The sequence below is a fragment of the Salvelinus namaycush genome, chromosome 9 (genome assembly GCF_016432855.1).
Source record: "Salvelinus namaycush isolate Seneca chromosome 9, SaNama_1.0, whole genome shotgun sequence".
Taxonomy (NCBI): domain Eukaryota; kingdom Metazoa; phylum Chordata; class Actinopteri; order Salmoniformes; family Salmonidae; genus Salvelinus; species Salvelinus namaycush.
In genome coordinates, this window is record NC_052315.1 from 32,564,862 (window position 1) to 32,792,361 (window position 227,500).

General features: G+C 42.7%; 3 protein-coding genes across 5 annotated transcripts in view; all 3 read right to left on the minus strand.

Annotated features, from left to right (window-relative positions):
* Positions 1 to 16,744: 16,744 nt before the first annotated feature.
* LOC120053977 (hepatocyte growth factor-like) lies at positions 16,745 to 52,074 on the minus strand. Of its 3 annotated transcripts, XM_039001321.1 has the most exons (18): positions 51,868 to 52,073; positions 50,430 to 50,586; positions 49,245 to 49,357; positions 48,829 to 48,943; positions 47,810 to 47,952; positions 47,075 to 47,195; positions 39,811 to 39,929; positions 38,505 to 38,670; positions 38,277 to 38,410; positions 35,820 to 35,913; positions 19,488 to 19,624; positions 19,273 to 19,305; positions 19,071 to 19,176; positions 18,829 to 18,903; positions 18,574 to 18,723; positions 18,362 to 18,468; positions 18,116 to 18,258; positions 16,745 to 17,993 (listed from the first exon to the last, which is right to left on the minus strand). In XM_039001321.1, the coding sequence occupies exons 1-18, from the start codon at positions 51,914 to 51,916 to the stop codon at positions 17,814 to 17,816; spliced, it is 2,142 nt and encodes a 713-aa protein (XP_038857249.1). In that variant the 5' UTR covers positions 51,917 to 52,073; the 3' UTR covers positions 16,745 to 17,813. The 3 variants fall into 3 exon arrangements, with proteins under 3 accessions (XP_038857249.1, XP_038857250.1, XP_038857251.1); XM_039001322.1 differs by lacking the exon at positions 19,071 to 19,176 and having other exon boundaries at positions 19,224 to 19,305; positions 51,868 to 52,074; XM_039001323.1 differs by lacking the exons at positions 48,829 to 48,943; positions 49,245 to 49,357.
* Positions 52,075 to 79,048: 26,974 nt separating this feature from the next.
* Positions 79,049 to 187,281, minus strand: LOC120053242 (voltage-dependent calcium channel subunit alpha-2/delta-1). The gene is made up of 39 exons (XM_039000388.1): positions 187,253 to 187,281; positions 183,223 to 183,304; positions 182,983 to 183,099; positions 170,483 to 170,542; positions 169,800 to 169,835; positions 169,058 to 169,187; positions 154,909 to 155,040; positions 154,407 to 154,476; positions 151,458 to 151,508; positions 147,106 to 147,205; positions 139,788 to 139,946; positions 139,099 to 139,203; positions 138,389 to 138,467; positions 138,220 to 138,269; positions 138,011 to 138,100; positions 137,814 to 137,888; positions 137,432 to 137,506; positions 137,134 to 137,208; positions 129,910 to 129,981; positions 128,856 to 128,927; positions 128,562 to 128,623; positions 128,149 to 128,225; positions 123,534 to 123,594; positions 123,212 to 123,293; positions 122,640 to 122,655; positions 122,495 to 122,576; positions 120,488 to 120,550; positions 116,237 to 116,340; positions 113,668 to 113,754; positions 113,424 to 113,491; positions 113,276 to 113,314; positions 113,103 to 113,174; positions 99,613 to 99,765; positions 99,405 to 99,457; positions 99,274 to 99,329; positions 97,362 to 97,488; positions 81,775 to 81,887; positions 80,425 to 80,507; positions 79,049 to 79,159 (listed from the first exon to the last, which is right to left on the minus strand). The coding sequence occupies exons 1-39, from the start codon at positions 187,279 to 187,281 to the stop codon at positions 79,049 to 79,051; spliced, it is 3,168 nt and encodes a 1,055-aa protein (XP_038856316.1).
* A 29,736-nt stretch (positions 187,282 to 217,017) lies between these two features.
* Positions 217,018 to 227,500, minus strand: part of LOC120053243 (protein piccolo-like) — an 86,848-nt gene continuing 76,365 nt past the window's right edge. Inside the window, 7 exon segments of the mRNA XM_039000389.1 lie at positions 217,018 to 217,161; positions 217,689 to 217,834; positions 218,758 to 218,901; positions 220,703 to 220,770; positions 221,321 to 221,459; positions 225,791 to 225,985; positions 226,346 to 226,406. Of these exon segments, the coding sequence (XP_038856317.1) occupies positions 217,018 to 217,161; positions 217,689 to 217,834; positions 218,758 to 218,901; positions 220,703 to 220,770; positions 221,321 to 221,459; positions 225,791 to 225,985; positions 226,346 to 226,406 (897 nt within the window).

The window sequence follows — 227,500 nt, forward strand, 5'->3', positions numbered from 1 at the left end:
TCCTTACTGACTGACTGGAGCCTGCTGCTTCTCCCACTCTCATTCTTACTGACTGACTGGAGCCTGCCTGCTTCTCCCACTCTCATATCTTACTGACTGACTGGAGCCTGCCTGCTTCTCCCACTCTCATATCTTACTGACTGACTGGCGCCTGCCTGCCTGCTTCTCCCACTCTCATATCTTACTGACTGACTGGAGCCTGCCTGCTTCTCCCACTCTCATATCTTACTGACTGACGGAGCCTGCCTGCTTCTCCCACTCTCATATCTTACTGACTGACTGGAGCCTGCCTGCTTCTCCCACTCTCATATCTTACTGACTGACTGGAGCCTGCTGCTTCTCCACTCTCATATCTTACTGACTGACTGAAGCCTGCCTGCTTCTCCCACTCTCATATCTTACTGACTGACTGGAGCTGCCTGCTTCTCCCACTCTCATATCTTACTGACTGACTGGAGCCTGCCTGCTTCTCCCACTCTCATATCTTACTGACTGACTGGAGCTGCCTGCTTCTCCCACTCTCATATCTACTGACTGACTGGAGCCTGCCTGCTTCTCCCACCTCATATCTTACTGACTGACTGGAGCCTGCTGCTTCTCCCACTCTCATATCTTACTGACTGACTGGAGCCTGCCTGCTTCTCCCACTCTCATATCTTACTGACTGACTGGAGCCTGCCTGCTTCTCCCACTCTCATATCTTACTGACTGACTGGAGCCTGCCTGCTTCTCCCAATCTCATATCTTACTGACTGACTGGAGCCTGCCTGCTTCTCCCACTCTCATATCTTACTGACTGACTGGAGCCTGCCTGCTTCTCCACTCCCATATCTTACTGCTGACTGGAGCCTGCCTGCTTCTCCCACTCTCATATCTTACTGACTGACTGGAGCCTGCAGCTTCTCCCACTCTCATATCTTACTGACTGACTGGAGCCTGCTGCTTCTCCCACTCTCATATCTTACTGACTGACTGGAGCCTGCCTGCTTCTCCCACTCTCATATCTTACTGACTGACTGGAGCCTGCCTGCTTCTCCCACTCTCATATCTTACTGACTGACTGGAGCCTGCATGCTTCTCCCACTCTCATATCTTACTGACTGACTGGAGCCTGCATGCTTCTCCCACTCTCATATCTTACTGACTGACTGGAGCCTGCATGCTTCTCCCACTCTCATATCTTACTGACTGACTGGAGCCTGCCTGCTTCTCCCACTCTCATATCTTACTGACTGACTGGAGCCTGCCTGCTTCTCCCACTCTCATATCTTACTGACTGACTGGAGCCTGCATGCTTCTCCCACTCTCATATCTTACTGACTGGAGTCTGCCTGCTTCTCCCACTCTCATATCTTACTGACTGACTGGAGCCTGCATGCTTCTCCCACTCTCATTTCTTACTGACTGACTGGAGCCTGCCTGCTTCTCCCACTTTCATATCTTACTGACTGACTGGAGCCTGCCTGCTTTTCCCACTCTCATATTTTACTGACTGACTGGAGCCTGCCTGCTCCTCCCACTCTCATATCTTACTGACTGACTGGAGCCTGCATGCTCTCCCACTCTCATATCTTACTGACTGACTGGAGCCTGCCTGCTTCTCCCACTCTCATATCTTACTGACTGACTGGAGCTTGCCTGCTTCTCCCACTCTCATATCTTACTGACTGACTGGAGCCTGCCTGCTTCTCCACTCTCATATCTTACTGACTGACTGGAGCCTGCCTGCTTCTCCCACTCTCATATCTTACTGACTGACTGGAGCCTGCATGCTTCTCCCACTCTCATTTCTTACTGACTGACTGGAGCCTGCCTGCTTCTCCCACTCTCATATCTTACTGACTGACTGGAGCCTGCCTGCTTCTCCCACTCTCATATCTTACTGACTGACTGGAGCCTGCATGCTTCTCCCCACTCTCATATCTTACTGACTGACTGGAGCCTGCATGCTTCTCCCACTCTCATTTCTTACTGACTGACTGGAGCCTGCCTGCTTCTCCCACTCTCATATCTTACTGACTGGAGCCTGCCTGCTTCTCCCACTCTCATATCTTACTGACTGACTGGAGCCTGCCTGCTTCTCCCACTCTCATTTCTTACTGACTGACTGGAGCCTGCCTGCTTCTCCACTCTCATATCTTACTGACTGACTGAGCCTGCATGCTTCTCCCACTCTCATATCTTACTGACTGACTGGAGCCTGCCTGCTTCTCCCACTCTCATATCTTACTGACTGACTGGAGCCTGCCTGCTTCTCCCACTCTCATATCTTACTGACTGGAGCCTGCCTGCTTCTCCCATTCTCATATCTTACTGACTGACTGGAGCCTGCCTGCTTCTCCCACTCTCATATCTTACTGACTGACTGGAGCCTGCCTGCTTCTCCCACTCTCATATCTTACTGACTGACTGGAGCCTGCCTGCTTCTCCCACTCTCATATCTTACTGACTGACTGGAGCCTGCCTGCTTCTCCACTCTCATATCTTACTGACTGACTGGAGCCTGCATGCTTCTCCCACTCTCATATCTTACTGACTGCCTGGAACCTGCCTGCTTCTCCCACTCTCATATCTTACTGACTGACTGGAGCCTGCCTGCTTCTCCCACTCTCATATCTTACTGACTGACTGGAGCCTGCCTGCTTCTCCCCTCTTATCTTACTGACTGACTGGAGCCTGCTGCTTCTCCCACTCTCATATCTTACTGACTGACTGGAGCCTGCATGCTTCTCCCCCTCTCATTTCTTACTGACTGACTGGAGCCTGCCTGCTTCTCCCACTCTCATATCTTACTGACTGACTGGAGCCTGCCTGCTTCTCCCACTCTCATATTTTACTGACTGACTGGAGCCTGCCTGCTTCTCCCACTCTCATATCTTACTGACTGACTGGAGCCTGCATGCTTCTCCCACTCTCATATCTTACTGACTGACTGGAGCCTGCCTGCTTCTCCCACTCTCATATCTTACTGACTAACTGGAGCTTGCCTGCTTCTCCCACTCTCATTCTTACTGACTGACTGGAGCCTGCCTGCTTCTCCCACTCTCATATCTTACTGACTGACTGGAGCCTGCCTGCTTCTCCCACTCTCATATCTTACTGACTGACTGGAGCCTGCATGCTTCTCCCACTCTCATTTCTTACTGACTGACTGGAGCCTGCCTGCTTCTCCCACTCTCATATCTTACTGACTGACTGGAGCCTGCCTGCTTCTCCCACTCTCATATCTTACTGACTGACTGGAGCCTGCATGCTTCTCCCACTCTCATTCTTACTGACTGACTGGAGCCTGCCTGCTTCTCCCACTCTCATATCTTACTGACTGGAGCCTGCCTGCTTCTCCCACTCTCATATCTTACTGACTGACTGGAGCCTGCCTGCTTCTCCCACTCTCATTTCTTACTGACTGACTGAGCCTGCCTGCTTCTCCCACTCTCATATCTTACTGACTGACTGGAGCCTGCATGCTTCTCCCACTCTCATATCTTACTGACTGACTGGAGCCTGCCTGCTTCTCCCACTCTCATATCTTACTGACTGACTGGAGCTTGCCTGCTTCTCCCACTCTCATATCTTACTGACTGACTGGAGCCTGCCTGCTTCTCCCACTCTCATATCTTACTGACTGACTGGAGCCTGCCTGCTTCTCCCACTCTCATATCTTACTGACTGACTGGAGCCTGCATGCTTCTCCCACTCTCATTTCTTACTGATGACTGGAGCCTGCCTGCTTCTCCCACTCTCATATCTTACTGACTGACTGGAGCCTGCCTGCTTCTCCCACTCTCATATCTTACTGACTGACTGGAGCCTGCATGCTTCTCCCACTCTCATTTCTTACTGACTGACTGGAGCCTGCCTGCTTCTCCCACTCTCATATCTTACTGACTGGAGCCTGCCTGCTTCTCCCACTCTCATATCTTACTGACTGACTGGAGCCTGCCTGCTTCTCCCTCTCATTTCTTACTGACTGACTGGACCTGCCTGCTTCTCCCACTCTCATATCTTACTGACTGACTGGAGCCTGCATGCTTCTCCCACTCTCATATCTTACTGACTGACTGGAGCCTGCCTGCTTCTCCCACTCTCATATCTTACTGACTGACTGGAGCCTGCCTGCTTCTCCCACTCTCATATCTTACTGACTGGAGCCTGCCTGCTTCTCCCATTCTCATATCTTACTGACTGACTGGAGCCTGCCTGCTTCTCCCACTCTCATTTCTTACTGACTGACTGGAGCCTGCCTGCTTCTCCCACTCTCATATCTTACTGACTGACTGGAGCCTGCCTGCTTCTCCCACTCTCATATCTTACTGACTGACTGGAGCCTGCCTGCTTCTCCCACTCTCATATCTTACTGCCTGGAGCCTGCCTGCTTCTCCCACTCTCATATCTTACTGACTGACTGGAGCCTGCCTGCTTCTCCCACTCTCATATCTTACTGACTGACTGGAACCTGCATGCTTCTCCCACTCTCATATCTTACTGACTGACTGGAGCCTGCCTGCTTCTCCCACTCTCATATCTTACTGACTGACGGAGCCTGCCTGCTTCTCCCACTCTCATATCTTACTGACTGACTGGAGCCTGCATGCTTCTCCCACTCTCATATCTTACTGACTGACTGGAGCCTGCATGCTTCTCCCACTCTCATATCTTACTGACTGACTGGAGCCTGCCTGCTTCTCCCACTCTCATATCTTACTGACTGACTGGAGCCTGCCTGCTTCTCCCACTCTCATATCTTACTTACTGACTGGAGCCTGCCTGCTCCTCCCACTCTCATATCTTACTGACTGACTGGAGCCTGCCTGCTTCTCCCACTCTCATATCTTACTGACTGACTGGAGCCTGCCTGCTTCTCCCACTCTCATATCTTACTGACTGACTGGAGCCTGCATGCTTCTCCCACTCTCATATCTTACTGACTGACTGAGCCTGCATGCTTCTCCCACTCTCATATCTTACTGACTGACTGGACCTGCCTGCTTCTCCCACTCTCATATCTTACTGACTGACTGGAGCCGGTCTGCTTCTCCCACTCTCATATCTTACTGACTGACGGTGGAGCTGCTGCTTCTCCCACTCTCATATCTTCCTGACTGACTGGAGCCTGCTGCTTCTCCCACTCTCATATCTTACTGACTGACTGGAGCCTGCATGCTTCCCCCACTCATATCTTACTGACTGACTGGAGCCTGCCTGCTTCTCCCACTCTCATATTTACTGACTGACTGGAGCCTGCCTGCTTCTCCCACTCTCATATCTTACTGACTGACTGTAGCCTGCATGCTCTCCACTCTCATATCTTACTGACTGACTGGAGCCTGCATGCTTCTCCCACTCTCATATCTTACTGACTGACTGGAGCCTGCCTGCTTCTCCCACTCTCATATCTTACTGACTGACTGGAGCCTGCCTGCTTCTCCCCACTCTCATATCTTACTGACTGACTGGAGCCTGCATGCTTCTCCCACTCTCATATCTTACTGACTGACTGGAGCCTGCCTGCTTCTCCCACTCTCATTTCTTACTGACTGACTGGAGCCTGCCTGCTTCTCCCACTCTCGTATCTTACTGACTGACTGGAGCCTGCCTGCTTCTCCACTCTCATATCTTACTGACTGACTGAGCCTGCCTGCTTCTCCCACTCTCATATCTTACTGACTGACTGGAGCCTGCCTGCTTCTCCCACTCTCATATCTTACTGACTGACTGGAGCCTGCCTGCTTCTCCCACTCTCATATCTTACTGACTGACTGGAGCCTGCCTGCTTCTCCCACTCTCATATCTTACTGACTGACTGGAGCCTGCCTGCTTCTCCCACTCTCATATCTTACTGACTGACTGGAGCCTGCCTGCTTCTCCCACTCTCATATCTTACTGACTGACTGGAGCCTGCCTGCTTCTCCCACTCTCATATCTTACTGACTGACTGGAGCTGCCTGCTTCTCCCACTCTCATATCTTACTGACTGGCTGGAGCCTGCCTGCTTCTCCCACTCTCATATCTTACTGACTGACTGGAGCCTGCCTGCTTCTCCACTCTCATATCTTACTGACTGACTGAAGCCTGCCTGCTTCTCCCACTCTCATATCTTACTGACTGACTGGAGCCTGCATGCTTCTCCCACTCTCATATCTTACTGACTGACTGGAGCCTGCCTGCTTCTCCCACTCTCATATCTTACTGACTGACTTAGCCTGCCTGCTCCCCACTCTCATATCTTACTGACTGACTGGAGCCTGCATGCTTCTCCCACTCTCTAATCTTACTGACTGACTGGAGCCTGCCTGCTTCTCCCACTCTCATATCTTACTGACTGACTGGAGCCTGCCTGCTTCTCCCCCTCTCATATCTTACTGACTGACTGGAGCCTGCCTGCTTCTCCACTCTCATATCTTACTGACTGACTGGAGCCTGCCTGCTTTCCCACTCTCATATCTTACTGACTGACTGGAGCCTGCCTGCTTCTCCCACTCTCATATCTTACTGACTGACTGGAGCCTGCCTGCTTCTCCCACTCTCATATCTTACTGACTGACTGGAGCCTGCCTGCTTCTCCCACTCCCATATCTTACTGGCTGACTGGAGCCTGCCTGCTTCTCCCACTCTCATATCTTACTGACCGACTGGAGCCTGCATGCTTCTCCCACTCTCATATCTTACTGACTGACTGGAGCCTGGTTGGAAAACAAACTGAATGGGTGCATACTGCCACCTGGAGTTCTTATTTTCTATGGGTTGGAAAACAAACTGAATGGGTGCATACTGCCACCTGGAGTTTCTTATTTTACTATGGGTTGGAAAACAACTGAATGGGTGCATAATGCCACTGGAGTTTCTTATTTTACTATGGGTTGGAAAACAAACTGAATGGGTGCATAATGCCACCTGGAGTTTCTTATTTTACTATGGGTTGGAAAACAAACTGAATGGGTGCATACTGCCACCTGGAGTTTCTATTTTACTATGGGTTGGAAACAAACTGAATGGGTGCATACTGCCACCTGGAGGTTCTTATTTTACTATGGTTGGAAAACAAACTGAATGGGTGCATACTGCCACCTGGAGTTTCTTATTTTACTCTGGTTGGAAAACAACTGAATGGGTGCATACTGCCACCTGGAGTTTCTTATTTACTCTGAGTTGGAAAACCAGCTGAATGGGTACATATGCCACCTGGAGTTCCTTATTTTACTCTGAGTTGGAAAACAAACTGAATGGGTGCATACTGCCACCTGGAGTTTCTTATTTTACTCTCAGTTGGAAAACAAACTGAATGGGTGCATACTGCCACCTGGAGTTTCTTATTTTACTATGGGTTGGAAAACAAACTGAATGGGTGCATACTGCCACCTGGAGTTTCTTATTTTACTATGGGTTGGAAAACAAACTGAATGGGTGCATACTGCCACCTGGAGTTTCTTATTTTACTATGGGTTGGAAAACAAACTGAATGGGTGCATACTGCCACCTGGAGGTTCTTATTTTACTCTGAGTTGGAAAACAAACTGAATGGGTGCATACTGCCACCTGCAGTTTCTTATTTTACTATGGGTTGGAAAACAAACTGAACTGGTGCATAATGCCACCTGGAGTTTCTTATTTTACTATGAGTTGGAAAACAAACTGAATGGGGCCATAATGCCACCTGGAGTTTCTTATTTTACTATGGGTTGGAAAACAAACTGAATGGGTGCATAATGCCACCTGGAGTTTCTTATTTTACTATGGGTTGGAAAACAAACTGAATGGGTGCATAATGACACCTGGAGTTCCTTACTTTACTCTGAGTTGGAAAACCAGCTGAATGGGTACATACTGCCACCTGGAGTTTCTTATTTTACTCTGAGTTGGAAAACAAACTGAATGGGTGCATACTGCCACCTGGAGTTTCTTATTTTACTCTCAGTTGGAAAACAAACTGAATGGGTGCATACTGCCACCTGGAGTTTCTTATTTTACTATGGGTTGGAAAACAAACTGAATGGGTGCATACTGCCACCTGGAGTTTCTTATTTTACTATGAGTTGGAAAACAAACTGAATGGGTGCATAATGCCACCTGGAGTTTCTTATTTTACTATGGGTTGGAAAACAAACTGAATGGGTGCATACTGCCACCTGGAGTTTCTTATTTTACTATGGGTTGGAAAACACACTGAATGGGTGCATAATGCCACCTGCAGTTTCTTATTTTACTCTCAGTTGGAAAACAAACTGAATGGGTGCATACTGCCACCTGGAGTTTCTTATTTTACTATGAGTTGGAAAACAAACTGAATGGGTGCATACTGCCACCTGGAGTTTCTTATTTTACTATGAGTTGGAAAACAAACTGAATGGGTGCATAATGCCACCTGGAGTTTCTTATTTTACTATGGGTTGGAAAACAAACTGAATGGGTGCATACTGCCACCTGGAGTTTCTTATTTTACTATGGGTTGGAAATCAAACTGAATGGGTGCATACTGCCACCTGGAGTTTCTTATTTTACTATGGGTTGGAAAACAAACTGAATGGGTGCATACTGCCACCTGGAGGTTCTTATTTTACTCTGAGTTGGAAAACAAACTGAATGGGTGCATACTGCCACCTGCAGTTTCTTATTTTACTATGGGTTGGAAAACAAACTGAACTGGTGCATAATGCCACCTGGAGTTTCTTATTTTACTATGAGTTGGAAAACAAACTGAATGGGGCCATAATGCCACCTGGAGTTCCTTATTTTACTCTCAGTTGGAAAACAAACTGAATGGGTGCATACTGCCACCTGGAGTTTCTTATTTTACTATGGGTTGGAAAACAAACTGAATGGGTGCATACTGCCACCTGGAGTTTCTTATTTTACTATGGGTTGGAAAACAAACTGAATGGGTGCATACTGCCACCTGGAGTTTCTTATTTTACTATGAGTTGGAAAACAAACTGAATGGGTGCATAATGCCACCTGGAGTTTCTTATTTTACTATGGGTTGGAAAACAAACTGAATGGGTGCATACTGCCACCTGGAGTTTCTTATTTTACTATGGGTTGGAAAACAAACTGAATGGGTGCATACTGCCACCTGGAGTTTCTTATTTTACTATGGGTTGGAAAACACACTGAATGGGTGCATAATGCCACCTGGAGTTTCTTATTTTACTATGGGTTGGAAAACAAACTGAATGGGTGCATACTGCCACCTGGAGTTTCTTATTTTACTATGGGTTGGAAAACAAACTGAATGGGTGCATACTGCCACCTGGAGTTTCTTATTTTACTATGGGTTGGAAAACACACTGAATGGGTGCATACTGCCACCTGGAGTTTCTTATTTTACTATGGGTTGGAAAACAAACTGAATGGGTGCATACTGCCACCTGGAGGTTCTTATTTTACTCTGAGTTGGAAAACAAACTGAATGGGTGCATACAGCCACCTGCAGTTTCTTATTTTACTATGGGTTGGAAAACAAACTGAACTGGTGCATAATGCCACCTGGAGTTTCTTATTTTACTATGAGTTGGAAAACAAACTGAATGGGTGCATACTGCCACCTGGAGTTTCTTATTTTACTATGGGTTGGAAAACAAACTGAATGGGTGCATACTGCCACCTGGAGTTTCTTATTTTACTATGAGTTGGAAAACAAACTGAATGGGTGCATAATGCCACCTGGAGTTTCTTATTTTACTATGGGTTGGAAAACACACTGAATGGGTGCATAATGCCACCTGGAGTTTCTTATTTTACTATGGGTTGGAAAACAAACTGAATGGGTGCATACTGCCACCTGGAGTTTCTTATTTTACTATGGGTTGGAAAACAAACTGAATGGGTGCATAATGCCACCTGGAGTTTCTTATTTTACTCTGAGTTGGAAAACAAACTGAATGGGTGCATACTGCCACCTGGAGGTTCATATTTTACTCTGAGTTGGAAAACCAGCTGAATGGGTACATACTGCCACCTGGAGTTCCTTATTTTACTCTGAGTTGGAAAACAAACTGAATGGGTGCATACTACCACCTGGAGTTTCTTATTTTACTCTCAGTTGGAAAACAAACTGAATGGGTGCATACTGCCACCTGGAGTTTCTTATTTTACTATGGGTTGGAAAACAAACTGAATGGGTGCATACTGCCACCTGGAGTTTCTTATTTTACTATGAGTTGGAAAACAAACTGAATGGGTGCATAATGCCACCTGGAGTTTCTTATTTTACTATGGGTTGGAAAACAAACTGAATGGGTGCATACTGCCACCTGGAGTTTCTTATTTTACTATGGGTTGGAAAACAAACTGAATGGGTGCATACTGCCACCTGGAGTTTCTTATTTTACTATGGGTTGGAAAACAAACTGAATGGGTGCATACTGCCACCTGGAGGTTCTTATTTTACTCTGAGTTGGAAAACAAACTGAATGGGTGCATACTGCCACCTGCAGTTTCTTATTTTACTATGGGTTGGAAAACAAACTGAACTGGTGCATAATGCCACCTGGAGTTTCTTATTTTACTATGAGTTGGAAAACAAACTGAATGGGGCCATAATGCCACCTGGAGTTTCTTATTTTACTATGGGTTGGAAAACAAACTGAATGGGTGCATAATGCCACCTGGAGTTTCTTATTTTACTATGGGTTGGAAAACAAACTGAATGGGTGCATACTGCCACCTGGAGTTTCTTATTTTACTATGGGTTGGAAAACACACTGAATGGGTGCATAATGCCACCTGGAGTTTCTTATTTTACTATGGGTTGGAAAACAAACTGAATGGGTGCATACTGCCACCTGGAGTTTCTTATTTTACTATGGGTTGGAAAACAAACTGAATGGGTGCATACTGCCACCTGGAGTTTCTTATTTTACTATGGGTTGGAAAACACACTGAATGGGTGCATACTGCCACCTGGAGTTTCTTATTTTACTATGGGTTGGAAAACAAACTGAATGGGTGCATACTGCCACCTGGAGGTTCTTATTTTACTCTGAGTTGGAAAACAAACTGAATGGGTGCATACTGCCACCTGCAGTTTCTTATTTTACTATGGGTTGGAAAACAAACTGAACTGGTGCATAATGCCACCTGGAGTTTCTTATTTTACTATGAGTTGGAAAACAAACTGAATGGGTGCATACTGCCACCTGGAGTTTCTTATTTTACTATGGGTTGGAAAACAAACTGAATGGGTGCATACTGCCACCTGGAGTTTCTTATTTTACTATGAGTTGGAAAACAAACTGAATGTGTGCATAATGCCACCTGGAGTTTCTTATTTTACTATGGGTTGGAAAACACACTGAATGGGTGCATAATGCCACCTGGAGTTTCTTATTTTACTATGGGTTGGAAAACAAACTGAATGTGTGCATAATGCCACCTGGAGTTTCTTATTTTACTCTGAGTTGGAAAACAAACTGAATGTGTGCATAATGCCACCTGGAGTTTCTTACTTTACTCTGAGTTGGAAAACCAGCTGAATGGGTACATACTGCCACCTGGAGTTCCTTATTTTACTCTGAGTTGGAAAACAAACTGAATGGGTGCATACTGCCACCTGGAGTTTCTTATTTTACTCTCAGTTGGAAAACAAACTGAATGGGTGCATACTGCCACCTGGAGTTTCTTATTTTACTATGGGTTGGAAAACAAACTGAATGGGTGCATACTGCCACCTGGAGTTTTTTATTTTACTATGAGTTGGAAAACAAACTGAATGGGTGCATAATGCCACCTGGAGTTTCTTATTTTACTATGGGTTGGAAAACAAACTGAATGGGTGCATACTGCCACCTGGAGTTTCCTATTTTACTATGGGTTGGAAAACAAACTGAATGGGTGCATACTGCCACCTGGAGTTTCTTATTTTACTATGGGTTGGAAAACAAACTGAATGGGTGCATACTGCCACCTGGAGGTTCTTATTTTACTCTGAGTTGGAAAACAAACTGAATGGGTGCATACTGCCACCTGCAGTTTCTTATTTTACTATGGGTTGGAAAACAAACTGAACTGGTGCATAATGCCACCTGGAGTTTCTTATTTTACTATGAGTTGGAAAACAAACTGAATGGGGCCATAATGCCACCTGGAGTTTCTTATTTTACTATGGGTTGGAAAACAAACTGAATGGGTGCATAATGCCACCTGGAGTTTCTTATTTTACTATGGGTTGGAAAACAAACTGAATGGGTGCATAATGCCACCTGGAGTTTCTTACTTTACTCTGAGTTGGAAAACCAGCTGAATGGGTACATACTGCCACCTGGAGTTCCTTATTTTACTCTGAGTTGGAAAACAAACTGAATGGGTGCATACTGCCACCTGGAGTTTCTTATTTTACTCTCAGTTGGAAAACAAACTGAATGGGTGCATACTGCCACCTGGAGTTTCTTATTTTACTATGGGTTGGAAAACAAACTGAATGGGTGCATACTGCCACCTGGAGTTTCTTATTTTACTATGAGTTGGAAAACAAACTGAATGGGTGCATAATGCCACCTGGAGTTTCTTATTTTACTATGGGTTGGAAAACAAACTGAATGGGTGCATACTGCCACCTGGAGTTTCTTATTTTACTATGGGTTGGAAAACAAACTGAATGGGTGCATACTGCCACCTGGAGTTTCTTATTTTACTATGGGTTGGAAAACACACTGAATGGGTGCATAATGCCACCTGGAGTTTCTTATTTTACTATGGGTTGGAAAACAAACTGAATGGGTGCATACTGCCACCTGGAGTTTCTTATTTTACTATGGGTTGGAAAACAAACTGAATGGGTGCATACTGCCACCTGGAGTTTCTTATTTTACTATGGGTTGGAAAACAAACTGAATGGGTGCATACTGCCACCTGGAGTTTCTTATTTTACTCTGAGTTGGAAAACAAACTGAATGGGTGCATACTGCCACCTGGAGGTTCTTATTTTACTCTGAGTTGGAAAACAAACTGAATGGGTGCATACTGCCACCTGCAGTTTCTTATTTTACTATGGGTTGGAAAACAAACTGAACTGGTGCATAATGCCACCTGGAGTTTCTTATTTTACTATGAGTTGGAAAACAAACTGAATGGGGCCATAATGCCACCTGGAGTTTCTTATTTTACTATGGGTTGGAAAACAAACTGAATGGGTGCATAATGCCACCTGGAGTTTCTTATTTTACTATGGGTTGGAAAACAAACTGAATGGGTGCATAATGCCACCTGGAGTTTCTTATTTTACTATGGGTTGGAAAACAAACTGAATGGGTGCATAATGCCACCTGGAGTTTCTTATTTTACTATGGGTTGGAAAACAAACTGAATGGGTGCATACTGCCACCTGGAGTTTCTTATTTTACTATGGGTTGGAAAACAAACTGAATGGGTGCATAATGCCACCTGGAGTTTCTTATTTTACTATGGGTTGGAAAACAAACTGAATGGGTGCATACTGCCACCTGGAGTTTCTTATTTTACTATGGGTTGGAAAACAAACTGAATGGGTGCATAATGCCACCTGGAGTTTCTTATTTTACTACTTCTATGTGTTGGAAAACAAATTGAAAAGATGCATAGTGTCACCTGGAATGTTTTGTTTGAATGGGTATAAAGCCAAGGTCGGCTGTTTACAGCCAGCTGCAGTTATGGAATATTTTCTCACGATTAGAATTCATTGGCTGATCCCTCCTGGTGACCTGGATGGAATTTTATGATCCTTTCTTAACAACTACACGGGTGGGTTGTTTAGCAACAAAACCGACCTGTGCAAGAAAACCGATGCGTGCACAACTATGTGGCAAAACAGATGGGGTTGGCTTAGATTGTTGACAACATGTAAACTATATTTTGTCTCCACATATTTATTGAAAATCGAAACCTCATTTTCACAATGAGCACTTGTTGTCTCTCACATACATTGTTACAGTTCTTTGTTAGCTAGCTAACAATATTTTTGCCATATTAGCATAGACTTCACATGAGTCAAAACACCACAAAACAAGACATGGTATCAATGACAATGAGTTGAAACGAGCCACCATAGATTCCTCACATGGCAGCTTGTATATTTTTTTGTGACGTTGTCAACCAACCCATCGATAGGAAGTCCCACCCAGTACTTCAAAATGGTGAAAGTCCTCAATGGCGAAGCCCATGCTAAAATATGCTTTTTGGGCATTAGAGTTCTCCATCTATATCTATGGGTAAACAACAGACTGCAGCAAACTGACTGAACTCCATACGCAACCTCAGGAAGTAGAATTAGCCACTAGCATGGTGTTTAATTAAGACATATTTTCTATGTTTTTATTTTGTTGCATTGGGGCATCAGAGGGCGAATGTTGTCAGGAATAATAGCGCCCTCTGACAGACCTTGAGGCTGGCCAACAATTTGCTCCCGGCCTCCCACCAGGCTTCTTCTACAGTAGGCTACAAATTCAACGCAAAAGCAAACATCCACAAAAAATCCTTAATTCCATATATATATATATATATATATATTTAAATGTATTCATTTATCAGACGCTATTATCGGTGTTCAGCAAAGTCTCGGTGAAACATAATATATTACAGTTTTTAATGTACTGTTGGTGGGATAGTCTTAATCGCAGATTGTTTAGTTTGTTTTCCAATGATAGCACATTGGCCAATAATACCGAGGGTAGAGGTGGTTTACCTACTCATCTGCAAATTTATACAAGGCACACCGCAGTCCTCACCCTTTTTCTATGTCTTTTCTTCACACTGACAGGGATTTGGGCTTTTTCTTGACAAAGCAGTATATCCTTTGCATCGGACTCATTAAAGAAAAATCTTTGTCCAGTTCGAAGTGAGTAATTGCTATTTTGATGTCCAGAAGCTCTTTTCGGTCATAAGAGACGGTAGAAGCAACATTATGTACAAAATGAGTTACAAACAACGCGAAAAAACAAAATAGCACAGTTGGTTAGAAGTCCGTAAAATGGCAGCCCTCCCCTCCGGCGCCATTATTATTGTTATTTTATTTGACTTACAGTAGTGAGTGCATACATTTTCATACTTTTTTAAAGACATTAGCGCCTACCTTTTTATTTTCTTGTCCCATGTATGTCAGCGTTGGAGTTTTCAATGTGCATTACAGACCTATGTGAAATGCGCGTCAAAGACATCTTCCTTCCATCCTTTGATGGATGCTTTCTGAATGGAATTGAATAGACACCTGTTAGAAGCCTTGGTCTACTGTTATAACGCCTGGTTGTGAACGCATCAAATTCTCGCTGAAACGTTGACATTGAAATTAGGCCTAATGATTGCACTCACAACCACCTAATGCAAATTAAATGAACAAACTCATTGTATGTGGGTATGGTACCATGACGTAATATACTGTAACACTAAAATATAAACACATTAAAACAGTATTCAATGATTAACTTACAGATACATTAAGATAGGAACACGGTGTACTACAGGTATATCATAGTACTGTAATATTGACATGGAGTATTCAAATGAAAAACAATATATGAACAGTAGCCTATAGTGTACATGTACATATAATGTAATATTTTACAACCTTGTATAGCAGCATAAAAACTTCACATCACACATATACACACAGACACAGAATGCAACTTCACTACATTTACAAATACACACACGAAATACAATTAAAGCTATAAAGTAGGGGTTAGTTCTTTGAGGGACCACTCACATTCACAGGTGAAATAGTCAGATCAATGTGTGATAGAGATAGAGGCTAATATTCTCACAATAACACTGAACATACAGTAGCCAACAGCTCCATTTTGATAACAGTTTGTGGTGACAGAGTCTGTGAAAATTCATTTCCAGAGTAGATAGTTACTGGATGTCTGCCAGAGGCTGAGGGAGGTGAGGGAATATAACTCACTCTGATAGATTTCACAGAACCCACTCGCACACACACGCACATACAAAAACACACACACACACACATTCTGTTTGATACACACACAATCAGTATGACTGATTATGTGTGTGTGTGTGTGTGTGTGTATCAAACAGAATACATCACTGCAGGAAGAGAGAGGGGGAGAATAGATGACAAGGATAGTTAAAATGGATAGAAAGGAGAGGGTTAGAGGAAACTGGAAAGGCTTGTAGCTGCATACCCTTTTACCTTTACAATACATACACAGAAATAAAACATATTTACACATACATGTACTGTATATACCTTCAATGGCTTCATGTTGATCTTTCCATGTTCCTAAAAAGGCCAACGTCCCCATCCTCTCACAGGTCTATAAGACCCATATCACATTCAGCCTGTCAGATTTACACTCAGAAAACTATTTACACTGAGACACTTATAGGTATAGTACAGTAAAATGCCCTCAGATGTACAGAGCTGGGTTGTTCCACGAAAAGAGAGCCTTTTGCTTCCCTTTGATATTAAAGTAGAAATTGTGCACTAATATTGCATTTTAAAAGACTGTTACATTAAATGAAGTGCCCGTTTTAATATAGACCACATGGAGAATTCAATATGTCAATATATTCAATATATCAGATTTTTATATGAATAAAGACTTGATAAAGTCAGCATTTTTACATGTTTTTTCGTGAACCCACCGTGACTTCTAGGATGATTTTAACCCACTTAACCACAACATTTCTCCATGTTTTCACCATCATTGTAAAGTCCTAGTTATTTTGTTGCTTTGTAAAGTCATTTCTGAAGATGATTATTTATTTAATGTAATTTGTGATTCATTTACCTCTGTCCCTCATTTTAAGGTCAAACCTGTTTATGTGAACTGAACTCTAATTTTAATATGGTGAAACTATTCCTACGTAAATATTTTAATCAAAAGAAACATTGAACATCTAATAGTCAAATCATAATGTAAAAGCAGGTTAGCTGGTTATACTCTTTTTGGCAATTTTCTGGTGTTTTGTGGTGGAAAACTGAGCAGGTCGAGCATAACACGTCAACCCTGTTACCCATAGATAGACAGGCTCGAAATTTTTAAACAATTTAAAACATTTTGTGAAGCTGGCATTCAATTGACACTCCCTGTTGCACACAACAAGCTTCCATCCCCATTTCACAAGGGTTTTATGGCTGATTTAAGATGAAATCATCAACCCTTTTTTTATTTAACCTCTTGAGATGGGGAAATTTTTTATTTTTTAAGTTGAACATGTGCTCTTTGTGGCAGAATGTTAAAATTTGGTCAAATTAAATGTTTTACACTTCTCAAAAGGCACCGAATTGGTGGAACGACCCAGCTATATTTTAGTTCCCTTGACAGTGCCCTACAGAAGCACACTACAGAAGTGGAGAGCTACTGCCTTTTGGTTTTCAGTACATTCAAGTAACGTCCGGAATCAAGTGTATTCCCACTTTTACCATCTTATCTACAGCGTCTTTCTGACTCCAAACCTTACCAGCTTCAGGACATGGTCGTTGGCCAACCACATATCCACACCTCTGTTGTCCTTAGTAGCATGTTTGTAACAATACATATTTACATTATCTAAAGATCAATCCAGCAGTTTTATCAACACAATTATGTTCCACTCCACAGACATATAGAAGCCCATGATGAGTCTTTTAGCAGTCCAGCATCAAGTCTGGAGTTGCGTCTGATATTTACAATACGGCTGGATTTTCCCCCCTTTCAAATGCACGAGGACTCAGCTGTTCCTTACTGGACTTACACAACAATGTGTCTATATCAAGGTGGTTCTAGTTGGTCAGATCAGGGTACGGGTCAGGATAGTGTCTGAAGATCTTATGGATCCACTGGTTGTAGGATGTCTCAAGGTTGGGTCTAGTCTCTAGTTGATGATGGGATAAAGGTTAGTCTCTAGTTGATCTGAGGTTCAGGGTAGTGTCTGAACACCTTGTGGATCCACTGTGTGTAGAAGGGGATGTTGATGAAGATGCCAGGGCGGTTGGCACGGGCACAGCCTCTGCCATGGACACTGACCCCCACTATGACCCTGCTCTCTCCTTCCTGGCACACCAAGGGGCCGCCATAGTCCCTCTGACGGAGAGAGACATAAAACATACATTAGTAAGGACATACAGTACTCTCCTGGTGAGGGTAAACTCTTTTCAAGTGTTTAAGTGCAGAACATTTCATTAGCAGTTCACCAGCCTCCTTACCTCACAGACCCCCTCGTCCCTCCTCCCCCCAGCGCAGATCTTGGTGTCGGTGATGTGGAGGTTCCCTCTGTGTTGTTCTCTACACCTCTCATTACTGACCATGGGTAGATGGACCACCTTCAGTACACCCTCATGACCCGTCCCTGAGAGAGAGAAGGGGGAGATTTTGATCAGTAGAGCTAATGAATAACCAGTTCCTTATCTAGATGATAAAATCCTGATGGGTATTATGGTATGTGTGTGTACCTTTGGTTTCGCCCCATCCATACATGCTACACATCGTACCCTCAGCAATAGAGCACCCAGCCACCGGCAGCTGAATGGTGTGAACACTGTCTGCAGGGAGGGCAGGCCTTATAGAGACAAAGACATAATCATATCAACAAAAAGTTATTTCAGGAGTAGAACACTATGTAAAACGACCAGCTGTGTTTGTATATTTCTGTTTATGCACTCACTTGGCCAGCCGTATGAGGGCCAGGTTGGAGCCCTCAGGACCACAGACCACATGGGAGATGGAGACTTCCTGTTTGAAGGTGCCGTTAGGAGCCGAGCCACGGAGGTCTGACACACCCAACCAAACACGGTACTCACTCAGGTCTGGAACACTAGGTGGAGACAGGTAGATGTAAGTATAGTAAAGAAATAGGTACAGAGGAAGAAAGGAAAAGAGCTAAAAATAAATATTGAGAGGGAGAGAGAGGTCCAGTTACCATGAGGAGAAACACTGTCTGTCAGTGAGAACCCATTCCTCCCGTATAAGAGAACCTCCACACCAGTGACTGGACCTGGTGAAGGAGCACAACACACATGATATCACACACTGGCGATGAACCTTCGCTAACTCCAACACTGGGACAGATAGTCTATACATCTGCCACAAGAGCAGTTTACACCTATAGAATACAGAGATGCAAAGCCAATTGTGTGTCTATGTGTGTTTGTGTGTGTGTACCCTTTCTGTATGCTGACCATCCAGCTTCCATCTGTAATGGCAATTGGAGCTCCTCCTACTATCCTGGTCCTCTTATGGATGAAACACAATACCTTGGACACCTCCACTGACAAGTTGAGAAAGAGGAAGCTATGTTGAAAAAACATGGTTTACCCGAAGAGGTACAAGATGAAAGCCAGAAGGCGTGAGTTGAAGGACTGACCTCTCTGTGGAATGGTGTTCTCTGATGGTTCACCTGTATGACAGAGGATGAAACACAAGATGGAGGTCTCAGTGACGATGCCACTACAGCAGGTGTGTGTGTGTGTGTGTGTGTGTGTGTGTGTGTGTGTGTGTGTGTGTGTGTGTGTGTGTGTGTGTGTGTGTGTGTGTGTGTGTGTGTGTGTGTGTGTGTGTGTGTGTGTGTGTGTGACTCACATAGTTTGATGCTGCAGTAGTCCCAGGGTATAGCAGTGCTGTTAGTGTAACACCAGGGGCCATATGTGTCTCTGTCTGGGTTCCTACAGAAACTCCCCTCCTGTCTGACAGTCAGCACCGCCGCATCTCTGTCACCACTAAACACACGCAAAGAAGAAGCGTAGAGTTTATATAACAGTGTAAGAGATACAGTCAGCCTAGCATATTGAGCCTACCACAGGTGTGTACGGTTTCTCGCTCTCTTTTTCTCTCTCTCTCTCCCTCACATACACCCACACATCTCCACTGACAGAGAAATGATCGTAATGTTTGGAACGTGACCAACAGAATTCTTTCCCAGACATTCCTGGATGATAAGAAGAGGGGAATTCAGAGGAGGACCCATCACTGACGCACAGCGAGTGTGTGTGTGTGAGTTTGAGTGTGAGAGAGGGATGATCCCTCTGAGTCTCTTTAACATAAACAATAAACCGCTGATCCCTGACTAGGGTTGAATACCAGGAAACGGGTTATCGAGATTTCCTGCCCAAACCCACTTCCTTTTCACGGGATAAATAACTGCGAGAAACCGGTATATTATAATAAATTATTTCTATGAACAGCATGATGTGAAATGGAACTGTTAATTATATGCAATGTCTAAATCTGTCTTCTCTATGGCCTTCTATCTGCATGCTCAATCCCCGAGTGGCACAGAGCTAGAGGCATCACTACAGACCCAAGTTCGATCCAAGGCTGTACCACAACCGGCCGTGATCGGGAGTCCCATAGGGTGGTGCACAATTGGCCCAGGTTTGCCTGGGGAGGCTTTACAAGTAGGCCGTCAGTGTAAATGAAAATGTGTTCTCATTAACTGACTTGCCTAGTTAAATAAAGGTTAATAAATGTAAAAATCAACGTGCAGGGTGGGGACGGACAGCTCATCTCAGTAGGAGCGCAGTTTACAATGCATGTATCATCTCATCATGGTAACTTTTCTTCTGTGACAGGTAGGCCTACATTTTCTGCAGCATCAGCCACGTCACTCTTGATACAAGTTAGTATTCGACATCCATCCATGTCTGAGAACGTCGGGAGATGATGTGGAAACCGGCCACTAGATGCAACAGTAGGTTTCAGTTGTAGACGGGGATAGGTTTCAGTTGTAGACGGGGATAGGTTTCAGTTGTAGACGGGGATAGGTTTCAGTTGTAGACGGGGATAGGTTTCGGTTGTGGAAAGGGATGGTGGATCTACCTCTGATTCCAAAAGTTGGAAGTTCGAATCCAGCGAAAGAAAGCCTATCCCAAACCTTAACCCCATTCAGAGTTAATGCCTAACTTTAAGATTTCAGAGTTAATGAATAAACTTAACCCAAACCTTAAAAATGTTGAGTTAATGCCTAAACTTAACCTTAAACAGTTTGAAATTTGACGTTTGCAACAACCTCGAAATTTGACATTTGAGAAACATGGATGAACGTCTAATTCTGAAGTGTGACTTTGAGAGCTAGTTTGCAGCATAGATTATGCTACTGTAATAAGGACCGAATGCGCATCTAATTTACACATCTCTATCTGGCTTTCGGGGGTCACCTTAAATTTTTAATTGTAAAGATGTTTTTTTTTTTGTTAAAACAGCCTATCACTCGAATATCATTGCTTTAAATCAGTGCATAAGCAAGCACACTATTGCAATCTTTCTCGCAATCAATTCCTTTAAATTGCCTCCAAAACAGACAATACTGTTCAATATTCATATATATATGTATTTTTTTTTTTATGTACCAGTCAAAAGTTTGGACACACCTACTCATTCCAGGGTTTTTCTTTATTTTTGCTATTTTCTACATTGTTGAATAATAATGAAGATATCAAAACTATGAAACAACACATATGGAATCATGTAGTAACCAAAAAAGTGTTAAACAAATAAAAATATATTAGCCAGCCTTTGCTTTGATGACAGCTTTGCACACTCTTGGCATTCTCTCAACCAGCTTCATGAGGTAGTCACCTGGAATGGATTTAAATTACAGGTGTGCCTTGTTAAAAGATAATTTGTGGAATTTATTTCCGTCTATGCGTTTCAGCCAATCAGTTGTGTTGTGACAAGGTATGGGTGGTATACAGAAGATAGCACTATTTGGTAAAATACCAAGTCCATATTATGGCAAGAACAGCTCCAATAAGCAAAGAGAAATGACTGTCTATCATTACTTGAAGACAGTCAATACATAAAAAGTTTCTTCAAGTGCACTCGCAAAAACCATCAAGCGCCATTATAAAACTGACTCGCTTAAGGACCGGCACAGGAAAGGAAGGCCCAGAGTTACATCAGCTACAGAGAATAAGTTCAATAGAGTTAACTCCACCTCAGTTTGCAGCCCAAATAAATGCTTCAGAGTTCAAATAACAGACACATCTCAACATCAACTGTTCAGAGGAGACTGCGTGAATCAGGCCTTCATGGTGGAATTGCTGCAAAGAAACCACTACTAAAGGACACCAATAAAAATAAGAGACTTGCTTGGTCCAAGAAACACGAGCAATGGACATTAGACTGATGGAAATCTGTCCTTTGGTCTGATGAGTCCAAATTTGAGATTTTTGGTTCCAACCACCGTTTCTTTGTGAGACGCAGAGTAGGTGAACGGAGGATCTTTGAATGTGTGGTACCCACCGTAAAGCATGGAGGAGGTGGTGTGTTGGTGCTTTGCTGGTGACACTGTCAGTGATTTATTTAGAATTCAATGCACACTTAACCAGCATGGATAACACAGCATTCTGCAGTGATACGCCATCCCATCTGGATTGCTCTTATTGGGACTATTATTTGTTTTTTCAACAGGACAACCTCCAGGCTGTGTAAGGGCTATTTGACCAAGAAGGAGAGTGATGGAGGGATTTTGACTGGTACTCTATATATACACACACTGAGTGTACAACACATTAGGATCACCTGCTCTTTCCATGCCATAGACTGACCAGGTGAATCCAGGTGAAAGCTATGATCCCTTATTGATGTCACTTGTTAAATCCACTTCAATCAGTGTAGATGAAGGGGAGGAGACAGGTTCCCCCCCACATTCCACTGAAAAGGCAGCGCGCGAAATTCAAAAAATATTTTTTTGAAATATTTAACTTTCACACATTAACAAGTCCAATACAGCAAATGAAAGATAAACATCTTGTGAATCCAGCCAACATGTCCGATTTTTAAAATGTTTTACAGCGAAAACACCACATATATTTATGTTAGCTCACCACCAAATACAAAAAAGCACAGACATTTCTTTCACAGCACAGGTAGCTTGCACAAAACCCCCAAATAGAGATAGAATTAGTCACTAACCAAGAAACAACTTCATCAGATGACAGTCTTATAACATGTTATACAATAAATCTATGTTTTGTTCTAAAAATTTGCATATTTCAGGTATAAATCATAGTTTTACATTGCAGCTACAATCACAATTATCACCAAAGCAGCTAGAACAATTACAGAGACCAACGTGAAATACCTAAATACTCATCATAAAACATTTATGAAAAATACATGGTGTACAGCTGTCACGTTCCTGACCTATTGTTCCTTTTTCTTGTATTTATTTAGTTGGTCAGGGCGTGAGTTGGGTGGGTTGGTCTATGTGTGTTTTTCTATGTTGGGGTTTTGTGTTCGGCCTGGTATGATTCTCAATCAGAGGCAGCTGTAGATCGTTTGTCCCTGATTGAGAATCATACTAAGGCAGCCGGGGTTTCACGTGTGTTTTGTGGGTGGTTGTATCGCGTGTCTGCATTCGTGCCACACGGGACTGTTTGTCGGTTGTTTTATGTTATTTTTGGTTCGTGTTCAGTTTCGATTCATTAAATAATCATGGACACAAATCACTCTGCTTATTGGTCCGACCCGTCTCGCCTCTCCTCGTCCGAGGAGGAGGAAGAATATTACGACGATCGTTACAGAACCACCCACCAATCTAGGATCAAGCGGAGTGCAAACGGGCAGCGACAGCAGTGGGAAAAAACCCAGGACTCCTGGACTTGGGAGGAGATCCTGGACGGCAAAGGACCCTGGGCTCAGCCAGGGGAATATCGCCGTCCCAAGGCGGAGCTGGAGGCAGCGAAGGCAGAGAGGCGCTGGTATGAGGAGGCAGCGCGGCGACGCGGTTGGGAGCCCGAGAGTCAGACCCAAAAATTTCTTGGGGGAGGGCACACGAGGAGTGTGGCAAAGCCGGGTAGGATACCTGAGCCAACTCCCCGTGCTTACCGTGGAGTGAGAGGGCGTCGTACTGGTCAGACACCGTGTTATGCGGTAAAGCGCACGGTGTCCCCAGTACGCGTGCTTAGCCCAGTGCGGGCTATTCCACCTCGCCGCACTGGTAGGGCTAAGTTGGGCATCGAGCCGGATGTCATGAAGCCGGCCCAACGCATCTGGCCTCCAGTGCGTCTCCTCGGGCCGGCATACATGGCACCAGCCTTACGAATGGTGTCCCCGGTTCGCCAGCATAGCCCAGTGCGGGCTATTCCACCTCGCCGCACTGGCAGGGCTACGGGCACCATTCAACCTGGTAAGGTTGGGCAGGCTCGGTGCTCAAGAGCACGTGTCCTCCTTCACGGTCCGGTATACCCGGTGCCACCTCCAAGTACCAGTCCACCGGTGGCAGCCCCCCGCACCAGGCTGTCTCTCCGGGTTCTCTCTCCAGCTGCTCCCACCTGTCCAGCGCTGTCAGAGCCTTCCTCCTCTCCAGCGCAGCCAGTGCTTACACCACGCACCAGGTCTACAGTGCGTCTCAGCCGGCCAGAGTCTGCCGTCTGCCCAGCGGCGCCTGAACTGCCTGCCTGCTCAGCGCTGTTTGAGCTGCCTGCCTTCCCAGCGCTGTCCGTCTGTTATGAGCCGTCCAGCCAGGACCAGCCAGAGCCGTCCAGCCAGGACCAGCCAGAGCCGTCCAGCCAGGACCAGCCAGAGCCGTCCAGCCAGGAGCTGCCAGAGCCAGCCAGCCAGGAGCTGCCAGAGCCAGCCAGCCAGGAGCTGCCAGAGCCAGCCAGCCAGGAGCTGCCAGAGCCAGCCAGCCAGGAGCCGCCAGAGCCAGCCAGCCAGGATCCGCCAGAGCCAGCCAGCCAGGATCCGCCAGAGCCAGCCAGCCAGGATCCGCCAGAGCCAGCCAGCCAGGATCCGCCAGAGCCAGCCAGCCAGGATCCGCCAGAGCCAGCCAGCCAGGATCCGCCAGAGCCAGCCAGTCCGGTGCTGTCCCTCAGTCCGGTGCTGTCCCTCAGTCCGGTGCTGCCCCTCAGTCCGGTGCTGCCCCTCAGTCCGGTGCTGCCCCTCAGTCCGGTGCTGCCCCTCAGTCCGGTGCTGCTCCTCATTCCGGTGCTGCCCCTTAATCTGATGGGGGTTATATTGAGGGTGGCCATTTTGAGGAAGCTACAAAAGCGGGTAGTGACTATGGTGGGGTGGGGACCACGACCAGCGCCAGAGCCGCCACCGTGGACAGACGCCCACCCAGACCCTCCCCTAGACTTTATGCTGGTGCGCCCGGAGTTCGCACCTTAAGGGGGGGGTTATGTCACGTTCCTGACCTATTGTTCCTTTTTCTTGTATTTATTTAGTTGGTCAGGGCGTGAGTTGGGTGGGTTGGTCTATGTGTGTTTTTCTATGTTGGGGTTTTGTGTTCGGCCTGGTATGATTCTCAATCAGAGGCAGCTGTAGATCGTTTGTCCCTGATTGAGAATCATACTAAGGCAGCCGGGGTTTCACGTGTGTTTTGTGGGTGGTTGTATCGCGTGTCTGCATTCGTGCCACACGGGACTGTTTGTCGGTTGTTTTATGTTATTTTTGGTTCGTGTTCAGTTTCGATTCATTAAATAATCATGGACACAAATCACTCTGCTTATTGGTCCGACCCGTCTCGCCTCTCCTCGTCCGAGGAGGAGGAAGAATATTACGACGATCGTTACAACAGCAAATGAAAGATAAACATCTTGTGAATCCAGCCAATCTTTCAGATTTCTTAAGTGTTTTACAGCGAAAACACAATATAGCATTATATTAGCTTACCACAATAGCCAAAAACACAACCCATTTATCAGCAGCAAAAGTTAGCGATCGCAAAAAAACAGCAAAAGATATATAATTTTTCACTAACCTTGACAAACTTCATCAGATGACAGTCCTATAACATCAGGTTATACAATACACTTATGTTTTGTTCGAAAATGTGCATATTTAGAGCTGAAATCCGTGGTTATACATTGTGAAAACGTAGCAACTTTTTCCCAGAATCTCCGGATATATTTCTGACACTCACCTAATCTGACCAAATAACTCATCATAAACTTTACTAAAAAATACATGTTGTACAGCAAATGAAAGATACACTAGTTCTTAATGCAATCGCCGTGTTAGAATTCTAAAAATAACTTTAGTACGACATACAGCTTACGTTATAGCGAGACAGGGCCTGCAACGAGGGCGGAAAATAGTACTAAACATTTTCCACAGAAATACGAAATAACATCATAAATGGTTCCTACTTTTGCTGAGCTTCCATCAGAATCTTGTACAAGGGGTCCTTTGTCCAGAACAATCATTGTTTGGTATTAGAATGTCCTTTTCTCCTGTCGAATTAGCAACCAAAGCTAGCCAAGTGGCGCGAAGCTGTCCATCTTCACCAAACGCAGAGAACGGAAAAAGCCAAAACTCCCGATAAACTTTCAATAATCTGATAAAACTATATTGAAAAAACATACTTTACGATGATATTATCACATGTATCAAATAAAATCAAAGCCGGAGATATTAGCCGTCTATAACGAAAGCTTTTCAGAAGGCAATCCAGGGTTCCTTCCCGCGCCTTGCTGAACAAAGGAAATAGTGGTCACGTCATTCCAAGAGCTCTTGTTCGACCTCAGATCAAGCTAGACACCCCATTCCACCTCTCACTGCCTCTTGACATCTAGTGGAAGGCGTATGAAGTGCATGTATATCCATAGATTTCAAGCAAATGAATAGGAAGGCCCTGGAACAGAGCCTCGATTTCAGATTTTTCAGTTTCAGGAAGTTTGCTGCAAAATGAGTTCTGTTTTACTCACAGATATAATTCAAACGGTTTTAGAAACTTGAGAGTGTTTTCTATCCAATAGTAATAATAATATGCATATTGTACAATCTAGAATAGAGTACGAGGCCGTTTAAATTGGGCACGATTTTTTCCCAAAGTGAAAACAGCGCCCCCCCTATCCCAAAGAAGTTTAAATAAGGATTTTTAAGCCTTGAGACAATCGACACATGGATTGTGTATGTGTGCCATTCAGAGGCTGAATGGCCAAGACAAAGTATTTAAGTGCCTTTGAACGGGGTATGGTAGTAGGTGCCAGGCGCACCGGTTTGAGTGTGTCAAGAACTGCTAGGATGCTGGGTTTTTCATGCTCAACAGTTTCCTGTGCGTATCAAGAATGGTCCACCGGCCAACTTAACACAACTGTGGTAAGCATTGGGATCAATATGGGCCAGCATCCCTGTGGAACGCCTTCGACACCTTGTAGAGTCCATGCCCTAAGGAATTTAGGCTGTTTTGAGGGCATAAGGGGGGGCAACTCAAGATTAGGAAGGTGTTCCTAATGTTTTGTTCACTAAGTGCATATATATATATATATATATATATATACAGTTGAAGTCGGAAGTTTACATACACCTTAGCCAAATACATCTCAGTTTTTCACAATTCCTGACATTTAATCCCAGTAAAAATTCCCTGTTTTAGGTCTGTTAGGATCAGCACTTTATTTTAAGAATGTGAAATGTCAGAATAATAGTAGAGAGAATGATTTATTTCACCTTTTATTTCCTTCATCACATTCCCAGTGGGTCAGAAGTTTACATACACTAAATTAGTATTTGCTAGCATTGCCTTTAAATTGTTTAACTTGGGTCAAACATTTCGGAAAACCTTCCACAAGCTTCCCACAATAAGTTGGGTGAATTTTGGCCCATTCCTCCTGACAGAGCTGGTATAACTGAGTCAGGTTTGTAGGCCTCCTTGCTCGCACACGCTTTTTCAGTTCTGCCCACAAATGTTCTATAGGATGAGGTCAGGGCTTTGTGATGGCCACTCCAATACCTTGACTTTGTTGTCCTTCAGCCATTTTGCCAAAACTTTGATAGTATCCTTGGGTTCATTGTCCATTTGGAAGACCAAGCTTTAACTTCCTGACTGATGTCTTGAGATGTTGCTTCAGTATATCCACATAATTTTCCTCCCTCATAATGCCAACAATTTTGTGAAGTGCACCAGTCCCTCCTACAGCAATGCACCACCACAACATCGGCTTGCAAGCCTCCCCCTTTTTCCTCCAAACATAACAATGGCCATTATTGTCACGTTCTGACCTTAGTTTCTTTTTTATGTCTCAATTTTGGTTTGGTCAGGGCGTAAGTTGGGGTGGGCATTCTATGTTTTGTTCTAGGTTTTGTATTTCTGTGTTTGGCCTGGTATGGTTCCCAATCAGAGGCAGCTGTCAATCGTTGTCTCTGATTGAGAACCATACTTAGGTAGGCTGTTTTCCCACTTTGAGTTGTGGGTGATTATTTTCTGTTTAGTGTTTGTCGTCACCTTTCAGAACTGTTCGTTTGTCGTTTTGTTAGTGTTCATATTTATTAAAGAAACGTATTTATGAATACTTACCACGCTGCACCTTGGTCCTCTTCTCCTTCTCCCGACGAAAATTCGTTACAATTATGGCCAAACAGTTCTATTTTTGTTTCATCAGACCAGAGGACATTTCTCCAAGACGTATGATCTTTGTCCCCATGTGCAGTTGCAAACCGTAGTCTGGCTTTTTTTTGGCTGTTTTGTAGCAGTGGCTTCTTCCTTGCTATGCCGATATAGGACTCGTTTTACTGTGGATATAGATACTTTGTACCTGTTTCCTCCAGCATCTTTACAAGGTCCTTTGCTGTTGTTCTGGGATTGATTTGCACTTTTTGCACTAAAGTACGTTCATCTCTAGGAGACAGAACGCGTCTCCTTCCTGAGCGGAATGACAGCTGCGTGGTCCCATGGTGTTTATACTTGCGTGCTATTGTTTGTACAGATGAATGTGGTACCTTCAGGTATTTGGAAATTGCTCCCAAGGATGAACCAGACTTGTGAAGGTCTACATTTTTTTCTGAGGTCTTGGCTGATTTCTTTTGATTTTCCCATGATGTCAAGCAAAAAGGCACTGAGTTTGAAGGTAGGCCTTGAAATAAATCCACAAGTACACCTCCAATTGACTCAAATGATGTCAATTAGCCTATCAGGAGCTTATAAAGCCATGACATTTTCTGGAATTTTCCAAGCTGTTTAAAGGCACAGTCAATTTAGTGTATGTAATCTACTGACCCACTGGAATTGTGATACAGTGAATTATAAGTGAAATAATCTGTCTGTAAACAATTGTTGGAAAACTTACTTGTGTCATGCACAAAGTAGATGTCCTAACCACCTTGTCAAAACTGTAGTTTGTTAACAAGAAATTTGTGGAGTGGTTGAAAAACGAGTTTTAATGACTCCAACCTAAGTGTATGTAAACTTCCAACTTAAACTGTATATAGATCCACACACACTACATGATCAAAAGTATGTAGACACCTGCTTTTCAAACATCTCATTCCAAAATCATGGGCATTAATATTGAGTTGGTCCCCCCTTTGCTGCTATAACAGCCTCCATTCTTCTGAGAAGGATTTCCAATAGATGTTGGACCATTGTTGCGGGGACTTGCTTCAATTCAGCCAGAAGAGCATTAGGGAGGTCGGGCACTGATGTTTGGTGATTAAGCTGGCTTGCAGTTGGTGTTCCAATTCATCCCAAATGTGTTCTATGGGTTTGAGGTCAGGGCTCTGTGCAGGCCAGTCAAGTTCTTTCACACCGATCTTCACAAACCATTTCTGTATGGACCTCTCTTTTTGCACGGGGGCATTGTCATGCTGGAATAGGAAAGGGCCTTCCCCAAACTGTTGCCACAAAGTTGGAAGCACAGAATCGTATAGAATGTCATTGTATGCTATAACGCTAATATTTCCCTTCACTGGAACTAAGGGGCTTTGCCCGAACCATGAAAAACAGCCCCAGACCAATATTCCTTCTCCACCAAACTTTACAGTTGGCACAATGCATTGGGGCGGGTAGAGTTCTCCTGGCATCAGCCAAACCAAAATTAATCCATAGGACTGCCAGATGGTGAAGCGTGATTCATCACTCCAGAGAATGCATTTCCACTGCTCCAGGATCCAAAGGCAACAAGCTTACCCCACTCCATCCGACTGTTGGCATTGCACATGGTGATTATAAGTTTATGTGTTGCTGCTCAGCCATGGAACCCCATTTGATGAAGCTCCAGACGAAAAGTTATTGTGCTGACATTACTTCCAGAGGCAGTTTGAAACTCGGTAGTGAGTGTTGCAACTGAGGAGAGACGATTTTTACGCGCTACATGCCTCCGTACTCAGCGGTCCCATTCTGTGAGCTTGTGTGGCCTACCATTTTGCGGATGAGCCGTTGTTGCTCCTAGATGTTTCCTCTTCACAATAACAGCACTTACAGTTTACCAGGGCAGCTCTAGCAGGGCAGAAATATCACAAACCGACATGTTGAACACATATCCTGCACCAGCATCGCATGTTCTCTCCGAGCTTCATTGAAAGAGGTTCGTAATTCCAGTCCTATAATACAGTATAATAGAATACAATCCACACTCAAAATTATTAGCCTACTGGAGCTTAACACATTTATAAACCAAAGAGAGCATAGCTACATTAATGGCCTTTTATGTTTTTCTGGCATGCTTAATGTGCGGTAGCATAAACAGTATATTATACAGTGCATTCGGAAAGTATTCAGACCCCTTGACCTTTTCCACATTTTGTTATGTTACAGCCTTATTCTAAAATGTATTAAATCAAATCCAATCCTCATCAATCTACAGACAATACCCCATAATGAAAAAACAAAAACTGGTTTTTAGAAATATTTGCAAATGTAAAAAATTTACATAAGTATTCAGACCCTTTGCTATGAGACTTGAGCTCAGGTGCATCCTGTTTCCATTGATCATCCTTGAGATGTTTTTACAACTTGATTGGTGTTCAACTGTGGTAAATTAAAATGATTGGACATGTTTTGGAAAGGCACACACTTGTCTATATAAGATCCCACAGTAGACAGTGCATGTCAGAGCAAAAACCAAGCCATGAGGTCAAAGAAATTGTCACTCTGACAGAGCTCTAGAGTTCCTCTTTGGAGATGGGATCTCTGCAGCACAATCTCTGCAGCACTCCACCAATCAGGCGTTTATGTTAGAATGGCCAGACGGAATCCACTCCTCAGTAAAATGCACATGACAGCCCGCTTGGAGTTTGCCAAGTTGGTACCTTAAGGACTTTCAGACCATGAAAAAATAGATTATCTGGTCTGATGAAACCAAGATTTAACTCTTTGGCCTGAATGCCAAGCGTCATGTCTGGAGGAAACCTGTCACCATCCCTGCGGTGAAGCTTGCTGGTAGCAGCATCACGCTGTGGGGATGTTTTTCAGCTGCAGAGAATAGGAAACTAGTCAGGATCGAGGGAAAGATGAACGGAGCAAAGTAAAGAGAGATCCTTGATGAAAACCTGCTTCAGAGCGCTCAGGACCGCAGACTGGGGCGAGGGTTCACCTTCCAACAGGACATCGACCCTAAGCACACAGCCAAGACAACGCAGGAGTGGCTTCGGGACAAGTCTCTAAATGCCTTTGAGTGGCCCAGCCAGAGCCTGGACATAATACAAAACAGAAATCTCATAAATCAAATTTCTCAAACATACAAGTATTAGGCACCATTTTAAAGATAAAATTCTCGTTAACCTTTTCTCAATAGGGGGTGCTGTTTTCACTTTGTAAAGATTTTGTTCCCAAATTAAACTGCCTCGTACTCAATTCTTGCTCGTACAATATGCATATTATTATTACTATTGGATAGAAAACACTCTCTAGTTTCTAAAACCGTTTGAATTATATCTGTGAGTAAAACAGAACTCAAGTTGGAGCAAACTTCCTGTGAGGAAGTGAGAAATCTGAAATCAGGCAGGCTGTTCTGGGGTCAGTTTATTAATTTGCATGTCTTCTATTGGTCGACATGCACTTCATACGCCTTCCCCTAGATGTCAGCAAATAGTGAGAATTGGAATGGAGTTGCTAGGCAGATCTGAGGCCATATAAAGGGTCTTGGAACGTGGGGTGCAGTCTTTTCAACATTCGCCATGACGCAAGACAGACCTCAGGATGGCGTTCTGGAAAGCTCCCGTTATAGGCCTTAGATATATCCGGCTCTGATTTTAGTCGATATAGGTGTTAAAGACATCATAATGTTGTTATTTTAAACCGAGTTATATCAGTTTATATCAGTATATTGCGATTTTCGGATATTTCTTTGTGCTGCGTTATAGTGAGTTGGGCACGTCTGGGCCACATGGCTAATGTTTACTGCTAATTCCAAAGTTGAAGGCGACAATCTACAACCGGAGCAACGATTCTTCTGGACAAAGGACAACTTGCCCAAGATTCTGATGGAAGCACATCAAAAAGTAAGAAGTATTTATGATGTTAATTCGTTGTTCTGTTGAAAAATGTGAAACTACTATTCCGCCATTAATTTCGGTGCGGTCTCGCTTTAACGCACACTGTATGTCGTAGTAACGTTAATTTTAAAAATCTAACACAGCGGTTGCATTAAGAACTAATGTATCTTTCATTTGCTGTCCAACCTGTATTTTTTAGTCAAGTTTAGGATTAGTTACTGATTAGATTAGGTGCCTCTCCCAAGATTTCTCCCGACATTTTGTTGGCAGCTTGGCTACTATTCTCATTGTATAACCACGATTTGTGCTGCTAAATATGCACATTTTCGAACAAACTCTATATGTATTGTGTAATATGATGTTGTAGGACTGTCATCTGAAGAAGTTTGAGAAGGTTAGTGAAAAAATTTATATATTTTGCTGGTTTATTCGTTATCGCTATTGTTGGCTTGAATCAATGCTGTTGTGTGGTTGGCTATTGTAGTAAGCTAATATAATGCTATATTGTGTTTTCGCTGTAAAACACTTAAAAAATCTGAAATATTGGCTGGATTCACAAGATCTTTGTCTTTCATTTGCTGTACGCTGTGTATTTTTCATAAATGTTTTATGATGAGTATTTAGGTAATTCACGTTGGTCTCTGTAGTTATTCTAGTTGCTTTGGTGAGAGTTGTGATGGTGGCTGCAATGTAAAACTATGATTTATACCTGAAATATGCAAATTTTTCTAACAAAACATATGCTATACAATAAATATGTTATCAGACTGTCATCTGATGAAGTTGTTTCTTGGTTAGTGACTATTTATATCTTTATTTGGTCGAAATTGTGATAGCTACCTACGCAGGAAAAAAATGGTGGGAAAAAAAAGTTGTGTCTTTGCTATCGTGGTTAGCTAATAGAAATACATATTGTGTCTTCCCTGTAAAACATTTTAAAAATCAGAAATGATGGCTGGATTCACAAGATGTGTATCTTTCATCTGGTGTCTTGGACTTATGATTTAATGATATTTAGATGCTAGTATTTACTTGTGACGCTATGCTAGGCTATGCTAGTCCGGGATTGTGATGAAGTAGAAGTTAATCCAGCCACAGTGTCTGATTTCAAAAATGCTTTACGATTATGTTAGGTTACCACCAAGTCACAGAAAAACCCAGCCATTTTTCCCGCCAAAGAGAGGAGTCACAAAAAGCACAAATAGAGATAAAATGAATCACTATCCTTTGATGATCTTCATCAGATGACACTCATAGGACTTCATGTCACACAATACATGTATGTTAGTTCGGTAAAGTTCATATTTATATCCAAAAATCTTATTTTACATTGGTGTGTTAGATTCAGTAGTTCCAAAACATGCAGTGATATTGCAGAGAGCCATATGAATTCACAGAAATACTCATAATAAATGTTGATGAAAATACAGCTATTATACATGAAACTTTAGATACACTTCTCCTTAATGCAACCGCTGTGTCAGATTTCCAAAAAACTTTACAGAAAAAGCATAATCTGAGAACGGCGCTCAGAGCCCAAACCAGCCAGAGAAATATCCGCCATGTTGGGTAGTCAACATTATTCATAAATAGCATTAGAAATATTCACTTACCTTTGATGATCTTCATCAGAATGCACTCCCAGGAATTGCAGTTCCACAATAAATGCTTGTTTTGTTCGATACTGTCCATCATTTATGTCCATTTATGTCAAATAGCTTCTTTTGTTAGGGCGTTTGGTAAACAATCCAAAAGCGCGATCTGGTCCATTCGGACGAAACGTTCAAAAAGCTATATTACAGGTCCAAGATACTTGTCAAACTAAGTATAGTATCAATCTTTAGGATGTTTTTACCATAAAAGTTCAATAATGTTCCAACTGGAGAATTCCATTGTCTGTAGAAATGCACTGGAACGAGAGCAACCTCTCAAGTGAAAGCGCGTGACTGAGAACGAGGCTGTAGGCAGACCCCTTACTCAAGAATCCCATCCAGCCCCCCTTCACATGAGAAGCCTGAAACCACGTTCTAAAGACGGTTGACATCTAGTGGAATTCTTAGGAAGTGAAAAATAACCCATATCCCACTGTGTATTCGATAGGGGTGAGTTCAAAAACTACAAACCTCAGATTTCCCACTTCCTGTTTGGATTTCTTCTCAGGTTTTTGCCTGCCATATGAGTTCTGTTATACTCACAGACATCATTCAAACAGTTTTAGAAACTTCAGAGTGTTTTATATCCAATACTACTAATAATATGCATATATTAGCATCTGGGACTGAGTAGGAGGCAATTCACTCTGGGCACGCTATTCATCCAAAAGTGAAAATGCTGCCCCCTATCCCAAACAAGTTCCTGATCGAACATCTCTGGAAAGACCTGAAAATAGCTGTGTAGCAACGCTCCACATCCAACCTAACAGAGCTTGACAGGATCTCGAGACTGTAATTGCTGCCATAGGTGCTTCAACAAAGTACTGAGTTAAGTGGCTGAATACTGATGTAAATATGTAAATTCCATTATTTTTTTTTATACATTTGCAAAAATGTCTTAAAACCTGTTTTTGCTTTGTCACTATGGGCTATTGTGTGTAGATTGATGAGGAGAAAAAACTATTTCATCCATTTTAGAATAACGCTGTTACTTAACAAATTGTGGAAAAGGTCAAGGTGTCTGAATACTTTCCGAATGCACTGTATATGCTGTCTTGGATAACTGCACAATCTTTTACACTTTTTTGGGCATGGACTCATAAAATGTCTTTAATGTATGGCTCATCAGGCTCAGGTAGCATCATGCTTGAATTTTCATGCCGATTCATGCTATAATCAAATCGAGACATATTTATATGCTTTATATGTTTTAGAATGACACTTCTGGTTTTGACTGGAAATACCAGGTCGCCCGGGGGAAAAGTGATTCATTCTCAGGATGAAACATTTGTAAATTACCGGGAAAATATTCAACTCTATCCCTGACCTCTGCCGTTTAACCCCTGGGTGGGAGCCAAGCAGAGGAGCTATTTGGCTTTGAAGTGAGAAGTGTTCCCGAAAAAGGAGGAGGGTCAGGTTCAGAGGTGAGGCTTGAATCATGTTCCCCAGATGCTTTTACACAGACAGACAGACAGACAGACAGACAGACAGACAGACAGACAGACAGACAGACAGACAGACAGACAGACAGACAGACAGACAGACAGACAGACAGACAGACAGACAGACAGACAGACAGACAGACAGACAGACAGACAGACAGACAGACAGACACACACACACACACACACACACACACACACACACACACACACACACACACACACACACACACACACACACACACACACACACACACACACACAGCATATGTTTTCCCTAACCCCTACCCCTGATTCTAACCCTAACTGTAACCCTAACCCTAAGCCTAACACCTACTGTAAGCTTAAAATAGCCTTTGTCTTTATGGGGACGAGGGGAATGTCCCAACGAGGGGGTCAACTACAGGCTAAAGATGCACTCTCAAACTTTTGTATGATTTCAGACAGTAGTTTTGAAAGTGGTGCTCACATTTTTTGTTTACTATGTCATCAAATTGTGTACTACGTCATCCATTTTGTATGATATGTCAGGTCATGCAAAAAAACAAACACTTCATCCGTTTACATGCGAAATTCATGTGGCTTTTCCGTATAGGTAGGGCACTCCCTCTGGCATCCACCCACGCACAAACACAAAGATGTGTAGCGTGTGGTTTTGTTACCTGTTGCTATGGTCACTCCAGAGGGAACAGGGAAGACCTGACCTGGTCCTGGAAACCTCGCCTCTGTAGTTCTCTCCACTACCCGTGTAGCAGTCTGGAACACATACATGAGACCAAGCTAATGAAATATGAAAACATATTTATGTTAATGTAATAGAATACTACAAACCAGCCCCAGGGGAATATATTAGGAAAACTATCCTGATCTCTGGCGTCTTGACTGGTAGACCACAACATGACTGTTCTGGACCTGTTAGTTGTTTAGCACCCCCTAGTGGCAGTTTAAGTGCAGCAGTGTAGACTTGACCTATTTGTGTCATGTGACAAGAAGCAGTTTCAGATGTGAAGCAATGTGTAAGTGTGACAGAGTAGTTATAATCATTCAACATCATTCTTTATAAGCTTCATATGACACAATGTCTATAAGTACATGTGTTTATTAACACAAAATAAATGTGTATCACATATAATGTTCATGTTTCTGTAAAAGATGAATAATTGAGTTAGCTGTTAGCTACTTTGCATTAGCTTCACTGCTATTTCTCTCTAGGGACACCTAGCTGAGCAATATCAAACATACAGTTGCTTTCTAGTAACTTTATTTCATATGTGTCTCTAGATTGAGTACTCTTATTCCTTATTTCATACATTTAGTACAGTTATTGTGGATGACATTCTGTGCTCTATACTACTGTAACTGAAAACATGTATGTTGTATAGCACACTGTATTACTTATACAACTAATATAAGGACAGGACATGAGACGGGAGTAGAAATTAATGTGGACATTGTTTAATGCGTTTCACAGGAAGAACATTCCAAGCATTTCAACGTAGGTAAGCAAGGGGGGGGGGGGGGGGTTACAGGTGCCCTAAAGGGACAAAACTAGAATATCAATACACAACAATGCACTTTTGTGTTTGTTGCAGTATCACACTGTGATTCAAGTAAACTTCCAAACCGGCACCCTGCTTCTCACTGAGTTATTTGAATGAATGCTTAGCTAACTGGATAGCTGGCTAAGGGCTACTATACATTTAGCGAGTCCAGTATAGTGAAAAGACAGGCACGGCTACCAGTAAGAGAGGAACCTCCACGTTTAGCAGTAAGGATTAAAGATTTAACGGGCTGTCATCTCGGCGCAGAGCAAGCCATCACGACATCGACAGCTTAAGTCTTCACCTACATGCCATGCTTACCTCACATCATGGAGGAAAGTAGTAAGGAAAATTCTACGCAGAAAGATGAAAACATTAAAGAGAAACATGGAGCATTCGATTCACAGTCTATAAGTTCGCGCTCTTACAAATCATCAGTGAGTTCGAGGTCGTCAGCCAGTTCAAGGGCTAGTATAGTCATTGCCAAAGCGAAAAAAGTGAAGTTGGCTTTGTCTTTGGAAAGGCCAAGCTGGCTCCCCAGGCAGAACTCACTATCCCTAGACTGGAACTATGCACAGCCGTGGTGGCAGTCCAGATCGCAGAGTTGATAGTTGAGGAGATGGATCTGAAGTTTGACAGCATCATATACTATTCGGACAGCAAAGTGGTGCTTGGGTACATCCACAACCAAACAAGGCAGTTCTACGTCTACGTGAGCAACAGAGTTCAGCGTATCTGGCAATCCATGTCCCCAGACCAATGGATGTACGTGCCCACAGATCTCAACCCAGCTGACCATGAGTTTAGATCCGTAACAGTAGCCCTCCTCAGCAACACGACATGGCTGTCTGGACCAGTTTTTCTTCAGAATCCTGCCCTGCACTCCTCCAAATCTCTAGAGTTGTTTGGCCTTATCAGCTTCCGACTCTGAGATACGGCCACAGGTGACTTCTAATGTCACTCAAGTCTCCAAGAACCTGCTGAGCTCCAAACGCTGTGAGCGTTTCTCCAAATGGAACAGAAGAAGGAAGCTATGAACCATTGGATAGAGAGGAGAAAGAAGCTAATGTCCAATGGGACTTCACCTCACTGTCCAATGTGTCAGAGCTAGTTTGATTATGTGGAGTGGTCTGTCATTACCAGAGTCCTACAGATGTGGGATCTTAACTTGACCTATATTGTTACAGCAAAATAATTCACAGTGGTGGAAAAAGTAGCCAATTGTCATACTTGAGTAAAAGTAAAGATAACTTAATAGAAAATGACTCAAGTGAAAGTTACCCAGTAAAATACTACTTCAGTAAAAGTCTACTCATCTACTCATTCCAGGGTTTTTCTTTATTTTTACTATTTTCTACATTATAGAATAATAGTGAAGACATCAAAACTATGAAATAACACATATGGAATCATGTAGTAACCAAAAAAGTGTTAAACAAATCAAAATAGATTCTTCAAATTAGCCACCTGTTGTCTTGATGACAGCTTTGCACACTCTACAGCACTCATTGAGCTATGATTGTCTGAGACCTGAAGACTTGTATCATCTCCTGGAGCTATGTTACAATAGGCTCTCACCTTGAGGTTCAGTGTTCTGTTTGCCACAGCGGGGGATGTTAGTGCAGAACGCTGTGCGAACGTTAGGGTCTGAAGTGAAGCACCATGGGAGGTCACGTCCATCTGGGTTCCTGCAGTTGTTCTCCCTCAGGTCTCTGAAACACACACACACACACACAATAAAGATAGATTCACACACAGACAAACATATTGTGTGTAGGGCTGTCGATACAAGTGTGGTTCACTCACTTGCAGCGGTAGTTCTGTGGAACGTATGAGTGGTTGTGGGGGTACTGCGAGTCCCAGCGTTGACAGATCACCCCACTGGGTGTTACTGCTACTGACCCTCTGTAGCCCTCACCTTGACCCCGGAAACACCTAGTAGTCACATCCACCTCTACCACACTGTCTGTGGCTGAGAGAGGGAGAGAGAGAAAGAGACAGAGATTAAACATAGCCATATCACCTATACCCTCTGTTATACTGAAATAGTTTCTCCTTGAGGCCAACGTGCCACTCAGACACTGTAACAAAGACAAGGCTGACTTGGACTTAACTGCTCTATACAATACATTGTACCCATTTAGCTGATGAATTAAGTTGCAATTTTCCCAGAAATATACAGTAGCCTATTAGCTGTCCAGAATCTAAACTGACAGTTTTCTGTGGATCTGTCAGAAAATAGACTGCTACTAGTAAGGATAATAAAGACAGGTACAGGGAATATAAGAGGCCAAAACAATATAACTCTTTGTTTCTATGTCTTATTTTCTGCCTTGGTTTCAATAACACAACGTTTAAGGGTTAGACCATAAAACTAGACTGGGTTGACTTCCAAGGTCTGTATCAGATTCTACAATGAGACAAAGAAAGAGTCCAACTGAAAAGACGGCATCTTGTAAAGACCCAGTTCCAGAGCTCCTGATTACTTGAACAGAGCAGAGAAGAGAAGAGCCAGACAGAGAAAAACAAAACACACTTGCAGCGTTTAAGTGCTGTTCTCTGTCAACCTTCTATAGACTCTCTTCACTTCAGCCCTCAACAAGCAGAAATATGATGACTATAGAGATGTATTTCTCTCTCTTCCTCTCTTGCATAAACAGGTACACACACACCCCTCATCTTGTATGTAACTGGAGCATAATGTGTGTGACACTGTGTGTCTGACATGAGGTTTATATAGCAGAGTACCTGAGCTTTCTAAAGTGTGTGTGCATACACGTTTGTGTTTGTGTACACATGTACTGTATGTGTGTGTCTTTGTGTGCGTGTGTGCATGCATGTGTGTGTGGTTGTGCGTGCGTGTGTGTTTCTGTGTGTGAAAAGCACTAGAATTACAGGACAGTCGTAAGGGCCTGTTTAGAACAATAAACAGTGAATGAAGCAGGACACCAGAGTAAAATGAGAGGGTGTGTGTTCCTTCAAACAGCATTCCTCATCCTTAGCCAATCAGAGAGAGAGGAGGGGGCGGAATGACAGGTAAAGGAAGCTGTAAATTTGGAGTAGTTACTCACACCACACACAGACACACATGCATGCACACACAGACACTCACAGCAGGCTGTGATGTTGCAGTACTCCCAGAGTGTGTGTGGGTTTGTGGTGAAACACCACGGTCGTTGACGTCCATCTGGGTTCCTACAGTAGTTATCAACCAGGCCTTTATCAGGATACCTGCAACACAACACACAGAGGGAAGAGTAGGATTTCAACAAGTCATTGGGACAGATGGAGATACACATGAGCAATGAGGTTAACTGGTTAACTGACTTGTTCACGGGCAGAAAGACAGATTTTTACCTTATCAGCTTATCAACCTTTCAGTTACTGGCCCAATGCTCTAACTACTAGGCTACCTGCCGCCCCGTGGGTGATTGAAAGATGAACTGAGGTCCACACTCCAGTCCAGTTGGTGGCGGTAATGCAGCTTAAAGTTGGTTGCCAATCAACATAAAAAGTCCACAGAAGAAGAAGAAAAAGACTGAAGGAGGAAAGATTACTAGAAACTAACTAGGTTTCCCTTTAATTTGTGGATTAATTGTCTGAGTAGAGAACACACAATTTTGTATGACTCAAAATGGGCCCAATTTCTACAAAGACCCAGAAAAAAAGGACCTGTGCATGTCAGTTAAAATGTGACTCATTTCAGGAAACTAGGCATATGTCACTGGTCACTACTTCACAGCAGAGACATTTGAACGTAAACTTTTTTTTAAATCAAAATGTGTTTTTTGGCAGAAATGACTTCTGGAACAGGTAAACTTTCCTGTGCCTTAATAACAAACCCGTATGTCATCTGTAAATATAAGTAAAATTGTTAAATTACGAGCCTAGTTGGTTTAGCCACAGAAAAAGACAGCAATGATTGGCTGAGATAATGAGTGGGCTGGACATGATGAAAGATGAGTTTGGATTGGTCTGCCATATACTGTAGCACGCTTCTGTCTATTTGAGCTGGTCAGTATGCGTGGATAATCCTGTCTAACGCAGCTTTTAGAACTGCATAAGTGTTGCTCTCCACTTTCTGGAGGACCGAGTTTTGAAATCAGTGGAATTAGAGTATGATAGCTAAGGAGATGGAGAAAACACCTGTCTATGGATTACATCTTCAAACTAAGGGCAACATTGGCATCTGTGACAGGGATGATGTATACGGGTAAGATAGTCTAGCAAGCTACATTTTTAGATATTACACATTTCTAATTTTGGCAGAAAATTGTATTTATTTCAAGTTAAAGTATACTGTTAGCTAGCTAGCTAACGTTAGCTGGCTGTCTCGCCAGCTAACATTACGTGCATGATCTTATTATTCGTATCTCAGAGCCAATTGCTTTGGTAGTTATAGCCTAATGTTAGCTAGCTAACATTGAACCTGGTTGGTTAGCTACCTGCAAATTCATGCAAGGTGGTAATGTCATGAGTTGGGATTATGGTTCATTGTTTAGCTAGCTAGCTACATGTCTTAACAAAAGACTCCACTGTGCACGTATCCATTTCAATAGAATGTCACTACGACAACTGTTGATAGACGTAGCTGGTAAAGTCGCTCTGGCTATCTTCTCCAATTTCAGTGCACTCTCATCTGATTGTGCCAGAGTGCAGAATAACTGACAAATCTATGAACGATCAACACCCATTGAATATGGCCAGTGTCAGTAAACGTTGGGAAAAAAGTGTTAATTGTTGCCAGGAGCACAGCTGCAGTCACCAACTCTCTGGATAACATAAAATAGCCTAACCAGCTCTGCTAGGGCAAGTAAAATGGTCAATGAGCTCTCATTAGTGTCTGGAAAAAGCCAACGTTAGCTAGTTAGTTTGGGTGCTTGACTGCTGTTTTTAGGACAGAACGCTTGGATCAACCATTAAAGAGATGGGTGGGGCTAAAGCTTAAGAGGGTGTAAACAATGCTGAATGGGTGTAGACAACTATGAGGTCTCCAGTCCATACCAAAACATTCATAGGCCATTTTCTCAAAAGTGAGGTTACAAGGATGTGACCATAAAAAAAGGCCTAAAATTACATACCCAAATCCAACTACCTGTTGCTCAGGACCTGAAGCAAGGATATGCATAATCTTGATAGCATTTGAAAGGAAACACATTGACGTTTGTGGAAATGTGAAATTAATGTAGGATAATATAACACATTAGATCTGGTAAAAGACAATACAAACAAAATAACATGCGTTTTCTATTTTTTTTCTCCATCATCTTTGAAATGCAAGAGAAAGGACATAATATAATATTGCAGTTTAGGCCCAATTTAGATGTTGGTCACTAGATGGCAGCAGTGTGTGTGCAAAGTTTCAGATTGATCCAGTGGATCATTGCAATACTGCACAGTATTTTGTATCAAGTCTGCCCAAATGTGCCGAATTGGTCAATTGATACATTTTCAAGTACATAACTACAGAGAACATACAAAAATGATATGGTAATACAACATGTAAGTTTACACACTCCCAGGAATGTCTTACATTATGGATCATTAGCTTACACACTAACTTTCACACATCTAGATGGCCGGGCGGGGTGGGTGTGGAGCCAAAGACAGCAGGTGTTCAAACTGTAGAACCCAGTTCCTACATTTGAATATAAAAATGTATTTTATCAAACAAAACTATGCTACATTTTATCGCTGGGACCCTCAGGATGACAAATCAGAGCAAGATTACTGAATGTAAGTACATTATTTACCTTCAGAGGTGAATGTATCAAACCAGTTGCCGTGATAAAAGGTTTTTGTTGTTGTGCACTCTCCTCAAACAATAGCATGGCATTTTTTCACTGTAATAGCTACTGTAAATTGGACACTGCAGTTAGATTAATAAGAATTTAAGCGTTCTGCCCAAATAAGACATGTCTATGTCCTGGAAAGTTTACTGTTACTTACAAAATCATGCTAATCACATTAGCGCACGTTAGCTCAACAGTCCTGGTATAGGGACACAAATCCTGTAGAGGTTATCAACTTTCAAAGCAGAATTACTTTCCCATTGGTCCTCAAATGTAGTGTATGATATACCAGTTTGTAGCTCTGTGTCTCTGCTTTTATCCCATGTAAAAAAACACTTAACATTTTTGCTACATATGACCGAATCAAGGCGGTCGGTCACAAATAACAACCCAATGTTTATATCCCAGGACAAATTAGCTAGAATCAGCAAGCTATCTAGCTAAATGTCCATGACGGTTTTATGTGTTTCGACCTGTCCCCAAATTAATATAGTTGGTTCAGAGTTCGTTTTGATATTTCAACCTCTGTGTCCTGATGATCGTGTCTAGTGTGAATGAACAAAATCAATATGTGCGTGTTGGCGCACGCAGACGCATGCGCGTGCCCGGTCTAGTCAGCATGTAAGAGCTTTCGAAACCTGGTGCAACATTTGCCCATTATTCTTTTAAATAATCTTCAAGCTCTATCAAATTTGTTGTTGATTATTGCTAGACATCCATTTTCAGGTCTTGCCATAAAAAATAAAATAAAAAAACTTTAACAAGAGCAAGGTATTGTGTTTCATTTGAAAACAGCATAAACATTTTTAAAAGCAGAATATTTCAGATCATCAAAAGTATTAATGAACAAAAACAAATGTTACATGCAACTATATTTTTACTGATTTACAGTTCATATAAGGAAATCAGCCAATTGAAAAACAATTATAAGGCCCTAATTTATGGATTTCACTTGACTGGGAATACAGATATGCATCTGTTGATCACAGAAACCAAGAGCTAGGATCGTGTATCAAATAACCAGTCAGTATCGGGTGTGACCACCATTTACCTAATGCAGCGCGACACATCTCTTTTGCATCGAGTTAATCAGGCTGTTGATTGTGGCCTGTGGAATGTTGTCCCACTCCTCTTCAACGGCTGTGCGAAGTTACTGGATATTGGCGGGAACTGGAACACGTTCTCGTACACGTCGATTCAGAGCATCCCTAACATGCTCAATGGGTGACATGTTCAGTGAATATGCAGGCCATGGAAGAATTGGGACATTTTAAGCTTCCAGGAATTGTTTCCAGATACTTGTGACATGGGGCCGTGCATTATCATGCTAAAACATGAGGTGATGGCGGCGGATGAATGACACGACAATGGGCCTCAGGATTTCGTCATGGTATCTCTGTGCATTTAAATTGCCATAGATGAAAATGCAATTGTGTTCGTTGTCCGTAGCTTATGCCTGCCTGCCCATACCATAACCACACCGCCACCATGGGGCACTGTGTTCACAATGTGGACATCAGCAAACCGTTCGCCCACACGACTTCATACACGTGGTCTGAGGTTGTGAGGCCGGTTGGACGTACTGCCAAATTCTCTAAAATGCAGTAATCATGACAATTGCACGCTCCCTCAAAACTTGAGACATCTGTGGCATTGTGTTGTGTGACAAAACTGCACATTTTAGCATGGCCTTTTATCCTCCCCAGCAAAAGGTATACCTTGTGTAATGATTATGCTCTTGATATGCCACACATGTCAGGTAGATGGCAAAGGATCAATGCTCACTAAAAGGGATGTAAACAAATTTGTGCACAACATTTGAGAGAAATAAGCTTTTTGTGCGTATTGAACATTTCTGGGATCTTTTATTTCAGCTCATGAAACATTGGACCAACATTTTACATGTTCCATTCATATTTTTGTTCAGTGTAGATTTAAGTCAAAACTTTAACTCTGCCACTCAGGAACATTCACTGTCTTCTTGATAAGCCAGTCCAGTGTAGATGTGGCCTTGTGTTTTAGGTTATTGTCCCGCTGAAAGGTGAATTCATCTCCCAGTGTCTGTGGGAAAGCAGACTGAACAATGTTTTCCTCAGGGACTATGCCTGTGCTTAGCTCCATTCTGTTTCTTTTTTATCTTGAACAACTCCCTTAGCATTTACAAGCATACCCATAACATGATGCAGCCACTATGCTTGAAAATATGGAGAGTAGTACTCACTAATGTGTTGTATTAGATTTGCACCAACATAACACTTAGTTTTCAGGACATAAGGATTTGAAGTGTTACTATAGTGCCTTGTTGCAAACAGGATGCATGTTTTGGAATATTTGTATCTACAGGCTTCCTTCTTTTCACGCTGTCAATATTGTGAAATAAATACAGTTTTGTGGATCCATCCCCAGTTTTTATTCTATCACAGCCAATTCTATCACAGCCAATTCTATCACAGCCAATTCTATCACAGCCAATTCTATCACAGCCAATTCTATCACAGCCAATTATACTTTAACATTGTGTAGTAGGAGTATTGTGTATGTAGGCCAGTGACCAAACATCTACATTTAAACCATTTTAAATGTTTCCACAACAAAATGTGGAAAAAGCTAAAGGGTGTGAATATTTTCTAAAGGCACTGTAAGTGTGTGTGTGTGTACACTGAGTGTACAAAACATTAAGAACACCTGCTCTTTCCATGACACAGACTGTCCAGGTGAAAGCTATGATCTCTTATTGATGTCACTTGTTAAATCCACTTCAGTCAGTGTAGATAAAGGGGAGAAGACAGGTTAAAGAAAGCTTTTCAAACCTTGAAGCAATTGAGATATGGATTGTGTATATGTGCCATTCAGAGGGTGAATGGGCAAGACAACATATTTAAGTGCCTTTGAATGGGGTTTGTTTCAAGAAATTATTGAGTAAGTATACATTTATTTTTTTGTGTTCTGCTAATCTAAAGTCATTGAGTTTTTGCAAGTTATTATTATCTATTTTTTTTGTCAATTTAACATTTATTAAATAAATTGTTCTTACTTGACTATTATTTTTTGCGTCTTTACTTAAAATAATAAAGTATTAGTCAGACACATGGATTTTGGGGTAAAAACACGTGATTTATTTATATGTGTTGTATGTTTTTGGAAGTTATGAATACTTATTAGTGCCTTGTGACTGTTTTTAGAAGATTGTGGGTAATTCAATATTTTTGGACTTCATGATACTTTTACACAATGTTGTATTGCATGTTTGAAGAAAGAAAAGTAGATTTATAAAATAGTATTAAACAGTTTGCTGTGCAATTAGTGGGTAATTGATCATGATGAATGGATATCAAAACAATCGGTCAAATGCACGTGCAATAAAAAGACAAGCCATTCCCACCATCAACAAGATCATGTGAGCCACTCTTAATGACAGGGGCTAATGCATTATCATGTAATGCTTACAGCTCTTCTTCCAGTTACTGCTAGAGGAATGAGCACTGTGCTGAACAATTCCTGCACAGGTGGGTTAAAATGACAAATCTTCAAATACATAAAACAACATTAAACATGAAGACACAATCACTGAAAATGTGTAATCAGAACTACTTACTACTTACACTTGAAAAGAAAATGGTAATGAAGGTTAATCCTTTAAGAACGGACCCTACATTTCTATGTTCACTACAGCACATATTCATGTTCAAGCAACTTCAATCTTTATAGTTCAGATTAGATTTTGTATTTGTAAACTTAAAAAGATAACCATAATATTCATCATATAGCTACTTTATGTATTGAACACTGAAATACATTGAGTTGGGTTACTTGAATGGTTCTAGGCAACTGGTTTCCACCCAAAAATGTTGTTAGCAGAACTAATTACTTTTTATAGTGCAGGTGTTCTCCATCTCATTCCTCCTGGTGATAGATTTAATACTAACCACTGCATCCTGTATTAAAAGGTTGGCTGGTCCTCATTAAAGTCCCTTAGATCAATGCATTACTCCATTTGTGTTTACAAAGCCCTACTACACAAGCTTCCAACTTACCTAACTTCATTGCTAACGTATAAAAGAATGAGATAACCAACCCCGTGAACGGGTTTGGTAACTATTCAGATTCCTTCAGTCTCCATGGAATTTGGCAAGTCAGCTTTTAGTTTTCATGCGCCACATTTTTGGAATCACTTAAACAATGAATTACATCTGGATTCCCTGGTGCCACTAGGGCATTTTAAACCCCGGAGGATAAATGACTTCACCGAGGTGTGCATTTGTTTTGAAACATTGATTTAATAACTTGTTTATGATGGCTGTGATGTTGGTGATGTTATATCTATATATCTATATATATAATAATAATTTAAAAAAAATGTAATACTAACAGAGATTCAGAGGTGCTGAGGGCATCTTCATCACAGAGGTGAAGGGTGTGTGCGTGTGTGTGATTGTGTGTGTGTCCTGCCCCAGCAGCAGGTGGTGTGGATTAGTGTTAGACTTGTTAACACGTCTTTAATCATCCCTTTGTTTCTGTAATGAAGAGGCCCCAGAGCCTCATACTGAGAGAAAGTGAGAGTGTGTGTGTTTGTGTGTGTGTTACCTCTTGGGGTGGAAGAGGTGTTTGTGTGGTTCCTCCAGGTCCCAGCGCTGACACTCCCACCCTGTCTCTGTGTGATCCATGGGACCTCTGTAGCTCTCCCCGTTACAGCTCACACACTCCACTGGACACACACAAGGGTGATATTTTAATCTTCTCACATGCCATGGACATTATTTTTGCATATACTGTACTTCATAAACAACATGAGGTGCTGTACCACAAATGTTTCCAGATAATTGTCCTGTCTATCTATTTAGAATGTAATGTAAAATGAGTCAACAATCAGTGTGTGTGTGTGTCTGTCCGTCCGTCCGTCCGTGGGTTTGGTTGTCTTATGTTCCAGTGTTCGTCATTACTGGAAACTTATTTTGAAATCAACCTAAGCAGTCATTTTTCCTTTGACCAGAATAAACACTCTCTCTGGACAGACCCACTACATTTCCTCAGACTCTGACAACAACCCAGTAGATTCCTCACTCACTCACACACATCCCTGATAGTCTTGTATATTCTCATACACACCTAATCACATCACTGTCAGCTGTTTATTAACTATACAGACAGAAAAAAATATCCACAGAGGATCATTTATCCTGTGACAGTTTGCGTCCTTCAGTTGTAGATACCACAGCAGGCTATGGTCCAGTGCCACAGGGAGAAGGGAGAGCTCATATCTAACAGTACACTTAAATGGTGTTCGGTAAAAGGAAATGGACATGTGTGTATGTGTCCTACCTTGTGAGCATTGAGGTACTCCACAGTCCTGGTGTCTGACATTGGGGTCTGTAGTGAAACACCATGGTCCTGAGGTAGCATTGTCAGGGTTACGACAGTAGTTCTCTCTCAGGTCCTTCTTCCTGTTCCTCCTCGGTAGGAAACTGGAGCGAGAGAAGGACTTCAGTTAGTGTTAATCAATATCTCCCAACATCAGGACAATATTCCCTTTCTATCTGGTGCAGAAAGTTGAGAAGCAGAAGGGAAATCTCCATTGCGTAGTGTAGATCAGGCTTGCTCCATGTGTTGTGAAACATGTGGTAGTTAAACAACACTGAGTCATACACATCTACGTACTGACTGAGGTCCTCACTAGATTATGGTTTTGTTTGCCGAGTCACATGATCATTTGGTTTATATGGGTCACAGCTGAAACAGTTTGGAAGGCACAGAGTTAGGCAACATAATGCAACATATGGTAACGGTGTGATGGAGGTGTGTGTGCTTTCCCCAGTGTGAGCTCACTGGAGAGGAGGAAGGAGAAGAGGGAGGAAAGAGAGGAACACGAGAAGACATGGGAGGAAGAGGAAGGATGAGGAAGGTGGGGGTTGTTATGGTTGGTTGTCCTCTGGTTGTGCAGCTCTAATGAACTTCTGGCACGAGACGTCTCTGTTATCTCTCTCTTGCTGTCCTCTCCTCCCTGTCCCTCTCTATCTCGCTCACTTTCTCTCTCTCCGTTCCCGTAACAAGGCTGCATGTCATCATCCTCTGCTACTATCTCTGTATCAGGGCTGCTGTTTGTCACAGGTTGTATACTTTATCACTAAATTAATTAGGTTTTACTACAGTGTAAACTCTCTCTCTCACACACACACATACAGTATATAAACAGTGTGACTACAACAGGAAATGATCCCTGACTGTGTAGTGTTAGAGTGAGGTCAGAGAGGACTAGTACTGATGAATAACTGGTCCCTTAGGACTAATCACCATCCTATGTATACACACACACGCACACACAAACACAGGCTCTAGCTTACTTGTGTTCGTGAGGGATAGGAGAGGCCCATGCCTGGCACTTTATTCCACTGGCTGTTACTGACCTCCTCCCTCTGTAGTTCACTCCTGTCCCTACTATGCACTCCTGCACATAGGCTACAGAGAGAGAGAAAGAGTCAACAAAAGGAATGGAAAAACAGACTGAGTGTTTGCAAGAACGGAATCTGAAAAAATATGTTTTTCTGTTTTACTCATCTGACAGAGCATATTAAGACAGGTCTCAGACATCTACCATAATGCTCCATTTCACTGTTCCAATATGTGAGAATACTAACCCGGCTACCAAACTCTGACGATACAAGGAGAAAGAGATGCAGTCCTGCTTTAGACACATAGTGTGAGCACTGCAGTGCCTTTCTACAGAGAGAGAGAGAGAGAAAAATATATAGTACAATACATTTCTTCTGGTAGAGTTGGTAGTTGAAGTCGTGTTGGCTATGGACTCCTGGTGAGTTCCTGTCGAATGAAAGCCACTGGCATTTCCTGTTTTTCTGATCGTACAGAAATGCTCTAGAGAGAAAGAAACAGAGAGAGAAAGAGAGAGATATTGATCGATTTACGTAATATAATAATTTAGCAGGCATGTTTATCTAAAGCAACTTACAATTAACATGCAGATAGTAGACTATTAACATGGTCTCAGTCTCACTGAAGAAACGTCAAATTTCGAAGGCTAAGTTTAAGCATTCATTCTGAATGGTTAAATTAAGGGTTAAGGTTTGGGATAAGGAAAAAAATGTGACATAACAGTTTAGTTTAGGCATTCATTTGGAATGGTAAAGGTAAGGGTTAAGTTTTGGGATAGGTTTTAAACAAACAAATAAAAAAACGAGTGCCTAGCACTGGCATTGAACACGTGACCCTTGGAGCCGGAGCAAGTTCACGGTTAAGTTTAAGCATTAATTCGGAATGGTTGAGGTAAGGGTTAAGGGTTAAGGTTTGGGATAGGGTTAAAAGCCGCCCCCCAAAATGAGTGCCTAGCAATGAGATTGAACATGCGAACCTCAGAGCCGGAACTCATGGCTTGCCATCCGCGTCCAGAACACCCTAGCAAACCCCAAGCTACTTCATGATAATAGCGCTCACCGTTGGCCCTAGTGGCCAGTTTTGAAGTCATCTCTCAACGTCCTGCTTACCTGGACGGACGTCGGATTTCGAAGTGGATCTTGAGCAACCTGGCTGAGACTATACTATGTGTCCTGAATTGAAATAGGATTGACCCCGAGCCTGCTACTGCTGAGAAGAGATATCAGAGAGGACTCAGTCTGCCAGGGGAAACCTAGTCCTGCACACCAGACTCAAGCTTGCTGCTGCTGAACGACACTAAGAGAAAGCAGACTTCTCATTAGAGAATGGGAGGGTACTAGACTATAGTAAGCGTTAGAGCTGCCATATTTACAATGGAGAGTTTGTACTGCTGCCAAGGAAAGCCAGGGGACAATAAATATATTTACCTACAGGTGAAAAACAATCCCCAGAGAAGTCAAAACATCATACGGAGATGGGAAAGTTATAGAAACACAGCAGGTGAAGCTACAGGCACAGAACCACAGGAGTTTTTTCACAGATGCACCACACGTACCTGCAGGTGAAGAGTAGTCGCTTGTTGCGGCTGCAGCCCCGGGCACACTTCACTACGCTCAACTTCCTGCTTATAGTCTGGAGGGCGGAGTCTGGCAGCTGGACCAATCGCACACTATCGCTTCTCTGGTAGTCCTGCAATGCATTCCTCCTGCACTCTAGTGTACACACACACACACACACACACACACACACACACACACACACACACACACACACACACACACACACACACACACACACACACACACACACAGCATAAAGGTGTTGAATGCAGTGTCCACCCCCTAGCCAGTGAGGCTGCGTTGATGTTCCCACCAGGACTGAGACAAAACCAGCAGCATTATGATGTGTCAATTAGCCTGGTTCCACTACCTCATGACTTAATGGGATGCATTCCCTCTCTCTGTCTCTCTCTTTCACGTTCACACACACACACACACACACACACACACACACACACACACACACACACACACACACACACACACACACACACACACACACACACACAGTTTCTCTCAATCCCCCTCCCTCTCCAGCAGGGATTGATAGATGAATTATGTTGTTTCTCATCACCACACCATGCTGTGTTGACTCATATGTGAATACATAAACAGCCCAGTAGCAGACAGTCAGGCTATGTGTATGTTTCTTAATACTCTTTTCTTAATACTTTTCTTCTAAATAGTGAAAGCACTGGGATCAGAGAGTCCATGTCAGACTCGTCTAGAAGCTTTAGAATGAGTGATTATCGTGAGAAAAAACTGCAAATTTACATAGTCTATAGTTCCACCAGCACATCTATAGCTGAATGGAGATGTGAGAGCTGGAGCTGGTGCACGTGCTTCTACCTGAGAGGCTGCATCTGGTGCTACAGATCGTTAGACGCAGTTTAATATATATATAAAAATAGGCGGGCAGCCAAGCACACAGGGTTCTCTGGGCTTTTCAAAAATAATGTTATGCAAGTTTGCTGTAGAATCATCACAGAAAGTCTATAGAGATGGGGTTCACAATTTCTCCATTCCCCACAGAGAGCATCGCAAAATGTTTTTGTTGTTTATGTTTACAGTTAAATTTTGTAGGATGACAGTCTTTTTTATCTAATCAAAGCTCTTCTGCCCTGACATGTTACATTTGCAAGATCGAGAGATGGTAGTCAGTTAGAATGGAAAACTTGCTCAGCTGACTGCAAGGTAACAGATTTTAGGTTATTGTGCTGTGTCTGCAAAAAAATTACAAATCAATAAACTCCACCATTCGACATTAGGCTAAGGGCCTACCTTCGTAATATAAGATTTTATTAAATCACAAATGCAATGTAGGCTGAGCTAAGTTTTGGTGGGACCAGGCTGGAGAAAAGTTAAACAACTATGCTGAATCTCAATAACAAGCTGCAAGGCTGAATTCCTATTACGACTGTCTCCTCAACTTACCAGAATAGTGGACAATTAAGAGCATAAAAATAATGTTGTAAATCCACATGGTTGCTTCAAAGGCTGTTCACGATATCCAAACTATTACCGATATGATATCCCAATAATAGTAAAGGTATTGCCGTCCGTTGATAAAGTCCAGACGACGGTACGAAGAGACTGGGGATTTTCACTCAGCTACAGCAGAGATGCCTCTGAGCAGAAACACACCGTGTGGACCTCTCTCTCTCTCTCTCGCTCTCTCTCTCTCTCTCTCTCTCTCTCTCTCTCTCTCTCTCTCTCTCTCTCTCAGCGCCAGCCATATTACACACTGTCAGTTCTCCTCCCACTTTACTCCTCTACCCCACTCACTCACTGTTGAACAATATGTTGGGTAGGTATATCAGTGGAAAATCAGTGGAAAAGTCCCAGTGATGACAGCATGATACACATGAGCTAAAGTATCAGAGTTTATCTCAGCTTCTATAAACAGCTCTGTCTTCATGGGTGACACACAGCATCCTCAACCAGGATGAACTACCTCCTCTCCTCCATATCTCCTGGGACTTAGGGAATCACCTCGCCTCCTTTATAATCGATCACACACACACACACACACACACACACACACACACACACACACACACACACACACACACACACACACACACACACACACACACACACACACACACACACACACACACACACACACACACTATGCATCTTCATTTTTATCTCTCTCTTTTTCTAGATGACTAATAGGAGGTTTTTTGTTACTCAGAAAGAAACCGCAGAGTCACTCTCCATGATAATAAACAATCCCTGCCAATGAATCAGGGACTTTCACTCTCATAACCACACACACACGTGCACGCACACACACACACCCCTGTAACTAGAAGCAGATGTGTACAGATCACTCACATGCTTTGGGTTGAGTAAAACTCCATTAGTTCAATCTAACAATCTGATAGAAGCATGTGTGTGTGTGCTTTCAGATATTAGACTGAGATTAGAGCTCTGGTAGCGCTCTGTTACATACCACTGGAACCATTTAAGACTGCACGATTTAGTGTTCAGCACCTTGGTTTGTTTGGCTTCTGTAAGATATGGCTAAGAATGTCCACTTAACAGGTCCTCCACATGCACTCTGTAACCATCCAGTTCAACCTGCCACATTTAGGAGTTAATAAAGGTGCAGGCACATTCTATTATTTTTAATTTATTTTGTATCTTCATCTTTACTACGCGTTGTTGGACCTGTATGTAAGTATTTCACTGTTACTCTACACCTGTTGTTTACGAAGCATGTGACAAATAACATTTTATTTGATACTTAAAAGGTTGGTTTGGAACTGGGAATAATTTGCAGAGAAGGGGTGCAGGGTGCTAGGGCAGAGGGGTCCATTTAATTTCCTCCAGATTTGCAGGCACCAGGGCAGTGTGTGTGTGTGTGTTTGTGTGCACGCACACACACAAAGGTCATGTTTCATCTGCTATTAATTATCTGGACCTCAAGCTGACCCTTACCCTTCCTCCCTTTCTGTTTCTTTCACTCTCTTCCTTGCTCCCTCTTTTTCTCTTCTTCACTCCCTCTTTTCTCTTCTCTCTCTTCAGACCTGGAGTGACCCACCAGGCCTGAGGAGAAAGGAAAGGAAGGTAGATGAGAAATGAGGGAGCAAGAGAAGAGGGGCGTGAGATGGCGATATTCTGGAGGATGAGGGGTTCGTCCTCAAACAAATACAATGTGTGTGCATGTGTGTGCATGTGGGTGCGTGTAGAGGGTGTAATCACAGACACAGTGTCAGAAGATCATCCTGTAAACAAACACACAGATCCTGTTGTCAGACCTCTACTGCTAATTAAGACGTGCTGACAGGGACAGTCGACTCTATACACACACACACACACGGACAGGACAGTGGAGTCAGCGATACCGAGAGGGGGAGGGGTTTGCCTCTTCATCAATAACAACTGGTGAGCTGACTCGAAAGTGGTGCAAGTGTCAACCCATTGTTCACCCGCCTTGGCATACCTGATGGTCAAATGCCGACCCTTCTACCTCCAGAGGGAATTTTCAGCTGTTATTGACTGTTGTATACATTCCACCTCAGGACAATAAAAATAACAAACTGACACTTAACGAACTGTAGGAGGCTATAAACAAGCAGGAAACCTTACATACAGAGGCTGCTTTTCTGGTTGCCGGCGATTTTAATTCAACACGTCTCCCTCGCCACTATGGGCGACAAAGTCCTAGACCACTGTTACTCTACCGACAAACAAGCATGCAAGGCCCTCCCTCGTCCGCCATTTGGCAAAACAGATCATGACTCTGTACTCCTGCTTCCTGTTTACAAGCAGAAGCTCAAACAGGAAGTACCTATGACTCGCTCCATCGAGAAATGGTCACCGGAATCAGAGATTATGCTACAGGACTGCTATGCTATCGCTGATAGGAAGATGTTTTAAGACTCTGCCGATAACATCGACCAGCTAACCACCTCCTTCATCGGCTTCATTAGGAAATGCATCAGCAACTTTGTCCCCATAGTGAAGGTTCGCTGCTTCCCAAATCAAAAGCCCTAGATTAACACAGAGGTTGGTGCTAAACTAAAGGACATGGCTACTGCACACAGGGCTATAGCAGACAACCGTGAGGCTACAGCTGAGGACAGGAACAAGTGCAGGAAGTCCCACTATGACCTTAGCAAAGTCATCAAATGAGCAAAAGGACAACATAGGAATAAGGTGGAATCATATTACACAGGCTCCGACGCCCGCCATATGTGGCAGGGACTACCATCCATTATGGATTACAAAGGAAGACACAGCCTTTAGCTGCCCCACGATGCCTCCCTACCATATGAACTAAATGCATTTTATGCATACTTCGACAATAACAACATCACGCCTGGTGTTAGGGCCGCCACCGACCCAGAGTATTGGGTGATCTCAATGTCCAAGGCTGATGTGAGTAAAGTCTTTAATCAGGTCATCACCATGCGCAGAACAGCTGGCAGGCATATTCACTGTAATTTTCAACCTCTTCCTGTCCAACATGTTTTAAAATGACCACCATCTATCAGGTACGAAGGTAAGACCCAGATGCAGACAACGTCGTATTAACAATGGTTTAATAATACAACAGGGGCAGGCAATAGACAGGTCAAGGCAGGCAGGGGTCAGTAAACCAGAGGTGGGGCAACGGTACCGGACGGCAGGCAGGCTCAGGGTCAGGGAAGGCAGAGGTCAATAATCCAGAGGTGGGGCAAAGGTACAGGTCGGCAGGCTCAGGGTCAGGGGCAGGCAGAATGGTCAGGCAGGCGGGCTCAGAGTCAGGACAGGCAAGGGTCAAGACCAGGAGGGCGAGAAAAAGAGAGACTGGAAAAAACAAGAGCTGAGACACAAAAACGCTGGTTGACTTGACAAACAAGACGAACTGGCAACAGACAAACAGAGAACACAGGTATAAATACACAGGGGATAATGGGAAAGAGGGGCGACACCTGGAGGCGGGTGGAGACAATCACAAAGACAGGTTAACTTCTTCTTAACTTCTTATGGCTGCAAGGGGCAGTATTGAGTAGCCAGTTAAATTGTGCCCATTTCAAACGGCCTCGTACTCAATTCTTGCTCGTACAATATGCATATTATTATTACTATTGGATAGAAAACACTCTCTAGTTTCTAAAACCGTTTGAATTATTTCTCTGAGTGAAACAGAAGTCATTCTGCAGCACACTTCCTGACCAGGAAGTGGAATGTCAGAAATCGATGCTCTGTTCAACTTCCTGCCTATACATGGGCATGATACGTAAGAGTCTACGTACACTTCATACACCTTCCCCTGGTTGTCAAGAGGCGGTGAGAGAAAAAATTTCGTGTTTATCTTGGTCTGAGGTGGAATAAAAGCTCTTTGTTTGACGTGACCGTCCATTTCCTGTTTCTGGAGCGCGCGAAAGAGGACATGGATTTGCCTTCTGTTTAGCTGTCGTTATGAACGACTAACATCTCCGGGATAGATTTTATTTGATACATGTGACCATATCATCGTAAAGTATGTTTTTTCAATATAGTTTCATCAGATTATTGAAAAATTTTCGGGAGTTTTGCCGTGTTCCGTTCTCTGACTTTGTTGACGTTTGGAGAGCTTTGTGCCACTTGGCAAGTGCGCTTCCTAAATCGAGAGGGAAAATGAAGGTTCTAAATCCAAACACCGACTGTTCTGGACAAAGGACACCTTGTCCAACATTCTGATGAAAGATCAGCAAAAGTAAGAAACATTTTATGATGCTATTTCATATATCTGTCGAACTGTGTACTAGTCGTGGGCGGCCAACGTTTTGGCTACTCTAAGCTATACCGAAGCTGCATAACGTAATGAAGTTATTTTTAGAATTCTAACACTGTGATCTATCATTTCCTATACAACATGCATTTTTTAGTTATGTTTATGAATAGCTATTTGGTCAGAATATGTGTGTCAGAAAAAGTGTCAGTAAAATATCCGAACGTTGTGGGAAATAGTAGCTACGTTAGCATAATGGGTAACCACTGATTTCAGCTCTAAATATGCACATTTTTTAACAAAACATAAGTGTATGTATAACCTGATGTTATAGGACTGTCATCTGAGGAAGAAAATCAAGGTTAGTCAAAAATTATATATCTTTTGCCTGTTTGTTACGATCGCTTACTTTTGCTACTGGGAAATTGCTTGTGTTTTTGGCTATTGTGGCTACGCTAATATAACGCTATATTGTGTTTTCGCTGTAAAACACTTGATAAATCGGAAATATTGTCTGGAATCACAAGATGCCTGTCTTTCAATTGCTGTACACTATGTATTTTTCAGAAATGTTTTATGATGAGTATTTAGTTATTTGGCGTTGGTGTCTGTAATTTTTCTGTCTGCTTTCGGTGCAATTTCTGACTGTAGCTGCAATGTAAACTATGATTTATACCTGAAATATGCACATTTTTCTAACAAAACATATGCTATACAATAAATATGTTATCAGACTGTCATCTGCTGAAGTTGTTTCTTGGTTAGTGGCTATTTATATCTTTATTTGGTCGAATTTGTGATAGCTACTGATGGAGTAAAAAACTGATGGAGTAAGAAAAGTGGTGTCTTTTGCTAATGTGGTTAGCTAATAGATTTACATATTGTGTCTTCCCTGTAAAACATTTTAAAAATCGGACATGTTGGCTTGATTCACAAGATGTGTACCTTTCATATGCTGTATTGGACTTGTTAATGTGTGAAAGTTAAATATTTAAAAAAAATATATTTTGAATTTCGCGCCCTGCACTTTGAGCTGGCTGTTGTCATAAGTGTACCGACGTCGGGCTTGCACGCCAAACAGGTTAATAGGAGGGGCGCTGTTTTCACTTTGGAAAAAATCGTGCCCAAATTAAACGGCCTCGTACTCTGTTCTAGATCATACAATATGAATATTATTATTACTATTGGATAGAAAACACTCTGAAGTTTCTAAAACTGTTTGAATTATATCTGTGAGTAAAACAGAACTCATTTGGCAGCAAACTTCCAGACAGGAAGTGAAAATTCTGAAAAAGGGGCTCTGTGTCAGGGCCTGCCTATTCAACTGGCTTATATTTATGGATCTGTATGCACTTCATACGCCTTCCACTAGATGTCAACAGGCAGTAGAAGGTTGAATGGGGTGTCTAGCTTGATGTGAGGCCGAATGAGAGCTTTTGGAGTGACAGGTCCGCTCTTTTGTCAGTTTTCATCTGCGCCGGGGAACCTCACATTGTCTTCTGAAAAGCGTTCGGTATACACGACGAATTGCTCCGGCTCTGGTTTTATTGGATACATATGAGAAAAACATCATAAAGTAGGATTTTTCAACCGAGTTTGACCAGTTTATTCAACGTTTATTGGGAGTTTTGGAATTTTTCGTTCCAGGCGCAACGATTTTTTGGACACGTGAGCTCCACATGGCTAGCCAAAGTTGCTAATTCGACAGAAGAAATGGACATTCTAAAACCAAACAACGATTTATTCTGGAACTAGGACTCCTTGCACAACATTCTGATGGAAGAAGATCAAAAGTAAGAGAATATTTATGATGTTCGTATTTTTGTGTAATATGTTGGCTCCAACAAGGCGAAGAATAGGTGAGCGCTGTCTCACAATAATGCATGCTGTATGTTGTAGTAAAGTTATTTTTAAAAATCTAAAGTTTAAAAAAAAAAAAGTAATGTTTATGATGAGTTCTTTGGTTAGATTAGGTGACTGTCCAAAATATCTCCGGACATTTTGGTGCATTGTTGCTACGTATTCACAATGTAAAACCACGATTTGCACCTCTAAATATGCACATTTTCGAACAAAACATAAATGTATTGTATAACATGATGTTATAAGACTGTCATCTGATGAAGTTGTCCAAAGGTTAGTGATTCATTTTATCTCTATTGCTGGTTTTTGTGAAAGCTATGTTGGCGGTGAATAAATGGCTTTGTGTGTTTGGCTATTGTGGTGAGCTAATATAATTATATATTGTGTTTTCGCTGTAAAACACTTAAAAAATTGCAAATATTGGCTGGATTCACAAGATGTTTATCTTTCATTTGCTGTACACCATGTATTTTTCATAAATGTTTTATGATGAGTATTTATTTATTTAACGTTGCTCTCTGTAATTATTCTGGCTGTTTTGGTGCTATTTGTGATCGTGGCTGCAATGTAAAACTACGATTTTATACCTCAAATATGCACATTTTCGAACAAAACATAAATGTATTGTATAACATGATGTTATAAGACTGTCATCTGATGAAGTTGTTCAAGGTTAGTGATTAATTTTATCTCTATTTGTGGGTTTTGTGAAAGCTACCTATGCGGTGGAAACATGGTGAAAACATGGCGTTGTGTGTTTGGCTATTGTGGTGAGCTAATATAAATACATAGTGTTTTCGCTGTAAAACATTTTAAAAATCGGAAAAGATGGCTGGATTCACAAGATGTTTATCTTTCATTTGCTGTATTGGACTTGTGATTTCATTAAATTATATTATATGATATCCCTGTCCCGTTAGGCTAGGCTATGCTAGTCAGCTTTTTTGATGAGGAGGATCCCGGATCCGGGAGGGAGACTCGTTAGAGGTTAAACAGATCAGGGTGTGACACCATCATTCCTTTTCCCAATAACTCTAAGGTTTCATGCCACAATGACAACCGCTCTGTAGCACTCACATCTGTAGTAATGAAGTGCTTTGAGAGGCTGGTTACATAATCCCAGACACGCTAGACCCATTCCAAATTGCATACTGGCCCAACAGATCCATAGACGACGTAATCTCAATTGCACTCCACACTGCCCTCACCGACCTAGATAAAAGGAATTTCTACGCGAGAATGCTGTTCATTGACTACAGCTCAGCGTTTAACACCAGGATCCCTCTGCAACTGGATCATGGACTTCCTTAAGGGCCGACCCCAGGTGGTGAGGGTAGGCAACATCGCACAAATCCAACACAATCACTATGTTTTCTGACGTCACGACGGTGGTAGGCCTTATCACCGGCTACAATGAGATAGCCTACAGGGAGGAAATCAGTGACCTGTCAGTGTGGTGCCGGAACAACAACCTCAAATCCTCAAAAGGTTGTAAAGCTGTACCATTGAAAGCATCTTGACTGGCTGTATCACTGCATGGTATGGCAATAGCACCACACTCGATCTAGTGCGGACAGCCGAGTACATCACTGGTGCTGAGCTCCCTGCCACCCAGGACCTCTATATCAGGCGGTGTGAATGAAAAGCCTGGAAAATTGTTAAAGACTCCAGCCACCCAAGCCATACACTGTTCTCTCTGCCTCTGCATGGCAAGCGGCACCGGTGCATAAAGTCTGACACCAACAGGATCCTGAACAGTTTCACTTCCCAGGCCATAAAACGACTAAATAGCTAACTGAATATATAACAACATTTCTACACGGACTATGTGAGTTGACCCTTCTATTTTATTTCCATTTTTGCGCACTGACAGGGCCCTACACACTCACACACACTGACACTCCAACACACACAAACGCTCACGCCATAATTTGTCACACACACATAGTATGCATTTATTCAGATTCTAGACACATGCAGACCAACTTACATATATCATATATGATGCTGCTACTGAAAGTACAACACATTAGAAAGCGTTCCTAATATTAAGTTGCACCAGCTTTTGCCATGAGAACAGCCACAATTCGACGGGGTATGGACTCTACAAAGTGTCGAAAGCATTCCTCAGGGATGCTGGCACATGTTGACTCCAATGCATCCCACAGTTGTGTCAAGTTTGCTGGATTTCCTTTAGGTGGTGGACCATTCTTGACAAACACGCAAAACTGTTGAGCGTTAAAAACCCAGCAGTGTTGCAGTTCTTGACACACTCAAACCGGTGAACCTGGCACCTATTACCATACCTCGTTCAAAGGCACTTCTTTTGTCTTGCATTCACCCCCTGAATGGCACACACTCAATCCATGTCTTTGTTGTATGAAGGTTTAAACACGTTTTTTTTTACCTGTCTCCTACCCTTCATCTACAATGATTGAAGTGGATTTAACTTTGGAAAGTATTCAGACACCTTGACTTTTTCCACATTTTGTTACGTTACAGCCTTATTCTAAAATGTATTTTAAAATAAAGAATCCTCAGAAATCTATACACTATACCCCATAATGGCAAAGGAAAAACGGGTTATTTTAATTTTTGCTAATTCATTAAAATAAAAAAACAGAAATACCTTATTTACATAAATCTATAGACCCTGTGAGACTCCAAATTCAGCTCAGGTACATCCTGTTTCCATTGATCATCCTTGAGATGTTTCTACAACCTGTGGTAAATTCAATTGATTGGACATGATTTGTAAAGGCACACACCTGTCTATATAAGGTCCCACAGTTAACAGTGCATGTCAGAGCAAAAACCAAGCAATGAGATCAAAGGAATTGTCTGTAGAGCTCCAAGACTTAGAATTATGTCAAAGAACAGATCTGGGGAAGGGTACCAAAACATTTCTGCAATATTGAAAGTCCCCAAGAATGCAGTGGCCTCCATCATTCTTAAATTAAAGAAGTTTGGAACCACCAAGACTCTTCCTAGATCTGGCCACCCGGCCAAACTGAGCAATCAGAGGAGAAAGGCCTTGGTTACCAAGAACCTGATGGTCACTCTGACAGAACTCCAGAGTTCCTCTGTGGAGATGGGAAAACCTTCCAGAAGGACAACTACAGTATCTCTACAGCATTCTACCAATCAGGCATTTATGGTAGAGTGGCCAGACCAAAGCCCCTCCTCAACCCGATTGGAGTTTGCAAAAAGGCACCTTAAGGACTCTCAGACCATGACATACTAGATTCTCTGGTCTGATGAAAAAAAGATTAAACGCAGAACGAGGAAGAGCTCGGTTTTGTTTGTTTGGAAAGTTTGTTGTTAAAAAGTATATTGGAAAGTTATTGGTAGCTACCTAGCTTCATATGTTGGATCCCGCAACGCAGTTGCATCAGTTGCTGGGACTGCTTGTATCTTTCCAGTGATTCTGCCAACCAAGGATGGGTCTGAGGAGCAGACAGCCTAGCTGCTAGCTAGCTGGACATCAAGCTAGCGAGGTGTACCTGAATGCAGCCCGCGACGCGGTTAGCCATTTTGGCTGGGACCGCAGATTGTCGCGGGTTTGTGGCTGTCTAGATCCCTGCTGTTTGTTGTTTTAAAATTTCCCTGTGACCTGCCCTGTCTGGAACTGCGAGGAGTAAGAGCTTAACATACGTTGCTAGCTACCATGACAAAGACCAAAGCTGGCGGGAGTACCTTTGAGGACAGTGCCAGTGGTGTCGCTCTATCACACGTGAATGATCTTTTAAATGAACAAAAAGAGACCTATAAGCAGTTGTTACAACAAGAAGAAAATAGTTTAAAGTGTTTTGTCCAAATACTCGTGGATTCTACTAAAAAAAGAATGGACGACCTGACCAGAGAGGTCCAGGACCTGAAGAACAGTTTGCAGTTCTCCAGGGTCAGCTCAATGAGTTGAAACAGGAGAACGGCAAGATGACAGCAATCTGTAAGTCATTGAGAGAGGACATCAGTTCTGTGTGTGAATCTATGATAACAATGACAGATAAATCAGACGAGGGATGATCTCGAGGGACAATCAAGGCGAAACAACATGGTTGTGGACGGAATTGCAGAATCTCCACATGAGACCTGGATGGAGTCTGAGGACAATGTGAGGGAAATTATCTATGAGAAATTGAAGATGGACCACAGGAAGATTGAGGTGAGGCGCGCCCACAGGACTGGAAAACCACCACCGGCCCAGGTGATAGGCCCAGGCCGATAGTGGTTAAGTTCCTGAGGTTCAATGACAAGGTAGCTGTTCTGGAAAGAGCCAAGAACTTGAGAGGAACGTATTTTTATTTTTATTTTATTTTATTTCACCTTTATTTAACCAGGTAGGCTAGTTGAGAACAAGTTCTCATTTGCAACTGCGACCTGGCCAAGATAAAGCATAGCAGTGTGAACAGACAACAACACAGAGTTACACATGGAGTAAACAATAAACAAGTCAATAACATGGTAGAAAAAAAGAGAATCTATATACAATCTATATACAATGTGTGCAAAAGGCATGAGGTAGGCAATAAATCGAGTAATTACAATTTAGCAGAGATACTGGTGTGCAAAAGAGCAGAAAAGTGAATAAATAAAAGCAGTATGGGGGGTGAGGTAGGTAAATTGGGTGGGTAGTTTACAGATGGACTATGTACAGCTGCAGCGATCGGTTAGCTGCTCGGATAGCAGATTTTTAAAGTTGTTGAGGGAGATAAAAGTCTCCAACTTCAGAGATTTTTGCAATTCGTTCCAGTCGCAGGCAGCAGAGAACTGGAAGGAAAGGCGTCCAAATGAGGTTTTGGCTTTAGGGATGATCAGTGAGATACACCTGCTGGAGCGCGTGCTACGGGTGGGTGTAGCCATCGTGACCAGTGAACTGAGATAAGGCGGCACTTTACCTAGCATAGCCTTGTAGATGACCTGGAGCCAGTGGGTCTGACGACGAACATGTAGCGAGGGCCAGCCGACTAGGGCATACAGGTCGCAGTGGTGGGTCGTATAAGGTGCTTTAGTAACAAAACGGATGGCACTGTGATAAACTGCATCCAGTTTGCTGAGTAGAGTATTGGAAGCTATTTTGTAGATGACATCGCCGAAGTCGAGGATCGGTAGGATAGTCAGTTTTACTAGGGTAAGTTTGGCGGCGTGAGTGAAGGAGGCTTTGTTGCGGAATAGAAAGCCGACTCTAGATTTGATTTTGGATTGGAGATGTTTGATATGAGTCTGGAAGGAGAGTTTGCAGTCTAGCCAGACACCTAGGTACTTATAGATGTCCACATATTCTAGGTCGGAACCGTCCAGGGTGGTGATGCTAGTCGGGCGTGCGGGTGCAGGCAGCGAACGGTTGAAAAGCATGCATTTGGTTTTACTAGCGTTTAAGAGCAGTTGGAGGCCACGGAAGGAGTGTTGTATGGCATTGAAGCTCGTTTGGAGGTTAGATAGCACAGTGTCCAAGGAAGGGCCGGAAGTATACAGAATGGTGTCGTCTGCATAGAGGTGGATCAGGGAATCGCCCGCAGCAAGAGCAACATCATTGATATATACAGAGAAAAGAGTCGGCCCGAGAATTGAACCCTGTGGTACCCCCATAGAGACTGCCAGAGGACCGGACAACATGCCCTCCGATTTGACACACTGAACTCTGTCTGCAAAGTAGTTGGTGAACCAGGCAAGGCAGTCATTAGAAAAACCGAGGCTACTGAGTCTGCCGATAAGAATATGGTGATTGACAGAGTCGAAAGCCTTGGCCAGGTCGATGAAGACGGCTGCACAGTAATGTCTTTTATCGATGGCGGTTATGACCTCGTTTAGTACCTTGAGCGTGGCTGAGGTGCACCCGTGACCGGCTCGGAAACCGGATTGCACAGCGGAGAAGGTACGGTGGGATTCGAGATGGTCAGTGATCTGTTTGTTGACTTGGCTTTCGAAGACCTTAGATAGGCAGGGCAGGATGGATATAGGTCTGTAACAGTTTGGGTCCAGGGTGTCTCCCCCTTTGAAGAGGGGGATGACCGCGGCAGCTTTCCAATCCTTGGGGATCTCAGATGATACGAAGGAGAGGTTGAACAGGCTGGTAATAGGGGGTGCGACAATGGCGGCGGACAGTTTCAGAAATAGGGGGTCCAGATTGTCAAGCCCAGCTGATTTGTATGGGTCCAGGTTTTCCAGCTCTTTCAGAACATCTGCTATCTGGATATGGGTAAAGGAGAAGCTGGGGAGGCTTGGGCGAGTAGCAGCGGGGGGGGCGGGGCTGTTGGCCAAGGTTGGAGTCGCCAGGAGGAAGGCATGGCCAGCCATTGAGAAATGTTTGTTGAAGTTTTCGATTATCATGGACTTATCAGTGGTGACCGTGTTACCTAGCCTCAGTGAAGTGGGCAGCTGGGAGGAGGTGCTCTTGTTTTCCATGGACTTTACAGTATCCCAGAACTTTTATATCTTGTATATCTTCCTCAACGAGGACTACCCTGAAGCTGTGCGCCAGAAGTGGAAAGAACTGATCCCAGGCATGAAAGCTGTCAGAGCGCATGGGGACATTGCGTACGTCCGCTACGACAGGCTCATTGTCCACCCTCCCTCCCAGAAGCCTGGAATGGATGAGAGAGCCAACCTTATGGGTTCGTAGCCTAAACCCCGCAGCACACACACACACCAATTGATTAATGGACTGCTGAATGTAAAAAAAGTATCTTGCTTTGTCTGCGCTTTTCAAAATTATGTCTATCTCTGATAAGCTACCCAAGAAAGGGCTGAAAATAGTCCATATTAATATATGTAGCCTTAGAAATAAGGTTCATGAAATCAATAACTTGCTAACATCAGATAAGTCATATATTAGCCATTTCTGAGACTCACTTAGATAATTAATTTGATGAAACATCAGTAGCAATACAAGGATAGAACATCTATAGAAGAGACAGACATGCTTATGGTGGAGGAGTTGCAGTGTATATTCAGAGCCATATCCCTGTAATGCTTAGAAGATCTTATGCCAAGTGTTATTGAAGTGGTTGCAGGTTCATTTGGCACATCTAAAGCCTTTTCTTTTGGGTTGTTGCTATAGGCCACCAAGTAGTAAAAGTCAGTATCTAAATAATATGTGTGAAATTCTTGATAGTGTATATGATGTAAACAGAGAGGTCTACTTTCTTGGGGACCTGAATATTAACTGGTTTTCATCAAGCTGTCCACTCAAGAGGAAGCTTCTTACTGTATCCAGTGCCTGTAATCTGGTTCAGGTTATTAATCAACCTACCAGGGTGTTTACAAACACCACAGGAACAAGATCATCCACATGTATCAGTCACATTTTTACTAACATTGTATAACTTTGTTCTAAAGCTAAATCCGTACCCATTGGATGCAGTGATCACAATATAGTGGCTATATCCAGGAAAGCCAAAGTTCAACAGCTGGGCCTAAAATAGTGTATAAGAGATCATACAAAATATTTTGCTGTGACTCTTATGTGGATGATGTTAAAAATATTTGTTGGTCTGATGTGATTAATGAGGAGCATCCAGACACTGCACTTGATGAATTTATGAAATTGCTTCTTCCAGTTATTGATGAACATGCATCTGTTAAGAAACTGACTGTTAGAACTGTTAAGGCTCCATGGATTGATGAGGAATTAAAAAACAGTATGGTTGAAAGAGATGGGGCAAAAGGAGTGGCTAATAAGTCTGGCTGTACATCTGGCTGTACTTTAACTGAAATGATGTGCAGAAAGACTAATTCAACTCCATCTTTCATCGAATCAGATGACTTATTCATCACAAAACCATTTGATGTTGCCAATTATTTTTATTATTTTTTCATTGGGAAAGTGGGCAAACTTAGGCAGGAAATGCCCACGACAAACAGTGAAAAATGATATTAATGCATTAAAAAAAAAAAAAAAAAAAGCAGTGCAAGTTTGAATTTTGTAAAGTTAGTGTGGGAGAGGTGGGAAAATTATTGTTACCGATCAATAATGACAAACCTCCTGGCATTGACAACTTAGATGGAAAGCTACTGAGTATGGTAGCTGACTCTATAGCCACTCCTATCTGTCATATTTTTAATCTGAGCCTAGAGGAAAGTCTTTGTCCTGAAGGGAAGCCAAAGTAATTCCGACAGTACCCCCAAGAGTGGGTAGCGGCACCTTTGGGGGGGGGGGGGGGTACTTTTATTTCTCTATTTGGTTAGGTCAGGGTGTAATTAAGGTGGGCATTCTAGTTTTTTGTTTCTATGTTGGCCTGGTATGGTTCCCAATCAGAGGCAGCTGTCTATCGTTGTCTCTGATTGGGAATCATACTTAGGTAGCCTTTTTCCCACCTGTGTTTTGTGGGTAGTTATTTTCTGTTTAGTCTCTGTTACCTGACATAACTGTTCGCTTTCGTTTTGTTACTTTGTTTGAGTGTTTTTTGATAATAAATAAAATCATGAACACTTTTCACGCTGCGCTTTGGTCCACTCCTTCCGACGACAGGCATTACACAAGCGCTATAATGAAATTGGCTCTCATGAGGACCACAGGAAATGATGACCCAGAGTTACCTCTGCTGCAGAGGAGTTACGAGCCTCAGAAATTGCAGCCCAAATAAATGCTTCACAGACTTCAAGTAACAGACACATCTCAGCATCAACTGTTCACAGGAGACTGCGTGAATCAGGCCTTCATGGTCAAATTGCTACAAAGAAATGACTACTTCTTAAGGACATCCAATAAGAAGAGGAGACTTTCTTGGGCCAAGAAACACGAGCAATGGACATTAGACCACTGGAAATCTGTCCTTTGGTCTGATGAGTCAAATTTGAGATTTTCGGTTCCAACCACTGTCTTTGAGATATTTTGATTTGTTTAACACTTTTTTGGTTAATGCATGAATACATATGTGTTATTTCATAGTTTTGATGTCTTCACTATTATTCTACAATGTAGAAAATAGTCAAAATAAAGAAAAAAACCTGGAATGAGTAGGTGTACAAACTTTTGACTGGTACTGTGGGTATCCTAGAGCAAAACATGTACGTGTTGATAATAGTCTTGCCTTTAGGATTGAGACGCAGCCAATGTGCAGACATCGACCTTAGGTGGTTCTGTTGTCAGACACACACACACTCCCCAATGAAATACAGCAGCTCCTTTTCAATCTGCCAGATACACACATGCACGCAAGCATACACGTGTACACACCCAATGACACACCTTATCTCTCTTTCAGACTAGTGTTTATCCTTCATCTCCTGTGTTTATGGGTGTTGATGTGAAACAATCCCTGAGTAGAATACCATGTCCTTTTGTATATCACACTAACCATAACTGTTTAAGACACACATCCTTCAACATACAATACATATACGTCACACACACACACAGATTAGGGTCCCATTTGACATAAAAGACCATTACACTTGAAGAGGAAAGAAATATTTTTTTCCACTATTGTTTTGCTAGCTGATAAAGATTGTGTTGTAACATTTCAAATGGGTGTGGTCTATACCTACAGTCTCCTCAAAATGTGACTTTGGTGACTAATAACTAGGATCACTTCTACCACTATAATACTTCTTTACTTCTATTTCACAATGGCCTGTTCTTATGAGTGTGTTTTTCTGGTTTATAACCACGTACACAACTAGTAACAATCAGCTTATGTTGTCTGGTGGACACTGCTGTGGAGGGAGAGAGAGAGAGAGAAATAGCTCTATCTGCTCACCATGTGTGTGTGTGTGTGTGTGTGTGTGCATGTGTGTGTGTGTTTGTGGTTTTGCTTGTGTCAGAGCTGATATGTGTATTTAGCATGTTGAAGCTTAACATTGTGCATGCCAAGCCAGACAAGGTGCAGCTGGGGTCTCACACATACCTGCTTTTGGTTGTGCACCCCTCTCTTATGTCCCTGTGTGTGTGTGTGTGTGTGTGTGTGTGTGTGTGTGTGTGTGTGTGTGTGTGTGTGTGTGTGTGTGTGTGTGTGTGTGTGTGTGTGTGTGTGTGTGTGTGTGTGTGTAATATTACCATTTGATGAAGCAGGGACCCAATAGCTGGGAAAGATCTAGCTACTACTTACGCTTGCACCCCCCTCTACACAAGCATTGTTCAGTCTCATGTTTGTGTGTGTTCGGTGGGAGGGGGGAATCTAATTGGCCTTTACAGGTTGGTAGCCAGAGGCAGACCACTACACTATGATGACTGCCATGTACCTTAAACCACCAACAGATCACTCATTATAGTGCGTGTGTTTTTGTATAGTAATAGCCAAACTACAGCTAGTCATCACGTAGTACAGAGAGTGCTTGGGCCCCATTCCAAACAGATTGGAAATGCAGAGATCAACTCCACTCATTGTGCCACTGAGAATACTCACCTGGAGAGAGTTCTCTGTTTTCCACTGACAAGGGGAACACGCATGCGCACACACCTGGGGACCCTGTGTCCCGCTGGTCAAGTTGGGAATGTTGACTGTAATTCCAGCCCTCATAGAAGGATAGAAGGAATACTGGGGAATGTTGGGATTTATTGTTGACTGATTGTAAATTAATGCTGGGACATCCAGGATGTGGCTAAATTCTGGGTTAGGAGAGGGAGGAAGAGGGTGAGAAGAAAGCAAGGACGAATCAAAAGAGAGTAAGAGCAAGTGATTATGTGGTCAGGTTTAAGGTTTTGGCAAAGCCTGTGGTCTCTGAATGTGTGCAGAGGCTTAAGCTGAACCATACATTCCTAAAGGGATGGTGTTAGGGATAATAGATGGAGACAGCTCACCTCACACGTAGCAATGTGAAGGGAGCCCTCTTTGATTAAAGTAGAGGGCAAAATGCCTTTACATTTAATGTTAACAGTGTTCAATAAGTGGTGTTCCATTCTATTCTATTATTTTCTATTCTGTCCTGTTCTGGACCCTGCTTACGGGAACAACTCCCCACACCCCCCTCTTTGCTCTGACTGGAAGAACTAATCTACAACCAATTTGAATGAAGGTCAGAGGTCAACTAAATTAGGGCCACTTGATAAGAGATGTTTATACAGGCTAGGTCTAATGGCCGTATGGTTACAGTTAGGTTCATGTTAGTTTTGGCCTTAGGGTGGTTGTGGCCTGTTTTACTAATGAGGATCAAATTACAATATCAATGGTCAATGCTTAGTGCGGAGATTGAGCTTGTCTTTCTCTCAGTTGAACATCGTAGTTCCTACATTCAGTATATCACAACTCAGATACACATAGCAGTGTGCTGACTCTTTATGTGGAAACTTTTTATTTGGGCTATTGTGACTTCATTCAGAAATAAGTGTTTTTTACTGTGACCATTTGTGAAGTTGATGAGGTAATTCCTTCACCCCCCCTCTCTCTTTATCCCTTTTTCTCATTCTCTGTTAATGCTTAGCACTGGCATGTGAGAAGATGGCAGCCATGGAAACAGCTAAGACCCCCATCACTACAGACAAGGATATCACATTACACACAGACCCCCCCCCCCAGGCGAAACGGTAAAACCAAGTGTTTGGGATCTGAACACATAACTAAACACTTTTCCGAAACAGCTTAGACTTTAAGAGGTAAAACGCGTCAAGGCATTTAGAATTTCAATGAAAATGCATCAGTATTTAGATTTTAAACACCATAACATGTTTATCCGCTGTAACACTTTTTAAACACATTATTAACATGTTTTTCTAACACAAGGCATTTAGGTTTGAAAGGTAATAAACAGTCAAAAACATGTTTGTCATGAAATTGGATGATATATGGAGGAAACATATTACTGTTGCTTCTACGTTTCATCACAAAGTTACTGTGTGGCTAAAGGCTGATTTGCATAAAGGCCTACTGTAGCTCTGATTGACTATGGCGCAACGGTCTGCGTAGACTCTGGTCCTGGATGAGACAGATGTTTTTATTAGGTTTTATTTACTGCAGTGTCTATTAATTGTACAAACGCACGGTCGACTTCTCGCTCTATTTTGCTATAGAATTCTCACAAATGCCTTAGAATGTTTGAGAATTCCGTATCTCAAAAAAAAAAAAATGTAAGTGCCAAATTTCTCCTGGGGGTGTATATGAATAGATTAAATAAGATTTCACATTTCTAAAATGTTGTCAGTTCTACTTTAACTTCTTATGGCTGCAGGGGCAGTATTGAGTAGCTTGGATGAAAGGTGCACAGAGGTGCCCAGAGTAAACGGCCTGCTCCTCAGTCATAGTTGCTAATATTTGCATAGTATTAGTAGTATTGGATAGAGAACACTCTGAAGTTTCTAAAACTGTTTGAATTATGTCTGTGAGTATAACAGAACTCATATGGCATGCAAAAACCTGAGAAAAAATCCAAACAGGAAGTGGAAACTCTGAGGCTGGTAGATTTTCAACCAAGCTCCCATTGACATCACAGCGAGATATAGATGAGTTTTCACTTCCTACGGCTTTCACTAGATGTCAACAGTCTGAAGAACTTTGTCTGATGACTCTACTGTGAAGGGGGGCCGGATGAGAGGATAATTAGTCAGGTCTGCCATGAGGTGACCATTCTTTGACCACGCGCGTTCACATGAGGGAGCTCCGTTCCATCGCTCATCTGAAGTCAATGTAATTCTCCGGTTGGAACGTTATTCAAAATTTATGTTAACAACATTCTAAAGATTGATTCAATACATCGTTTGACATGTTTCTACGGACTGTTACGGAACTTTTGGACATTTCGTCAGGTTTTAGTGAACGCGCTTCCCTGACGTTGGATTTGTATACCAAACACGCAACAAAAATAGCTATTTGGACATTATCGAAAATAACAAACATTTCTTGTGGAAGTGGGAGTCCTGGGAGTGCATTCCGAAGAAGATCAACAAAGGTAAGTGAAGATTTATAATGCTTTTTATGAGTTTTGTTGACTGCACAATTTGGGCGGGTAACTGTATGGCTTGCTTTTGTGGCTGAACGCTGTTTTCAGATTATTGAATATTATGTTTTGCCGTAAAGCTTTTTGAAAACTGACACAGCGGTTGCATTAAGAACAAGTGTATCTTTAATTCTATGTAAAACATGTATCTTTCATCAAAGTTTATGATGAGTATTTCTGTTATTTGACGTGGCTCTCTGCAATTTCTCCAGATATTTTGGAGGCATTTATGAACATGGCGCCAATGTAAACGGAGGTTTTTGGATATAAATATGAACTTAATCGAACAAGACATATATGTATTGTGTAACATGAAGTCCTATGAGTGTCATCTGATGAAGATCATCAAAGGTTAGTGATTCATTTTATCTCTATTTGTGCTATTTGTGACTCCTCTCTTTGGCTAGAAAAATGGCTGAATTTTTCTTTGAGTTGGCGGTGACCTAACATAATCGTTTGTGCTGCTTTCGCTGAAAAGCCTATTTGAAATCGGACACGTTGGTGGGATTAACAACAAGATTACCTTTAAAATGGTATAAGACACATGTATTTTGAGGAATTTTAATTATGAGTTTTCTGTTGTTTGAATTTGGCGCCCTGCACTTTCACTGGCTGTTGTCATATCGATCCCGTTACCGGGATTGCAGCCTTAAGAAGTTTTTAAGGGATATGCACACATATATAATTCTAAAATCTTTTTTTTTGGTAGAGTATTTTATTGTCTTCAAATAATGTTCTATTTGGCCAAAATTATAATGAAATGAATTATATACAAAAATATTTATATCGCAGGTAAAGAATCCAAGCAGTACATCTCTCCATGATAGGGTGAAATCTTCATAAATATGATCAGCTGTGTTTGTTAGTGACAGACATATGAATATTGCATTTAATAACTTTCTGTTAATTTAGTTGTCACCAAGTGACTGCCTAAGTGAATGTGTTTCAATTAAAAGTAAACCCTTTATGAAAACATATTACACATTTCATAAGGCCTTCAGTTACAGCCTAGTTGTCCTCAACAATGTGGTCTGAAATCACTGGCTCATGTGCAACAACAGACCTTCAAGTCACAGGTCCGTGAAGTGATTAATAGTTCCCATCAGAATCCAGCAAGAAGGAGAATATTCAACAATTTGAATATCTTATCACCCATAACTTGCACTAGGCATGACTGCTGTGGTAAAATAATTAACTATAAAGACTATCTAAATCATATAAACTGGAACAACCATCTTAGTAACAAGTGCAATAAATCCAACCCCTTACGGATTAAATTAGCGTTCGAAAAAAATGTTATTTATTTATCTTTGTATAGTATAAGATAAATGAATCAATCAAGATGCATGAACAACTATAGATATTAAAACAAAATATTTAAAAATCTACCTGCAGTAAAGCATGCTGGGAAATATGATAATAGCACCCCTACCACATCTTTTTCACTGGAATGGAAATTGGAAATTAACTCAGAGTAACAACAACACCATGTATTGAAAATATTTATTGAATCAAATGTCCTGTTCAGTTGTGCAGAAATGTAGGTAAGGTGACTGACATTCCTAACTCTAATCTGAATAAAAGGCATGGGAAGTCACATATATTTTCATGACTAAATGCACTCTAAATAGGACGATGGGAAAGTTAACACTAGCGTTTAAAATCTGAACACCTAGGAGATATACAGTTGGAGTCAGAAGTTTACACATTTAAGTTGGAGTCATTAAAACTCGTTTTTCAACCACTCCAGAAATGTCTTGATAAAAAACTCTAGTTTTGGCAAATTGGTTAGGACATCTACTTTGTGCATGACACAAATCATTTTTCCAACAATTGTTTACAGACAGATTATTTAACTTATACTTCTCTGTATCACAATTCCAGTGGATCAGAAGTTTACACACACTAATTGACTGTGCCTTTCAACAGCTCGGAAAATTCCAGAAAATGATGAAATGGCTTTCGAAGCTTCTGATAGGCTAATTGACATAATTTGAGTCAATTGGAGGCGTACCAGTGGATGCATTTCAAGATCTACCTTCGAACTCAGTGCCTCTTTGCTTGACATCATGGGAAAATCAAAAGAAATCAGGCAAGATTTTTTTGTAGACCTCCACAAGTCTGGTTCATCTGTACGAACAATAGTACGCAAGTATAAACACCATGGGACCACGCAGCCGTCATACCGCTCAGGAAGGAGACCTTTTCTGTCTCCTAGAGATGAACGTACTTTGGTGCGAAAAGTGCAAATCAATCCCAGAACAACAGCAAAGGACCTTGTGTAGATGCTGGAGGAAACAGGTACAAAAATATATATATCCACAGTAAAACGAGTCCTATAACGACATAACCTGAAAGGCCGGTCAGCAAGGAAGAAGCCACTGCTCCAAAACCGCCATAAAAAAGCCAGACTATGGTTTGCAACTGCACATGGGGACAAAGATCGTACTTTTTGGAGAAATGTCCTCTGGTCTGATGAAACAAAAATAGAACTGTTTGGCCATAATGACCATCGTTGGGTTTGGAGGAAAAAGGGGGACGCTTGCAAGCCGAAGAACACCATCCCAACTGTGAAGCACAGGGGTGGCAGCATCATGTTGTGGGGGTGCTTTGCTGAAAGAGGGACTGGTGCACTTCACAAAATAGGTGGAATCATGAGGAGGGAAAATGATGTGGGTATATTGAAGCAACATCTCAAGACATCAGTCAGGAAGTTAAAGCTTGGTCGCAAATGGGTCTTACAAATGGACAATGACCCCAAGCATACTTCCAAAGTTGTGGGAAAATGGCTTAAGGACAACAAAGTCAAGGTATTGGAGTGGCCATCACAAAGCCCTGCACCCTAAATCCTATAGAACATTTGTGGGCAGAACTGAAAAAGCGTGTGCGAGCAAGGAGGCCTACAAACCTGACTCAGTTACATCAGCTTTGTCAGGAGGAATGGGACAAATTCACTCAACTTATTGTGGGAAGCTTGTGGAAGGCTACCTGAAACATTTGACCCAAGTTAAACAGTTTAGAGGCAATACACACAATTAGTATTTGGTAGAATGTAAACTTCTGACCCACTGGGAATGTGATGAAAGAAATTAAAGCTGACATAAATCATTCTCTACTATTATTCTGACATTTCACATTCTTAAAATAAAGTGGTGATCCTAACTACCTAAGACAGGGAATTGTTACTTCGATTAAATGTCAGGAATTGTGAAAAACTGAGTTTAAATGTATTTGGCTAAGGTGTATGTAAACTTCCGACTTCAACTGTATGTGTTCTCCTGTTTTTAAACTGACTGGAAAAAGCTGACTATCATGTTTAATCTTGCATTCTCCACACCTGTGTTTAAGATGAGAACACTTATTGGCAAATCTAAATGCATAATGTTTAAGTTTTAAACACTGACGTTTATTGTGCTTCATGGTTTTACAGTGTAACCATCCCTTCACACATAGACAAACAACAAGACCCCCCAGTACAGCCCAACGTGATCCCTTTGAGGTTTTGTTGCCCGGTATAACAAACACAAAGCTCTTAAAATGAGCTGTGGTTGCATTCATCCAAAGATAACACAAGATAAACAACAACATAAACCTAACAACACTGTGTCCTGTCAGAGCTGTGATGCTGACATCTGGTCTGTAAGAAAGACCAGATCAGAAAAGAGGCCAGGCCTGTCTCTGTGGATCCCCGAGAGTGGGGACACAGTCTGGTACAGGGGACATGCTTTGTCACTACACATCTCTCTGGCTTTCGTCTGCAAGCATGCCTGTCCTCTGTAATGCTGTGTACTGTATATATGTGCGGCAAAGAAAGCAGCACTCACATCACAATACACTTAGATATTAGGAAAAGCATTCTGCTTAAAGAAAGGAGAAGGCATATACACTATCTTTCTCCAATAGCACCTTATAGACAAAATTTGCATCCATAAATATCATATTACGTAAGGGTAGTAGGAGAGTTTGCAGGCCTTTTAGAGTGTGGGTCACTTTGTGGTTAAATAATGTCCCATTGGAACCAGGTCATGCCCAGTGAGAACCCTTGTACTATGACTAGAACCATGATCTATCATCAGTTAGGGAGTCCAGTAGTGATCCAGTCTAATTATCATTCCGAGAAAATGTATGACAATTAAAGTTGTCATAATGAATCCCAAGCCTTGAAGAATAATACAGAAAAGGTATGCCATAGGCAGACTCACCGTAACTAATGGTTGCATAATAACATATTGCTCTTTCAGATAATCTGAGCAATATGAGGAACATTGCATTTTGAAAAATGCATTATCAGTGTGCTGGAGAGCACAAGAACATGTCATATTTGTTTTGTCTATTAACTAGACCGCCATGGTCATTTCATGTCTGTCAGTACCGTATGATACAAAACCAAACACTGCTAGATGGCAGAGATTAGTGATTATAATTGCATACAGTGACCTTCATTATTAACTGACAGGTAGTCTAGCGGTTAAGCGCATTGGGCCAGTAACCAAAAGGTCGCTGGTTGAAATCCCTGAGCTGACTGTGTGAAAAACCTGTTGATGTGCCCTTGAGCAAGGCACTTAACCCCAGTTGCGCTGGATAAGAGTGTCTACTAAAATGTAAAAATTATTATTTCATTATTGCTTGTGAGAACAGGGGAGCCTCAAACAGTAAGCAGTCATTTTATGCTAAGTTGGATATCCAGAAAATAGTCTCTTGTATGAACAGACCATAACAATAATACACTTTTATTGTGAATATATCATATTTGCACAAGAATCAACACCATGTTATGAACATTATTTTCACATTTTTTCTGTTTCTTTTTTATACACTAAATGTAATTATTGTACAAATATATACAAAATTGTATCAGGCTAGTCAAGTTCCACAAAATAGTAAGTAATATATTAAAGCACAATCAGAGATACTCCAGGGACATGCCCATACCATGGCTACATCATGCCGTTGGCATTATACACACATCAACACGCTACTCCAATAAACAGGCATGATCCTGAACGCTCCAAATCAGGTGGTCACTAGATGGCCATGGCAGAAGGGACAGTATTGGCAACAATCATACAATAAGTACTTAATTTTGGGATAGGGTTACAGTGCTGCGGTTTTGTAATGTGTAACTGAGAACTTAACTCTCGTTTACAGATTTTAGAAAGCAACACAAAGAAGAAACAAGCAGAAGAGGAACAAGAAGAAGATGAAAAAGAAAAAGTCTTTAGATATGCTGATATCATTCTCCAGTTGTCTGCTCACCAGGGTCTGTGATACAACTTAAGCCTTTTGGAAAGCTTTTCTGTCTTTCACGTTCCTGATGTCCTGAGTCTGGAGATACAGTAGGAAACTAACTTCAGGAGCATATTGTTCAAGCCTAGCTGCCAGTCTGAAGCTGAAACAGACTGCCACCCAGGCTAGGTAGATACCAGCTAGCTACGGAACATAAGAAACATATCTCTGAGCTACTGCTCCTGCTCTACTACTACACATAGCATACAGTACGGCATGCAACTGGGACACTTTGGGACATAATTCCAATGACTATCCATCAAAGAATAACTTTGGATAAATGTAATTGTATGTTGGAGCTACATAGGCACTGGGAATCTGATGCATCAAATGAAGTTATACTGTATCAGTATCTATACTGTATCTATACAGACCCGGGTCATATGCATACTGCACTTTCAAAGACTTGAGTTGCACTAGATATAGCTTGCCTGGTGCAATGGAACAAATTGAATAGTCCCAAAAGTGCAAACGCCTGCCTACCCTGTATGTGAAGCTAAACAAAGCACACCAAAAGTATTAGAAAGTAATTGGCCTAGGTCATTGATTAGTACGCCAGGAATGCTAACGTGACCATAAAGATATTAAAGTATGATTTGACCCTGAATGTTAGCAGAGAAAGATCTATCATGGGTCAACTATCCACATTCCTGGAATGGTGTCATAGTGTTCTTCAGCTCTCTATTAAGTAAACCCTACTCTAGTCTACTGGATCTATTCACATACTGCTGTTTGACCTGCATGAATAAATAAATACAGTTGAAGTCAGAAGTTTACATACACTTAGGTTGGAGTCATTAAAACTAGTTTTTCAACCACTCCACAAATTTCTTGTTAACAAACTATAGTTTTGGCAAGTCGGTTAGGGCATCTACTTTATGCATGACACAAGTAAGTTTTCCAACAATTGTTTACAGACAGATTATTTCACTTATAATTCACTGTATCACAATTCCAGTGGGTCAGAAGATTACATACACTTAGTTGACTGTGCCTTTCAACAGCTTGGAACATGTCAGAAAAGATGTCATGGATTTAGAAGCTTCTGATAGGCTAATTGACATAATTTGAGTGAATTGGAGGTGTACCTGTGGATGTATTTCAAGGCCTACCTTCAAACTCAGTGCATCTTTGCTTGACATCATGGGAAAATCAAAAGAAATCAGCCAAGACCTCAGATTTTTTTTTGTAGACCTCGATAAGTCTAGTTCATCCTTGGGAGCAATTTCCAAATGCCTGAAGGTACCACGTTTATCTGTACAAACAATAGTACGCAAGTATAAACACCATGGGACCACGCAGCCATCATACCGCTCAGGAAGGAGACGCATTATGTCTCCTAGAGATGAGCGTACTTTGGTGCGAAAAGTGCAAATCAATCCCAGAACAACAGCAAAGGACCTTGTGAAGACTCTGGAGGAAACAGGTACAAAAGTATCTATATCCACAGTAAAACGATTCCTATATCGACATAACCTGAAATGCTGCTCAGCAAGGAAGAAGCCACTGCTCCAAAACCGCCATAAAAAAGCTAGACTACGGTTTGCAACTGCACATGGGGACAAAGATCGTACTTTTTGAAGAAATGTCCTCTGGTCTGATGAAATAAAAATAAAACTGTTTGGCCTTAATGACCATCGTTATGTTTGGAGGAAAAAGGGGGAGGCTTGCAAGCCGAAGAACACCATCCCAACCGTGAAGCACGGGGGTGGCAGCATCATGTTGTGGGGGTGCTTTTCTGCAGGAGGGACTGATGCACTTCACAAAATAGATGGCATCATGAGGGAGGAAAATTATGTGGATATATTGAAGCAACATCTCAAGACATCAGTCAGGAAGTTAAAGCTTGGTCTCAAATTGGTATTCCAAATGGACAATGACCCAAAGCATACTTCCAAAGTTGTGGCAAAATGGCTGAAGGACAACAAAGTTAAGGAATTGGAGTGACCATCACAAAGCCCTGACCTCAATCCCATAGAAAATGTGTGGGCAGAACTGAAAAAGCGTGTGCGAGCAAGGAGTCCTACAAACCTGACTCAGTTACACCAGCTCTGTCAGCAGGAATGGGCCAACATTCACCCAACTTATTGTGGGAAGCTTGTGGAAGGCTACCCGAAACGTTTGATCCAAGTTAAACAATTTAGAGGCAATGCTACCAAATACTAATTGAGTGTATGTAAACTTCTGACCCACTGGGATTGTGATGAAAGAAAGAAAATCTGAAAAAAATCATTCTCAACTATTATTCTGACATTTCACATTCTTAAAACAAAGTGGTGATCCTAACTACCTAAAACAGGGAATTTTTACTCGGATTAAATGTCAGGAATTGTGAAAAACGGAGTTTAAATGTATTTGGCAAAGGTGTATGTAAACTTCCGACTTCAACTGTAAATCAAAACTGTTGGATTATCAATAACTTTGCTTTCCATTTCAGTTACAGGTTTCGTTGTCTTCATAATTATATTTTTTTCTGTACTGTACAGTATAATAAATATCCTAAACAACAGAAACTAAGCCTGTAGAAATAATTCATATCAGTGAATTATAATATTATGGTTGCATGAAAGGACAGACACTCAACCTCCCTCTTACTCCAACCAAAACATATACGTACATTTATGATGAAGAATTAAAGGGTTTGGTTAGCTCCATAGAATACACCATATAATAGAATAGATCAGTCAACATGGTGGAGAAGAGATGAGAGGGAGGAAAGAGCACCCCTTTGGCTTTGGAGAATGATTGGAGAGCAGGAGAGTGACTCCTCTTCCATATTGGCAGCGCGTTAACAGATCAGTGATGACATTCAGGAGATGGAGCATCAGAAAACAGTCCTATGTAAAACACTGTCTGATTGAGATGTGTGTGTGTGTGTGTGTGTAGGGGTCATGAGTGTCGGGGGCCAGTGAGGAGCCACAGCAGCAGTAGTTGGAGTCCCAACATGGGCCAGGGGGAGGGGCTTAGTGAGGTCCCGCCCCCACAGTCAGAATCATCCTCCTGTTGGTCACAACATCCGTTAATCAGACAAGCCCCAATCAGACAATTCAAACTCAGATTACGCTGGCAAATAATAGATAACACACATTTTTGCGTTCAGAAGGGTGCCACATTATAGAATGTTCAGTGTGTGTGTGTGTAGCCTCCTGTTGTTTGATGCCAGTGTTCAGGATATCCGTGCGTGCCCTTGGCCTTCGTGTGTGTGTGTTTGTGTTTGTGTCGTACAGTACTGCACACCGTCAAAGGCAGGAAACCCATCTGGCACTTCCTCTATTTAGAGGGAATATAGACTGCAGAGCAACTTCCATAGTTCAGCTGTAGGGAGAGAGTCCTACTTTCACTCTCCATAGAGGATCTACATTTGCTGTACAATACCCGTACCTTCCATTCCCAGGCCACCCTAAACATCACTACCGACCTGTGTGTGTGACAGGTCTATAACAGGTAGTACATCCCTTTTACTCTACAGTACACTATTTACCTGGTAGAGAATTACATCATATACTGTATTGGTACCTTATTTTCCTTTTGCTCTGGGATTATCCAAGTGTGTTTAATTATTTGAAGGAAGTAGCTACAGTGCTAGAAGCCAGGTCATCATTATTACCACAGATATTAGTGGTTGTGTTTAAGGCCTATCAGTAGATTTCCGGTCAGTTAGTAGTTGCTGTGTGTAACACCTGACTATCAACAGTGGTGGAGAGACACAGGTCTCAGTTCAGTTTTTATTGACAGGCACTGTCCCTGGGCCCAGCATCAACTCCTGCAGCAACATGAGGAAGGGGACAGGACTCAGACCAGAGACACCGCTGATTGAACACAGTGGTTCATCCTACCATGACAGACATGAGCAGCAGCCAATGGAGATGCAAAATGAAGGATGAATTATGGAAATAGAAGGATAGAGACAAGGAGAAAGAAAGCAAGAAAGATGAGATTGAGGCTGTCATGCTAAAACACAAAATGACAGTCAGTAACAGTTAATGAAAGTCAGTATAAAGGGTATAAAATGCAGGATAATATAACTTCATGAATTATATGAGAGAATTAACACGAGAACACCTGTCATGCAAGCAATCAGTTCGTTAGTTTTCACACAAAAATATCCCTGAGACCAAAGTATAAATTAACAAAAAGATACAAACCAATTCATGCAATCAGGCAATGAAGAACATCCAAACCAAGAGATGGAAAGAGAGAGATCAAGAGAGAGAGAGCAAGAGATAGAGAAAAATTAAATATGTGTGCGCACGTGTTTGACTTACGTCTACGTTGTTGTCGAAACACACGTCAGGTCCTTTCCTGTACCTGGGGTTCTGAGCTAGCTCACAGCGATCTGGACCTTGGGCTGCACACACACACACTAAGGAAATACTAACGCACAAACAAATCTGCAACACAAACCTCAAAAATACACACATGCACACTCTGATCTTAAATACAGACGCATCTTGGTCAAACATACATCTCTAAATCACATCTTTAACACACTCCCTTACAAACTCACATGTATCACCGGCAGGTTGATGTTTATTGGGATGAGTCTTGTTGTCACGTCCTGACCATAGAGAGTCCTTATTTTCTATGGTGGAGTAGGTCAGGGCGTGACTGGGGGGTTAGTCTAGTTTATGATTTCTATGTGGGTGTTCTAGTTCTCATGTTTCTATGTTGGTGATTTGTATGATTCCCAATTAGAGGCAGCTGGTAATCATTGTCTCTAATTGGGGATCATATTTATTAAGTAGTGTTTGTTCCCACTTGTGTTTGTGAGATATTGTATTTTGAGTAAGTATATGTAGCACCTCTGTAGTCACGGTTCGTTGTTAGTTTATTGTTTAGTGTTTTTGCTAAGATTCACTATTAATAAATTATGTGGAACTCAACATTCGCTGCGCCTTGGTCCGTTTCTACAAATGATCATGACACTTGTCTTGGAGGCAGAACTGAGCGAATTGCACTAGATGGGCCAGCTGCAAAGTCAAAATAGTCTCTTTTGTAAAAATGTATGGTTAAAAAAATAGCTTTGATCTTAATTTAAGGCTATTAGGGTTAGCAATGTGGTTAAGGTTGAGGTTGAGGTTAGGTTTAAAATCAGATTGTATGACATTGTGGTAGTGCCAGCTAGTGACCACTCTGCAGAGCTGCCTCCAGAACAAGATTTATAACAAAAAACACTAACCTGTGTATCACCCTGTCTGTGGAAGAGTGTTACCCTTTAACAATTCCATTATAAATATCACCCCTATGATTGAACATGACACTGTGATTGGGCAGCCTCTTAGTTGAGTGTAGTGTGTATGTTTTAAATGTTTGCTGTGTGTGTGTGTGTTTGTCCTCATACTGAGCTGTAATAAACTACAGGCCTTTTGTTGAACCCTCTTTGACCTGGGATGATGACACTTTACATCAGCAGGAATCTAAAGCCCCAAACACATATGTCTCGTAGACATGAACACACACACTTACACTTTACACTGATTGAAAGTGATCCCAACATGGGTTCCAGATGTTCCACAGCTCCATATTAATTTATACTATGAGAATAAAAGTTTTAATCGAGCAGTAATACTGACTAAAAAATGAATGCAATAGGATGGGTGTGTGTGGAAGGAAACATGGTTGCTCTGCCTGTCGTAGTGGTCTGGGGTCACAGGACAGACAGGTGGTCTTGGCATCAGTGATCAGAAACACCAGGTTAGTGTTGGGCAGCTTCTCAGCTCGATACATCCTGAAACACACACACACACACACACACACACACACACACACACACACACACACACACACACACACACACACACACACACACACACACACACACACGTCTTAGTAAGCTACTCAACATTATACTGTACATACAAAAAGGATGAGAGGAGAGGAATGCTAAATACTTCACACATGAGAGAACACTTCCCCAGTAGCGGTGCGTGGGCAAAATCAATGGGGAAGCCAAACTGATATATATTTCTTTCCAACATATGTTTTGATAATTGTGTTGTTTGCTCTATTAAAAATGCATTTCTAAGGCACCGTGATAGCCGATATAAGGCCGATAATGCCATTTCACAGACAATGTTCTAAAATACAGGTGTCACAGAGTTGCAGAATAAATTCAACCACATATAGTGTCTTCAGAAAATATTCATACCCCTTGACTAATTCCACATTTTGTTGTGCTACAGCCAGAATTCAAAATTGATTAAATTTATATATTTTTCCGCTACAATCAAAACGAAAACAACACAGGACATCTTACTCAACTTCTTATGGCTGCAAGCCCGACGTCGGTACACTTATGACAACAGCCAGCTCAAGTGCAGGGCGCGAAATTCAAAATATATATTTTTAAAATATTTAACTTTCACACATTAACAAGTCCAATACAGCAAATGAAAGGTACACATCTTGTGAATCCAGCCAACATGTCCGATTTTTAAAATGTTTTACAGCAAAAACAGCACGTATATTTATGTTAGCTCACCACCAAATACAAAAAAGGACAGACATTTTTCACAGCACAGGTAGCATGCACAAAGCCAACCTAACTAACCAAGAACCAACCAAACTAACCAACAAACAACTTCATCAGATGACAGTCTTATAACATGTTATTCAATAAATCTATGTTTTGTTCGAAAAATTTGCATATTTCAGGTATAAATCATAGTTTACATTGCAGCTACAATCAGAAATTGCACCGAAAGCAGCCATAATAATTACAGACACCAACGTCAAATACCTAATTACTCATCATAAAACATTTCTGAAAAATACATAGTGTACAGCATATGAAAGACAGGCATCTTGTGATTCCAGCCAATATTTCCGATTTATCAAGTGTTTTACAGCGAAAACACAATATAGCGTTATATTAGCTTACCACAATAGCCAAAAACACAAGCAATTTCCCAGTAGCAAAAGTAAGCGATCGTAACAAACAAGCAAAAGATATATAATTTTTGACTAACCTTGATTTTCTTCATCAGATGACAGTCCTATAACATCAGGTTATACATACACTTATGTTTTGTTCGAAAATGTGCATATTTAGAGCTGAAATCAATGGTTATACATTGTGCTAACTTAGCTACTTTTTCCCACAACGCCCGGATTTTTTTCGGACACTTTTTCTGACACACATATTCTGACCAAATAGCTATTCATAAACATAACTAAAACATACATGTTGTATAGGAAATGATAGATCCATTAGTTCTTAATGAAATCGCAGTGTTAGAATTCTAAAAATAACTTCATTATGATATGCAGCTTCGGTATAGCTAGAGTACCCAAACGTTGGGCGTCGGTGACTAGTTCACATGTACGACAGATATATGAAATAGCATCATAAAATGTTTCTTACTTTTGCTGATCTTCCATCAGAATGTTGGACAAGGTGTCCTTTGTCCAGAACAATCGTTGTTTGGATTTAGAACGGCAACTTTCCCTCTTCAATTAGCAAGCACACTAGCCAAGTGGCACGACGCTCTCCATGTCAACAAACGGAAGAGAACGGAACACGGCAAAACTCCCGAAAAAATTTCAATAATCTGATGAAACTATATTGAAAAAACATACTTTACGATGATATGGTCACATGTATCAAATAAAATCAAAGCCGGAGATATTAGTCGACTATAACGGCAGCTAAACAGAAGGCAAATCCATGTCCCCCTGCACGCTCTCCAGAAAACCGGAAATGAGGGACACGTCATACAAAGAGCTTGTATTCCACTTCAGACCAAGATAAACACGAAATGTCTTCTCTCACCGCCTCTTGACATCCAGGGGAAGGTGTATGAAGTGCACGTATACTCTTACGTATCATGCCCATGTATAGGCAGGAAGTAGAACAGAGCATCGATTTCAGACTTTCCACTTCCTGGTCAGGAAGTTTGTGCCAAATGAGTTCTGTTTGACTCACAGATATAATTCAAACGGTTTTAGAAACTAGAGAGTGTTTTCTATCCAATAGTAATAATAATATGCATATTGTACGAGCAAGAATTGAGTACGAGGCCGTTTGAAATGGGCACCTTTAATCAGAGCTACTCAATACTGCCCCTGCAGCCATAAAAAGTTAAAGTGGTTCCAGTCTGCCGTGAAGCGTTCATCTGCGTATACGGGTAAGAGTCTAGCTACATTTTCAGATATTATACATTTCAAATTTTGTCAGGAAGTTGTTTTCATTGCAAGTTAAAGTGTACTGTTAGCTAGCTAGTGAATGTTAGCTTGCTGGCTCGCTAGCTAATGTTACGTGTGATCTGTGTAGTAATATTATTGGTTTCTCAGAAAGGTATTTGCATTGTATTCCCAGTTATAGCCTAATCACAGAAAATGGCGCCAATAGATACAGTGGGGCAAAAAAGTATTTAGTCAACCACCAATTGTGCAAGTCCTCCCACTTAAAAATATGAGAGAGGCCTGTAATTTTCATCATAGGTACACTTCAACTATGACAGACAAAATTTGAGAAAAAAAAATCCAGAAAATCACATTGTAGGATTTTTAATGAATTTATTTGCAAATTATAGTGGAAAATAAGTATTTGGTCACCTACAAACAAGCAAGATTTCTGGCTCTCACAGACCTGTAACTTCTTCTTTAAGAGGCTCCTTTGTCCTCCACTCGTTACCTGTATTAATGGCACCTGTTTGAACTTGTTATCAGTATAAAAGACACCTGTCCACAACCTCAAACAGTCACACTCCAAACTCCACTATGGCCAAGACCAAAGAGCTGTCAAAGGACACCAGAAACAAAATTGTAGACCTGCACCAGGCTGGGAAGACTGAATCTGCAATAGGTAAGCAGCTTGGTTTGAAGAAATCAACTGTGGGAGCAATTATTAGGAAATGGAAGACATACAAGACCACTGATAATCTCCCTCGATCTGGGGCTCCACGCAAGATCTCACCCCGTGGGGTCAAAATGATCACAAGAACGGTGAGCAAAAATCCCAGAACCACACGGGGGGACCTAGTGAATGACCTGCAGAGAGCTGGGACCAAAGTAACAAAGCCTACCATCAGTAACACACTACGCTGCCAGGGACTCAAATCCTGCAGTGCCAGACGTGTCCCCCTGCTTAAGCCAGTACATGTCCAGGCCCGTCTGAAGTTTGCTAGAGAGCATTTGGATGATCCAGAAGAAGATTGGGAGAATGTCATATGGTCAGATGAAACCAAAATAGAACTTTTTGGTAAAAACTCAACTCGTCGTGTTTGGAGGACAAAGAATGCTGAGTTGCATCCAAAGAACACCATACCTACTGTGAAGCATGGGGGTGGAAACATCATGCTTTGGGGCTGTTTTTCTGCAAAGGGACCAGGACGACTGATCCGTGTAAAGGAAAGAATGTATGGGGCCATGTATCGTGAGATTTTGAGTGAAAACCTCCTTCCATCAGCAAGGGCATTGAAGATGAAACGTGGCTGGGTCTTTCAGCATGACAATGATCCCAATCACACCGCCCAGGCAATGGAGTGGCTTCGTAAGAAGCATTTCAAGGTCCTGGAGTGGCCTAGCCAGTCTCCAGATCTCAACCCCGTAGAAAATCTTTGGAGGGAGTTGAAAGTCCGTGTTGCCCAGCAACAGCCCCAAAACATCACTGCTCTAGAGGAGATCTGCATGGAGGAATGGGCCAAAATACCAGCAACAGTGTGTGAAAATCTTGTGAAGACTTACAGAAAACATTTGACCTCTGTCATTGCCAACAAAGGGTATATAACAAAGTATTGAAATAAACTTTTGTTATTGACCAAATACTTATTTTCCACCATAATTTGCAAATAAATTCATAAAAAATCCTACAATGTGATTTTCTGGATTTCTTTTTCTCATTTTGTCTGTCATAGTTGAAGTGTACCTATGATGAAAATTACAGGCCTCTCTCATCTTTTTAAGTGGGAGAACTTGCACAATTGGTGGCTGACTAAATACTTTTTTGCCCCACTGTATGGCAGCCGTGCATCTAGCCCCTAGGCAAATTTGCTGATTTTTTGGTGTGTATTTCTTACAGTATTAGCCCAGAAAATGTTTTGTGTTATTACATACAGCCAGGAATAACTTTTGGATATCAGAGAGGTGGTAACTCACCAGCATTACTAGGATTACAAACAGGAATAAGACTTTCCCAAATCTGATCCTTTGTTCTTACCCCCCAGGGCAATTGAACTGATTCCAGAGGCTGATCCGAAACATGGCCGGCAGAGAAGAGGTATTCGGGGGGGACTTCTAGTCCGATTCAGGAGGCACACACACCACCCACCGAGTATTATTACTTGTTAATGTTCAGCCTCTGGATAATAAAGTTGACGAGCTCATGGCGAGGATTTCCTTCCAGAGAGATATCAGGGATTGTAACATACTCTGTTTCTCGGGATATACTGTCTGTGTCTGTACAGCCAGTTGGTGTTATTGTGATAACATACAGGAACTCAAGTCCTTTTGTTCACCCAACCTAGAATACTTCATAATCAAATGCCGATCCTATTACCTCCCAAGAGAATTATATTCAGTTATAGTCATAGCCGTGTATATTCCCCCTCAAGCTGATACCACAACGGACCTCAAAGACCTTCACTGGACTTTATGCAAACTGTAAACCACATATCCTGAGGCAACATTTATTGTAGCTGGGAATTTTAACAAAGCAAATTTGAGGAAAATGCTCAAATAACCACTAAATTGCAGGGCGCAAAATATTACTAAATATATTTATAATCATGCAATCACAAGTGAAATATACCAAAACACAGCTTAGCTTGTTGTTAATCCACCTATCGTGTCAGATTTTGAAAATATGCTTTGCAGCGAAAGCAATCCAAGCTTTTGTGAGTGTATCAATCAATGCTAGAACAGCTAGCCCCAAATTAGCATGGTCACAAAAGTCAAAAAAGAAATAAAATTAATTGCTTACCTTTGATAATCTTCGGATGTTTGCACTCACGAGACTCCCAGTTACACAATAAATGTTATTTTTGTTCGATAAATATTACTTTTATAACAAAAAAACGCCATTTGGGTTGCGCGTTATGTTCAGAAAACTAAAGCCTCGTTCCGTTCGACGAAAATTCCCAAAAGTATCCGTAATGTTCGTAGAAACATGTCAAATGTTTTTTATAATCAATCCTCAGGTTGTTTTCAACAAACATAATCGATAATATTTCAACCGGACCGTAACCTATTCAATTAAAGAGAGAAAGAAAATGGAGAGCTACCCCTCTCGCGCGCAGGAACTAATCATAGGACACCTGACTAGTTTTGAAAAATCTCGCTCATTTTTCAAAATAAAAGCCTGAAACTATGTCTAAAGCTTGGTCACAACCTGAGGAAGCTATTGGAAAAGGAATCTGGTTGATACCCCTTTAAATGGAATAAAGACGGGCAAGGAAACACAGATAAAAAATGAAAAAAATCACTTCCGGGTTAGATTTCCTCAGGTTTTCGCCTGCAGAATCAGTTTTGTTATACTCACAGATAATATTTTGACAGTTTTGGAAACTTTGGAGTGTTTTCTATCCTAATCTGTAAATTATATGCATATTCTACGATCTGGACCTGAGAAATAGTCCGTTCACCTTGGGAACGTTATTTAAAAAAAAATCTGACCCCTAGTGTCAAGAGGTTAACTTCTTATGGCTGCATCCCGCTACCGGGATCGATATGACAGCAGCCAGTGAAAGTGCAGGGCGCCAAATTCAAACACAGAAATCTCATAATTAAAATTCCTCAAACATACATGTGTCTTATATCATTTTAACCCTTTCATGCGTGAGTTCCAAATATCTCTAACGGTCGCCCCAGCGTGAGTTTTTTTATGCACGTAATGTTAGAACGTTCTCTCCATTCCAGAATGTGATTGTTATGTAACAGTACATTTCATCCGCGCCGCCCTCAAACCAAAGCACGCAGCCTGTTTTTATTTGTCAATTTTAAATTATTTTCTAATAACAGTTTGAATTGAGGTGTGTTCCGCCTCATTCATTCACATAAAAGTAGTCATTTTTACTTTTGCGGACCAATTAATTTTTTAGACATGTCTGACCAGGACAAAATTCCCCAAACACTTCTCAATTGTTTGTGCAGTTCAAGTCTGCAGACATTTACTCATCTGCCGTCCTGCATACACGTGTTCATATTTTCCACCTGTCGCCTTTATCGCAATCAAAGTTGTTTTCGTTACCAATAATAACTTTGGAAATGTGTGCGTTTCTATCAAAGTGCCTTATTACGTTATAATAGTTTCTGCATGTCGTGTTATGTCGTTTCTACTGTAGCATCATGTTTTTCCTTATAACCGCGGACACGTGATGTAACGTTACTCATTTCATAACATTTATGGTGTTATACTCAATGCTTAGGTATCTAGCTAAATTCTTCTATTAGCTCTGGAAAACAATGCTAATTGCGTCAGGGAAGTATTAGCATGTGTTGTATTTTGAAGATACCCTGGCCTTATGACTCCCAAGTGGCACAGCGTCTCAGTGCTAGAGGCGTCACTACAGACACCCATCTTCAAATCCAGACTGCGTTTCTATCAAAGTAAGTGCCTAATTACGTTATAATAGTTTGTGTCGTGTTATACCGTTTCTACTGTAGCTCACTGTGTGTTTGGAGCATAATATATTTGTGTATATTCCTTATAACTGCGGACACGCTAGGTAACGTTACTCATGTTACTCACCTTTTATGGTGTTATATTCAATCGTGCTTATGTAGCTAGTTACATTATTATATTAGCTCTGTAAAACAATGCTAAATGCGTCAGAAGTATTGGCATGTTGTATTTTGACACTACCCTGGAAAAATATCTTATACCACTTGGTCGTTTTCTGAGTGCATTCCACAAAGCTGTTTATCATGTCAGCCTTATCCACTGCCCCCATTTTGAGGTAATAGTCAAGCACGCAGTCTGGTTTCATATTTCTCTGTCTGGTTTGTTTCTCTCTCCCGTCAGGTGGTCCACCTTCCCTGTGGCCGACATGGTTGCTGTATGGACAGTGTAGAGGACATGGACGTCTCGTTTGTTATGGCACTTTACTGCCAGCTGTTAACTTCTTGGGGATATAGGGGGTGCTGTTTCGCATTAGCATAATTTGCTCTACAGATTAAACTGCCTAGTACTCAATTCTTGCTCGTACAATATGCATATTATTGTTATTATTGGATAGAAAACACTCTCTAGTTTCTATAGCCGTTTGAATTATGTCTCTGAGTGGAACAGAACTCATTCTACAGCACTTTTCCTGATATGGAGTGAGATTTCAGAAATGTTGGCCTCTGGTCCCAGGTCAGTTTTAAAGTCCCTGTAAATCCTATGAGGATACAAACACTGCCCACGCCTTCCTCTAGATGTCAGTAAGAGGTGACAATTTGAATGGAGTCGATTGCGCAATCAGGGCCTGTATAAAAGAACACAAGGCGGAAGTGGCTTTCTTTTCCTGCTGCGCCTGACGCACGAAGGACGTTCGACTGGCTCTCTTTCCAAGCTTTGGTTTAGCCACTTATATATCGCCGGTCATGTTTTTACTCGTTATAGGTGTTAAAAACATCATAAGGTAGTTAATTTAAACCGTTTTATAGCAATTTATATCCGTTTAGTGCGATTTTGAGGCAATTCTTTTTGATGCACTTAGAAGCGCCGGGCACGTTTCCAGTACCGGTCGAACGTTAGTGGGCATTTCGACGGACAAGAGGACATCTTTCGACCAAAAGAAGATTAGACCCAAGAAAGGATACATTGCCCAAGATTCTGATGGAAGATCACCTCATAGTAAGAAATATTTAAGATGATAAATCGTTGTTCTGTCGAAAAATGTTAAACGCATATTCCGCCATTTTCTTTGGTATAGCTTCGCTTGGCGAACCCTGTATTGCACAGTAAGGATAATTTTAGAAATGTAATTCAGCGATTGCATTAAGAACTAATTTGTCTTTCGATAGCTGTCCAACTTATATTTTTTTAGTCAAGTTTATGAATAGTTAATCATGAGACAAGATCACTGTCAAATATGGCGCCCGACATTTTCAGGCTAGTTTTGCTAGTATTGTCATTGTATAACCACGGTTTTTTGTGGCTAAATATGCACATTTTCGAACAAACTCTATATGTATGTTGTAATATGATGTTACAGGAGTGTCATCGGAAGAATTCTGAGAAGGTTAGTGAAAAAATTAATATATTTTGGCGATGATTACGTTATCGCTCTCTTTGGCTTGAATCAATGCTCTGGTAACGTTTGCACATGTGGTATGCTAATATAACGATTTATTGTGTTTTCGCTGTAAAACACTTAGAACATCTGAAATATTGTCTGAATTCACAAGATCTGTGTCTTTCCATTGCTGTGAGCTGTGTATTTTTAAGAAATGTTTTATGATTAGTAATTAGGTAATACACGTTGCTCTCTGTATTTATTCTAGTCGAGTTGTGATGGTGGGTGCAATTGTAAACTATGATTTATACCTGAAATATGCAAATTTTTCTAACAAAACCTATCCTATACAATAAATATGGTATCAGACTATCATCTGATGAGGTTTTTTCTTGGTTAGTGGCTATCAATATCTTTATTTGGCCGAATTGGTGATAGCTACTGGTGGAGAGAAAAAATGGTGGACAAAGAAAAATGGTGTCTTTTGCTAACGTGGTTAGCTAATAGATTTACATATTTTGTCTTCCCTGTAAAACATTTTAAAAATCTGAAATGGTGGCTTTATTCACAAGATCTGTATCTTTCATTTGGTGTCTTGGACTTGTGATTTAATGATATTTAGATGCTACTATTTAATTGTGACGCTATGCTAGCGATGCTAATCAGTGGGGGGTGGGTGGGGGGTGCTCCCCAAGTGGGACGCAAGCGTCCCACTGTCCCAGAGAGGTTAACATTTCTTGTTTTGTATAACAGGTCATTTAGGATGGCAGTAGCGTTGATGAAATGCAGTCATAGCAGCAGAACTAGAAAGCAGTCTTTACTGTCACCAGGAATGTATACATTTCACTAATTGTGGTTGTCCCCCACTCCTGGCTCTCTCTTATCCTGTAGCTCCAAGGCATAGCGATTGGTCTCTACTATGTCTCCCACCAGCGCCTCTGTCAGAAACAACTTGAAGCACTCTGCCTCAGTTGCAAATGGCAAGGGGCGTTGCACTCCAGACTGGGACTCGTCAAAGCAAACAGCAGGGCCAGGAGGGGTTAAATGACTGGTGGCCTTCCAGCTACCACAGAACTCCTGTACTTCATCCACTGTTGGTATGCCTCCATCACCACCAGCATCTTCAAAGGGACCTGGGACTTCGTCAGTGGACAAGGGAAATTCAGATTCAAGGTTCTCAATGGCTACAAGGTTGGGGGGCAGCTCTTCACTGTCACTGTCAGAATCTGATTCCTGACTTTCATACTCAGACTCATTGTCAGAATTTTAAAAAATCTCCAGAATTTCCACATTTGTTTGTTGTCTCCTTTTGAAAGACATTGCTAATGCTTCAGCTTAGCTCACTAGCTACATACATAAACAACAACACTGAATGGTTTAGAGTGAGAGGGTACGTGGTTGACTGCCGGCACGCGCCACTTGTATCAATAAATCACTATCAGAAAATGTTTTGTGTGGCAATTATTTGTGTATTTACAGTTTTATTCACATGTTTTCAAATCTAGGTGACAAATCATGCATTCCGATTATTGCACAGATTGTAATGGGCACATATTATGTGTGTAAAATACTTTTTTGAAGGTTGTACTGATTATGATGAGCTAAGCTAATTAGCTGTGTAGCCATGTTTGTTGACATTCAATGCATTCTGGGTTCACGTAATCGTCTGTTTGACCAAAGATGTTATAACAAAATGAGGTGAGGAAGAGTTCACTCATTTTTTGAGGACTTCCGGAAATGAATGGTGGGATGTGAACGACGGTAGATGACACACCCCTTCAACATGCATACTATAACAGACCAAACTCATCTTGTCTTAATATCTTCGGTTTCTGTGAAGAAAAAATGCATGGCTGCGCGCTGAAACTAATCGTCGGATTACTTTCGATTTCTAAAAAGTGCTTTGTGATTAATTATACATAGTAATTGCTATTAGCTAATTCATATTGTAGTTTATGTCAGCCGAGAGTTAGAAAATATGACTGCTTGTGTTGGGTCAATCTTTCCTCAGTTAGCGCTAGGACAAATGTAGCCTACATTTTTCCGGTTAGGATGATTGTGTTATGCTATATATACTTCTGTGAATATCTGAACATTGAATCCAAAAATAAACTGCTCACATTCTGGACATAACTTTGTAAGGACTGTGTTTGTGTAAATAGTTTCTGAAAAAAGTGTGGCCAGCTCAAACGCTGATTGTTGCGTCATTCGAAACTGGCCGTTCTAAACGAGCGTTCTAAATGAGTGTTCTAATCACACGGGTGTGATCGTACGCTTCAGGGACCACTGTAGAACAATCACACCCGTGTGATGGTACGTGTGAAAGGGTTAAAGGTAATCTTGTTCTTAATCCCACCAAAGTGTCCGATTTCAAATATGCTTTTCAGCGAAAGCACTACAAACGATTATGTTAGGTCACCACCAAACCACAATAAGCACAGACATTTTTCCCGCGAAAGATAGCAGTCACAAAATGCAGAAATAGAGATAAAATTAATCACTAACCTTTGATTATCGTCATCAGATGACACTCATAGGACTTCATGTTACACAATACATGCATGTTTCGTTTGATAAAGTTCATATTTATAACAAAAAATCGGAGTTTACATTGGCGCGTTACATTCACTAGTTCCAAAAACGTCAAGTGATTTTGCATAGCCACATCATTTCAACAGAAATACTCATCATAAATGTAGATGATAATACAAGTTATACACATGGAATTGTAGATATACCTCTCCTTAAGTTTTAGGTTTGCCATAATGTGTTTTTTTGATTTTCCATGTCGGTCAAGGGACCTGCCCAGGTTTGCAAGATCAGAAAAAACAGTGGTGTCCCAATGGTTGTTGAGCAAATATGTACTTTTGTCAAATAGAAGGCATGGCCAGCAAAACAGCTTCTTTAGCCTAGCACTCCCAGCTAGCCAGTCAGTCCTATTGTAATTCTCATTGTTAAAAGATTGGATTCCACCCCATGTTCCTCTCCCCTGCGCCATATCCTATTTTGAAGTTGGCCTCCCATTCTCCTTGATTTTCAGCTGCTACAAAATCGTTTTTAACTAGAAACTCTTCATCCCCATCTCTATCCATAGCTAGCTACTGCAGGACAACGACACACACCATAAGCTAACAAATACATTTTTCTTTGGTGTGATTTGATTGGTGGGAAGTCAAATCCAAACTGGCCTTCCTTGGCATTATATATGTTTTGCTGTGCCAGGACCATCCACAGTTGAGCTCACTCAGCTCAGATCAACACTGATTGGTTATCGAAATTATCAAGGGAGGCCAAATGCTAGCTGGCATCACTTGCTATTGAATTCAATGCTACTGGCGGCAACATGCCAACATGTCATACTCTTTTTTGACCAGATAGCATCAGATACATGGGCTCTGATTCCTCGCTCTGATTCCTCAGTTGAGAAAGACACTTGCCAATTGAAGGAAAATTATGAAACAGAGAGACGAAAGATACATTTTTATAATTATTTTATTTTATATGGGGAAGCTTGACCTCCCTTGGCATCCATGAACACATGCCACTGCACTTCCCTTCTATGGAATGTCCTATTATTCCTTCAATGGAATTCACTATAATTCCAGGAGAGAGCCGGAGAGACAGCTCTACCAGATTCCAACCCAAACACATAGGGAAACACATTACCAACAGACTAACAAAGCTTTCACACAACATGTTCTTCAACTGCCTCAGATGAGAGTAAATTTAAAAAGCTGTCCGTTCCTGCCGCCCGCATCATCACACACATGTGCTTACCGTGGTGATATATATCTGGTTCAGACATACACACAGCCAATACTAAATCACACACATACTACAGGGCAATGGAGCAACACTCTCCGTCTGTGGAATGGCTCTTTCTTTATGGCACTCATTAAAGTTTAAGTGTCTTTAGTTGTTAATGTTGAAGAGAAAGAGAGTCAGGCACGTGGCTCATATACCCACTGCATTTCTACCTACATTCAACCCCCACATCATGTGTGAGTTGCAGCGCATAAACAGGGGTAAACGGTTGGGAGAGAGCTCTCAGTAAACAGTGTTTCCCTCTGTGTCCAGCTCCTGACAGATCAAGGTAATGTGCATCTGATCAGAGCCAAGCCTGCAGCAGCTGCCTGGAAAGAGCAGGAAAACACAGAGGAGGGCAGGAAACTGACCTCATTCCGGATCTACCCCACCAGAGGATGACATATCGGGATGAGCTTGTAGGCTCGGCCCTAATTTATATGCTCTCTGACACCTGCATGGCAAATGGTGCAGGAACAAAGGACAATGCCCAAAGACTAGTCAGCCCTTCCCTCTCTGAAGGGTCAAAATGTAAATATCTCTGTTTCAGTATTCAGAACACTGAATATTTAATGTGATATAATAATAGTATAGTATCCATGTATGGTATCTATCTGAAACTTGTTCACTGAGGATAACTTTGATGTTATCTACATATATGTATAATCTCGGGGGTTAGTTGTATCTGTATAGGGTGAACTCTGAATTACTATATGCAAAAAGATTTTATGATCTTCTCAGGAATTCTGTCTTATTTACATTTGTCTCATCCCCCCACACAAACCTTTAAATGCTGTGACACCCTATGGAGATTGGGCCTGGGAGTGTTTAAGTTACTGATATCATTTGATTGGTCAATGGTGGTTGGTTTTGGGTTGAAAGGTTACTTCTTCAGATGCTATAAATGAAATGAAATGCCTTTGTATGATCAATTATCATTTGCTAGGCTTCTTTATTAATGCTTTGTCCTGTAAGATAACCTTAGGGACCTACAGTATCAGTCAAAAGTTTGGACATACCTACTCATTCAAGGGTTTTTCTTTAGAGTAATAGTGAAGTATTCAACACTTTGAAATAACACATGGAATCATTTAGTAACCAAAAAAGTGTTAAACAAATCTAAACATATTTCATATTTGAGATTCTTCAAAGTAGCCACCCTTTGCCTTGATGACAGCTTTGCACACTCTTGGCATTCTCTCAACCAGCTTAATGAGGTAGTCACCTGGAATGCATTTCAATTAACAGGAAGACCAAATTCACGTAGTCTACTCTGAACAGTTGATGTTGAGATGTGTCGGTTACTTGAACTTTGTGAAGCATTTATTTGGGCTGCAATCTGAGGCTGGGAACGCTCATGAACTTTACCTCTGCAGCAGAGGTAACTCTGGGTCTTCCTTTCCTGTGGCGGTCCTCATGAGAGCCAGTTTCATCATAGCGCTTGTTGGTTTTTGCGACTGCACTTAAAGAAACTTTAAAAGTTTTTAAAATGTTCCGCATTGACTGACCTTCATGTCTTAAAGTAATGATGGACTGTCATTTCTATTTGCTTATTTGAGCTGTTCTTGCCATAATACGGACTTGGTCTTTTACCAAATAGGGCTATCTTCTGTATACCACCCCTACCTTGTCACAACACAACTGATTGGCTGAAACGCATTAAGAAGGAAAGAAAATCCACAAATGAACGTTTAACAAGGCACACCTGTTAATTGAAATGCATTCCAGATGACTACCTCATGAAGCTGTTGAGAGAATGCCACGATTGTGCAAAACTGTCATCAAAGCAAAGGGTGGCTACTTTGAAGAATCTCAAATACACTTTTTTGGTTACTACATGATTTCATGTGTCATTTCATAGTTTTGATGTCTTCACTATTATTCTACAATGTAGAAAATAGTAAAACATAAAGAAAAACCATGTAATGAGTAGGTGTGTCCAAACTTTTGACTGGTACAGTATTTTTATTAAAAACGTTATTTTAATGAATATATTCATACTATTTCATCCACAAGATATAGTCCTGATACAAATCTAGGGTTGCTACCCAAGCCGGCTGGTCATTCGGTCTATCGGCTCCGATGCCAGAGACGTTACCCAGTGGTTAAGTCTTTTTGTTCTGTATCTATGGATGCGACCCAGTCGTTCATTATAAATGTTCTATCGCCATACTGGCTTGCAACGTTATCATCCCTTGCTTGATAGCTAGCCAACTACGGCTAATTTACAGTCCCGTCAAACAGTGCAGCCAGAATAACAACAAAGTAGCTTCATTTGCAGTTGTTTAAGCTGTTTTCTAGTGACATTTATTTGCATACATCCATAACAATAAGCTAATGATGCACAATTTCACCTGGCAAAGAAAATGTCCTCTCTCGTCAGGACAATGTTGTTCAGAGCTATCCAACAACACAGCTAGCACAATCACTTCAAACTGAAGCTGGAAAGACTGCAAACTAGCTGCACTTAGTTTTGTTTGACCTGTTTTCTATTGATCTCTCTTTGTATATATCCATAAAAATTATGCTGATTCATGATTTCGGCTGGCTGAGAAAAGCCGCCTGTCTGTCTCATCCCAACTCCAGACATGTTCATTATACCCTAGTGGTTAGAGCGTTGGGCCAGTAACCGAAATGTTGCTGGATTGAATCCCCGAGCTGACAAGGTAAAAATCTGTCGATCTGCCCCTGAACAAGGCAGTTAACCCACTGTTCCCTGGTAGGCCGACATTGTAAATAATAATTTGTTCTTAACTGACTTGCCTAGTTAAAGATTATTTTTTTAAACAGCTGGAGATCGAATGTGTATATTGAAACAATGTTGCAAATTTCGAGAGACAGACAGCAAGGTTTATAGAAATCTTCGCTGTTGAAAACTAAATGTTAGTCTAAAAGAAATGTGAGATAAAGTCTAGATGCTTTTTATAGTGGAGATCAAGTTTATAGAATTGTCTGGCTGGGCTGATGAGACAGTGGATTGCGCAGTCAGATGGAACAGAGTAAATAGGCATTAAAGCGTCTTAGATTTATCCAGTGGTAACTTGTGGAATAAACACCGTCTGGATGCAGTTTTAACCAATCAGCATTCAGGATGAGACGCACCCGTTGTATAAAATATCACATATACTGCATATTCACATTTAAAATATTATTGCCCACAACAAGCTATTATCCAGGAAAGAGGAAATTGGAATCGACCCTTACATCACTTACACACACGTGGACACACACACACACACCTGGAGCAGTTTCCACAGTCGAGGACTCCCGAGTAGGATCTATCTTCGTTGTCAAAGAAATACTGAGTCTGCTCTGTGATACAACTCTCCTTAAACATGTTAGCAGACATGTCATCATCTGAGTCCACTAGAGAGAGAGCGAGAGAGACTACATAACTGTTACCATACACAACCAAAAACACAACACAAAAACATCTGTGCTTACATCTCCTCCAAATAAATAATCCAAAGCCCCTTCACTTTTTCCACATTTGTTACGTTACAGCCTTATTCTAAAATTGATTTACTAAAAAAGTACCCTCATCAATATACACACAATACCCCACAATGAAGAAGCAAAAACAGTTTTTTAAGCAAATTTTTTTTTTAACAAATAAACTGAAATATCACATTTACCGAAGTATTCAGACCCTTTACTCAGTACTTTGTTCAAGCACCTTTGGCAGCGATTACAGCATCGAGTCTTCTTAGGTATGACGCTACAAGCATGGCACACCTGTATCTGGTGAGTTTCTCAAATTCTTCTCTGCAGATCCTCTCAAGCTCTGTCAGGTTGGATGGGAGCGTCGCTGCACAGCTATTTTCAGGTCTCTCCAGAGATGTTTGATCGGGTTTAAATCTGGGCTGGGCCACTCAAGGACATTCAGAGATTTGTCCCGAAGCCTCTCCTGCATCATCTTGGCTGTGTGCTTAGGGTCGTTGTCCTGTTGGAAGGTGAACCTTCGTCCCAGTCTAAGGTCCTGAGCGCTCTGGAGCAGGTTTTCATCAAGGATCTCTCTGTACTTTGCTGCGTTCATCTTTCCCTCGATCATGATTAGTCTCCCAGTCCCTGCTGCTGAAAAACATCCCCACAGCATGATCCTGCCACCACCATGCTTCACCGTAGGGATGGTATTGGCCAGGTGATGAGCAGTGGCTGCTTTCCTCCAGACATGATGCTTGGCATTCAGGCCAGAGAGTTCAATCTTGGTTTCGTCAGACCAGAGAATCTTGTTTCTCATGGTCTGAGAGTCCTGTAGGTGCCTTGTGACAAACTCCAAGCGAGCTGTCATGTGCCTTTTACTGAAGAGTGGCTTCCATTTGGCCACACTACCATAAAGGACTGACTGGTGGAGTGCTGCAAAGATGGTTGTCCTTCTGGAAGGTTCTCCCATCTACAAAGATGAACTCTGGAGCTCTGTCAGAGTGACTATCGGGTTCTTGGTCACCTCCTTGACCAAGACCCTTCTCTCCTGATTGCTCAGTTTGGCCAGGCAACCAGCTCAAGGAAGAGTCTTGGTGGTTCCAAACTTCTTCCATTTAAGAATGATAGAAGCCACTGTGTTCTTGGTGACCTTCAATGCTGCAGATATCTTTTGTACCTAACCCCAGATCTGTGCCTCGACACAACCCTGTCTCAGCGGACAATTCATTTGACCTCATGGCTTGGTTTTTCCTCTGACATGCACTGTCAACTGTAGGACCTTATATAGACAGGTGTGTGCCTTTCCAAATCATGTCCATTCAATTGAATTTACCACAGGTGGACTCCAATCATTTTGTTAAAACATCTCAAGAATGATCAGTGGAAACAGGGTGCACCTGAGCTCAATTTCGAGTCTCATAGCAAAGGGTCTGAATACCTTTTATACATTTGCAAAAACCTCTAAAAACCTGTTTTCGCTTTGTCATTATGGGGTACTGTGTGTAGATTGATGAGGACAATTATTTCTTTAAAACATTTTTGAACAAGGCTGTAACATAACAAAATGTGGAGAAAGTGAAGGTGTCTGAATAGTTTCCAAATGCGCTGTATATGTTCTCAGAATCAACAGCCATTTTAGCCACAACAAACATCTTGTACCATTATAACTACAAATTCACTGTTTTGGAAACACATATTTCATCCAATATATTATCCTCTAAAACTGACCTGCCTCTAGGAACCTTGGGAATGTGAGACTGTAGAAGAGCTGCTGCATTATTGACCTACAGAGACAAACATATTATGCTTGGTCCAAACAGCAGACGACAGTAGTTAAACTATCCAGCCAGTTAACTCACCAGGCACCTGTGGAGGCCCACCAGCCTATACTCAGCATGTCTGCTATAGTGGGCTGGAGAGGGGAGAGGAGAACACTGAGTGCACACTTCATAACATATGGACAAAATATACACATACAGTACAGTATGTGTAGCATGAAAGGTAACCAAAGCAAGATCATGCATTAATGCGGGTGTGTGCTGTGTGTGCGCGCTGTGTGTGTCTCACCACGTAAACAGATCGTGGCCCTGCAGCAGCCTTGCAGTCTCTCTCAGGGTTGCAGACTGACTGGTAGTCGTAGGTCTTGTTGAAGGAGTACAGAGATGTGTTGACCAGACTGATCATCACGACTGGGTCCACCTCCCCAAAGAACTGACCTATCTGTGTTCAGGGAACAGAGAGCTGTGTTCAATGTATGAGCTTTGAAAGGCTGGTCATGGCTCACATCAATACCATCATCCCAGAAACACTGGACTCACTGTTACTTGCATACCACCCAAACAGATCCACAGATAACACAATCTCTATTGCACTCCACACTGCCATTTCCCACCTGGACAAAAGGAACACCTATGTGAGAATAATGTTCATAGACCACAGCTCAGCATTCAACACCATAGTGCCCTCCAAGCTCATCACTACTTTTTGTATATATTTTTTTATTTAACCTTTATTTAACTAGGCAAGTCAGTTAAGAACAAATTCTTATTTACAATGACGGTCTACCCTGGCCAAACCCAGACGATGCTGAGCCAATTGTGCACCGCCCTATGGGACTCCCAATCACGGCCGGATATGTTACAGGCTGGTTTCGAGCCAGGGACTTGCATTGAGATGCAGTGCCTTAGACCGCTGCACCACTCAGGAGCCCTAAGCAAAGCTAAGGACCCTGGGACTGAACACCTCCCTCTGCAACTGGATCCTGGACTTTCTGATGGGCCGCCCCCAGGTGGTAAGGGTAGGCAACCCATTCACATCGATTTGGCTGTCGTGGAGTGGGTCGATAACTTCAAGTGCATCTGTATCCACTCGCTAAGGACCTATCATAATCCAAAACACACCAACACAGTCATCAAGAGGGCACGACAACGCCTCTTCCCCCTCAGGAGGCTCAAAATATTTGTCATGGGCCCTCAGATCATCAAAAAGTACTACAGCTGCACTACTACTATAGCTGGTTGCATCACCGCTTCCACAACTGCTTCCAACCACAAGGCCCTACAGAGAGTAGTACGTACGGCCCAGTACATCACTGGGGTCCCTGCCATCCAGGACCTCTAGACCAGGTGGTGTCAGATGAAATTGTCAAAGACTCCAGCCACCCAAGTCATAGAATGTTCTCTCTGCTACCGCATGGCAAACTGTACCAGAGCGTTAAGTCTGGGACCAAATTGCTCCTGAATAGATTCTACCATGAGACTGCTAAATAGTTAACCAAATAGCTTACATACAGTGCATTCGGAAAACATTCAGACCCCTTGACTTTTCCCATATTTTGTTATGTTACAGCCTTATACTAAAATGCATTAAATAATTTGTTTTCTTCATAAATTTACACAAAATAACCCACAATGACAAAGCGAAACCTGCCTCAGAGTGCTCAGGACCTCAGACTGGGGCGAAGGTTCACCTTCCAACATGACAACGACCCTAAGCACACAGCCAAGACAACGCAGGAGTGGCTTCGGCACAAGTCTCTGAATGTCCTTGGGTGACCCAGCCAGAGCCCGGACTTGAACCCGATCTAACATCTCTGGAGAGACCTGAAAATAGCTGTGCAGTGACACTCTCCATCCAAACAGACAGAGCTTGAGTAGATCTGCAGAGAAATATGCCGTTTCTCTTTGCAAATTTGAGCTGCTCTTGCCATAATATGGACTTTTACCAAATAGGGCTACCTTTTGTATACCCTACCTTTTCACAACACAACTGACTGGCTCAAACACATTCAAATCGAAAGAAATTCCACAAATGAACTTTTAACACGGCACACCTGTTAATTGAAATGCATTCCAGGTGAAAACCTCATGAAACTGGATGAAAGAACGCCAAGAGCGTGCCAAGCTGTCATCAAGGCAAGGCGTGTCTACTTTGAAGAATCTCAGATGTATTTTGATTTGTTAAACACTTCTTTGGTTACTACATTATTCCATATGTGCTATTTCATAGTTTTGATGTCTTCACTATTATTCTACAATGAAAATAGTCAAAATAAAGAAAAACCCTTGAATGAATCGGTGTGTCTAAACTTTTGACTGGTACTGTAGGTAAAAACATTTCCAATGAACCAGACATTGTAGAGTTTTCTGATTACAATGATGAGGAATAAATGGTGTCGTTGTCATGGAATAAGTTGACTGAGTTTTGAAATCAGTGGAATTCCCAGTGGAAGCAGAGAGATGATTGCCAAATGCGGAGATAGTCCAAAAAGAGAACACTGAAAGAAGAATGTTGTATAAAACACCTGTCTCCGGATAACATCTTCAAACTTTAATGAGTCCGACGCAAAGGATATACTGCTCTCTGGAGACCAGGTCCAAATCCCTGTAATTTGCGTGAAGAAAAGGTGGAGACACAGAGGGAGAAGGTTGGGGTGCCTTAGAACCATCAGTTCTACTGGCTAATGTGCAATCACTGGAAAACAAACTCGATGATCTACAGTCGAGACTATCCAACCAACAGGACATGAAAAACTGTAATATCTTATGCATCGGTAGGACAGAGCAGCTACGTCTGGTAAGATGAAGTGCGGGGGTGTGTGTCTATTTGTCAATAACAGCTGGTGCGCGGTGTCTAATATTAAAGAAGTCTTGAGGTATGGCTCGCCTGAGGTAGAGTACCTCATGATAAGCTGTAGAACACACTATCTACCAAGAGAGTTCTCATCTATATTATTCGTAGCTGATGCTGGCACTAAGACCACACTCAACGAGCTGTATAAGGCCATAAGTAAACAAAACAATGCTCATCCAGAAGCGGCGCTCCTAGTGATCGTGGACTTTAATGCAGGCAAACTTAAATCCGTTTTACCTCATTTCCACCAGCATGTCACATGTGCAACTAGAGGAAAAAAGCTCTAGATCACCTTTGCTCCACACACAGAGACGCATACAAAGCTCTCCCTCACCCTCCATTTGACAAATCTGACCATAATTCTATACTCACGATTAATGCTTACAAGCAAAAACTAAAGCAGGAAGTACCAGTGAATCGCTCAATACGGAAGTGGTCAGATGACGCGGATGCTACACCACAGGACTGTTGCTAGCACAAATTGGAAAATGTTCCAGGATTCATCCAGTGGCATTGAGGAGTGTTCCACCTCAGTCACGGGCTTCGTCAATAAGTGCATGGAGGACGTCATCCACACAGTGACAGTACGTACATATCCCAACCATAAACCATGGATTACAGGCAACATTCGCACTGAGCTATAGCTAGAGCTGCTGCTTTCAAGGAGCGAGACACTAATCCGTACGCTTAAAAGAAATCCCGCTATGCCCTCAGATGAACCATCAAACAGGCAAAGTGTCAATACAGGACTAAGATTGAGTCCTTGTCACGACTTCAGCCGAAGTTGGCTCCCCTGCCTGTTCGGGCGGTGCTCGGCGGTTGTCGTCACCGGCCTACTAGCCGCCACCGATCCCTTTTTCGCTGTCTGTTTGTTTTGTCTTATTAGTTGCACCTGTGTCTATTTGTGTGCTTGATGGGCTTCCTTATTTAAGTACGTTTACACACCCTTGTTTTGTGCGGGATTATTATTGTGTTACGTGTGTGCGTTATTTAGGTGTGTTCGTGTTCTAGACCTGGTACCCTGTGTTTTGGGTGGTCCATTTATTACTGCGCCCTGTGTTGTGGGCTTGCTTTTGTGCCGTATTAAAGTGCACTTTTCCCTGTGGAACTTTCTGCTCTCTGCGCCTGATTCTTCCTCACACACCTAGTCCCGCATGACAGTCCTACTACACCGGCTCTGACACTCGTTGGATGTGGCAGGGATTGCAAACGATTATGGACTACAAAGAGAAACCCAGCCACGAGGTGCCCAGTGACGCGAGCCTACCAGACGAGCTAAATGCCTTTTATGCTAGCTTCGAGGCATGCAACACTGAAGCATGCATGAGAGCACCAGCTGTTCTGGACGACTGTGTGATCACGCTCTCCATAGCCGATGTGAGCAAGACCTTTAAACAGGTCAACATTCACAAGGCTGCGGGGCCAGACAGATTACTGGGGCGTGTACTCAGAGCATGCGCAGACCAACCGGCAGGTGTCTTCACTGACATTTTCAACCTCGCCCTGACCGAGTAAGTAATAATCACATGTTTCAAGCAGACCATCATAGTCCCTTTGCCCAAGAATGCAAAGGTAACCTGCCTAAATGACTACCGCCCCGTAGCACTCACGTTGGTAGTCATGAAGTGCTTTGAAAGGCTGGTAATGGCTCACATCAACACCATTATCCCAGAAACCCTAGACCCACTCCAATTGGCATACCATACCAACAGATCCACAGATGACACAATCTCAATCGCACTCCACACTGCCCTTTCCCACCTGGACAAAAGGAACAACTATGTGAGAATGGTGTTCATTGACTACAGCTCAGCGTTCAACACCATAGTGCCCTGAAGGGCCGGCCCCAGGTGTTAAGGGTAGGCAACAACACATCTGCCACAATTATCCTCAACACCGGGGCCCTAAGGGGTGCGTGCTTAAGCTCCTCCTGTACTCCCTGTTCACCCACAACTGCATGGCCAAGCACGACTCCAACAACATCATTATGTTTGCTGATGACAGAACAGTGGTAGGCCTGATCACCGACAATGATGAGACAGCTTATAGGGAGGAGGTCAGAGACCTTGCCATGTGATGCCAGGACAACAACCTCAATGTGAGCAAGAAAAAGGAGATGATCGTGGACTACAGGAAAAGGAGGGCGGAACAGGCCCCCATTAACATCAACAGGGCTGTAGTGGAGCGGGTCGAGAGTTTGAAGTTCCTTGGTGTCAACATCACCAACAATCTATCATGGTCCAAACATGGCAAGACAGTTGTGAAGAGGGCACGACAACACCTTTTCCTCCTCAGGATACTGAACAGATTTGTCATGGGTCCCCAGATCATCCTCAAAAAGTTATACAGCTGCACCACCGAGAGCATCCTGACCGGTTGCATCACCACCTGGTATGGCAACTGCTCGGCATCTGACCGTAAGGTGCTACAGTGGGTAGTGTGTACAGTGGGGCCAAGCTTCCTGCCATCCAGGACCAACTAAGCGCTGTCAGAGGAAGGCCCCAAAAATTGTCAAAGACTCCAGTCACTCAAGTCATAGACTGTTCTCTCTTCTACCGCACGGTAAGCGGTACCAGAGCGCCAAGTCTAGGTCCAAAAGGCTCCTTAACAGCTTCTACCCCCAAGCTATAAGACTGCTGAACAATTAATCAAATGGCCACCCTGACTATTTACATTGACACCACCCCCCCCTTTTTTTACACTGCTGCTACTCGCTGTTTATTATCTATTCATAGTCACTTTACCCCAACCTATATGTACAAACTACCTCGACTGTCCTGTTCATTGACTCGGTATTGTTACCCCCTGTATATAGCCTTGATATTCTTTTGTAATTTTGTTGTGTTACTTTTATTTTGTACTTAGGTTTATTTAGTACATATTTTCTTAATCTATTTCTTGAACTGCAATGTTGGTTAAGGTCTTGTAAGTAAGCATTTCAGGGTAAGGTTATGAAAAAGTTTCTGAAAAAAGTTATTTGATTCTGGCAAGTTTTATTGTTTTATTCTTTAATCAGCACAACCGTTTTCAGCTGTGCTGATAATGATCAATTAGCCATAATGATCAATTAGCCTTTTATATTTATAAACTTGGATTAGCTAACACAACATGCCATTGGAACACAGGAGTGATGGTTGCTGATAATGGGCCTCTTTATGCCTTTGCAGATATTTAATAAAAAAATATGTCTACACTGTAGTAGACAAGAAAAATGTGCTTTCCTTTCAAAAACAAGGACATTTCTAAGTGACCCCAAACCTTTGAATGGTAGTGTATGTACGAACTGTTCGGAACTCTTCCGAATGGGAAGCATGCGAACGCCATTAGTCTTTCCCAACCCGGCAGTCACCATCAAGGGAAATATAATATTATTTCTAACAAAGATATCGACATAGATTTCAGGATGTTGTGTATCCCTGGACATAATCAGAATTCATGTAAACATTACAGTGTTCAAAACATAGCTTGTCCAAAAAAGTGGTCCCTTGGTCCTGCTTAAACCGGGGATGGGATAAGTTGAGCCACGTGACAGGGTAAATTAAGCCGCCTACAAAATGTCTGTACTGAATTAAATATTACCACTTTTTTTTAAAACCATGTCTATCTTTATTCCCAAAAACATTTCAACACAATCACAATAATTTCTTTGTCTTTTAAACATTTTAAGCATCTTTTAATCTATTTTTAAATTTAACCAATATTTAACTAGGCAAGTCAGTTAAGAACAAACTCTTATTTACATTGACGGCCTACCCTGGCCAAACCAGGACGATGCTGGGCCAATTGTGCACCGCCCTATGGGACTCCCAAACACAGTCGGATGTTAACACACCTAACAAACACTTTGTACCTTTATTTTTTTACACTTTTAGCTTTGGACAGGCCCTGTTGTTACCTTATATCCCAGCGATAATGCCTTGCATTACGCCTAGGAAGAAAACACTTCAATTTGTTCAACTTTCCATTGGCTCAACTTACCCCATGGCCATTGGCTCAACTAACCCCAAGGTAAACATTTTGCTAATATTAGCCTTCACAGCTACAAGGATGCACTTTCATGCTAGATTTAGTACCCAAAATTGAAGCTTATAGACATCCCAACTGATGCATAGAACAATATTTAACACTTTGGTTTACATGCAGTGCATTTGGATAGAATTCAGACCTCTTGACCTTTTCCACATTTTGGTACGTTACAGCCTTAATCTAAAATGGATGAAATTATTTTTTCCCCTCATCAATCTACACACAATACCCCATACTGACAAAGTAAAAACAGAAATACCTTATTTACATAAGTATTCAGACCCTTTGCTATGAGACAAGAAATGGAGTTTCCATTAATCATCCTTGAGATGTTTCTACAACTTCATTGGAGTCCACCTGTGGTAAATTCAATTGATTGGACATGATTTGGAAAGGCACACACCTGTCTTTATACGGTCCCACAGTTGATAGTGTATGTCAGGGCAAATAGTCATGAGGTCAAATTTATTGTCCGTAGAGCTCTAAGACAGGATTGTGTCGAGGCACAGATCTGGGTAAGGGTGCTAAAAAATGCAGGAGTGGCTATGGGACAAGTCTCTGAATGTCCTTTTTAAGGGGCCAAGCCAGAGCCCAGACTTGAACCTGATTGAACACCTCTGGAGAGACCTGAAAATAGCTGTGCAGTGACGGTCCCCATCCAAACTGACAGAGCTTGAGAGGATCTGCAGAGAAGAATTTGAGAAGCTCCCCAAATACAGGTGTGCCAAGCATTTAGCGTCATACCCAAGAAGACATGAGGCTGTAAATGCTTCAAAAGGTGCTTGAACAAAGTACTGAGTAAAGGGTCTGAATACTTACGTAAATGGGATATTTCATATCTTTTTTGCAAAAAAATCTAAAAAACTGTTTTTGCTTTGTCATTATGAGGTATTGTGTGTAAATTGATGATCATTTTTTTTGTATATATATACACACATTTTAGAATAAGGCTGTAACGTCACAAAATGTGGAAAAAGCTTTCCACATGCACTGTACAATCATCATAAAACCTCTAACACAATAAATTCATTTGACTTGGTTAAAATCTGTTTTTATTTCGACCTAACTTGTTTTCCACTTTTACCATGTGGGTTCTTCCTTCACAGACTGCATGAAATTATGACCTCCTCCCAAATATTTTGTCAAACGTGACCGACCGGATTGATTAGGTCTTATGAAGCAACATTTGAAATTGTGTTTTTTACATTGGGTAAAAGTAGAGGCTCAATTTATTTTTAAAGGTTCTGGACACAGTGAAACAGAAATAACACACACATACACACACTGGAATATTCAGTTCATGCCTCTTTCTGATTTGTCTCGATGGTCCCTTAGCCTCTTTTGTTGAACTGTGATTGGTTTCTGTGTGTTCTTTCGGTTCCCAGGGGCGGGGTCCTGGCCAGGTTTGTAACCACTGACGGAGGGATCACTAGAGTCTATCCCAGAAGGTACGCTCAGATTTCTCCTTCTCAGTCCTACACTATTAGTTAGTTAGCCTCATGCTCCCATACTATACAGTATGTGCCTTGGCCAACTCCTATTGTATATAGCCATGAAAACCAAAAAATACACCGGCTCGGTTCCCGTCTTAACTTCTTGTGAATAGGGGGCGCTGTTTTCACTTTGGGGAAAAATCGTGCCCAATTTAAACTGCCTCGTACTCTATTCTAGATCGTACAATATGCATATTATTATTACTATTGGATAGAAAACACTCTCAAGTTTCTAAAACTGTTTGAATTATATCTGTGAGTAAAACAGAACTAATTTGGCAGCAAACTTCCAGATAGGAAGTGAAAAATCTGAAAACGATGCTCTGTTCCAGGGCCTGCCTATTCAATTGCCTAATATCTATGGATTTGCATGCACTGCATACGCCTTCCACTAGATGTCAACAGGCAGTGGAAGGTGGAATGGGGTGTCTAGCTTGATCTGAGGTCGAACAAGAGCTCTTGGAATGACGTGACCACAATTTCCTTTCTCTACCTTGGCGCGGGAAGGACATCGACATTGGCTTCTGAAAATTTTATTTTTTACATGATATAAAACTACAGACTCAGAGCAAGAAAATTATATATCATACACTACAGTTGAGGAACAATGGGAAAGGAATTCTGCTTTGAAAGTTGATATACTTGTAACCCAACTTTTGAATTTTTTAAAAGTATACACAAAAACAATAGGCTGCATGACATCAGCAGCATGTTGTTCCAAAATAGCATAACTGGTGTATTTTAACACCAATAAACCCATCCTTTTAAAATAGTTTTTTTGTATATGTCAATCTAGCAAACCAGGAAACTAAATGCAACTTTCTAAACAATTCTATGGTTTGTTTCAATCTTATTAGCTAGCTAGTTCACGTTAAGTTAGCTGGCTAGCCAGTTTATATAATGAACATATCATATAGCTGTAACGCTTGTCGTTGGAATGAGGTGAGGACCAAAGCGCAGCGTGGTAAGTATCCATATTCAATTTAATAACTGAACACTAAGAATACAAAAATAACAACGTGAATGATACAAAACAAAAACGAAACAGTCCCGTATGGTGAAAACACAGACACAGGAAAACAACCACCCAAAAAACACAAAGGAAAACAGGATACCTAAATATGGCTCCCAATCAGAGACAACGACAGACACCTGCCTCTGATTGGGAACCATACTAGGCCAAACACATAGAAATATAACCATAGAACAAAACATAGAAAAACAACAGAATGCCCACCCCAACTCACGCCCTGACCAAACTAAAAATAAAGACATAACAAAGGAACTAAGGTCAGAACGTGACATTACCCCCCCCCCCCCAAAGGTGCGGACTCCGGCCGCAAAACCTGAACTTATAGGGGAGGGTCTGGGTGGGAATTTACCGCGGTGGCGGCTCTGGAGCGGGACGAGGACCCCACTCCACCATAGTCTCGGCCCACTTCTATGACACCTTAGGAGCGGCGACCCTCGTCACCGACCCTGGATTGAACACCCTAGTAAAGGGCACCACTGGACTGAGGGGCGCCTCTGGACTGACGGGCGGCTCAGGCGCCTCCTGACTGAAGGGCGGCTCAGGCGCCTCCGGACTGAAGGGCGGCTCAGGCGCCTCCGGACTGAAGGGCGGCTCAGGCGCCTCCGGACTGAAGGGCGGCTCAGGCGCCTCCGGACTGAAGGGCGGCTCAGGCGCCTCCGGACTGAAGGGCGGCTCAGGCGCCTCCGGACTGAAGGGCGGCTCAGGACAGACGGGCGGCTCAGGACAGACGGGCGGCTCAGGCGGCTCAGGACAGACGGGCGGCTCAGGCGGCTCAGGACAGACGGGCGGCTCAGGCGGCCCAGGACAGACGGGCGGCTCAGGCGGCCCAGGACAGACGGGCGGCTCAGGCGGCTCAGGACAGACGGGCGGCTCAGGCCAGACGGGCGGCTCAGGACAGACGAGCGGCTCAGGCGGCTCAGGACAGACGGGCGGCTCAGGCGGCTCAGGACAGACGGGCGGCTCTGGAGGGTCCGGACTGGAGGGAGGCTCTGGAGCGTCCGGACTGGAGGGACACACAGGAGACTTGGTTCTTAGAACAGGCACTGCACTCACCAGGCTGGAGAGATATACTGGAGGCCTGGTCCTTGGAAGAGGCACAGGATAGACCGGTCCGTGGAGGCGCACTGGAGATCTCGAACTTAGAGCCTGAACAACCCGTCCTGGCTGGATGTTGATTTTAGCCCGGCACTTGCGGGGCGCAGGCACAGGACGCCCTAGGCTGTGCAGACCCACGGGAGACACAGTGCGTAGGGCTGGTGCCGTATAACACGGACCGAGGAGACGCACTGGAGACCAGATGCGCTGAGCAGGCTTCATCGCACCTGGCTCGATGCCCACTCTAGCCCGGCCGATACGAGGAGCGGCAATGTAGCGCACTGGGCTATGCGTGCGCACTGGGGACATCGTGCGCTTCTTCGCATAACACGGTGCCTGCCCGGACCACCTCTCTCCACAGAAAGCACGGGAAGTTGGCTCAGGTCTCCTACCTGACTTAGCCACACACCCCGTGTTCCCCCCCCAATACATTTTTGGGGCTGCCTCTCGGGCTTCCTTGCCAGCCGTGTTCCCTCGTAACGCCGGTTCCCTTTTCCTGCTGCCTCCGCTCTCCTGCCTCCGCTCTCTCCACCTGTTCCCTACCAGCCAGGATCTCCTCCCATGTGTAGGATCCCTTGGCACGTTACATGTATGATCATTTCATTCCATTGTATCTCTCTGTACTTTGCTCCGTTCATCTTTCCCTCAATCCTGATTAGTCTCCCAGTCCCTGCAGCTGAAAAACATCCCCACAGCATGATGCTGCCACCACCATGCTTCACCGTAGGGATGGTGCCAGGTTTCCTCCAATCTTGGTTTTGTCAGACCAGAGAATCTTGTTTCTCATGGTCTGAAAGAATTTAGGTGCCTTTAGGCAAACTCCAAGTGGGCTGTCATGTGCCTTTCACTGAAGAGTGGCTAAAGTCTGGTTACTCTACCATAAAGGCCTGATTGGTGGAATGCTGCAGAGATGGTTGTCCTTCTGGAAGGTTCTGCCATCTCTATCGAAGAACTCGAGAGCTCTGTCAGACTGCCCATCGGGTTCTTGGTCACCTCCCTGACCAAGGCCTTTCTCCCCCGATTGCTCAGCTTGGCCGGGCGGCCAGCTCCAGAAAGGGTCTTGGAGGTTCCAAACATCTTCCATTTAAGAATGATTGAGGCCACTGTGCAAATAATTTTTGGTACCCTTCCCCAGATATGTGCCTAGACATAATCCTGTCTCGGAGCTCTACAGACAATTCCTTCTACCTCATGGCTTGGTATTGCTCTGACATGCACTGTCAACTGTGGGTTCTTATATAGACTGGTGTGTGTCTTTCCAAATCATGTCCAATCAATTGAATTTACCACAGGTGGAATCCAATCAAGTTGTAGAAACATCTAAAGGATGATCAATGGAAAGGATGCACTGGAGCTCAATTTCGAGTCTCATAGCAAAGAGTCTGAATACTTATGTCAATAAGGTATTTCTGTTTTTCTAAAAACCTGTTTTCACATTATCATTATGGGTTATTGTGTGTAGATGGCTGAGGAAATGTTTGTACTCACTCAATTTTAGAATAAGGCTGTAATGTAACAAAATGTTGAAGTCAAGGGGTCTGAATGCTTTCCGTAGGCACTGTAATCCGTAAAACTGAAACATTTCCTCTAAGCAGAATTTGTAGAATTGCATGAAATTAGTTATAAAATTGCAAAATCTTCTCTCCACCCTCCATAGCAAAATGTGAGGCAGGCAGAAGACTCAGTCGGGTTCTCAACTTTTTAATTTTTTTATTGGTACAGTAAGTTAGTCTAGCGGCTAGCTATCCAAATTTGTAGTAATTATGGTCAAATTACCGACCGGGGAGGCCCTATTCATTTTGTTGGTCACTCTCACTCAGATATCATATAAAAATCTGCAAACATTTCTCCCCACCCTATTGCAAAATGTGTACAATTTAAAAATGGCCAAATTTCCTCTCACTCACCCCCATGGCAAAATATATAGATTTGTAGCAAACTTTCTTTACAACTGTTACATGTTCTCTACGCCCCATGGAAAAATATATAGAGTTACAGAAAATGTACTCTAACACAATTGTTTCTCTCTGATGTCAAGAGGGGGGGGGGCGGGGGGTCGCTAAAATGTTTGATAGCAAGGTGGTGGAAACAATATTTTGCTTAGGGTCCCCAAAAGGCTAGGGCCGGCTCTGACTACATGTGGGTGTATGGATGTGGGCACGCAGACCCGCGAGCCACTGTGGCCCAATATGATAAAATAACAGATTTTTTGGTGGACCCCACACCCATCAAATTTGCCCATCCCTGCTATAGATCGACGCATTGCACCTTTTTTGTCAATAAAGCCCTCTTGCATAAACCTCCGCCATACCTTACTTCATTGTTAAGTTACAAGACAAAGACTCTGGGATGGCTAACCCTGGAGATCCTGTCAATCTACACCGATTTAGGTAAATCTGCTTTTAGTTGGTGGAGATGGTGCCTCTAGGGCAATTCATGCAGACGTTAGAGGGCCTTTTTACTGAACAATGTGTTTGTTTTATTTGATTGTGTTTTGCTTATCGTGTTTGCTTTTCATGTATTGTGTAACTGATGTACTGTATATATACTGTAGATACTGTATGAATAATCTCATTGTTGTTTATTGATGTGTTCATGCCGGGCTCATCTGCGAAAGAGACCCACGGTTTTTCGCTGTTAAATAAAGGTTAAATACAATAAAATAAAAAAAGATCAGATGAAGCAGGGATGGAGAGAGGAGCAGGAGAAGAGATCTGGTGGCCAGCCAAACCACAAAAACCTTTTAGTTCTCATTCCAAAAGGAGTGTCTTGGCTTTGGGACTATGGGTTTATGTTCTACTAACTTCAGAATACTGTAGATGCTATGGAGCCATTATCGCTTAGATCTGTGCTTTAAAAACTCTGTTTTGTTTGTTGTCATGCCAAACATGATATGACATTGGGATTAAAGAGTTTTAGAGACGCAAAGGAAATGTCTGTGGAAACAGGCAAAAAAATATTATCTGGCTAGTCAGAGTAGTTAGCTAAATACAGATCAGGTCAACAAATTTTATAAAGGGTAGTTTCCCTGTGCCAAATTGACCATGTTTTTATTCCAGGACTAGGCCCGGGGAAACCGACAGACAGACAGACAGACAGACAGACAGACAGACAGACAGACAGACAGACAGACAGACAGACAGACAGACAGACAGACAGACAGACAGACAGACAGACAGACAGACAGACAGACAGACAGACAGAATGTTGACCCTGCTCTGGTATGACAACTGTACATGTCTGTGACAGAGCAATCTGATTAGGTGACAGAGACTCACCTGTGTGATATACTCATCCTGATTGGACATCAGCAGAAAGCCTCCATCATCCAAGATGACACAGTCAACATGCTGCAGAGAGAGAGTGTGACAGATAGAAAGAGAACATCAGTCAGTATAGAACATTATTAAAATTTCTAAAGATTTTCCATGAGTGAGATAGGCCATTGTACCTTATCATTCTTCAGACAGCCACATATTTCATCCTTGCACTGCAAACGCCATCAAAGCACACACCATCATGAATGAATGGTCACAAGTTTAGCAAACACAATGGGATGTGAATAAGAAATCCTAAACTAAAGAAAGTGTTTCTCTTACGTTGACTTTCATGGTGGCGTTCATGAAGCTGTTCATCCAGGCAGAGACGTTCAGTTTCACTCCCACCACTACAGGACATTGAAACAACAAAAAGGATATTCAGAAACATGTTTTTGAATAATCCTGTACAGAAGGAGCTATGGATGTTTCATCAAATTCTCTAGGCAGTCAGTTTAATTCAGAAGTACCCAATACAACAACTAAGCACCCAGCTAAGGAGATGGGGACGGTACTGTCCACTCACCTGCTGGTTTGAGGTTGACTCTGTCTATGTTGAGGTCTACAGCCTTGCTCACCAGAATACCTGACTCATAGCCTGACTCCCTGCTCTCTGCAGCAGAGAGAGAAGGAGGGAGAGTGAGGGAGAGCAAAGGTAAGAGTGTCAACACATTCACATGTAGTGACACTTGCATGACAATGACAGTAATTGTGTGAGGCTTTAAAAACCCATTTGGTGAAAATCATGTTTTATGACATAACAAATATGATGAAATATATCATATTTGTTTGTTTGGTCTCATTTAAGTGGGTAAATGGTCATGTGTCTGTGGCGGTGCAGTAGGAGCACATACAGTACAGCTGTAGATGGGATACAAATGGAATAGCCCCAAAAGTGCAAACGCCTGCCTACCCTGTATGTGAAGCTAAACGAGGAACACCAAAAGTAATTGGCTAGGTCACTGATTGGTACTCCAGGAATGCTAACGTGACCATAAAGATATTTGACTCTGAATGTTAGCAGAGAAAGATCTATCATGGGTCAACTATCCACATTCCTGGAATGGTGGCATAGTGTTCTTCAGCTCTCTATTAAGTAAACCCTACTCTAGTCTACTGGATCTATTCACATACTGCTGTTTGACCTGCATGAATAAATAAATACAGTTGAAGTCGGAAGTTTACATAGCTTGGAGTCATTAAAACTCATTTTTCAACCACTCCACAAATTTCTTGTTAACAAACTATGGCTTGGCAAGTCGGTTAGGACATCTACTTGGTCCATGACACAAGTCATTTTTCCAACAATTGTTTACAGACAGATTATTTCACTTATAATTCACTGTATCACAATTCCAGTGGGTCAGAAGTTTACATACACTAGTTGACTGTGCCTTTAAACAGCTTGAAAAATTCCAGAAAATTATGTCATGGCTTTAGAAGCTTCTAAAGGCTAATTGACATAATTTGAGTCAATTGGGGGTGTACCTGTGGATGTATTTCAAGGCCTACCTTCAAACTCAGTGCCTCTTTGCTTGACATCATGGGAAAATCAAAAGAAATCAGCCAAGACCTCAGAAAAAAAATTGTAGACCTCCACAAGTCTGGTTCATCCTTGGGTGCAATTTCCAAACGCCTGAAGGTACCACGTTCATCTGTACAAACAATAGTACGCAAGTATAAACAACATGGGACCATGCAGCTGTCATACCGCGCAGGAAGGAGACGCGTTCTGTCTCTTAGAGATGAACGTACTTTGGTGCAAAAAGTGCAAATCAATCCCAGAACAACAGCAAAGGACCTTGTGACGATGCTGGAGGAAACAGGTACAAAAGTATCTATTTCCACAGTAAAATTAGTCCTATATCATAACCTGAAAGGCAGCTCAGCAAGGAAGAAGCCACTGCTCCAAAACCGCCATAAAAAAGCCAGACTATGGTTTGCAACTGCACATGGGGACAAAGATCATACTTTTTGGAGAAATGTCCTCTGGTCTGATGAAACAAAAATATAATTGTTTGGCCATAATGAGCATCATTATGTTTGGAGGAAAAAGGGGGATGCTTGCAAGCCGAAGAACACCATCCCAACTGTGAAGCACGGGGGTGGCAGCATCATGTTGTGGTGGTGCTTTGCTACAGGAAGGACTTCACAAAATAGATGGCATCATGAGAGCGGAAAATTATGTGGATATATTGAAGCAACATCTCCAGAAGTTAAAGCTTAGTCGCAAATGGGTCTTCCAAATGGACAATGATCCCAAGCATACTTCCAAAGTTGTGGCAATGGCTTAAGGACAACAAAGTCAAGGAATTGGAGTGGCCATCACAAAGCCCTGACCTCAATCCAATAGAAAATGTGTGGGCAGAACTGAAAAATCTTATACGAGCAAGAAGGCCTACAAACCTGACTCAGTTACACCAGCTCTGTCAGGAGGAATGGGCCAAAATTCACCCAACTTATTGTGGGAGGCTTGTGGAAGGCTACCTGAAGTGTTTGACCCAAGTTAAACAATTTAAAGGCAATGCTAGGAAATACTAATTGAATGTATGTAAACATCTGACCCACTGGGAATGTGATGAAAGAAATAAAAGCTGAAATAAATAAATTCTCTCTACTATTATTCTGACATTTCACTTTCTTAAAATTAAGTGGTGATCCTAACTGACCTAAGACAGGGAATTTTTACTCGGAATAAATGTCAGGAATTGTGAAAAACTGAATGTAATGTATTTGGCTAAGGTGTATGTAAACTTCCGACTTCAACTGTAGATTGCTGCAATACCACATGGACATATAGAGAAGGGGAGTGGAAAGTAGCAGAGAGCATTAGATACAGAAGTACGTTAAAATAGTGAGTAGAGAGAGTGAGAGAGAGGGAAGAGAAAGGGGTGGGACAGAAGAGGGGGGTAGATAGAGAGATGAGAGGGTTCAGCATAGAAAGGAAGTAAAGATAGAGGGTTACTAGAAGGCCTCTCAACTCTTATCATATCCAGTAGAGCAGGCCGTCCGGGATATGCTGGAAGACCACACTGAAGAGAGGATCCGTGTGTGTGTGTGTGTGTGTGTGTGTGTTTCGTTGTGTGTTAACATACTGTTGAAATATGGAGCAGTGAAAATATAGATGTCGTTATCCAGAGTCCTCTTGTAGAAACTTGAGTCATAGGTCTCGGCATTCTCTGTCCACTCCTCCCCAGCACTGAAACACACACGCATATGCACACATACAGAACTTTTTAAGATACAGATGTCTGAAAGATTTATTCAAATGTGAGGCCAAACTTTGATAAATTTAACAGTCACACCCAAAGCACAAAGCATGGGAAAAATTGAATAGAATTGGCCCAGAGATAAAGAAAAAAAGATGTATGTTTTATATGAAAATATTTAAATGTTTTTTCCTGTGATTAACTGCTGTACTCTAACAATCACCAAGGCAGAGAGAAAGAAAGAGAGAGAGAGGGAGGGAGAGGAGAGAGAGAGGGGGGGGGGGGAGGGAAAGAGAGCGAGGGAGGGATAGAAAGAGTCCATATTTACTGAGTATGTCTCCAGTGTATGTGTGGATGGGAATCATGTTCTGGTGATTTAGGAGGACTAACTGTCCATGCAATGTGAAGAGAGCCAGCTGAACAAGTTGGGGAGTAAAACAGTATCATATCCACCATATCCAAAACACTGTACCCTTTAAAATGGCTTTGTGCTTTAGCCAACTCGTATCTGTGACTCGTTTCAGGAAACTAGGCGTATGTCGTGCATCACTACTTCACAGAGAGGCATTTTAAACATAGATTTTTGATCAAAATGCATTTTTTGTTAGAAATGCCTTCTGGAACATGTGAACTATGCTCTAATCACAAACTTGTATGCCAACTGTAAATACAAAAAAGATAACATAATTACGAGCATAGTTGGTTTAGCTACAGGAAACGACAGGAACGTTCCCGCTAGTCATGATTGGCTGAGATAATGGATGGGCTGGATGTGCCGAGAGATAAGTTCGGATTGGTCGGCGATGTAGCACGCTTCTGTCTATAACATGCTCAGTATGTGTAGGTAATCCTTTCTAACCCGTTTTTATGGAAAGATATCACAAAGAACTCCAAAAATGTTACTCTCCACTTTCTGAAGGACCGAGTTTTGAAAACCGAGTTTTGAAATTCTGCCGTTTGATTGCAAATATGTGGAGGGAGTTGAAAATAGAACACACAGAAGGCTGTTGTAAAGGATCACGATGGCACCGGAGGGGAGGGCTGCCGTCTTATCGGCTCTCAACGAACCATGCTATTTTGTTTGTTTTTTTGCGTTGTTCGTTGAATCGTACTACACTGCGTTGAATCGTACTACACTGGCTCAGACGCTCGTCGGATGTGGCAGGGCTTGCAAACTATGACAGACTACAAAGGGAAGCACAGCCGAGAGCTGCCCAGTGACACAATCCTACCAGATGAGCTAAATAACTGATATGCTCGCTTCGAGGCAAGTAACACTGAAACATGCATGAGAGCATCAGCTATTCCGGACGACTGTGTGATCACACTCTCCGCAGCCGATGTGAATAAGACTTTCAAACAGGTAAACATTCACAAGGCCTCAGGGCCAGATGATGCAATCTCTATTGCACTCCACACTGTCCTTTCACGCCTGGACAAAAGGAACACCTACGTGAGAATGCTATTCATTGACTAAAGCTCAGCAATCAACACCATAGTGCCCTCAAAGCTCATCACTAAGCTAAGGACCCTGGGACTAAACACCTCCCTCTGCAACTGGATCCTGGACTTCCTGACGGGCCGCCCCCAGGTGGTAAGGGTAGGTAACAACACATCCGCCAAACTGATCCTCAACATGGGGGCCCCTCAGGGGAACGTGCTCAGCCCCCTCCTGTACTCCCTGTTCACTCATGACTGCACTGCCAGGCACAACTCCAACACCATAATTTGCTGATGACAACAGTGGTAGGCCTGATCACCGACAACGATGAGACAGCCTATAGGAAGGAGGTCAGAGAGCTGACCGTGTGGTGCAAGGACAACAACCTCTCCCTCAATGTGATCAAGACAAAATAGATTATTGTGGACTACAGGAAAAGGAGGACCGAGCACACCCCCATTCTCATCAATGGGGCTGTAGTGGAGCAGGTTGAGAGCTTCAATTTCCTTGGCGTCCATATCACCAACAAACTAACATGGTCCGTGCACACCAAGACAGTCGTGAAGAGGGCACGACAAAACCTATTCCCCCTCAGGAGACTGAAAAGATTTGGCATGGGTCCTCAGATCCTCAAAAGGTTTTACAGCTGCACCATCGAGAGCATTCTGACGGGTTGCATCACTGCCTGGTATGGTTATGGGCCTCCGACCGCAAGGCACTACAGAAGGGTAATGTGTATGGCCCAGTACATCACCGGGGCTAAGCTTCATGCCATCCAGGACTTACACCAGGCGGTGTCAGAGGAAGGCCATAAAAATTGTCAAAGACTCCAGCCACCCTAGTCATAGCATGTTCTCTCTTTTACCGCACGACAAGAGGTACCGGAGCGACAAGTCTCGGTCCAAGAGGCTCCTAAATAGCTTCTACCCCCAAGCCATAAGACTCCTGAACAGCTAATCAAATGGCTACCCAGACTATTTGCATTGCCCCCACCCCTCCCCCTCTGGAACGCTGCTGCTACTCTCTGTTGTTATCTTTGCATAGTCACTTTAATAACGCTACCTACATGTACATATTACCCCAATTACCTCGACACCGGTGCCCCCGCACATTGACATTGACTCTGTACCGGTACCCGCTGTACATAACCCCGCTATTGTTATTTACTGCTGCTCTTTAATTATTTATTATTCTTATCTTACTTTTTTTGTTGTATTTTCTCAAAACTGCATTGTTGGTTAAGGGCTTGTAAGTAAGAAATGCAATGTAAGGTCTACACCTGTTGTATTCTGCACATGTGACAAATAAAATTTGATTTATAAAACACCAGATTACATCTTCAAACTAAGGGAAACCATGGCACAGAGAGGGAGAAGCGCTTATCCATGTATACAGGTAAGAGAGTCTAGCTAGCTACATTTCCTCCCCCCCAGAAAGTATTTTTCAATGTTAAAGCGTGTTAGCTAGCTAGCTAATGTTAGCTGGCTGGCTCGCTAGCTGACGTTACGTGTAGGATCTGTGTAGTAATATTATTCGTATCTCAGAGCCATTTTCACTTGCATAACTGCAGATTTATGCATGGTAGCAATGTTATGAGTTGAGATTATGGTTCATTGTTAGGTTAGCTAGGTAGCTACATGCCTAAACAAAAGACTCCACTAAGCAAGTAACCATTTCACTTTACCGTTTACCCCTTCTGTATCCTGTGCATGTGACAAATAAACGTTGATTTTATTTGATATAGTGTGTGTTTAGCAGAGACAGTAATGTGATGAACAACATGACCTGCACCAAAGTCAAATTAGGATACAACGTTAGGCCAGCGAGACAGTGTCCAAGTTCTGAAATTCTCTGGTAGAATGCCCTGCATGTATTTCGTCACACATCACCGGGGCTAATATGGTCATTATTTGAAATGGCCAGCCAGATAACTTAGCGTTAGCTAGCTAGCTAACAAGCTATAAACTAACCAAAACATTGTTTAGAAAGTTGCTGTTAGTTGTCTGGTTTGCTAGATTGACATATACTAATACACCAATTGTGCTATTTTGGACCACCAGGCTACTCATGCAGCCTGCTGTTTTTGTGTTTATACTTTTTCATAACGACAATGACAAGTTGTCGTTATGTCGGAGGACAATAAAATGTTCATGATGTCACTGCGACAACTGTCTACAGACATGTCGATAGACGTAGGTTAAACAAGCCTTTAGTCTTGAAATCTTTGGTTATTTAGTACACTGCTGTACTCATTCTGTTCAGCACATATAGTACCCTCACATGTGAATCCTTAAAGAGATGGGTGGGGCTAAGGCTTAAGAGGGTGTGAACGATGCAGAATGGGTTTAGACAAAGAAGAGCTCTCCAGTAGGTGTACCAAAACATTCAAGGGACAGGTTCTCAAAAGTCTGGTTTATAAATTAAGTTTATAAACTTTCAAAGCAGAATTACTTCCCCATTGTTCTTCAACTGTAGTATATTATATAACATTTTCTATCTCTGAGTCTCTACTTTTATCCAACGTAAAAAAAACACAATTTCAAATGTTGCTACATAAGACCGAATCGTGCCGGTGTATTTGTTCGTTTTCATGGCTTTATTCAATAGGAGTTGGCCAAGGCACATACAGTATAGTATGGGAGCATGAGGCTAACTAACTAATAGTGTAGGACTGAGAAGGAGAAATCTGAGCGTACCTTCTGGGATAGACTCTAGTGATCCCTCCGTCAGTGGTTACAAACCTGGCCAGGACTCCGAGCCTGGGAACCGAAAGAACACACAAAAACCAATCACAGTTCAACAACAGAGGCTAAGGGACCATCGAGACAAATCAGAAAGAGGCATGAACTGAGTGAGAGAGTGAGTGAGCGTGCGTGCGTGTTCTTTCTGGTCCTCTGTGTCCAGAAACTTTAAAAACAGATTGTTATATTTCCGGAGAGTCACTTCTCTTGATGTCCTAATTCTGAATAGAGTTCTTTGTTCAGTAAATTGATTTTGTTTGTTTGAGCTTGTGTGGATTATAATGGACAAATGTGTGTCTATGGTAATAATGAATGCATGTTGATATACAGTTGAAGTCGGAAGTTTACATACACCTTAGCCAAATACATTTAAACTCAGTTTTTCACAATTCCTGACATTTAATCCGAGTAAAAATTCCCTGTCTTAGGTCAGTTAGGATCACCACTTTATTTTAAGAATGTGAAATGTCAGAATAATAGAAGAGAGAATTATTTATTTCAGCTTTTATTTATTTCTTCACATTCCCAGTGGGTCAGAAGTTTACATACACTCAATTAGTATTTGGTAGCATTGGCTTTAAATTGTTTAACTTGGGTCAAACGTTTCGGGTAGCCTTCCACAAGCCTCCCACAATAAGTTGGGTGAATTTTAGCCCATTCCTCCTGACAGAGTTTATGTAACTGAGTCAGGTTTGTAGACCTCCTTGCTCGCGCAAGATTTTTCAGTTCTGCCCACAAATTGTCTCTAGGATGAGGTCAGGGCTCTGTGATGGCCACTCCAATACCTTGACTTTGTTGCCCTCAAGCCATTTTTCAACAACTTTGGAAGTATGCTTGTGGTCATTGTCCATTTGGAAGACCCATTTGCGACCAAGCTTTAGCTTCCTGACTGATGTCTTGAGATGTTGTTCAATATAGCCACATACTTTTCCTCCCTCATGATGCCATCTATTTTGTGAAGTGCACCAGTCCCTCCTGCATCAAAGCACCCGCACAACATGAAGCAGCCACACAGATACTTTGTACCCGTTTCCTCCAGCATCTTCACAAGGTCCTTTGCTGTTGTTCTGGGATTGATTTGCACCAAAGTACGTTCATCTCTTGGAGACAGAACGCGTCTCCTTCCTGAGCGGTATGACGGCTGCGTGGTCCCATGGTGTTTATACTTACATACTATTGTTTGTACAGATGAGCGTGGTACCTTCAGGCGTTTGGAAATTGCTCCCAAGGATGAACCAGACTTGTGGAGGTCTACAATTTCTTTTCTGAGGTCTTGGCTGATTTCTTTTGATTTTTCCCATGATGTCAAGCAAAGAGGCACTGGGTTTGAAGGTAGGCCTTGAAATACATGCACAGGTACACCTCCAATTGACTCAAATGATGTCAATTAGTCTATCAGGAGCTTCTAAACCCATGACATCATATTCTGGAATTTTCCAAGCTGTTTAAAGGCACAGTCAACTTAGTGTATGTAAACTTCTGACCCACTGGAATTGTGATACAGTGAATTATAAGTGAAATAATCTGTCTGTAAACAACTGTTGGAAAAATTACTTGTGTCATGAACAAAATAGATGTCCTAACCGACTTGCCAAAACAATAGTTTGTTAACAAGAAATTTGTGGAGTTGTTGAAAAACGAGTTTTTGTAATTCCTGGGGTGTCTTCAGAACACACTAATTATTGGCATGGCTGGTCCTGTGTTTTTCTTTCATCATGTTTTATTGGCAAAACAAGGCCTAGACTCTCAGAGCAACAGACCTATACATTAGACTGTAGCAGTAGTAGCTGCTTTGTGTTTCTCCAATAAGACATCAATAAAACAGGGAATAGCCTGACTGTCTATATGACTCACTTAACTGACTCTCAATGTTTACATGATCACTGTAATCCAATGCAGTGATGACGGGAAGTGTGTGTGTGTGTGTGTGTGTGTGTGTGTGTGTGTGTGTGTGTCACTCACAGTGTCTGTTCCTTCCACAGTTTGACCAGATCAGCCGTCAACCCAGCATCCAACAACAGCCTACTGACCAGAGCCATATTACCTAGAGAGAAAGAATTTGTTACTGAAGTACCATCCGCAGTAGACCCCAAACTGCAAAGTTGACACATAGGAGAAGATAGCTTGACCTTGTTTAGACAACACTGAGGACATTGAGCTCCATTAGCTGACGATGAGGAAGATGGTAGGATCTACAGTAGCTGATACCCATTAGATGATGACCACTATAGAGGTTTTGAGTCACATAGAAGCATGACAACATCAGGTTCTAGGAAGTTCAGTCGATCAGGATGATATCACCCCCTAGCCAGACTAGACTAATCAAACGCCTATACCTCATTCGATCAGGCTGATGCCATCCTCTGACCTTCACAGGGCTATGGAACACCATGATATCACAGTGGCGGGAAACCGGCCTGACTCACCCCACTAACCACTCCCTCCTGGGTGGGTGTACTGCCTATTAATGCTGTATTGATCTAAAGCTACTCTTTCTTTAACCTTGACTGGCTATCGAACAAAACAGGTAGAGGAATTCCATCTGTGTGTGTGTGTGTGTGTGTGTGTGTGTGTGTGTGTGTGTGTGTGTGCGTGCAGAGGAATTCCATCTGTGTGTGTGCACGTGGTCATGTGTGTTGGTGCGTGGGACAGGCATGGTAACTTACATGGCTCTTCCACTGTGTTCCTGTCAATGAAATGGTTGAAGTCCAGGAGGAACTGGGTGTTGTTGTCCTTGTCCTTCAGGCCTTTGCAGTACTCCCTATTTCAATATGACATACATTAGATACATTTCAGTAGTCTCAAACATAACTCAACATCGGCACAACATCATACTCAACCCCTTTTATAACTTGTCCTCAATGCTATTCAGTGCTCCTCAATGCTGGCATAAACTGTGGATTAACTAGCTACTCTTGGCTGTAAGTAAACTACAGGACTATCAATGGTTGTATATGATCTGAGGTGGAGGAGATTCATATATGCTGCTGTAGCCAGTCACCTGGGGGCAATGAAGGTGTGTCCCAACTCATCAAACCTCTCCACCTGCAGAGTGTCCATTGCTGAAGAGAATAGACAGACATCTTTAGAACCTTACACACACTGTGGAGGAGGATACATGGCCTACACAATACATAGACTGATCATTATGAAAAGAGAGAACTGGAAAAAAAAGATGAATGAGTGAAACAAGACATGACAGAAGGAGAGACAGTGATTATGGAGCTAAACTCCTAAACTCTTTTAAGCTTGGTATTGCCACTAGTCTGTCAGCATGACTTTTCACGGCTGATAGGACAGTACACTTTGCTGACTGTCTCTGTCAGGCCTTTCCTAGAACAAGGCAATCCTTAAACTCACTGACAAACCAACTGACACTGGTTCATAAAATCAAATCACATAAAATGGTATGTCACATGCTTAGATAGTGACACAAGGAATACATACACAGTGAATAACGAATAACATGGCTATATATAGGGAGTACAAAATAACATGCTATATACAGGGAGTACCAGTACCGAGTCAATATGGAGGGGTGCGAAATAATTGATACATCTATGTACTGTACATATACTGTAGGTAGGTATAAAGTGAGTAGGCAACGGGATAGATAATAGACAGTATCAGCAGTGTACAGTGCATTCTCCCACATTTTGATACGTTCCAGCCTTATTCTAAAATGGAAAAATCAACATGCTTCCTCATCAATCTACACACAATACACCATAATCACAAAGCAAAAACAGGTTTTTAGAAAAGATTTTAAATGTATAAAAAAAATACTAATAGAAATACCTCATTTACATAAGTATTCAGACCCTTCGCTATGAGACTCGAGATTGAGCTCAGGTGCATCGTTTTTCCATTGGTCATCCTTGAGATGTTTCTATAACTCAATTGGAGTCCACCTGTGGTAAATTCAATTGATTGGACATGATTTGGAAAGGCACACACCTGTCTATATAAAGTCCCACAGTTGACAGTGTCAGAGTAAAAACCAAGCCATGAGGTCGAAGGAATTGTCTGTAGAACGCCGAGAGAGGATTGTGTTGAGACACAGATCTGGGGAAGGTTACCAAAAAATGTCTGCAGCATTGAAGGTCCCCAAGAACACAGTGGCCTCCATCATTCTTAAATGGATGAAGTTTGGAATCATCAAGACTGTCCCTACAGCTGGCCGCCCGGCCAAACTGAGCAATCAGGGGAGAAGGGCCTTGATCAGGGAGGTGACCAAGAACCCGATGGTCACTCTAACAGTGCTCCAGAGTTCCACTGTAGAGATGGGAGAACCTTCCAGAAGGACAACCAGAAGGGCAATCTCTGCAGCACTCTACCAATCAGGCTTTTATGGTAGAGTGGCCAGATGGAAGCCACTCCTCAGTAAAAGGCACATGACAGCCCACTTGGAGTTTGTCAAAAGGCACCTAAAGGAGAGAAACAAAATTCTCTGGTCTGATAAAACCAAGATTGAACTCTTTGGCTTGAATGCCAAGCATCACATCTGGAGGAAATTAGGCAATGCTCATCACCTGGCCAATACCATCCCTAAGGTGAAGCATGGTGGTGGCAGCATCATGCTGTGGGGATGTTTTCAGCAGCAGGGACTGAAACTAGTCAGGATCAAAGGGAAAGATGAACAGAGCAAAGTACAGAGAGATCCTCGATGAAAACCTGCTCCAGAGCGCTCAGGGACAACAGGACAATGACACTAAGCACACAGCAAAGACAACGCAGGAGTGGCTTTGGGACAAGTCTCTGAATGTCCTTGAGAGGCCCAGGCAGATTTCGGATTTGAACCTGATCAAACATCTCTGGAGAGACCTGAAAATAGCTGTGCAGCGGTGCTCCCCATCCAACTCAACAGCTTGAGAGGATCTGCAGAGAAGAATGGGAGAAAATCCCAGAATACAGGTGTGCCAAGCTTGTAGTGTCAAACCCAAGAAGACTTGAGGCTGTAATCGCTGCCAAAGGTGCTTCAACAAAGTACTGAGTAAAAGGTCTGAATATTGGCGTAAATGTGATATTTCATTTTTTTTTTAATATATATACATTTATATTTATCTATTCTAAAAACCTGTTTTTGCCTTGTCATTATGGGCTATTGTGGGTAGATTGATGAGTTAAAAACAACAACAACAAAAATTATCAATTTTAGAATAAGGCTGTAACGTAACAAAATGTGGAAAAAGATCTGAATACTTTCCAAATGCACTGTATGCATGATATACGGTTGTGTGGGCGTATGTAGTGTGTATGTGTGTGGGTGTGTGTATATGTGTGTTGGGGAGTCAGTGTAAGTATTTGTGAGTGTGTGGGTAAAGTCCCGTGCTTGTGCATAGAGTCAGTTCAAGAGAGTTGGTGCAAAAAAGGGTTAATGCAGGTAGTCAGGGTAGCCATTTGATTAGCTATTAACGGTCTTGTTTAGATGTCCTGTGGATTGTCAGGGTCCTGTTGGTTCCAGCCTGAGTGCATTGGTACCGCTTGGGCCTTCCTCTGACACCGCCTGGTATAGAGGTCCTGGATGGCAAGGAGCTCGGCCCATGCACTACCTTCTGTAGCGCCTTGCGGTCAGATGCCAAGCAGTTGCCATACAAAGCGTTGATGCAGCCAGTGAAGATGCTCTCGATGGTGCAGCTGTAGAACTTGTTGAGATGTGAGGGCCCATGCCAAATATTTTCATCTCAACCACAGACTGGTTACAGTGGTGACAAGTCAATGTGTGTCACACACACGCACGCACACGCACGCACACAGTTTTGGACAGAGATGAAGTGTGGTGTGGTGTGGAGAGTTAGAGAAGGTGTGGAGTGAGAATGAAGTGATCGAACAAACAGAAGAGGGGAAGAGGAATACTTGCCCTTCTGCCCTGTAGTAATCCCAGAGAGAGAGAGAGAGAGATGGGGGGGTAGATAGAGAGAAAACAGAACCATTGGGATTCAGATGTCTTGCCAAATTGATATTACACCAATTAAAAAGTCTAGAAAAGGAAGGAAAACTGATTTAAAACGACAGCACTATCAAAACTGTGAGGTGCTATCATGCAGAGACACGCAATAAAGCATAGTTCGTTCACAGATATCCACAGTTACTCCAGCACAGTGTTTGTCTCTCCTATAATTTCATACGTGACAATCCTTGGCTTGGGATTTTACTTTGCTCTATAGTTTCTACACTCGTAAAGACATCAATGTTCATCACCCCATCTTTTAAAAGAAGACATCATGAGAAACAATTCCATTAAACTCGATACAGTCATGTCAGCAGTCTGTGAAACCGTTTACTGATGGTCCAGTATCAAAAGGTTCATGAGTATCTGGTCCATAATCAAGGAAATTCTTATGGGCTCCCGAGTGGCGCAGCGGTCTAAGGCACTGCATCTCAGTGTTAGAGGCATCACAACAGACCCTGATTTGATTCCAGGCTGTATCACAACCGGCGGTGATTGGGAGTCCCATAGGGCGGCGCAAAATTGGCCCAGCGTTGTCCGGGTTAGGGTAGGCCGTCGTTGTAAATAACAATTTGTTCTTAACTGTCTTGCCTGGTTAAATCAAATAACTAAATAAATCATTACAATAGCATGTTAAACATGACAGGTAGATTTGGGGCGTCTCCTCTAAGGACTTGGCAGGACAGGGATCACATGGACCTTAACTGCTCTTTCTATTACTCCCTATCACCGTAGATTAGTCATTCATTTTCCTGTCTTAGACTCTTTTCACTTCCTCTTGTTTCCCTCTGAATTAATATACTTCATCAAGCAAACACAGACACATGACCATGCAGAGACTGGAGGAGAGATAATGAAAAGTGAGATACACCAGAGAATACGATGAGTACTTGCCCCATGGAGCTGTATGGATCCAATAAAGGAGCAGATAGAGAGAAGACAGGAGGGGAACATTAAAGTCAACAGAGAGTTGGATGTAGAGGTGGATTTATCTTGTACATCAGAGGTACATGGTCCATGTGATAAAGCCACTATGAGCAGCTATAAACCAGGTATGGGTAGAGAATGAGGTACAGACAGATTTACAGTCTAGAGGAAAGCCCTGGAGCAGAGTCAAGCTTTGTAGAAGGTAATATGTCCCCTCTGCCCTCAGATTCCAAGAGAGGGAACAGAGGAAAGAGTAATGGAAAGGATGAAGGTAGAGAGTGAGAGAGGGAACAAAGGAAGTATGAAGTGGGAAAGGGTTGTTAGACAGGGAGGGAACTCCTGAGCCCAGGAGAGAGAGCGAGCAGTAGAGGTAGAGCGGGGTGGTAGGATGGAAGGAGAGAGCGAGACAAAGGGAGAGACTGCAGGGAGGATCAAAGTATGTGTGGTTAAGTCTATGAGTAGGAGGACTGGAGACTGGTCTAGAGGGCCACTCATTTCAATTCAATTCAAGGGGCTTTATTGGCATGGGAAACATATGTTAACATTGCCAAAGCAAGTGAAGTAGATAATATACAAAAGTGAAATAAACAATAAAATGAACAGTAAACATTACACTCACAGAAGTTCGAAAAAGCACTCTATAAATAAGGGCCAACGGCAAAACTCGCTGATCTGAGAGCAGAGTCGTTGAAGAATGTTTTGTTTGTGTTGATGTGTGTGTTTGTGTGTGTGTACTCACCCATAGCCTGTCTGATGGTGTCTCCCAGTTTGGCCTGTATGTAGTGTTCACTGTACATTGGCAGGACTAGGGCTAAGCTGGGGAAATAAAGGTATAGTCACTGTTGACAGTCTGATGGCGATGCTTGGAAAAACATGTTCATCCAGAAGGTGACAGAACACTGATAATCTGCATAAACACATTTGAGTGATTGTTTTACTGTGATGGAAAGGGACAAAGAGTGCCCACTACTGGCCAGATGTATATTATTCATGAAGGCGAGATCTAAGACAACTGTAATACTACAGCAACCTATCGTGTAATACAGCAACCTATCCAATGCTTTCAGATGGCCACTAGTTTCTAAGGCTACAGCTATGGGGTTAAGGGTTGTTTCTGAACTGGAATCTACATCTGTCAGTCCTCCTGCTCACCTATAGTCTGTTCCATTGACCTGAGCCCAGGTGTACGTCCTTACTCCTCTGTCGATGTATCTCTGTCAGAGAGCGCACACACATGCACACAAACACACACACAAGCACGCACACATGCACAATGCACGTGAAAACACATACACACACAAACAGAAGCATTAAAACAGTCCTAATCCTAAATCATAAACAACATATAACTCACTTCCCCGGAAACCTTTCACTGTTTTCACTGGAAGATGACATCAGTGAGTCAGTATTAGTAACATATTTATCTGTAATTTGTGCTGATCTCACCTCATCCTGAGTTTTAACCAGAGTCTCTATGGTCTCTTCACCTGGTTTCCCATTTATCATAATTCTCCTGATCTACAGAGAGAGAGAGAGAGAGGGGAGAGAGAAATAACAAAATAAATCTAAAAATGTTTCTTCTTCAACTGTACCCTGTGTCAGATATCTGAATGGTTACAGGGTTTGATCTCTCTACCATTCTCTCTATAATCTAAAACACAGTGCACATCTGTACACCAGAGAGCGAGAGAGAGAGAGAGAGAGAGAGAGAGAGCGAAGAGAGAGGAATAACAACAAGGAGTGTAACGGCTTTCCTCCTCCTCTTCATCCGAAGAGGAGGAGCAGGGATTGAACCAAAATGCAGCTTTGCGATTCGACATAATATTTATTTACAAAACGGAAAACACGACAACACTTTAATAAACTACAAAACAATAAACGACGTAGATAGACCTGGACGACGAACTTACATTAAACACGAAGAACGCATGAACAGGCAAACTGACTACATAAAACGAACGAACAAACAAAACCGAAAACAGTCCCGTGTGGCGCAACATACACTTACACAGACACAGGAGACAACCACCCACAAACAAACAGTGTGAAAACACCTACCTTAATATGACTCTCAATCAGAGGAAATGAAAACCACCTGCCTCTAATTGAGAGCCATATCAGGTACCCATTAACCAACATAGAAACAGAAAACATAGACTGCCCACCCAAACTCACGTCCTGACCAACTAACACATACAAAAACTAACAGAAAACAGGTCAGGAACGTGACAAGGAGATTGTAGCACATACTGTATACGTTGAACTTCACTCCAACAGTATATATTAAAGGAGAGAGAGAGACAGACTTGTGGTGTCCACTGCTCCTGTAAACATGTCCTCTCATTTACAGCCAGTCACTGTGTAAATCACACTCAATTAGATTTAGTAGGAGACAGGACACAACTAACACCTGTGTGTGTGTGTGTGTGTGTGTGTGTGTGTGTGTGTGTGTGTGTGTGTGTGTGTGTGTGTGTGTGTGTGTGTGTGTGTGTGTGTTTACCTGGACTTTGACGTCGTTCTCCAGTTCCGCATCGAGGAAGTCCAGAGTGACAGGCTCCTGGAATTTAGGGTTCTGAAGAGAGGAGGGTGTTTAGTCTGGTGGATGAGTTAGCATGACACACGCTCACGCACACAGACAGGCACACGCACGCAGGCAAGCAAGCACACACTCAGGCACGGACGCGTGCACACACACACACACACACACACACACACACACAAGGTGCCTGTCACGACTCCGACCGAGGCAGGCTCTCCTTCCCGTTCGGGTGGCGCTCGGCGGTCGTCGTCACCGGCCTATTAGCTGCCACTGATCCTTTTCTCCCCCTCCTTATGTGTTTATTGGTTACACCTGTTTTGTATTAGGTTTGTAATTAGTTGGGCTTATCAGTCAGCCGGCCCGCCCGTTTCTTTGTGCGGGATTGTTAGTTGGTAAGAGTGGTGTTTGTTTTCGATCTACGTTGTATCTGGACTGTTTTCGTTCCCCCCCGTGTCTGGGGTTGTTTTATGAGAACATCCAGTGTATAGAAGGGTGGCCTAGTTTCTCAGTGTTCATTAAAGAACATTTGTTATTGCACCTGCTGTTTCCTGCACTTGACTTCGCACTCCGACACCCAGTCCTTACAGTGCCCATATATACATTTATTCAATATTTACAAGAAACCAGTGAATACAACATTACTATGGAGAAAAACACTGGGTTATTGTAGTAAATAAAGCTGGTTAATTCAGTAGAATGACCCTGTTTATATCGGTCCCTCTGAAGCATGTTGAGTTGTTATAGTGAGTTGTAACAGTGAGTTGTAATGAAATGCAGTAGTTTGTATGTTTTTCAGTGCTGGGTTCTTAGCATGGCTTCAGGCCAAACTGTAAAACTCTGCTCCTTACCCTTTGAATCATGTTCAACACAAGAGGATAACCTGTATAGTTGTATATACAATCAGACAGTTTATAAAGCTGAGAATCAATGCCAGGTAGGGGTTTACCACTGACTTGAATACTTCAAATCAAATCAACGTTTATTTGTCACGTGCGCCGAATACAACAGGTGTAGGTAGACCTTACAGTGAAATGCTTACTTACAGGCTCTAACCACCAGTGCAAAAAAGGTATTAGGTGAACAATAGGTAAGTAAAGAAATAAAAACAACACTAAAAAGACAGTGAAAAATAACAGTAGCGAGGCTACATACAGAAGCGAGGCTATAACAGTAGCGAGGCTATATACAGGCACCGGTTAGTCGGGCTGATTGAGGTAGTATGTACATGTAGATATGGTTAAAGTGACTATGCATATATGATAAACAGAGAGTAGCAGCAGCGTAAAAAGAGGGGTTGTGGGGGGCACACAATGCAAATAGTCCGGGTAGCCATTTGATTACCTGTTCAGGAGTCTTATGGCTTGGTGATGCAACCAGTCAGGATGCGCTCGATGTTGCAGCTGTAGAACCTTTTGAGGATCTCAGGACCCATGCCAAATCTTCTTAGTTTCCTGAAGGGGCATAGACTTTGTCGTGCCCTCTTCACAACTGTCTTGGTGTGTTTGGACCATTCTAGTTTGTTGGTGATGTGGACACCAAGAAATTTGAAGCTCTCAACCTGCTCCACAACAGCCCCGTCGATGAGAATGGGGGAGTCCTCGGTCCTCCTTTTCCTGTAGTCCACAATCATCTCCTTATTCTTGGTTACGTTGACGGATAGGTTGTTATTCTGGCACCAACCGGCCAGGTCTCTGACCTCCTCCCTATAGGCTGTCTCGTCATTGTCGGTGATCAGGCCTACCACTGTTGTGTCGTTTGCAAACTTAATGATGGTGTTGGAGTCGTGCCTGGCCATGCAGTCGTGGGTGAACAGGGAGTACAAGAGGGGACTGAGCACGCACCCCTGAGGGGCTCCAGTGTTGAGGATCAGATGTGTTGCTACCTACCCTCACTACCTGGGGGCGGCCCGTCAGGAAGTCCAGGATCCAGTTGCAGAGGGAGGTGTTTAGTCCCAGGATCCTTAGCTTAGTGATGAGCTTTGAGGGTACTATGGTGTTGAACGTTGAGCTATAGTCAATGAATAGCATTTTCACGTAGGTGTTCCTTTTGTCCAGGTGGGAAAGGGCAGTGTGGAGTGCAATAGAGATTGCATCATCTGTGGATCTGTTTGGGCTGTATGCAAATTGGAGTGGCTCTACGGTTTCTGGGATAATGGTGGTGATGTGAGCCATTACCAGCCTTTCAAAGCACTTCATCGCTACGGACGTGAGTGCTACGGGTCTGTAGTCATTTAGGCAAGTTGCCTTCGTGTTCTTGGGCACAGGGACTATGGTGGTCTGCTTGAAACATGTTGGTATTACAGACTCAATCAGGGACATGTTGAAAATGTCAGTGAAGACAACTGCCAGTTGGTCAGCATATGCCCGGAGCAGACGTCCTGGTAATCCGTCTGGCCCCGCAGCCTTGTGAATGTTGACCTGTTTAAAGGTCATACTCACGTCGGCTACGGAGAGCGTGATCACACAGTCGTCCGGAACAGCCGATGCTCTCATGCATGCCTCAGTGTTGCTTGCCTCGAAGCGAGCATAGAAGTGATTTAGCTCGTCTGGTATGCTCGTGTCACTGGGCAGCTCACAGCTGTGCTTCCCTTTGTAGTCTGTAATAGTTTGCAAGCCCTGCCACATAAGACGAGCGTCAGAGCAGATGTAGTACGATGGCTTCTGGTTGGTGTATGTACGTACAGTCACTGTGGGGACGACGTCCTCAATGCACTTTTGCCTGGTATGTGTGTGTGTATGTGTGTGTTTTTGTGTGTGTTGCTTGTGTTGGTGGTTTAGTCTGTGCGTGTGTTGTCTTCATGCCTGTTTGAGTCTGTGTATGTGTGTTTCATACAGACCGACTGTACACAGTGTTAATGTCAGCAGCAAAACCCTCTGTGCGTATCAGTGACTTTATAATGTTATAATGTAAGTAGCAGCAGTAATCCACATCTACTCTAATTAAAGCACCAGTAAATGGATGGAACCTGATACGCTGGTCTAAAACAACGCTGCTCTACCTTTAGACTGCATACCCTTTATAGAAGGTTCAAATGGATTTAGTTTCTGCAAAAGCTAGACACACACTGTGATTGTGGTGGTTAATAAATTATCCTTACATTAGATGGAGAGAGAAAATACAGATGGAACAGTGGAGAAGGAGGAGGAAGATGAAGAGGATCTTAGCATGAAAAAAATAACATCTATTTTGTTAGGAGCCAGGTCATTCGTGATACAAGTCAGTATTCGACGTCCATCGATATCTGAGGACGTCATGAGATGATGTGGAATCCGGCCACTAGGAGCAACAGTGAGTGCTGTTACTTTCAAGTAGGTAACAGTTTTGCTAGGGTGTTGTGGACGGGGTTGGGCATAAGCGTCTCCCTCTGATTCCAAAGGTTGCAAGTTTGAATCCAGCAATAGACAGTCGTTTTAGAGATTTTTTTTCAAGCCTATTCCAAACCTTAACCCTTACCTTAACCATTAGGAGTTAAACTAAACTTAACATTAAACACTTCAAAATGTGATATTTTGCAACAACTTCAAAATATGACGTTTGAAAAATGTCTAATTCTGACGTGAAACTGTGAGAGCTAGTTGCGTTAGAGGCCATTAGATGATACAGAAAATACATGCACATTGATAAACAGTCAAATCGTTTAGTCTGTGGGAGGATGAAAGTATATGGCAGAGAAAGAAAGAGAGGGGGTAAGTGAGTGGGTGGGGGAGAGAGATCAAAATCCAACTCCAAATGTAGCGAGGGATTTATGTGATGAATATGAAATGGCTTTTCTATACAACCATAATCACATACAGACCGAAACACAAGAAAGAGAGAGAAAAGAGAGAATATGTTCAAATAGTCAAAGGTCACCCTCAATATTCACACACCCCTCTGTTTCTCTGATCACACATTTGCACAGACACGCACACAGGCACGGACACACACATCATACACAGTAAGATTGACAGGGTGTGTGTTTCAGGGTGGGCCCCCATAGGGGAGACCATAGACAGCACAGGGGTCCATGAGAAAATACTCATGCCCTTTCACTGGATAATGGACATAATTTAAAAAGCATGTATATGGTGTGAATATAAATAGGAACTATAGTTTCAAGAATTGATCCAGGGAGAACGGCAAACCTGCAGCAGTACTAAGGAAGGACCCGCTATAACCCTGGTCATGTCATCATGTGTTAGTTTAGTCACTGCTTCTCTCTGCCAGACAGCTCTAGCTCCAATGACTTAACTCATCACAGGAAACTGCCTTATCTACAACATCTATCATTTCCTCTAGGACCCACCCTTCTCTCTCTCCCCCACTCCCTCTCACATACACACATAACCGCACACCCAAACATCTCTAGTCACTTACATAACATAATAACAACATGACAGATGGATTAGTGGAAAGAAACCATTACATAGAAAATCTGAAAGAGTCTAAATAAACAGTGTGAAACATTGAGCTAATTATGTGACGTTAGTTTACTGGAGGTTAGTAACTAACTAATACGTACTAGTCACTATTCTTATCTATTCCTCCTGGAATGTAGGAGTGTAACGGCCGTCTGTTGAAGAAGGTGTGGACCAAAGCGCAGCGTGGTAAGTGTTCATGTTTTTTATTAAAACTGAACACTGAGACAAAATAACCAAAAATAGAACAACACAAAAACAGTTCTGTCTGGTGCAGACACAAAACAGAAAACAACTACCCACAAAAACCATGTGGGAAAAAGCTACCTAAGTATGGTTCTCAATCAGAGACAACGATAGACAGCTGCCTCTGATTGAGAACCACACCCGCCAAACAACAAAGAAATACAAAACATAGAAAATGAACATAGAATGCCCACCCAAATCACACACTGACCAAACCAAAATAGAGACATAAAAAGCTCTCTACGGTCAGGGCGTGACAAGGAGTATAGCTGCTCATAGGGCTATAGCATCAGGAAATGCCATCACTTGACCACATTGTACTGTACACACACACTCTACTCAATGGTCTTACAGTTAAAGATCAGCACCTAAGGGCTAATAATCTAAGTCTATACTATATTCTGCTATAGTACATCAGTGGAGGCTGCTGAGGGGAGGTCGGCTCATAATAATGGCTAGAACAAAGCAAATGGAATGGTATGAAACACATGGAAACCATATTTGATACCATTCCACTCCTTCTGCTCCAGCCATTACCACGAGCCCGTCCTCCCCAATTAAGGTGCCACCAACCTCCTGTGTAGTACATCTACTCTCTCTCTGTCCTACTGTCACCTCATGGAGAGTGATGGCACATGGCTTACTGAGTCTTGTCTTGCGGTTACAGATCCTTTTCTAACAGACACATACTGTAATGAGAGTGATGCAGGGAGTATTTCAGTGGGAGACATATTATTCTCCATTTGATAATAATAAGAATTCATAGGCCAGGCTCTTTTATCTAAATAGAATAAATGTTTAATCATATGTGGCCAGACAGGAATCAAACCATGACTGTTGCAATCCTCAACAAAGGTTTGCATGTGCTCCGCTTGTATGGGTAGTCTGTAGCATACGCTGATTATACCAAACATTAGGAATACATTGCCCTCAGAACAGCTTCAATGCATCGATGCATGGACGAGGTGTTGAAAGCGTTCCACTGGGATGATGGCCCATGTTGACTCCAATGCTTTCCACAGTTGTCCTTGATACACATATGAAACGGTTGAGTGTGAAAAACCCAGCAACATTGCAGTTCTTGACACAAACCAGTGTGCCTGGCACCTACTACCATACGCCGTTCAAAGGCACTTAAATCTTTTGTCTTGCCCATCTGAATGGTACACATACACAATCCATGTCTCAATTGTCTCAAGGCTTTAAAATCCTTCTTTGACTTGTTTCCTCCCCTTCATCTACACTGATTGGAGTGGATTTAACAAGTGACATCAATAAGGGATCATAGCTTTCACCTGGATTCACCTGGTCAGTCTGTTATGGAAAAAGCTAGTGTTCTTAATGTTTTGTATACTCAGTGTATATCCAACTAGCTCTCAGTTTCACATCAGAATTAGATGTTCATTAATGTTTCTCAAACTTTTTAGGGTTAAGGTTAAGTTTTTAAGATCATGGTTAAGTTTAGGCATTAACTCGGAAATCTTAAAGTAATGCATTAACTTCAAATGGTTAAGCTAAGGGTTAAGGTTTGGGATAGGCTTAAAACAAAAATAACTTTCTATCGCATGATTTCAACTTGCAACCTTTGGAAAAAGAGGCAGATTCTTACGCCATCCCCGTCCACGATGCCCTAGCAAAACCCGAAACCTACTTGAAGGTAACAGTTCTCACTGTTGCCCCTCGTGGCCGGTTTCCACATCATCGCTTGACGTCCTCAGATGTGGGTGGACGTCGAATACTGACTTGTGTCATGGGTGACCTGGCTCGTATATCAGCATGGTTCAAATCACATTAGTCAGACCAAGGCCTTCTGATGGCATTCATCTCTGATCCCCTCTCTGTAATGTGAAGCCTGCTCCAAAACCTGACTAACACACTCACACAGATGGTTCTTCCATAGGAAACGTATACAACACTCTACAAGACCCCCAGTCACTTTGAAATGGTTCCCTTTGAAAGAGGCTGCATGCCTTCACACACATGCATGCACTCCATGTGTATGCTGTGTGTTGGTCAGTGCCTGTGTGTGTATGTATAGATTGGATCCATGAGTGTGTATCCATTTTGATTAGCCTCTACTATAGCAGAACATAGTATAGGCTGTGGCTGGATGAGATGTGAACATGTGTCCCAGGAGAACTAAAACTCAGATCCAGAGAGGCCCCCCTCTGAACACAACATGCCCCAAAAGAGAGCCTGGGCCTGGGCCACACACGGCCCTATGTAGTCTGTCAAGACCTGGCCTGCAGGTGTTGAGGAGGAGGTCAGGAGAGGAGGAAAAGAAAGTGGAGGAGGAATAGAAGAGGTAGGGATGAATCGAAGAGGTAGGGAGGAGCAGTGGGTTGTGTTTCTCTAAAGGTGGGTCAGAACCATCATGGTGGCCTAGTGGCTAGATATACTGCTACGATCATGTGTGTGTTCATATGAACATGCATAAGATCCACAGCAGTCATAGCAGCACCTCAGGATCATCAGTCTACTCTGTATGAGTTGGGATTGTAAACCGTGTTAACAGAATAGAAGAGGTAAGAATAGAACATACCTTAGGTTGGAGGTTGGGGTGTAGCAGCACATATCCGTTGGGGTCGATGGCAAAATAATATCCATTAGGTCCGATCTAAGAAACGGAGGTACAGAGAGGGTTGGAGGAGACAGTTGATCATAGGCTGTACGCCATAGGGAACATTGATGTCTTCTCAATACATCACTGTTCTGGATTATTAAAGTATCATCAACATGATTGAGTTGATATGAGAGAGGGTAGAGCTGTCACAGGTAACACTGAGACTGAAGTAAGAGAATAAGGAGTGTTCTGGTGTGTTAGTGTGTGTGTCACTCACAGTGTAGCGCGGTGTGAGCTTCTTGATGTCATCTAGTGACACGTCAATCCCCATCACGCCTAGGATCAACTGGTTCTGAATCTGAGAGAGGGGGAAAGAGGCAAGGAGATCAAAATGAAAATGTCAAATCACAGTCTGAATAGTAAGAGTCGTGCTAATTTAGAGGATATTGGCGTCTAATGCTGGGATGGGATTATCTGAAAAACGGTCCCGTGAGGCCCAGTTGGTAGAGCATGGCGCTTGCAATGGTAGGGATTTGGGTTTGATTCCCAAGCGGGACCAGTAAAAAAAAAATGATGCACTCACTACTGTAAGTCATTCTGGGAAAGAGCATCTGTGTAAACGTAAAGAGTTTGTTTTCCTGGTTGTGTATGTGGATTACCTCTATGCCCAATTCATCTTTATACTTGGTCTTGTTGAAGACAGGTAGGGTTCCTGTGATGACCAGACCTAGCTCCTAATACACACACAGACAAAGAAAGCTAAATTAAAGTAATCGTTGTTGGGTTTCAGAAGCCTCCAGCATAGAGTTAGATTTTGGTGAGGTGCATTGTGGGATTGGAGGAAGTGATGTCATACCAGAGCGTCGAGGTAGACATTAGTCCACTGGACCTGCTTGGCCAGCTGGTCAGCTAAAACCATGGGTCTGCCCAGTACATCCAGGTACTCCTAGAACACACACATACATACTCTCCTTCAAATACACACCTTAAAGACAAAGTCAATCACAGACACATGTCTGGGACAACATTAAACACACACATATGTTCATGCACATTGTTTCTCACTTGAGTGTTGATGCGTATGGCTCCAATTGAGGGAATCTCATAGAAGTATCCTGGGAGAAACAGAGAATGGGCTAAGATCAGGATATTAATTATATGAGTAGACCAAAATGGACCTCAAATCATACACAGTTGTAGCAGTGCTTCAATATTACAAACAACAACAACATACCTTTATTAGCGCAGGCCATCCACTGGACTGGACCTTTATCATAGTTGTGCTGACCTACTGAGAAGGTGAAGATACGCACCTAGAACACAGGAACATATGCATCTGTTATAGCAACATCCACATTGAACCGTATTGTGTGTGATGGAAGTTAATCAACCATAGTTAGGTATTGTATGAACCAAGCCACTGTGAGGTTATTATGAGCCATAGAATGTTAAATCCTGCTCGTGGGAGGGTTACTGTTATATTGCACGCAGTGTGTTGTTTTGTGAAGACCTGGGGGTGGTGTTACCATGCTCTCTCTAAACCCCATCATACCCATTTCCTTTCATGTGCTGAGCAGCGAGAACAGCTTTAGCTTTGGTAGAGTCATCACCACACTTCATATCTGCTTGTTAGTCCCCACAAGGTCAAACGCTATTTCTAGTGGGTTTAGGGTTAAGGTTAGAATTAGTGTTAGGTTTAGGGTTAGGGTTAGGAGCTAGGGTTAAGGTTTAGGGTTTTGTGTGTGTTTGTGTGTGTGTGGGTGTGTGTGTGTGTGTGTGTGGGTGCGTGTGTATTTGTAATAATCATTGCTCTCCGCCTGTATAAACAATAGGTTCAGCACACAGAATAGTTCCTCTTGATCCAACGCATTACTCTGCGTTTACTAGAAGGGTCACCGACTAGGTGGATTATACATTAAAGTGTGTGTGTGCGTTCAACTGTACCTTCTTGTCAGAGTTGTATTCCTGAAGTATGGCCGATGCTCTCTCCTCTCCTCCGTCAGTGAACAGCATGATGATCTTGTTACAGTTGGCTCTAGTGATGTTAGTCTGCACAGAGAAAACACACCAGGTAGAGAACAGGGGTTGCTAACCCCCATCCTAACACACCACCACCAAATCCTGTAATCAAGGTACTGGTAAGAAGCAGATGACAAAAATCAGGGTTTTAGAAGACTGGAGGAGGGTTGGACACGCAGGTTGGCATTTATTGTCATGAAACTTGCCCTGGAGTCATAACTGCAGATTGGTCACTAGCTGGCACAGCCACAAAGTCATATAATCAGATGTTAAACCTAATCCTAACATTAACCCTAACCTTATGCACACTGCTAACCCTTAAATTAAGATCAAAAAGCACATTTTAGTTTTCATAAATTTTTACAATATAGACAATTTTGACTTTGCAGCGTGCCCATCTAGCGGTAATGGCTCAGTTCTGCAGCAGAGGTCAGTGTCTGACAATAATCTATCATACGAGAAAGAGCAGAGCTCAAAGGTAACAGTTTGTACATTTTACATGAAGTGTAGTATGTTCCTGAAGTATCAAAGTAAAATAACAAGGAGCAGGGCTGTCGTTACACTGTACATCTATTATTACTACAGTGTTATGAACAGAGCATAGGGCCTCTTACTGCATAGAGCTGTTCGAAGGCAAACTCAAATCCCTTGGTGTAGTTGGTGATGCCTTTAGCAGAGATGTTCTGAACAGCATCCTTCAGGATCTTCTTATTCCTCACGTTGGCCTGGACCAGGTGGTCAAAACACGCTGTGTTATTCACCCTGGTGTTGAACTGGTAGAGGGAGACAGATAGGGGTTAGACAAACGCACGCACACAGACACACATACTGATTACCCACACACACACCTGGCCTTGACTATTATCATGCAGTGGTAAACAGACACATTCATCAAGTGTTGCTAATTACTTTGCATCCTATGAGGATCATGAGCTGGTACCATGGAAATGAGACTCCCTCTACCAACTCACTCTCATTAGAGTGGAAATATCACGCATGCACAAATGCACACGCACACATTTACACACACACGGCGGCAGGTAGCCTAGCGGTTAAGAGCATTGAGCAAGTAACCAAAATGTTGCTGGTTCGAATCCCAAAGCCAGCAATGTGGAAAAATATGCCATTTTGTCCATGAGCAAGGCAGTTAACCCCCAACTGCTCCCAGGCGCTGATGACGTTGATTAACGTTGATGCCCTAGCTCCTGTGAAAAACTATTCAGCATCATATAAAAATCGATCAGCTTAAGCTAGAGATACACTGTGTCTGTTTTCTTGCATTGGATGAGTCTCAATCCGCTGAATCCGCCTATGTAACACTTCCATATCTGCGGTGAAATGCGACAGAGCTATAGCGGTGTTTGTCAGACCATGAGACAACCCGAAAATCGGTCTTCTCACAAAATCGTCTGTAGTGTCCAACCGGTTTGGCCTACAAACTATTACCTCTCTAAGGTAAGATGAGACTCTCACGAACATGACAGTGTTCTACGATTTGCTTTAAGACCCCCACAAGCGTTGTGGGACTCATCTGATGTCGACACAGGTGACCTACCAGTTTGGGCTTCACACTAATATGACCCATCTGTGTAAAGGTGAGACTCTTGTTTTGCTTTAGAAGGCCCACAGGCCTCAAAAGACTCGTCTGAGGGTCCAAAAAAGTATTCGAAAAGTATTCAGACCGCATGAACTTTTCCACATTTTGTTAAGTTACAGCCTTATTCTAAAATGGATGAAATTGTTTTTCCCCTCATCAATCTACACACAATACCAGATAATGACAAAGTAAAAACAGGTTTTTAGAAATTTTAGCAAATTTTAGGAAAACAAATTTGAAATATCACAATTACATAAGTATTCAGCCCCTTCACTCAGTACTTTGTTGAAGCACCTTTGGCAACATTTACAGTCTCGAGTCTTCTTGTGTATGACACTAAAAGCTTGGCACACCTGTATTATGGGAGTTTCTCCCTTTCTTCTCTGCAGATCCTCTCAAGCTCTGTCAGGTTGGATGGACAGCGTTGCTGGACAGCTATTTTCAGGTCTCTCCAGAGATGTTCGATTGGGTTCAAGTCCGGGCTCTGGCTGGGCCACAAGGACATTCAGAGACTTGTTCCGAACCCACTACTGCGTTGTCTAGGCTGTGTACTTTGCTCCGTTCATCTTTCCTTCGATCCTGACTAGTCTCCTAGTCCCTGCCTCAAAAAAACATTTCCACAGCATGATGATGTGGTAATGTTTTCACCGTAGGGATGGTGCCAGATTTCCTCCAGACATGACACTTTGAATTCAGGTCAAAGAGTTCAATCTTGGTTTCATCTGACCAGAGAATGTTGTTTCTCATGGTCTGAGAGTCTTAAGGTGCCTTTTGGCAAACTCCAAACTGGCTGTCATCTGCCCTTTACTGAGGAGTGAGTTCTGTCTGGCCAATCTACCTTAAACGCCTGATAGGTGGAGTGCTGCAGAGATGGTTGTCCTTCTGGAAGGTTTTTCCATCTCCACAGAGGAACTCTGGATCTCTGTCAGAGTGACCATTAGATTCTTGGGGTCACCTCCCTGACCTAGACCAACTCTAGGAAGAGTCTTTGTGGTTCTAAACTTCTTCCATTTAAGAATGATGGAGGCCACTGTGTTCTTTGGGACCTTCAACGCTGCAGACTTTGTTGGTACCCTTCCCCAGATCTGTGCCTCGACACAATCCTGTCTCGGAGCATTCTGACTGGTTGCATCACTGCCTGGTATGGCAATTTCTCGGCCTCTGACCACAAGGCACTACAGAGGGTAGTGCGTACGGCCCATCACTGGGGCTAAGCTGCCTGCCATCCAGGACCTCTACACCAGGCAGTGTCAGAGGAAGGCCCTAAAAATTGTCAAAGACCCCAGCCACCCCAGTTATAGACTGTTCTCTCTACTATCGCATGGCAAGCGGTACCGGAGTGCCAAGTCTAGGACAAAAAGGCTTCTCAACAGTTTTTACCCCCAAGCCATAAGACTCCTGAACAGGTAATCAAATGGCTACCCGGACTATTTGCATTGTGTGCCCCCCACAACCCCCAAGTGATGCAGAGAGGCTGGGCCAAAAGTTGGCTGTACTGTCTTTCTAAACAGTGCTGCAACCCATTGATCTGTACCAATCAATGTGCCACTGTTAATCAGCCAATGGCGAGAGCAGATATACATGCATCCATGGAGACAAGCAGAATCTGGCTAGGTGTGTGTGCGTGCATATCTGCGTCTGTGTGACAAGCTTGATATTTATAACTGAGTGACGGACTCCACTTGGAAGAATAATTTGAAGGCTTCTACCTGACCTGAAGACTAAGCTTAGAAGCCAGGATGGACAGACATGCACACACAAGTATGTTTTACTATACTTGTAGGTTCCAAAAAATAATATTCCCATTCAAAATCCTATTTTCCTTAACCCTAAACCTAACCCTTAACCCAACCTTAATCCCAAAACCCTAACCCTGAAACTAAACCTAACCCTATGTCACGACTTCCGCCGAAGTTGGCTCCTCTCATTGTTCGGGCGGCGTTCGGCGATCGACGTCACCGGCTTTCTAGCCATCGCCGCTCCATTTTTCATATGTCCATTTGTCTTGTTCCATACACACCTGGTTTTCATTTCCCCAATCAATCTACTTGTATTTAACCCTCTGTTTCCCATCATGTCTTTGTGTGTATGTGTTTCATGTTATGTGGTGTTTGATTTATGCGCTTGACTTTTATTTATGTTCCGTGTTTTGAGCCTGTTTGATTATTGTAGTGCTCTCGTTTTGGAACGGAAAATAAATGTGCGCCTGTTAACTATACTCTGCTCTCCTGCAACTGACTTCGATTCCAGTACACGTCATAACACCCTAACTCATAACCCTAAATCTATACCCTAACACTAACCCTAATTGTAACACTAACCTTAAATCTAACCCCTAAGCCTAAAAAACTATTTTTCTTTGTGGGGACTGGTGAAATGTCGCCACTCGTCTGAATCTTGTTTTTTTTGTGAGGACTTCTGGTCCCCACAATGATAGTAAAATCAAACCACACACACACACTTACACACACTCTCATAATAAAATGTGCTCTTTTATCACCTAATCTATTAAATGGAGAGTAGGGTGAGAAGGAAGGTGGGATGGAGAGAAATAGAAAGTGAGAGGGAGAAAGGGAGACAGGGAGGGGATGAGAGAGAGGTGTGTAAATGAGACAGCATTGCTCTTCCATCTGGGTCTAATTCATTAATGCTAGAATCCATGCTAAGAAACACTTCACAGCCTTATCCATTGCATCAGACAATTTAGTGAGCATGCTGAACATTCATGTAAATGTGAACATTTTAATAGGTGGTATATCTCAGACTGGGTTGGGGTTGGATTGCAGATGACACTGAGCAGAGAGCTAATCTCTACTCCCTAATCCCAGTCTATACAGCCTCCCTGTTCACTTAGACCACAGGACCACCTATCTGCAACTGGCTACCTAACAACACTGAACTGGCTAGAAACAAAACTGGACACACACACAATAAGACAAAGACATCTGTATCCGTCTGACAATGTAAGGGACGTGTGTGTGTTGAAATGTCAGTTTAGTACTTAGGCTGCTGTTAATGAGTGGGGATGTATGGGTAAAATTAGAGATAAATTATTTAGTGTCAGGTTACAACACCCACAGGACAAGAGAAGGGTGTGTGTTTGTGTTTCTGCACACGATGTGGTACTAGGGTACCAGCTGTACCAGTTGATTTAATAACTGACAATAACAATAATCCAGCCTTTTGGAGACCGCAACTGGTTTCTTAGTGTGCATGTAAACACAACTGTAGAATGTCTTACTGTGGACATGGTGCAGTTGTGTTGTTTTTATCAGGGTTTATTAATGCATTAGTGTTGTTTTCAACCTCTGGGTTTTCTAGTTGGTTCTAGTTGAGTGTAATCTGAGTTAATCTTTGAGAGATAAAGAAAGAGAGAGGGAGATATAGAAAGAGAGAGTGATGGATAAGTATTTCCCATGGTTCTCTGCATGGCACTCTAGGGCTGTTGTAGCAGCCTGATCACTAGGAATAGACTTTGATTTTGGACATTTGAAAAGGTCCTGAGAACATCGGTATATTTACCTTCCTGGATGCTCACCAAAACAAAAGAAAATAAATTGCCCAGCACTGGGCGTGAACTCATAATACTCAGCACCAAAGCACACCGCTCAGACCACTGCACTACAGCAATTTACAATGCTATTGCAAGCCGTGAGAATACTTTATGGTACACTATGAGAAAAAAAGGTTCTACCTATGGGGACAACCGAAAACCCCTTTTGGAACCATTTTTTAACCACACGCAATTAACCCTGTAACCACGCGGAATTAATATATCAAAAATAGATGTTCTTCCATAATGCGTCAAATTTCAAAGGGAAACTATGAGATCTTGTTGGGTATCGTGGGGGGTTCAATCCCTTGCCCATACATGGATTGGTCCTGGGCAGTTTTAATCACACTCCCCAAATGGAGCAGATCATTAATGGCCTGTTTTAAAGAGAGGCAGAAAATCTATATTTCATTATTTCTCAACCATCTCTCTCTCTGTCTCTCTCTCTCTTTTCTCTCAACAGGAAATGTGGATTATAGATAATCAACATTTTGGTAGAAATTAATACATTTCTTGTAAGGGAAAATCAAGTCTGAAAGTGGAAATTACAAACTTCGGAAGCCTTTTTAAACCTAAAATACACTACAAGTTTTAACCTTTTACTGCAGTGGGCTAAATCAGGTTCATACAGAGTGATTCTTGGTAACCTAAAACAAACCTACTTTGAATCAAAAGCATACAACTCACACTCTGTCACGCCCTGATCTGTTTCACCTGTCCTTGTGCTTGTCTCCATCCCCTCCAGGTGTCGCCCATTTCCCCCACTTATCCTCTGTGTTATGTTCTGTTAATTACTGATGTCCCCTTTAAGAATGGAGCACCCTTGGTCATGCGCAGTGTTGTTCTATGTTATTCTGGTACTAACTCGTTTTAGTAAATGTGAAGCTCCAGTTCAATTTCTTGTATTCAGAGTCTTTCTTATTATATAAATAAGTAATACGAGCTAAGACACTACACTCTGGGTATTTATACCTGTGTTTTCTGTCTGTCTGTGCCAGTTCGTCTTGTTTGTCAAGCTTACCAGTGTTCGTCCTGTCTGCTCCTGTCTATTCCCTGCCTTGCTTTTTCTCGACCTCCTGGTTTTTGACCCTTGCCTGTCCTGATCCTGTACCCGCCCGTCTGACTACTCTGCCCGTCCCTGAGCCTGCCTGCCGTCCTGTACTTTTGCTCCTACTCGACCCCTGCCTGCCTTGACCTGTCGTTTGCCTTTCCCTGATGTTACACTAAACATTGTTGCTTTACACATTCTGCACTTGGGTCTTACCTTGATTCCTGATACACACATGGTTATGGGAAAGCTCTCATGCAACAGGGTGATCAAATGAAGATCCTACCTCTGTATGTACAGTTCCTTCAGAAAGTATTTACACCCCTTGACTTTTTCCACATTTTGTTGAGTTACAGCCTACATTTAAAATGGATTAAAGTTTACATTTTTGTCATTGGCCTATACACAATACCCCATAATGTCAAAGTGGACTTATGTTTTTCAAAATATTTACAAATTCATTAAACATTTTAAGCTGAAATGTCTTGAGTCCATAAGTATTTAACCTCTTTTGTTATGGCAAGCCTAAATAAGTTCAGGAGTAAAAATGTGCTTAACAAGTCACATAGTAAGTTGCATGGAATCACTCTGTTTGCAATAATAGTGTTTCATGTGATTTAATAATGACTACCTCAGCTCTCTACATACAATTTTCTGTAAGGTCCCTCAGTCGTGTAGTGAATTTCAAACACAGATTGAACCACAAAGACCAGGGAGGTTTTCCAATGCCTCTCAAAGAAGGACACCTATTGGTAGACGGGTAAAAATAAAAAAGCAGACGTTGAATATCCCTTTGAGCATGGTGAAGTTATTAATTACACTTTGGATGGCGTATCAATACACCCAGTCACCACAAAGACACAGGCGTCCTTCCTAACTAAGTTGCCGAAGAGGAAGAAAACCGCTCAGGGATTTCACCATGACACCAATGGTGATTTCAAAACAGTTACAGAGTTTATTGTCTGTGATAGGAGAAAACTGAGGATGGATCAACAACATTGTATTTACTCCACAATACTAACCTGAATGAAACAGAGTGAAAATAAGGAAACCTGTACACAATTAAAACATTCCAAAACATGCATCGTGTTTGCAACAAGGCACTAAATTAATACTGCAAAAAATCTGGCAAAGCAATTCACTTTTTTGTCCTGAATACAAAGTGTTATGTTTGGGGCAAATACAATACAACACATTACTGAGTACCACTCTCCATATTTTCAAGCATAGTAGTGGCTGCATCATGTTATGGGTATGCTTGTAATCGTTAAGGACTGTGGAGTTTTTCAGGATAAAAAAGAAACGGAATGGAGCTAAGCACAGGCAAGACCCTAGAGAAAAGTCTGCTTTCCACCAGACACTGGGAGATTAATTCATATTTCAGTAGGTCAATAACCTAAAACACAAGGCCAAATCTACAATGGAGTTGCTTACCAAGAAGACAGGGAATGTTCCTGTATGGTAGATCTAAATATTTGACTAAATCTACTTTAAAATCTATTGCAAGACCTGAAAATGGTTGTCTAGCAATTACATTTTTTGTTATTCATTTTGAATTCAGGCTGTAACACAACAACATGTGGAATAAGTCAAGGGGTATAAATACTGAAAATGGTTGCCTAGCAATTACTATTTTTTTAATCTATTTTGAATTCAGGCTATAACACAACAAAATGTGGAATAAGTCAAGGGGTATGAATATTTTCTAAAGGTTCTGTATGTATGTATACTTACATAAACTACGTTGACATAGTCATCATCAGACAGAGTCTCCAGCATCTCACTGACTGAGGTCTTGATCAGCTTCAGAGTCAGACCAGACACACTGCCACTCCTATAGACATTTAAGCAGTTTAATCCGTCTATCGACATGTCTGTAGACAATTGTCGTAGTGACATCATGAACATTCTATTGTCGTTGTCGTTATGATAAAGTATACACACAAAAACGACAGGCTGCATGACATCAGTAGCCTGGTGCTCCAAATAGCATACTTTCTCTAGTTATAAACCCATCCGTTTAAAAATTAATTAAGTAAATGCCAAACTAGCAAGCCAGGCAACTAAAAACTATTTTCTAAACAATATTTTAAAATGTTGCTAGCTAGCTCATTATCTAGCTGTCTATCCAGTTCAAATAATGACCAGAGTATAGCTGACAATGTCTTAACTTAAGCTACTTATTAGTCATTATTAGAGGAAAATAAACTCACAAAAACACAATTATTTACAAGATAATGGCGAGCTTACAGAAAATAGCTTACTGACACAGTGTGACGAAATAGAAGTAGGTCATTCTATCAGAGAATTTTAGAACTCATGCATCATCTTGTCACAGGAGGATTTGGTCTGGTTGCTGTGGCAGTCCGGTAACCACGACAACGGACGTTGCAACAGTCGCAGAGACTTAAACTTCTTTAATGTCTGTGCGTGTCACGTTCCTGACCTGTTTTCTGTTGTTTTTGTATGTGTTTAGTTGGTCAGGGCGTGAGTTGGGGTGGGCATTCTATGTTTTGGGTTTCTATGTTGGGTTTAATGTGTTGCCTGATATGGTTCTCAATTAGAGGCAGGTGTTTGACGTTTCCTCTGATTGAGAACCATATTAAGGTAGGCTGTTCTCACTGTTTGTTTGTGGGTGATTGTTCCTGTGTCTGTGTCCGTTGCACCACACGGGCCTGTTTCGTTTGTTCATTCGTTTGGTTAGTCTGTTCCTGTTCGTGCGTTCCTTGTGTTATTGTAAGTTCTCATGTTCAGGTCTGTCTACGTCGTTTTGTTGTTTTGTAGTTATTCAAGTGTATTTCGTGTCAGTGTTCGTCTTGTTTAATAAATTCATTAATGTCTTCATACCTCGCTGCGTGTTGGTCCGATCCATGCTCCTCCTCATCCGAGGAGGAGGAATTAGACGAACGTTACAGAATCACCCACCAACAAAGGATCAAGCAGCGGGGTAACGGGCAGCAGCGACAGCAGCAGCGGTACAAAGAGGAATGGACATGGGAGGAAATCCTAGACGGAGAAGGACCCTGGGCAGAGCCAGAGGAGTGTCGCCGCCCCAAAGCGGAGCTGGAGGCAGCGAAAGCGGAGAGGCGGCATTATGAGGCGCTAGCAAGGCAGAGCGGCTGGAAGCCCGAGAGGCTCACCCAAAATTTCTTGGGGGGGGGCACACGGGGAGTGTGGCAGAGTCAGGAGTCAGACCTGAGCCAACTCCCCTTGCTTACCGTAAGGAGCCGGTCAGGGCGGTATTGGAGGTGAGCGACGCAGAGACAGTGAAGGAGTTAATGGGGAAATTGGAGGAGAGAGTTATGAGGGAGGTGCTGGTTTGGTGCATGAGGCACGGCATCCGCCCGACTGAACGTGTCAGGGAGTTGATGTCCCCGGGAACAGCTCTCCATACTCGTCCTGAGGTGCGTGCTAGCCGTCTGGTTAAGACTGTGCCAGCCTCACGCACCAGGCCTCCTGTGCGCCTTCCTAGCCCTGCACGTCCTCTGCCAGCTCGCCGCTACAGCTCTCCCAGCCGTGCTTCCAGTGGAGAGAGAGAGCGTCGTCCCGGGCAGGCACCGTGTTATGCGGTGGAGCGCACAGTGTCCCCGGTGCGTGTGCTTAGCCCGGTGCGCAACATCTCAGCTCCCCACATCTGCCGGGCTAGGGTGAAGATCCAGCCAGGGCGGATGGTGCCAGCCCTGCTCTCAAGACCTCCAGTACGTCTCCAGAGCCCTGTTCCTCCTCCACACACTCTCCCTATGGTGCGTGTCTCCAGCCCAGTACCACCAGTTCCGGCACCACGCACCAAGCCTCCTGTGCATCTCCAGAGCCCTGTACGCACTGTTCCTTCTCCCCGCACTCGCCCTGAGGTGCGTGCACTCAGTCCGGTACCACCAGTTCCGGCACCACGCACCAGGCCTATAGTGCGCTTTGAGAAACCAGTGTGCACTGTTCCTGCTCCCCGCACTAGCCTTGAGGTGCGTGTCTCCAGTCCGGTACCACCAGTTCCGGCACCACGCACCAGATCTACTGTGCGCCTCAGCAGGTCAGAGTCGGCCGTCTGTCCAACGCCGCCTGCACTGCTCGTCTGCCCAGCGCCGTCTGAGCCATCCGTCTGCCCCGCGCCATCTGAGCCATCCGTCTGCCCAGCGCCATCTGAGCCGTCCGTCTGCCACGAGCCTTCAGAGTCGCCCGTCTGTCCCGAGCCATTAGAGCCGTCCGCCAGTCAGGAGCCGCTAGAGCCGTCCGTCAGTCAGGAGCCGCCAGAGCCGCCAGCCAGTCAGGAGCCGCCAGCCAGTCAGGAGCTGCCAGAGCCGCCAGCCAGTCAGGAGCTGCCAGAGCCGCCAGCCAGTCAGGAGCTGCCAGAGCCGCCAGCCAGTCAGGAGCTGCCAGAGCCGCCAGCCAGTCAAGAGCTGCCCTCCAGTCATGAGCTGCCTTCCAGTCATGAGCTGCCCTACAGTCATGAGCTGCCCTACAGTCATGAGCTGCCCTACAGTCATGAGCTGCCTTCCAGTCATGAGCTGCCCTACAGTCATGAGCTGCCTTCCAGTCATGAGCTGCCCTACAGTCATGAGCTGCCCTCCAGTCATGAGCTGCCCTCCAGTCATGAGCTGCCCTCCAGTCATGAGCTGCCCTCCAGTCATGAGCTGCCCTCCAGTCATGAGCTGCCCTCCAGTCATAAGCTGCCCTCTAGTCATGAGCTGCCCTCCAGTCATGAGCTGCCCTCCAGTCATGAGCTGCCCTCCAGTCATGAGCTGCCCTCTAGTCATGAGCTGCCCTCCAGTCATGAGCTGCCCTCCAGTCATGAGCTGCCTTCCAGTCATGAGCTGCCTTCCAGTCATGAGCTGCCCTCCAGTCATGAGCTGCCCTCCAGTCATGAGCTGCCCTCCAGTCATGAACTGCCCTCCAGTCCGGAGCTGCCACTCAGTCCGGAGCTGCCACTCAGTCCGGAGCTGCCATTCGTCCTGAGCTGCCTCTCTGTCCGGAGTTGCCCCTCTGTCCTGAGCTACCTCTCTGTCCTGAGCTACCTCTCTGTCCTGAGCTACCTCTCTGTCCTGAGCTACCTCTCTGTCCTGAGCTACCTCTCTGTCCTGAGCTACCTCCTAAATCATGTGGGGGCCTTGGGGAGGATTCTTAGGCGAAGGTCGTGGGCGAGGGTCGCCACTCAAGGGACGCTAAGGAGGGGGACAAAGACAATGGTGGAGTGGTGTCCTCGTCCTGCGCCGGAGCCGCCACCGCGGACAGATGCCCACCCAGACCCTCCCCTTGAGTTTTAGGGGTGCGCCCGGAGTTCGCACCTTAAGGGGGGGGTTCTGTCACGTTCCTGACCTGTTTTCTGTTGTTTTTGTATGTGTTTAGTTGGTTAGGGCTTGAGTTGGGGTGGGCATTCTATGTTATGTGTTTCTATGTTGGGTTTAATGTGTTGCCTGATATGGTTCTCAATTAGAGGCAGGTGTTTGACGTTTCCTCTGATTGAGAACCATATTAAGGTAGGCTGTTCTCACTGTTTGTTTGTGGGTGATTGTTCCTGTGTCTGTGTCCGTTGCACCACACGGGCCTGTTTCGTTTGTTCATTCGTTTGGTTAGTCTGTTCCTGTTCGTGCGTTCTTCGTGTTATTGTAAGTTCTCATGTTCAGGTCTGTCTACGTCGTTTTGTTGTTTTGTAGTTATTCAAGTGTATTTCGTGTCAGTGTTCGTCTTGTTTAATAAATTCATTCATGTCTTCATACCTCGCTGCGTGTTGGTCCGATCCATGCTCCTCCTCATCCGAGGAGGAGGAATTAGACGAACGTTACAGAGCGACAAGGAAACTGACATTCGCAGCGACAGTATACAGACATTCACCGTAGTATAAATGAAATGTCATTTTGACCAGCGACACTATAATTGTCTAATATTTGTTAGACCAGGTATAAACTGGCCTTTAGATTCAACCCAAAGAATTAGAATGATGAAGTTATATTTATATGATTAAACCTAAAACTACACTGCAAGATACAAGAGGGAGGTACTCTGGTATACTGTACTATGTTGGGCTAGTATGTTGGGCTAGTAGGGTTAGTAGGGTATAGTGTTACTATGCGGTAATGCATGTTGTGACTCACGCGTCCACTAGGATCAGCATGTCCTTGGGAGAGGCAGCTCCCTGAATGTACCTACACACACCAACACGCACGTCACATACATACAGAGGTTATAAATATACTCACAGTACACACAGAGGTTATAAACACAATACATACAGAGGTTATAAACACAGTTGTAGGCGCCTGAGCAATGGAGCAAACGGAGCAGCTGCACCCCGACTTTCAAAATAGGGGAGCAAATATTTGTTTTTGCACCCCACTGTTTTACCAGAAAATGATCATGATCCATTAGGTAATTTGTCATTTTCAATGATTAGCAATGTTTTGAGCTAGTCTGTATTAAAATAGATATGTCCATTTTATATATCATGTACAGTAATAACTAACAGATTGCATTTTGCACCCCTCCCCCATCGCCTCAAGATGAATGGTTTTGACCACTGAAGTTTTTTTTCTCTTCAGCGAGCCATTGTTTTGGTTCAGTGCAGATAGAAAGCACTCGCTGCACCACAGGTGTTTAAAATCAAAAGGCACTTGCAAAATATATTTTTTATTTTATTTTGTTGTGCTGTTGTTACATTTGTATCGTTGTTTCAATTCCAATGGTGTCGGTCCAATGGTGATGTTACACATATATTGAGCTGCATGCCCCACAAGTAAATTCATTGTATCATTTCACTTTTCCTGTAAGAGCCATGATCTGATTAGGCTTCGCTGTAGCGCAGACTTCATTAGCAGAAAACTGCATGTCCGGTAGCTCGCAGGCTGTCAATGAGCAGCTCGCAAGTAGATAGTGAGAAATAATCAGTAGGCCTAATTTACATTATTAAATCTGTTAAATAGTTTAATCTTCAAGCTGTTCAGGAATTTAACACCATTCTGCCTTTTGCGATCTATTTTCCCAACTTCAATCAGTTAAATCACATTATTAAAATGTTTTGGTAACACTTTACATTAAGTTGCCCCAATTTATATGTAAATACACTGTAATAACTGTTAACAACATAGTAGTTACATAGGTTTTACCATGTAATGACATGGTAATAGGGTTGTTGCTGAATCAGTTATTAGATAATTGGAGCAAGGAATATGTAATTACACATTCACTTGCTGAACGTTTATTCCACATGTGGAGCTACTGATGTTACAACACATTCTCTTGTTCGACTATGTAATTCATGTTTTGTAATTACACATTTGAAATCACCTGTGAATTGCCATGATAATAACACAAACCAAAATATGATGCCCATGAACACAGTGCATACAATGGTTATGAACTCTTATTGACATACAGTATATTTTATGTACAGTTGTGGCAAAAAGTTTTGAGACTGACACAAATACTAATTTCCACAAAGTTTGCTGCTTCAGTGTCTTTAGATATTTTTGTCAGGTGTTACTATGGAATACTGAAGTATAATAACAAGCATTTCATAAGTGTCAAAGGCTTTTATTGACAATTACGTGAAGTTGATGCAAAGAGTCAATATTTGCAGTGTTGACTCTTCTTTTAAAAGACCTCTGCAATCCACCCTGGCATGCTGTCAATTAACGTCTGGGCCACATCCTGACTGATGGCAGCCCATTCTTGCATAATCAATGCTTGGAGTTTGTCAGAATTGATGGGTTTTTGTTTGTCCATCCACCTCTTGAGGATTGACCACAAGTTCTCAGTGGGATTAAGGTCTGGGGAGTTTCCTGGCCATGGACCCAAAATATCGATGTTTTGTTCCCCAAGCCACTTAGTTATCACTTTTGTCTTATGGCAAGATGCTCCATCATGCTGGTAAAGGCGTTGTTCTTCACCAAACTGTTCCTGGATGGTTGGGAGAAGTTGTTCTCGGAGGATGTGTTGGTACCATTCTTTATTCATGGCTGTGTTCTTAGGCAAAATTGAGCCCACTCCCTTGGATGAGAAGCAACCCTACACATGAATGGTCTCAGGATGCTTTACTGTTGGCATGACACAGGACTGATGGTAGCACTCAACTTGTCTTCTCCGGACAAGCTTTTTTCCGGATGCCCCAAACAATCGGAATGGGGATTCATCAGAGAAAATGACTTTACCCCAGTCCTCAGCAGTCCAATCCCTGTACCTTTTGCAGAATATCAGTCTGTCCCCGATGTTTTTCCTGGAGAGAAGTGGCTTCTTTGCTGCCCTTCTTGACACCAGGCCATCCTCCAAAAGTCTTTGCCTCACTGTGCGTGCAGATGCACTCACACCTGCCTGCTGCCATTCCTGAGCAAGCTCTGTACTGGTGGTGCCCTGATCCCGCAGCTGAATCAACTTTAGGAGACGGTCCTGGCGCTTGCTGGACTTTCTTGGGCGCCCTGAAGCCTTCTTCACAACAATTGAACCGCTCTCCTTGAAGTTCCTGTTGATCCGATAAATGGTTGATTTAGGTGCAATCTTACTGGCAGCAATATCCTTGCCCGTGAAGCCCTTTTTGTGCAAAGCAATGATGACGGCACGTGTTTCCTTGCAGGTAACCATGGTTGACAGAGGAAGAACAACGATTCCAAGCACCACCCTCCTTTTGAAGCTTCCAGTCTGTTATTCAAACTCAATCAGCATGACAGAGTGATCTCCAGCCTTGTCCTCGTCAACACTCACACCTGTGTTAACGAGAGAATAACTGACATGATGTCAGCTGGTCCTTTTGTGGCAGGGCTGAAATGCAGTGGAAATGTTTTTTCTCTACAATTTACATGGCAAAGAGGGACTTTGCAATTCATCTGATCACTCTTCATAACATTCTGGAGTATATGCAAATTGCCATCGTACAAACTGAGGCAGCAGACTTTGTGAAAATGTATATTTGTGTCATTCTCAAAACTTTTGGCCACGACTGCACATAGAGAACCTGGTTTCTGGTGTGTGTGTGAGAGAGAGAGAGCGCGAGAGAGAGAGAGCGAGAGAGAGAAAGAGAGAGAGAGAGAGAGAGAGAGAGAGAGGTTTCTTACCAGGGCCTCCTGCGTACATCGTATAGGTCAATCTTACTGGGGGTCTTCCGAGCATCCATCCATGGAGAGGCTGGATAGGAGAGACAGAGTCTGGGTTAACAACAATACTGTGGAACTGGGTTAGGATCACTGAAATACATTGTGACTCTTTGATGAAGTCTAACGGAGGTTGTTGTTGTTGTTTCATAATACATACATGATAACAACCCTTGCTACAGTATAAAGCTCATTATCATTCATAAACTCAGTCAACAGTAGTAAGGCTGATTAAATATTCATCTGATGCAGTCAGTAGAGTTCAGAAACTATCACTGACTTCCTTTTCTAATGACGTTCTGTATAGCTCCTATCTAGGTTAATGCTTTGTGTATACTGGGTAGAATCCATGTAGGAATTTTGACTCTGTTTATATAAACAAATTAATAAAAACTAGGATACAGTTGGCTACAGGGGCACAGTGACATAACAACGATAATATAGCTTCAATGTGCATGTGTGTTACCTGGGTAGTATCGGGCCAGTCCAGTAGCACTACCAAACACCTGCCAGAGCAGAGTAGGGTCATCCTCTCTGTTCTTCTTAAACACATCCTCCAGCGCCTCCGTCCAGTTCAACTCATTCAGCACGATGTTGGCTACCCACACACACGCACACACGTGCACACACACGTGCACACACACACACACACACACAAACACACAAAACAGATAGTTGGATTTAGATTACGATTCCCAATTACACCAAGAAATTGATCAATATTGACAAAAGTGTAATGTACAAAAATGGGGAGAATAATTCAAATAGGATAATAATAATGTGACTGCTTGAATCCAGTCTGTGCTGTCATATTGAACAAAACCACACAGTGACGTGAGCACTGCACTCAAACACATGCAGAGAGGAATGTGGTGGTTCATGAGGAGAGATGAAAGATCTGAATACAGCAGGTGTGTGTGTGTGTGTGTGTGTGTGTGTGTGTGTGTGTGTGTGTGTGTGTGTGTGTGTGTGTGTGTGTGTGTGTGTGTGTGTGTGTCATATGCATGAGTATGAGAGACACAGGGGTACAGTGTAAGAGAACTAAGCTAAGCAGAGCACTGAACTGTGTCATCTCTCTTCTCTATCCATCTTTCTTTCACACAAACAACATTGGCATTACAACGAACAAACATAGACAGGAGTTGGCTAACCCCAAAACAGATCTTAACAAAACAGTTCCAGATGAGAGTGCCTCTAGCAAGAGATAAAGCTGCAGACTGAATCCTCAGACAGAGCATTCATTAATAACATTCAGATACGCCCTCTCGTCTCCCTCTTCCATTAGTCAGGCAAATATTATACCATTTCACTGCCCAAAGCAATGACTGACTGCGTCAAGGGGCTAGCGTTTAAACCTGACTAACTAAACCATTCTCCACTTCACATTTTAGTCATTTCGCAGAGGCTCTTATCCTGAGCAATTTACAGGAGCAATTAGGGTTAAGTGCCTTAATCAAGGGCACATTGACAGATTCCCCTAGTTGGCTCAGGGATTTAATCCAGAAACCTTTTGGTTACTGGCCCAACCCTCTTAAACCCTAGGCTACCTGCTGCCAGGAGACTGGGAAGAACACAAAGGAACGGAGGGACTTTGTGAAAATAAATATTTTTGTCATTCTCAAAACTTTTGACCACGACTGTACATAGGGCACCTGGTTTCTGGTGTGTGTGTGTGTGTGTGTGTGCGTGCGTGTGTGAATTGAGCGATCAGAGAGGTAATCCCAACCCTGACTGAGCTGAGTCATCCACACCACCAGGGAAGAGGCTAACCAAATGAAGAATACAACATATCAGTCATATCACTCACAATCTATGTCATTATAGTCATTCACAGTCTGGGCAACTGGTTGCCTAACTTCACCCCAATTGCTTCCCTTCTTTCTTAATCTCTCTCTCCCTCTTTCTCACTGTTTCTCCCTCTTTCTCTCTCTCCCCCCCTCTCATGTAACTCAAGGGGCCACTTAATGCCTTTTTGATGGATAGCCTTCCCTCTCTCCTCTGTGCATGTGTGTGTGTGTGTGTGTGTGTGTGTGTGCATGTGTGTGTGTGTATGCCCTTACAAAAAAATCTCACTTTGACATGTGAATTGCAAGTTTTTTTATTGAACCTTTATTTAACTAGGCAAGTCAGTTAAGAGCAAATTCTTATTTACAATGATGGCCTACCCCAGCCAACTCTGAGCCAATTGTGCACCACCCTATGGGACTCCCCAATCACGGCCAGATGTGATGCAGCCTAGATTTGAACCAGGGACTATAGTGACACATCTCAGTGCCTTAGACCAGTGCACCACTCAGGAGCCCAACTCTCCCTTTAACATGTGGAATTGTAAGTTCATAAAGAAAAACAATATCATGTAAATATCAAACTTCAAATTAGATTTGTATATGTGATTGTTTTTCACAGGTGAACTTGCAATTCCACATGTGAAAGTTAAAATCCAATTTGCAGTTTCACATGTAAGAAAACTCGACATATACTCTAATGTTTGCAAACAAAGTAAATGTAAACAAACCCAGTATAACTTAGCTTTTTTTGATCCAAGATGATGTAGCAGTCAGTCGTCTTTGTCCTTCGTCTTGTCGTGTCCCTTGTATATATCTTTTTTCTATCTTTTTCTTCGCATATCTTTTTGATATATTTCAAAAAAATATATAAAATCATCATTACTCAATGCTTAGGTTTACCTCCAATGTACTCACATCCTACCATACCTTTGTCTGGACATTATGCCTTGAACCTATTCTATCGCGCAGAGAATCCTGCTCCTTTTACACTCTGTCCAAACGTACTAGACGACCAGTTCTGTTAGCCTTTAGCCGTACCCTTATCCTACTCCTCCTCTGTTCCTCTGGTGATGTAGAGGTTAATCCAGGCCCTGCAGTGCCTAGCTCCACTCCTACTCCCCAGGTGCTCTTATTTATTGACTTCTGTAACCGTAATAGCCTTGGTTTCATGCATGTTAACATTAGAAGCCTCCTCCCTAAGTGTGTTTATTCACTGCTTTAGCACACTCTGCCAACCCGGATGGCCTAGCCGTGTCTGAATCATGGCTTAGGAAGACCACAAAAACCACCTGAAATTTCCATCCCTAACTGCAACATTTTCCGTCAAGATAGAACTGCAAAGGGGGCGGTGTTGCAATCTACTGCAGAGATAGCCTGCAGAGTTCTGTCTTACTATCCAGGTCTGTACCAAAACAATTAGAGCTTCTACTTTTAAAAATCCACCTTTACAGAAACAAGTCTCTCACCGTTGTTGCTTGTTTATAGACCACCCTCTGCCCCCAGCTGTGCCCTGGCCTCATACGTGAATTGATTGCCCCCCATCTATCTTCAGAGCTCATGCTGCTAGGTGACCTAAACTGGGACATGCTTAACACCCCGGCTATCCTACAATCTAAACTTGATGCTCTCAATCTCACACAAATTATCAATGAACCCACCAGGTACAACCCCAAATCCGTAAACACGGGCACACTCATAGATATCATCCTAACCAACTTGCCCTCCAAATACACCTCTGCTGTTTTCAACCAAGATCTCAGCGATCAATGCTTCATTGCCTGCATCTGTAATGGATCTGCGGTCAAACGACCACCCCTCATCACTGTCAAACGTTCCCTAAAACACTTCAGCGAGCAAGCCTTTCTAATCAACCTGGCCCGGGTATCCTGGAAGGATATTGACCTCATCCCGTCAGTAGAGGATGCCTGGTTATTCTTTAAAAGTGCCTTCCTCACCATCTTAAATAAGCATTCCCCTTTCAATTTTTTTTTAACCAGGAACAGATATAGCCATTGGTTCTCTCCAGACCTGACTGCACTTGACCAGCACAAAAACATCCTGTGGCGTTCTTCATTAGCATCGAATAGCCCCAGTGATATGCACCTTTTCAAGGAAGAAAGGAAAAAATATACACAGGCAGTTAGGAAAGCTAAGGCAAATTTTCAAGCACAAACTCAACTCAGGTTAGCTGAAGACTGCTAGCAGTGGTTAGTTGACTACTAGCTAGTAGCTAGTAAGCTGGCTAACTTCGGTTGGGGCATTCCGGTTCCGAGGTAAATAAAAATACTTTAGAAAAAACAGATCCACACCACATTGGGTGAGGCGGGTTGCAGGAGAGTATTTTGAAGTTGAGGTTTAGAAAAATATAAAAAAGATATGCGAAGAAAAAGATAGAAAAAGATAGCACAAACTCAAAAAAAAATTCTGGGACACTGTAAAGTCCATGGAGAATAAGAGCACCTCCTCCCAGCTGCCCACTGCACTGAGGCTAGGAAACGCTGTCACCACCAATAAATCCACTATAATTGAAAATTTGAATAAGCATTTTTCTACGGCTGGCCATGCTTTCCACCTGGCTACCCTGATCAACAGCCCTGCACCCCCCACAGCAACTTGCCCAAGCCTCCCCCATTTCTCCTTCACCCAAATCCAGATAGCTGATGTTCTGAAAGAGCTGCAAAATCTGGACCCGTACAAATCAGCCGGGCTAGACAATCTGGACCCTCTCATTCTAAAATTATCTGCCGAAATTGTTGCAACCCCTATTACTAGCCTGTTCAATCTCTCTTTCGTATCGTCTGAGATTCCAAAAGATTGGAAAGCTGCCGCGGTCATCCCCCTCTTCAAAGGGGAGACATTCTAGACCCAAACTGCTACAGAGCTATATCTATCCTACCTATATCTTATCCTACCCTGCCTTTCTAAGGTCTTCGAAAGCCAAGTTAACAAACAGATCACCGACCATTTCGAATCCCACCGTACCTTCTCCGCTATGCAATCTGGTTTCAGAGCTGGTCATGGGTGCACCTCAGCCACGCTCAAGGTCCTAAACGATATCATAACCGCCATCGATAAGAGACATTACTGTGCAGCCTTATTCATCGACCTGGCCAAGGCTTACGACTCTGTCAATCATCACATTCTTATCGGCAGACTCAAAAGCCTTGGTTTCTCAAATGACTGCCTCGCCTGGTTCACCAACTACTTCTCTGATAGAGTTCAGTGTGTCAAATCGGAGGGCCTATTGTCCGGACAACTACTTCTCTGATAGAGTTCAGTGTGTCAAATCGGAGGGCCTGTTGTCCGGACCTCTGGCAGTCTCTATGGAGGTGCCACAGGGTTCAATTCTCGGGCCGACTCTCTTCTCTGCATACATCAATGATGTCGCTCTTGCTGCTGGTGATTCTCTGATCCACCTCTACGCAGACGACACCATTTTGTATACCTCTGGCCCTTCTTTGGACACGGTGTTAATTAAACCTCTTGTGGCTGAAGGGGCAGTATTGAGTAGCTTGGATGAAAGGTGCACAGAGGTGCCTAGAGTAAACGGCCTGCTCCTCAGTCATAGTTGCTAATATATGCATAGTATTATTAGTATTGGATAGAAAACACATTGAAGTTTCTAAAACTATTTGAATTATGTCTGTGAGTATAACAGAACTCATATGGCAGGCAAAAACCTGAGAAAAAATCCAAACAGGAAGTGGAAATTCTGAGGCTGGTCGAGTTTCAACCAAGATCCCATTGAAATCACAGCGAGATATGAATGAGTATTCACTTCCTATGGCTTCCACTAGATGTCAACAGTCTGTAGAACTTTGTCTGATGACGCTACTGTGAAGGGGGGCCGAAGGAGACAGGAATGAGTCACCACTGTCATGAGGTGACCATTCTTTGACCATGCGCGTTCACATGAGAGGGAGCTCCGTTCCATCGCTCATCTGAAGTCAACGTAATTCTCCGGTTGGAACGTTATTCAAGATTTATGTTAACAACATTCTAAAGATTGATTCAATACATCGTTTGACATGTTTCTACTGACTGTTATGGAACTTTTGGACATTTCGTCAGGTTTTAGTGAACGCGCTTCGTGACTTTGGAATTGTTTACCAAACGCGCTAACCAAAGTAGCTAATTGGACATAAATAACGGACATTATCGAACAAATCAAGCATTTATTGTGGACCTGGGATTCCTGGGAGTGCATTCTGATGAAGATCATCAAAGGTAAGGGAATATCTATCATGTAATTTCTGGTTTCTGTTGACTCCAACATGGAGGCTAATTTGACTATTGTTCTGAGCGCCATCTCAGATTATTGCATGGTTTGCTTTATCCGTAAAGTTTTTTTTAAATCTGACACAGCGGTTGCATTAAGGAGAGGTATATCTATAATTCCATGTGTATAACTTGTATTATCATCTACATTTATGATGAGTATTTCTGTTGAAACGATGTGGCTATGCAAAATCACTTGATGTTTTTGGAACTAGTGAATGTAACGCGCCATTGTAAACTCAGATTTTTTTATATAAATATGAACTTTATCAAACAAAACATACATGTATTATGTAACATGAAGTCCTATGAGTGTCATCTGATGAAGATCATCAAAGGTTAGTGATTATTTTTATCTCTATTTGTGCTTTTTGTGACTCCTATCTTTGGCTGGAAAAATGGCTGTGCTTATTGTGGTTTGGTGTGACCTAACATAATCGTTTGTGGTGCTTTCGCTGAAAAGCAAATTTGAAATCGGACACTTTGGTGGGATTAACAACAACATTACCTTTAAAATGGTATAAGACACATGTATATCTGAGGATTTTTAATTATGAGATTTTTGTTTTTTGAATTTGGCGCCCTGCACTTTCACTGGCTGTTGTCATATCGATTCCGTTACCGGGATCTCAGCCATAAGAAGTTAACTAACCTCCAGATGAGCTTCAATGCCATACAAACTCTCCTTCCGTGGCCTTCAACTGCTCTTACATGCGAGTAAAACTAAATGCATGCTATTCAACCGATCGCTGCCCGCACCTGCCCGCCTGTCCAGCATCACTACTCTGGACGGTTCTGACTTAGAATATGTGGACAACTACAAATACCTAGGTGTCTGGTTAGACTGTAAACTCTCCTTCCAGACTCACATAAAGCATCTCCAATCCAAAATTAAATCTAGAATCGGCTTTCTATTTCGCAACAAAGCCTACTTCACTCATGCTGCCAAACATACCCTCGTAAAACTGACCATCCTACCGATCCTCGACTTTGGCGATGTAATTTACAAAATAGCCTCCAACACTCTACTCAACAAATTGGATGCAGTCTATCACAGTGCCATCCGTTTTGTCACCAAAGCCCCATATACTACCCACCACTGCGACCTGTACGCTCTCGTTGGCTGGCCCTCGTTTCATACTCGCCGCCAAACCCACTGGCTCCAGGTCATCTACAAGTCTCTGCTAGGTAAAGCCCCACCTTATCTCAGCTCACTGGTCACCATAGCAGCACCCACTCGTAGCACGCGCTCCAGCAGGTATATCTCACTGGTCACCCCCAAAGCCAATTCTTCCTTTGGCCGTCTTTCCTTCCAGTTCTCTGCTGCCAATGACTGGAATGAACTGCAAAAATCACTGAAGCTAGAGACTCATATCTCCATCACTAGCTTTAAGCACCAGCTGTCAGAGCAGCTCACAGATCACTGCACCTGTACATAGCCCATCTGTAATATAGCCCATCCAACTACCTAATCCTCATACCATACTGTATTTATTTATTTATCTTGCTCCTTTGCACCACAGTATCTCTACTTGCACATTCATGTTCTGCACATCTACCATTCCAGTGTTTAATTGCTATATTGTAATTACTTCGCCACCATGGCCTATTTATTGCCTTACCTCCCTTATCCTACCTCATTTGCACACACTGTATTATTGACTGTATGTTTGTTTATTCCATGTGTAACTCTGTGTTTTTGTTTGTGTCGCACTGCTTTGCTTTATCTTGGCCAGGTCGCAGTTGTAAATGAGATCTTGTTCTCAACTAGCCTACCTGGTTAAATAAAGGTGAAATAAAAAAAGAAACATGGTTAAAACTATTATTTTGATATCATGGATGGTCAGTCATTGCATCCAGAATGTAGTCTCCAGCACCATCCCTCACCTTTTACTGAAACTGTGGTTGGGACACACTTTGTTCATGTTTAGATTAAGGATAGATTAAGGATTGCCACTATAAACACCTTTAATAGAGTCATAGTGTTATTATATGATGCAATCCTCGAGTGAGGGAGTTACTTTTGTGTCATTAATATCAAGTAAAGCTTCTGAAGTCGAGAACAAAATTCTTAGTATTGCAAACAAAAAGAATGATATTGAAAGCAAATCATAAACCCAAAAGTATTGATAGCGAAACAACATTTTGCAAGGATTTTTTTTCATTTGTGAGAGCAAAAAAAAACATTTTCACTGATTTTCTTTAATGATAACGCAATTAAATAAAACGCCTCCCTCTTTCCTGCAATTCTCCCTATCTTTGGTTATGTTGCCCTGACCTTTGATTTCACTGCCTTTTTTTCTAGTTGCAAGGTTTTGCACATTCATTCCAGCAACATAGCACCCTGCATCCCACTGCTGGTTTACTCTGAAGCAGAGCAAGGTTGATCCTGGTTGCTTCCTGGATGGGAGACCAGATGTAGCTGGAAGTGGTGAAAAAGAATAATGTGAAAATGTTTTTCTTCATTTTTCTTCATTGTGTTCACACATTTGTCAGAATTTTTTATAATTGTTTGCATATATCTTTTTAATGGTTTGTACACAGTTTGAGGTTTTGATCCACACTGATGAGGATATGAGAGGCAGGTGGATGGACACAGGTGGTGAGTGGAGAAGAAGGGAGAGTGATGTGTGTGTGTGTGTGTGTGTGTGTGTGTGTGTGTGTGTGTGTGTGTGTGTGTGTGTGTGTGTGTGTGTGTGTGTGTGTGTGTGTGTGTGTGTGTGTGTGTGTGTGCGTGTGTATTTGTGCATATGAGTGTGTAGGGGGCCTTCATTATAAAAACATTACATTCATACATTGCATTGTGGGGATGTGATCTGAATTAATGTGGTGTCTCTCTATCTCTCTGTGAAATACTTTACAACTATAGTCTTTGGGTCTCTTACTTCAGTCACACCTTGGACAATTCCATTGGTTATCTTGTGCCTAACAAGCCAAATCAAGCTCATATCAAGCAATACAAAATGTAAAAGGTTCAGGTCGGCAGCATATTGGCAAAAAACGCAGCAGAAACTCAGAGACTGCTGGAGCATGTTCCTGTAAGTTTGGTATAGATGATCAATGCTCAAGAGGGTGATCCTAAAGATTTCTCTGTATTGGATTGCTTGTTTAACATTTTCTGAGGCAGCAATGGGAGGTCTGACTATGGCTCCTGCCCATTAGTGAGTTCATAGTTCTGTCACGCCCTGACCTTAGAGAGCCTTTTTATGTCTCTATTTGGTTTGGTCAGGGTGCGATTTGGGTGGGCATTCTATGTTCTTTATTTCTTTGTTTCTGGCCGAGTGTGGTTCCCAATCAGAGGCAGCTGTCTATCGTTGTCTCTGATTGGGGATCATACTTAGGCAGCCCTTTTTCCCACCTGTGATTGTGGGTAGTTGTCTATGTGTAGTGGCCTGCGAGCACTACGTAGCTTTACGTTCGTTTGTTATTTCTTGTTTTGTTGGCGACATTATAAATAAACAAAAATGTACGCTCACGACGCTGCGCCTTGGTCGATCATTTCGACGAGCGTGACAGAACTACCCACCACAAAAGGACCAAGCAGCGTGGAGAAGGGGACTCATGGACTTGGGAGGAAATCCTGCACGGTAAAGGACCCTGGAGGCAGGCTGGGGAATATCGCTGTCCAAAGGAGGAATTAAAGGCAGCGAAGGAGGAGCGGCGACGGTATGAGGAGGCAAGTCATCGAAGCAGGCACGAGGGGCAGCCCCCCCCCCCCCCCCCCCGAGGGGCACACGGGGAGATTGGCGGAGTCAGGTTATAGACCTGAGTCAACTCCCCGTGCTTACCGCAAGGAGCGTGGTACTGGTTAGGCACCGTGTTATGCGGTAAAGTGCACGGTGTCTCCAGTGCGCGTGCACAGCCCGGTGCGCTCGGAGCCATCTCTCCGCAAGTGCCACGCTAGAGTGGGCATCTAGCCAGGGCGGATTGTGCCAGCTCAGCGCTCTTGGTCTCCGGTGCGCAGTTTCGGCCCAGGGTATCCTGCGCCGTCTCTGCGCACTGTGTTTCCGGTGCGCTGTGACTGCTCAGTGCGTCCTATGCCTGCGCTCCGCCCGTGCCGGGCTAAAGTGGGCATTCAGCCAAGAGGAGCGGTGCCAGGGATAAGCACCAGATCTCCAGTGCTCCCCCACAGCCCGGTTCATTCTGTGCCTGCTCCCAGAACCAGGCCTCCTGTATGTCTCCCCAGCCTGGTGAGCCCTGTGGCAGCCCCACGCACCAGGCTGCCTATACGTCTCCTCCCTCCAGTGATGATCCATGGCACGAAGCCTCCAGTGATGATCCATGGCACGAAGCATCCAGTGATGATCCATGGCACGGAGCCTCCAGTGATGATCCATGGCACGGAGCCTCCAGTGATGATCCATGGCACGGAGCCTCCAGTGATGATCCATGGCACGGAGCCTCCAGTAATGATCCATGGCCCGGAGCCTGCAGTGAGGATCCATGGCATGAAGCCTCCAGCGTCGGTCCCCAGTCCGGAGCCTCCAGCGACGGTCCCCAGTCCGGGGCCTCCAGCGACGGTCCCCAGTCCGGGGCCTCCAGCGACGGTCCCCAGTCTGGGGCCTCCAGCGACGGTCCCCAGTCCGGAAGTGTGTGGGCAGAACTGAAAAAGCGTGTGTGAGTAAGGACTGCCTACAAACCTGATTCAGTTACACCAGCTCTGTCAGGAGGAATGGGCCAACATTCACCCAACTTATTGGAAGCTTGTGGAAGGCTACCTGAAACGTTTGACAAAGTTAAACATTTCAAAGGCAATGCTACCAAATACTAATTGAGTGTATGTAAACTTCTGACCCACTGGGAATGTGATGAAAGAAATACAAACTAAAGTAAATAATTCTCTCTACTATTACTCTGTCATTACACATTCTTTAAAAAAAGTGGTGATCCTAACTGACCTAAAACAGGGAATTTTTACTCTGATTAAATGTCAGGAATTGTGAAAAACTGAGTTTAAATGTATTTGGCTAAGGTGTATGTAAACTTCCGACTTCAACTGTATATATATATATATATATATATATATATATATATATATATATATTCTCTCTCTCTCGCTCTGTTTACTGATTTCTATGAGGATTATAAATAGCAACAGCTTGTACTATTACCCAGTAGGCCACTGGGCTGACACAAACTCATTACGATCCACCAATCACAAATCTTAGCCCCCCCCCAGAGAACGCAGGAGGAAACATGGCAACAAGCCCCGACCCCTGCCAGCAGAGTCTGGGAAGGGACAAGATAAACACACACTCTAGCTTACACAGACACCTGCACACACACACATACTAATTTCCCACATGCACCCTCTCCCTCTCTGTGAGGTCAGTAGTGGGTAACCTTGGATCCAGACGCTATCTCAGCAGGCCGAGGTGCATGCTGAAGGAGTGACTCCATCCTGCTGCCTCTACGTGTGAGGGCTGACGCAACACACCACACGCTATTGACCCTACACACAAACACACTGACTCAGTAACGAACACCCACACGTGCGCAAGTAAGTCCAATCACACACACACACGAACACACACAGAAAGCAGCACACCGATCAATATTAGACAAAGCAGCCAGATTTAATGTCAGAAGGACTCAGGAGACACACCTTTCAGACAGCAGGTAAATACTAGTGAAACACACTGCTACCAACCAACCCATTATTTTTCTAAACTAATCCAATCTATAAGGGGTTGGAATTATTGCCCCGCTACTGAGATGGTTGTTCCAGTTTAGATGATTTAGTTAGTCTTACTTGTCAAGGTCTTCACCACAGCAGTCATTCTGAATGCAGGTTGTGGGTGATACAATAGTCAAATTGTTGGATATCCTCCCTCTGGTTGGATTCTGATATAATTACTAAACACTTCACAAACCAGCATATTATGATTTGCAGGTATGAGCTGTATACCATAAAGGTAACTTGGATTAACAACCAGAATTAACTACAGATAGTGTCTTGCAAAAGTATTCATCCCCCTTGGTGTTTTCACTATTTTGCTGCATTTCCGTCTGTAATTGAAATAGATTTTTATTTGGATTGCATGTAATGGACATGCACAAAATAGTCCAAATTGTTGAAGTGAAATGAAAAAAATAGTATTTTAAAAAAAACTGAAAAGTGGTGATTGCATATGTATTCACCCCCTTTGCTATGAAGCCCCTAAATAAGATATGGTGCAACCAATTACCTTCAGAAGCCACATAATTAGATTGCACACAGGTGGACTTTATTTAACTAAGTGTCACATGATCTCAGTATACTTATATATACAGACCTGTTCTGAAAGGCCCCAGAGTCTGCAACACCACTAAGCAAGGGGCACCACCAAGCAAGCGGCACCATGAAGACCAAAGAGCTCTCCAAACAGGTCAGGGACAAAGTTGTGGAGAAGTGCAGATCAGGGTTGGGCTATAAAACAATATCTGAAACTTTGAACATCCCGTGGCACACCATTAAATCCATTATAAAAAAAATTGAAAGAATATGGCACAACAACAAATCTGCCAAGAGAGGGCCGCCCACCGAACTCACGGACCAGGCAAGGAGGGCATTAATCAGAGAGGCAACAAAGATAACCATGAAAGGGCTGCAAAGCACCACAGCGGAGTTCTGAGTATCTGTCCATAGGACCCATTTAAGCCGTACACTCCACAGAGCTGGGCATTACGGAAGAGTGGCCAGAAAAAAGCCATTGCTTAAAAAAAAAATAAGCAAACACGTTTTGTGTTTACCAAAAGACATGTGGGAGACTCCCCAAATATATGGAAGAAGGTACTCTGGTCAGATGAGACTAAAATGTAGCTTTTAGGCCATCAAGGAAAATGCTATGTCTGGTGCAAACCCAACACCTCTCATCACCCCGAGAACACCATCCCCCACAGTTAAGCATGGTGGTGGCAGCATCATGCAGGGGGATGTTTTTCCATCTGCAGGGACTGGGAAACTGGTCAGAATTGAAGGAATGATGGATGGCGCTAAATACGGGGAAATTCTTGAGGGAAACCTGTTTCAGTCATCCAGAGATTTGAGACTGGGATGGAGGTTCACCTTCCAGCAGGACAATGACCCTAAGCATACTGCTAAAGCAACACCCGAGTGGTTTAAGGGGAAACATTTAAATGTCTTGTAATGGCCTAGTCAAAGCCCAGACCTCAATCCAATTGAGAATTTGTGGTATGACTTAAAGATTGCTGTACACCAACAGAACCCATCCAACTTGAAGGAGCTGGAGCAGTTTTGCCTTGAAGAATGGGCAAAAATCCCAGTGGCTAGATGTGCCAAGCTTATAGAGAAATACCATACCATAACATATTTTTGATTATTTCTTGTTTGTTTCACAAGAAAAAATATGTTGCATCTTCAAAGTGGAAGGCATGTTGTGTACATCAAATGATACAAATCCCCCCCCCCCCCCCCCCCCCATAAATCTATTTTAATTCCAGGTTGTAAGGCAACAAAATAGGAAAAATACCAAGGGGGTGAATACTTTCACAAGCCACTGTATTCTGGTTCATTAAGTAAGCTAAACTTAGATAGTGTTTTGGGTTGTTGAGTTAATTACACCATGCCCATTCAAGGTTAGCTTTCTGAAAAATATTTTTATTTTATTTGGACAAGTTAGCTGGCTAACTCATTGATCCTGCTTTGTTGTATACCCATCTGATGTTCCTCATTAGTCAGGATTTTCAGACCACAATGTTGAGAATAACTAGACCTTGTGAAATGTATAATACATTGGCCATGAAGGGCTTACTTTCAATTTAAAAAAATTCAGTTAGGCAGTCACTTGGTAAATGCTTCTGGACTGAAACTTAATGAATGCAACAACCATGTCTCTGTCACTAATAAACACAGTCATGTGTGTGTATTGGTCAAATTCACTCACAAGGCATGCTGGGAAATATGAAAATAAGACTTTACACCCTACAGTGTTAACCCCCCCCAAATACTGTAAAACTACGTGTTGTTCCGTAACACAAAAAAAACGCAAAACCCATGGCGTTAGGGAACCAACACTCTAGGGGTGTTTGTTTTTCAACACTTTGAAAAATATTGGTTTAACACTTTTTCAATGGGTCACATATTACATTTAACACTAGGTGTTAGAGTTCTGATCTAAAATTGTCCGTGCATGACCCCAAGGTCCTTTTCCAGTTAAAGACACATAAAGAATATAAACATAAATATGTTGCTCTGCTGTTAATAAAGGTACCATTTATCTAGGGATTTGTACAGTCTGTGTCATATCTATGGTTACGCTGTGTGTGTGTTTATGGAGGGGGGTGTAGTGTGTGTGTGCGCGTTCATGCATACATACGTGCATGTGTGTATAGTGCACGTATGTGTTTGTGTGTGTGTACCAGAGGAGGCTGGTGGGGGGAGCTATATGAGGACGGGCTCATTGTAATGGCGGTAATAGAATAATTGGTAACGGTATCAAACACATCAAACCACATGTTTGATTCTGTACCATTTATTAGATTCCAGCCATTACAATGAGCCCATCTTCCTATAGCTCCTCCCACCAGCCTCATCTGGTGTGTACTCACAGCCATCGTAGATGTCAGTAGGGATGTGTACAGCAGTGTCGTTATCAGAGGTGAAGCGTTTAAACAACGGGTCCTCCTTAAAGGCTGGCCTGATCCGGTTCTTCCTACCCTCTGTGTGATTCACCTCCAACTAGAAGAGAGGAAAGGAGAATATTAGACAGTGATTTATAACAGACTACAACCTATGTCCACATATTGTATATGTATGAAACAGGGAGGCTAAGACCAAGTAGATGTACATGTCAAATCCACCGTCCCTCATTAGACGCATGTCTAGTTATTATACTACACCGGTTTAGAGAAATAAATGGTGTGTGGAGAAGGCTGGGTTAAACCTGCCTCATTTTCAAGCCAAAACATGTTTAGCCCAAACTCTGTGGATTAACATGGGGTAGGAAAAGACTCCTAATAAAGCAACAGTAGCAGCTCATACATCTCAAATGTCAATTAAAGTGGAAGCACACCAGGGACCTTTTCACCTAAGAGAGAGGAAGAGGGGCAGGGGATATTTAGACAGGGAGGGAGAGAGGGAGGTGTAAGAGAGGAAGAGAGAAAGGGAATGACGAGGTAGGAAAAGAGGGAGAGCAAAGAGTGAAAAGAGTGAGTTGGAAAGAGAGGCGGGAGCTGTCGTAGACCAAACCACTAGTCTTTTTCTGAGTGAGATTGTGGGTTGATTATAGATACAGCTCTGTGTGAGACCCATTTTTTCATTCATTGGCAGAAAAGGAATAAAAATACTCACATTGTCCTTTGCATTGTAGTAAACAATGTCACCATCCTGTAACAAATGACACAAATATCCCTAGTGAGCATTTTGTGTGTGTGTGCGTGTGTGTGTGTATGTGTGTTTGTTGGAGAGAGTTTCAAGTTTTATTAGTCGTATGTACGGGACACATACAGACACATACATCATTCAGCGAAATGCTTATTTACAGGTTCCTTCTCGACAACAATAAAAAATAGTAAAAGATAAAAGAGAGAGAGAGAGAAGCGGTAATTGTGAGGTAGAGGCCATCTGTGGACATAAGTGGTTTAATGGCCCACAATATGTCATGAATAATAACAGTTAAATCTCTTGATGACAACAGCATTAAACCATATTGGTTCAACTATTATTAAACAAGATATATGGCCGCTAACTCAAGCGTGCCAGTGTTTGTGAGTGTGAGTGGATGTGTGTGTGTGCGTTGAAACCCTATATTCCCTCCTTTTTAGCACATAAAGAGAGCAGTAATAAGACACCATGTACTGTAGAGTCATCTGAGGTTGCCGTCTCTCAGCCAATGGGTGGTGAATGTTCCAGTACTAAACAGATGCCACACATTACCCACATTCGTATTACACATTGGTGGTGGGAGGGGCAAGTTACACTTACAGTATATCATGTAACTGTAATGTTGGTTATAATTACAATCACAGTTTTACCGCATACTCATCCTCCCACTGGTGTTCCATCTGAAAGTTCTCAGCAGCCGTGGCCAGAGTCTAGAAAACACAAAGATAACACGCTAAAAATGTATACTTTACATACAGTATCTCGGTACCACTAAATTTTGACTTACTGTCTGAAGACCAGTCAATCCACATTTGGGATGGCACCTAAAACCTTCACAAACTTTTACAGATGCACAATTGAGAGCATCCTGTTCGGCTGTATCAATAAATGGTACGGCAACTGCACCACCCGCAACCGCAGGGCTCTACAGAGCGTGGTGTGGTCTGCCCAACGCATCACCGGGGGCAAACTACCTGCCCTCCAGGACACCTACAGCACCCGATGTCACAGGAAGGCCAAAAACATCATCAAGGACAACAACCACACGAGCCACCGCCTGTTCACCCCGCTACCATCCAGAAGGCGAGGTCAGTACAGGTGCATCAAAGCTGGGACCGAGAGACTGAAAAACAGCTTCTATATCAAGGCCATGAGTCTGTTAAACAGCCATCACTAACATAGAGAGGCTGCTGCCTACATACAGACTTTAGTAAATGGATCACTAATCACTTTAAATAATGCCACTTTAATAATGTTTACATATCTTGCATTACTCATCTCATATGTAAACTCAGCAAGTCCTCTCACTGTCAACTGCGTTTATTTTCGGCTCTTGAGCCTATGGGGGGTGCTATTTCGACTTTGGAAAAATGTGTTCCCAAATTAAACTGCCTCGTACTCAATTCTTGCTCGTACAATATGCATATTATTATTACTATTGGATAGAAAACACTCTCTAGTTTCTAAAACCGTTTGAATTATTTCTCTGAGTGAAACAGAACTCATTCTGCAGCACTTTTCCTGTCAGGGAGTGAGATTTCAGAAATCGAGGTCCCTGTTCTGAGGTCAGTTTATAAGTCCCCATGTAAGCCATCGGGCTACATGCACTGCATACGTCTTCCTCTAGATGTCAGTAAGCGGGGAGAATTTGAATGGAGTGGATTGCGCAATCTGGGACCTTATATAAGACCCTGGAGCGGAAGTACCGTCCTTTTCAACGTTGCGCATGGCGCAGTAGGGACATCAGAGTGGCCTCCTGCCAAGCTTTCGTTTTGCCAGTTCTATATCTCCGGTCATGTTTTTATTCGTTATAGTTGTTAAAGACATCATAAGGTAGTTAATTTAAACCGACTTATAGCAATTTATATCAGTTTATTGCGATTTTCTGGCATTTCTTTGTGACGCGCTTTCAAGAGTTGGACACCTTTCCGGCACATGCCGAACGTTAGCGGCTATTTCGACAGGACAAGAGGACAGCTTTCAACCAAAAGACGATTGTTCTGGACAAAGGACACCTTTCCCAAGATTCTGATGAGAGTTCATCGAAAAGTAAGAACTATTTATGCTGATAATTCATTGTTCTGTTGAAAAATGTCAAATGCATAAGACGCCATTTCTTGCAGTGTAGCCTTGCGTTATCGCACCCTGTATTGCGCAGTAACGTTAATTTTAAAAATGTAATTCAGCGATTGCATTAAGAACTAATTTGTCTTTCAATTGCTGTCCAACCTGTATTTTTTTAGTCAAGTTTATGAATAGTTTTCGATAAGAATAGGTGTCTTTCCAAGATGGCGCCGGACAGATTGCTTGAGTATTTGGACACTATTTTCATTGTATAAGCACGATTTGTGCCGCTAAATATGCACATTTTCGAACAAACTCTATATGCATTGTGTAATATGATGTTACAGGACTGTCATCTGAAGAATTCTGAGAAGGTTAGTGAAAATTAATATATTTTGGTGGTGAATACGTTATCGCTATGTTTGGCTGGAATCAATGCTGTTGTGTGGTTTGCTACTGTGCTAAGCTAATATAACGCTATATTGTGTTTTCGCTGTAAAACACTTAGAAAATCTGAAATATTGTCTGGATTCACAAGATCTGTGTCTTTCAATTGCTGTACGCTGTGTATTTTTAAGAAATGTTTTATGATGAGTAATTAGGTAATACACGTTGCTCTCTGTAGTTATTCTAGTCGAGTTGTGATGGTGGCTGCAATGGTAATGTCAGAGTCGTATGTATAGGTGGCAGGGAAGTCAGGCGCAGGAGAGTCAAACGTAGTGTAAAATGGAGTCTTTTAATGAAAGTCCAAATACATGCTCCATAACACTAAATAAGAAACGAACAAAACAAATATGGGTACGAAGACCCGTCGCGCACCTATACACATAAAAACAATACTAACAAGAAACAATCTCTGACAAAGACATGAGGGGAAACAGAGGGTTAAATACACAAGAGGATAATGGATGGGATTGAAAACAGGTGTGTGGGAAGACAAGACAAAACCAATGGAAAATGAAAAATGGATCGATGATGGCTAGAAGACCGGAGACGTCGACCGCCGAACACCGCCCGAACAAGGAGAGGCAACGACTTCAGCAGAAGTCGTGACAGTACCCCCCCCCTGACGCGCGGCTCCAGCAGCGCGTCGACACCGGCCTCGGGGACGACCCGGAGGGCGAGGTGCAGGGCGATCCGGATGGAGGCGGTGGAATTATTTTAACATGGAAGGATCTAAAACGTCCTCCACCGGAACCCAGCATCTCTCCTCCGGCCCGTACCCCTCCCAGTCCACGAGGTACTGAAGGCCCCTCGCCCGACGTCTCGAATCCAAAATGGATCGAATAGAGTACGCCTGGACCCCCTCGATGTCAAGAGGAGGTGGAGGAACTTCACGCACTTCAGCCTCCTGGAGCGGGCCAGCCACCACCGGCCTGAGGAGAGACACATGGAACGAGGGTTTAATACGGTAATTAGTGGGCAGTTGTAACCTATAACATACCTCGTTCACTCTCCTCAGGACTTTAAACGGCCCCACAAACCGCGGACCCAGCTTCCGGCAGAGCAGGCGGAGGGGCAGGTTTCGGGTCGAGAGCCAGACCCTGTCCCCTGGTGCGAACACCGGGGCCTCACTGCGGCGACGGTCTGCGCCAATTTTCTGGCGCCTTATGGCGCGCTGAAGGTGGACGTGGGCTGCCTGCCAGGTTTCCTCAGCGCGCCGAAACCAATTGTCCACCGCAGGAGCCTCGGTCTGGCTCTGATGCCAAGGAGCCAGAACCGGCTGATACCCTAATACACATTGAAAAGGAGTGAGGTTAGTGGAGGAGTGACGTAGCGAGTTCTGGGCCATCTCTGCCCAGGGCACGAACTTCGCCCACTCCCCCGGCCGGTCCTGGCAATAGGACCGCAAAAACCTGCCCACATCCTGGTTAACTCTCTCCACCTGCCCATTACTCTCGAGGTGAAAACCTGAGGTAAGACTAACCGAGATCCCCAGACGTTCCATGAACGCCTTCCAGACCCTTGATGTGAACTGGGGACCCCGATCAGACACTATATCCTCAGGCACCCCATAGTGCCGGAAAACGTGTGTAAACAGGGCCTCTGCAGTTTGTAAGGCCGTAGGGAGACCGGGCAAAGGGAGGAGACGACAGGACTTCGAAAACCGATCCACAACGACCAGGATCGTGGTGTAACCCTGTGAAGGTGGAAGATCAGTCAAAAAATCCACCGACAGGTGCGACCACGGCCGTTGAGGAACGGGTAAAGGTTGAAGCTTACCTCTGGGCAGGTGTCTAGGAGCCTTGCACTGGGCGCACACCGAGCAGGAGGAAACATAAATCCTCACGTCCTTGGCTAAAGTGGGCCACCAGTACCTCCCATCAAGACAGCGCATCGTCCGACCTATCCCTGGATGACCAGAGGAGGGTGACGTGTGAGCCCAATAGATCAATCGGTCGCGGACAGCAGACGGAACGTACAGACGACCAGCTGGACACTCAGGAGGAGAGGGCTCTGCACGTGACGCCCGCTCAATGTCCGCGTCCAGCTCCCACACTACTGGCGCCACCAAACACGAAGCTGGGAGTATGGGAGTGGGATCCATGGACCGCTCCTCTGTGTCATACAGCCGAGACAATGCGTCTGCCTTGACGTTCTGGGAGCCCGGTCTGTAAGTAAGGGTAAACACAAAACGAGTGAAAAACATGGCCCACCTTGCCTGGCGAGGATTCATTCTCTTCGCCTGCCGGATGTACTCCAGATTGCGGTGGTCAGTCCAGATGAGAAAAGGGTGTTTAGCCCCCTCAAGCCAATGCCTCCACGCCTTCAAGGTCTGTACGACAGCTAACAGCTCCCGGTCCCCCACATCATAGTTTCGCTCCGCCGAGCTGAGCTTCTTCGAAAAGAAAGCACAGGGGCGAAGCTTCAGTGGCACACCCGAACGCTGAGAGAGCACTGCTCCTATCCCAGCTTCGGATGCGTCCACCTCCACTATGAATGGCAAAGAGGGATCCGGATGAGCCAACACAGGCGCCGAGGTAAACAGAGTCTTCAGGTGTCCAAAAGCCCTGTTCGCCTCAGCCGACCACTGCAAGCGCACCGGGCCCCCCTTTAGCAGTGAGGTAATGGGAGCAGCCACCTGACCAAAACCCCGGATAAACCTCCGGTAGTAATTGGCAAACCCTAAAAAACGCTGCACCTCCTTTACCGTGGTTGGAGTCGGCCAATTACACACGGCAGTAATGCGGTCGCTCTCCATTTCCACTCCTGAAGTGGAAATCCGATGCCCTAGGAAGGAGATGGATTGTTGGAAGAACAAGCATTTCTCAGCCTTGACATATAGATCATGCTCCAACAGGCGACCAAGCACCCTGCACACCAGGGACACATGCTCGGCGCGTGTAGCGGAGTATATCAGAATATCATCGATATACACCACTACACCCTGCCCATGCAGGTCCCTGAAGATCTCATCTACAAATGATTGGAAAACTGATGGAGCATTCATCAACCCATGGCATGACAAGGTACTCATAATGACCTGAGGTGGTGCTAAATGCCGTCTTCCACTCATCACCCTTCCGAATACGCACCAGATTGTACGCACTCCTGAGATCCAATTTTGTGAAGAAGCGTGCCCCGTTCATTGACTCAATAACTGTATTTATCAGAGGTAACGGGTAACTATATTTCACCGTGATTTTATTGAGACCTCGATAATCAATGCACGGGTGTAAACCGCCATCCTTCTTCTTCACAAAAAAGAAACTCGAAGAGGCTGGTGAAATGGATGGCTGAATGAACCCCTGACGCAGGGATTCAGAGATATATGTATCCATAGCCACCGTCTCCGCTTGCGACAGGGGATACACGTGACTCCTGGGATATGCAGCGTCTACCAGGAGATCTATCGCACAATCCCCCCGTCGATGGGGTGGTAATTGAGTCGCCTTCTTTTTACAGAAGGCGAGAGCCAAATCGGCATATTCGGGGGGAATGCGCACGGTGGAGACCTGGTCTGGACTTTCCACCGTAGTAGCACCAACGGAAACCCCTAAACACCTACCTGAGCACTCTCGCGACCACCCTGTGAGAGCCCTCTGTGGCCAAGAAACAGTGGGGTTATGACAAGTTAACCTGTTTGGGGTGCAGCCCGACACCGGTACACTTATGACAACATCCAGCTCAAGTGCAGGGCGCAAAATTCAAAAGATATTTTTTTTAAATATTTAACTTTCACACATTAACAAGTCCAATACAGCATATGAAAGGTACACATCTTGTGAATCAAGTCAACATGTCCGATTTTTTAAATGTTTTACAGGGAAGACAAAATATGTAAATCTATTAGCTAACCACGTTAGCAAAAGACACCACTTTTCTTACTCCATCAGTTTTTTACTCCATCAGTAGCTATCACAAATTCGACAAAATAAAGATATAAATAGCCACTAACCAAGAAACAACTTCATCAGATGACAGTCTGATAACATATTTATTGTATAGCATATGTTTTGTTCGAAAAATTTGCATATTTCAGGTATAAATCATAGTTTACATTTCAGCTACAATCAGAAATTGCACCGAAAGCAGCCATAATATTTACAGACACCAACGTCAAATACCTAATTACTCATCATAAAACATTTCTGAAAAATACATAGTGTACAGCAATTGAAAGACAGGCATCTTGTGATTCCAGACAATATTTCCGATTTATTAAATGTTTTACAGCGAAAACAAAATGTAGCGTTATATTAGCATAGCCACAATAGCCAGAAACACTTGGGCGCCGACGACCAGTTCACATGCACGACAGATATTAGAAATAGCATCATAAAATGTTTCTTACTTTTGGTGATCTTCCGTCAGAATGTTGGACAAGGTGTCCTTTGTCCAGAACAGTCGTTGTTTGGATCTGGAACGGCAAATTTCCCTCTTCATTTAGCATGGGCACTTGCCAAGTGCTACGGATCTCTCCAACGTCAACAAAGTCAGAGAACGGAACACGGCAAAACTCCCGAAAAAATTTAAATAATCTGATTAAACTATATTGAAAAAACATACTTTACGATGATATGGTCACATGTATCAAATAAAATCTAAGATGGAGATGTTAGTCGTCCATAACGAGAGCAAAACAGAAGGCAAATCCATGTCCTCTTTCGCGCGCTCCAGAAACAGGAAGTGGACGGTCACGTCAAACAAAGAGCTTTAATTCCACCTCAGACCAAGATAAACACGAATTTTTTTCTCTCACCGCCTCTTGACAACCAGGGGAAGGTGTATGAAGTGTATGTAGACTCTTACGTATCATGCCCATGTATAGGCATGAGGTTGAACAGAGCATAGATTTCTGACATTTCACTTCCTGGTCAGGAAAAGTGCTGCAGAATGACTTCTGTTTCACTCAGAGAAATAATTCAAACGGTTTTAGAAACTAGAGAGTGTTTTCTATCCAATAGTAATAATAATATGCATATTGTACGAGCAAGAATTGAGTACGAGGCCGTTTGAAATGGGCACGATTTAACTGGCTACTCAATACTGCCCCTTGCAGCCATAACAGGTTTAACCAGGGTAGGCCTAGCACCACAGAATACGCAGGAGAATCAATAAGGAAAAGACTAATCTTCTCCTTGTGACCCTCCTGCGTTATCATACACAAAGGTGCGGTGACCTCCCTGATAAACCCTGAACCTAATGGTCGACTATCTAAGGCAATAGGGAAAGGCATATCCACAGAAACAATAGGGATCCCTAAACTATGAGCTAGATCTTTATTAATGAAATTCCCAGCTGCGCCTGAATCTACTAGCGCCTTATAATGGGAATGCAGGGAAAAGTCCGGAAAAGTGACAGAGACAAACATAAGTGCGACAGAGGGCTCTGGATGAGAATGGTGCCTACTCACCTGGGGTGATGCCAGAGTGCCCTGCCTGCCTTCTCTATTCCCAGAGGAACCAACCCGGCACCGACCAGCAGTGTGATCTCTGCGACCATAAATGGTGCTCGAGCAGGAACCCCCTCCGGTCTCCCTGCGCACCATCCCTCCCAATTCCATAGGTTCGGGAGAGAGGGTGCGGGAGGATGGAACAACCAGACCCCGATCTAGACGTCCACGAGTAGCCAGCATGTTGTCCAGCCTGATGGACATGTCCACCAGCTGGTCGAAGTTGAGGGTGGTGTCTCTACAGGCCAGCTCCCGACGGACGTCCTCGCGTAGACTACAGCGGTACTGGTCGATCAGGGCCCTGTCGCTCCATCCAGCGCCGGCAGCCAAGGTTCTAAACTCCAAAGCAAACTCCTGTGCACTCCTCGTCTCCTGCCTCAGATGATAGAGGCGCTCACCCGCCGCTTTGCCTTCGGATGGGTGGTCGAATACTCTCCGGAAATGGCGGATGAACTCCTCAAAATGGTCCAACGCCGCATCCTCCTCTCTACACACAGCGCTGGCCCACTCCCGGGCTTTCCCGGTGAGGCATGAGACGAGGGCGCAACTCTTCTCACGGTCTGATGGTACTGGGGAGACCGTGGCCAGATACAACTTAAGTTTAAGGAGGAAACCCTGGCAGCCGGCAGTATCTCCGTTGTATCCAATGGGTAGGGGTAAATGGATTTTTTTCGGTTCAGGAGGGGAAAAAGTGTTCAAGGAATACCCTGGTTGTGGGAGTGGAGGCGCTGGAGAAACTCCCTGTCTCTCCCAGCGGTCCATTTTCTGGACAATGCGATCCATGACTGCGCTCAAACATTCAATCTCCTCCGTTTGTTCCCGGACGCGTTCCTCCACCTCCATGAGCGTAGTGTCCTCTCCTGCTGACTTCATATTTGGTCAGAGATTCTGTCAGAGTCGTATGTATAGGTGGCAGGGAAGTCAGGCGCAGGAGAGTCAAACGTAGTGTAAAATGGAGTCTTTTAATGAAAGTCCAAATACATGCTCCATAACACTAAATAAGAAACGAACAAAACAAATATGGGTACGAAGACCCGTCGCGCACCTATACACATAAAAACAATACTAACAAGAAACAATCTCTGACAAAGACATGAGGGGAAACAGAGGGTTAAATACACAAGAGGATAATGGATGGGATTGAAAACAGGTGTGTGGGAAGACAAGACAAAACCAATGGAAAATGAAAAATGGATCGATGATGGCTAGAAGACCGGTGACGTCGACCGCCGAACACCGCCCGAACAAGGAGAGGCAACGACTTCGGCAGAAGTCGTGACAGGTAAACTATGATTTATACCTGAAATATGCACATTTTTCTAACAAAACATATGCTATACAATAAATATGTTATCAGACTGTCATCTGATGAATTTGTTTCTTGGTTAGTGGCTATTTATATCTTTATTTGGTCGAATTTATGATAGCTACTGATGGAGTAAAAAACTGGTGGAGTAAAAAAAATGGTGTCTTTTGCTAACGTGGTTAGCTAATAGATTTACATATTGTGTCTTCCCTGTAAAACATTTTAAAAATCAGAAATGATGTCTGGATTCACAAGATGTGTATCTTTCATCTGGTGTCTTGGACTTGTGATTTAATGATATTTAGATGCTAGTATTTACTTGTGACGCTATGCTAGGCTATGCTAGTCAGCTTTTTTACTGGTGGGGGTGCTCCCGGATCCGGGTTTGGGAGGAACTAGAAGTTAATAACATATGTAAATATTTGTATGAACATAACAAGATTCAACAACTGAGACATAAACTGAACAAGTTCCACAGACATGTGACTAACATAAATGAAATAATGTGTCCCTGAACAAAGGCCGGGTCAAAATCAAAAGTAACAGTCAGTATCTGGTGTGGCCACCAGCTGCATTAAGTACTGCAGTGCATCTCCTCCTCATGGACTCCACCAGATTTGCCAGTTATTGCTGTGAGATGTTACCCCACTCTTCTACAAAGGCACCTGCAAGTTCCCGGACATTTCTGGAGGGAATGGCCCTAGCCCTCCGATCCAACAAGTCCCAGCCATGCTCAATGGGATTGAGATCCGGGCTCTTTGCTGGCCATGGCAGAACACTGACATTCCTGTCTTGCAGGAAATCACACACAGAATGTGGCATTGTCATGCTGGAGGGTCATGTCAGGGTGAGCCTGCAGGAAGGGTATCACATGAGGGAGGATGGCAGCAGTGTATGTGCAAAGTTTTAGACTGATCAAATGAACTATTGCATTTCTGTTCAAAATATTGTATCAAGACTGCCCAAATGTGCCTAATTTGTTTATTAATAACTTTTAATGTTCAAAACTGTGCACTCTTCTCAAACAATAGCATGGTATTATTTCACTGTAATAGCTACTCTAAATTGTACAGTGCAGTTAGATTAACACGAATTTAAGCTTTCTGCCAATTTCAGATATGTCTATGTCCTGGGAAATGTTCTTGTTACTTCCAACCTCATGCTAATCGCATTAGCCCACGTTAGCTCAACCGTCTCGTGGAAGGGGAAGACGTTTTTAACCTCTCTCCCTCTACTATAGCCATCTTTGGTGATTGGACTGAGAGGGATGGAAACACAGACAGCATGCAGCTACCACATTTAACAATGTGTGATTCATTCACCATTACATCATCATTTTAAAAAAGTGAATGATCTTTGTTTCATATTCTTGTTTGTGCTAAGGTTGATATGAATAGTACTGATGAATGTATTATAATTATGTTGGTAAGGTTGACTTGAGTGAAATATTGTTACGTTTTTTATGCTTTGGTATTGTAATATTTTCTGTAATTGGTATCATCACCTGCTGTTTACATTTCAATAGCTAAGTTGTTTATGAATTATACAATTGTCAGAAAGTGAGGATAAATCAGGCTAAAATTCTGCAACATTGGACGCTTTGTGATGAGACTCCAAATTATATTGGAGATATGGCCAAAGAGTATCTAATACCAATGATCAAGGTAAGACATAGCTATAATTTACTACTTCTGTTTGATGAAATTGTCACGCCATTATGCTATTGTATGTAATTTGAGCATTGGTTTGATTAGCCAATGTAGGTAACTAGCTAGCTATGGTGGAGAGGTTGATTTGAAGCAACAAACGTATGTAGCCGATCTGAGTTCATGCCTCCATGTTAGATAGTTCATAGATAACCTTGAATTCAATTCTGAATTTGGCTGAGATAATTGAAACAAAATAAGTATTCTGAGGGTCAATGTTGTCACAATGAGTTAGCTAGCTAACCAGCTAGCCAACTTGTACCATAGCTGGGCTGCTCGGACAATACGTGAACCAGGGAGCCTGACTGGCAAGCTAACTACTAACGTTACAACGTCAACTAACGAAACAGATACAATTTCAATAATTACATTTTGAATATGGCTTAGATATATGGCTGAGAACAAAAATATATTGAGTGTCAATGTTGTTGGGATATAACGTTAGCTAGCTAGCTAGCTATAAACCTGTGTAGCTGGCTGCTAAGATACGAGTGAGTAGCTAGGTTTTAGTTTTGCGTCAAAGCTCAGTACATATAACAAATAGATTGCCAATAAGGACATGCTGCATTTCTCACTTTGAATCAGACTGCATGATCTGTAATCATTTCGTATTCATCCTGAACGAATCGTGAATAATGATGAGTGAGAAAGTTACAGAGGGTCGAATATCAAACCCCCAAGACATGCTAACATCCCCTGTTGGTAATGGTGAGAGGTTAGCTTGTCTTAGGGATATGATTTTTGTAACGTTCGTCTTGTGGTGAATGAACGGACCAAGGCGCAGCGGGTGATGAATACATACTGAATTTATTTAACGAAAGACGAAACACTAATGAACACTATAACAAACTACAAAACAATAAACGAAGGCAACAGACCTGAAACAAACGAACTTACATACAGACGAAGAACGCACGAACAGGAACAGACTACCTAAAACGAACGAACAAACGAAACAGTCCCGTGTGGTATACACAGACACAGGAACAATCACCCACAAACAAACAGTGAGAACAACCTACCTTAATATGGTTCTCAATCAGAGGAAACGTCAAACACCTGCCTCTAATTGAGAACCATACCAGGCCACACATTAACCCAACATAGAAAACACATAACATAGACTACCCACCCCAACTCACGCCCTGACCAACTAAACACATACAAAACAACAGAAAACAGGTCAGGAACGTGACAATTTTTGACCTTCTGTAACTTTCTCACTCATCATTATTCAGGATTCATTCAGGGTTATCCGTAATCATTAATGTAGATGTATTTAGAAATATATTGTATTCTTATTGACAATAAAAATGACTCCAAAATGACACAATCAATTATTTACAATTCATTTCTGTTGGGCACAAACTAATCAGAAAACAACCAAAACAAACTGCAAAATGCATCCAACAAGTTTGTAAAGTCACAAGCTTGATGTAGTCATTGCGTGATAGGAATATGGGACCAAATATTAAACTTTTGACTACTTTATTTATAAAAATAATTAGTACCCCTTCCTTTTTTTAAATAGATTTTTGGGGTATTTCTTGTTAAACAAAATCTCTTAATCTGAACACATCTATTAGTATAAAATAATATAATTTACCTTTTTTTGCATACAATATAGCTCAGTGTTTGAATTTTTTATTTTATACTGTCGTTATTGCTCGCCTTTATCAAGGGTGTCAATAATTTCGGACCCCACTGTATATTAGAAGGGGTTCGAATACAAAATATATTCATACTTCATATTCCAGCGGAAGATGAGAGAGTTGTGTCTCTAATCTACATCTGCTCAAAGCAATACATGCACAGCCATACAGTATATCACTCCTCTCTGTTACCAACCTGCACCTCACATTACCATGGTCTTCTAACCATCCCCTGGTCCTGGCCTGGCCTGGCACATCTCACCTCAGTTATCTACAAATGGAACCTAACATTCTGTACATGGACCCCCCATAAGACTTGAAATAACATTAATGTGATTACCCCCATAAGATACGTACACCCAAGAGTCACTGTGTCATTCATTTCAATCCCTCTCCACTCCATTGTGGTGCATTATCGTAGCAGTGGCATCCTCAAGGCTCAAGCACACCTGATTCAAAAGCTCAACTAGACATCAAGCCTTTGCTGTTGGGGGTACATGAGGAGCATAGAAACAGTGTGTCTTACTTCCAGAGCGGCAGCCCTCTTCAGTAACAGCTGTTCTATGTTCCTGGCTGCCCTAGCCACTAGTTCCTCTGCAATGTTAGACTCTACTGTGTACAGGTTCTGGTTGTCCAGGAAGATCTAGAGAGAGTGAGCATACACACTGGTTACACATACTGTCATAGTGTCCCTTGATAGATATCCATGTTTTATTTTATATAGTGATTACTATGCGTTATAACATGTTATGAAGGGTTAGGTCACCTGTGTGAGGCTCTTCCCGGCACTGGCTGTGTCTGCCAGTGTCACCAGCTCTATCTGTATCTGATCCACCCATTCCTTTATCCTATAGGACAAGAGAGAGGCACAAACAACCAATCAGATCACAAAAACAAACATCCCATACCGGTAGTTCAATTAAATAACTCCCTCCTCACCTAAATTAGCCAGCGTTTATGTTACTAGTAGCTGCCTATCATCTGCCAACATCCCTGTCAATCAGATAACTTTAGATGGTTTCAAAGCCAATATAACCACATCAGACGACTCTCACAAGAATGGAACATGGCATCACCTGTCCAGTCCAATCACTCAACAATCACTCTAATACAATGTCACCCAATAAGATCACTGGCCTAGCCGTCAACACTGCCAGAGCCAATCAGATCATACTCTCAGGGGTCAAAGGAAAAGTCAAACAATCAAATACTTATTACTAGGTTCACACACAATGTCAACAGGTAGCCGTCTCAAGCTGGGTCAGACCAATGAGATTCAGACAGTGATGTGTGTGGACAGGCCTCTGCAGAAATCTACCTGTGTGTGTGTGCGTGTGCATGTGTGTGTATGTGTATGTGTGTGCATGTGTGTGACCTTGTTAGAGCAACCACAACCAAATGGGTCCACTTCATATTCAAGTGTAGTGGAGCCAAAAGTTTACTCACTGAGCTCTTGATAATATCACTACTGACATACAGCACCTTTGTCTGTCTCTGTCTCTTTCTCTCCATCTCTCTCGGCCTCTCTCCCTCCCCCTCTCTATATCTCACTCGCTATATTTTTCTCTCTCTCTCTATTTCACCAGGATCACATTGATGGCATACCTCCTGACATCCTGGGCTGAGCCACTGTGGTGTTGCTTAGAGTAACAAAGAGCTCAGATGAAAACATCAGGGTCTGCCTACTAAGAAATGTTTTATTCCGTAACCTTTAGAAACATTGTGAAACATTGCACACACACACACGGACACACAAAGTGGGAGAGAGACAGGAAGAGAGAATATTGCATGCAGTTGGCTGGGGGTTGGAGTGGGATGTAGATGATTTCATTGTCATTCATTGTCACTCACAGACCACGCCACACACACACACACACACACACAAACATCCGTGTGTCATTTGCAGCTATTCACACAGTCCCTGAGAGTAATGAGTGTAATGAGGATTGTGACCGGGGACAGGGAATGAGATTGACGGGGAGGGGTGAGAGGAGGTGAGGTATAAGGAATAATTGTGTCCCAAATCTGTTTCTCCTCTCCTCCACTCCATAGTGCCTGAGATCTAAAGCCCTGAGATCTGAGCAGACAGTGTGTGTGTTTGTGTGTGCGTGTGCCTCCATCCATGCATAGATGTGTGTGTAAATATTACCCTACTAGACGGCGCTAAACAGACATGTCTTTCTTTTTCTATCTCCTAGCCAACTTTGGAGTACTTTTAATTTTTTTGTGTTTTTTCTTACATTACTTGCTCAGCATTTTCTTATATTATTATATAGATCAGTGGTCACTCAGAACTTTTTGCTGAAATTCGACTTCCCTGTCCTGTATCCTTTGTTTGAACTTCCCGAGGCAGCTCTATTCATCGGGGGCTGCACCAAAACACTGACGCCAGATAAGAGGTGGAATGAGTGAGACCCTAGACTCAGACGTTCAGTCCCTGGACAATAAAGTAGACAAGCTCAGGGTGAGGATCTTCTTCCAGAAAGACATCAGGGACTGTAACATACTCTGTTTTACTGAATCATGGCTCTCTTTCCGGGTATATTATTCCTGTGCATTCAGTCAGCAGTTTCTTCGTCCAGGAAGAAAGAACTCTCAGAGAAATAGAAAGACGGAGGGATTTGTTTCATGCCTAACAACTCACAGTGTGATTAGTACAGGAACTCAATTCCTTTTGTTCTCCCTATCTGGAATACCTCACTATCAAATGAAGACCGCATGATCTCCCAAGAAAAATGTACTCGGTCACAGTCACTGCCGTGTATATTCACCCCCAAGCCGACACCGCGACAGCTCTCAAGGATCTACACTGGACTTTGTGCAAAATGGAAACCCCATATCCTGACATCGCATTTACTGTAACGGTGGACTTTAATAAAGGTAATCTGAGGAAAGCACTACCGAAATAATATCAACTCGCAACATGGACCATGGATCATTGCTAATATCCCTTCCGGGATGGCTACAAGGCCCTCCCCCACCCTCCCTTCGGCAAATCAGATCATGCCTCCATTCTGCTCCTCCCCACCTATAGGCAGAAACTTAAACAGGAAGCTCCCATGGTAAGGACAGTTTAATTTTGGTCTGACTAATCAGAATCTATGCTTCAAGATTGTTTGATACCTCGGCCTAGAAATGTTCCGGGTCAACTCTGAGAATTGTATTGACGTATACGGTGACTGGGTTCATCAGGAATTGCATAGAGGACGTTATTCCCACTGACAATTAGAATTGATCCAAACCAAAAACCGCTGTCAGATGACAGCATTCGTGCAAAACTGAAAGCGCAAAACACAAGATTTAGCCATGGCAAGGTGATTGGGAACATCGACGTGTACAAACAGACCAGCTACGACCTCCGTAAGGCAATTAAAGAGGAAAAACGACAGTACAGGGACAAAATGGTGTTGCGACTCAACGACCCAGACACTAGACGTATGTGGCAGGGACTCCAGACAATCATGGATTATAAAGGGAAAGCCAGCCACTTCGCAGACACCGACACCTCACTCCCAGATGAGCTAAACACCTTCTTCACCCGCTTCAAGAATTTGTTTACAGCCCCAACAATTTGTATACAGCCCCAATAGATCCACGGACGACGAAATTGCCATTGCACTGCACAATCTCACCTAGACAAAGTAAATACGTAAGAATGCTGTTCATCAACCACAGCTCAGCTTTCAACACCGTAGACCCTCCAAGCTCATCACTAAGCTCAGGGCCCTGGATCTGTACCCCTTGCTGTGCAGCTGTGTCCTGGACTTCCTGACAGGATGACCCCAAGTGGTGAAGGTAGGCAACAACACCTCTGCCACATTGATCTTCAACACAGAGGACCCACAGGGGTGCGTGCTCAGCCCCCTCCTGTACTCCCTGTTCACCCATGACTGCGTGGCCATGCACATCTCCAACTCACAACACTGGTAGGCCTGATTACCAACAATGATGAGCCTATAGGGAGGAGGTAAGAGCCCTGGCGTAGTGGTGCCAGGAAAATAACCTCACCCTCAACGTTAACCAAATGAAGGAGCTAATCGTGAACTACCGGATACAACAGAGAGAACACGTCCCATCCACATCGACGGGGCCGCAGTGGAGAGGGTCAAAAGCTTCAAGTTCCTCGTTGTGGACATCAAAGACAACCTGAAATAGGCTTAAGAAATGTGGCTTGGCCCTTAAGACCCTCACAAACTTCTACAGATGCACCATTGAGAACATCCTGTTGGGCTGTATCCCCGTCTGGAATTGCAATTGCAACGTCCGCAACAGCAGGGCTCTCCAGAAGGTGGTGCGGTCAGCCCAATGCATAACTGGGAGCGCACTGTCAGCCCTCAAGGATATCTACACTACCCGGTGTCACAGAAAGGCCAAGAAGATCATCAAGGATCTCATCCACCCAAGCCATGGCCTGTTCACCCCGCTACCATCTAGAAGGCGGGGACAGTACAGGTGCATCAAAGCTGGGACGGAAAGACAGAGAAACAGCTTCTATCTCCAGGCCATCAGACTTTTAAACAGTCATCACTAGCCAGCCTCCGCCCAGTACTCAGCCCTGCACCTTAGTCACTGTTCTAGCGGGCAACCACCCTGTTTGGCACACATCTCCATTCAGACCACATTCACACTCCTCCAATATGTCAGTGCTGTGGCCAAAAACCTCAATATTTAAACACACAAAAAAAGTGATACTTTGTAAACTCATTGTACATTTGTTTTAAAACAAATTGTTGATAATCTCCAACGCATCTACAAATCGACCCTTTGATTTACAAGTGGATATCTGTCAAACTGACCAATCCAGACGCACCTCTGCTCCATTCATGTTTAGTCAGCGAAGTTTGTCTGAGTTGGCAGGGATGCTCTACTCTGCTCATAGAGATATAACTACTGTGGCTTTTAAAGTCTGGGTTAGAGAGAGAGAGAACGAGAGAGCGCAAAAGAGAAAGAGGGAGTGTAATGAGTATCTCAGCGGATTTTGCTGTGTTGAACTATGGACTAATTACACATCACTATAGAGGCAGACACAGTCTAACACACACACACACACACACACACACACACACACACACACACACACACACACACACACACACACACACACACACACACACACACACACACACACACACACACACACACACACGCACACACACACACACACACTCTCTTGTGTGACGATGCTTATATACAATAGATAGGGCTTCAATACAGTGGGGACAGTTCAACAATTTAAGAAACACAACCTCTAGATACAACTATACCAATTTTGTCACCAGATCAAAAGGCAAAGGCAAAACAGACAGATTGCAGTTTAATGTTTGGGACTGCCATTTACACAACCTGCCACAGATACTTCTCCCTGTGTCGCATCCTATTACATCCCCAGAGTAAACACTGGAACAGCTGAAGCATGGTTCCTAGAGTGGGGGGTGAAACTAACTGATCACACACAATAATATCTGGCTACCTTCAATTATCAGCTCTTTAACCCTGGAAGATCATTGCGGAACAGAGCATCACTCTCTTCTTCTTAATTTCCCAAAGCTACACTTGGTGTGTTATTAAGAGTCTAGACTAGGTCATATAATCTGGTATTGCATAGTAATAAACCATATTTGGTCTCTGAAATAAACCCATGAAACATATTCTGTGTTTCACTGTATGAACTTGTAGGATTGGTAGTCACTGTAGCATTAGGCTACAGTATAAAAGCCTCATTTAATATATTCTACAATCAGCATTAGTTTAGCGCTGACTAGTTTTTTCAACAAGTTGACACGACATGCCTTGGCATGCGCACGTCTTCATTGATCACATAGCTGACCCTAATGAAGGCGACCAGCACGTGGGAATCTGCTAGTAAAAAGTAAGACATGTTCATTAACATTCGCACTTACATAAACAGGCTATACACTGTAAAACCATGAAAGATGTGACATGTTTTAGGGATGGGCATGAGTAATCAAATACTCCAGTACTCAAACCGCCGTCAAAACTCGATCTTTAACCAGAGAACAATTGTTTTTCCAAATACTGTAAAACTTATTTGGTCTAAATTGTTTCTTGCTTTGGCTCTAGCGTTCCATTTGTGTGCATTTGCAGGACACAACAAAAGAATAAACCAAACCAAGTATCACACAGTTTTGCTCCCTGAATTCCTTTCCCCTCTGTCTCTCACTCACTCAAATGTGTTCTGACTGATACACAGGCGTAATGTGTGTGCCTACAGAAATAAATGCCTATAAAAAAATTATCTAAAGTGATACACAAGCCATTGTCACACCCTGATCTGTTTCACCTGTCTTTGTGCTGGTCTCCACCCCCCTTCAGGTGTCGCCACCATGCCCATTATCCCCAGTGTATTTATACCTGTGTTCTCTGTTTGTCTGCTGCCAGTTTGTTTTGTTTGTCAAGTCTACCAGCGGTTTTCCCCTTACTCCTGTCTGTTTCTAATTTTCCCAGTTTTGATCATTCTGCCTGCCCTGACTATGCCTGCCATTCTGTACCTTGTCACCCCACACTGGATTATTGCCTCTGCCTGCCCTGACCCTGAGACTGCCTGCTGTTCTGTACCTTTTGGACTCTGATCTGGATTACTGACCTCTGCCTGCCCTTGACCTGTTGTTTTCCCTTCCCCCGTTCTAGTAATAAACTTTTGTTACTTCGACACTGTCTGCATCTGGGTCTTCCCTAAAACCTGATAGCCACCTTCCTTGCCAAATGACAACAGTTTTATAACAAATTCTAAATGGACTAGTTTACTTAAGTAGGAAAATAAATGTGTGTTCCAACAATGAGCTGCAGTTTTGGAAAAATTGCGTAATTTCTCACTTAGGCTACTTTGCGGTTGTAACTAGTTACCACAGCCACAAAGTCTAAATTGTCTGTCTTATGATTTTAAAATGTGCTTTTTGTTTTAATTTAAGGTTAGGCATACGGTTTTCCGTCTGGTTAAGTTTAGGGTTAAGGGTTAGGTTTAAAATCAAATTTTAAGAAGCGAAATTGTAGAAATGTATGACTTTTATGACTTGGCTGTGGTAACTAACGTCAGTAGGAGAATTATGAAATCGCTACAAGTGTAGATAAAAAAGACCCACATGTGAGAGTGGCAACACTGCTCAGTGTTATTGGAAGAGAGTGCCATATGCTTCAGCGTCACCTAGATCTGGGGGAAGAGAATAGAAAAAATTCAAAGAAAATCCTTGACGTTTTACAAAGACATTTGAACCCACCCGTAATGTGATTTACGAGAACAACCTCAAGCAGAGACGTCTGGTCAATATGTTGTGAGGTTGCGTCAATTGTCGGATTCATGTGATTTCGGGTTAATAAGAGAGGAAATGATCAGAGACAGACTTGTAATTGGCTGTAAAGATAACAGAGTAACACGGAACCCAAACCGGCAAGCTTGCACTTGCTAGGTAATTTGTCCTATTTAGCTAGCTTGCTGTTGCTAGCTAATTTGTCCTGGGATATAAACATTGAGATGTTATTTTACCTGAAATGCACAAGGTCCTCTACTCCGACAATTAATCCACACATAAAACGGCCAACCGAATCGTTTCTAGTCATCTCTCCTCCTTCCAGGCTATTTCATCTTTGAACTTATATGGTGATTGGCATCTACACTTTTACCACGACAACCGGCAAAACATTTCGTCTTTCAATCATCCACGTGGGTATAACCTATGAGGAGATGGCACGTGGGTACCTACTTCTATAAACCAATGAGGAGATGGGAGAGGCAGGACTTTCAGTGCGATCTGCGTCAGAAATAGAAAGGACTTCTATTTCAGCCCTTGGCATCGCAGACGCTCGTTGGCGCGCGTGAGCAGTGTGGGTGCAATAATTGAATAACATGGATTTCTACATTTATTTTGCGAAGCTCGCGCACGCGACGTGTCCGGTCTGGTCAGCATGTTAGTTCCATTCCCCAGGCAGTATTGACTATGTGTTTCATGTCTAGACACTGCTCGTGTTTGTTATATTGGTCTATGTTCCGTTTATTACTTAACTCACCACATGCTTTCCGACTCCCAGGGTATACGTTACAGATAGTCAGTCAAATTTCAACCAGGAGAACATATTTTAAACAATAGTGTTTACTTTCCCATCGTCTTCAGAGTGAATTTAGTCATTAGAAAGTGATGTGACTTTCCATGCCTATTATTCAGACCAGTGTTAGGAATGTCAGTCACCTCACCTACATTTTGGCACAACTGAACAGGACATTTGATTCAAGAAATCTTTTCAATCGCATGGTGTTGTTGTTATTCGACTGTGTTGAGTTAATTTGCGTTAACTCTCTGAGAAAAAGACGTTGGAGGGGCCTCACTATCATATTTCTCAGCATGCTGCGTTGCAGGTCAATTTTTAGAATAGTTAGTTTTAATATATATATGTTTCCTCATGCACATTGATTTATTGAACTTATACTATACAAAGATAAATCATTTACATTTTTCTAAACGAATCTAATCCATAAGGGGTTGGATTTATTGCTCCCGTTACTGAGATGGTTGTTCCAGTTTAGATGGTTTCGGTAGTCTCCTTTGCATTTCTTGTATCCTCCCTCTGGCTGGATTCCAAAAGGACTTAATAATCACGTCACAAACCAGGAAAGGCAGGCCGTGGAAATACAGAGAGAAACGGGGCCGTGCCCATCATACACCCTCTACAACATCTGCAGACATAATAGCACAGCGATGTAACAAGTCAACATACGGGGGAATTGGCAAGGTGCTAAACCGCGAAGACTTTCTAACCTGCTTGTTATTACAGTCAGGGGTGGACTAGGACAATAATTTGGCCTTGGCATTTTATCCACACCAGCCCACTTCACTGCGCACGACGGCAACCCATACACACACACACACACACACACACACACACACACACACACACACACACACACACACACACACACACACACACCCCATCCCCACACATACACCCTGACCCTACACACCCCACTTACGCACAGGCTGTGGTGTTGACACATAAACACTGGCAGTACAGTACAGCGTTTTTCAACCATCTCTTTACCAGTGACTTGCGAGACATGTTCCCCTTCCTCTTTTTAAACAAGCTCATGTTTTAAACAATTACAATATGCAAAAACCCCACTGGAGATGCAACTCACTGCGATAACTGTGCCTCTGCTATACCCATTGTGTTATTCTCCCTTTTGTGCTATCTACAGTAGCTGTCTCAGCATCTTCTCTGCTGTTACCCTGTGCTTCTTCTAGTTCTCTGTCAGGTTGTCTGCTTAAGCCTTATACGTTATAAAAGCCAAGCTACAACTTAGGCTATATTGCAAATTAGTGCCTGTCATGTGTTCCCCTAAATTAACACCGACCCTAAGTGTTACTATTACAGGGCTCCAGACAAACATTTTCCCCTGGTGTCACTGTTGCCACTAAGCTTTATCGTTTGTGGCACCAGCCCATGATTTGGTCAGACCCATGAGTAATCATCTTATAAGTAATTCACGGTTCTTTATTAAGAAGTACAATACATCGACTACTGAGGTATTCAATAAATAAGTTGTTTCATCTAACATGTCCAAGCAGGAATGCATGATTCAAGATATTTTGATTTGCAATCTAATCCAGTGATTGTCATGAATTTTAGGTTGACAATAGACTATTGTTGCTATATTATACTTTCAAAATAGGACTCCAGAATTTCCAGATTTTTTAGCTTTGTTCAATAGAGATGAATTACATACATATTTAAGTGCACTAACTAATATCATAGGCTAATTAATTTGGGGTTCAAAACATGAGGAAGGTGAAACTTTAAACACATTAACTTGATCGCTAACTCTAAATATAATACCCACTTCTAGTAGCCATATATTCATCCAACAATAAATATAATGTCCTAAAATGTTTTGCAGTTGTAGTCTTCTACCCATGAGACCTATAGGGCTATGGGCAACACTTTGCAATAAGGTTTCATGTGTAAAGGGTTAATAAAGGGTTTGTAATATACATTATTAACAATTATTTAACCATTTGTACATGCATTATAAACCATTAATAAATTGATTATAAGAAATTGGTCAAACCAGTGCGATAGCCAGTCAGTGCTTGCCAAATAGTGAGCCACTATGTACCTCCAGCTATTAACCATATATACACTTACAAATGCGTATTATATTGGACCCTTATGTACCATCATGTAACCTTATTTTCAATGGTTGCACAGTTAAACAATAGTTATTTTCTCACTTTTGGGTGTGATGCATTGTTACTCTGTCCCAGTAACAGAAATGATTGGTTTTCAGACCAATGGTCTTGCCCCACGTTTGAAACGTAATGATGCGTTGGTAAACTTATTTATTGCAGAAATTATGGCTTTATCTCAAAATCTCAAGCCATATTATTGGTGTAGTTTGCTGGTTTCTGAAAAATTCCTCCGACTTTGTGAGATCTGCCCACCTGTGAAATAAAGACGACCTGGAATGTGCCAAGAATGTTGTGTTGACACTGACATCATGTGACAGTGCATCGTGAAGAATGATGATGGACGTGGCTATGAGAAGTGTGCAAAGGCCAGACAGAAGATATTGGGCAAATGAAACGTTATACACAAGACACATACTTTTGTCCTACCTAGCTAGCTAGGAAACATTAGCAAGCCAGCTAGAATTAGGTAAAACCTAAAACACTTTTTTTATATAGACATTCTGCTAGACGATTTGAAATAAAATAATCTTTGACATGATATAGCTAACTAGCTAAGTAGATCACATTTGCTGGCTAGCTAGCTAGCTAAAATCGACATGACAGAGTTTCCATGCAATTTGTTTAGATAGCTTTTTAGGATTAGCATGCTAGCTAGCTAGTTATCTAACCTTGGATACAGTCTCTATCTAGGTAGCTGGTAAGTTAGCTAGCTATCTAGCATCCTTTGTCAGCACTATAATTTTAAGACTAACTTACTAACTTACTAGTGGATTAGTACAATTGTGATAACTAGCTAGCCCCTTTCATCTATGGAAGCTATCTATTAGTGTTAGCTAGTGTTTCACATGACTTGCTATTATTATTATTAGTTTGCAGATGATAACATAACTAGTTAAGCCTAAATGGTAGAAATCTTGATAATGATGATAGTAGAATAATGTAGCTAGTGACTATGCTAAATTGTCATGAATTCCTCTTCTTTCCCACACATTCCCATAAGGTCTCAGACTCCAGGATGGGAAAATGCTTAACAAGAAAGAAACCGATGAAGACAGAAGAGGATCATGAGACACTATGTTGTACTTTAAATGGTTAATCTGTTATCAATTTCTATTCTGACTTGTAATGTTAAAAAAATGGAAGAAAACGATGTCCCCTGTTTGTCTGAATTAGCAAGATTACTCACTATACCAATAATAGGCTACATATTTCAGTCACTGCAATTAAAATTGTTTTACCAATGTATCCTTCTTTACATTCAATGTTGTTCTTTCTATGTATTGCATGTATGAGGAGATTATATACTGGTATACATTTTTGCAACTTAATACTTCAGAGTCTAAGACATTGGTGGAGAAGGGGGTGCTAAGCTGACATATGGAAATGTTTTAAGATGGTCATACTATGAATCATTTAGTTATTTGATTATGAATTTTAGGACCCCTTTAGGCATACAAAAAAATAAAAAAGAATTGTTGGATAAAATATAGATTTTGGCCTTGACTACTAATAGAAATGCATTGAATAACACATTCATAAATGGAAAAAAGGACAGTCAAAAATAATTAAATAAGAAACAAGGTTTTGAAGTGCCTGCCCTAAATCTAGGAGACATAAAAAAAACTCAAGACTGTTGGAAAAGCATTCCTCGGGAAGCTGTTTGAGAGAATGCCAAGAGTTGGCAAAGCTGTCCTAAAGGCAAGGGTTGGCTATTTGAAGAATCTCAAATATAAAATATATTTTGATTTGTTTAACACTTTTTTGGTTACTACATGATTCCATATGTGTTATTTCACAGTTTTGATGTATTCACTATTATTCTACAATGTAGAACATAGTAAAAATAAAGAAAAACCCTGGAATGAGTAGGTGTGTCCAAACTTTTGACTGGTACTGTATATATATTTTTTCACACATATTTGACCCTTTTTCTGGGCGGGCACAAAACTACCTTCATACTTCCATTCCCTTTTTTAAGCTGGTATCAGTTACCTTCAGATGAGTCACGTGACACCATTAGTTTGTACCTTAAACTGTTAGCTATATGGAAAAAACTGACCAGTTATTGCACTATTTTGACCAATGCAATATAACTGTTTATTAATGCATTTACAAATGATTACATAAACATTAATAGCATAATTAGAACCTCTTTATAAACCCTTTACAAATGGTACCTTATTGTAAAGTGTTACCTGCCTGGGTAACAGCAATGACCGGTGCACATTTTGCCACTCCATATCTCAAAGCCATATCAAATATATTGGTTGTTAAATAGTCGCTATTGAGCTGAAGATTGAGCGTTGAGAAATAAAAAGTTTACCTACAGAAAGCTGAGAGCCTTCTCTCTCCGACAGGGACAAGGGGATGAAGCTTCCAAAGCTGTGTTTTCCCACAATTGCATTTTGAAATGTTATATTTTTCTCTTGAGCGCATGAGGGGAGAGGAGAGTTGCTACCTAGATCACTACAGCAGTCCCCAGCTAGGGCACAGGCACAGGACAGACAATTTCATTACTGGAATAATGAGGACAATGCAATTAACTTTTTGACCATATCATGGTCAAATCATATCATGGTTTTAGCTAAAGTTTTGAGTGAGGTGACAATGTAAAATGTGCTTTTTCTACATTTACATGCACCCTTTCCGTTTTTTACTATCCGTGATCTTGGCTGTCTAAATGAAGACAGTAGGAGCAGATCTTGCTGATGCCACATTTAACTTTGAATTTGAGTGTGTGTGACCTAAGCTCAGCCTTTCAGAAATCGGGATGGCCCATCTTGGTAGAAGGGCCGGCCGTTGCCTATTGATCAGCCAAAGGCTCATTATAGATTAGTATAACAGAGAAATTGTGGGGGGGAAAAGAAATACAAAAATACATTTTAACAATCCCATGGGCAGCTGGCCTTATCAAATTTTTAATTGTTTTATTTTTTATATAAAAAAAAATGTCCAGCCCATATGGCATTAGCCAGAATTGCTAGATGGCCAATCGGCCCCTAATTACAGTATTTCTTCACATACCATTGTTTTAGTTCTTCACCATTAGGAATCACACACACACCACACAAACACACATAAACAAATAATTAATCAGTTTTACTTACAACAGAGTCACACAACCAACAACTGGGATTTGACAATCTAGGCGGGAATTTGAATGGTAGCAAGCCTACTTACATGAGTTGTGTTGGAAACTGCGACGGCAGACAACTATCCGACGATAACAACAGTAAAATCAGCACGGCGTGTGGTCTGTAGGTGTCCATTGCCAGGCGTCAACTCCCCGACCAAACACACACATGTACCCTTAAACGCTGCGCCCCCGCTCCGTCTGTCTTTCCAGCTGTATGAGTGTAGAATGGACTACGACAACCGAGTAGTTTGTGTCACACATTCGGAAATAATAACCCAGCCCCGCCACAAATAGTATGATCAACTGTCAACCACGCTCTAACAGGTACCGGATTTGTTATTTATGTCGTCTCTCTCGCTCGTTCTCTCTCAACCACATCAGATGTTACTCGGTTTCATGTAAAATAATTTCTCTGGGAGTATTTAATATACTCATTTGGGGGCTTCTTATGGCCCAGCCCTCTAACCTCAAGGCTACATCAATCCCCCCAGACAGAGAGAGACAGTGTGAATGACAGGTAGCAGTGGACTGATAGCCTGATGACTCACACTAAATTTTTCCACTGCTCTGTCCTTCGCTACATACTTTAGTCTGAGACTGCCATAATTTAAGTTGTTTGTGTACAAAACAAATTCATCAGTAATTGCATCGTCTCTAACCAATCAGAGTATCAAAACCAATGACGGATTTTCAAACCTGCTTTACCACATGTGTTCTGGCTCTGGACCAACCCATTGGTTTCTGGACCAATTAGATGGCCCCGAATGTGTTTGCGTTTGGTGAAGGGTCAGGGAGGTACAAAATTCTAGACTCATTGCGGAGAAAAAGACAAATATCCTTGGGCGTGGCGTAGCGTTTGGCCGGAGCAGGGAGTCTGAGGAGCCAGGCCAGTATTGAGCGCACCATTGAACAGACTTTTAGATATAGTGATTTATAGCACGGGTCTTCAACCTTTTCTTGCCCAGGGACCCACTCCCAGAAAAACCGCCGACCCAGGAACCCCCATCATACATTAGCAAAACATTTTCTTGTCTTATCATCAGGTGACTGATAATGGAAAGGAGAAGTAAGCAACATTTAAAATTAATAGATTTGGTAGATAGTTTTTAATTTTTTCGATCTCCCCACATTATAATTGGAAGAGGAAATGCAAACTCTGACATATGTGACCCGATTCAGGAAACTATGCGTATGTCACGACTTCACAGGAGAGACTTTTGAACGTAAACATTTATTTTAAATCAAAATGCATTGTTTAGCAGAAATGCCTTCTCGAACATGTGAACTTTCATGTGCCTTAATATCAAATGTGTATGTCATCTGTAAATACGAATAAAATTGTTAAATTACGAGCCTAGTTGGTTTAGTCACAGAGGAAGACAGCAACCTTCCCGCTAGTCATGATTGTATTGAGACAATGAGTGTGCTGGACATACCGAGAGATGAGTTTGGATTGGTCTGCAGTGTTTAAAATTAGCTGCTCGTAATGCGTAGATAGTCCTTTCTACTGCAGTTTTTTTTCGAAAGATATACAGTTGAAGTCGGAAGTTTACATACACTTTAGCCACATACACCTCAGCCAAAAACTGTTTTTCACAATTCCTGACATTTAATCCTAGAAAGAATGTTCTGTCTTAGGTCAGTTAGGATCACCACTTTATTTTAAGAATGTGAAATATCAGAATAATAGTTGAGAGAATGATTTTTTCAGCTTTTATTTCTTTCATCACATTCCCAGTGGGTCAGAAGTTTACATACACTCAATTAGTATTTGGTAGCATTGCCTTTAAATTGTTTAACTTGGGTCAAACGTTTCAGGTAGCCTTCCACAAGCTTCCCACAATAAATTGGGTGAATTTTGACCCATTCCTACTGACAGAGCAGGTGTAACTGAGTCAGGTTTGTAGGCCTCCTTGCTCACACATGCTTTTTCAGTTCTGCCCACAAATTTTCTATAGGATGAGGTCACGGCTTTGTGATGGCTACTCCAATACCTTGGCTTTGTTGTCCTTAAGCCATTTTGCCACAACTTTGGAAGTATGCTTGGTGATGGCTTTGTCCATTTGGAAGACCCATTTGCGACCAAGCTTTAGCTTCCGGACTGATGTCTTGAGATGTTGCTACAATATATCCACATCATTTTCCTACCTCATGATGCCATCTATTTTGTGAAGTGCACCAGTCCCTCCTGCAGCAAAGCACTCCCACAACATGATGCTGCCACCCCCGTGATTCACGGTTGGGATGGTGTTCTTCGGCTTGCAAGCCTCCCCTTTTTCCTCCAAACATAACGATGGTCATTATGGCCAAACAGTTCTATTTTTGTTTCATCAGACCAGAGGACATTTCTCCAAAAAGTACGATATTTGTCCCCATGTGCAGTTGCAAACACTAGTCTGGCTTTTTTATGACGGTTTTGGAGCAGTGGCTTCTTCCTTGCTGAGTGGCCTTTCAGGTTATGTCGATATAGGAGTTTCCTGGACCGTCTTTCTTCCATTTAAAGGGGTATCAACCAGATTCCTTTTCCAGTGGCTTCCTCAAGCTGTGACCAGGCTTTAGACATAGTTTCAGGCTTTTATTTTGAAAAATGAACGAGATTTTTCAAAACTAGTCAGGTGTCCTCCGAATAGTTCCTGCGCGCTAGAGGAGCTCTCCATTTTCCTTTTGTCTCTTAATGAATAGGTTATGGTCCGGTTGAAATATTATCAATTATGTTTGTTAAAAACAACCTGAGGATTGATTATAAAAAACATTTGACATGTTTCTACGACCATTACGGATACTTTTTGGAATTTGTCGAACGGAACAAGGCTTTGGTTTTCTGAACATAACGCGCAAACCAAATGGCGTTTTTTTGTGATAAAAGTAATATTTATCGAACAAAAATAACATTTGTTGTGTAACTGGGAGTCTCGTGAGTGCAAACATCCGAAGATTTTCTTAGGTAAGCGATTCATTTTATTGCTTTTCTGACATTCGTGACCAAGCTAACCAAGCTAATATAAGGCTAACTGTTCTAGCATTGATTGCTACACTCACAAAAGCTTGGATTTCTTTCCCTGTAAAGTATATTGTCAGAGTCGTGTGTATAGGTGGCAGGGAAGTCAGGCGCAGGAGAGTCAAACGGAGTGTAAAATGGAGTCTTTTAATGAAAGTCCAAATACATGCTCCATAACACTAATAAGAAACGAACAAACAAATATGGGTACGAAGACCCGTCGCGCACCTATACACATAAAAACAATACTAACAAGAAACAATCTCTGACAAAGACATGAGGGGAAACAGAGGGTTAAATACACAAGAGGTAATGGATGGGATTGAAAACAGGTGTGTGGGAAGACAAGACAAAACCAATGGAAAATGAAAAATGGATCGATGATGGCTAGAAGACCAGTGACGTCGCCCGCTGAACACCGCCCGAACAAGGAGAGGCAACGACTTCGGCAGAAGTCGTGACATATATTTTTAAAATCTGTCACGATAGGTGGATTAACAACAAGCTAAGTTGTGTTTTGGTATATTTCAAGCTAAGCTAATATAAGGCTAACTGTTCTAGCATTGATTGCTACACTCACAAAAGCTTGGATTTCTTTCGCTGTAAAGTATATTTTCAAAATCTGTCACGATAGGTGGATTAACAACAAGCTAAATTGTGTTTTGGTATATTTCACTTGTGATTGCATGATTATAAATATTTTTAATAATATTTTTTGCATTTGGCGCCCTGCAATTCTAGCGGTTGTTTAGGAAAGTGATCCCGTAAAAGGGATCTGTGCGCAGAGAAGTTAAAGGCACAGTCAATTTAGTGTATGTAAGCCTCTGACCCCATACAGTGAATTATAAGTTAAATAATCTGTCTGTAAACAATTGTTGGAAAAATTACTTGTGTCATGCACAAAGTAGATCTCCTAACCGACTCAGGATGTCTTATAAAAGGGGTTGCAAGCTTTCATCCATGTATACAGTTAAAAATCTAGTTAACGTAAAGTCACGTAAACTCGTACATCGCCTTGGTCCGTACAATCGCCCTTATTTTAACGCCCCCAAAAACATAATACTTCCAGATCAACTGTAATGTCAATACCATTGTAAAGCACAATTTCTCCCCTTTCCAACAGAATCAAATACATGACCTAAACACTGCCCGTTTCTGCATAATTCAAGCAGGCAGTCTATTTAAAAATGGCGGGTGGGGAATCGAAACTAATGCGTGATAGTGAGAAGGAGAGATGTCGTGTGGGAAAATTGCTTTTTTTCACTCGATCTGTCCAACTTATCACCTTATCGCCTCTAAAATGTAAATAAATTACTATAAAGAGTTTATATAATGTGTGATTACATACCTATTTGAAGGTTTGTGTCGAATTTGAATCGTGTTTTTAGGGTGGTGCTAAAGTGATCTTAGAAGTATACAGCGGCTTTGAGAATGATGATCGAATGAAATGATGACGCAAAAAATGACTAGGTATCCCCCTTACCCCCGTCACTGTACATTTCTTGTTTTTAAAGGATGAGAGAAGTGCTACACCTGGTGGAGAGAGATTGTAAGACATAAATAGTTGCTTTATGCGTGCTGTACGTTACGACATGACACGCCACGATGTAACGGAGGGTCCGTTTTTTCACCTTTTCTCCAATACTATAGAGCCATTACCATGTCGATCAACGCTTGAATAGAAACCTAGTTCACACCCCCGATTTTGAAGTCAACACTGTCGCTACAGTCCCATTAGTTTTCTTTGTAGCCTCGATTGAATGTTGCGGTTGCGCACATTTGTACGGAATGGGGTGAGTTTACGTTACAGATTCAGATATTATACGTTTCTAATTTTGTCAGAAAGTTGTTTTCATTGCAAGCTAAAGCTTGCTGTTAGCTAGCCAGCTGCAGTTTGATGGCTGGCTTGCTAACTAACAATGAACCTAATGATATTTAGCTTGCTATGACAATCAGTTTGTGTTGCTAGTAATGTTAATCTATGGATTGGGATTATATTTCATATTTTAGCAAGTTAACGTGGCATGTCTAAACCAAAGACCCCAAGTTAAAGCTTGCTGTTAGCTAGCAAAGAGGTTAGGTGGCTGGCTTGCTAACGTTAGCTAACATTAACCTATGTGTATGAAGTGTGTGTAACGTTAGTGTAGTTGTCTCAGAATGCCATTTCGCATTGCTAGTTATAACCTAATGTTAGCTAGCTAACTAGCTAACATTGGACCTATTGGTTAACTTTAGCTAGCTATGACAATTGGTTTGTTTTGCTAGTTAAAGCTAGCTGTTAGCTAGCCAGCTGACGTTAGATGGCAGGCTAGCTACAGTAGCTAACATTCCCTGTATGAACTGTGTGTAGTGTTATCTCAGAATGCCATTTTGCATCTATTGTATAATCATGCTAAAATGTATGTATCTGTAATTTGTCTTTCAGCATCAATCAGTAGAACATGCCTAACTCTAATCCACCAGTCATACAGTCATCAAAAAGAGAGTTGGCGCAAGCAAGGTTTCATCAACTACATGCACCATTTCTTCACCAACTGCAGAGTTGGGAAAACACCTGTGGACCTGCAATTGTGATAACTGCAGTGGGCAAAACAAGAACACGTTTGTGCTCTGGTATTGTGCCTGGTGGAACATGCACAAGCTCCACCACAATCTGGACCTTCACTTCCTGATCACAGGCCACACCAAGTTTGCCCCTGACTGGTGCTTTGGCCTCATCAAGCAGCGCTTCAGAGAGACCAGAGTGAACACTTTGTCTGAGATTTCACTGTGACAGGGGTCAACATCCCACAGCTGGTTGGACTGGAGGATGGTACGGTGCTGATGAAAAGCTATGGCTGGCAACAACAGCTCCATACTTCAGGCCGCTGCCACAGATCAAACAGTACCAGTACTTCAGGTAAAAAAATATTTTCATTGTATGAGGTTATTCTTATCTAAACTTGGGAGGTGAATTGATGTTGTGCGGGGTTGTAATGTCTTCTGATTTTTTGTTATTCCTTGTTTTACAGCTTCGATGATCTGGAGCCTGGTGTTGTTGCCAAGGAGCGTTCGGACTGACCTCCCATAGATGGTCTGCCTGTAAATGCACCACCTAGACTGGACACAGCTAGACAAACGCATCTTTTTGACAAGATCAGGGAGTTTTGCGACGAAGAGGCTATGGACATCACATGCCCTGCACCAAAGTCAAGGGCAGGACAGAAACAGGCTCTCCGAATAAATAGATACCTTTGTTCACGCGTGGTTTGGACGGACCAGTCATCAGCACTATCTGCAGTGCCTCTATTCACATGACTCTCTCCTAACACACACGTCATATGTTGCTGATACTATTTTTCCCCCTGCTGCTCAGCCACTTTACCCTTGATTGTATGCATATACCTACCTCGCACATCACTGATATCGTCAACATTTATATTGACACTATCTCTTTCTGATTTTGCTAATATGCAAGTAACCATTTGGCTGTATCGTTTACACATTCTGAAGAGACCATCCACTTAGCAAAATATTTGTATGTGTGGTCGTAACATGATTTTGTGACACACCACAACAATATCATGTGACCATATCAAGTGTCCACCACATAAATATATGGCGCATGGATCTGTTTATGTACTGTACATGTGCACCTCACACAGGTTTCAACTCAGGTTGCATGGCCTTAACCTATGTATGGAATACTGTAATAAGGGCATGTGTGACAGTATATAAAGTATGCTAATGTACTGGTGTGAAGGCATTTGGGCAGTGGTGTAAAAATACTTGAAAGTACTACTTAAGTAGTTTTTTGTGGTATCTGTACATTACTTTACTATTTTATATTTTTAGCTACTTTTACTTCACTACATTCGTAAAGAAAATAATGTACTTTTTACTCAATACATTTTCCTTGACACCCAAAAGTCTATATTTTGATAGGAAAATTGTCCAATTCACACACTTATCAAGAGAACATCTCTGGTCATCCCTACTTTTTTATATTTTTTAATTTTTATTTCTACTTTATTTAACCAGGTAGGCTAATTGAGAACAAGTTCTCATTTACAACTGCGACCTGGCCAAGATAAAGCAAAGCAGTGTGACACAGACACCAACACAGAGTTACACATGGAGTAAACAATAAACAGGCCAATAAAACAATAAAAAAGTAAATGACACAGTAGAAAAAAAAGAAAGTCAATATACAGTGTGTGCAAAAGGCATGAGGAGGTAGGCAATAAATAGGCCATAGGAGCGAATAATTACAATTTAGCAGATTAGCACTGGAGTGATAAATGATGATGTGCAAGTAGAGATACTGGTGAGCAAAAGAGCAGAAAAGTAAAACATTTTTTTTTTTAAACAGTATGGGGATGAGGTAGGTAAATTGGGTGGGCTATTTACAGATGGACTATGTACAGCTGAAACGATCGGTTAGCTGCTCAGATAGCTGATGTTTAAAGTTGGTGAGGGAAATAAAAGTCTCCAACTTCAGCGATTTTTGCAATTCGTTCCAGTCACTGGCAGCAGAGAACTGGAAGGAAAGGCGGCCATATGAGGTGTTGGCTTTGGGGATGATCAGTGAGATATACCTGCTGGAACGTGCGCTACGGGTGGGTGTTGTTATCGTGACCAGTGAACTGAGATAAGGCGGAGCTTTTCCTAGCAAAGACTTATAGATGACCTGGAGCCAGTGGGTCTGGCGACGAATATGTAGCGAGGGCCAGCCGACGAGAGCATACAGGTCGCAGTGGTGGGTGGTATAAGGTGATTTGGTAAGAAAACGGATGGCACTGTGATAGACTGCATCCAGTTTGCTGAGTAGAGTATTGGAAGCTATTTTATAGATGACATCGCCGAAGTCGAGGATTGGTAGGATAGTCAGTTTTACTAGGGTAAGTTTTGCGGCGTGAGTGAAGGAGGCTTTGTTGCGAAATAGAAAGCCAATTCTAGATTTGATTTTGGGGATTGGAGATGTTTGTTATGAGTCTGGAAGGAAAGTTTACAGTCTAGCCAGACACCTAGGTATTTGTAGGTGTCCACGTATTCTAGGTCAGAACTGTCCAGAGTAGTGATGCTAGTCGTGCGGGCAGCGAACGGTTGAAAAGCATGCATTTGGTTTTACTAGCGTTTAAGAGCAGTTGGAGGCCACGGAAGGAGTGTTGTATGGCATTGAAGCTCATCTGGAGGTTAGTTAACCTTTACCGAACCTCAATCCCGGATCCGGGATCACCCCCCACCCCCCCCACACTGATTAGCATAGCTAGCATAGCGTCACAATTAAATAGTAGCATCTAAATATCATTAAATCACAAGTCCAAGACACCAGATGAAAGATACAGATCTTGTGAATAACCCCATCATTTCTGTTTTTTAAAATGTTTTACAGGGAAGACACAATATGTAAATCTATTAGCTAACCACGTTAGCAAAATACACCATTTTTCCTTTGTCCACCATTTTCTCTCTCCACCAGTAGCTATCACCAATTCGGCTAAACTAAGATATTGATAGCCACTAACCAAGAAAAAACCTCCTCAGATGACAGTCTGATAACATATTTATGGTATAGGATAGGTTTTGTTAGAAAAATGTGCATATTTCAGGTAGAAATCACAGTTTACAATTGCACCCACAGTCACAACTGGACTAGAATTACTAGAGAGAGCAACGTGTATGACCAATTTACTCATCATAAAACATTTCATAAAAATAGACAAAGCATAGCAATGGAAAGACACAGATCTTGTGATTTCAGACAATATTTCAGATTTTCTAAGCGTTTTACAGCGAAAACACAATAAATCGATAAGTTAGCATACCACATTTGCAAACAATACCAGAGCATCAATTCAAGCCAGAGAGCGATAACGTAATCATCGCCAAAAGATATTAATTTTTTCACTAACCTTCTCAGAATTCTTCCGTTGACACTCCTGTAACATCATATTACAACATACATATATTGTTTGTTCGAAAATGTGCATATTTAGCCATAAAAAACCGTGGTTATACAATGAAGATGGTAGCAAAACCAGCATGGAAAAGTCGGTCGCCATCTTTCAGAGTGATCTAGTTTAATCAATAGCTAATCATATACTTGACTAAAAAATACAGGGTTGACAGGAATCGAAAGACAAATTAGTTCTTAATGCAATCGCTGATTTACATTTCTAAAATTATCCTTACTGTGCAATACAGGGTTCGCCAAGCGAAGGGATAGAAAACAAGATGGCGAAATATGCGTTTAAAATATTTCGACAGAACAACGATTTATCATATTAAATATTACTTACTATGAGGTGATTTTCCATCAGATTCTTGGGCAATGTATTCTTTCTTGGGTCTAATCTTCTTTTGGTCGAAAGATGTCCTTTGTCCGTCGAAATGCCCGCTAACGTTCGACCGGGACCCCGAAACGTGCCCGGTGCTTCACATAGAAATGCATCAAAATCGCACTAAACGGATATAAATTGCTATAAAACGGTTTAAATTAACTACCTTATGATGTTTCTAACTCCTATATCGAATTAAATTACAGACGGATACATTTCACGTTGATAACCGAGCCTTTGAAAATGCCATCCGGAGGTCCCTTCCTGCGTAAGGGCGAGCGTCGAAAGGGGGGCTACTCTCACTCCTTGGTCTTTTATAACCTCTGAGAGCTACCTAGAAGGCCCATTCCACTTCTCATTGGTTACTGACATCCAGGGGAAGGCGGGTGCAGTTCGTGTCGTTCCATAGGATACACAGAGACCTTAAAAACTGATCTGAAACCAGAGCTTCGCTCTCAGACCTTTCACTGTCTGTCATGGATTTCGCTGTAGAAAGAGTTCTGGGTCACCCACAGACATAATTTAACGTTGTATGAAACTAGAAAGTGTTTTCTATCCAATAGAATTAATAATATGCATATTGTACGAGCAAGAATTGAGTACTAGGCAGTTTAATTTGGAGACGACAAAATGCTAATTCGGAACAGCACCCCCTGTAGTCGCAAGAAGTTAACACAGTGTCCAAAGAAGGGCCAGATGTATATAGAATGGTGTCGTATGCGTAGAGGTGGATCAGGGAATCACCCGCAACAAGAGCGACATCGTTGATATATACAGAGAAAAGAGTCGCCCCGAGAATTGAACCCTGTGGTACCCTCATAGAGGCTGCCAGAGGTCCGGACAACAGGCCTTCCGATTTGACACACTGAACTCTGTCTCCGAAGTAGTTGGTGAACCAGGCGAGGCAGTTATTTGAGAAACCAAGGCTATTGAGTCTGCCGATAAGAATACGGTGATTGACAGAGTCGAAAGCCTTGGCCAGGTCGATGAAGACTGTACTGTCTTTTATCGATGGTGGTTATGATATCGTTTAGTACCTTGAGCGTGGCTGAGGTGCACCCATGACCAGCTCGGAAACCGGATTGCACAGCGGAGAAGGTACGGTGGGATTCAAAATGGTCAGTGATCTGTTTATTAACTTGGCTTTCAAAGACTTTAGAAAGGCAGGGCAGGGTGGATATAGGTCTATAACAGTTTGGGTATAGAGTGTCACCCCCTTTGAAGAGGGGGATGACCGCGGCAGCTTTCCAATCTTTAGGGATCTCAGACGATACGAAAGAGAGGTTGAACAGACTGGTAATAGGGGTTGCAACAATGGCGGCGGATAATTTTAGAAAGAGTGGGTCCAGATTGTTTAGCCCAGCTGATTTGTAGGGGTCCAGGTTTTGCAGCTCTTTCAGAACATCTGCTATCTGGATTTGTGTGAAGGAGAAGCTGGTGAGGCTCGGGCAAGTAGCTGTGGGGAGTGCGGAGCTGTTGGCTGGGGTTGGGGTAGCCAGGAGGAAAGCATGGACAGCTGTAGAGAAATGCTTATTGAAATTTTCGATTATCATGGATTTATCGGTGGTGACCGTGTTACCTAGCCTCAGTGCAGTGGGCAGCTGGGAGGAGGTGCTCTTGTTTTCCATGGACTTCACAGTGTCCCAAAACTTTTTGGATGAACATTTCTGTTTGAAAAAGCTAATCTTTGCTTTCCTGACTGACTGCGTGTATTGGTTCCTGACTTCCCTGAACAGTTGCATATCGCGGGGACTATTTGATGCTAGTGCAGTATGCCACAGGATGTTTTTGTGCTGGTCGAGGGCAGTCAGGTCTGCAGTGAACCAATGGCTATATCTGTTCTTAGTTCTACATTTTTTTGAAAGGGGCATGCTTATTTAAGATGGTGAGGGAATTAATTTTTAAATTTAAAAATATATATATTTTACCCCCTTTTTCTCCCCAATTTCGTGGTATCGAATTGCTGGTAGTTACTGTCTTGTCCCATCGCTACAACTCCCGCACGGACTCCAGAGAGGCGAAGGTCGAGAGGCCGAAACACAACCCAACCAAGCCGCACTGCTTCTTAACACAGCGCACATCCAACAAGGAGGCCAGCCGCACCAATGTGCCGAAGGAAACACCATACACCTAGCGACCTGGCCAGCTTGCACTGCGCCCGGCCCGCCACAGGAGTCGCCAGTGCGCGATGAGACAAGGATATTCCTGTCGGCCAAACCCTCCCGGACGACGCTAGGCCAATTGTGCGCCGCCTCATGGGCCTCAAGGTCGCGGCCGGCTGCGACAGAGCCTGGTCTCGAACCCAGAGTCTCTGGTGGCACAGCTAGCACTGCGATGCAGTGCCTTAGACCAGGCCAGGAAATTACTTTTAAAGAACGACCAGGCATCCTCGACTGACGGGATGAGGTCAATATCCTTCCAGGATACCCGGGCCAGGTCGATTAGAAAGGCCTGCTCGCAGAAGCGTTTTAGGGAGCGTTTGACAGAGATGAGGGGTGGTCGTTTGACCGCGGACCCATATCAGATGCAGGCAATGAGGCAGTGATCGATGAGATCCTGATTGAAAACAGCAGAGGTGTATTTGGAGGGCAAGTTGGTCAGGATAATATCTATGAGGGTGCCCATGTTTACGGATTTAGGGTTGTACCTGGTGGTTTCCTTGATCATTTGTGTGAGATTTAGGGCATCTAGCTTAGATTGTAGGACTGCTGGGGTGTTAAGCATATCCCAGTTTAGGTCACCTAACAGAATGAACTCTGAAGATAGATGGGGGGCAATCAATTCACATATGGTGTCCAGGGCACAGCTGGGAGCTGAGGGGGGTCACAACAGTGAGAGACTCATTTCTGGAGACATGAATAAAAAAAAAAAAAATTGAAGCTCGAACTGTTTGGGCATAGACCTGGAAATTATGACAGAACTTTGCAAGCTATCTCTGCAGTAGATTGCAACTCCTCCCCCTTTGCCAGTTCTATCTTGACGGAAAATGTTATATTTGGGTATGGAAATCTCCGAATTTTTGGTTGCCTTCCTAAACCAGGATTCAGACACGGCAAGGACATCAGGGTTGGCGGAGTGTGCTAAAGCAGTGAGTAAAACAAACTTAGGGGGGAGGCTTCTGATGTTAACATGCATGAAACCAAGGCTTTTCGATTACAGAAGTCAACAAATGAGAGTTTCTGGAGACACGCAGGGCCTGGGTTAACCTCCACATCACCCGAGGAGCAGTAGGATGAGGGTATGGCTAAAGGCTAGCAAAACTGGTCGTCTAGAGAATAAAAGGAGCCGATTTCTCGGCGTGGTAGAATAGATTCAGGGCATAATGTGCAGACGGGTACGGTGGGGTGCGGGTACAGTGGAGGCAAGCCCAGGCACTGAGTGATGATAAGAGAGGTTGCATCTCTGGACACGCTGGTTATACTGCATGAGGTCACCACATGTGTGGGAAGTGGGACAAAGGATGTATCTGAGGCATGTACAGTGGGGCTAGGGGCTCCGCAGTAAACTAAAGCAATGACAACTATCCTACACAACAGTATACAAGGCATACTGACATTTGAGAGAGACATTAAGCGAGGCATAGCGCAATCACAGGTGTTGATTGGGAGAGCTAGCTAAGACAACAACGGGTAAGACAACAACAGCTACTCAGCTAAGACAACAACAACAGGTAAAATGGCGATGAATGGGCAGAGAGGGTCGGTTAACTACACACAGGGCCTGAGTTCGGGGCTAGGGCCGACAGATGAGGGCACAGCGGATGGAATTCTGTCTGCGGACCAGTTGTGGTGGTACGGCGGGGCGCCGTGTCGATGAAGGGACCGGGCCAGATGGCGAAAGAGGTATTGTAGTTGTAGTAATTTTGTTTGCTAGCCGGGAGATGCGCCTGGCTCAGGGCTATCTTCGGGGCTGGGTCACTCGGTGGCAGGTAGCTATCTGTGATGATCAGGAGTAATGGTCCAGGGTTTACGGCAGGAATCCGGCGTTGTAGTGGAGAAAAACAGTCCGAGGCTGGCAGGTCTGTTGCCTGTGCAGAGGGTAAAGGCCGCTAGCAGTGGCTAACAATGACTAAATAGCTAGTAGCTAATTAACTGGTTAGCTTCTGATGGCTAGCTTCAGATAAAAGTTTTGGCGGATCCGTGTCACATTGAGTGAGGCGGGTTACCGGAAGGTATATTTAATTTAAAAATTGAAAAGAGATTGAAAAATAAATTGAAATATATACAAAAAAGACGGAAAATACAAAAAGTAAATGAGAGGAGGACATACCACGTCTACACTGCTACGCCATCTTGGGGAGGTTCACATTTTTTGGAGGGTATGATATTTGTGCATCTATAACTTTCTTACTCCTTATTATTCACAATTCATTTAGGATTATCCATAATCATGATAGCATCCACATTCATGCAGAAGTGTTTAGAAACATATTCTATTCTTTTTTACAATTTAAGTGACCCCAAAAGGGCCATATCTAGATTGTGTATAAATGCAGGAAATGATCTTTAGATACCCAAACAAATTCTGAGAGAGGACCCCCAGACCACCCGCCAGGTTATGTCTTCCCCACTTCTAAAACCAAAGTTGCGCCCCTGACCTAAACTATACTGAAACTAATTTCCCACATAATATGAGATAGACTATAGACAAGATTGATGAGTGACAATATCAGGCCTATCAGTTGCTAAATTTTACATGAAGAGATGGTCGCATCTTGTAATTTACAGATGCAGGGAAAGGAGGATCACTTAATCAAATCCAGAGTAACTTGCAGGTAAAACATTTTGATTTCTATATAGTACTAGAAAGGGCATATTCTGCAGTTCCTATGACACTTACCTTTATCAAATAACAAAAAATGTAAGAGGTGCAGCTCTATTTCCATATTTCACTTTTTTTCAAGAATATCTGTGCTGTCCATGCATTCAGCACATGACCACTCGCACGGCAGCATTGCTCTGGCTATTAAGCAACAACTAGTAACATAAAATATGCTACAATGGATGAATGAACGATAGAATCCAGATAGAAACTGATAATGGTGCATGTAACTTCAATGAACTGAATGAAGAGGATGATTGAATTTGATTGATCTGAATAATGAAGGTGAAGAGGAAAATTGAATTTAGAACAATAGTGTAATGATTTGTGGGGGTCTAATTATTTTATTATGAAAGATTGGAAATTGTATATAATTTCCCCTCAGAGAGTCAAATCAGACACTGAGTACAACATACAATGTGTGTAGTTCACAATGGCAAGCCAAACAAAACAAATGGACGCACTGGCAACATTGCAAATGCTGCAGAATTTAGATGAGTTGGAGTCGGATGGAGGATCAGATATTGAGCTTGAAATCAACAGTTGCTGATGAAGAGTCTTCATCTGATTTTGATGTTGACTTCAAGCCTCCGCTTCCAAGCCTCACCGCAGAAAAACCAGAACAGAGCCAACTGAGACGGTGATCCCAACTGCTAAGCTGAGACAGGAGTCTGGGAAGGATGGCACTGTCTGGGTAGAAAAAAGAGTGACAAGTTCATTTGACATGCAGATGTTGCAGCACATCAGAGATTGTACTGTTGCTCATGCACACAGAACAGGAAACAGTACGTAGGACATGTCTATGGATGAACTCAGGGCATATGGCAGAAAGAGCATGGTTGTGGAGTCATTTTGGTCTGATAGGCATGGGGTGGACTTTTTCCGAGAGACCATGCTACCGCTTCAGAGAGATTATGCAACACCTGCTGCAGGTGCCCACAAAACAAGGCCCATAAAAACTGTGTGACAGATCAGCCGATTTGTTTGTAGGTCTTGCTCACACAAAGCCCCGAAGCTGTGTGCTGACTGTGGATCCAAAGCTTAAAGAGAAGACAAGATTGATTCATGTGTAAAGGCATGGGGACATATACACTGGCAGCTTCATTAAATAGTACCCGCAAAACACCAGTCTCAACGTCAACAGTGAAGAGGCCACTCCAGGATGCTGGCCTTCTAGGCAGAGTTGCAAAGAAAAAGCCATATCTCAGACTGGCCAATGAAATGAAAAGATTAAGACGGGCAAAAGAACACAGACAGGCTGGTGTTTTGCGGGTACTATTTAATGAAGCTGCCATTTGAGGACTTGTGAGGCGTCTGTTTCTCAAACTAGACACTCTAATGTACTTGTCCTCTTGCTTAGTTGTGTACCGGGGCCTCCCACTCCTCTTTCTATTCTGGTTAGAGCCAGTTTGCGCTGTTCTGTGAAGGGAGTAGTACACAGCGTTGTACGACATCTTCAGTTTCTTGGCAATTTCTCACATGGAATAGCCTTCATTTCTCAGAACAAGAATAGACTGACGAGTTTCAGAAGAAAGTGCTTTGTTTCTGGCCATTTTGAGCCTGTAATCAACCCACAAATGCTGATGCTCCAGATACTCAACTAGTCTAAAGACTGCCATTTTTATTGCTTCTTTAATCAGAACAACAGTTTTCAGCTGTGTTAACATAATTGCAAACGGGTTTTCTAATGATCAATTAGCCTTTTAAAATGATAAACTTGGATTAGCTAACACAGCGTGCCATTGGAACACAGGAGTGATGGTTGCTGATAATTGGCCTCTGTACGCCTATGTAGATATTCCATCAAAAATCAGCCGTTTCCAGCTACAATAGTTATTTACAACATTAACAATATTTACACTGTATTTCGATCAATTTGATGTTATTTTAATGGACGAAAAATGTGCTTTTCTTTCAAAAACAAGGACATTTCTAAGTGACCCCAAACTTTTGAACGGTAGTGTATATTGTCGCGGACCCCCATGCATTACCTTTGCGGACCGCCGGTTGAATAATCCTGATTTAGAGTATCAAATTTAAACCTTTACAATGTGATCCATCTGAAGGGTTTTACAAGATGCACTACCTTTACAAGCACTATGAGTTACATACTTGTTACCGGGCCAAGGATGTTGTGCCAAAAGCTAGGCCTACATAGCCTTTGGTTGCTTTGCTAACAAGACAAGTATTATCATATGTAGAGCAGAGACTTGGTGTTACAGTAAACATCACACGATCGCCTAGTCTACTGTATATGTTTTGCCTATGGGTTGTGTCCTTCAATATTGGTGATACATTTCAATGTAAAACGGCCTGTGAAAACAATGTAACCAATCTACTGTATATATTATGTATCAGGTGACAGAGGCCATGTTTGATTGGACAACAGATGAGCTAGTCAGACAGTTCAATCCAGAGGCAGGGCAGGGCAACACAGCCGGAATGCTTGGGATTTTTGGTTGTCAATCGTTGCTCAGCAACCACACACCATCTAGCTCGTCCTCTCACCTGCTCTCTCTCACCCCCCCTCGCTCTCACTCACAAACACACACAGGTACACACACATACACATTCTCTCGCTCTCTTCTTCACATAGATGTGTGAGCAAGGGAGCAGATGTACCATGGCAATGTATTCTACAGTGAGATCTGCCTAGACAGAGAGAGGAGGAAAGAGGAGAGAAGTAGAGCGAGTCAAAGGAAGGACATGGTAGTGCTGAAAGGCAGGAGGCCTTGACAGATAATAGACAGAGATGGAGATAGAGCCGCCAGTCTCTCAGTTAACTGGGGATGCAGAGGTGCTAGAGCTAGACTAATGGTTACTATATACGCTCTCTCAGCACAGCACAGGTCTTTGTTTGTGTCTGTGCATGTTTGTGTGTGTGTGTGTGTGTGTGTGTGTGTGTGTGTGTCTGTGCCTGCATGCATGAGAGCGTGCATGTGAGTGTACAACATGTGTAGTGTCCAGAAGCGGTATGTCTGTGCTATGGTCCATAACGAGCCATCACCGAGAGGCTGCTTTCCCATAGTGTACATACAGTGTACATACAGGAATGATAGTATTGCAATAATAATACATGGATGTACAGTATAGCTGTAAGAGAGCAGAAGGCAAATACTATAGATGCATAATACAGAACACACTCAAAGATGTAACCAAAACTCCTTTTAGGTTGTGGAATAAATCTCTTTTTATATTTATTCTTTAGATTTTAGGGAAACAGCCGTTTTTTACAGCACAATTTGCATAATAATATCTTAACACATCCTGTGTACAACCACAAAACCAGAACGATAGATTCCCCATTTTTACACTGAGTGAAAAACAAGACAATTTTACAAGCATAATCTTTATACAGTCGGCATACAACTTCCGATAAATCTATACATATTATCTCCCTCTTTTTGAACATATCTGGAAGCAAAATATTGACAGACATGCAACATCCAGTGTGGTAACAGGAAGTCTCAGACAACTGAAATGAAGTAGATTTGTCCCCTCTGGTTGGCTGGGCATCTTTGACATAGTTTTACAGTCAGACACCCATGGGTTGACAACGCACGGTCAGATCACATAATCACCTTCTCACACACACCACTAGAGACAGACAGACAGACAGACAGACAGACAGACAGACAGACAGACAGACAGACAGACAGACAGACAGACAGACAGACAGACAGACAGACAGACAGACAGACAGACAGACAGACAGACAGACAGACAGACAGACAGACAGACAGACAGGTTTTAAGTTTTTTGTATTTTTGTTTTACACTCACATGCTCAAACCTCAGACAATACGAACAATCAATCTCTGTAGAAAATAAAAACACTTTATATTTACATAGATCAGATGAGCACGCCACATTCACACCCCTCACAGATACACACGTTTGATTGGTTTCATGGTTACTAGGAACGGACTGAGCGACAATGGATATTGACAATCTAGCTGAGTGTAATCTGAGGAGAACATGAATGGGGGACAGACCTGGAGTTGGGCTTTGAAAATGACCTCATAATTCTTCTCGGACTGATCATCATGGATTTATACATACATGTGTTGGTGGTTATATCAACCATACGGTTTGATGGTGTCTCCTCAGATATGAAGCAATATGTACCTTAAATTGTCTGTGATTGTAGATTTAGTTTGAGTTTTTCTTTTGCCATGTAAATCAAAAACAGTTTTGTATGAACTCCTTCATACATCACAAACTCAAAATCATCTCAACATAAAGACACTAATTGGAACAGCCACTTCAACTTGCATGTTATGACACTTTACACGGAACAAGGAAATCAGTCAACAATGTAATACTAAAGTGCACAAGCTTGATGTATATGATTGTATACAGGTAGTAAAAAAATGTATCTATATATTTTTTTATTTTTCTTTAATAATATATAAATCAAAATTCTCTTCATAAGATACATATTTTCAGACGCAATGTTCACTGATATTACTTGTTAAGAAAATGCATTCAAACACAAAGTCTATGTTGCATAGAATTACTTCAACAGAACCAATGGGTTTGCTTACAAAATAAGGTTGGCACGACAATATAATTTTTGTAAAACCTTTTTACCTTTCTTTAAAATCATGTATATTTTTTGTTTTATGAACATTCTGACATCTTGACTCAGTGTCTGCATTTCGAGCCTCTGATATGGACTTTATGTATTAGGAAATTGCATCTGTCACCCCTAGTTCCTCAGTGATATGCCTAGACACTAGCAGTCGGGTTGAGGGTAGTAGGTCTGTTGGATCACCTGGTGATGTTGTTTACTATGATGCACCATATTCATAGTCTGGGTACCAATCTTTTTAGCTAATATTCTACTCCCTGCCACTCCTGTCATTTACCAAAGACACAGAGTACAAGGAATGGAATGTAATAGCTGAACCGAGATGAAAACCAGGCTACTATAGTGATGACTGACAGTAACATTGACCTATACTGTATATAAGTGTGTATCAGCATGTCCCGGCCATATGTGATTATTGGGCCATAGGTAATGACTTAGAGCATTGAGCAGAGGCAGTGCCACAGGCTGGTTCACTGTGTTGTTGCATTACCTCCACTTACAAGGACACCGACTGCACAGTGTACAATTTACAGTGTACTGTGTACAGCATGATGTTGGATGTTCTGTTATTAAACAAACCACACATTGTGTGATGTGATGACATTAACACACACACACACACACACAGCATAGAGAACCAGACTGTGATGGCACACACCGAGAGGACAGGTGTGTTTACCTGTTGCTTTGACATAGAACAGGTGAGCGGCCCAGACAGGTGAGCAGAGCACTTCACCAGAGAGATGCTACACATCCCTCTGTCCGATTGCAGGTCGGGCAAAGTGGCCAGCAATCCAGGTTTCTCTCTCAAATCAAAGCTATTGTTTAAGCCTCCAGTCACGTGTGTGAAAGACAACACAAAAATATCAAGTCAGATGGGTCCAGTAAAATCATATGATCTTCCTCAGTGAGTAACATTCAGGACATAATAGGGGATCGTTTGAAGAGGAAGGGACCTGACATCCCCTTTCTATCTGTTCTCTTCTCACCACCTGTAAGAGGAGGGATATCCATGTAGTAGTTCTCCTCTCTAATGTCTCAGTTGTAAAATGAGTTCCACATTCCCCAGTTGAACTGCATTTTCCTATTTTTTCCAATGACTAACACCCAGTATAACTGCATACCATCAGAGCTAAAGTGATTGGATTGTCTGTGCTCCTTCCATACATACCTTCTTCTGTACAGAATACATTTAGTCTTTAGAATAAACTGCACATGAGGAGACCCCTCGCATCATCTGCAATATCTGTATGTTTTATTGTTATAAACTCTATGTTCATAAATAACATTTCTCTGTACACTGTGTTTTTGATATGATTAATATTCAGACATATATCTATCTACATCTGAATGTACATGAACACTTGTCCAGGTAAGGTCTAGTTGGAGTTTTATGGCGGTTGACAACTAACTGTAATGGGGAATTACCGCCACCTACTGAACTGAAGTGTTCAGATAATGTCAACTTCAGTTACTGCAATATCAACCATAGATTTTCAATGTACATAAACCTTGTTTTTTTTTACATTACATGAATAGTATCATACAACAAACATTCCATACTTTGTCAAGCAGCCCAGGACAAAAAACAAATACATTAATTTGCACCCCACTGACTGACTGACTGACAGATTCACAGATCACAAAGATCTTAACGTGGAGGCTATGATAAACCATAGACAGCAGCATCAGATCCAGACAAAACAGAAAGGAGTAGTTCTGGCATGGGAATTACTCTGTGGTATTGCTGCACAGTCCTGATTGACGTCAGGTTTTGCATCCGACATGTCCAGCAGAGAGCTGGGAGATTGTGAGATGTGTGTATCCTCTTACAGCAGATAAGGGGACTTCTTCATTCCTCTGTGTGTGTGTGTGTGTGTGTGTGTGTGTGTGTGTGTGTGTGTGTGTGTGTGTGTGTGTGTGTGTGTGTGTGTGTGTGTGTGTGTGTGTGTGTGTGTGTGTGTGTGTGTGTGTGTGTGTGTGTGTGTGTGTGTGTGTGCTGGCAGTCTCTATCCAATCCGGGTACAGTCTCTGAATATTTGGTCCATTCAGAAATCAGGGTTGAGTCTCTGGCTGTTACTATCCAATAAAGAATCAGGGTACAGTCCATTTATGGCAGTGTGAGGGGATAGGCCATCTTCCTTCCTTCCTTCCTTCCTTCCTTCCTTCCTTCCTTCCTTCCTTCCTTCCTTCCTTCCTTCCTTCCTTCCTTCCTTCCTTCCTTCCTTCCTTCCTTCCTTCCTTCCTTCCTTCCTTCCTTCCTTCCTTCCTTCCTTCCTTCCTTCCTTCCTTCCTTCATTCATTCATTCATTCCTTCCTCTCCTTCCTCGCTCTCTTCTTTCCATATAAAATAACACAAAGGAGATGCAGGGTACTCTGTAACGCAACTCATATCCCTTTTCCTCTTTTTCGTCCTCTACGAGCAAGCACTGACCAATACTATTCATTGACCTTCACGGACCTCTGGTTGACCTCTCTGTGACCTTAAGTTGAACTCTCAGGACTGGTTGTGTGTGGAATTGACCAGCAGCTTGTGCCAGCTGACCACCCTCTTCCTCATGTCCACCTTGTCCAGCCAGATGTAGGCCTCTCCTATCAGGGTCTTCTTCATAAACTTACCCCCGTTAGACACCAGGAACAACTGGGGACAGGAGAGAACATACACATACTTGTAGTGGGTATCCAGTGTGTGTGGTGTGTGTTTATGTTTGTTTGTTTGTTTGTTTGTTTGTTTCTGTGTGTGCGAGCATGTGTTTGGTTTTACTATCCTTGTGTGGACCAGAAGTCCTTCCAAGGATAGCAAAACAAGGAACACTCAGACAAATGGGGACATTTCGCCAGTCCCCACAAGAAAAAAGGCTATTTTAGGTTTAGGGGTTTGGTTTAGGGTTACAATTAGGATTAGGGTTACAATTAGGGTTAGAGTTTAGAAGTTAGGTTTAGGGTAAGGGGTTTAGGGATAAGGTTAGGGTTAAGATTTTGAATGGGAATCAATTGTTTGGTCTCCTCAGGGATAGTAAAACAAAAATGTGTGTGTGTGTGTGTGAAAAGTACAAGAATTACAAGTATTAAACACACACACACACACACGAGCCTATTAGAACAATTAACAGTCTGAATGAAGCAGGAAACCAGAGTAAAAGGGTATATTATGTGTTTGTTTGTTACCTGCAGGGAGTGTCCGGTGGGGTTGAGGCTAAACCTAAAGGTCTCGTTGAAGGAGGGTTCTCTGTCGTGTCGACACACTCTTGTCTTCTTCTTGATGATCCTCTTCTGAGTCGCCACATTAACAACGTACAGCTTCACATAGAGATCTACAGAGAAACACACAGTCAGACAGTCAGTGAGGCAGACAGACAGACATGCACAGGTGCACAGTCTTGTACAGCTAACCTTGTGGGGACACACAATTCAGTCCCATTCAAAATCCTATTTTCCCTAACCCCTAACCCTAGCCCGTACTAACCCTAACCCTAACCTCAACCTTTAACGTAATTCTAACCCTAAGACGAATTCTAACCTTAACCCTAAACCCCCTAAAAATAGCATTTGACCTCGTGGTGACTAACAAAAATGTCCCCTATCGGTAAAATGTTTGTTTGTTTAATATACCTGTCCACACACACCCAGTACTGAAAGTTCAACTTAAGGTCACAGAGAGGTCAACCAGAGGTCAGTGAAGGTCAATGAATAGTATTGGTCAGTGCTTGCTCGTAGAGGACGAAAAAGAGGAAAAGGGATATGAGTTGCGTTACAGAGTACCCTGCATCTCCTTTGTGTTATTTTATATGGAAAGAAGAGAGCGAGGAAGGAGAGGAAGGAATGAATGAATGAATGAAGGAAGGAAGGAAGGAAGGAAGGAAGGAAGGAAGGAAGGAAGGAAGGAAGGAAGGAAGGAAGGAAGGAAGGAAGGAAGGAAGGAAGGAAGGAAGGAAGGAAGGAAGGAAGGAAGGAAGGAAGGAAGGAAGGAAGATGGCCTATCCCCTCACACTGCCATAAATGGACTGTACCCTGATTCTTTATTGGATAGTAACAGCCAGAGACTCAACCCTGATTTCTGAATGGACCAAATATTCAGAGACTGTACCCGGATTGGATAGAGACTGCCAGCACACACACACACACACACACACACACACACACACACACACACACACACACACACACACACACACACACACACACACACACACACACACACACACACACACACACACACACACACACTCACACACACCTGGTAGGTGGTCTGGGCTCTTGAACTTGTAAGTGATGTTTCTACACTGTAGAACCTCCAGGACCAGCTGGTCTCCCTCTTGTTTCACCTCCTTCTTCAAGGCCACCTTGATCTCCCCCATCATCTGGGTCTTACCCCCACACGCTGGGGGAGAAGGGGGAGAGGTAGTAGGAGGGGAGGAGGGGAGGAGAGGAGAGAAGGGCAGGAGGGGGAGGCGAGGCAGAGAGAGAGAGAGAGATACTTGAATTGGTTATAGAACCCATTGCCATTTATGGTTATGAGGTCTGGTGTCTGCTCACCAACCAAGTATTCACAAAATGGGACAAACACCAAATTAAGACTATGCATGCAGAATTCTGCAAAAATATCCTCAGTGTACAACGTAAAACACCAAATAATGCATGCAGAGCAGAATTAGGCTGATACCCACTAATTACCAAAATCTAGAAAAGAGCTGTTAAATTCTACAATCACCTAAAAGGAAGCAATTCCCAAACCTTCCATAACAAAGCCATCACCTACAGAGAGATGAACCTTGAGAAGAGCCCCCTAAGCTAGCTGGTCCTGGGGCTCTGTTTACAAACAGACACCACAGAGCCCCAGGACAGCAACACATTTAGACCCAACCAAATCATGAGAAAAAGATAATTACTTGACTCGTTGGAAAGAATTTACAAAAATAACTGAGCAAACTAGAATGCTATTTGGCACTAAACAGAGAGTACACAGTGGCAGAAAACCACTGTGACTGCCCCAAAAAAGGAAATGTTTGACTATGTAAAGACTCAGTGAGCATAGCCTTGCTATTGAGAAAGGCCGCCGAAAGCAGACCTGCGTCTCAAGAAAAGACACAAAATGAGGTGGAAACTGAGCTGCACTTTCTAACCTCCTGCCAAGTGTAATATTATACGTAATAGACCATATTAGAGACACATATTTCACTCAGATTACACAGACCCACAAAGAATCTGAAAAAAATCTAATTTTGATAAACTCCCATATCTATTGGGTGAAATACCACAGTGTGCTACACAGCAGCAAGATTTGTGACCTGCTGCCAGAAGAAAAGGGCAACCAATGAAGAACAAACACCATTGTAAATACAACCTATATTTATATATTTTCCCATTTGTACTTTAACTATTTGCACATCATTACAACACTGTATATACTTTTGTAAGTGTAATGTTTACTGTTAATTTTTTATTGTTTATTTCACTTTTGTTAATTATCTTTTTCAGTTGCTTCGGCATTGTAAACATATGTTTCCCATGCAAATAAAGCCCCTAAAATTGAATTGAATTGAGAGAGAAAGACAGACAGACATAGTAATGGTGAGATACACACACCCTTCCTCTCTGTTGCTGTAAATTATTCAACACTGACACACTGCCTGAACCAAAATAGACCCAGGGCAGGACTCTCCTCTCTCCAGGTTCTACTGGAGAGAGGAGCAACCATGACAGCTGAGCTATCTGAATCCTAGATAGAGTTATGACACACAGAGAGATATATAGTTACTTTCTGTCCAGGGGACCAGGTTTGCATTTAGAGGTAGGCCTATTATGCCTGTTGGTGTTATGTCCTGTTCTGTCCAGTAGATAGCATACATATGAAGACAAAGCTTATAAGGAGTCACACACATACACAACTTTATTTTTGTGGTAGTAACCTATTTTTACTATTAAAAATCCTATTTTCCCTAACCCCTAAACCTAACTCTACCCTTAACCTAACCCTAACCTTAACCCCAAAAATCCTAACACTAAACTTAACCTTAACAGCAAAACCCTAAACCTTAAGCTTAAAATAGCATTTGAACAAATTGAGAAAAAAGGTTATTGTTTTTAATTCTTTGTCAGGACATTTGGGTGAATTGTTGTGACATTGGGGTCCTGATAAGGTAGGAAAACAAGTACACACACACAAACACACACAGTCTTACCCTCATTGTCTGATAGCGAGAGTGGCAGTCCTCTAGACTTGTCGATGCCGTTGGGGATGGTCTTCCCTCTGTTGGTAAACACATATTTCACTTAGAAACACAGACGACAAAGTGGTATGTGATAGATCATCTACACCAGGGCCGTGCCACAGACCTTTCAGGGGGCAGGTGCTCAAAATGAGAAAAGACCCTCTTCTAATGATACAGTATGTGGCTGGCTGGCTCGGGGCTTGTGTGGATATTTCAGTATACAGTGGTTAACTACAGTCTAAACTACCTGCGTTGCTGGTGCCCTGAAAAACATGTGCAACTCCCGACTACAGAAGGGAGTTGGGTTGGAGGGTCGTAGATGCAGCCGCTCCTCTCTATGTCTTTCTGCCTCTCTGCTACGCACAGGCTATTATCCAACCAATCATATTGATGATGATGTAAATCAAATGTTATACTGCAGCTGCTGTGTCACTACTATTGATATTTAAACTAGGTAGCTTGCTACACACATTCAACCAGTGTCCGCATCTCAAGCCATATATGTTTGGATACCAGGCGCGCACAATCTCCGTACAGGGCAGACTGGGGAACAGACACACACACCCCACAAACAGGCTATTTACTCACATGCGTGGGACCTGGAAAATGGCGCTGTCGACCCCTGTGCCAGCCCCCTCTTCTCCATCCAGACCCCCATACCCCTCCAGCAGATTGGGGGCTGAGGACACCACCGGCCCCGACACATCCCCCAACCTGTGGCCTGGTCCTACAGAGGGGTGGGGGAAAGAGACAGAGTGAGAGAGCATAGAATGACTGTGTGTGTGTGTGTGTGTGTGTGTGTGTGTGTGTGTGTGTGTGTGTGTGTGTGTGTGTGTGTGTGTGTGTGTGTGTGTGTGTGTGTGTGTGTGTGTGTGTGTGTGTACGAGGGAGAGAAAGTGAGATCCATTTTACTACCTTGATAAGGTGCGTCCATAATATTCTATAAAGCATAGTATAAAACACTGTTATTACTAGATGTATATGCAAATTGTGCAGCTACACCTGGGGGTCAAAGTGTATTTTTGGTTCCCCGTTAGCGGTTATAACATATATTAGAATCCATTACTATAGTGCCTATAGAAACTCTACATTCCCTTTCACCTTTTGTTGCCTTATAGCCTGTAATTAATATCGCTTTCCCCCCCATTGATCTAAACAACTTCCCAGTTTTAAAAAAGAATGAAGAAACTGAAATACCTTGTTTGGATAAGTGTCCACCGCCCTTGTAATAGCGATCCTAAATTAGCTCAGGTGTAACCAATCACCTTCAAAATCACACACCAAGTTAATTGTCCTCCACCTGTGTTAAATTGTAGTGAATAACGTGATTTCAGGATAAATTCAACAGTTTAGCTAAGGAAGACTTTAACAAGCATGACAAAATCATTAACAAAGCCAGTGCTACAATTGGCTGCAGCCTGGAATCAATGCAGGACATGTTCATAAAAAGGCTGCAAGTAAAAACACATATGGTCATGTACAATGACACACACCCACTCCACAGCACTCTAATGACACACACCCACTCCACAGCAGTCTAATGACACACACCCACTCCACAGCACTCCAATGACACACACCCACTCCACAGCACTCCAATGACACACACCCACTCCACAGCACTCTAATGCAACACAGGAGCAGCTTTAGTAGCAGGTTAATCCTGCCCAGATGTTCCACAGAGAGGTTTAGATGGCCATTTATACCCACTGACATGAGAGAGTGTAATTGATTGAGTGTAACTGAGATCTTCCTATTGGAAAATGTTGCCTGTTTTTCCCCAGAGTAGGATAGAAAACAGCACTGGAATCTGACTATTCTTTGAGGGACACTAAGGTGCATGTGTCTTTATGTGTCATAATATGTTTCGTTTATCATGTGTTGGTCATTGCTGCATGTCCTGTCGTTGTAAATCATGATGATGCATGCTGTGATAAAACAATTGACCAAGTTTAGATTTCTAAAGTAATACTCTACTCTCTCTTCCCTCTTCTGGGTAGTGAATTGCAAAGCAAACACTCAACCATGAGCACCAAGGAGCTTTCAAAATAATTATGTGACAAAGTTGTGGAAAGGCACAGATTTAGGTATGGGTATGTAAATATTTCCAAAGGCCTTGAAGATCCCTTGGAGCATGGTCTAGATGATTCATCAGAAGTGGAAGGTGTATGGCACCACCAAGACCCTGCCTAGATCAGGACATCCATCCAAACTGGATGACAGAGCAAGTACATTCTGTATTCATGTGGCAAAAAGTTGTGTGATCTGACAAAACAAAAAGAAAAGTCATTGAAGAAAACCTGCTGCCCTCTGCAAGAAAGCTGAAACTGGGATTGAAGTTTATATTTCAGCATGACAATAACCTGAAGCACACAGCCAAAGCTACAGTGGAGTGGCTAAGGAAAAAAAGGTAAATGTCCTTGAGTGGCCCAGTCAGAGCTCTGACCTAAATCCAATCAATAATTTGTGGCATGAACTTGACAGAGCCTGAACAGTTTTGTAAAGAAGAATGGTAAAATATTATCAAATCTAAGTGTGCAAAGTTGGTAGAGGCCTATCCCAACAGACTCACAGCTGTAATTGCTGCGAAAGGTGCTTCCACCAAGTATTACCTCAGGGGGTGGAGACTAATCCATTTATGATATTTCAGTTTTGCATGTTTAATATACACTTTTTTTCAAACACACAAAAAATATGGTGTGTAGATACATGGGGGGATCCTTATTTAAATGCATGAAAGGCACTGACACAACAAAATGGGGTGTACATTTAAGGGGTGTACATTTTCTACAGGCACTGTAGCTATAATACCTTGTCATGAGCATGTATGGCCCCTTTATAATGTCTTTTAACAATCTCATAATGATCCCAACTAAAAAACAGCCAGTTTGAGACGGTTGAAAATGTTATGCATAGAGAGGAAAAACATATAAGCGTTCTTATAAGACATTATAAAGGCTCATACATGCTAATAAAGCATTATACCTAGATGAAACTGTCACGATCCTGACCTATTTCTGTTAGTTTGTTGTATGTGTTAGTTGGTCAGGACGTGAGTTTGGGTGGGCATTCTATGTTTTCTGTTTCTATGTTGGTTTAGGGTTGCCTGGTATGGCTCTCAATTAGAGGCAGGTGTTTGGCGTTTCCTTTAATTGAGAGTCATATTTAGGTAGGTTGTTTCACAGTGTTCGTTGTGGGTGGTTGTCTCCTGTGTCAGTGTTTGTCGCACCATACGGGACTGTTCGGTTTGTTTGTACATCGTTCGTTTGATGTAGTCTGTTCCTGTCCGTGAGTTCTGCGTGTAGTTATGTAAGTTCCATGTTCAGGTTTCGTCTACGTCGTTTTCTTATTTTGTATTTTCCAAGTGTTTTTGTGTTCGTGTTCGTCTTTCAATAAATTACATTATGTCATCACAATCCGCTGCATTTTGGTTCAATCCCTGCTCCTCCTCTTCGGATGAAGAGGAGGAGGAAAACCGTTACAGAAACATTGAAACATGGAAACCAAGGAATAAACATTGATGTAAAAGCAAAGTACGGGTAACGGAATAATATATAATACTAATTCAGAAACAGAGAAGAGTGGTGATAAAATAATACTTATGGTAATTACTTGAATAGATTTGTACATTTACTATGAATTTAAATGAATTCATCCTGAAGAACCATATATGTGCATTTTGAAAAACATTTGATTGACTTCATGACTCATTATAAAAAAGTATGGAAAAGAAGTATGAGATAAAACACAAGCAGAGAGAGAAGTGTGATGATATCTCTTGATGTCGTATAAACAAAATATTTGACAGTGTAGTGTGGTAAAAATGCACATACAGTATGGTTCTTCAATGCAAGGGTACAAATACCAAAGCAGCTATTGAGAAGTTTTTGACTATTTATACATATTTATCTGAGCTCTCAATGGTTTACATCATCATGAAGTTGTATTATGGTCCTTACTGAGAGCATGGTTCTCTAGAGGAGAGAATGGCATTTAGTTTGATTAGTGAGGTCATATGTACTTCTTTTGATTAAAAATATCTACACTCCTGGCCTGTTGTCTCACCTTCCCTAGACACTGCCGTTCCCCTGAAGGTCAGCTGACTCCTGTCTGTACTCTAATTGGCCAGTGAGTGCAGAGTCAGTTTCCTGTTGCCCTTTGACCCCCGTGCTGCTGTGCCTGTACTTGCTGGTGTGTTTGGTCAGTGTCAGGTGGCGTTTTTAAATCTCATCAAGGGGTAGTGGTAGACTGTACATCTCAGGGTGTGTGTATTGTTACATTGAACCAGCTTAGGGGTCAGGGGTCATACACACACACACACACACACACACACACACACACACACACACACACACACACACACACACACACACACACACACACACACACACACACACACACACACACACACACACACACACAAACACAGACACACACACACACACAGGTGCTTGACCTCTTCTAGGTTAGTTGTTGGGGGGAGTGGTCCAGAGAACCAAACAAACACCAGGAGGGGGGGACTGTATGCCACAACTTGGGGTCAAGCTCTGTCCAGAAGTGACTGAAGGGCCCATAGATTGAATAATGAGTGTTTGCTATCCTTAGCATGGAGGACGGACTGGGGATCACACTGGGGGAGAGTAAAAACCACTCATATATCTAGACATATATCTTCACTCTAGAGAAGAGACAGGAGTGGCTGAACTGTGTCTGTTACCTTCTCTGTCCTGTATTCTTTCTGTGCATACTCTGGGCTGCTGTGAGTGTCTCTAATGTATGTATGATGTAACGGAAATTGTGTTTTGGCCAACTTTCCCCAGCAATGCTTTAGTGATGAACTCTGGCGATCAGTGGCTGTTGCACCACTGGAACAAACAAGAAAACCTAACAACATAGAACTGTTCGCCTAATTATAGGAACCTACTAATTGCTTAAAAGAACCAATCAGAAGGCTAGAACAGAGTGATAGAACAGGAGGAGAGATAAACGGAGAGAAGATGAGCTAGCATGCGTTGTGGAACAGAGAGGAAGTGTGTCACAGGAAGGGGTGTAGATTACTCGGTTGGAGGCGGGCTTGTTGCACAGCGGCCTCTGCGGCAGCAATAGCTATCCCAGCATCCTCCAGGTGGGCCTGCGTGACACTGCTCTTGCTCTGGCTGCGGGACGGACCGTGGGAACGAAGCTGGCCATCTGACGATGACTTAGAGCTGCCGGGACTACTGTGGGACTTCTCTAGAGTCACCATCTGCATGTCTGGGAGGGAGGGGGGAGGATGGGAGAGAGAGTAGATGGATAGAGGAAAGAAAGGGAATGTCTTTAACCTGTCTTTACTGTAAAAGTCACTAAAAGCACCATGTAGTAGTTAGACACTTGTACTGTGCCTCTAGTCTATGGGTCAAGACCCCACAATATGGATGGCACTGAGCCAAAGAAGTGACTGGCACTAAAAGTATAATTATGACAGCTGAGTAGCCATTCGTAAAACTGTCACCATGACTACATGTTATATCACTATGACAACAGAGTGGCAATCAGCAAAACAGACAAGAAGAAAAACTGTAAAGTAACAGGGTGGCTAAACCACACAATTAAGCAGCTGGAAGAGGCTCTTACCTTTTGCTGGGTCAGGGAAGATCCCGTGGCTTCTGCTCTTTATCACAGAATTCTTGGGGGACTCAAGGCACTCCTCCATCTGTCAATAGGTTTACATTCAATTCAATGTGCTTTATATGCATTATAATATATCATCTTACATCATTAAGGCAAACATACACTCTTAGAAGAAAAGGTGCTAAGTAGAACCACACAGGGTTCTTCGGTTTGTCCCCATAGGGAAACTCTTTTTGGTGCTGGATCGAACCCTTTACAGAGGGTTCTATCTAGAACCCTCTATGTAGGTTTCTTCAAAGAACCCCCTGTATATGGTTCTACCAAGAATAATTTTATCTAAAGGTTCTTCTTAGAACCGTTAATAATGGGGTTCTACTGAGAACCATTTTATCTTTGAAGAGTTCCACCAGCCTTATTAGCCTTTAAAATTAAATTATTCATGACATTACATATATCACAAGGCCATTCTCTGAGGGCAGGAATCTCCTAGTTTACAGGCCACATCAGGCATTCAAGTCACATTATGCTGACTTGCAAAGTGATGTGTAATTCCTATTGGAAGCCAGAGTTAGGATACCTGCAACCTGCATTCAGAATGAATGCCAGGGTAGGGAAGACAACATTAACTGTGACTACCTCACTCACATACAGTAAACTGGAACAACCATCTCAGTAACATGTGCAATAAATGCAATTACTAACAGATTGGATTAGGTTACAAAACTGTTATTTATCTTTCTGTAGCATTAAATTAATCAACCAATCAATGTACATGCAAAAACACAGATATTAAAGTAAAACAAACTATTTCTTAAAATCTCCCTGCAATAGAGCATGCTGGGAAATATTATACTGTATATGGTTCTACAGTCAGTTCCATAAATATTTGTACATTGACCAAGTTATTATTATTTTAGCTGTCTACCACAGCATATTGGAGTTGAAATGAAATAATGAATAAAAGCTGAAAGTGCAGAGTTTTAATTTGAGGGTATTTACATCCAAGTCGTGTGAACAGTGTAGGAATTACAGCACTTTGTATATGTGGTCCCCCCCTTTTTAAGGGACTAAAAGTAATTGGACAATTAGCTGCTCAGCTGTTCCATGGCCAGATGTGTGTTATTCCCTCATTAGTTAATTTACAAGTAAGTAGATAAA

Bases quoted from the DNA above. Each gene is read 5' to 3' on its own strand.
- LOC120053977 (XM_039001321.1), bottom strand. From the start codon at position 51,916: ATGTGGATTTACAACATTATTTTTATGCTCTTAATTGTCCACTATTCT. The intron at 38,411-38,504 runs GTGAGTGAACCA...TGTGTGTTTCAG, and splicing joins CCACAGAACTACCGCTGCAA to AGACCTGAGGGAGAACAACT. The intron at 19,625-35,819 runs GTAACAAAACCA...GCGTGTGTTTAG, and splicing joins TGGAGTGACCATAGCAACAG to TGGTGACAGAGATGCGGCGG.
- LOC120053242 (XM_039000388.1), bottom strand. From the start codon at position 187,281: ATGAATGGAGCAGAGGTGCGTCTGGATTG. The intron at 137,507-137,813 runs GTAATCCACATA...TCTCAGATTCAG, and splicing joins AAGATGAATTGGGCATAGAG to AACCAGTTGATCCTAGGCGT. The intron at 128,226-128,561 runs GTGAGCAGGAGG...TTATTTCCCCAG, and splicing joins GTCAATGGAACAGACTATAG to CTTAGCCCTAGTCCTGCCAA.